The 249,371-nt window shown below is 27.3% G+C and overlaps 6 protein-coding genes and 1 long non-coding RNA gene across 36 annotated transcripts; 2 read left to right on the top strand and 5 right to left on the bottom strand.

Annotated features, from left to right (window-relative positions):
- Positions 1-9,847: 9,847 nt before the first annotated feature.
- On the bottom strand, positions 9,848-17,795 carry LOC119601265 (muscle-specific homeobox protein tinman). Its single transcript, XM_037952093.1, has 3 exons — positions 17,620-17,795; positions 10,417-11,165; positions 9,848-10,290 (listed from the first exon to the last, which is right to left on the bottom strand). The coding sequence occupies exons 1-3, from the start codon at positions 17,793-17,795 to the stop codon at positions 9,848-9,850; spliced, it is 1,368 nt and encodes a 455-aa protein (XP_037808021.1).
- Positions 17,796-27,760: 9,965 nt separating this feature from the next.
- On the top strand, positions 27,761-76,962 carry LOC119601249 (modifier of mdg4-like). Of its 28 annotated transcripts, none has more exons than XM_037952072.1 (7): positions 27,777-27,930; positions 28,171-28,515; positions 28,582-28,721; positions 30,327-31,281; positions 61,178-61,293; positions 61,443-61,589; positions 61,938-61,958. In XM_037952072.1, the coding sequence occupies exons 2-7, from the start codon at positions 28,302-28,304 to the stop codon at positions 61,941-61,943; spliced, it is 1,578 nt and encodes a 525-aa protein (XP_037808000.1). In that variant the 5' UTR covers positions 27,777-27,930; positions 28,171-28,301; the 3' UTR covers positions 61,944-61,958. The 28 variants fall into 28 exon arrangements, with proteins under 28 accessions (XP_037807977.1, XP_037808000.1, XP_037807984.1 ...); XM_037952056.1 differs by lacking the exons at positions 61,178-61,293; positions 61,443-61,589; positions 61,938-61,958 and adding exons at positions 46,313-46,567; positions 46,735-46,787; positions 47,124-47,385; XM_037952061.1 differs by lacking the exons at positions 61,178-61,293; positions 61,443-61,589; positions 61,938-61,958 and adding exons at positions 72,489-72,834; positions 73,034-73,052.
- On the bottom strand, positions 40,584-42,886 carry LOC119601254. Its single transcript, XM_037952082.1, has 3 exons — positions 42,716-42,886; positions 41,474-41,772; positions 40,584-41,216 (listed from the first exon to the last, which is right to left on the bottom strand). The coding sequence occupies exons 1-3, from the start codon at positions 42,732-42,734 to the stop codon at positions 40,782-40,784; spliced, it is 753 nt and encodes a 250-aa protein (XP_037808010.1). The 5' UTR covers positions 42,735-42,886; the 3' UTR covers positions 40,584-40,781.
- On the bottom strand, positions 50,449-50,953 carry LOC119601253. Its single transcript, XM_037952081.1, has 2 exons — positions 50,645-50,953; positions 50,449-50,587 (listed from the first exon to the last, which is right to left on the bottom strand). Exons 1-2 carry the CDS (start codon positions 50,853-50,855, stop codon positions 50,469-50,471), a joined length of 330 nt encoding a protein of 109 aa, XP_037808009.1. The 5' UTR covers positions 50,856-50,953; the 3' UTR covers positions 50,449-50,468.
- Positions 51,683-52,607, bottom strand: LOC119601252 (modifier of mdg4). Its single transcript, XM_037952080.1, has one exon. The coding sequence runs from the start codon at positions 52,316-52,318 to the stop codon at positions 51,722-51,724; it is 597 nt and encodes a 198-aa protein (XP_037808008.1). The 5' UTR covers positions 52,319-52,607; the 3' UTR covers positions 51,683-51,721.
- A 7,527-nt stretch (positions 76,963-84,489) lies between the features above and the next one.
- Positions 84,490-174,455, top strand: LOC119601262. 3 transcript variants are annotated; one of them, XM_037952089.1, is made up of 15 exons: positions 84,490-86,084; positions 112,761-114,786; positions 119,963-120,110; positions 129,775-130,034; positions 170,931-171,053; positions 171,127-171,264; positions 171,340-171,477; positions 171,546-171,649; positions 171,767-171,894; positions 171,957-172,076; positions 172,144-172,289; positions 172,349-172,523; positions 172,614-172,954; positions 173,942-174,139; positions 174,220-174,455. In XM_037952089.1, exons 1-15 carry the CDS (start codon positions 86,067-86,069, stop codon positions 174,333-174,335), a joined length of 4,179 nt encoding a protein of 1,392 aa, XP_037808017.1. In that variant the 5' UTR covers positions 84,490-86,066; the 3' UTR covers positions 174,336-174,455. The 3 variants fall into 3 exon arrangements, with proteins under 3 accessions (XP_037808017.1, XP_037808018.1, XP_037808019.1); XM_037952090.1 differs by having other exon boundaries at positions 84,491-86,084; positions 170,940-171,053; XM_037952091.1 differs by having other exon boundaries at positions 84,492-86,084; positions 129,775-129,839; positions 170,940-171,053.
- Positions 174,456-234,938: 60,483 nt separating this feature from the next.
- On the bottom strand, positions 234,939-247,063 carry LOC119601255. Its single transcript, XR_005231204.1, has 2 exons — positions 246,487-247,063; positions 234,939-244,349 (listed from the first exon to the last, which is right to left on the bottom strand). It is a non-coding gene; the product is annotated as an uncharacterized LOC119601255 (long non-coding RNA).
- Between the last annotated feature and the right edge of the window lie 2,308 nt (positions 247,064-249,371).

Raw genomic sequence — 249,371 nt, forward strand, 5'->3', positions numbered from 1 at the left:
TTTTTCATGACATGATGTCAAATATTAAAAATAAAACGCCTTTAAAGTCATATTGTCGTCATACCAGTAACTACCCACTGCGTTCACATAAGGATTTTATCCTTGAAATTATGCAGTGACTAAATAATTGTCCTTTCCCTATTTTTGTCATAAAGACTGTCTGTCGTATGTGTGTAATTATTTGGTTTTTCTAGTTCGTCTTTTAATTTTGAGGGCTGTCATGTGTGTTGTATTAAGACACATATGGAATGCGCCCACATTCTGACTGACCGCATTGTTGTTGTTAGTCTGGGCTTCGGATTACATGTCGTCAATGTGTATTGCCTAAATGGCGTCTTAGCATTCTACATCCTTTTTCTTTTCCTTTTTTTTTGGTTCTGTTGCTCTTTTGACAAAAATAATAAGGACTCACACGCTGTTTTGAAATTGGAAGAGTTTCGGTTTTTTTATATTTTCAGTTTTTTAAGACTTTTTAAGTTTTAAGTCTAGACATAGGAATTTTGAATACTTATTTGTCATTATTAAATATTGCACAATTAATTCGACCACTTATGATTGGCGACTTTGGTTTTCTAAAGGAAGACTTTTGGTGCGCCGCGATTTTTAAGGACTTTTTAAATAATGTATTAATATGTAATATAAAAGCATGTACTTACATACATATGTATATACATATTAATAAAAGAACATTTTGAAAACATTTTGTTATAATAAATGTAAAGATTGTTTTTTAGATTTATAACTTTTTAGAAAATTTCCCTTAACACGTTTGATTTCCAAAAGCTCTTATTTTGTTTTCATGCATACATATTTATTTGTTGATGGAAAACATAGAAAAAATAAAAATTTTCTCGAAAAATTTATTTTTTTGTTTTAAGTGCAATGAAGTTTATTTTGTATACGGAATACAACTCATTTTGTTGTTATCCACAAAATTGTCTTGCCGAATTTCAAAGAAATCAACTAGATTGGCATTGCTTGTTACTTTATTAGTTCAGTCTAGTTTAATTCTAGTTAAGTTCTAGATCAGATCTAGTTCGGTTTTAGTTCAATTCTAGTTCAGTTCTAGTTCAGTTCTAGTTCAGTTCTAGTTCAGTTCTAGTTCAGTTCTAGTTTAGTTCTAGTTCAGTTCTAGTTCAGTTCTAGTTCAGTTCTAGTTCAGTTCTAGTTCAGTTCTAGTTCAGTTCTAGTTCAGTTCTAGTTCAGTTCTAGTTCAGTTCTAGTTCAGTTCTAGTTCAGTTCTAGTTCAGTTCTAGTTCAGTTCTAGTTCAGTTCTAGTTCAGTTCTAGTTCAGTTTTAGGCGTTCTAGTCTAAGTTCAGTCAGTTCAGTTCTAGTTTTTCTAGTTTCAGTTCTAGTTCAGTTCTAGTTTCAGTTCTAGTTCAGTTCTTAGTTCAGTTCTAGTTCAGTTCTAGTTCAGTTCTAGTTCAGTTCTAGTTCAGTTCTAGTTCAGTTCTAGTTCAGTTCTAGTTCAGTTCTAGTTCAGTTCTAGTTCAGTTCTAGTTCAGTTCTAGTTCAGTTCTTAGTTCAGTTCTAGTTCAGTTCTAGTTCAGTTCTAGTTCAGTTCTAGTCAGTTCTAGTTCAGTTCTAGTTCAGTTCTAGTTCAGTCTAGTTCAGTTCTAGTTCAGTTCTAGTTCAGTCTAGTTCAAGTTCTAGTTCCAGTTACTAGTCAGTTCTAGTTCAGTTTAGTTCAGTTCTAGTTCAGTTCTAGTTCAGTTCTAGTTCAGTTCTAGTTCAGTTCTAGTTCAGTTCTAGTTCAGGGGTTCTAGTTCAGTTCTAGTTCAGTTCTAGTTCAGTTCTAGTTCAGTTCTAGTTCAGTTCTAGTTCAGTTCTAGTTCAGTTCTAATTCAGTTCTAGTCAGTTCTAGTTCAGTTCTAGTTCAGTTCTAGTTCAGTTCTAGTTCAGTTCTAGTTCAGTTCTAGTTCAGTTCTAGTTCAGTTCTAGTTCAGTTCTAGTTCAGTTCTAGTTCAGTTCTAGTTCAGTTCTAGTTCAGTTCTAGTTCAGTTCTAGTTCAGTTCTAGTTCAGTTCTAGTTCAGTTCTAGTTCAGTTCTAGTTCAGTTCTAGTTCAGTTCTAGTTCAGTTCTAGTTCAGTTCTAGTTCAGTTCTAGTTCAGTTCTAGTTCAGTTCTAGTTCAGTTCTAGTTCAGTTCTAGTTCAGTTCTAGTTCAGTTCTAGTTCAGTTCTAATTCAGTTCTACTTCAGATCTCGTTCATTTCTAAGGCAGTCCTAATTCTGTTCTAGTTCTATACTAATTTAAAACTAGAATAATACTAACGATTCATAATATTAGGAGTTCAGTTGTAATGAAGTTTATCTAGCAAAATGTTTAAACTGTCGGAAGAAGGTTAAGTAAGGATATTATTAAATGCTATAGTTCTTTAATTTGTTTTACTTCATGTCGCTTAGCATAGCATAGATTTTTAAAAAATGTTTTTTTATTTATTAACATTTACTTCCGATCAAATTTCAAAATATTTACAAATACTCAATAAGACCAATTACAAAATATTTATGATTGTATGTATAATTTTCTTAAGCCATTCAAAATCAACAAACAAAAATTCCAACAAAAAAATCACAAGTGTCGTAGAATTAATTTATATTTAATTGTCGCAAACATTGGTGGCCACTTGAACCAAAAACGGAAAAAAAACTAGTGAATGAATAATTTTTTTGAAATAAAACAGAAAATGTTGATATAAAAACTTCACAATTTAAGAAAAATTCCCACATCAAAATCAAATCAAAAAACAATTGATGAATAAACTACATAAAATTACTAAATGTCAGCAGGGATCAATAAAATAAAATCAAAAACGATTTGAGAAAAACACTTGACATGTCACCATTAAAATCTTTATAACGAAATCAAAAAAGGCGGGGAACTTTGAAAATAAGAAAAATAAATTATTATCCCTTGAAAAATGTTTATAATTTAGGAAAAAAAAATCACTCACTCCTAAAAGACAACAAAATATGATTTATAGCGTAAATAAATAAACAAGAAATCTTTAAACAATTTGCTTCAAATTAGTTGCTGTCTAAATTAAATAACATTTTATACTAAACATTTGAAACAGATTTAATTGAAACCCTCTTTTTTCCTTTGGCGCTTCACACCCGCCACACATTTCTCAATTAAGGAAACGTTTAATGGAGGCATTGAAAGTCAAAGGATTGACAATGTTTAAACCAGGACTAGTCAATGTAATGACAACTAATGCAACTACGGCTTCTGTTTCTTTGATCCTTTATCGCCGAAATAATTTTTACGTATGTATGTATGTATATTTGTTTGTAGCAACAATGTTTTTGTTACAAAATATTGTTCAAAAGACGGCGCTTAAAATGTACTCTTTAGATTATACAAAACCACCAAATACTATGTAACTAACTAACTAACAGTGTATTATCGAGAAATAAAGAGGAAGTTAAATTTGAGCGCCATTTGTTGTTAAGTTTGAAAAATTGAGATTTCAGTCTGTCTTCTCTTATCATTTTGGGAGCCATTTAAAAACAATTGCATGATATATGAGAGTAAAATGACAAAACCAAAATAATGTTTTAGATTTGAATATCTTTCTATATGTTGTGGTAGCAGCAGCAGATACCACTTGAAGAGGTCTTTCCCTTTACCGGCAACTTTTCCTATAGCAATTTGTTTGTATTCATTTCGAAAATGTAGAACAACAAATAAAGATAGTGAGTGATCATTTAAAATGAAATTGTTTATGAAATCAAAATTTTTTTTTAAAAACACTCACATAGTTTTATTTTATTCATTTATATATATTTTTTTATATTTTATGTAAAAATTTATTATTTTTGTAAAAATTCACTTTCTCTTTAAATTTACATACATTTACATAGTAATCTATATATTTGTGTATGTATGTGGGTTAGTTTAAAAATGAAAGTTTAGTTTGTGATACAATTTCATTCAATAAATTTTCAATACTAATAAACAATTAAATTACATTAAAGTAATTAAAAAAAAATTATAATAAAAATGTTGTAAAAACATATGATGAGCAGTAGTAAGTAGCCCAGGAAAAACTTCACTTACCCGGTAAGCAGGCAAGTAATATTGGAACAATGTGGAAGTAGTTACTTTTGGGGTGAATAACTAATTATTTTTATTCGACGAGGTTCAAAAAATAACTGGTTACAAATGAGCTTACCCGACTTTCCCGGGCTTAAACCTGGCTGTACAGTTATTTTTTGTGTTTAGTAGTCTTTCCGCTTACTCAGTGCTCCATTAACAAGTTATTTTATAGTACTTTTTGGAATAGTTTTTACATAAAAGTATATATAAATCGACGTTTTTTAAAAAAATACTGATATCAACTATGATTCGAACCACAAACTTTGGATAGATGCTTTAGATAATTGGACTGATGCTCTAGATAATTGACTACAAATTCCATTCAAAAATATTAAATAATGTTATTGATAACAACTACTCATTACCAGGTAATGTATTAAATTACTCATTACCAAAATTTTAAGATTTTTTGCTGGGAGGTTAAAAATGTGGATTATTTTTTATAATTTGTTGACGAAAAAAGTGATTTTCTGAAAGAGAAAGGACAAGGGCGTTATTTGGACCTATCTATAATTTTAATATATTTATCTTATATTTATCTTAGACCAGATACTAAATAATTACTTTATATGAGTGAAACCACGCCCACTAATCTTGTAACGCCCATTTCCAGTAAAAACATGAATATAACCATCAAAAGCATTCATACAAAGTTTAAACATTTTAGCTTATATAGTTTCCCAGATATTAAAATTTTATATGGGAGGTGGCACGCCCACTAATAATAAAACATTTTTTTGCATTTTTAACCAAGGAACATTTACAATGTTTCAAGATTCTAGCTGTAGTCTACCAGATATTTGAGTTTAATTAATAATTTACCTCATATTTGAGGTTCGCAACACCTGTCTCAGACCGCCCGTTTTTAATCAAATAAAATTTGGTCATGTAAATTTTGATTAGTCTTGCTGTGTCAGTTACATTTTCACATATTCTATATTTTTCCAATTTTGTGTTTTCGGGTTTTCCGAACAATGTATAACAATAATTTTGAAGATCCGATCTAGCCATGTCCGCCTGTCTATTGAATGCTCGATTGGACCCAAATTCACGAACCTCTAGAGAGGGAAAAAAATGTAATGTAATCTATGTATGTATATACTTGACAACGGAAATTTGGTGTCAATTTGGTACCAAGTGTGTATATTTTTTTTCCTCTGTGTACAAGTGTGCCTCCGGAATTCAGTTGAAATAGTCATAATAAATGATTATTCAGTAAAATGTTGCTAGTTTTGTGTATCTAGAACCGTAAAGTATGTTCAAAAATTAAGATTTTGATTAATCGGTTAATTGTTCGTTATGTAAAATGTTCATCAATTTTAATCATAAAAGATAAACTAATCAAACAATGGTCTATCAATTGAATATGAACCAATTCGAATACGCTACCAACTACCGATAACCCTAGCGTACCGATATTGGAGTTGGAATGTCTTCATTCATTCTCAATTTATTCAATCTCCCTTTAATTTATATAAGGAAGTTTAATTTAATGATTTTAAACTTGGCTATTGAACTTTCATAATAAATAAAATATTGTTCAATCCATTTTCCCTTTACTGCAAGAATCGAACTTCTTAGTAAATGATCGATTTCTCAAAACCTTACTACACAAATGGCGGCAAATACTAAGTTAATTTAAAGAAAAACCCCACAGACTCTCCAGAGATCAAAATCTCAAAATAGGGCTTTTTTGATATATAACATGTTTAAAAGATTTCAAAAATGTGAATATTGTCTGAAAAACCGCAGCTTTAAAAACCTTCGCTTATAGTTAGTGAGTTTTATGCATTTGAAATTTCAAAATTTTGTTCTAACCTTTTCCGACTTTTTCTTAAATTTCTGAAAAAAATTTTAGCCGTCTCTCATAAATGTTATGACTATTAGGGTTGTCATTCAAATACAAATTATTCGATTAATCGAGGAAAAAATTTTGTTTTATAATAAAAATTTGGTTTTGCAGCATTAAAAATAAAATGGTTTGTTCTAGTTTTAAAAGTGATATTCGTAAATTTTTTAAATGCATCCAATAAGTAAAACAGATAACATTAATTAATTTGGTTCTTTAAGTATCTGTCTTTTCACAAGATGGACAATAATTTATAAGTATACTGAACCCTGTTTCCTGGCCAAGAAGATACCGGTGATAGACAGAGTGTAACCCTTCATCGAAAATTAAAATGAAGACGTCACATAGAGGATATGATCAAAAAGACACATCGGTGCTGGGCGATTTGTAGGACAACTATAGGCATGAAATGGGGTCTTAGTCCTACTATGACACATTGGTTTTAAAAAAGTGTAATTAGACTAATTCTTCTTCTTTGGACAAAAAATATAATATCAAACTACAACAGGGAGTTCAGCGTACATGCTGCTTGGGTACAAGTGGTGCCATAAGCACAACGTCAAGCAAGGCTCTAGAAACGTTGTTAGATATTCCAGTCAGATAAGATGTGAGGCGGCACTTACAACCAAACGGCTCATAACTTTATATGAACTGGCCAAAAGCGGTTATAGGACACGTTATCAATGTATACTGGACACATTGCAAGGCTATCAACAATCATGAGACGTGCCTGATTGCATTCCAGACACAGCTTTGAACACTGAGACCAGATAGAATGTCTTGATCAAGCGAAACATTTCTAACGAACACTGATTGGGAAATTCTTAGGAATTACGGCCAAGAAACTGAGTTTCGGAACATTGAATAATAGTACATTCAGTGGACAACTATCTTGTTTTTTTTACCAACAAACCATTTTCCTCCATGAAAAGCATTGCATAACAGGACCGATAGTAGTAATATGTTAATTTTAATGGACTACTCGAATGAAAAAAGAAAAATATAGTATAATTTCAAACACGAATAATTGACAACCCTATTGACTATATTTTCAGATATATGTATCTCGAACATATTATTATATTGCTAGGCATAATGCATATTCTGAAAGGTCTTTCGAATATATTTATTTTGATATATACATAATAGGCTTCGTTTCAATAAATAAAATGTTTCCCGTTTTTGTGATATTACAAGTTTTTAGAAGGTTTTTGTATCAGTGATTACTATGCTGTAATAATTTTTTCAAAATTCCATATCTGAGGCGGAAACCACTGATTTTGAGCGACATTTTTTACAGAGCAGAAACTGTAGAATTTATAGGAAATCATGCTCTAATAATTGATTTTATAGGAAAAATCAATAAGAATGAGCTTAATTTCACACTTTTATAATGCTTCAAAAGTGCATTTAGTATTATCCAAAAATGCACTTTTTTCAAAAAATATTTCAAAACATTTTTTCTTTTTTGCATAATCAAAGTATGCTTTTTGCTGAGACAAATGGTGCAAAAACAAACATTTTATCATTAACCCTTTAGATGTGATGAGACTTTAAATTTTCAGATTTTAAATTTTACAACGCTATATTTCGAAAACCACGAAAGTTATAAGGCCAAAAATTTGTCATTATACAAGTTAAATATGGAACATTAATTGGATGGAGTTTTATTAAATTCGGAGATGATGATGAAAAACACCATTGTTTGATGGGAAATTATTAAACCACAAGCCAACATTATAACCATCATAACTCCTAAAGGGATTACAATAAATTAAAAATTTTAACACTATTTTTTTTAAGGGCATTGAATATTATATTTACGAATGATAAAATCAGGTTTTGATTTTTTTTTTTTAATTGCATTTTTTATTTTGCTCTTATGCATTTATAGTGCATCTAAATTCTGTCAAATCAGGTTTATATATCTTAAATTTTCCTGTAGAATAGTATACTTAAGTAAGATTTGAAATATGTATAGCAAAATCGGTATTTTGGCCGCAGATATGCAGATGAAGGAGTTGAAATGTTAACAAAATAATTACGCCAATATTAGCGTTGATCCAAAAACTTTCATAAAAGGTATGATATCACAATTTCAAAAATATTGCGTGAAGCCTAATACATATGTATATCCACATATTGCCTATGTATAACTATACATAACGAGCATAAAACATTATTAAAAATTCTGGAAAAATCATGTTTTTTAGGAATTTTGCTTATATATATCTCCTTTATTTATGATCCGGACAAATTTTGAAACAGATTTTTAACAATTCATATAGTATTTTTGTAGGATAAAATGTGAAAAATTGGAATGTATAAGTTTTTTTCTAAAATAATGGCGAAATATAGAAAAAATTCAATTTTTGTCAATTTATTATTATATTAAGATTTGGTTGAAGGTAACTCGAAGAAGAAAGAAGATATGTCAGATGTTAAGACTTTATTTTAAAGTTGACATAATGGACTTTCAGGTGGCATACAACATTTTATAACGTCTCAAATGGGCCAAAAATGGAGTGTTTTTAAACTACAGGACACGATATCTCAAATCCCAGATGTAATGGAGAAAATCGGTCTGTGTAATTGATTTAAAAAAAAAGTATTTTCTATTACTTTATGGTACAAGTTTCATGCTCCTCCAAATTTCAATAAAATCGATTCAAAGTTTTAGTTTTGATAAGTCTGAAATTCAAAAAATTCTATTTCTATACATTTGCACTCTAAACTAACGTCATTCATTGTAATAATGTATTTAAATAAGATCTTAATCATATACAAAAACAAAACAAAAGCAACCATAATTTGCATACACAAATAAATAAACGACAAAACATTTAATTAAGCAGAACGATCCATAATAGATTTCAAATAGTTTTTGCGACACTTTCACATTTTTAAGCAAATATGTATGTTTTTTGCTTTTCAAGTAGCATTTAATGAATGAAGTGCTTTGTATAAAAAAGTACACAAATATTTTACACAGATTATAGATAAGAATAACGAGAGAGCACTCGTCATTTGTAACAACACAGCAATTACAAAAAGAAATCTTTACAAACGTTATTCTAACATTGGAAATAATACTAAATTCTAAAGCAGCTGTTAGTTAAAAAACAACAATGTCGAGTAGAGCGAGCGAGGAGTAAGTTAAGGCAAGCATCCTTTTCTTTATATTTATTGTTATTTTAGTTTAGAATTCATTTATAAATTCATTCTATTTTATTAATTGTTTGCCAATAACAACAAAATTTCATATAAAACAGACAACAATATCTAATGATTGTTGTTGTTGTTTGTTTGTATCCCTAATCTCAAGTGGTTTTTTTCAAAACTGTGTAGTATTTGAAAATGGATTGAAATGAAATGAAAAAAATACGTTACATTTTATGTCGATCTGTATTTATTTATTTTTATTAAATGACTGACTATATTATAAATGATGCGTTTTATTTACAATAACAAAATTACAATTTCTTTTTTATAAATTTGCTTAAGGAATATTTAATATTTAAGTGTTTTAATACTATTTATTTAAATATTTACTATTAAGCAAATACTTGTAGTTGTTTTTTTTTTTTCTGTTTAAATAAAATTATTGTTTAGGCACATTATTTATTTAATAATAAATTTAAATATTAATTAAAACTATATAAGGTACTATAATTATTTTAAGGATTTTGGAAATTATTTATTTGCAAATTTACTTAATTACAAAAATGACTAAAAAAATACTTTAAAAATTGTACTACAAAAATTAAACAAAAAATCAAAAAAATAAAAATAATAAATATTTTAAATATAAAAAAATTAAAAGAAACAAAATGAATAAAATAAAAGAAAATTAAAAAAAAAAGTATTTTTAAATATAAACTTAATAAATTCAATTCTACAGCTGCTGCTGATGAGCCAAATGATGATGATGATGACTATGGAGCTGTGATTGCTGCTGATGTTGTTGTTGTTGTCCCGACATTAAATGTCCTTGTGCTGCTGCCGAGTGTTGTAGCGGATTACCCCACATTGCTACATTTTGAGGCATTATTTCTGATTTAATTTTCATCACTGCTGCTGGTCCTTCTCCTTCGATTTCTCCACGTTTCGATTTATAGCGTCGATTTTGAAACCAAATTTTTACTTGTGTTGGTGATAGATTTAGTTTTTGCGCTATAATTTCTCTTTCGGCTCCAGTTAGATATTTTTTCAAACGAAATCTGCATTCCAGTTCTAGAACTTGAGCTTGTGAGAAGAGTACACGGGGCTTGCGTTTGGAGCGGGGTTTACCATTTTTACGTAGTTCCGATTTGGATGATGTTACCAGGGAGATATCTTCTGTAAAGATAGAAAAAGGAATAATGGTATAATTAATAAAAAGTTTTAGAGTATTTTAAAAGAATTTAGGAAAATAGTAAGAATATGATTTGATCTGAAAGATTACAATAGTACAAAAATACTTACTCTTCTTATTGATATCCTGTTGTCTTGAGAGCAGAGATCCTTGTTCATACAACTGGGCCGTTGTCAAACCTGTAGAAATATTTCTTAAAGAATTGGAATTATTGGCAGTTTCCATTAAACTATGCATGGCGGTTTGATTACTCAACGGTGACTTCTTTTGAGCCGATGAAGGCGTATTATTGACATCCACCTCTGTTGAACTATTGAGATCCAAAGTAGGCGAGGGTGTTACATAGGGGGTGGGTACATATTCATTTTTAACACTAGATGATTGTGATAAATCCATGTGTGTAGAGGCGGTGTTAGAGGCATGTGTTAGGGAAGAAGGGCATTGTTGGGCAGCTGGATTAGGGGGATTGTAAGCATCATAACCGGCGGCATTGTAATAAAGTGACTGTGAGGAGGCAGTTTGGGCTGCTGGATAACCGGGTGGCTGATATGTGGCTGTTGAAGGCATATAATACTGATTGTAACCTTGATAGGATTGATGAGTTGGCGGAGTAGCTGCCGCCGCTGCGGCTGCTGCTGCATGATGATGAGGATGATGATGGTGATGAGGTGCTGGAGGCATGTGAGTATGCAAGGGTGCTGTATAATCCTGATAAGCGGGATAGAATTGTGCTGCCGCTGCTGCTGCATTGGGTGGTATATGATGACCATGTGTTACCATACTGCTTAAGGGGTTTTGAGCTTCATAAACACGTGCGTCATACTCAGCAGCATAAGCAGAGGACAAAGCTTGTGAGGTACTGAAAAAACAACAAGAAAAGAAAATAAAATACTTAGAAAAAAAAAACAAATACAACTCCTATTTTTGTAAAAATAGTCATATGTTTATAGGTAGGTGGCATTATTTAGAATATCCTTTACTTCCTACTGGGCGCTCATGCTACAAATTAAATCCATACACATGTGTATTTATAGGTTGCATAAGCGCCCACATATGTTGTCCATCTACTCTTAAAGAAAGTCTTTTGCAAAATTTTAAAATTTACAATTTTTTTCTGTATTTTATCTCTTACTGTGACATCATTTCATGGTTCATTAACAGTCGTTATTTAAAAATAAAATTGAAACTACGAAATACACAACAAAAACAATCTTTCAGCCATTCATTCTCTCATTCAGAGTCACACATATTGGTTTTTTAAAAAAACTGTGAAACGTAACTTTCTTATGACCGTCAAATCGTGTCGGACAGACTGATATAAACTATTTACACACATGTTAAACAGTTGAAAAACAGCAACATACGATTGAATATTTTGAGTATTTTAAATAAAAACTGGTCATCTTGTGTTTTTTTTTTTTTTTTTATTTTTGATATTTTTAATATATTTTTTTTTGGAATATTGTGTGTGTGTCTTTTTTGGAATTGAATGACTACTACCTTCGGCGCCCAATGTTATTTTAATATTATAAATACACACAGGGTCGTATGTTTAGGGGGCATGTGGTTTTTTGTTGATTTTGTTTTATTATTTTCTTTTCCTTTTAAGTTTTTCAGTTTCTAAACATATTTTTTGTTTTAACATAATGAAACTTCTTTACTTACTGCTTTTCAATAAAAAAAGCTCTTTTATAATATTAAGAAGCTTAACGAAACATATTTTTATATAACAACAATTTAAATAAAGCTTTTTAATATTCATTTAGAACAAGTTTTGTTTTCTAAACTAATAAAGTCCTTTTGATTTAGCTTTTTTTATTATGAAACTTTACCTTTTAATGATTTATAAAACTTAACGAAAATTTTGTTTTAAGATAAAAAGCTTTTAAAGGGTAGTTTTTTTTCTGTCTTATTCATCCAGCATATCAAAAACAATTTCTAAATTTTAGACAATTACTATTTAGGATAATCTACAAAACAATCTTCATATTTTTAGCCATTTTTAAAACTTAACGAAACTTTATTTTCTAAACCAAAAAGCTGTTTAAAACAAATTTCGCTATATTCGTGTAATATTATCAATCTTATTATTATGTTTGAAGTAGTTTTTCAGTTTTGCTAATTTTTAAAACTTAACGAAACTTTATTTTCTAATCCAAAAAGTTTTTTAAACAAAACTATGCTGTATTAGTTTAATATTATTAGGCTAAATACTATATTGGGTATTATTCTTAATTCCTATCAACTTTTAAAACTTAACGAAACTTTATTTTCAAAACCATACATTCTTTAGAAAAGATTTTTTAATATTCCTATAATATATGAAAACTATTATTAAAAATCCATAAAATTTTCTACTTTTTGAAGATTTATAAAACTTAACGAAACTTTATTTTCTAAACCAAAAAGCTTTTTAAACGAAACTTTGCTATATTCGTTTAATATTATCGGGTTTAATACAATATTGTATGTTATTCTACATTTCTACCGATTTTTAAAACTTAACTAAACTTTATTTTTGAAGCTATAGGTTTTATAGAAAATATTTTATTATATTCGTATAATATATGAAGACTATTATTAAATTCCATAAAATGTTCTACTTTTTGAGGATTTATAAAACTTAACGAAACTTTATTTTCTAAACCAAAGGCTTTTTATAGGAATTTTTTCTATATTCATTCAATACCCATAAAGCTGATTATTATGTTTGAAGTTATTTTTGAGATTTGTTAATTTTTAAAACTTAACGAAACTTTATTTTCTAAACCAAATGCTTTTTAAAGGTAAATTTTCCAAATTCGTTAAATATCATAATGATAGTTATTATATTTGTAGTTATTTTTGAGTTTCGCAAACTTTTAAAACTCAACGAAACTTTTTTTTTTGAAACCATAGATTTTATAGTGAAGAATTTATTATATTCTTATAATGTATGAAATATACTTTTAGAATACATAACATTTTTAACATTCTGAAGACTTTTAAAACTTAACGAAACTTGATTTGCTACAACGCAAACTTCTAATTAATGATTTTACTATATTTCTAGGTTAATTAAAAATAAAATTTAGAAAATTATGAGATTTTAACTCATTTATAAAACTTAACGAATCATTAAGCAGTTGAATGATTTTAACTAAATCCACAAAGTTTTCTTAATGTGGTGGATTTTTATTTAAACTTAACGAAACTTAACTGTAGTTTCTTTAGCAAAAGCTAGAGAATGTTGAAATTACGAAAAATAACTTTCGTTTAAGAAAATTCTAGAAAAATTTCTGGCAATTGCATAAAAAATTTGCCTTTTTGCGCTTAAACTAATGCTCACGAGTGTATTTTCTTATTTTTGGTAATGTTTATCTAATGCTTCGTGTTTTTTTTTTTTTCATCTTCTTCATTTTCATTTAAAGATCATCATGAAATTATAATTCTCTCATAATGATTTGACAAAAATTATTAAAAGTAAACATTTCAAACAAAAATAAACGTAGATCTGGTACGAATATATATATAAAAAAAAAGTAAATAAATGCTGTGTATCTCATGTATCTAATTTTTTTTCTCAACTTTTTTTTTTTTTTGACTGACTGACTGACAAACTGACATCCTTTCTCCTCAGTCATATTATAGTAAATATAACTGAGTTTGTGACGCTGTGTGTTTTTTTTTTTTTTTTTTCACAAAATGATGTGTTAGTTTGCCTGTCATCATGTTTTTATAGGATTTCATATTTTTTTGTTATTATTATTATTATTATTTTTGAATATTTTTTGAAAAAAAAGTCTTTCTTTTAAAGCAAATAATATTATTCTTTGGAATTTTGTGTGTCTCTTCTGGTTCTTCATGTTTTTTCATCTTTTTGAAAACCTGAAAATGACAGTCTGTGTCTGTCTACTTGTTGTTTTTGTTTTATGGTGTTGCATTGTCTTTTTCAGTTCAAAAATAAGTAAAAAAACGTTAGAAAAAAAGGCGTTATTATGAGTAAATAAGAAAATAACAAGATCATCTGGGTCTTAAAGAAAAATTATATAAACAATAATTTGTTTTTATGATTTGTATGCAGTCGTGTTATTATTATATATTTTATCCAGTGGTTTACCATTAAGATAAATATTAACTTTTTGAGTAGATTTATTGGGAAAGACAATAGAGTGTGTATTGTTTTCTTATTAATTGTTTTAAATGTGATACCTCCCAGTAAAGAAGTTGAAATTATTTCAACACTCATTATCTTGTATTTTATTTCCTAGAAAAATGTCACAGTTTTCATTTTGGAGGGCCTAAGATGAACCACAAACATCCAAAAATTGCAGTTCTTTAAGAGTATCTAGTAAGTATGTAATTAAATACTCATACAAGGATACTGTTTTTAAGTCTTTCATTTATCTTGGTATTCATAAACAATTAAAACAAAGTTATCAATGGATACGAATCATAACTAGATTTATACATAATTCTAAAAAGTTTTAATAAACTGAATCTGTTAGAAAACTGATGACACAATAATTATTTTTAAACAAAGATCTCTTCGCGCTGTTATAGCGTCTCAAATATAGCCAAAACAGTGGTTTTTTTATTGTATCTTTATGAAACAATATCTCGAAAACCTGAACAAAGTATATTTTGATCTTTTTAAAATTTTGTTGGCCAGTGTTATTTTTCAAACTAGACCACGCAATATCTCCCGATTTTGACCCAAATTTTCAGAACGGAGTATGCCACTAGATTCTACGACCACCCAAAATTAAGTGTCTCGGCGTTTTTCTGTGTCTTTTTGACATACTTACAGCGTAATTAATTAATATTTTTGTACTGCAAATAACAAACCAATAATGCAGAATTTATAAAAATCTTGTATTTTTCTTAAAAAAATTTTATATTAAGAAAATCTTCAAAATAATAAATTTATACAGAGGTCAAAGGTCAAATTTATTAAAAATATTTTTATTTCACACAATTTTGGAATTTTTAAAAGAGTTTACAGAAAACGAGAAATTAATAAAATCTATATAGAGGTCAAAGGTTAATCTTGTATTTTCCATAATGAAACTTTCTTTAGAAAATCATAATGAATATTTAAAAAATGATTTTACAACTAAGAAAATTAATTAATCAAATAATTTAACTGGGTTAACGTAATTAAAACAAGTAAGAATGTATAGTCGGGCATGGCCGACCATAAGATAGATACCCTACATCAGTGCGTATGTTAAAAATATGGATTATTTTTCTAATAATAAAGCATGTTTTCTTAATTCCGAAATATTTTAATAATTTGTTAGCCAAAAAAAGTGATTTTCTAAAATAGGGGTTATATGGGATCAAAGGTAAATATGGTACTATCCGTACAAATTTTGGTAGAGGCCCTATATTACTACGAAAATCGGCAGTATCATTTAAACTTATAAAAAAAACTAAGATTTGCCGATTTTTGTAGAGATTCTACAAGATTTAAAATTATTATAGCTCAAAAGCCTTATTCGGGGGGTACGGTAATATGGGGGCTAAACGAAATAATATACCAATTTCCATTATTTCGCCTAGCCATTTTCAATAGGCTTCTTCAAAAGTCAAAAGGAGAGTATGTGCCAAATTTCATCACAATATCTTGAAAATTGCAACCTGTAGCGTGCACACAAGGTTTACATGGACACACAGAACGAATGGACAGACGGACGGCTTAATCGACTCAGAAAGTGTGGTGTGCTTTAGGGTCAAATGAGGCCTTATGATTACGAAAATCAGCAGTATCATTTAAACTTATATAAAACTAAGATTTGCCGATTTTTGTAGAGATTTTACAAGATTTAATATATTATAAGCTCAAAAGACCTATACGGGGGTACGGTTGTATGGGGACTAGGCGAAATAATGGACCGATTTTAACCATTTCAATAGGATTCGTCCTTGGGTCAAAAGAAGATTTTGTGCCAAATTTCATTAAAATATCTTGAAAATTGCGACCTGTAGCGTGCGCACAAGGTTTACATGGACACACAGAAGGACAGATGGATGGACAAACGGACGGACATAGCTTAATCCACTCAGAAAGTGATTCTAAACAGATTGGTGTAGTACCAATATTTTTAGATGTTACTATAGTGATGTAGGGTATAAATATTATTGATAAAAGAAATACAATTTGCTGGAGTAATTCCATCATCATGAACATAACTTTATTAACAATATTTATACTGAGGTTAAAGGTCCAATTTGTTAAAATTTAGTAAATATTTGTAAAGTTTTAAATTTTTATTAATTAGAATCCTAAAAGTGGAATTTTTTGGTAAAATTACTTATCAACTTGGACTTTAATAAAAGTTTATAACAGAACAACAAGAATTTCGTTAAATGTTTAAGGCCGTTTTTACACAGTCCCCTCCCCTAAGGGTAGAAATTATACTTAAGCTTTGAAAATTATATGAAATTTTTGGGTAAACTGTAAAAGCGGACCTATTTACATTAACTTTTCATAAAATAAAATTAAAGATGAAGCAGCCTATTTTGTAAAACTTCCGGGTCAAAGGTCCAAAATTTTTGGGAAAAATTGTTTAAACATTATTATATATTATATTCGATAAAGACGGATCAAACATCGTATATCGATATTAATATAAAAATAATGGTGATTTTCGAAAGACAGACTTTTTATGAGGACTTGGACTCTGCGGAATTCAATAAAGTGATTAATTTCTAATGACAAATAATTTTTGCATTAATGTGATTTTAACAATAATTTTTTGTAAAAGGTGGAGTGAGGGTCTATTATGGACCGATTTTATTTAATTTTGAAGAAAGATACATATTATTTTTGTAATCTAAGCCAGTTTTATTATAAACGTTAAAGTCATTTCCTGAAGGGGACCTTATACGGGGCTATGTATGGTTACATGTGGACAGATTTTGACCGTTTTTAATATTAAGCTAACTCTATCAAGCCCTCTTTAGCTCTTCCCGTTTTAGGCCATTCGAGTTCCAACATACGAAAGACGGCATACATAGCTAGATCTCCTTAGAATCTAATAAGACGCAGATTATATGTGTATATGTATTTACTTTTGTAGATCTACTACCAAAATTATATTAAAGTACCTGAAGTTTATGTTGCAAATATTTATCTTTTTGACAATGTTTAAGAAAACATGAACTTAATTTGATCCCAAACAAATTTTAATTAAAATAACATATAGAAAAAGCATAAATAGTACAAAAAGCCGTTACAAAATTAACTAATAAAGAAAATTGTCCAAAAAGAACATCTTCTAAAATAATTTAAAAAAGAAATAAAACTAATCTCACACACACACACTTACCTTTCTAAAGATCCATATTCGTAGCCGTCGTTTTGATTAACCATATTTAAAATATCCTTAACTGAAAATGGTGTTGTGTTTAATGAATCTGTATTGGTCATACTCCCAGGACTAGGTTGATTATAATCATAATAACCTTGAGATACTTGTGATGATTGCTGTTGATGTTGTAACATGTTATTTATTTATTTATTTATTATTTTTATTATTTATTGTTTGTTTTTTATGTATAATTCAGAATTTTATTTAATATTGCTTGTTTATTTTCTTTTCTTTATACTTGTTATTAAATATCAATCAAAATTGATTAATAATTAATTAAACAAGAGACACTTAAAAAATCCACTCAACATTTGTGTAAAATAAAACAAACAAAAAAAATTATTATAAAAACCACTAAAAACTCACTTAAGAATGAGACCAACCAACAACAAACAATCACTTTCACTTGAAAATTTTTGCACTTGCGCGATTCTTTGCGATTCAATTGTTATAATTGTTTTTTTTTTATTATTATTATTCTAATTGTCAACTTAAAAAACAGCGTGTTGTTTGTTATAGAAAAGAAATACAATAAAACTCAAACTTAAAAGAAATAAAGAAAGAAACACAACGCGTGCGTGTGTACAATTTGTCAGCACATCGAAACAACTGATTGAGAAATTCCTTAGCACAAGAAAGAATGCTTGTTAATTAATTAACTGTAAAAGGCTGGACTAACAACAGAAACCGAACCGAACGAAACTCATATTCATTCAAGACAACAAAACACACACAAAATTCACATAATAAAACCCATATGTACCGGTACCCACCCTCAAATAAATTACAAAAACAAAATGAATGGAATAAACAGTTAGTTCCCATTCATAGCAACAACAACCAACCATATTGTATTTGTTTCTCGTTTGCTGTACAGCAGAGTGTGTGTGTGTTAAAACAGGAAAACAGACAAGAAAAAAATGGCTGACAAATAATGAACAACCAATTACGTTTCAAATATGTATGTTTGTATGCATGTGTGTATATTTTTTCTCTCTTAAAATAATTTAGAGGAAATTTAAAATCATCTCTTTCCTCTCTCTCTCTTGTTGTTTTATTTGTTAACCCGGAAAAGGAAACGGAGATGCGAAAAAATGTACGTCATTATTATCTGCAAATAAAAGTAATTAATTAAACAAGTAAGAGAGTGTGATATTTTCGACTATACCGAATCATATCATATATGTACCCACATCAAACTGTATGCCGTAAATAAATGCTCCCATATAAACATTAATTAGGTATATATTTGAAATTCGAATTTTAGCGCTACTCTATTCAAGCCAGTAAGTAGTGAGCGTTAAAGTCATTTTCTGAGGTGGACCTTCTTATATGGGGAGTAGGGTAAATTATGGACCGATCCTCATAAAATTCTGTATATAGATTTTGGATCATATATATGATCCAAATCATAAACTTGCATTAACATTAATTTTTTTTAATGTAGAAAAAATTGTTAATGCATTAACACATTTAATGCATTTATCCCAGGTCTGTTCAATAGTCTCTATCTAAAATAATACAAGTTTTCAGGAGAGCAAAAAAACTGTTATTTCGCTAGTTCGTGAAGATTTTTTAATTTTTTCTTTTACAATATATTTTTACGACCATATTCTAAACCATTATATAAAAAGAATTTTAATTTTTGCATTATTTACAAAATTATTCACAAATTTATATCAGATAGAGCTTATTTTTCTACGAAAATGTTCATTCAACCAACAGATAGAGAGTTTTTTTTCATGGAAACATAAAATTTTTATTTGAATTAAAATCAATAAATATTATATTTTATACAATTTAATGGAGGAAAAGAAACCAAATTGTTGAAAAAGCAACAGATTATAATGTTTTGGTCCAAAATCAATGTTAGTTATATGGTTAAAAACACGACAATAAAGTTGATTTAATTAGTATCATAATGAGCGATATCTCAAAAACTATTAGACCGATTTTAAATATTTTGACGGATTTGTGTTCAGCATGTCCAAATTATTAAGAAGACTTGTTTGTTTTGCAACAGAAAATTATCCAAAGGGATCGAGTTTGAAGCAATTTTTGGATAAGATAAGATAGAGAGTTTTGCATTCAGAATTTTTCTTTTTTTAAGATAGAGAAATTTAAAAAATGCTATAAAATTGCCAAAAAATATTTTTTTTTTCTTTGAAATTTATATCACTGATGCGCGATAGATAGTTTGCTGAATATTTTGCCATCAAAATCTCATTTTCATAAAAATGAGAGATAGCGACTATTGAATATAGTCCCTCGATATATACTTTTGTGGGTCTATCTATGATCAATATTTCGATGTGTTACAAACGGAATAATGACAAAATTAATATACCCCCATATTTTTTGATGGAGGGTATAAAAACAAGTAAGTTAAAAAAATCTGCTTGCTACATTCGGCTGTGCCGAATTTATTAGATAAGTAAAATTGTGTGTGTTGTGTTAATTAAATTCAAGATATTTTTTCACCTTCATCTTAGTGAGAAGGGTTATTTTATTACATATATAATAAATAAGTTTACCATTCCGTTTGTAATTAATTCTATAATATAATTCTATATAATCTACAATATAATTTTCTCACCCTATTATAAAGTATGAAATTTACGATATTTGGAATTTACGATATTTGGAAATTTACGATATTTGGAAATTTACGATATTTGAAAATTTACGATATTTGAAAATTTACGATATTTGAAAATTTACGATATTTGAAAATTACGATATTTGGAAAATTACGATATTTGAAAAATTTACGATATTTGAAAATTTACGATATTTGAAAATTTACGATATTTGAAATTTACGATATTTGGAAAATTACGATATTTGTAAAATTACGATATTTAGAAAATTTACGATATTTCAAAATTACGATATTTGAAAAAATTACGATATTTAAAAATTTACGATATTTGAAAATTTACGATATTTGGAAATTACGATATTTGTTGCAATTTACGATATTTGAAAATTTACGATATTTGAAAAATTACGACGATATTTGAAAATTTACGATATTTGAAACTTTACGATATTTGAAATTTACGATATTCGAAAAATTACGATATTTTTGAAAATTACGATTTTTTAAAAATTTACGATATTTGGAAGGAAATTTACGATATTTGAAAATTTACGATATTTGAAAAATTACGATATTTGAAAATTTACGATTTTTGGAAAATTACGATATTTGAAAAATTACGATATTTGTTGCAATTTACGATATTTGAAAAATTACGATATTTGAAAAAATTACGATATTTGAAAAATTACGATATTTGAAAATTTACGATATTTGAAAATTTACGATATTTGAAAATTTACGATATTTGAAAATTACGATATTTGAAAAATTTACGATATTTGAAAAATTTACGATATTTGAAAATTTACGATATTTGAAAATTACGATATTTGGAAAATATATATATATATATATTTGGAAAATATATAAATATATATATATATATATTTGGAAAATATATAAATATATATATATATATATTACGATATTTGAAAAATTTACGATATTTGAAAAATTTACGATATTTGAAAATTTACGATATTTGAAAATTACGATATTTGGAAAATATATATATATATATATTTAATATATATATTTAAAATATCTATCGTCGTCTCCCCCAAACCTCCTTTTTCCGTCCCCCATTCCTTTCCTTCTTCTCCTTCCTTCATTCAGTCGCGCATTTTTTCTCCAACAAACACGAACGAAGAAAGAAACAGAACGAACTGAATGAAATTTACCGATATTTGAAAAATTACGATGTTTGATAGAAGATAATTTACGATATTTGAAAATTTATGATATTTGAAAAATTACACGATATTTTGAAAATTTACGATATTCGAAAAATTACGATATTTTTGAAAATTACGATTTTTTAAAAATTTACGATCTTTGGAAGGAAACTTACGATATTTGAAAATTTACGATATTTGAAAAATTACGATATTTCGGATATTTACGATATTTGAAAATTTACGATATTTGAAAAATTTACGATATTTGAAAATTTACGATATTTAAAAAATTTACGATATTTGGAAATTTACGATATTTGGAAATTACGATATTTGGAAATTTACGATATTTGAAAATTTACGATATTTGAAAATTTACGATATTTGAAAATTTACGATTTTTGGAAATTACGATATTTAAAAATTTACGATATTTGAAAATTTACGATATTTGGAAATTTACGATATTTGAAAATTTACGATATTTGAAATTTACGATATTTGGAAATTTACGATATTTGAAATTTACGATATTTGAAAAATTTACGATATTTGGAAAATTTACGATATTTGAAAATTTACGATATTTGAAAAATTTACGATATTTGAAATTTACGATATTTGGAAAATTACGATATTTGAAAAATTACGATATTTGTTGCAATTTACGATATTTGAAAAATTACGATATTTGAAAAAATTACGATATTTGAAAAATTACGATATTTGAAAATTACGATATTTGAAAAATTACGATATTTGAAAATTTACGATTTTTGGAAAATTTCGATATTTTGAAAATTTACGATATTCGAAAAATTTACGATATTTGGAAATTTACGATATTTGAAAATTTACGATATTTGAAAATTACCGATATTTGGAAAATTTACGATATTTGGAAAATTTACGATATTTGGAAATTTACGATATTTGAAAATTTACGATATTTGGAAATTACGATATTTGTTGCAATTTACGATATTTGAAAATTTACGATATTTGAAAAATTACGACGATATTTGAAAATTTACGATATTTGAAAATTTACGATATTTGAAAATTTACGATATTTGAAATTTACGATATTCGAAAAATTACGATATTTTTGAAAATTACGATTTTTTAAAAATTTACGATATTTGGAAGGAAATTTACGATATTTGAAAATTTACGATATTTGAAAAATTACGATATTTGAAAATTTACGATTTTTGGAAAATTACGATATTTGAAAAATTACGATATTTGTTGCAATTTACGATATTTGAAAAATTACGATATTTGAAAAAATTACGATATTTGAAAAATTACGATATTTGAAAATTACGATATTTGAAAAATTACGATATTTGAAAATTTACGATATTTGAAAATTTACGATATTTGAAAATTACGATATTTGAAAAATTTACGATATTTGAAAAATTTACGATATTTGAAAATTTACGATATTTGAAAATTACGATATTTGGAAAATTTACGATATTTGAAAATTTACGATATTTGAAAAATTTACGATATTTGAAAAATTTACGATATTTGAAAATTTACGATATTTGAAAATTTACGATACTTGAAAATTACGATATTTGGAAAATTTACGATATTTGGAAATTTACGATATTTGAAAATTACGATATTTGGAAAATTTACGATATTTGAAAATTTACGATATTTGAAAAATTTACGATATTTGAAATTTACGATATTTGAAAAATTTACGATATTTGAAAAATTTACGATATTTGAAAATTTACGATATTTGAAAATTTACGATATTTGAAAATTACCGATATTTGGAAAATTTACGATATTTGGAAATTTACGATATTTGAAAATTTACGATATTGGAAATTACGATATTTGTTGCAATTTACGATATTTGAAAATTTACGATATTTGAAAAATTACGACGATATTTGAAAATTTACGATATTTGAAAATTTACGATATTTGAAAATTTACGATATTTGAAAATTACGATATTTGGAAAATTTACGATATTTGGAAATTTACGATATTTGAAAATTTACGATATTTGGAAATTACGATATTTGTTGCAATTTACGATATTTGAAAATTTACGATATTTGAAAAAATTACGATATTTGGAAAATACGATCGATATTTGAAAATTTACGATATTTGAAAATTTACGATATTTGAAAATTACGATATTTGGGAAATTACGACGATATTTGAAAATTTACGATATTTGAAAATTTACGATATTTGAGAAAATTTACGATATTTGGAAAATTACGATATTTTGAAAATTTACGATATTTGGAAATTTACGATATTTGAAAATTTACGATATTTGAAAAATTACGATATTTGGAAATTACGATATTTAAAAATTTACGATATTTGTTGCAATTTACGATATTTGAAAATTTACGATATTTGAAAAATTACGATATTTGAAAATTTACGATTTTTGGAAAATTACGATATTTGAAAAATTACGATATTTGTTGCAATTTACGATATTTGAAAAATTACGATATTTGAAAAAATTACGATATTTGAAAAATTACGATATTTGAAAATTACGATATTTGAAAAATTACGATATTTGAAAATTTACGATTTTTGGAAAATTACGATATTTTGAAAATTTACGATATTCGAAAAATTTACGATATTTGGAAATTTACGATATTTGAAAATTTAAGATATTTGAAAATTTACGATATTTGAAAATTTACGATATTTTGAAAATTTACGGATATTCGAAAAATTTACGATATTTGGAAATTTACGATATTTTTTTAAATTTACGACGATATTTGAAAATTACGATTTTGAAAAATTTACGATATTTGAAAAATTTACGATATTTGGAAGGAAAAATTACGATATTTTGAAAATTTACGACGATATTCGAAAAATTTACGATATTTGGAAATTTACGATATTTGGAAATTTACGATATTTGAAAATTTACGATATTTGGAAAATTTACGATATTTGGAAATTTACGATATTTGAAAAATTTACGATATTTGAAAATTTACGATATTTGAAAATTTTACGATATTTGAAAATTTACGATATTTGAAAATTTTACGATATTTGAAAATTTACGATGTTTGGAAGGAAAATTACGATATTTTGAAAATTTACGACGATATTCGAAAAATTTACGATATTTGGAAATTTACGATATTTGGAAATTTACGATATTTGAAAATTTACGATATTTGGAAAATTTACGATATTTGGAAATTTACGATATTTGAAAAATTTACGATATTTGAAAATTTACGATATTTGAAAATTTTACGATATTTGAAAATTTACGATATTTGAAAATTTTACGATATTTGAAAATTTACGATGTTTGGAAGGAAAATTACGATATTTTGAAAATTTACGACGATATTCGAAAAATTTACGATATTTGGAAATTTACGATATTTGGAAATTTACGATATTTGAAAATTTACGATATTTGGAAAATTTACGATATTTGGAAAATTTACGATATTTGAAAAATTTACGATATTTGAAAAATTTACGATATTTGAAAAATTACGATATTTGAAATTTACGATATTTGAAAATTACGATATTTGGAAAATTACGATATTTGAAAAATTACGATATTTGAAAAATTTACGATATTTGAAAAATTTACGATATTTGGAAATTTACGATATTTAAAAATTTACGATATTTGAAAAATTTACGATATTTGAAAAATTACGATATTTGGAAAATTACGATATTTGGAAAATTACGATATTTGAAATTTACGATATTTGAAAAAATTACGATATTTGAAAAATTTACGATATTTGAAAAATTTACGATATTTGAAAATTTACGATATTTGAAAAATTTACGATATTTGAAAATTTACGGATATTTGAAAAATTTACGATATTTGAAAAAAATTACGATATTTGAAAATTTACGATATTTGAAAGAAAAATTCGGTGGTATTTTCCGTTTTTACGACGGAATTCGAAAATTCGAGATTTTTTTCTCCATTTTTTTGTTGCATCAAAAAATAAAAAATGGTGGGGGGTGGTGGGGTGTGCGTCTTTTTGTTGTTGTTGTGTGTGTGTGTATTTTTTTACCAACCACAACAACCACCCACCACCCCCCACCAATCAAAAAACGCATACAAAGTCGGCCATCGCAAAAATCCACCAATCACAGCGAAGCGCATTTTTTTAAAAAGTGCTGCATACTTTTGGGGTGCGAAATTGCAATGACCTTGAATTATTTGGAATAACGGTTTTTGTGGTGAATTTCTTTTTTATTCACCTCGGTAGGGGAAATTCACCACGGTTGGAGAAACTCACCACGATTTTTATATTCACCACACCTGCAAATCAAAGGGGAAAAAAATAAAAAAAGGCGGCCAGGCGAGGCGGGCGGACCCAGCCGCTCCGCCCACTCCATAAATTTTTTTCCCTCCCCCCACAGAATCCGACGAAGTTCTTTTCTTTTCCGTCCGTCGTCCATGTCGGGTCCTGGAATCGTCGTCGTCCGTGGTGGTGGTCGTCGGTCGGCTTTTTTTGTTTTTTTTCTTTTGTATTATCGCCGTCTTTTTTTTATTTTTTTCATCTTTTTCTTTTGTTTTTTTTTCCCCCTTTTTTTTTTTCTTTTCTTTTTTTTTACACACCACACCCAGCCACGTACGTCGTCGTAGAGCCGAAGTAAAACCGTACGTACGTACACGTACGCAACACACACATTTTTTTTCTACTACAACAACTTTGGGTTCTATATATATACGAAACTTTTAAGAAAAAAGAATGTGGGAATTACAAAAACGGAATTTTTCATAAAATTATCGGCGATTTATCGGCCGTTTACCATCACTAACTCTAATTCTACTACGTTTTTTATCAACTCTGTGCCTGTGTGTAGCAGTGTTACCATTTTGGTGCTTTTTTTTCTAGCGATTTTTTAAGCAAAAAAACAGCGGAATTTTAGGGTTGCCGTTGTTTTTAAACGAAATTTTTAAATAAAAAAGAAAAAATACAAAAATAAAAGACGGACGACCCCCGGAAACCGATTTGGTATCGTATTTCATATATCGTCGTCGTTGTCTGTCCGTCTATCTATCCATCATCATCCATCATAAAAATTGAACAAAAAAATCTAATTTTTTATAAGACCTCCTAAAGAAAGAAAGGTCTGTGTGTCTCCTGTCTGTCTGTCGTCCTTTTTTACCCTACACCACTTTAGTGGAGAGGGGGTATGTATTATTTATTATTTTATTGGGTTTGTTGTGCTGATTTTGTAACGTACGTACAATAATAAATAATATTTATTGGTTGTCTTACACTTACTACCTCCTTAAAGTATACATACATACATACTACCAATCGGCTTAGAATCAAAATAATTAATTTTCTGAATCGATTTAGCTATGTCCGTCCGTCCGTCTGTCCATGTAAATTAAAACCTTTGTAATCAAAACAGGTCGCAATTTTGAAGAGATAATAAAAATTCAATGAAATTTGTTTGTTGGTACATGATTTTTTTTCTTCTTATAGTCTCAGAGACGAACGAAGGCTATTTGAAAATGGTTAATTAAGATCGGTCTATTATTTCACCTAGCCCCCATACAACTGAACCGGACGAACCGGACTTTTTTTAACATACATATAACATTAAAAAAATGCAAAATCAAGTTCTTTCTTGATGACCCTCATGAATTTTGTAATTAATTAATTATAGATTATATAGGTTCTTCTCATTTGGCCCTCCTAGCCCCTACAAAGCTTACTTCAAAATTTGACTTACAAAAATGTCCACCACAATTTTGTTCAACAATATAAAAATGGCTGCTTATAAATCAAGGCAGGACCATCATACAATTCAACTTAAATAAATGCTTTATTTATTATGAAAACTTAATCACAATTTTTTTTTACAGGTGGTAGGTAGGTAGGTATTAATTATTATATATTTATTATGTATGGTCGGCCCGACTATAAAAATTATTTTCTTTCTACTTGTTTGTTTTTTAATTTCGTTTTAAGACGGCCACCGTACACAAAAAAATCAGAATTAAAATTATAGCAACAAACCAACTATATATATATATACTATATATAATTGTTACACACATACATACTACAATTAATTAAAAAAATAAATTTTTAAAAATTATTTTTATTAAAAATTTTTAAAAGAAAAAAAATCGCCACTGCAACACTGAAAAAGGAAATTTCCACAGCATAAATACAACTCTGTAGGCGAATACAACTCTAATGGCAACAGCCAATCAGAAGCGAGCTTCTAAAATTTCTGCTTACGGATACACACATTTTCTACGAATATCGAAAATTTTAGGCATCGTCTCATTTGTGAACAGTTTACGAATTCGTCAAGTTGTGCGTCGAGCGGTTAGTGTGATATTTTGTAAGAAAATATTAGAAAAAATATAATTAAATAGTGGAAAATTGTAATTTCCATAAGAATTTGTTCGTTTTTAAACAATAAACTACAAGAAAGGTAAGTTTTTGTGGTGTTTAAAAAATTGTGCACGAAAAATGTGGATATATATTTATGATGAAAAAATTTCCCATTATTTTTTTGCGGTATTTTTTATGTTTATTTTTTGATTTTCTTATAAACAAGGGAATTTTTTCTAATTTGTAACCAAATTTTTTGTTGTTAGTTGTGTTTTTAATTAATTTTGTGTATTATTAATTAGCAACCTCATTTTTATGGTTCTTTTCTATAATTTTACAGCGCTTGCTTGTCTTGAATACAGAAATTTGTATTGATTTTTTTTCGCCAAGTGTGTGTGTATATATATTTTTACTATACATACGCCTAGGGTACGCTACTGTGAATAGTGTTGGTGGTTACCAATCATCAATATGGCGGACGACGAGCAATTCTCGTTGTGCTGGAATAATTTCAATAGTAATTTATCGGCCGGTTTCCATGAGTCGCTATGCCGTGGCGATCTGGTGGATGTGACGCTGGCGGCAGAGGGACAATTTGTTAAGGCTCATCGTCTTGTATTGTCTGTCTGTTCGCCCTATTTTCGTAAAATGTTCACTCAAATGCCAGCCAATCAACATGCCTTTGGTAAGTTTTTTTTTTTTAATTAATGTATGTTTTATAAAATATTAACTTGGTTTTTTATTTATTTAGTATTTCTCAAAGATGTTAGCCATACGGCTCTTAAAGATCTCATCCAATTTATGTATTGCGGTGAGGTTAATGTTAAACAGGAGGCCCTACCAGCGTTCATAAGTACTGCAGAGGCTTTACAAATAAAGGGTTTAACAGATGTAAGTATTTTTATTAATTATTTTATTGTAAATTAGTTAATTTTTGCGATTAGTTTGCCCGCTATTTTTGTGTTTGTTTCTCTCTTCATTCATTCATCTTGTTTGTGTAGTAGTGTGCTTGTATGTTTTAGTCCGTTATGTTTTTTGTTCGTGTTTTTTTTTAGTACAAACTGTACTACACTCTGTCAGGGGTTATTTTTTGAATTTAGTACTTAATTCATACATTATTTTTACAACCATGTTAGTGTTGTTGTTTTGCGTAAATATGGAAACGACAACAAAAAGTAAACAATGAATGGGATTTTTCATTCACCTGCATTTTTTTTTTAGAATTTACAATTTATGTCTGAAAAAGTTTAAATTTTTAATACTTTTACTAGTAGTTAGTAAATAAAAACAAAATGGATGTCATTGAATTGATAAATATGACCATATATGTGTTTTTATCTATTTCAATAATTCTTAAACTAAAAGAAGCTTTAAATCTAAAGATACGTTCGTTCACATCTATCAAATATGACGAGGCCCCTTTAAAAATCGACAGTTTGGTTTTCTGTTTAATAACTAGCACCTTCGTTATTTATTTTTGCAATTCGAAAATCATGTATGATCATAGTGGTTACGTCTTTTTTGTTTGGTATGAACCATAGAACTGTAATGGGTGATTGAAAATACATACACCCTAAAAATGATTGTATTTTTGTGTATTTTACTCAAATGTTGAAAATTGTTTCAACAAAAAACAATCAAATTTTGTTTTTAAATAAATCAAACTTGTACATTTTGTTTTATGAATAAAATCATTGCTCAATTCATCCTTATCAATTTGAGTGTTTATTCGATCGACTCAAAAATAATTTTTTTTTTATTAGAAATAAAACTCAAAAAGGCAACAATCAATGTGTATGATTTATTGCTCAAATGTTTATTAAAAACTTTGGGAGCTTTATGAAACCATAGAGGTATGATATACGTTAGACATCTTTAGTAAGTAATCCCATTCACGATAACGCCTTTTCTCTTCTGCTGCAACAATTTTAAAACATTTGGACTCTTAAATTGCAAAAATAACTATATTGCTTAAAATTGTCAATAATTTGGGTAATATTGAAGTCTATCCTTGCGCAGCGTCGATAATGTATACAAATCTTTACAAATTTTCTCTAACACTTAATATTGGTCATTTGACATTTTTTAAAAGTAGTTAGTTTTTCATGTCCATATATCTTAAATTCACATTAATCAGTTCAATCATAACTTATTCAATATTGGATTTTTTTGGATGACTAAACTGAATAAAAATCAGGAAAAAATTGATTTTTGCAGTTCTCTGGTATGAACCTTTAATGTGAACGAAATCTTGTAGTATTTGAAAAATACTTCAAAATCTACCTTTATTTTTAACACACTTGTGTTTATTGTTTTGTAACCAAGTAGAAAAAACTTTATTTTAAAGTGGGATTTGAGGATTTCAGTAACATTGATGCTACATAGGAACAGCTCCCATTAATCAAATATAAATTTTCTCTCTATGTAGGGCAAAATATATTGGAATTTTCTTTCATTATCTTACCGTTTATTAATTTAATTTGTTTTTCTTTACAGAGTGATCCACCACAATCTCAAACACCACCTGAACCCTCAACACCTACGCCACAAATACAACAGCAACAACAAATACAAACGTCGCCTCGTGTACGACAACGTACTTCAACTGCCCGCTCATATAAAATTGAAACGGTCGAAGATTCCGGTGATGATGCAAAACAAACAACACAAATAGTCATACAAACTACGGCGCCAACACACCCACCCCAAGCTACTATTACCACCCAACCTCAACACCAGCAGCAGCATCAACCGCAACAACAGCAGCAGCAACATCATCATCAGCCTCAGCAGCAACAACATATAACGCAACAAACTCTACACACTCAAACACATCAACTTACCAGCGTTAGTATGCCAGCGGCTACCACCACAACAGTGGTGACACAAAAACGACCCGCCCAACGCTCGAGTTTAGGTAGTGTGCCGAATATTAAACGCTCCAAGAGTACAATTGATCCTTTAGAGGCTTCGGATGCCAACACTGCTGCTGCCACACATCAAATAAACGTACAAACTGTTGTTGCCGAATCTAAACCTCAAGTTCAACATCATCATCAGCAGCAACAACAGCATCAAACACATCATCACCACCAACAGCAACAGGCGCAACACCAGCAGCAAACAAATGAACCTGAATACATTGACTTACCCATTGATCTGCCCACAAAATCGGAACCAGACTATGCCGAAGAGGCTGGCGAAGTTGATCAGGCCGAACAGGATGCCACCTATGTTGAAGATGAATCCTATGGTGATATGCGTTACGACGAAAGTTACTTTACCGAAAACGAAGATGCTGCTGCAGCGGGTGGTAATGCAACGGCAACCTCAACACAAAATACTAGTGCAACGACAGCTACCACTTCAAAGGCTATTGTGAAACAACAACCGCTCTCTGATTCTTCGTACATGGATACATCAGCAGATCCAGCTAATAGTGATGCACAAGGTTGGTTGACATTTTTTTATGCACACAAAATCATGCCACTTTGCAGAAAAACTCTAGGCGCTAGACGCCAGTGTTTTTTCATGTTGAGGTGTAATGTTTTGTGGTCCTTTTCACTATAAATGAAAATATTTTTTAGATTTAGAATACTGGTGGAGTTTGGTAATAAATCCAAGCGATTAAATATAAATAGCATAAAATGTATTACAAAAATACATAATGCTCTTTTAATTCTTTATTTATTTCAATTAAAATAATGTCGCTTTGGTTTATTACTACTCTTTCCTTGTTGCTTTAAAAACTTGGTTTAATAACGGTTGTCCTGTTTAATAGTGGATGTAAAATTACCTTTATTAAACTGAGGATTTTAAGCATTAAACAAAAATCTAGTTGTAATAAATTTAGTTTTAAATAAGTTTGCGTTTAAAAGAGAAAAGTATACGTGCGCGAGTTTAATACTTTTCTCATTAGGGGAGTTATTCTGTAATACAATTCGCAAGAAAAAAATTTCGAAATAGAATGTTTTTCAACATACGAATTCGAAATTTGTTTATTTTCGAATTGAGTTACCGATTAATTCCTTACAAATCTTTGCTTTAAATGATGAATTTTAATGTGGAAAAACAAAATTTTCTCGTTTTTAAAAACATTTTGAAAATTGTGTAAAGATTTTGCTATTTTTCCACATTAAAATTTCTTACAAATGCATAAAATTATAAAATTTTCCAGAAATAATTATTTATTGCAAAGATTTTTTCGGTAACCTTTTTATTTAGCAACCAATTTCTTCCAAGATCCTTGGAATTCTTCTGATTTTCTTCTTGCCACTTATTTATAAATTAAAAATATAAATTTTAAAAACAACTATTGCAAAATGGTCCTTTTTGTTAATAATTATTTTTAAAATATATTTTAAACAATTTTTCATATAAAAGAAAAACAATCATAAAAGGAAATCAAATGAACTCCAAAGGATGTATATGAAATTGTTGTTAAATTAAGGAACTTCGTATAAATAATGAAAAACAAAAAAATATTTAAAGCCACAACTGATATATTTCGTGTTAAATATCAAGTAGTGGCAAGTTTTATTTACAAGTGATATTAAAAGTGATGCAAAAATAAAAGAATAAAAAAAAATAAATAATGGTAAGTTAAATAAATAAATTTTTAGTTAAATATTTCTTAAATTAAACTACAGAAAAGCACAATTTCTTAAAAAAAAAAATTCATTTTAAATACAATCCTCATTACTTTGCATTAGATTTTGTATTAGTATAAAAAACATTGAAAAATTTAATAAAAATAATCAAAAATCAAGATTGAATATCTTGCGATTATATAAAAACATCGGCTAATTTTTTTTTTGTTAATACAACTTGCGAATGTTCGCCAGTTAAAAACGGGTGAAAATTAAAATTTATGGTTTCACGTTAAAATCTGTTAGAACGTAGGATTTTTATAAATAAGAAAAAATTTTGTAAATTAAAGTAAACAATTTTACCGTAATTCGATTCCAAAACAATGTCGGGCCTTATTACTAAAATTGTAGACAAAAATGGTTCTGTGCCGTTTAAGTCCCTATTTCTATGTATTTATATGGATGCTAGTAATAAGGATTAATGGATCGATTATTATGCATCTCGCTTGTCACTTAAGTTTTATTGACAAAATAACGTTTTTAAAACCCTAACTTGGAAACTTTGTAAACGTCGGCCAAGTGTCGAAGTCGTTACGCGTGGAATTGAATTAAAATCCATGTAAAATTCATGAATTTAAGTAGTTCTCGGCATTCATAATACAAACTTACAAAAGGTCACATTTTTTACTACGATAACAACTCGTAATAAGGCCGACTTTTATTTATTTAGTTTTTTTTTTTTTCTTTGAAAACAATGGCCCCTATTCTGAATTCGAATCGAAATTTTCTCCGTTTGGCTACTTTGGTATACTGCATTTCGATACGACTTTCCGCCACATGAACAAAAACGTAGGTACGATCGTAACACAGAATACACACATTCGTAAAGCATTGAAACGAAATGGAATTGCTTTTTCTTACGATTCAGTTTTTTTAATACCTTTTATCGATCGATACGTAACTGAAAGCGTAAACGTAATCGAAATGCAGAACAGAAAGCTTTTTTCTAATTAAAAAAATTTAATCAATTCAAGTCTAGTATATTTAGCAAAGCAAAAAATGTGTTTTCGAAATGTGTGATGTGATGTCGAAATGTGTTCACGGTAATTAACCCTCTCAATTTCGGGCATAAAGTCAAACACTTCGAATTTATTCGTCCTGATTCTAGATATCAAACCAAAATTTACCAACCTTTTCGATTCTAACAATGAAATGAACTTATTTTTCTTAAGATTCCGTTTCTTAGAATACATTTTTTCGAATGCGGAATATGGGTACTCCAATATATCGTCGCCTAAAACGCAAACGACCCCAACTAAGAAAAAAAACGAAATCTATTGATTTGGGTGACGAGTTTTGTATGAAAAAAGTATTGGTAGAAGTTGAAAGGCCTGCTTGGGATGTATGTAATGGTTTTTGCGATGATGATGGTGCATATCAGCAATTTTTAACATTGGAGAGAAAAAATACGGACTTTTCGGAAATACATCACTGCATCTAATGATTGGTTTGCGATCCTGATGCACATTTTATTCAAACTTGAAAAATGGATGAAATATGAAAGGGATTTACAAAATACCCTTTTACGGTTAAATAAAAATGGGGTTCGTGAAACACATTTGAATCTAAATATCTACTCGTTCATTGGTATCGGACATTTTCGTGATAAGAGTTTTGCGGATTTCTGTAAAACATTCCGAGATACTGCGCATTAGATGCAACGCAACGATGCATTTCCGATTAAACCCTTAAATTCTGATTAATTTGGCAGACTGATTCGCGAAACTGGCCCAAATTTGGTCTATAGAACTGTAAAAGACATCGCATAAATTTCTAAAATATGTAACGAAAATGCATTTGATTAGTTTGTGTATTAAAAGATGAAAATTATGTTCATAAAATAAACTAAAATATAATACCTACTCATCGCATGCAAAAGGTTTTTGTCGCGTGGTAATTCCGAATGTGACAGATATATCGCAGTGATGCATTTTCAAGCAGGTTGAAGCTTTTAATTAGGTTTGAAATCTGTTGAGGGATATACCTTTCTTTTTAAAATCACAATAGCATGTAATGAATGAGTTTTTATATTCATAACGAAAAAAGTTTAGTTGATGGATGTTGTTCCAATGGAACAACGGCATTAAATGCCGAGTCTAAAAGTTTTTGAAAGGACGTTCTAGAAATGCAACCAAGAGTTAATTTTCTCATGGATATTCTCCCCTATTCTGCAATTCGAATCGAAATTTTCTCCGTTTGGTATTCTGCATTTCGATTCGAAGCTCGGTCAATAAAATAACGTAGTCACGATCGTAGTGCAGAATATTGAAATAAAATGCAATTGCTTATTTTTCTTACGATTCCGTTTTTTGTTGGATACCAATTTTCGATCGTAGCGTAACTGAATGCGGGAACAATCGAAATGCAGAATAGAGGTGATTATAAAAACGTAGCTAGAATCAATATGGAATACACTAAATCATAAGGCATTGATATAGAATTGCTTTTTCTTACTATTTCTTTTTTGTTGGAATACCTTTTTTTACGATCGTTGCGAAAATTAGCATTTCTTACATACGTAATGGTAGCCCTAAAAATTTGTATGTATCGATATAATCGATTTTATGCCGTTTTATCGATATAAGTTTCTAATACATGTCTCGTCAATATCCGTATATTCAGACATAACAAATTTTAGCACATGCAACGGTAACCCTAATAATTATATACAGGCCCATGAAAACAAATTATGAATTTTAAAAATGTTAATTAATAAAGGAGATATATGAAAATGTTTTTTGTTTTTAATTTTTTGAGTTTATTCTATATTTGGGATTTATTAGAAATGTAAATTTTGAATGCAATTAAAAAAATAATGTTGGTATGTACATACATATACAGGGAAGAATTTGCATTTCGATTCTAATCTCCTTTGCTAGATGTTACAAAAACGTAGTTACCATCGTAATGCGGAATACTCAAACACTCTTAAAGCATTAAAACGAAATGCTTTTCCGATTTTTGTTGGAATACCATTTTTCGATCTGTATTTACCTACATATGTATATATTTTTTGTTTATATTCATATTTTCTCTATATTGTCTCCTCTGAAGAGTATTGCTAAATATTTTTCTGGATATCATATACCTGTCTGTTCTGTAAACCGAATCCGATTAAATTTCTCGTTTAAAAACTAGTACACAAATCTAGTCGAAAGTAAATCGATTTCAATTTTATTCAAATAAATTAAAAATTTATTTTTTGCGTTTTTTATATAATTGTAACTTAATATAAATGCTATGGCAATTTTAAACACTTTTTCATTTAAAATATGATTATTTTTCTGAATTTTAAGTTCAAATAAAAATTCGATTTGCAGAACACCAAATTCGATTTTAAAAGCTTCTCGGTAGAGAACAGATATGATAGACTTACAATTAAAAGATCTATCAAATTATTAATATACAAGGTAGTTATTTTACTAGAGATCTTTATTTTTAACTATTACTTATTTTCAATATTGATTATTGTAAAATCATGGAAATTATTATTAAACATCTTACTGTTTTTTACAACTCTGTGTATTAATAGTGTTAACCAACACTGTTTGCTGTACAACAACGAATATTCTATCAGAATAAAAGTACAGAAAATGTTGACAGCAAAAGTTAAAAAATACACAGTGTTTTGGTTTTTTTTTAAGAAAATTGAAAAAGAACATTTTAATTTATAAACTAATAATTTTAAAATAAATAAAATGCCCTATTGTAGACAAAGTGTTAATATGTTATTTAAGTGATATTTGAAGGCTTCTAGGAATTTGTTATAATTGGTGGTAAAATAAAAGAATCTGGTAAATATTAAGTTAATAAGGAATATGCTAAATTACTTATAAGATGCAATTAATTGTTTAAATTAATAATACAAAAGAATTTATTTAAAATTAATTTCCTGTCTTTTAGTTTTAGGTAAATGTGAAGTCCCAGTTTCATTGTTTTTTTTTTTTTCTAAATATATAATAAAATAAAAAAGTACAAGTTTGGCTGTTGTTTCATTTCAAAAATACTTTATAATAGTTTAAATAATACAAGTTCCATTTAGAAGATACTTAAGAAATACCAATATTTGTGTTATTTTTTTAGGACAAGTAAAATTCATACGCAGCCAAAAGAAAAATGCCCAGCTGGTGTACAATGGCTTCATTTACAATAAGAAACTAACACAAGCAAATGGTCATACGACCTGGCGTTGTATTGATGTTCTTAAGATGCGCTGCAAGGCGGTGGTTATAACAAAGAAAAATGAATTAGTGGCCGCCAGAAGAGAACACAATCATGAGGATCATTTGCAGAGAATCAACCAAAGACCTCTTTACAACGAAGAGGAGGATTTGGGCGATTATATTGAATTAAAACCCGATAGTACATCTCTCAACGATTTCATTTCGATGACAAATATTGATATTCTTACACATAAAAGTGGCAAGGAATATAAGCTGTATGTACCCACCGCCTGTGCCGGTTTGGATATGAAAACTCAATCAATATTAAAAAGGGATCCCATGTAAATCTATTCAACAAATATACACACAAAAAGAATTGAATTTTTTTAAGTATAAAAAAGCTAGTTTCAACATTAGAATTTAGTTACATATAAAATATTTACATACTTTCAATAGTTTTAATTTAGTTAAATTAACATCTTGCAAACATAAGCCAAATAAAAATACACATGAATATGGAAAAAATAATTAATTATTCAAAAGTTTATAATAATATTAATAGCTAACTAAATACTTAAGATTTTTTAAATATACATAATTATATTTTTACTAATTTTTTATATAATTTCATCTTTTCTTTCGCCTTTAGATGCTAAGCTCTTCTTTATTGAAAGTCCTTGGGCTACCTCCTGTCTTATATTAAACAATTTCATTTACAATTGCCATAGTCGCAAAAGTAATAAGGAATACTGGCGTTGTCACAACTATTCTAAAAAATTACAAGAAGAACGTTGTCGCTCTCGATGTGTGCTAGAGAATGGCAAACTTAAAGGACTTTCTGGAGGACCTCACAATCATCCGCCTCATACAGATAAGATAGCTAAAATGATTGTAAGAAATCGTATGTCGGATGATATGGTAGAACAATATTATACCGTTGCAAAAACTGAGACAAAGTAATACCAAATAAGTTGTAAGGATTACAAAGCTCAACTGATGTTTATGCAGGAATGAATGTTTTTTTGTTTAATTCCTTTTCGTTTATAGTATAGATAAGAAAGAAATAAATTTAAATTTAACTTGTATTGTTGTAAGAACTCTTTTTAACACGTTTTATGTACATTAAGCAGTTTTTGCTTAATAGTTTAAACTGAAAATAAATTGATTTTTATTTGGAATTTGTGGCAATTTTGAGAAAAAGTAAACAAACGAAATTGTTAACATTTTTGGTAATTATACTTTTTCTATTTATTTCATTTTAGCTATTTTTGTTAAGACTTTAAGTAATACTTTATTTTTCCATTTGTTTTGTAGGTGTTATCGATTTAGCTGAAATTCCAGTAACAGATCAAAATCGTGTTAAATATCGCAGCAGTTTAAAAGGTTCCTATCAATTAGTTTTAGATGGTTTTCCTTATACTAGACATCGTATTCGTGGAGGCACGATTTATTGGCGTTGTGTGCAATTTCGACCCTTAAAGTAAGTACCATTAAATTTTTTTTATACATTTGAGGGAAGTTGGTGTTGGGATTATTTTGATCAAATTTTAATACATCAAAAATATTTAAAATAATTCCTTTATTGAAATTTTATGAAATTAAACATTGTTTTTGGCGAACATTAGTTCGATTTAAAAAAAAATAAAATGTTGAAAATTGTCTACTTAAATTTATTTACTAAATACTTAATTAGCTAAAACAAAAGTGCTGTTAGTTTGATTAATTGAACTTATCTTTCTTCTTAATTTACAGTTGTAAAGCCCGCGTTAGAACAAATCCATCTGGTGATCGTGTATCAATAGTGGATGAAGATCACAATCATGGTATACTTAAAGAGAGACGTAAAAAAGGCTCACTTAAAATTGTCTATGAGCAACGTAAATTGGCCAAAGCGAGAAAAACTTAGATTTTTATAAAGAAAAATACAAAACAATAAAATATTTACAATAAAATTATAATCGACATGATGAAAATCATTTTATAGATGATTTTTTATTAATACTATTTAGTTACAAAATCTAACAATTGGTTACATTTATAACATTTTTGATTTTTTTTTACATTTCCTAGAAACTTCTTTATTTACCTACAATTATAGAGGACATTTGGTTTATCGAAACTATACCTATTATGTACATAATATAGCTACGTCAACTTGTGTGGTGCACTGGCGCTGTACCAATTATAATAAAACAAAATGTCCAGCAGTTTTAACTACCAAGGAAAAAACACTAATAACATTAAGAAATCAACATAATCACAACTCACAAAAACAAAAAACTTTTAAAGCCAAAGTTTATAAATAAAATAAATTAACATGGTTTAACACACATAATTTGTTTTTAATTTTATAAAACTTAATACTTAAATAACAATCTTCATAATTTCTATTATATTTTTACTAATTATTTAAATAAACTTTCTTTTTCAGGTTCTTCCGGCAAAACTTATTTGATTAATAAACGAGCAAATGTTTCACGCAAACCACCAGCAAATGATTTTCCTAAAATCAAATCCTCACAAATTGAATTTAAAATAATTGATAACAAACATATTGCTAGTCGCAATACCTTGCAAATCGAACCGTCTGTGTCTATTATAAGTTTAGACGAAGCCATGATACAACCTTTGGACAAGAAAGTGGTTCAGGATCAATTGACCAATCCCAAGGCGGTAATAAAAAGAGCAGCAAATGGTCACTCACTAAATATGGTCAAACGTAAGAGACTATTGGGACTATGTGTGTATTGCTTGAGAAAGCCTAAAACCGATAAAAAACGTTTGGCTAAAGTTACTTCATTTTGTCCAAAGTGTCCAGAAGGTTGTTGGATGTGTGAATCTTGTTTCGATGAAATCCATGAAGTAAATAAGTAATTTATGAGTTTTTAATAACAAATTTTAATTATTTATTATTTTTACAAAGTTTTCAAGTGAAAACTTTAGTAATTAGTTATAGATTTTATTTACATATATCACACTGTGTGGAATTTTCAATAAAGATATTAATCAAATTAAGCTTATTGACCATCAGAAAGCTTATTGATGACAAATTTTCAATCTCTTATTACAAGTAAGTAAATCTTTGTTTCAAACATCCAAATTTTATTGAAAATATTCTCGAAAATTTTCAATTTTATTTTAATTAAAAGTAAAAAGTGGTTGTCCGTGCCGCGACGTAATTTAGATTAAATATAAAAAGCTTAAGAATTTCAAAAATGTTAAAATTTTAAAAATTGCAACTTGTGTTCGAAAAATGGGTAATTTCTGTAAAATTACATATTTTTAAATTTCAAGCTTTGGAAATATATTTAATTATATTTATATTTTTACGAATTTCTAACATTTATAATTTAAGCTTCGAAATTAATTAAACAAAATCGTTTATTAAATCAATTCCTGCAGAGATTAAAAAATAAGAAAAGTATTTTTCCTCTTTTAATTTTGTAAATTTAAAAACAAATTAAAAATTTTATTCTACATCTTTTTTATTAACTATTGTACCACATAAAACATCTTCACCACCAACACTCGCGGTAGTAGTGGCCATACCTTCTAACTTAACTTTTCGCTTTTTAAAACGTTGCTTTATCAGTTCATGATTATGATCTGGTCTTAATACCTCTAATTTCGATTCTTTAGTGGTGCGTACTCGAGCACGACATTTAGTGGAAGAACGAGTTGAACAAATCCATTTGGTGCCACGAGAATTTTCCATGTATTTAACAAAATGATAACCAGCATAGACAAGTTTAGTGGATGAACGTTGGCCAGTGGTGAAGTAAAAATTATTAAAAGTAAAAGCTGAAAATAAAGGGAAAATGGGGGAAAAAGAAAAGAATAGCATGACAGCATTAGTTAGAATACAAATTAAAAACTTATAAAAAAATATATTTTTAATAAATCCAAGCTGTGTAGTAAAAAAATTAACTTTTTATTTTAATTTTTATTGTAATTTTTTTATTAATAAAATTAAAACAAAAAGTAAAATATATAAAATAAAAGTATTTTTGCATAATTAGAATGTTATGTTTGTGGTTGTTGTTGTTGTTGGTTATTATTTGATTCAAAAATCTAATTAAGTTATAAAGTTACTTGTTATTTAGTTTAAAGAAAAACAATCGATTACAACTACTATTTGTCTATTTTTTAGTTATGACAATGGGAGAAGGTTCAACTATTTCCGTTACGTCTGCCACTATTTCTTCATATTTTAAATGCATGCCCAGCGAACTGACATCAATACTACTGCCAGCTGTAGTGGAAGCTGCATTTGCGGCCCCCTCATGCTGTTCAGCTTTTACCAACATTTTATCGGCGGGAATATTTTTACGCACACGCTTCTTGCGTCGTACAATTTCCTCATGAGTATGATAACGATTTAGGGGAATAACCATATCATTAATGGTACAGACACGTGAACGACATTTCTGATTCCACCATTGATTGCAACGCCAGTATTTCTTTTCCTCATTGGTGGCTAGTTTTATTTTCTTTTCGAATATGAATGGTTGGCCACCATAGATCAATTGTATACGTCCACGAGAGGTGGCAGAATAAACAGCAGCGGTGGCTTCTTGATCTAAGGGAGGAAGAGAATGGTAGAAAAAAAGCATTAGTTAAAGCTAGTTAATTAACATTTTTTTAAAGTTTAGTTTAATTAAATAAAACAAGGCTGTAGTAGGTAACAAGGTTTCTTAGATTTTTTGTTTACATTAATTTTATTTTCTTTATTGATTTATTTAACTTCCGTTAGTTTAAGTTTATTTTTTAACAGTCTTGTGGAGGGTGGATGGCTGTGTTCGGGTTTGGTGAGAAACACATTATACAGCCCATTGGGTCTTAGAAATGTGGTAATGCGTGCATTGCAAGGTTTGCCATTTTTAACAATACGACATTTCCAATAGGTGGTATTGCCAGTGCCATTATTTTTGGAGTAAGTGTAGTTTTGATAGAACAACAAATTTCTGCCTCTTTGTCCAGGAATGAAAACCAAATCACGATTTGTATGCATGGCTGCTGCCAGAGATGGTTTCGTTTCTATTCTCACTATAGGTAAAATATCCTTATTCACTCTACGTTGCTCATTTTTTAAGTCACGTCTCACTTCTACCAGTAGCACAGGTTTTACAGCTGTAATGAATAGATAAAGAAATAAAATCAAAGAAATATTAGTAAAATTAATTTAATTTTTAATAATTTAAGGAAATGTTTCTAATTTTTAAAATTTTTAATATAATACAATCTCTTAAGTTGTTATTACAGTTTATTAATCAAAAAGTACAAACGTTTTTATTTAATAATACTGATACTTTTTAACGTTGAAATGTTTATAGTTTTTGTGTTTAATTTAAACTTATTGTAGCAAAATTTGTTTAATAAGAATAAAATATCATATTAATACATTTTAATAACTTAAAACAATGTTAGTTTACAATTTGTTACACAATATAAGTTTGCATTTAAAACTGTTTAGTTAAAATAATATCTAAATCATAAGGATTTTAAAATATAAAATTTTAGTTTTATTTGAAACCAATTTTCCAATTTTGAACTTAAAATTTTTAAAAATAATTTTAAAATTTTCAAGAATGTTCAAGTTGGAGTAGAAATTATTTTTTAAAAGTAAATTAAACTCCAAAATACTGAATATTTCAGATTCTGTAGAACTTTAGTTTAAAAGGATCCATTATTTTATCTGTAGAACTTTAAGAATTAACCGAAATTAACTTTCGAGTAGAAAAAGCACTTGGTTGATATTGAAGAGTCATCTGTAAAACGATATAAAATGTTTTTGCAGAAAGACTTTCTCAAAAGAGATCAAAATAAATATTAATATTTTGATGTAAACTTTTTACTTTAATCTTTTACTATTTCTCTAAATAGTAAATTACTCTCGACTTCTGTTGGATATAAATTACGAGCATCATTTAAATTTGCTTATTTTTATAAAGAGATCAATATTACTACTATTACTAAATAAACATTAAACAATAGATATAATAAAATTTATAACTTAATTTATAGAAAAACAATTAAATATTTCGAAAATTATTTCAAAACATTAACAACTCACGGTATACACACATACACATACTATATGAATGAAAAAGTTGACATAAAATTCTTAACAGGTTATATTACTGGAAACATTGGCTCATGGGTATGGACAGCTGAGGTTACATGTATAATATCACCATGAGAAGTTAATTTTGTTACCAATCTAGCTTTGCATTTGGCCTTATGATACATCGAACATTTCCAATCACGGCTACGAGATTCAGGTTTAAGTTTAGAGTTGGGTGTATAAGTATTGTATTTATAAAATACCAATTGAGTACCACGTCGCGAAATGATGTAACGAGCAGAAACAGGATTTACCACAGCTAGAAATAGTATTAGAAATTTTGTTAAAATTATTAAATATGAGGAGATATTTTAATAAAATTACTTTTTTTTTTAACTTGAGCTTAAAATATTTGTTAAAGATTTTTAATACATATTAAAACAATGTTTATTTTATTTGTGATTTAAAAAAAATTTAAAAGAAAACTAAAGCTTAAATAAAGTGTCATTGACAACTAACATTTCTATTACTTATTAGACAAATATTTGTAGATTTTATGTTCATATTGTCATTTTTCAGTTTTAAAGTTGACGCGACGTTGTTGTTGCTGCTGTTGTTGGACAGTATCATTTTCTTGTTTTATTAGTATAGTTTTAGCGGGTAAATGTTTGGGATGATTATGATTACCATCTCTTATTTGCATTTTCATAGAATCCTTACGTATTATAGCACGGGCACGACATGATTTACGAAAATTGGCACATTTCAAATAATAAGTATTTGCTGATTGAGAACTTATAACAAAACGATAATTGTTTATCACAGTATAATTTTTGGGACGTCTACATTTAGCAGCTGTAATAAAATTGTTGAAAAGAATTACATATTATTAAAAATAACTTAACTTTGTTTGCGAATTCATAATTAATGCCCCTTAAATATTTTCTATTAAAAACAATCAAGATTTTTGTTTAAAATGTTTATATAAAAGAGATCATTATTTAATTTATATTAACTTATTTATAAGAATTAAAATTATTTACATGTTTGTTTAAATCATTTGTCTTTATTAGCACAAACTGCTGCATGATTGTGTTTTTTATGTCCAAACTTAATGGCATTTTCTCCAGCTGTAACACATCTGGCTGGACATCTTAAAGAAGTATTGCTATTTTTATTGCAAATCCAATTAATGGTGGCATTATATTTACGTTCAGCAGTATAAAGAAAACCTTTATAAATTAAATTCATACCACCTCGTCTATTTCTAACAAAGGTATATTTCTCATTTAGCCATACTCCAGTAAGAGGCTTGAAATCTTTACATATTTCTAAAAAAAAGTTTAAATCAAAGTCAGTAAATAACTAACAAAACTTAAATTTAATTTTACATTAACATTAAACAAATAACATTCATATGTGTCCTTAGTTAAATTAAACATAATTATACTTTATTGCATTTTAGCTTAAAAAAAACTACTTATTTTTATTTTAAACTTAATTATGATTATGTTGCCCTCTTAAGGAGGCTATACGATTATATTTTGTTATAACTCTGGCGGAACATTTTGTATATTTGCAACGTACTTTTACACATTCCCAATAGCAGGCATCTTTAATGCGTCGATTAAGGGTATAGTTTTTACCATTTATTGTTAGTAAATTATTACCACGAACGCTGCGAGTAAAACTTACATTTAGGTTATCATAATTTGTTTTTTTCTGTTCCAATTTCATGGGTTGTAATAATGAATATGAAGCTATAATATAAAATAGAAGAAAAAATGGATAGAAGTGAGCTAAACTTAAGATATTATTAATTTGTGGTTTAAATTTTAATCTCTGGATTTGGTTTCTTGGATGATTAAAGAAAATTTGCACAAAACATAGGTACAATTTTTGTGAAAAGTTAGCAGAACTAGTTTAAAAAGGAACAAGGTATAACAAACGTAAAATCTTAATTAATTTGGCTGTAGGTTGTAGATCTTCAGAAACATAAAGATCTTATCATTTCAAATCAAAGGAAAAATGGGGATAATAATAAATTCAGTGTATCATAAGACATTTTGGACATTTTTTTCTATATTAATTGAGGAAATTATAATAATTGCACAGGGGCTGTATACCTTGGCGGAGCAACTCCCACAAAGTCATATTTCTAGAACTTAGGAAACCTAAAAGTGACTTCTATGATTAATATGTTTTGGATCTTAAGGCTAATTAATAGTATTTAATCATAAATCTGGCAAACAAAATTCATAATTATTATATGTATTTATATGGATAAACGTATTTATTTATGCAATTTTCTTTTAAACTTCCATAGAAACCAAATAAAGTTTTGTTCAATCATATTAATTTTGTTAAAATATTAATACATATGTAGGTATCAAACTATTTTAAGTAAAACTCATACTAAATGTTTTTTTGAATAATTTATTTTGTTAATAAGTTACAAATTGTGTGCTGTACAGGTACATCATATTCCTTAATTATTAAAATACTTTAAAACTTTTAAGTTTAATCAGCTATAACTATTTACTTATTATTTTCCCTAAACCATACAAAAACTTAAAAACTAGCTTACTCGTTTGCTCATGACTGCTTTTATACATTTTTTAAACATTTCCTGCTTTTTTCAACTCTTGGAGTTTGGAAATCATAATTAGGCTTTTCCCACAACACAAACACTATGGGGGTTTCGTTAGCACTTTCTTTTTATTTATGAAAACAAGATTCTTTTCATAAAAAACTGCGTTAACACTTTTATTATACAAATAAAACATAATTTTTGTAATTTATCTTTAAATTAAACTTTAAAATTTATTTCAATTTAGCAAATAACACAAAACCTCTATAAAATTTCACAAAATTTATCAGTAGCAGCAAAAAACACAAACCACAAGAAGAAAAATAAATTGACAGCCAACAACAAGGCGTCGAAATGTTAAGAACAGTGTTGTTAAGTGGAAAAATATTTACATATTATTAACAAATTAAAGCATACATTAGAAAAAAATAAAAATATCTAATAACATTATTAATTGTTAAATTATTTCCTATTGAATTATTATTATTTTATATAAAAAGTTAATAAATTAAACTTTTGTTACACATAAATGCAACACTAGCTAAATTTGTTTGTATTTGCAACTGTCAGTGATAATGTCAAATTATCTGCTGCGTCTGATTGCATGTTGTGACAATTGGAAGGAAGAAATAAGAAGAAGAAAACACTGATAGTGATTTTTGGGCAAATGTTTCAATAGTTTTGTGTAAAAATATTCAAGTTTTATAAAATTTTAAACTATACTCATAATATTAAAATAGTTTTGTGCTATAAACGTTTCAAATTACATTTAAAGCGTTTTCTAAACAATTTATAATTAAAAACTAGTTAATTATTGAAAGTTTTATTGGTGGTAGACTGTCAAGTCCCTGATATAAACAAATGAGAAAAAGCATTTTTTTTAATAAAATAAATTATCTTTAAACCTAAGAACAAATTGATAATTTAATGTGTTTTATTTAATCTAAGTTATTATAAATTGGGCCTTGTGTTTATTGTTTATTTATTTTTCCAATCTTTTATTGTTTCTTTTACAGCTGCTCCTTTAGTCAAAAAACCACCAGCACCTGCTCCTGCTAAAGTACCGTCTGGAAAAATTCCCTTGTGTGCTGGCAGTAGAGTTTATGTGGCTAAAAATGATTTAATGAAAATATTTATACCAAATGCATGCATTTATACTTCGCGTTTAAGTGATTTGGTATTTGGTTTGGAAAATTTGGAAAAGGTGGCCAAGTCCGGTTCAAAGGATTATTTAAAACTATTAAATGAAGATATATTGAAATCCATGATAAGTAAGTATGATTTTAACGGTATTTGAAAAAATACTTTTAAAAAGATTAATCACGTTTTGTTATGTTTACTTTAAAATATTATTAAAGATTGCACTTGCACAAACTTGTATACTTGTTAATTATATATTTTTGTCTTATTTAGTCCATTTTTTCTTCTTTCTTTTCAGCTCATGTTGTCCAAGTTTTCACTTTGCGTGGCGAAACTATTGATAGCAATGTGGTAAAACGTTTCATTGAACAAAAAATTGTCAATATATCTAAATCCACAACATCTGCATAGCTGAGGTTGAAAAACATAAATCAGCTTTTAAAATAATTAATTTATGTTTTTTAATTTGTTAAATTTGTTTCTAATAATTAAATCGCTATAAGTTTTATAAAGTTTGTAAAAAACATTTAATGTCCGACATCATGTTCATAAATATAAAAAGCGCCAAAAACACTAATTGAAATTGAACAAAATCTTATTTGTGTTATAATATTAATACGATTTTATTTATGTACAGCTGTTTACTTAGATAGTTTTACTAATTAAAATAATTATTTTTACTTACAGATATCAAATACATATTTGAGGATAAAAATGCCACCACTTATATACAATATTCCACCACACAAAGGGGACGTGTTATGTTAATATATAACGGTTATCGTTATGTGGAAAATCGTCAGAGTCATAAGAATATATTTTGGCGTTGTTCACGTTATGTTAAGTATGGTTGTCGTGCCACTGTGGTTACTTCTAAAGTCAATGATGATGTTTCAATACGGGTAGCTGGTTCACCGCATACTCACGATCCCGAAATGAAAACCGATAATTTAATAGAAATGACACCAGATTTTAGCATAGAAGATAGTAAAATTAGTCTAATGCGTAGTATGGTGGGGCTATTGAGCGATTAGTGTTTGGTTTGAAAAGGGGTTTTAATTGTAGTATTAATTTATTTAACATTATGTACAAAAAAAGAAATAAATTTAGTTTCTATTTAAATAAAAAATACACAACGAAATTACATAAATTTACTTACTAATAGTAAAGAATTTAAAAAAATAATAAAAAAAAAAATACTTGTTTGTTTTCTATTTTTCTCTATTTGAATTTTATATTTGAATTAATTTTTAAATTTTTACTAACACTGTTTTTCTTGTATTATATTTGCAGCTTTAAAGATAAAATCGTTTACTGGCTCTGGGGCACTTGATGAATTCCGTAAACCATTAAATCTACCCAAAATATTGGATGGTAAATTTTACAGTGACATACGACCGCATCCTAAAACACCAGGAGGTATACAAGCCACCTGTACCACTTGTTATGGCACTATTTCTGGTACAACCAAATCAACTGGAAACTTCTTAAGTCATATAAAACGACGTCACAAAGAACTTTTGCCTTCGTGCCAATTGTACTGTTCTGCCAAAAATTTAAGTTGTTTTAATCAGTCGGATTTAAAATTTCCAGCTAATTTTCCCATGTCTTTAACTAGTTCGCCAGTTCCCCTAATGCTGGCTTATACATCTGGTGGTGGTGGTGGCAAGGAGCAATCCGCGCCCTGTGTGACCACGGCTACCGCCATTATGGCGGGTACAACGACTACAACAAATTCAAATGCAATGCCCGCCATACCAGCATTTTTACGTAGTGATTCTTCTTCCTCGAGTACTGCAAATAATATGGGAATCAATCCAGCTAATGGGGTTTTCAAACAGTCTCCTCCTCATTAAAAGGATAGAGAATATTAAGTGAATGACAATTTAAAAATTATTTTTAAGACGTTTTTTTTTTTACTTTGCTAAATTGGTGGACATTTGCCTATTAGTCTAAATTGATAATTAGGTTAAATTATTCTTCAAGCTTTTAATGTTCACCACGTATTATCAGGAATTTTTTTTTGTTTTTCAAAAAATTTATTTTAATGAAAGTTTGTCACTTATTTGTTTTATACCCGGCCTTAAGATAATTGGTCTTAAATATTCGATAATTTAAGTATATTTTGTATATGGTGTCTCATATATGTATTTTTCTGTTTGTTTCTTTCATTTCTGTATTAAAATGGTCAGTTTTATTTTTATTTTAAAAATTGTGAAGTACAAAAAGTTTTATTATCCTTTTCATTTTGGCCATTAAGCGGTATGTAATAAGTTTTAAGTAGCAATCAAAATAGTTTTTAATAAATATCAACAAATATATACTTAAGCTATATATCATCAATATATGGGCAGTTTCCCCTTTTTAAAAACTTTTATTTTGTATCCATTTCTAACAAACTATTTTTTTGTAACCCGTAAAATGTTTAGTATTTTTTTTTTATTTTCTTGTATGTATATAAAAAATTTAATAAAATATCATGTTTTGTATTGCAACATACAGATTTTTATGTAAAGTAAATTCTTTATAAATAATTATAACTAAAACAACAATTTCAGATTAACGTCATATATTACTTTATCTCATTCTTTGTATTAAATTTTTATTTGTAGGTAAATTGGAACACAAAACCTTCAACTGCCATTCACCAGATACTTTATCGGAGAATTTTCAATTGTGTGCTAATTTTGGTTTATCAAAAAAATCTCGTCCGATATTATTAATTGAAAATTATTCGTTTGTTTGTGATACAAAACCTAAAAACAAATCCGCTTATGTATCCAGTTGGCGTTGCTCCATGTATGTTAAGTATTTGTGTAAGGCTCGGGCCTGTACGAAACAGATTGGTGGTGATATTCGTTATAGAATAACACATCCTTTTCACACACATTAAATATGTTCATATGTGGTTAAGTAAGTATTAAACGAAAAGCAGCTGTCATAGTTAAACTCATTTTAAGTTGTATTATTATTATTCTATTAATTATATATACAAAATCACTTCAGATTCTTCTCAAATGTAAACAATTTAGAGAGATATGTAAGTCTATTAGGAAAAATCAAACATCGATCTTTTGCTATTCCCTTTTATTTAGCTTTGTAGTTAAATAAAACTGAAATTTCTGAGCAACCAAACTTCAGTTGCCAAAATCTTAAAGTATTTTGTGTTTCTTAAAAAATGGATTTAAAATAACTAACTTTTAATTTTAAAATTTACATTTTATTTGTGTTAATGTTTCATGTACGAAAAAATTTTTTTGTTAAATCAAACTTTTATGTTAGTGAATTAATAATTTAATAAAATTTGTTTTTAATAAAAAATTGAGTTATAGTAAAATTAGTTTTATAATAAAGATTTTGCAAAAATCCCAGAAAAGCAACTTTTTCAAAAAAAAGGACAAATTTATGCAAAAACAATCTGATGACAAGGATTTATTTTGTAAAAGTAAAATTTTTTTGAATTTTAAGTTTTAAAACGTCCAAATTTTAATTGCGATTTGAAAATATCTCATCTTCATACGAAATTTGTTCTAGAAACCTTTAATAAATGTTTATGAATAAGACCAGAAGGGTTATTCATTATGAATAATTATTCATCATTTATCAAAGGTTTATATATTATTTTTTAATTATTATAACGAGTCAAAAAGAAGTTGGAATCAGATCTGAATTAAAGGGATTTTATAAAAAATCAATAAAAAAAAATTACAACCAACCCATAAATATTGGAAAGATTTTTACTTCAAATCGAAATACGTAATATTCCCCTGGATATAGTTTATATTTTATAAAAAAAAAACATTTCATAATAATACAATAACATTTTTAATTCCTATTAAATAATTTATTTCATATAAATAGCAATTAAACAGTTAATTTAATACGTCAAAAAATAAAATCAATGCATTTTATATATTAACTATAAAATCATAAACAAATTCAAATAAATATAAAAACTTTTCGTAAATTGTAAGACTATTTACATGTACATTGTACAATAATAATAATAATAATGTAAATAAGAAATAATACTCATTGAAAAGGTGGTTTATTTGGTATTAAACCAATTGCACTAAACTTTTTATAGATCAACATACCCGATCTTCTGGCCAACTCAATACGTTGGCCATCACCGGAATGATTGTGTATATCTAGAAAAGTTAAAAAAGTTAAAAACTAAAAAAAAAACATACAATTTAAACACCTACCATTGGTCACATACAAATCATCGCCAATAGTTTTCAAACGACTGCGACATTTTTTCGAACGATTATGAATACATTCCCAGTAAACTTTATCACCCATGGGACCAAATCTTTTCAAATTGGATCTATAAATAAAATCATTAATGGCCAGTAATGTGCCCCCCTTGCGGCTGATGATAAACAATTGGGGACCACAATTACGGACGTGTTGCATAACTGCAAAAGAGAATAGAAAGTTAAAGAAAAAGTGAGAGAAAAAATATGTTTAAACACGTAACATTTAGGTTTAGTTTTGTTGTATTATTAAAATAAATAGAAGACTATTTTTGTCATAGTGTTTGGAGGAGTAAATATATTTTTTATTTATTGTCATATATTAGAATATTTAAAGGGAATATGAAAAGAATTTACTTAACTATAAGTTTAAAATAATTTTAAATTATACCCAGTTCCTCAAAGTCTTGGTAAGAGTTTTAGTAATAAAAATATTTTAATATTATGTTATAAACATTAACTATGCTTTAAGAAAATGGGACTTAAAATTACAAAATTAAAGATATATTAATTTTTTGTAAGGCACCAGAGTTTGTAGATTATATAATTAAACAAATAAGTTTTTTTTTAACAGAGTTTTTATACTAAATTTGTGAATATTGTGTAGTTTCTTCCCACGAGTTAAAAAAAGTTATTCTTTTTATTAAGATTTAATGTATTTTTTTTATAAAAATAAGATATAAAGGAAGATTTTCCAAATTTTGCCGAAAACGAAACATTTTGTGAAATTCACTATAAAAATCTGTTAGTTTTTTTATTTTAAATAAGTCAATAAATAATCAGGTTCGGCCTTAAAAGTGTGTTAATTAAAAACATTTTTGACCATTACAAAATATTGAAATAATTATACAATTTCAACGCACCAAAGTAAGAACTTCAGGTATAAAATTGTTCAAAGAATCAGAAATTCCCATGTAAGATCAAATAATGTTTATCAAATAAAAAAATATAATAGGATTTGATTCACTTTCAAATTATTGGTTTTAACCGATTTTACATTTCCCCAGGTGCCCCACACAACTTTTTTTATTTCTTTTTGCCTAACAAGGCCTTTTGTAAACGTTTTTTAATCTTCTCACGAAACTCATTGGGATCTTCGGCCGGAGTTACTTCCTTTGACTTGGTAACCTCCGGTGACTTTTCACTACTTAATTCTGAGCTAAATTCCAATGTTTCTTGTGATGGTGCATTCTCCAACTTAACATTAGACTGTATGGGTTGTGGTATTAAATCTCCAATATTTAAAGTAACATGTTCTTGTTCAGACTGAACTGGTGCTTCAATATGCTGAACATCTGTTATAGTCACAAATTCCGGCTCTGGTTCCTCGCCGGGCGTAAATTTTACAGAAGTCACACTTTTATCAGTGGCCTGTACGAAATGTATATGCTCGCCATCCAAGGGATACACCAGTTTTTGATCGGTAACCACACGCACTAAACATTCCTCTTTGTTTTCTTTGTAGCAACACTGGAATATAGTATATTTACCCTTACGGAATGAATAGCGGAAATGATGACCATCTACCACTAATTTCATGGTACCTTTAGTGGTGGAAGCATACAAAATAGGTTGTCCTTGGTGATTATTAATGGCTTCAGTAATTTTACCTACTATTTTCATCGACGTTCTTGGAGCAGTCCTTGGGTCTTTACGAGGTCTGCCTCTTTTGGCAGGTCCACGGCTAGTCGATGACTCCCGCAATAAATCAAGCGAATTTGAAGCATCATCATCCAAATCTAAACAATATTAAAAGAAATATTTAGCCAATTAAATTAAAATTGCGATAATTTATTAATTAAAATTATGAAATAAAATAAAACAAGTAGTTGGTAAAGGTTTAAATAAATTCTTTATTAAAATAAAATGGGTAAATAATAAAAAAAAGAAAATTAGCAAGTAAATCACACGCGTCACTACTTTAATTTTTGTATTAACTATTAGTAAGCACAGTTGGAAAAATAGTACTGACGTGATAAAAATACAACCAAGGTGAATGTATACAAGATGAAGTTAAATGCAAATTCATTAGTTTTTATTCATGAAGTTTTTGACAGTTTTGATATTGGGATAATTTTTAATATACATAAATATGAAGAATTTGATAGCTGTGTTGTACATTTTCATGTAGAATAAATATTAGAATCACTTAGTGGGGAGGTTATATGTCTATGTATACCTATCCTAAAGTATACTAATTGGTTAAGGTTAACTTTCTGAGTCGATTAAGTCATGACCACCCGTCTGTTCATTACATATCGTGATGATATATATCATATATATAAGTTTTATATAAACTTAATACCTACAAATTTTATGAGCATCGGACTATATTAGTTTGGTCCATGATTGACATCATAACATTACTTATTTATTTGTTAGGGGGCCTACAGGACAGACTATCGGGATGTAATGCTGGTTATTAAATTTGGACGTTACATTATAGGTACTGTTTATTTAATAGTCATTATCGGTAAAACATTCTATTTTCAAAAAAGTACCTATCACCTGTCATAATAAATTATTCTGGACAAGTTATTTCCTCAAATTACAAATCCACTACTTTTGAAGTTTTCTTAATCTTGCGAATTAAACGCCGTTGTAAACGTTCTTTAATTTTTTCACGAAACGCATTTGGATCATCTAGAATAGATGTATTTGCAGGAACTTCAGCCGTAAATTCCAAAGATTCATCATTTTCTTCCTTGATCTTCATTTGTAAATAATCTGGAATGGATTTCTCATCTACTACGTTAGATGTTGTGTCTTTTGCTTCTATAAGGTCTTTTGGACTTTTATCGTCTAGAGGTTGTTGGTGAGAAGTTACATATTTGCCTGGTTTAGCCGGTTGTTGTTTTTGCAGCAGATTGACCGATAGTTCTTTTTTGGGTGCAACAGCTGTCGCCGATTTCACCATCTTTGGTGGTTTATGCATCGGGACGTTCCTAGTCGAAGATATAATAGTTGATGGAACTCGCTTAGTTGGTATTTTATGAGAGTGTTTGTCATTCAAGTGATAAGCTAGATTTTTATACATAACAACTCTAGCCAAACATTCCTTTTTCTTTAATTGATTGCTACAGCGATATATACTGAATTTACCTTTTCTGGAAACATACCGATAAATTTGTCCTTCTAAACTTAATTCCATAGTACCTTTGCTGGATTCATATTTTGGAGTTAGACCTCGCTGTGCGCTAATAGCCTCAATAATTTTATCCATTGAGGGAAATTCATTTTGTGGCGATGCCTTCACATACTTACGAATTATGCGATTTCCAGCAGATTCCTCCAGTAATTGTTGAAGCTTTTCTTCAGCTACAAATAAATGTAAAAATACCGTTAAATAAATATTAAAAAAGTTTTAAAGCGAAAATCAGAAATAAAACAACTTAAAATAGTGTTAGAAATTATAATTTTTATTGAAATACTAATATCTAATAAAGTTTATAAAATTTAATAAAGCATTAATTTTTGTTATATGCGAATTGCCAACTATATTAAATTTATTAAAGTTGGCAATTACTAGTTTTTTAACATTCCTGTATTTCAATAACTTACGCCATTTTATCTAATCTATTACAATTTTATAATAGTTAATAAATTTCGCTGTGTTGTGCTGTGCTGTGTATGCCGTAAAAAAAGAAGAAATTATTAAAAAAAATTTATTTAAAATAAATGAAAAATAATTAAAACCTTAGAAATCTATAAATTGAGTGTTGTTATAAGTTATTGAATAAAATTTGCGCGGGAATTACATGTTTAATAATTATAAAATTGCTTTTAAATGCTGGACCTCAAAAAAATAAAACGCAGGCCTCATTGGCCACCCGCAAAAAAAAAAATACAATAAGTAAATTGTTTGGAAAATGTGTGTTTAATCAAGATGTATTAATCAATATTCCTTGTATTTAATAAAATAATAATCTTAAATTTAATATGAAAACATTAGAAAATTGGAAATATATTAGCAATAAATATTTTTGGTGATTAAAAAGCAAGCCATATTAAGTGTTGTTTTTGTGAGACAAGTTTGTTCTTTTTGTGTTCTTTTATAAAAAAATAGAATGCATATTCGCCTTGAGTTAATGATTTGTATGCCACGGCGAATTTATTAAGTTGTTTTGTTTTGCTTTTGTAGTACAGATTCATTAAGAAAAAAATCATAACAAACAAAAATCATTAAAAAAAGAGAAAAAAGTGCAAAAACGTGTTATATATATTTTTATTGTTTATTTGTTTGTAAAGAGGTTATTCTCCTTTTAAAGAATTTGAATAATTTGTAAAAAAATTAAAATATTTTTTTATAAATATTAAAAGTTTTGCGCCAAAGGAAAAGGGTAAGTTGTTTCCTTATTATAAAAATAATTGCGAATAATTTTCATAAAACTTTATAAACGATATTAATAAAATTAAACTAATTCCAATTGACAATAGTGTTAACAGTTAATTGATACCATATTGTTAAATTTCAAAGTTTTTCATAGTGCAATTTAACTCGGAATACGAACCTCTGCAGAGAAATAAAGAATCTAACAACCATGTCAACATTTCCGAGAAGTTATCGGAGAATTTGATCTAACTACAACATCATACCAATGTATTGATCTTAATCTTAAAAAGTTATTAATGGTTTATTTTTGTATTGGAAATGTGCTTAATAAACTAAAAATATACATATAATCTGTATGAATACATAGAGAAATATATGTATAATTTAAATTTCAGCCAAGATATGTTAGGACAGACATTCATGATGATATATAAGAAAATAGTTGCGGTTCGTCCCAGTGCCGTAAACATTTGGTATTATTGTAAATTGAAATTTTCAGGATAATTGGAGGAAATGTGGATAGTACGCTTTATTGTTGAGTATGGTACTTCACATAGGTCGGCCACGTCCGACTATACTTTCTTGTTTGTCTTATTTTCTAGAACTCCAAAAGACGCACAGCTTTATAGATGTATGGCCTTGTTTTGTAAAATGCTTCATACCTTTTTTCTTACAAATCAAAAGATTTATACGTATGTTTTCATAGTTTATAAAATTTTTTGTGTTATTTAGCAGGCAACTATATGTTTAAGCTATAAAAGAGCCTTAATTAAAAGATCTCAAAAGGACGTGAAATATTAAATATTACATATAATTTATATTATAAAAAATTAAATAAACTTAAGTAATCATTAAAGAAAAAATGACTATTTTTTTAGTTTTTTTCACAGATTATTAACTAACGGCCTTATTCATAAAAAAACGAGCTGCTAACTGAAAAGAGCAGTTGTTAGTTAGCAACACATTTTAATTATGGATACGGGCCTAAGAGTTTGTTAAAACTGTTCCACTAGCCTGTAGTTCTTATAATTACCTTATACAAATGATTATTTTCTTAATTACAGTTAATATTTTGGAATATATTTACACGCCACGCGGTACTCCCTTAGTAATTTTAGACAACTATCTATATCGCAATAATCGTGAAAAATATTGGCGTTGTTTTCGTTTCCTGAAATTTAGTTGTAAAGCTCGGCTGATTATAGATGCTTTTGGTTTAATAAAAACTGCTGGCATACATACTCATGAAAGGGAATATGACAAAATTAATTGTGGCAGAAAATTACTCAAATCTTGGAGTAATAGTGCTGAAAAACGGTATAAATTACCAAATATACCAACGAAAGCTTGTAAGCAAGATGTAAAACGTAAAAAAGTTAAGAAATTGCAGCAGCATGAGCAACAACAACAGCAGCAGCAAGTATATGCTCAACAAGAAGAACTGCAAATCAAAAAAGAAGAACCTGACGATGAGTGTATAGCTATGAATGTAACTAAATAAACTAGTAGTTTATAGCGAAAATTGCGTGCGACTGCGTTTTAAATCTGATAAATGTGGAACAAAATAATTTTTTTAGGAAATTATTACAATTTTTCACAAATATTAGCAATTTTTTATGGCCTTAAACGATTGTTAATGTTAGTGAATAGAAATTGTAGTAAAATTATCAGGAATTTAAAATATCTTTAGTATTTTCTAAGATAGGTTTGATTGAATTTTAAGATTTAAAAATTTTAGAACATAAGATGGCATTTTTGAAAATGAGTTGGAATTCCCAAGATCTAGAGTTTATTTTAAAAACTTTAAACTTTTTTTTAACATAACTTTAAACTTCCTAACATATTCTGTATTGTATTGCAGTCAGTTAATAGAAGTCAGTTATAAAAAAGAAATAAAAGCCCAGCTTAAAATAGTTACAATTAACAATAAAATAAATGTTTAAAACTGAATTTATTAAAGTGTTTTCTTTCTAAAACTAATAACAATTAAAACATCTCCCATCAATACAATTCAACTAATTCTTCAACTAAAATACTTACAGCTACTTCTACAGATAAAACTATACTTTCGTCAAAAGCCAATTATTTCATGTTACCTTTGCCCATTGGTGTGTGGTTGGAAAACGAAACCTATCATTATATGCGCAATCAAAAACAGGGCCTAAATCTTATATTCCGTGGTTATATGTACAAAAAAGAAGCCAGTTTTCGTTCCACTATCAATTGGATCTGTTCCAGCGGTAATGGTAAACGTGTATCAGAAAATAAATGTACTGCTAGATGTATAACAAAACTGGAAGGTGGCTTGAAATTGGGAAAGAATCCGCACAACCATCCACCAAAATTTACCGAGGATGCACTGCCCGCTAACTTAATAAAGATAGATGGTCTTTTGCCACAACGTTTAAAATTGTTTTAGAAAACAAAACATTGCCACTAAAATTCGCAGATAATTTATATTAAATTAATGTATATAATATTAACTATTAATAAAAATAATAAGTTTTAAATAAATGACTAGACCCGTTAAATAAAGTAGCATTTAATTTACTTAGTTGTTTACTTAAATCTTAAAATTGTGCATTATTATTATTTTTAGTTTAAGCTTTAGTTAATACCTTACTTTTCTATATCTTTTTATACACCTTTTTAGAAATACAAATAATTAAATGTGGTAATGTGGAATATATTGATTATAATGGCAAAAGATATCAAAAAACACGTTCGACCGCCTACCGCAGTTATTGGAATTGTTTAACCCTTAATTGTCCAGCCTATTTGGTGTTGAGTGATCTCAAGGGTGGCCAGCTAATCAAATGTAAAATCCATCTTAATGAATGTTTAATAAATGATGAATATTTTTAATAAATAAACAACAAATATAAAACAAAACTTTTATATCTATAATAAATACTGTGTTTCATTGTTAATAAAGCTTTATTTATAAAAAACATAATATTTTATTAATTTATTTACTTTTTCTCTTCTCTTTTCATTTGCCAAACATAACTTTTAGAAAATGCTTTCTATGACCAGGTAGTTATACAGGCTCAAGTTCAAGTACTAGATGGTTTGGTAGCAGAAGAAGCGGAAACATCAGCTACTTCATGTGTCCAACGTCTCTCATCAGCCAGTTTACGGAATAGCAACAATGGTCCAGTATTTGTGGTCAGTAAATATGGCACTAAACAATTGCTACTAAAGCAGCACACCTTTAATCGTCATGTCACCCGGGAGGATGTTACTTATTGGCGCTGCAGTCAATTTGCCGTGTTACGTTGTCGAGCCCGCATAAAAACCAAAGGCAACATTTTGACAGTATTAAATAGCGAACATAATCATGAGGTTATAACACAGGCTAGAAAATATGGTTCTCTGAAGACTCTAAAAGCCGAACAGAATGCAAAAAAAGATCCCAAAGAAAAGTTGGATATTAAAGAGGAAATAAAACAATCAGATCAATTACCGGTTTAATTAAATGTAAAACATAATTTACGTAAATAAATATAATTTTAACTTTAACTTTAATATAATTTAAAAAAACTGTAAAAGTATGTCAGAACGATTTTTTATTAATAATAATTTTAATTTAAAAATAATAAATAAATTAATTAATGGTTTAACAGTTTTTACTGGAAATTTTTTGTAATTTTTTTTTTTCAAAACTAAAATAAGATCTAAAAAATTATCCAGATTTATAACAATAAAAATTTGTTTTTAAAGATGAATAAAACAAGAAAAGTAAGAATGAGTAAGTTTTCGATTTCTCGTTCCACTTATTCTTTTTATATTTAACTATTTTATTTAAATTTTTATACCCTAAAACTTTTATTAATCATTTATTTATTTTCTTGTTTAATTTCTCCTTTAGTTGGCAACTTTTTCATCACTTATATAACCGGATTTCGTGGCAGTCGTAAACTTAAGGTTGGTGACTATACATTTACGCGCAATAAAGCTTCGGGTAATAAAACCTATTGGTCTTGTGCCCGTGCAGGTATTCATAAATGCAAGGCTCGTGCTGTTACTATCGATGAAGATTTTCGTCATGATGTGGTGCTTAAATGTGGCAAACACAATCATCCACCGTTTTAACGAGGCTTATCCACATCCTTCTGCAGACAATATTTCAACGTTCGTTCTTTATTATCTAGCCAATACATATAAAAATGTAGTCGCCAAACATTATGTATGTTTAACATCATCATCATCATCATCATAATTTTCTTTTAATTTTTCAGTTTAAACAAATTGTTAGAAAATGATTAGTGTTTAAAGTTTAAAATTTGTTTTTTCTCTCTGTCTTTTCATGGCAAAATTTTGATAATAAACTTTAAAATGTTATTAACTTATTTTTAAATTACAAAAAAAAAAGAAAACAATTCTTAATTAATTTTAATTGGGTTGGTTTGGGAATTTCTTTAAAGCTTTTCCTTTATTAGATTTTTATTAATATTTTTCTTTTTCTATGTTACAGGTGGTATTATTAAGGTGGAACATGGTGATTTTTCATTTATAAATGGCCAACGAGGCTGCACTCTTTTGGCATATAAGGGCTATAATTTTGTTAAAAATCGCAAAAGTGGTGTGAAAACATACTGGATATGTGCCAAAAAGGTAAGTAAAATATTTAGAACTTAAAAGAAATATTGAAAATTTGTTGGAACTTTTTTTTTCCTTTAGAAAAAAAGGTTTTTTAGGATTAAGTTCTTTTTATAGAAGATATATTTTTAATAAGATGTTATCATAAAAAAGTGCTCTTTTTTGTGTAAAAGTTCTTTTTCTTTAAAAAATCTGCATTTCTTTGGAAAAAAGCTCTATCTATAAAGTAATTTTTCATAGAAAATGTATTTATTTGAATAAAAAAAAAGATTTTTCATAAAAACAATTTTTTATAGAAAAATGTTATTTGTTATAGATAAAATGCAATTTTGTTAACAAAGAGCTTTTTCATACAAATAAAGCTTTATCATTGGATAAAAGTTTTTTCATAGAAAAAGTTCTTTTTTTTTAATCGAAAAGCAGCTCTTTTTATATGAAAATTGACTTTTCTATAAAAAAGCTCTATTTTTATAAAAATGTTACATGTTTATAAAAATGCAATTTTTTTTGAAAAAGCTCTTTCAATTAAAAAATAACTTTCATAAGAAAGTGAATTTTCATAGATTAAGTGCTTTTTTGAAGACAAAGAATTTTCATACAAATAAAGCTTTATCATTGGAAAATAGTTTTTTGATAAAAAAAGGACTTTTCTAATGGAAACAGAGCTTTATTTTTATGAAAAATCTCTTCTTTTATGAAAAGTCACTTTTTCTAAAATGTCTTTTTGTTAAATGCACTTTTTCTATGAAAATGTGAACAAATTTGTTAAAAAAAGAGCTTTTTTTGGTAAAAGAAAACTTTGTATGCAAATTATTTTTGGCGAAAATATTTATTTTGAAATAATTTATGCAAAGATTTAAACAAAACGTTGGCATTATTATAACAATATATGTATGTGCATAAAATTGTCAATGAATTTATAAACATAAAGTATTAAAATATCCAGCATGCATGTAAAATATGTATTTACAACATTTGTTCTTTCCTTTTCTATTTCAAATTACAATTTTATCTCTTTTGTTTTTGTTCGTTTTTTTTTTACTTTCTAGGGTAGTTTAAAATGTAATGCCCGCGTTGTGACTGATGTTGTGAATGGTATTACACAGATTGTTTTGGAATCATGCCATCATAATCATTCACAGTTGGTGACACGCAAAAAACGTAAATCTACAGCAATTGCTTTAGCCGAGGCACTTTTAAATGAGAACACAAAACTAGTACAGGAAATAAGTAAAAAGATTAAACAGTCACCTTGATTTCGAAAGCAACAACAAATCAAATTATTATTAGAGGCTGCTGGGGATGATGGTTAAGAAGGAAGACAAGAAATATAAAAAATAGAAAATAATACAAAACATGTATGGATCGTTTGAAATATAATTTTCAAAAATATATCATTTAGCTAAACTAATAGTTTAACAATAAATTAAGAAATTTAAAAATTTAAAATAATGTTTATTTTTTTATTTTTTATTGTAAGCATTTATTTTAGTAAGCTTAATCCAGTCTTTAACAGTTTTTATTTATAATTTTAAAATTATTTTTAGAATTTCCCAAATTTATTACCGGCCAAGGAGGTTGCCAGATTTTGATGTATAAAAATGAAAAATTTGTTAAGAATCGTAAAACAGATACTCGTACCTATTGGATTTGTTCAAAAAAAGTGAGTTTAAAACGATTAACTTAAAATTTCAACTTGTTTTTCAAATTACTATTAACAAACGTATATTTTTCAATACAACATTATAATACATAATTTGATATTTAAATTTCAAATCTATTCTATTAAAATAATTTTCTTTTTAATTTTAGAATGCTACAATTTGTCGTGCTCGCCTTGTTACTGGTCGCGATGTATTTGGTTTGGAGCGTATATTCCAATACAACTGCAAACATAATCATACCCCCAAAAATCCTTTTACTAAACTTCAAGCTGCCAGAAAGGATAGAAAGAATTTTGTAATATCAAGTGTTGCATCTTTAAATAGTGTTAATAAAAAGAAAATTCCAAAGAAAATTCTAAAAAATTAGAATTTTGTAAAAATTAAAAAAACAATAAAATATTACAATCAAAATCTATTTCAACAAATCTTTGTAAATATGTGTTAAAAAATAGTTAAATATTTTTTTTGTAATTTGTCTATAAATGGTGTGGCGTAAAATTATAATAAATTTAAAACACAAGTATTAAAATTTTATATAGTTTTTAAATCAATTTGTACCTTTTTAAAATGTAACGTTTAATGTTTAACTTATTTAAAAGAAAAGTTTTAATAGTTTTATTAATATATATATTAATCTTTACAGAACTAGCAGTTTTAGCTATCGGCCAAAGAGGCTGTACGGTGTTATTTTATGGAAATGAAAAGTTTGTGAAAAATCGCAAATCAAGTACGCGAACTTATTGGATTTGTTCGAAAAAGGTGAGTCTACAAATACATATGAAAGTTATATTTTTATTTTGTAACTGCGAGCCAAACGAAAGAGACTATAGACTAGACTATAGACTGGACTATAGACTAGACTATAGACTAGACTATAGACTAGACTATAGACTAGACTATAGACTAGACTATAGACTAGACTATAGACTAGACTATAGACTAGACTATAGACTAGACTATAGACTAGACTATAGACTATACTATAGACTATACTATAGACTAGACTATAGACTAGACTATAGACTAGACTATAGACTAGACTATAGACTAGACTATAGACTAGACTATAGACTAGACTATAGACTAGACTATAGACTAGACTATAGACTAGACTATAGACTAGACTATAGACTAGACTATAGACTAGACTATAGACTAGACTATAGACTAGACTATAGACTAGACTATAGACTAGACTATAGACTAGACTATAGACTAGACTATAGACTAGACTATAGACTAGACTATAGACTAGACTATAGACTAGACTATAGACTAGACTATAGACTAGGCTATAGACTAGACTATAGACTAGACTATAGACTAGACTATAGACTAGACTATAGACTAGACTATAGACTAGACTAGACTATAGACTAGACTAGACTATAGACTAGACTATAGACTAGACTATAGACTAGACTATAGACTAGACTATAGACTAGACTATAGACTAGACTATAGACTAGACTATAGACTAGACTATAGACTAGACTATAGACTAGACTATAGACTAGACTATAGACTAGACTATAGACTAGACTATAGACTAGACTATAGACTAGACTATAGACTAGACTATAGACTAGACTATAGACTAGACTAGACTATAGACTAGACTATAGACTAGACTAGACTATAGACTAGACTATAGACTAGACTATAGACTAGACTATAGACTAGACTATAGACTAGACTATAGACTAGACTATAGACTAGACTATAGACTAGACTATAGACTGGACTATAGACTAGACTATAGACTAGACTATAGACTAGACTATAGACTAGACTATAGACTAGACTAGACTATAGACTAGACTATAGACTAGACTATAGACTAGACTATAGACTAGACTATAGACTAGACTATAGACTAGACTATAGACTAGACTATAGACTAGACTATAGACTAGACTATAGACTGGACTAGACTATAGACTAGACTATAGACTAGACTATAGACTAGACTATAGACTAGACTATAGACTAGACTATAGACTAGACTATAGACTAGACTATAGACTAGACTATAGACTAGACTATAGACTAGACTATAGACTAGACTATAGACTAGACTATAGACTAGACTAGACTAGACTATAGACTAGACTATAGACTAGACTATAGACTAGACTATAGACTAGACTATAGACTAGACTATAGACTAGACTATAGACTAGACTATAGACTAGACTATAGACTAGACTATAGACTAGACTATAGACTAGACTATAGACTAGACTATAGACTAGACTATAGACTAGACTATAGACTAGACTATAGACTAGACTATAGACTAGACTATAGACTAGACTATAGACTAGACTATAGACTAGACTATAGACTAGACTATAGACTAGACTATAGACTAGACTATAGACTAGACTATAGACTAGACTATAGACTAGACTATAGACTAGACTATAGACTAGACTATAGACTAGACTATAGACTAGACTATAGACTAGACTATAGACTAGACTATAGACTAGACTATAGACTAGACTATAGACTAGACTATAGACTAGACTATAGACTAGACTATAGACTAGACTATAGACTAGACTATAGACTAGACTATAGACTAGACTATAGACTAGACTATAGACAGACTAGACTAGACTAGACTAGACTATAGACTAGACTATAGACTAGACTATAGACTAGACTATAGACTAGACTATAGACTAGACTATAGACTAGACTATAGACTAGACTATAGACTAGACTATAGACTAGACTATAGACTAGACTATAGACTAGACTATAGACTAGACTATAGACTAGACTATAGACTAGACTATAGACTAGACTATAGACTAGACTATAGACTAGACTATAGACTAGACTATAGACTAGACTATAGATTAGACTATAGACTAGACTATAGACTAGACTATAATACAAATAATTACAAATCATCAGTATTTAAATTTCAAAATTTTAGCTTTTTCAAAACAGTTTCGTTTAGAAACTTCAAGATATAATTTTTGCCTCAAAATGTCCATTGTATTTGTTGAAAAATATAAAAATTTTGGCTTGATAAACGGTCTTTTTCTAAATAATATAAACATGACTTATAAATAAATCTATAATTTTTATAATTTGATCTTAAATTTAACTCATTTAGATGTATTCTTATGTAGTTTTCTTATTGTTTCTCATTTCAGGATATAACTTTATGTCGAGCCCGTATCGTTACTGGTCGTGATGGCCAGGGCTTAGAACGTATAATTCAACGTACCTTTGAACACAATCATACACGAAAATATCCTGATCGTAAAGCATATAAGGATAAAAATTTACTTATGTCAAAAGTTTTAACACTAAAAAGAAATAATGAAAATAATTTGTAAATAACTTAATAATCCTAAATAGTTCTAAGTAATTTATATTTATTTTTTTAAAAATAAACTAAGTAATAACAATAATAATAAAAAATCGTATAGAAACGTTTAATCTAAAACTCTAAATGTTCATAAATATTAAGTAATTTATTAATTAAATTAAAAGCATATTTTTTATATAAAAAACTTTTCTATGTTTATTTTTGTTTACAGACACCATACGCACCTTTCAGTACAGTGTGGCCAATATCAAGTTGGAAGTTACGGAGGAAAATGAAACGTTTTTACACAATTCCTATTTAAAGTGCAATAACGTGGCACTCAAAAGAGGCAGTGGTGGTGGTGCAAGTCTGATTAAGACTGGTTTATCTAAACGCAAGCCAACATTTTTAAATTCTCGTACCTTAGATGATTGGGGCAATATTAAATATACTGATACTGCTAGAGGCAATAAATTATTATATTTCGAGGGTCATCGTTTTATTAAGAACAATATTTATGGTTCAAATATCTATTGGAAATGTTCGAAATGGCATAGTAATTGTAAAGCTCGGGCCATAACCTCCTTGGAAGTACCCTCCAAATGTATTATAAAAGGCTGTCATAATCATCCTTTAACAAATGAAGACTAAATTAAGAAAAGGTCTAAAACAACAAAATAACCAAACACTTTAACAATTACACACAAAGAATATACAATTTAATTTTAAATAAATAGCAATATTAAAATGAAAACTAAATGAAAAACCATAAAACAAATGTTTAACTAATTTCTTTTCTTTTTTGTATGTTGTAAATTTTATATAAATTTTAAGTTTATGAAAACATTTTTTTAATATTTCTTTCTTTTTTTGGTTTTATCTTTCTAGCTTTTCGCATAGATTTTATAGATTCCAAGAAAAATGGTGGCAAATTATTGGTTATCAATGGCTTTCGTTTCTTTCGCAATAAAAAACATGGCTCACGACAATACTGGAAATGTAGTAATTATTATAAGGAAAAATGTCCCGCCATTGCCATATACGATGAGAATACTTTAAATTTAAGATTGTGTCATCAGCATCGCCATGTATCCAGCAATGATATTGAAATTAAACCTTTTCTAGCCAAAGAACATAATATGATGGGTGAAGCTGCTTTGGCTGCTTTTAAAAATTGATAAGAGTTTATGTAAAAGTTAAGAAGTTAATATAAACTAAAGGTTTGTTTGTAGCCTGCCAATATACACTGAAAAAAACCTAGACAAAGTAAGAACAGTTTTTTTTTTACAAGTATATTTTAAACTAAATGAAGACATACTTTGACAAATCTCTTTTTTATAAATATTTGTAATTTATGTACATTTATTATTGTTATTTAAATTTTTAGGCTAAAGAAATGTTTTCTTATGAAAAAGGAAACAGAATTAAAGTTTTGTATATTTAAATGCAAAATACATATTTAAGGAAATATGTATTTTAGTTATAACCTTTTTAAACAATTTTAAACTAAATATTTTTTAATAACGGATTCAGTAACATAGGGTATTTAATTTTGATTGATTTGTTACATTTTCGAGTTTAATATTTTCAAAATTAACTCAACATTTGTATACAATGTTATTAAATGTTTAATTTTCTTAAAAATTTGTTACTGAATACGTTTTATAAAGATTTCAGAAGTTAAAATCTTTATAATAAAATTTCTATATTTTCTTAGTTTTTATAAATACGAGTTAATAATGTAAATTATCTTTGTAAATAAATGCCAAATATTGTTTTTAAATAACATTTTTCATAAAATTATGTTCAAAATAAAAAGAAAAAAACAAACAAATTCCATTAAAACAAAAAAACACTAATATAAACAAATAATAATTTAATTATAAAACAACTTTATGGAAAAAACAAAGAAAAATCTCTTTGGAATTACAAAATTAACAAAAAACAATTTATATTGAAATTTTTATTTTTTACTAACAAATACAATTTTTCTTTTCCATTCTCTTAGAATCTTCACAACATGGTCAATATAAGGGCAAACATCCTAAAATACAATTTTCCGTATCAAAACGTGGTGGCCAATTGCTGTGGTTAGATGGTTTGAAATATTTTCGCAATAATGAAAATAGAACCAACTTATTCTGGCGCTGTCATTGGTATTATAGACGTATACGTTGTCCCGTCTTAATATGTATGAATAAATTTGATATAAATGATTTTCGTCAAATACACAAACATTGTCATATAAAATCTGCCAATAAACAGACAAATAAATTAAATGCTGCTTCAAGGACAGTACAAACAAATCAAACAGATAATGCCGCTACTAATGAAACAACAAATAATGAGGAAGTTGTTATTGTAAATGTAACCCATATGGAACTGGTAGAAGCCACAGAAAGTTCTCAGCAAAAGTGATAATTTTGTAAAAATTATGTATACTATAGTTTATAATAAACTTTAATTTAAAACCTTACTTAATTTTAATAAAATATAAAAAAAGAATTCCAAAAAGTTTGAAACTTTAAAGCTCTTTATTATTTGTTTAATAATACTTTTTTAAGTTTTAACTCTTAAAAACAAATTAATTAAAACATTTTACTAATTATTTGTTTTTGTTCTGCTTTTGAATTTTTCTTTTAGTGGTTTTGGCTAATGATGTGGTGCCCAATCCTGAAGATGTTTTAATATTTTTCACTCAATCCCTAAGAGGACGACCCGCCATTATGGCCAATGGTGTACGTTTTTTGATTATGAGTGAAAATAAAAAGAAAATCTTATGGCGTTGTTCATCAATGGCTACCAAGAAAATCAAATGTCCAGCTCGCATAACCATGTTAAAGGAAACACCTCCGAAATTTATCATCAATAAAGCAGAACATATACACGCTGAATTGAAACGCAACAAATATGGTGCCACTAAAAATCAAGTTTATAATTTAGCAAAAATTAAAGCTGAAACTGTGGAGTATGATAATACTATCGGTTATCAGGTGGTAAATGCAGCAGCGGAAAATAATTAAAGAAGAGGCGAACAACTTGCAGTAAGATAAATTCACGATTTCAAAAAATATCAAGTGTAACGTACATTTTTTTCCCCTTTTTTTGTAATAATTTGAATAATTTTATTTGAAATGATTTAATTTAGTTTTATATAATATTTATGATTTAATTTGTGAATACAATTGTGTGAATTCAAAAGCATTAGCTGGACCACTAAGCAATTCCCTATGGAAGTGTTTATTTTGTTTTCCTCCCAAAAAAATTTGAATAGAAAAATGGAATTTTTTTTTACTGGGACAAAATTTTAATAAATATTTAATTGCTTTTTATTATTTGTATGTATATTAAACATTAGATTTTCAATAAAAAAATTAGTTACAGGAATTTTATTAAATATTTAAACATTAGAATTTATATGAAAAACAAAAGGAATTTTCAAATACAGTGGACGTCCACTAGTACGAATTATATAGTGTCAGTCCCTTTCGTAATACCGAAAAATTCGTATTATTGAACAACACATTTTGTATGTTTAAATTCAAATAATACACATAAAATATTGGATTTTATTTATTTTTGTTTTATTTTTCATGAAAAATTACATAACGGAACAAAATATAATAAATGTGTATTATTTTAAATAAATTTCTTGTACGTAAACGGGCATAAAAGGGACATATTTACGTATATGAATTGTTAATTTTGAAAGTATCGTGAGTCCAATGGTTGAAATGAGATATATGTAGAAGGTTTTAAATTTTAATGTTTTTAAAAAGATGTGTGCCAAAGACAATTTGCAATTTACATATGTGTTCTAAAATGTATTAAAATGTTCAGATTACATAAAACTTTTATTAGAAACTTGAATGGAATATACCACAATTCTCTAATTTATAATTTTCTCTTAAAAATTAGAATAGTTATCCTTAAACCCATTGTTTGGAATGTGGAGTCACACTACTTTCAAAATTAACATACATACATATGTATATAAATATCATTTTACTTATTAAAAAATCCATCATTTAACATCGATGTTTATTACATTGTAAAATGATTCTTACGGCTTTTTCAATAACAGCGCTTTTGAAGCTTCAATATTGTTCTCAGCAGAGTTATTGTCGGGAACTAATAAAATACTTTCCTCATTGGCGTTATCATCCAATTTAATTTCTTCTCTTGGGTCATCAAAATTCCAATAAAATAAATTAATAACACTAAATAATTGTTGATTTGTACATGCAGTAAATTGTGTGTATAGGATTTTTAAAAATACAAAACACTTGTAATAAATACAAAAAAACTTCAAAATTACTGAGCTTAAGATGAATGATACCGAAATAATAAAATAAAAACATAATAAAAACTTCATTCATACGTAAATAAAACCAAAATTCCCATAAAAAATGCGTTATTCGTACTATCGAACAGAAAAATTGTGACTTTATTCGTACTATAGAGTAGACAATGCAACAATTTTGACATTCGTATTATTGGATATTCGTAATAAAGAGTATACGTACTATTGGACGTCCACTGTAATATAAAAATATAAATCAAAGTAAATAATGAATAAATATTAATCTACGGATTATTTTGAACCGATTTAATTTTTTTCGAACATAACTTAAAATTTTCTATAAATAATTTAAATTTAGATGCTATTTAAAAGCATTAAAAATTTGTGGAACGTAGTTTAGAATTTAAATTTTCGAAAATTTTTTAAGAATTTTTATGATTTAGAAATTATTTTGAGCAGCTTAAATAATTTTTCGAATATAAATTGAAATTATCGAAATTGATTTCGAATTCTTTTAATTTTTAGAAATTCTTTAATAACCTTGTAATTTAAAGATTATTTTGAACAGCTTTAAACATTTTCCGAACATAACTTCGATTTTTCGAAATTAATATTTTTTAAGAATTTTTCGAACATAATTTCGAAAATTATTTAAGAAAATTTATGAAATCATAAATTAATTTCGTATTTTAATTATTTAAAAATCGGGGCCTGTTGGACGTATCCTTACCCAGTGTCTCTTGTGGGAAATCGAATCAAGAACAAGAAGGTTCTGATAGAATCGAACGGTACATAACATACTTTAAAAATTTAGAACAAATTGGAATCATCAAGGCTACGGGAATTAGTAGTTCTAGTTCAGTTCTAGTTCAGTTTCTAGTTCAGTCTAGTTCAGTTTAGTTTCATTTCTGTTCACTTCTAGTTCAGTTTAGTTCAGTCTAGTTCAGTTCTAGTTCAGTTCTAGCTCAGTTCTAGTTCAGTTCTAGTTCATTTCTAGTCAGTCTAGTTCAGTTCTAGTTCAGTTCTAGTTCTAGTTCAGTTCTAGTTCAGTTCTAGTTCAGTTCTAGTTCAGTTCTAGTTCAGTTCTAGTTCAGTAGTCTAGTTCAGTTCTAGTTCAGTTCTAGTTCTAGTTCAGTTCTTAGTTCAGTTCTAGTTCTAGTCTAGTTCTAGTTCAGTTCTAGTTCAGTTTATAGTTCAGTTCTAGTTCAGTTCTAGTTCAGTTCTAGTTCAGTTCTAGTTCAGTTCTAGTTCAGTTCTAGTTCAGTTCTAGTTCAGTTCTAGTTCAGTTCTAGTTCAGTTCTAGTTCGTTCTAGTTCTAGTTCTAGTTCTAGTTCAGTTCTAGTTCAGTTCTAGTTCTAGTTCAGTTCTAGTTCAGTTCTAGTTCAGTTCTAGTTCAGTTCTAGTTCAGTTCTAGTTCAGTTCTAGTTCAGTTCTAGTTCAGTTCTAGTTCCGTTCTAGTTCAGTTCTAGTCAGTTCTAGTTCAGTTCTAGTTCAGTTCTAGTTCAGTTCTAGTTCAGTTCTAGTTCAGTTCTAGTCAGTTCTAGTTCAGTTCTAGTTCAGTTAGTTCAGTTCTAGTTCAGTTCTAGTTCAGTTCTAGTTCAGTTCTAGTTCTAGTTCAGTTCTAGTTCAGTTCTAGTTCAGTTCTAGTTCAGTTCTAGTTCAGTTCTAGTTCAGTTCTAGTTCTAGTTCAGTTCTAGTTCAGTTCTAGTTCAGTTCTAGTTCAGTTCTAGTTCAGTTCTAGTTCAGTTCTAGTTCAGTTCTAGTTCAGTTCTAGTTCAGTTCTAGTTCAGTTCTAGTTCTAGTTCAGTTCTAGTTCAGTTCTAGTTCAGTTCTAGTTCATAGTTCTAGTTCAGTTCTAGTTCAGTTCTAGTTCAGTTCTAGTTCAGTTCTAGTTCAGTTCTAGTTCAGTTCTAGTTCAGTTCTAGTTCAGTTCTAGTTCAGTTCTAGTTCAGTTCTAGTTCAGTTCTAGTTCAGTTCTAGTTCAGTTCTAGTTCAGTTCTAGTTCAGTTCTAGTTCAGTTCTAGTTCAGTTCTAGTTCAGTTCTAGTTCAGTCTAGTTCAGTTCTAGTTCAGTTCTAGTTCAGTTCTAGTTCAGTTCTAGTTCAGTTCTAGTTCAGTTCTAGTTCAGTTCTAGTTCAGTTCTAGTTCAGTTCTAGTTCAGTTCTAGTTCAGTTCTAGTTCAGTTCTAGTTCAGTTCTAGTTCAGTTCTAGTTCAGTTCTAGTTCAGTTCTAGTTCAGTTCTAGTTCAGTTCTAGTTCAGTTCTAGTTCAGTTCTAGTTCAGTTCTAGTTCAGTTCTAGTTCAGTTCTAGTTCAGTTCTAGTTCAGTTCTAGTTCAGTTCTAGTTCAGTTCTAGTTCAGTTCTAGTTCAGTTCTAGTTCAGTTCTAGTTCAGTTCTAGTTCAGTTCTAGTTCAGTTCTAGTTCAGTTCTAGTTCAGTTTAGTTCAGTTCTAGTTCAGTTCTAGTTCAGTTCTAGTTCAGTTCTAGTTCAGTTCTAGTTCAGTTCTAGTTCAGTTCGTTCAGTTCTAGTTCAGTTCTAGTTCAGTTCTAGTTCAGTTCTAGTTCAGTTCTAGTTCAGTTCTAGTTCAGTTCTAGTTCAGTTCTAGTTCAGTTCTAGTTCAGTTCTAGTTCAGTTCTAGTTCAGTTCTAGTTCAGTTCTAGTTCTAGTTCAGTTCTAGTTCAGTTCTAGTTCAGTTCTAGTTCAGTTCTAGTTCAGTTCTAGTTCAGTTCTAGTTCAGTTCTAGTTCAGTTCTAGTTCAGTTCTAGTTCAGTTCTAGTTCAGTTCTAGTTCAGTTCTAGTTCAGTTCTAGTTCAGTTCTAGTTCAGTTCTAGTTCAGTTCTAGTTCAGTTCTACTTCAGTTCTAGTTCAGTTCTAGTTCAGTTCTAGTTCAGTTCTAGTTCAGTTTTAGCTCAGTTCTAGTTCTAGGGCTACGGGAATTCTCGCTTTCTAAAAAACTAATATGACAAATTAGACATTAAAAAAATTAAACCAACTTTACCTTTTTATAAAACACTTTCAAAGTACTGCTGAAGCGTACTTTTCTTCTTTTTCTTAATATTTAAAAAATAAAAAATTTAAGTTTAATTAAAATATTAAGAATTCTCAATTAAATAAAATGACTAATGTAAATTTATTAAAAATAAAAATTTAAGAAGGCTTTTTAAGAAAGGAATTCAAATAGTGTTAAATATGGAAACAGGTTGGTATAAAGTAAAGTAAATAAAAATGTTAATTATCAAATTTCTTTAGTTGTATTAGATTTAAAACTAACAAACTATTTAATAACGTTATTATAATTTTAAATATATTTTTTATAATAATTGTGTTAATAAAAAGAAATGATTAAATAAATGTTAAGAATACAAAAGGGTTTTTGTAAATAACCATAAATATAAATAAAAAAGACAATATGTATTTAAATTACAAACAAAAAAATAAAAATAAAAAAAAATTTCACTGATATACAACTATGTATGATTCATTACTATATATTTTAAAAAGAATGTTAAGATTTTTATTTGGTTTCGTTTACAAATATTAATTCTTTATCACTTTATTTTAGGTTTTAATATCACCACAACTCTAAACACCCTCGATGATATTCATTATGTTACCTCACAAAAAGGACGTACACAATTAGTGCACAAAGGTTACTATTATGTGCGTGAAAAGAAAGTACGCAACAAGGTGTATTGGCGTTGCACCCAATACACCACATGGTTTCATTGTCACGGACGCTTACACACCGACGAGGGACGCATAGTGCACAGTAGTTCACATAATCATGGGCGTATGGAAATGGGCGAAAAACCAAATATGAGAAAATTGAAAAAAATTAAAGTTTTTAATCAACCACAGTCCGTAGTTACTGCAACAATATTGCCACCCTTAACTCTAACAGTGGAACAGTAAACTATCAATTATACTATACAAAAGATTTAACAAATTTTTAATTTTTATTTAATAGAAAATATTAGCAAATAAAATATTTTTGTTGTAAATCTTTAATATGATATAAAATAGATTTTTAGTTTTTATTTTTCATTACAATGACATTAACTTTTTCTAATATTTTCTAATTTGCTGTTTTTTATTTCTTTCTAACAGATAAAAAATCAAACATTGCCGTTTTCAGCAATACCAAAAAGAAAAATCGTAAATTAATAATACGCGGCTTTGAGTTTGTGGTGGATCGTCAATTGAAACAAAGCACTAATTGGCGTTGCTCGCGTTATAAAAGCGCCCATTGTAAGGCACGTGCCACGACCCGCATTAATACCCACGGTATAGAGCATTTCATTTTACGTAATCCCCTGCATACGCACGATGTTGGCGAAATAAAAAAGGAGCAAGGCGATGTAAAAAATGAACAATCATTTTTATAAATTGTGTTAAGTAGAGACGCTTAATATTAATTCTTCCTTTTTTTCTAATTTCTTTATAAGATTTCTTTGTTTGTGTTATTGTATTAGAATTAGAATTTAAAATATCAAGTGATAAGAAGAAAAGGGGTTGTTCCTCTTTATTGTTTAGTTTCTATTATATTTTTAGAAATTTTTATGGTAGTTTTAAACACTTTTTTTAAAATAGCAATAATATGCTTATGGAATTAAATAAATTCAGTTTTTACAGTTTTATGGTATTTTTTTTTAATTTTTGTTAATTAAATTCAATTTCCAGATTAATTCTGTAATATTACGAGTTGGTTACAATTTTTGCCATATTTCAGTTTTACTTCAGTTCTACTTCAGTTTTAGTTCAGTTCTAGTTCAGTTGTAGTTCTAGTTTAGTTCTAGTTCAGTTCTATTTCAGTTCTAGTTCAGTTCTAGTTCAGTTCTAGTTCAGTTCTAGTTCAGTTCTAGTCAGTTCTAGTTCAGTTCTAGTTCAGTTCTAGTTCAGTTCTAGTTCAGTTCTAGTTCAGTTCTAGTTCAGTTCTAGTTCAGTTCTAGTTCAGTTCTAGTTCAGTTCTAGTTCAGTTCTAGTTCAGTTCTAGTTCAGTTCTAGTTCAGTTCTAGTTCAGTTCTAGTTCAGTTCTAGTTCAGTTCTAGTTCAGTTCTAGTTCAGTTCTAGTTCAGTTCTAGTTCAGTTCTAGTTCAGTTCTAGTTCAGTTCTAGTTCAGTTCTAGTTCAGTTCTAGTTCAGTTCTAGTTCAGTTCTAGTTCAGTTCTAGTTCAGTTCTAGTTCAGTTCTAGTTCAGTTTAGTTCAGTTCTAGTTCTGTTCTAGTTCAGTTCTAGTTCAGTTCTAGTTCAGTTCTAGTTCGTTCTAGTTCAGTTCTAGTTCAGTTCTAGTTCAGTTCTAGTTCAGTTCTAGTTCAGTTCTAGTTCAGTTCTAGTTCAGTTCTAGTTCAGTTCTAGTTCAGTTCTAGTTCAGTTCTAGTTCAGTTCTAGTTCAGTTCTAGTTCAGTTCTAGTTCAGTTCTAGTTCAGTTCTAGTTCAGTTCTAGTTCAGTTCTAGTTCAGTTCTAGTTCAGTTCTAGTTCAGTTCTAGTTCAGTTCTAGTTCAGTTCTAGTTCAGTTCTAGTTCAGTTCTAGTTCAGTTCTAGTTCAGTTCTAGTTCAGTTCTAGTTCAGTTCTAGTTCAGTTCTAGTTCAGTTCTAGTTCAGTCTAGTTCAGTTCTAGTTCAGTTCTAGTTCAGTTCTAGTTCAGTTCTAGTTCTTTCTAGTTCAGTTCTAGTTCCTTAGTTCAGTTCTAGTTCATTTATACTTAAGTTCTAATTCAGTTCTAGTTCAGCTCTAGGTATTTCGAAACACATACACATTTCAATTACTGTTCAATAGTGCTTGAACTTTATAATTTTAATTTATCTAAAAATGCAGACTAAATTTTAATAATAAAATAATTTATAAATTTAAAACAATTTTTAAAAGGCTGATATATATAATAAAATGTTTATAAATCTTAATTGAAATAGCTTTTTTAAATAAATTTGTAAAAATAAAACTCCAACTAACTAATAAAATGTTACATATGAATTAATAGGCTAGAGGGTTTATTTGTAATAAATTTTAAAATCTATCGAATATTTATAGAAGAATATTCGTACAAAATTAATTTTATATATCTTAGATAAATTAATTTTTTTTTATGAAAATTGCATAAAAATCTAAATGTAACTTTAATTTTCGCTTAGAATTTATAATAAGTTTTCGCAACTAAAATTATAATAAATTTTTTAAAAATATTTTTTAATAAAAACATATAAATATTATAAAAAAATACGCATATATGAGATATTTTATTACGCTTTCTCAAAAATCAAAATATTTTCAAAATGTTTGTAGAATTTTTATTAATATTTATTCTTCTCCAATTTACAGATTCCATTTATTTTGTTATGGGTCAACGTGGTAAACCCAAATTGGTGGTTAAAGGTTATGCTTTCATTAGAAATAAAACAACAGCTGAACGTTTATATTGGAATTGTGCTCACACTAAATCGAATAAATGTCGGGCTCGTATTGTAACGCCTAGAGATGAAAATGTACAAAAGTTAAAATTAAAACATATTGTTCATAATCATAAACCGGATATTTATTAGTAAAATCTAAAACTAATAACTCTTTGAGAAGACTTGATTATTTCTTTCCTTTTAATAAATTACTAAAAACAAATAAAACTGATAAAATGCAATTGTTCAATAAGAATTTGTCTAAAATATTTTTACAAAATTTATATAATTTATGTTTATACTTTAGTAAAACAATATTGGTTAAATACTTAACATAAAATTATTATTTTAAATATTTTACTAATATTTCCCAATTTTCTCATTATTTTCTAGATTTAGAACAATTGGCTCGTAAATCTGGCATTACAATTACCAGAGGAAGCAAGGGTAAACCAAAATTAGTGCTGGCTGGCTATGCCTATTTTCGTAATAATGTCAAGGGTTCAAAGACCTATTGGCTGTGTGCCAAAAATCGCTGTAATCGTTGTAAAGCTAGAATAATCACTTGTTCATTAAGCGGTGAACTGGTGATTAAAAATCAAGAACACAATCATATGCCAAGTTTGAAACAAGAATTGGAATATGAAATAGATTAAGAATAATAGAAAAAAGTGCATCAGTATATTATATTTTTAAAAACAAATGTGTTTGTCTTTAGTTATTTATTTAAAAATGTTTAGTTTAGTAATTATGTATAGTTAATGTAGATAATTAATTAATGTTATTTGTTTATTTGTAAGTAATATTATATTGTTAGTTTTAGTGGACTATTATTTGAATATTAATGAAAACAGAAAATTTTGGAAAATTTAGTTTCTTTTAAAAAAGACAAATTGTCTAAAATTTTGAATCTCTAATTAAATACTCTTATAGGAACATAATAACAAATTTTTAAATAATAACAAAAAACTTAATTTTTTTCTAGTTCAGTTCTAGTTCCGTTCAGTTCTAATTTTTTAGAGCATTTAAAGTAATATTTTAACAAACTATCGTTTATTTAAATAATATAAAAAAATACATATTTTTAATATAATTTATAAAATAACAAAGATCAAAATTTTAAACTACAGCCGGAAAAAAGATAAATTATTTATAAATATTATCATAAATTATGTACTTAATTTGAATAGATTATCAGCTGAAGTAATCTATGTATTATACAATTTTAAATAAATAAATAATAACTATTTTAATATTTGGAATTTTGATATTATTCTAAAAATATAAAAAACTTATACATATTTTATCCATAAATTTTTTAATAATATATTTTCCTTTAAACTCTTTGCAGATTTTTTTGTACTTAATTATCCTTTGGAGCAAAATATTATCAATTCTATACAATATGTCAAGGGTCAACGTGGATCTCGTAAAATGGTTTGTGGTGGTTATTCCTATATTTGTGCTAAAATCAAAAAGGGCCGCAAGTATTGGGTGTGTGCCAAACAGCGTAGTCGTAATTGTAAGGCCCGTCTTATAACCGATTTAGAGGAAGTAGAATTTTATACACGCAACATTACACACAATCATGTGACGGATGTCAATCGTCTTACATTGCTTAAAGATTTACAATAATAAAATTGTCGAGTGTTAAAAATAAGTATTGAAATAATTTAGGAAAAGTAAAGCTGTTTTAAAACTAAAGGTAACTAATAAAATAACTATGAGTTAATAAATTATTAAATAGTTTCTAAATGCTTAAATTAAATAAATTAATTACACGAAAATTAATAGATACAATTGGGTTTGAATAAATGAAAATTCCACATAGAATATTTTAGAGTTTTCCTATATATACAATGTTCCGTTTTAGTTCTAGTTAAGTTCTAGTTCAGTTCTAGTTCAGTTCTAGTTCTGTTCTAGTTCAGTTCTAGTTCTAGTTCAGTTCTAGTTCAGTTCTAGTTCAGTTCTAGTTCAGTTCTAGTTCAGTTCTAGTTCAGTTCTAGTTCAGTTCTAGTTCAGTTTTAGTTCAGTTCTAGTTCAGTTCTAGTTCAGTTCTAGTTCAGTTCTAGTTCAGTTCTAGTTCAGTTCTAGTTCAGTTCTAGTTCAGTTCTAGTTCAGTTCTAGTTCAGTTCTAGTTCAGTTCTAGTTCAGTTCTAGTTCAGTTCTAGTTCAGTTCTAGTTCAGTTCAAGTTCAGTTCTAGTTCAGTTCTAGTTCAGTTCTAGTTCAGTTCTAGTTCAGTTCTAGTTCAGTTCTAGTTCAGTTCAGTTCTAGTTCTAGTTCAGTTCTAGATCAGTTCTAGTTCAGTTCTAGTTCAGTTCTAGTTCAGTTCTAGTTCAGTTTAGTTCAGTTCTAGTTCAGTTCTAGTTCAGTTCTAGTTCAGTTCTAGTTCAGTTCTAGTTCAGTTCTAGTTCAGTTCTAGTTCAGTTCTAGTTCAGTTCTAGTTCAGTTCTAGTTCAGTTCTAGTTCAGTTCTAGTTCAGTTCTAGTTCAGTTCTAGTTCAGTTCTAGTTCAGTTCTAGTTCAGTTCTAGTTCAGTTCTAGTTCAGTTCTAGTTCAGTTCTAGTTCAGTTCTAGTTCAGTTCTAGTTCAGTTCTAGTTCAGTTCTAGTTCAGTTCTAGTTCAGTTCTAGTTCAGTTCTAGTTCAGTTCTAGTTCAGTTCTAGTTTCTAGTTCAGTTCTAGTTCAGTTCTAGTTCAGTTCTAGTTCAGTTCTAGTTCAGTTCTAGTTCAGTTCTAGTTCAGTTCTAGTTCAGTTCTAGTTCAGTTTCAGTTCTAGTTCAGTTCTAGTTCAGTTCTAGTTCAGTTCTAGTTCAGTTCTAGTTCAGTTCTAGTTCAGTTCTAGTTCAGTTCTAGTTCAGTTCTAGTTCAGTTCTAGTTCAGTTCTAGTTCAGTTCTAGTTCAGTTCTAGTTCAGTTCTAGTTCAGTTCTAGTTCAGTTCTAGTTCAGTTCTAGTTCAGTTCTAGTTAGTTCTAGTTCAGTTCTAGTTCAGTTCTAGTTCAGTTCTAGTTCAGTTCTAGTTCAGTTCTAGTTCAGTTCTAGTTCAGTTCTAGTTCAGTTCTAGTTCAGTTCTAGTTCAGTTCTAGTTCAGTTTCTAGTTCAGTTCTAGTTCAGTTCTAGTTCAGTTCTAGTTCAGTTCTAATTCAGTTCTAGTTCAGTTCTAGTTCAGTTCTAGTTCAGTTCTAGTTCAGTTCTAGTTCAGTTCTAGTTCAGTTCTAGTTCAGTTCTAGTTCAGTTCTAGTTCAGTTCTTTTTCAGTTCTAGTGCTTTTCTATATCTAATTCTGTTCTTGTTCTATTCTAGTTCTTTTCAAGTTCTGGTTCAATTTAATCAAACTTTACACATGCTGATGTCAGTTTTGACATGTTTACAAATTAGTTAACTGATTTTTGTTTATATTCTTTGAATGGCTGAGAAAATAATACTTTTTTCAAATTACATGATACGTGACTATTGTATACTTTCAATCTTATCCAGCTGTATAGTTTAACTTATTATTCTTGATAATTAAAAGTGTTTTTTCGTAAATAAGTTTCCGTTTTCAAAATGCAATAGCTCATTTTACAAATGGTGATGTTTAAATTTGAAATCTCTTAAGAGGCTAACATTTTAAAATCTTGTAGTTTAGTTGAAATTTAAGTACTTAAAACTTAAATTAAGTTGATTTTCTGTTTAACAAAATATGTTTTAATTTTAAAATTGACTTGTAGTTAGTTACTTGTTTACGATTCTTAAAGGTCATAGAACTAAAACAAAAACTTGTAAATTTTGTTCTCAATTCGTCTTTATTGTTATTACTTTTCTTGTTATTGTTGTATGCACATTGTTTATTGCATTACAGTTTTCCCATTACAGTAAATATTAAACAAAATAAAGTGCAAATATTACTAAATAACCCCAATACGTTAATGATGGTTCCCACCCATGATTACTCAAAAAAAGTAAAATACAATGCATACTTGTATTTTTCACAAAGTAACCAATGCCAATTCTTTGAACTTTAAGTTACTAATAGACGGGCAGACAGAACTGACTGACTGCCATACTAACTGCCTAAGAAGTCGACTCACAGTTATGGAACCCAAAATTAAACCGAAACAGTTACATCAAAGATTAGTTTCACTAAATAAACAGTAATAAAAATCCAATGTTCATGAATGATGATGATAGCGAAGGTGGTTGGACGGACGGACGGATCTTGTGAGAATGGAATGAATACATGCAGTGTGTGAGAGAGCAAGGGAGTCGGTTAATGTTAATTTTGCTCAAAAACGATGACATATTTTGTACGAAAAAGCAAATAAACAAAAACCTGAGTCAGTGTAGAATAAATACAAATAAATAATAAAACAGTATGAATAAATATGTACATTCAGGCAGTCATTATATCTTATGGATTTTAAGAAATTAGCCAACAACTTATGTACAAAAACAATGCAAAAGAAAAAAAATCATGAGTAAGCATTGATAAAACAAACTATAACTGCGACAGTGACATTCATATGTGAACTCACAATGACAGTGTATCAAAGTATAATAGCACAACTGCAACATTTTCTGAAGTGTTTCATTTTAGACGAGTTCTTGTTATACCCTATACCAATATAGTGGGAAGGGTATTATACGTTTGTGCTGATGTTTGTAACGCACAAAAATATTGGTCCTACACCCACCTTAAAATATACCGATTGACTCAGAATCACTTTCTGAGTCAGTTAAGATATGTCCGTACGTCTGTCCGGCTGTCTGGCTGTTCATGTAAATCTTGTGCGCAAGCTACAGAATTTTCATGATTGATAAAATTTGGACCATACGTGATTTCCGGCACAAGGACTATTGAAAATGGTTGAAATCGGTCCATTATTTTACTTAGCCTCCATACAACCTGATTTTCCGATATGGATGTTTTAACATAACTACGTCTTTATATACTACTATCTCTCCAAAAATTAATAGAACTAAGTTTTATATAGGAATAAATGGCCATGCCGATTATTATAATGATCGGCCGTTGTTTGACCCTAGCCCCCAAACAAACCCCCCTCTAAAAAATAACTTGAATGTCCAAAAATTGACTTATAACCATTAGTATAGCGATAAAATTCAGCATAACTAACTTTTATATAAAAATACATTCCTCCTCCTAATTTGTTGGCGATCGGCCCATATTTGACCCTAACTCCCATATAAAGCCTCTTTTAGAAATATTGTTTTTATCAATAAATTGCTTAAATACATCGGAATTAAGGTAAAATTCAACATAAAAGTTTCTTTTTGAAAAATAAATAATTTTTAAAATATACTCATGCTGTAGGTATCATATCTAGTTCTAGTTTTAATTCAGTTCTAGACCAGTTTTAATTCAGTTACGAGATAGTTATTTCAAAATCTCGATAACTTTCAAATTAATTCCTATTGGCAGAAATATTTGTGCTAGTTTTCTGTACTCAACTATCGTATAAATGCGTTTCAACAATTGCCAAAATCCGAATGCAAACATTTGTTTCATTACTTTTGCTGTAGTTGTTGTTACTATTGTCATACTTGTCTTGCATGTAGTATGTAGTTGTTTTCATTTTTGTTCTCGCTACTTTTTTTTCGAATGATGTCAACTAAACAACAAATCAATAAACAATAAATGCTGTTGTTGCAGCCTAGAATGAGAGATGCTGGTTCTGGATTATTGTTGTCATCGTATTCTTCAAAAGAAGAGTATAAATGTTGTATAGTATTCAGTGTGTGTTGGTTGAGATGCTTTGTCTGATGTGAACAGGGGAGATAGATATTTTGACTTTAAGACCTGTTAAAGCAACATTAAACAAAAAATTAAATAAACAGCAAAAAAACTGGAATTGACAAAAATAAAGTAAAGAAAAAATAATAAAATCAAAAGAAACGAAATAAAAATGTAAGAAATTAAAAGTTAATAAGGGGCAGCCAAATGCCACAGCCTAAGTATTTATTTATGTTGTTTGTTTGTATGTTACTGTTGGTTGGTTGTTCGGTCGGTAGGTTTCTGGTCTTTTATTTTTGTTGTTGTTTGAATGGTATGTGTCTGTAAACATTTACTTTTTTGTACTACTACTTGATGCTACTAGTGATTACGAGGTTGGGAGGTAAAGTTATTTTTTGAAAAAATTCCTATAAAATTATAAAATTTCTCAGCATTTTCGACACTTCTTCGTTGTAGCCACAGTTATGTTCTAGTTCAGTTCTGTTCAATTCTTAAATATTTTATTGGACAAAAGGAACTGCTGTGAAGAATTAAGATACATTTTCCGTAATTTCGCAATGATTGCTTCTTAGTGTGGTGTAAATAACAACAACTTTAGAGCACATTTTTATTTCTGAAATTCGATCGAATATTTAATTTCGCATTAGAAGATAGAAGATGATGAGGACGAAATTTTAAAGATAAACTCATTGAAAGGACTTTTGACAATTGCCATCGCAATGGTTTTTTTGCTCCATTCGTACATAGTATGTGTTTAAATGATGCACACAGTGTAAATTTAAGGCCTTGTGTCAAATTGTCTGAATTGAAATGAATAAAATATTTAACAGAACAACAACAACAACAACAAAAGAGATCAACATAAACAAAAAAACGAATTACAAAATGAACAAAAAAGGCAACCAGAAGTCAGACAAAAGGGCGTAAAGCTTTGTGGTTTTTGTTTTTGCATGGTGTATGATGTTAAATAAACACAAACATACATACATTTGACAAACACACAGAGATACACACTCACACGTACATACATTCAAATAAACGACATGCGACATGATTGTTTATGAGAAGGATGATGGGATGGATGTCGTTGTTTGCAACATCGACTTCGTCCTCGTTGTCAACGTTGTTGTTGTATGTACAAGTTCTCTTAGTCGTCAACGTTCATTATTCAGTTCACTTCAATTCCTTGTAATAGAGTAAGAAAGAATTTCTTGTTATTTTTTTTGCTGCAGTTTTTTTTTCTGCTGTGGCAATAGTTGTAGTCTTCTGAGAAATCAAAACAACAGCAACATTATTAACACAAAAACAACAAAAGCAACAATTTAAACAACCATGAGGAAATTGTGTGAATTAAAACGAATAAAAAACAACATTTCTTTAAAATTGTTTTTATTTTTATTTCTTTAGTTTATTTTTTAATGATTCTGATGAATGTTGATCATCAGAATTTTTTTCTCTTGTTGCTGCTACCGCCACTGCTAATGTTGTTATTGTAGTTGCTGTTGTTTGTGAGATTCACTGACCACCACTTTTCGAACAAAATAGTTTTCTTGTTTTCTGTACTAAATATGTATTTTATTAAACACATTAAAAACACACTTCAGTTTAGATATTACAGTTTTTATTTACTAGTTTCTAGAAATTAAAACAAAAAATCAGATTCTTCTACAATTTCCACTAAACAGTTGGGCGTTTGTTGGGTCGTTTGGTCGGTGTTTTAATCATAAATGCGTTTTTATTTCTTTGATTGTTTATTTGTTTGTTGATACGTCCGTCCATCCAACCATCTATTCATCCGTCTGTCCATTCATTTAATTTAATACTCGTCTTGTGTACGTTTGCTTTCGTTTTGTCGTTTCTTTGCCGCTTCTTTGTGTATTTTTAAGACGACCATCAACTTGCCTAAAGGCCGACTGTGTTGGGTCGTTTTTTGTGTTGTTGTAGAGTTTTTAGTCTCTTCCCCCCTATCCTCTTGGTTTGGAGTATCAGTGTAAAATCTTTGTGTTTTTAAGTTGACCAAAAAAACTGAAATCAAATCCAAGACTTACACTGTTGGTCAAAATTATTGTAGATGTTCTCGAAAACGTAATCGATTTTGACAGAATTTAGAATTGATAATTTAAAATAAACCAATGTGAGGGCAGACCTAGTTCAATTCTACTTCAGTTCTAGTTCAGTTCTAGTTCAGTTCTAGTTCAGTTCTAGTTCAGTTCTAGTTCAGTTCTAGTTCAGTTCTAGTTCTAGTTCAGTTCTAGTTCAGTTCTAGTTCTAGTTCAGTTCTAGTTCAGTCTAGTTCAGTTCTAGTTCAGTTCTAGTTCTAGTTCAGTTCTAGTTCTAGTTCAGTTCTAGTTCAGTTCTAGTTCAGTTCTAGTTCAGTTCTAGTTCAGTTCTAGTTCAGTTCTAGTTCAGTTCTAGTTCAGTTCTAGTTCAGTTCTAGTTCAGTTCTAGTTCAGTTCTAGTTCAGTTCTTAGTTCAGTTCTAGTTCAGTTCTAGTTCTAGTTCGTTCTAGTTCCGTTCTAGTTCAGTTATAGTTCAGTTCTAGTTCAGTTCTAGTTCAAGTTCTAGTTCAGTTCTAGTTTCAGTTCTAGTTCAGTTCTAGTTCAGTTCTAGTTCAGTTCTAGTTCAGTTCTAGTTCAGTTTAGTTCAGTTCTAGTTCAGTTCTAGTTCAGTTTTCTAGTCTTCAGTTCTAGTTCAGTTCAGTTCAGTTCTAGTTCAGTTCTAGTTCAGTTCTAGTTCAGTCTAGTTCAGTTTAGTTCAGTTCAGTTCAGTTCTAGTTTCAGTTCTAGTTTCAGTTCTAGTTCAGTTCTAGTTCAGTTCTAGTTCAGTTCTAGTTCAGTTTATAGTTCAGTTCTAGTTCAGTTCTAGTTCAGTTCTAGTTCAGTTCTAGTTCAGTTTTAGTTCAGTTCTAGTTCAGTTCTAGTTCAGTTCTAGTTCAGTTCTAGTTCAGTTCTAGTTCAGTTCTAGTTCAGTTCTAGTTCAGTTCTAGCTTAGTTCAGTTCTAGTTTAGTTCAAGTCTTGTAAGCTTAATACAAACGACACAAAATTCCCTTAGGGGATTTATTTTATTTCTACTGCTATAATTTTGATCTCCACCGTAGCACTGTTGTTGGGAAAAATCAATATTGGAATTGACAAAGTTCATAAGACAACAACAACAGCGATGATAAAAACAAGAGCATAGAAACCAAAGAGTCTATTGTTAACTCTCTGCCATAAATGGGAGCCGTTCTCAAAGAGAACCAAAATACGGGAAGTAAAACAATCCATTAGATACAGTTGTCTCTATCACCCTCAAATACGAATCTATAAGATACAAAAACAAACGTGGTTGATTGGAAAAGATTGCAATACAATAAAAATGTACTCAGAGAGAAAGGGAGAGCGAAAGAGCGGGAGAAAAAAATCTGACAGACTGGATGTTTCGATGAATAGACGGCTCTGGCTGGCTGTCGAGCATGTAAGTAAATTGTAATTTCTTGCAGTCGTCAGATAGGTAGTAGACATTGAACTTAGGCAGCCGTAACAACACATCACTGAAAATTATTTTTATTAATAATAAATACTCTACTAAACCAAGAACCTGAAACACTACATATTTTAAAATAAAAAAAAAAAAACAAGAAGGAAAAAAGAAAGAAACTAAAATCTTATATGTAAAAGAAAATCTTCAACATACTCTAATTTTCTTTTATAATAAAGTGCAAGAAAATTGTTAATAATTAAAAGAATTATTAAATAAAAGTGTTTTAAACAAACTTGGCTGAACCTGAGAGATAACAATTAAATAAATTAAAATTTCAAAAGAAAAATAAATTAACAAATCTACAGTGTTTATAACAAAGTTGTGAAAATATTAACAGAAAATCGAAAATTATTTAAAAATGTAAAAATTCTATTTGTCTTTGGTCAAAAATTTAAAATTACAAAATTTTCCTTTTTCGTGAGAAGTGAATGAAAAAAAAACACACAAATGCAAAATTTTGTGTACCCTTAAAAAACACCTGGTGCGCGCTGCCCTCCCTATACTCTAAATTTATACAACAACAGCATATACAATATAACAAAAAAAAAGAAAAGTTGTATTTATACTATAATACGGTTATTTTTTTGAAAAACAAAATCTAAATTAAAAATTTATTTGAGTGTTTGTTAAGAATAATTATATTTTACAAATAAGCAAAAAAAGCTAAAGTAAATTTTATGAAAGAAAGTAAAATATAAAAAAAAAACAAAAAGTGTAGCAAAAAAAAAAAAAAAAAAAGAAAATGTTTCGATATCTTTGAATTGTATCTAAACCCATTTTACTACTCATACAAATGAAACAATTCTCATGTCACGGTTTAATTGGATTCAAGTTGAATTGAGAGCAGCAACACAACAAACGCGCGGCGTTTCAAGTATTCCTGTGGTTTTCATACCCACAACAACAGCAGCAACAACAACTACTCACACAAATCAAACAAATTCAGATATTGTCGAAACTCTCCTTTTCGGAAAAAGAGAGCACAACAACTTTCCCATAGTGCTCTAAAAAGGAGAGCATATAAAAAGCATATAAGAGCATATTTTCAAATAACTAGTGGAAATTGTGAACGAAAACAAAAACAACAACAAGTTCAGAAAAGAGTCGCGTGCGTATTTTCATCAACAACATCATCGTTAAACATTTCGAATAGAAAACCAAAAAAAAAAGTAGCAAAAGTAGCAGCAGCAGCTTTATAACTACACCGCGTTAAGGAAACACCTTGCTTTTTTGGAAACCAATACTAAAACCTACACTTGCTACAAACACATACAAAACAAGAAATCCAAAAAATAAAAAATAAAAAAAAACGAACCGAAATTGAAAAAGTTTACTTTTTTCAGACACTCCGACTTGTAACTTGTAAAATTTTGGATATATTTTGTTTTAAACGGAATAACAGCTTCTTTCCATGTTTAAAATTTTGGCAACTAAAGTTAGCAACATTCATTTTTGTGTTTTCAAAATATAACGTCTTCTTTTAACAACAACTATACAAAAATGGAGCAGCCTTTAAAGGTAAGTTGGTTTAATATTTTAAAAACATATTTCTTAAAAAAAACAAGAAAAATATATCTAAAAAGCTTATCGATTAACCTGCCTGCTGCTCTAGAAGAGCATAAAATAAAATTCCAATTGTTTCTTTTTTTTTTTACAAATTTACTGTTGCCGAAAATTTGTTGGTTGCAAAGTATGTTTTTTGCTGCTTAAAACACAGCCAACCAACCAGCCACCTTCGTCTTTTTCCAATTTCAACTTACACTGGAAAGTTAAAAATTGAGGAAAAATATTTGTTATTTTTTTCAATCTACTTTTTGGCAGACAATAAATAAGCTGCCAATATAATACAAGTTTTTAAATTATCTTTAAAATATCTATAAAGTCCTTGTAAAATTCTCAATTAGAAATAAAATTTTAAAAATTTTCTATTTCCTCCTAAACTGACCTCGACCTTACTGAATTTGAGAAAAATACTTATCAAACTCTACAACAATTTTAAATAAAAGTCCTTGTAAAGACAAGAGCAGTTTTTTTGATATTTTTTCTTGTTTAGATTTTTAGACAATCATTTTAAATAAAGGTCCTTGAGGTTTTTGTTAAAAGATTGCAAATATTTTATTTTTAAAACTTAACTTTTATTCAAATCCTTTTTTGCAAAAATTTGTAGAAGAATATTTAATTTAAAAAACTTGTTGAAATATGTGCAACCACTTATGTATCAGATCCGGGAAATTTTAATTTCTTCAAGTTCAAACTTCAATTGTTAGAAAATCGGTAAATGATTTTAAAACAAAATACATTATTTTTAATAATGAAGTGTAAATCAAATTCTTGCAAACTTAATATTTCATTAAGTGGCCAAAAGTATTGGACCATATACAAAATGGATCTAAAAATTAAACATATTTCTGATTTCTTATAAGATCTTGGGGTTTAAAATCGACGAAGAAAAAAACAGGAATATAGAAGATAAAATATATTTGAATTTTTTTCGATATTTAACGCCATCATCTCAAAAAGATAATAATGATCAATCTTACTCGATCACTTAAAAATATTCGTGAAGTCGGATAGTCAAGCGGCCCTTGAAATCAGGTCGGTTGTCGTACTTGACTGTCTAATGTCTCTAAATGAACTGGGTAGACATACCAAACTTGGGTATCCGGCCATGAAGGTCACTTTGGCAGATTGTCTGACAAATATTGGCGCTCGGCTCCCATTTTGCTTTCCCCAAAGGATACATTAGGGAAAATGTGGATAGGGAAAAAAGGATAAATAGGCAAAAAGCTTCATAACGCTAAACAAAGGTAAATCCCAAAAGTTATTGTCGCTTAACAAGAGTGACCTAAGATTACTAATGGGACTTTATAATGGACACTGTGGACTAAGATACCACCAGAACATTCTTGGCAACAATGTGAGGAGGTTATGCAGATTCTGTGAACTACAGGATGAAACCTCCGAACATGTACTTTGTTACTGTCAGCCACTATGGCCTCTCAGAGCGAGTACTCTAGAAGGCGCATTTGTATCGCCTAATGAAATATTCAATCTCCAACCGTCTAAAACTTTAAGATTCATACGTAAACTTAATCTCCAATGGTAAAGCAAAGGGCTGCACAAAAGATCTTTTCTCAGGTCGTTGTGCTTTGTGCCCCCACTACCAATCAAATAATACTCGATCACAAATGCGGTAATTTGGTCTCATATTATTTTTAGCTAAACCTCTAATTATGCTCAAAAGTCTTTACTTTTTCACATTTATTTTCCGATCTGCTTAAATCGACACTTGGAAGGTGCCAAATGTTATCACATTTTTAATTTGTATCGCACATGACTCAGCAACAATAATAATAATCATTTTGTTTTGCATGAGAATGAAATTTCGACCTTTTTAAATTGTGCATGACTTGCACTTCTTACTTCCTTAACTACCTGCTCCCATGACTGGTAAAAAATAGGATGTATATCACTTCAATGATCAGTGTTAAATGTGTTAAAATTTTACTAATCTGTTAAACTAATGCGACTCAAAAATTATCATTAAAATTCGATCTAAAACGGAATTAGTATCCTCAAAATATGTTCGCATATGTACATATATATAAAATATTTAACGAAAAAACGTAAACTCTATTTTAAGAAAAATGTTTTTTCTATCACGTAATTGTAGATCATATAATATGATCTCTTCTATTGAAAGTTAATCATATCAAATTTTGAAAGATTGAATGTGAACTTATCTTTAGACTAGTTTATGTGCTGAGCAATATTGCTTGCTCTCGAAGGCCTTCCGAATAAGAGTAGTTATTCGATGTACCTGTTCGATAGTGCTGTGCTTTCTTCTGAAACCAAACCGATGATCAGGAATAATGCAATTATCGTTAAGGTGTACTATAAGGCTTTCAAGCAATAACTTTTCAAAAAGTTTTGAGAATATAGACAACAGGCTAATGGGACGGTATGATGTCACTTGAATGACATCTTTCCCCGGTTTTGGTATCATAACAATTTCGGATATTTTCCATGAGGTTCCAGTGGTGAATTGGGCAGGTTATTTATCATCGTGGTAGTAATTTTATCTATACCATGTAATTTTCCTGCCTTTAGTTGTCTTCTTCACGGTAGAGAACCGGAATTTTATTGGGCGTGGAACCATATTATTTATAATGTTAGCACTAATAGAAGAATCTGTATCATTTTCAGTAAACACATTCTTCAAGTGATTGGTGAATGCTTCGATTTTTACTGACGTATTTCTGGCCCATTGACCATTCTGGAGGCGTATGGGTGACTCATATGCAATAAGGCATTGTATATTGCATAACAGCTTTCCAGAGACTATATTCTGTTTTGTTAGTAGGGTCTAAGTTTTTGAGATAATTTCTCAGATTATATTCCTTATTATTATTCAAGGCGATAACAAATATCTAAAATTTTTAAAAGTATATATTTTTATTAAAAAGAATCGTTATCAAATATTTTAAATAAATATTTTCTGCAACAAAGTCTACAATTTTAGCCTATTGTCTGAAACACGTTCTGGTCTGAGGTTGAGATGAAAGATTTTTGTTCGAAATTGCTAACTTATGACTAGTTCTATTTACAGAACCCTTCGTTTTACAGAATCGTTCTAGAAATAGTTACTTGATTCTCGTTCTAATTTGTTAGCTTTGAAAAGGCTTCTACAAAACATTGCATTTTTGATAGTCGATTCACAGAAGGGTCATTAAGCTTATTTTAGACTAAAGATTTTTGGAACTTTTATCTTGGCTGTTAGTTCTAGGGAAACAAATGCAAAATCTTAGGTAAAGTTTTATACTACTTAGTTCAATATTTCACATTGTGAAAATATCAACCAGTTTAATCTTGTTCAAATCTTTACCGACATTTCAGAATGCATTTATATTCATCATTTGTCATCTTTTTTTCAAAAAGTTGTTTCAGAACTGTTAACTATTTCTTCGAAACTTTTAGAAGTAATTTAGTTACGAGTTCCTGAATTAATACTGATATCACTAGTTCCACTATTGATATTCAAGGATCGGAAGTGATTTGGCATATATTCTACATTATAACAGTTATTTTAGAACATATTCTGAAACCTTTTTCCAGGGGTTTTGAGATTTCTATATTAGCAATATGCATGTTTATATTAAGTTCATTTTTTATTGGAAGTTTTCCTTTAAAATGTATAATTTGTTAAAATTAGGAATGGAAAATTTTACTTTACAATAACAACATACAAATAGCTTTTATAACCTCTAAAATATTTATAATACAATCGTTTTCTCTGGGGAATTTTCAACTCACCCTTTTTCCTAAAACCTAGAATGTTTTAAGTGAGCAGGTGTTTGAACATGAAATAACCGACATTTTTTAAAACCTTTCACTTAAACTAGTGAAATTTCTTTCTAATTAATAGTTTTATTTTAACGACTCCATCAATTATGAGAAAAAATCCTTGTATAATGGAAACGGAAAATTGCGATAAAAAAATGTTTAATATTAATAATTTAATTGATTTCCCTAAATGTCATAGGAATAAAAGAAAAATCATTGAAAACTTTTTTAACTGTTTTTCTCTATAATTGTTACAAATACCCACTCATTGGTAATGCTTTTGTTTAAACAATATTTTAGCTGTCACACATTTTATATAGAAAAACAAAAAAAAAAAAACAAAGTTTTTTCCCCATTTGATCAGATAAATATGAATATTGTTTCCATATTTCTACCCTTCGTTTTCCAATACTTAGTAGTGGGCACACACACACACACATAGAGACACAATTTACACTCAAAATGTACTTTTATTTCTGTAATGCTCCTCCTAGTCAGTGGTGTCAGGGTAACATTTGGTGTTGTTGCTGTTATTTTGTTCCTTTCGTTCAATATCATTTAATTGAAATCTTTTATTAATGAATAAAAAGGGTTGTTGTGTAAAACGACAACTACGACAACGACGAGTATGATGATGATGATGACGACTACATCGAAATATATGTACAATGAATAATTTGAATAATTATGACATATAATTTGTGTAAAAACTATTGTAATTGATGATTTTATTGCGTTTTTTTTTACTAAGTTTGTTTATTTTGTTGTAATTTTATTGATAATGTAATGATTTATTTGTTTGCTACGTGTTGTTTTGTTTTTGTTCTTGAAGTTATTTTTATTAAATTTATTTTTTTGTTTATACTTAAATGTAGTCACCCGTATAGGTTTCGTTATGGGGGAAAAGATAGTATAATTATTTATAAAAATGTTAAAATCTAATTAAAGTATTTTTACTGTTATATTCTTTGTATAAAAGAGAAATAATACTTTTAATAATAAATATTAATATTTAATATTAAGTATTAAAACCATTATTTTATATTGAAGGCTAAGATGGGGAGTGTATGTTATTTCTGAATAAAAAGTTTTCAAATCAAGTTATGAAAAGAAAATTTTATGATATTTATAATATTTTTAATAAATTTAAAGATTTTTAACTTTTTTTAATAAGATCTATTGAATTGTTTGGCTCAGAAGTGCGGCGATTTTTACATGGAAGACAATGATTTGTGTTTTTGTAAAGCGTAAAGTTTTTTGATGAACTTTTTAACTGAATTAAGAAATCAAGTACGAATCCAGCTCAAATAAAGTACATTTGGGATTATTGCAATCTTTTACATACTTAAATCACTCTTATTTTTTTTTTTTAAATCAAGTATGCATTTAATCAAACTGAAAGCTCTCTAAGTAAGCACATTATGAGAACACATTGCACCTAAAAAGGTTCGAAAACGGATCCGTACTTGATTCACAGTTTTTGTATTTGATTTTGATAAACCAGTACTATTGTCATCGCTCTGGATTAATTCAAGTACAGACCATCAGCATATGTGGCTGGACATGACAGCGTTATCATAAAAAAGATTGATTTTAGTAAAACCATACTTACTGTACTATTGTCACCGCTCCGGATTGATTCAAGTACGAACCATCCGCTTATGTGACTAGACGTGTAAGCGTTATATTCTAACATGAAAACGATCGGCTACACGTAAAAAACCATTTAGTAAGAAGTGGTTGAAAAGTTTTGCCTTACACGTCCTTTAGTTCAGACCGTGCCCCGTCGAACTACTCAAATTTCATATCTCAAATCAAGTATGCATTCGAGCTTAAATCAAACTGAAAATTCTGTAAGTAAGATCATTGTAAGATCTCTTTGAACCTAAAAAGGTTTGAATCTGAACATTCGTACTTAACGGATCCGTACTTAAATCATGTATTTTATACGTGGTTTTAGTAAACCCATAGCTTCTTTACTATTTACACTGATCCGAATGGATTCAAGTACGGACCACCAAAGAATGAGGCTAGATATGATGCGTTATATAACTGTGAAAACCCATTTAGACAGAAGTTATTAAGAAGTTTTGCCGTATCTGTCTATTAGTTCAGAATGTATCCAATTCCCACCTGATGCACCAGTACTGATAGAGGTCTAGATGTATTTCTTCACATTTGATGTAACATACATCCTTCTTTCAAATTAACTAGTATTTATGTAACAAAATCGTTTAAATGGTAAAATTTGTAAAACAAACTCCTCCATTTTCTCTATTTTCCATTACGAATTATTCCTAGAAATACAGACAATTCTCGGTTAAGTATACTAAAGTAAACACATCATCATATGTTTTTGCATAATACAAAAGATTTTTCAAATTCTACGAAAAAGATTATTTTTTCAATTTAATTTGATTGAAAGACAATTCAATGCAAATAAAAATACCAGCTTATTATGTCAACATATCATCTCTATTTGTTAATAAACTTTTTAATAAAGTATAATTTTCATAAGGGGCTTTTTTTTTTGTTGCTGAATTTGTTAAACTTAAAAATTAATCCCACAATAAAGTATATAACCTGAGGCAAAACTAACTAATTTTATGTACATGTACAAGATTACAAGAGGATTTAACAATATTATGCAAATGTCCTTTTTCAGAGAAACACAAAAAATAAAATCAACCCCCTTGAAAAATTGAAAAAAAAAGAGAAAACATCTGCTAAATACTCGAAATGACAATGAAAAAGACTTAATAGGAATTCAGGTTTAAAATTGTACATGGCAAGGAGTATAATGTGTGCGTGTGTGTTTTTTAATTTGTTCAACATAATGTCACGGTTATACAGTTTTCAAAACTGCAATTCATTAAGGCTTTAATTTAATAAAACTTTTCAAACTGCATTTAAATAAATAAGAAAATCTAATTTACAAAAGAAAATATATTTGAAATTCGTTTAGTTTAAACTATGTTTAAAAATTTAAACCATAATTAACAGCTGTTGAAAAAACAGCTGTGGGTTATGGAGCATTAAAAACGTTTAAAAAGATTTTGTGTTATTAAAATTGTTATTACCAAATTTGTTTATGTTTTCCTGTTAGATTTTTTATGAGCTAACACCAATAACAATATTCTTTTGCTTTTTTATATTATTTACAAAAATTCTTATAGAAAATTAAAATTCAAACACTTATTTTTCCTGTGACTTTAAAAAATCCGCACTTGTCTTTTTCCACTGACATTTGAAAACACTCAAGAGTCAATTGCGGCTTCTTTACAAACTAACTGACTGTCATTTCACTATAAAAACAACAACAATCACATAAAAATGTTATAAAATCAATATTACGCATACTATTATTGTTAAATACTTTTTTTTTTCAATATAATTAAAAGTGCATAATCGCCAGTTATGGGCATACACTGTTTAACGGACGTAAAACAATTTAAGTACTTTATTAAAGGTTTCATATAATTTATTGAAATGTTTTTCCATTAACTTAAATTCATTGTTGTTGTTGTTTTTGTTATTGCATTGATGATATTTTTATTTTCTTTTTTAAAAGGTGCGAATTTCATTTAATAAAAATATAAAAAACTTTTTATATACATACAAGTCCATTATAATTTTCTTTTCTTGTCATGAATGCAAATTATAGTTGTTAAAAATTACAAAAAAAAAAATGGAAAAAAATAATAACAAATATTAAAAGGTATGCATTAGAAAGGGTGTTGCAAAAGGAGAGTATTTTAAAAAGAAGGTTTTGGATAACTTTTTGAAATTCCTCCGGTGGGTTTGTGGTTAGTGTTCTAATCTGTTAGAACGGCGATCGAGGGTTTAATTTCCACCAGAAGCACTGTTAAAGTGGCGCACAATAGTACCGATGGAGGTCAGGTGTAACATACATGTCCTTTTCAAACTTTTTAACTAACTAGGACAACTTTTTCAGCATAATTGCAAATTTCTACTGTATAGTTTAATACCTTTAAATAGTTTGCAGTTCCGTTTTGTTTGGCGGTGCGTAGGACCATTTTTTAACAAAAATAATCTATTTTCTTTGTTTCTATTCCATTGAAATTCTACTGCAATCGAATTTTTTTTTAATTCTCAGAATTAGAAATTAGTAGTTTGCCTCGTTGGTGTTATCTCCAGTTATAATCACTTCTTTCCCTAACGAATATATCGGGGATTTCTCAGATTCCTCTATAACTATCCGAGATTGTCTTTATCAAAATAGGAGGTTTATATTTGCGTCTAAACTCGTAACTGTTGTCTATATCACAGTCACAGTTGCGTTGAAATGTTAGTGAGTTGTGTTCGATGTCAGGTCGTCGATAAGCAACAAAATTTCACTATCAACCTTTTCATGAGACTTGCGCTCGTTTGATGTTGGACAAAAGGTCTATTCCTGCTACATTGCTACCGATTCTATCATCATGAACCAGTGTCTAGTTATATCTATAGTTGGGAAAACTGCAATTAAAACCCTTATCAACGTTGTTAAAGGTCAACAGATCCGGTGAGCAAACTTTACTAAGCCTTTTCCACTATATCAGCCGTTCTAGGTCCTACTACACAGAGGGGAAAAAAATATACACGTCTGGTAGCAAATTGACACCAAAGATTTTATAATGTTTCAATAACATCCGTTGTCAAAGTATATACATATGTACGGCAACGCAATGTTGTGAACATTACATAGTGTTGTCGTACGTATGTATGTACATATATACTTTGACAACGGATGTGATTCAAAAATTAAAAACAGTTTGGTGTCAATTTGGTATCAGGCGTGTATATTTCATTTTCCCTCTGAGTAGATATTTGAAAATCCGTGTTAGTTTTTCATTTAATACTCAAACTTAGAAAGCTTTCAAACTATATATCTAAGTATTTTTCCCCACAACGCATGCTATTAGTCCGACACTTGCTAGGTATATCAGAAACTGTGTTAACCTTTTCACGACACGCATCATCATAGAGTAGTAGAAGTTGCTAAAGAGAAAATTTTCATCTGAGAATACAATATGAGTTTGAGAACAATACATGTATATGTATAAGTTATTTCATTCTCTAACATTTTCTGCCCTGGTTCGGAACACTTTTTAGTAAAAGTTTTTTTTTTTTTTAATTTTTATTTCTTTATTTACAATCTATTTTGCAATATTAAGTAAATTTTATAACAAAACATATTGAAATTAAAACTTAACCTATGTCATTAGACTTCAGTAAGCCTAATAACCTATAATTGTATATATTTACATTTTTCACAGTTTCATTTTCTATAAGGTAAATCTAATACATGAAACCTCTTGAGTCTTTTAGCCTCATCAGTTTCATCTAATAATGCAATGGCTAGAGAATTTGTGTGATTACTGAGTCTATTAAGATAAACAGAACTTAACCTGTTTATTTCATCTTTGATAGTTGGTATTTGTAGATCTTCGTGAATTCTATTATTGGTTACATACCAAGGGGCATTAATAATGAGCCTTAATGTCTTAGACTGGTATCGTTGTAATATCTCTATGTTTGAAGTGCTTGCTGTACCCCATAGCTGAATGCCGTATGTCCAGATGGGCTTTAATATAGCCTTATATATTTTGATTTTATTTTCAATACTCAATCCCGACTTTGATCCTAATAGCCAATACATTTTTTTGGTTTTTGTGTTTAAACATTCACATTTTGATTTAATATGATTTTTCCATGTGAGTTTTTTATCAAGATGCATTCCTAAATATTTTACACTGTCGGATTTTGGTATTTGAGATCCATTTATATATACCGGAGGACAATCACTTTTATTTAGAGTGAACGAAACATGCACAGATTTATCAGTATTTATAGAAATTTTCCACTTTTTTAGCCAGTTTTCTAGTAAATCCAATTCACTTTGTATTGTTGCTGATGCCAGTACAGGAGATATGTTTGATGATATTAAAGCAGTGTCATCAGCATAAGTTGCTATTGTCACATCATCCATTACTGGTAAGTCTGAGGTATACACTGTATATAATATCGGACCAAGGACACTACCTTGGGGGACTCCAGAATATATATTACAAATCTCAGAATGTTCATCACTTATCTTTACGTAAAAGCTTCTTCTGCTTAGATAAGATTTTAGTAATAAGTACATTGGTGTTGGTAGAATTTTTTTAAGCTTGAATAGTAGTCCTTGATGCCAAACCCTATCAAAGGCTTCTTTGATATCTAAAAAGACTGCAGAGCTGTATAATTTTCTTTCAAATGTGTCAGTAATAACATTAACAATCCTATGACATTGCTCTGGAGCACTGTGTTTATGCCGAAATCCGAATTGATGATCCGGAATAATATTTACTTTTTCTAAAATAGGAAGTAAACGATATAAAAATAGTCTTTCGAATACTTTGGAAAAGGTTGGCAGTAGACTAATTGGTCTGTATGAAGAAATTTCATGTTCTGGTTTATTTGGTTTCGCTACCATTATGATTTCAGCACATTTCCATTGTATAGGAAAATAAGATAACCTTAACATGGCGTTAAAAATTAGCGTTAGAAATAAAATAGATTTTTGTGATAAATTTTTGGCCACAATGGAGTCAATTCTGTCATAACCAGGTGACTTGTTGTTATTTAGCTTCATTATTTCATTTGTAACTTCTGATGAGGAAAAGGCTTTTAATGGAAAATCCATTTGGCAAGGAGAATTTAAGAATTCTAGTATAGAGTTTTCATCAACAGAATTTGAGAGTGGAATGGTTTGAAATTTTGTTTTTAAATGCTTAGAAAACACATCAGCTTTCATTTTATTTGTTTTGCACCATTGTCCAAGTTCATCCTTCACTGGAATATTTCTTTTAGTGGGTCTTTTTAAATATTTAGTAGCCTTCCACAATTCGTGTTCACTATTATTGGAATTGGAATTTAAGTTTCTTAAAAATATTGAAATTTCTCTGTTTTTAGTTTCCATTATAACTTTCTTGAGATTATTTGCAGCTCGATTATAATTCGTTTTATCCAATGGATTTCTACTTGTTTGCCAAATTCTTCTTAGCCGTCTTTTGTTCCTGATAAGTTCTCTGATTTCTGCCGAAACAAATACTTGATTATCATTTGTTTGTTTTATATCAGGAGTTGAAAGAAATGAAGCTTCATGTATAAGATTTGTAAAATTCTCAACAACAATATCAATTTCATCACATGTTTTAATAGAAGTTTTAAGATTAAGATTTTTATCCATCCAGTATTGAAATGATTTTTTGTCTGTTCTATTTGATATTAAGTTTAGCTGTTTACTCGCATATTGTAGAGAAGTATTATAATATAGAATTATAGGTGTATGATCCGAGTTTAAATCATAACTATCTTTTATGTGCAGTAAATGAGATGATATTCCGGAACTAACGAAAAAATCTAGTAGATCTGGTATTTTTTTAGGATCACTTGGCCAGTAAGTAGGACTGCCTGTGGATATAGTATTAAATTTGTTACTAGTAATACACTTATATAACTCACGACCTTTTGGATTTATAAGCCTAGAGCCCCACCAAGGATGCTTTGCATTAAAATCGCCACCAACAATAAAACGTCGTCCTAATGTATTGAAAAAGCTCTGGTAATCTTGTTGTGTTAGTTTATGTTTCGGTGGAAAATACACAGAGTAAATTGCAACATCAATATTATTACACTTAACTTGAATTCCACTTGCTTGGATTGCTGGTTTTTTAACTGGATCTAAGATTGTATATTTTATACAAGATTTTATTAAAACAGCTGCTCCGGCGTGTGCTTTTCCATCTGGATGATTTGTTTCAATAAGATCGTAGTTTTTAATATTAAAATATGTTTTTGTTGTAAAATGTGTTTCTGATATCAAGAGTATATCAATAAAGTTCAAATTTAGAAATATTTCAATTTCCTTTGCATGACGGGAAGCACCATTAGCGTTCCATGTAGCAATTCTTAAATTTATTTGCATAATTTAGTTATAAGTACTGTCATTAAACCCATTAGTTTATCGAGCATAGCTTCTAACCTTAACATAATGTTATTTGTATTATTGTCGTTACCTGCAACAACTTGTGAGTATGACATATTTCCAAACTTATTGTCAACATTACTGCCATTTGTGGAGTTATTTGGTGGAAATTCATGAAAGCCGTTGTAGTGTTGATTTTGGTTATTGGATTGTTTGCGAAATCTTAAATTAACATTATTTTTCTTATGGACCAGTTCCTGATATATTTTGCATCCTCTGTAGCTTGCTGTGTGATTTTGTTCACAATGGACACATTTAGGCGGCATATTAATGTCCTTGGTACATTCCGCGGTTGGATGATCACCAGCACATTTTACACATTTAAAAGGCTTCTTACAATAGGCCTTGGTATGACCAAAATCTTGGCAACGATAGCACTGAACTAAATCATCCGTTTTTTTAGGCGGTTCAATAGATACAATTGCATTATTTAAGTGTCGTATTTTATAGATGTCTTTATTACTTGATTTGGGATCGAGATCCACAAAAAACATAGAAAGTGGTTGTTTTGAAACATGACTTTTAATATTAAAAACATTTCTCACTTGATGACCTAATAATGACAATTCTGCTTTAATATCATCAACTGGTGTTGTATGGTGTAGACCCTTTATTACAACCCTATAAGCACGCTCCTGTTTTAATTGGTAAGTATAGTAACTTATATTTTTTGACTCAAAATATTTCACTACTTTTCTATAAGATTCGACATTTTTGATCATTAGTCTTATTTGGCTATCTCTCATAGCCTTATAATTAAAATCATCAGAAGATATAACTTTAGATATACATTTAATCATAGAATTAATATTATCCACAGATGGTATATATATTGGAGGTGGTTTGGGTGTTATATTCTCAGCTTTTTCTTCTTTATTTTCCTGACTTGGATTTTTATCTTCATCCATGCTAAGTAATGAGAACTGATTTACCCTTGATGTATTGGCTTCATTTGATATGATTATTTTCTTATGTATATGCATATTGGGTGATTTTGGCAACTTTCGCTTGTTTGTTGTATTTGAAGTTATCTTCTGCCAGATATTATCACCTTCTTCGCTATCATCATCACTCAAAATAGGCATATTGTTGTATGTGTTTTTTGCAGGTACCGGCTGCTCATTATTATCACTTTCTTCACTATCATCTTCACTCAAAGAAGGCATGTTGTTGCTATTTTGCAACTTTTTATTTTTGTTTATTCAACAAAAGATTTACAAGAATTTTGATTTTTTTCTTTTGGATTATGTTGGAATTTTAATCCTAATGTTTATTATTGTCGTAATTTTTATTTAAAATATGAATGTAAAATATGGTTAATAATGCACAATATATATCAATTCACAACCGATGTCAAATAGTGACTAGTACAAGTTTTTGAACTTAAATTAAGAAAACTTTGTTTAATAGTTGTTTTTGAAGAGTATTGTTTGAATAGTATTATATATAAAAAAAAAAAAATATTATATATTTGATAATGCTTCTTAAATTTCCCATTTGTTTTATATTTTTTAATTACTTAGTGTTATTTGTTGTTGTTGTTTTTTTTTCTTGATAATATTTTTTTCTATTATATTTCAAAGTTTTTTAAAAAAAAAAAAATCGTGTTATCAGTTCTTTTGAAATTTGAAAAGGAAATTGGAAAAGGAATTCCTCCCAGCTATTTTTGCAATAGCCGTTAGCAAACATTTTAAGATTTGCAAATGTGTCATCAGTGTTGGCAAATGGAATTTCCAAATTGTACAAATCAACATTAAATATTGTACTTTTTTGATTACGATTGTATTTTTTTTTTTAATTTTATATCAATATGAATCACATAAAAATGAACAGTTCATTTGTATTAGCCCATGACCTACTTATGGACTGGAAAATAGACTAGTCTATAGATTAGTCATGAGAGTAGTATACTGACTAGCCTATGGAAAAGGATGTACATATATTAGCCCAAAGACAAATTCCTAGAGTAGATAGTAGAATAGTCTATAGGCTACAGATCATTCTAAAGACTAAATAATAGACAAGTCTATAGGATAGTCCGTAAGTAATCGAAATACTATTTCATATACTTATCCCCTAGACTAATTTATAGACTAGACCATAGAAAAGTCATAAGACTAGATCAAAGTCTGCTAAAAAGTACTATAAACGTCTATTATTTAAATTTTTAGCGGTCGGTTAAAAAAGTAATCCTAAAAACTAAGCACCACTCTCTTTGTTGTTGTTGTTGTAACAGTTCGACTGTAACCGATAGTTCTTTCCTGGAGAAAAAACTTTCGGTTGTTACAGCTGTCGCTGGGTTGACAATCTTTGGCCGAGTATGACTCGGGTCGTTCGGGAGCGAAGATGCAATGCGTGAATGAGAACTCTCTTTGTTAAAAGTTTTACTTCTTGTCTGGATGTAATCTCTTCCAGAATTCTTAACAATATGTGGAATTCTGAACTTTAGTAAAAATTTTACCAAAGTTAATAGTCCTTTGAATTTTGTGTCAGAAGTACAATTTTAGATTATGTTTTACAAAAGGAAATAAATTTAAAATTGTACCAAATGGGTCATTGGTGTACCATTATACTTTTGAGAACTGAATTGTACCAATTTTCAATCTATAGTTATAGATATTATAATTGTAAAGTTTTCGATTGTTTCTAAAATCGATATCTTTTACCTGGCAATTTCAGCTTACAGGACTTGCAAATTTATCAAATTTTTATTTAATTTATTTCAATAATTTAGAAACCATTTTCAATTTCAATATATTAACCATTAAACGCAAAAAGTTCAGGCTGGTGTTTATCAATTGATGTTTTGACATTTGCCCATATCAATTTTGCAACACCCTTTTGCATGCCTTTTGAGACTTGAACGAATGTGTACAATTTAATTTTAGTATTGTGATTATTATTATTTATATATACATGTATGTATATATGAATAAATATTTTTGTTGTTGTTCTTTGGTTTTGTTGTATGGCCAAAGTACTTAATGTTGTAAAATATTAATTGAATGCACTCGCTCGATGGTTTGTTCGACGGTTCGTTTACCTTTATTTTTGTTGTTTTCTTTTACAACATTGGTAATAGTACTTTTTTTATATTAATATTGTTTTTATTGTTGTTGTTGTTGTAGACATATTTTTCAGCTGGTGGGGTGGGTATAATATGACAATGTTCATAACCAACATTGCAACTAACCAAACAGCCAACAAAAACTGACAATAAACGGGTGGAAATGACATAAAAATGAATTATGACAACGATCATGATGAAATGAATATTTAATGCATTTTATACAAACACTTTAATATATAAAAATATATTAACAAATGTACAATCAAACATTCTTTACACACATTCTACATACATACATATCTACCTTGTGTGTAAATTGACAATAAAGTTGGAAAAAAAACTCCAACATTATTATGTATATTGTTGTTTAATGAGTTCCAGTTTTTGGTCAACACAGCACAGCACAGTGGCCAAAAGTAGAGTTAACCTCTCTTCTATATATATAAAAGAGTAGCGTTACTGACTGACTGATTCATAATCGCACAGCCCAAACGGCTGAACCTAGAATCATGAAATTTTGGAAAAGGGAAAAAACGGGTAAAACAGGTTTTCTTAATTATCTTATCTAATATTAGTGATACAAGAAAATTTTTAAATGCACCTGTATCTACTCTTAAAATAAGCAGATGAGTGTGTCTGGTACTCTGGTACCAAAAAAGGGAAAAACTGGAAAATTAATTTTATTCAAACTTATTGAGCCAATTTTTATAAAATTTGAAAAAGTAGTTTATTTACTCACACAAAATAAGCTATTAGTATATTAGTTTGGAATTCGAGAACTAAGGCCTATATAGGACCAAATTCGAGTAAATTGTTTGGTACTTTTTGAAAGCACACTTTTTCTGAAACAAATGAATGCAGATTTGAATCGTTTGAGTTTTATCTGTGATATATAGATTTAAATACGGAACATTTCGTAAACTTAATTCTCTAAAAAGTATATTTCTAAGCGAAAATGGGAAAAATTGTACTATTTTTATTAGTACTTTCCACTAAGGTAGAATTTATTCCACTTTTGGTACTTCTTCTTTCTTCAAATGATACTCTTTGTATGTTTTATAATATGAATTCAAAACACATAATTATTAAACATACACTGCCCTTTTTATCTCACAAATGGTACTTTTTGAATTGTCTAAAATATTCAACCTAGGAACATAAATTTTAACATACATGGTCTTGACTGAATAATATTCTGTAAGTGGGAACTCTTTGGTACTTTTCCATTCTTCAAATAGTACCTTTTGGATTCTCTATATTGGTTAACCGGAACACAAGATTATATGAGAATTTATTGAGAGAGATTTTTTACTTTTTCGCTTTTCCGATGATACTTTTTGATATTTTTACGATATTGAACATAGAAATATAAAATTTAAAATTTAGGGACCTTAGTGAATGAGAATCTACTGAAAGGGACTTTTAGTACTTTTTCATTCATCAAATTATATTTTTGAATTGTATATAATATTGAACACAGAAACATAAAATTTTGATTAAATGAGAATCTATAAGAGGTATTTTATAGTACTTTTTTTCAAATAGTACTTTCCAAAATTTCTGTAATGGAAGCTAAACGAATGAAACTAAAAATACAAGCTTCTTCCTGAATGTGAATTTATTCACGTGATATTGAACGTAAAAAACTGAAACATTAAAAAAAAATGTTAAATCAATTTTAATTTTCTATAAAAGTAAACAAAATTTTGTATGTATTTAATTTTGGTTAGGGTAGCGAAGCACCCAGGGTATGCTAGTTGTATATAAGGCAAGAATAAAACTATTCTTTTGAATTTCTGGATTTAAGAAAAAGTGGGATTTAGTTTAGGACTTTGTTAAACTGAAATTTAACCCCAAGTTAATAATCAATTAAATTTAATGAAATTTTTGTTGTAAAAAGTAGTCTTAAAATTAAGAAAATTGTATTAACATTTTCACTTAAACAAACCCACTGTGCTGCATACAACATATTCATTCTTGGTTGTTTATTTATTTGTTGCTTTTACCGGTCGTATACGTTAAATTAATGCAATATAAAAAAAATAATATGAATTAAAAGGTGATTAATAAATAAAAAAAAAAATATTAAAATAATATTAAAAACAGCAACAACAACAATATTATAATTTTTATTAATTGTTGTTACATGCAAGTGTTGAAATAAGCATGAAATTTTCATTAATACTTCCATTTTTATAGCAATTCATAAATATGAATGGAAAATTGGACAACAGCAACAACAACAACAACCAACTCTGTCTCAGACTCTCAGGTGTCAATATTATTTATAATCAACTATAAAAACAAAAACAACAATGTAAATAAACAAATACAATTATAAATAATTTTATACTCGGCCAGATAAACAAACATTCATACATACATATATACATGCCTGAACACTTGATATCTGTCTGATAAATGAGAAATGTAACGTTTAATTTTGAATTTAAATACAAAATTATATGTATGTTCTTTTAAGATGAGACTTTTGTTTAAACTTAAAATCATATTAAACAAATATTCGAAGAAATTAACATTTATTTATATTTAAAAATTTTTAATGGATTTTGTTTAAGACCTTTGTGAGAAAAAATAATTTAAAATGATTCCTGATCACTTCTAAACTTAATTTAAATTGAAATTCTTAATATAATTGTTCACGTTTTTTTCATTAAATATTTCTTTAATGTGACCTTATCTTATGGTAGACCCTAAGTTAGTATAATCTTTAGTTGTTGCTATAATTTTGTTTTAATTGAGGTTTACTGAACAATTGCATTCTTTGTATTTTATTTATAGACTTAACACTAACAAGGTCATTTAATATTTTGTGATAATAAAGTCTTCCTTATCTCTTTAAAAAAACAAAATTGTTATTAAGAAATTAATTAAAATAATTTTCACAAATAAAATAGTCTTTAGAACAGTCTACCGTATTGACTGTAAAACAAGCTATATCTAGATCAGTCTACAGTATTGTTTATAGAACAGTTTATTATCTTGATCTATATAGAACAGTCTTTAATAAAAAAAGGACCAGTCAATAGTCTTGACTATAGATGTGTGTAATTTGGTCTATAAAATTGACTACAGATCACAGTCTTGGCTGTAAATTAGTGTGAATCCTTTACTATAGATATATTTATATTCTTTACTATAGATCAGTCTATAGTCATGACTACTGAATAGACTATAGTCGTAACTTTGGAACAGGATATATTATTATCTATAGATCGGTATTGATTCGTAATTTTAGATCTGTCTACAGTCTTGACTTTAGATTAGTCTATAGTCTTCACTGTAAATCTGTTTACAGTCTTAAGTACAGATCAGTGTCTTCGCTATAGATTAGTCTGTAGTCTTTTCTATAGATCTGTTCTTGAGTATAGATCAGTCTATAGTCATGACCACAAATTAGTTTATTTATAAATCAGTGTATTGACTAAAGATTATATATAGATCAGTCCATTGTCCTAACTATAGATCAGTCCATAGTCTTGAATGTCTTGGCTATATAAAAGTCTATATTAGTGATTATAGATAAGTTTGGAGTAGAGATCATTTTCGTGTCTTTCAGATTAGACTATAACCTTTACTATATAACCTTTAATATATAACCTATAGTCTTGACTATAGATAAGTGTCTTTGCTATAGATCAGTCTATAGTCTTTACTATTGATTATTCTCTGGACTTTACTATAAATCAGCCTTTGGTCTTAACAATAGCTCAGTTCATACTTATGAATATAGATAAGTGCCTTGATTTAAAACAGACTTAAATGGAGATCATTGTATAGTCTTGATTGCAGATCTGCTTACAGTCTTAACAAAAGTTTTGTCTAAAGTATTCTGGACTATAAATCAGTATGATATAGTTTGACCAATAAAACAGTCTTGACTATGACCAGTCCACAGCATCGACTATAGACTGTAATTTTTTAAACACCAATTTTCAACTTAATTTACAGTAAAACTCTTGAACTTATTGCAAACATGGCTGGCAAAAAGCGCTTTACCTACTCGCCAAAGTCTCAAAAATTAAAGTTTACAGAAAAAACAAACATTTAGCTTTATCTTCATTGTTTCATAATTATTAATGGCACAAAATTTCTGACAAAGAAACTGAAATACAAACAAAAATATTCATATATGTACATATTTAGTATGTATAAGTATAAGTAAAGTACTTATGACTACAATTAGTAACTCTCGTTAAACTTAAGAAATATGGCAAAATACATCAAATATAAGCAAAAATTTTTAAACGAATAAAGAATGAGGAAAAAAAAAACATTAATTAGCATAACAAACCGAATTACATTTAGCAATTACCCTTGTAAAACAAAAAGTTTATGTTCGTTGTACATTTTTATGTTTTTGTTGTTGGGCTAGTAATTGCTGCTAAATAAATTATTAAAAGCTCTAGAAAAATTAGTAATAATAAAAAAAAATAGGAAAAACTGTTGTGTATGTATTTTAAATGTTAAATGTACATATATATGTATGTACACATATATATGCGAAAATGTGTTTGTGTATGAGCAGCTGTATGTATTTTATAGGATGGGTGTATGTATGACAATGTACTTAGAGTGTTAGCGTGATCTAATTCATATTGTTCCACATCATTCAATAGCAACATAAAAAATTAATCTAACATCTTTGTTTTTTTTCTTCTTCTTGGCTCTTCTCTCCTTTGCGGTGGCTTCCTCTTCCTCTGTTTAGTTTTTCCATTTTGTTACAGTTTAGTTTTTTGGTGGGTTTTTCCTTGTTGTTTTTTTTATAGTTTTTGTATTTTTGCTTTCAATTTTTGTTGAATAGACCCTTAGGATGTTTAGTAACCATTAATCTTAAATATCTTAAAAGACGTTGTAGTATTTTATAGCCGCAACTAAAACTAATACAAAAAACTATAACTATGATTACGATTAGAGAATTACAAAATACAAAAATAAAAAAAAAAAAAACATTACAACACACATATTTTAGCATACTTAAATATGTATTAAAAGGAACAGTGGGCAAGTTGAAAGAAAAAGTTGATAAGAAGTTTTTAACTACAAAATTGTGGATATAACAACAATTCAATATAGGCTGGTATATAGTCCAGTTTATTGGTCTGTAGTCTAGCTAATAGACTCGTCTATAGTTCAGATTATAGACATGCCAATATTCCAGACTATAGACTTCTATGCGTATAGTCTATACTATATTCCAGACCATAGACTTGTATATAATCCAGGCTATAGACTTGTCTATAGTCCTGACTATAGACTTGTCTAAAATCCAAATTATAGACTTGTCTATTGTCCGAATTAAGACTTGTTTACTGTCCGAACTAAAGACTTGTTTATAGTCCAAACTATAGACTTGTCTATAGTCCAAACTATAGACTGTCTATAGTCCAAACTATAGACTGTCTATAGTCCATACTATAGACTTGTCTATAGTCTAAACTATAGACTTGTCTATAATCCAAAATATAGACTTGTTTATAATCCAGACTATAGTCTTGTATATAGCACAGACTGTAGACTTGTCTATTGTACAGGATGTATACTATAGTCCAGACTATAGTTTGGACTATAGACTTGTCTATAGTCCAGACTATGGAATTGTCCATAGTCCAAACTATAGACTTACATATTGTCTACAGTCCCGACTATAGACTTGTCTACGGTCCAGACTATAGACTTGTCTACAGTCCAGAATATAGACTTGTCTATAGTCCAGAATATAGACTTGTCTATAGTCCAGACTATAGAATTGTCTGTAGTCTAGACAATGGACTTTTTTATAGTCCAGAGTATAGAATTGTCTGTAGTCTAGACTATGGACTTGTTTATAGTCTAGGCTATAGACTGGTCTATACTCTATAGTCCAGGTCTATAGTCCAAGCTTTAAACTGGTCACCTCGCCACTGTAACTTGGTCAGTTGCGGCATAAAATAAAAACTTTACAATATGGGAGAAGATGGTGATGATGATCATAGTTTGAGTATAATTGCAAATAAACAACAAAAACAACTACAACAACACAAAAAGTACAAAGTAATAACAATAAAATATGTCAGTGTTTGTTATTGTTGTATGTAAAATAAGTACAACAAAAACATAAAGTAAAAACTAAAAGAAAAAAGGACTCTCTTGTTTCATTATAATAAAATGTTTAACCAAAATTCACACAAACAAATAAATATATATTTCAAATAAAGTTTGTATGTGTGTGTGTGCGAGTGAGAGACACGGAGCCTTTGTGAAAAACTGCCATAAACAATGTGAAAAAAGTGTGGAAAATGTAAGAAAAAATACTTATTTTCCTATTAACAATTTTTACATGTGTTTATTGTTGCCTGTGTTGTTGTTGTTTTTTTCTCGCTTTGTGGTCTTCATGTTTATTTTCGGTTAAATATCCTTTTTATGGTATATGGCTAAATATTTACTGCTAGCATGAATATACATATGCGTAGGTTGTTTTGGAAGTGTCAGACCAAGGATTATTAACTAAGCTGTCATTCTTTGTGCAAAGAAGTCTTTTCTAACTTCATGAGTATTTTTGTTATTCTGTAATAGAGAGTAATTTTGGAATTTTGTTGTAATTGAGATAAAATCAGCTGCAAACGTAATCATTAATATTAAGTATAATTGCTATTATTAAACACATTTAAGTTTCTCTATAATCTACCTTTAATTCTCATTCCTACCTCGTAATATTTTCCACATTAATACAACCAATATATTCACATGTGTACATGTATTATTAATATAAAGTGTTTTGGTGTTGCATGTATTTTATGTCTATTGACTCCTTTTTATCACATGTGTATGTATGTATGTATGTTTGTATAAGCGTAGCAAAGTTAAAAACCAACAGTTTTTGCATAAGTGTGTTTGTGTGTGCTGCCATGTATCTTTAATATAAAGTGTAACGGAAAAGGAAAACACTCACTTATCCACACACACACTCTCACTCTAGGACACACAGAAGCCATTCATTCAACACAGGGCACACTTTTCGTCCGTAACAACACCAAACACATCATCATCATCATCGTTGTACGAAATAAATTGTAGATAAACATGCAAACATAAATTTTCAAACTGTCAGGTGGTCGTTCGGTCGGTTTGTTGGTCGTTTATGGACTACATACATAGTATATAGTATATATTTTTCTATTTTTACCGCTTGGTCGTTTTAAATGTTTGTTAATTTTTGTTTTATTTTTATATATTTTGGTGTTCCAAAAAAAGGAGTAGCTTTTCTCTAACTATGAAAATTTTTGTGCCCATTTCATAACGATGACTAAAACTATTTTAGCAAACACGTTTTTTTTTTTCTTCCAGCTGGTTTGTGTAGTCGTAAAATATTTAAGCATCATCTAAAGTTAATAATAATTATTCATACCGACACACACATGTCTGTTCATTTTACCTGAGTATGTGTTCTATTTATTTGTATTTTCTTGTTTATTTATTTCCTTCTTTTTATTAAAACATAAAATACAAAAAAAGAAATTAGTTCCGGGAAAAAGTAATTTCATGTTAAGTTTTCTTTTTACCTTTTTTTTTGGCAGGAAACTTATATTGAAGTTAATATTAAAAGGAAAATTTATTGCGAAATTATGGGAATTTTTTGGGGAAAAATGTTATAAATAAATCATTAAATGTTACCAGCGTAATTGTTATCGCAAAAAAATTGTTGTTAAAAGGAAAATGTAATGATTTTTTATTATTAACTGTTAAATGTTAAAAATAATTAGAGTTAATAAGGGATTTTTGAAATGTATTTTTTATTATAATATTTGGCAATATTCTGGGAAGTTTAAATAATAATTGTTATCAGAACACGTATTCTAAAAATATAAGGAAAAAAGATCTAAATAGAGCTGTAGTCGTAAGACGACAACTCTAATTTTTTAAAATTTTTCGTAAGAATTAAGCAAATCTTCTACAAAAGTTGTAATTATTAAATATTTTATACAGTTTTGAAAATAAGGCATAATTTCCTATACAACGATATATAATATGTCTATTTGATCTCCCTAATAAAACAAACTATTGGATTCCAAAATAATAATAATCATAATTGGGACAACTTTTTGCTTTCTTTCTGTAAAAGTCTTTAGCAAACTTTTTACATAATGAAAAACTATATATTTTAAAAGAAGCCACAATTTCCTATTCATTGGTATACAACATGGTTATTCGATCTTTTATACTAAGAAATGTTTGAAACATTTCCAATACTCTGAATCTTAATATCGATATATTAATGTCTTTTTTTAAACAAAAGTTTTTTGTATAATTTTAAACAATTAAAACTTTATTTAGAGCTTTAAAAAGAACTCACGATTTCCTATCCATTGATATATAATTTGGTTATTTTATCTTTTACACATGAGAAATTGATGGATTCAAACAGATTCTTAACAATAAAACCTTTTGAACAAAAATCTTCAGTGAAACTTTAACTAATAAAACAAGTTCTATATATTTGCATAGAACATACATATTCCTATCCATTGATATATAATTTGTCTAATTAGGCCTTTACACGAGAGAAATTTAAGGATTCAAACTGAAAAACATACCTGAAACATAATTTCGAAAACTTTTTATTGTCTTAAACGAAAATTCTTAACTAAAGTTTGAATATATTTTTGCATAAAAGTCCAAATTTTCTATAGATTGATATATAATTTGTCTATTTGGATCAATTGTAAAAGTAATTTCAAGAATATTACCTTTACTGACCCGATTAAAACCTTTCAGTATTTTACCAAAAGGTCTGTACTTTGTCCCCCAATTAGGTATTGCCCAAGTGATGTTGGACTCGAAGTTCAGCATCAGTCCATGGATTTAATGATGGGCCAGGGTCCCTGATCCATTTAGCCGAGACCGCAGTTGAATATCAACCAGGCTGGCTTAAACAGCCTGCAAATTGGAGCTTAAGCCCCACAATTTTGTCGAGAACTGCTGTTTGGAAGAGAAGCTGAAGTTGAACCCCAGCTTCTCTTCCAACCATATTTCCGAGGAGAATTTTGGTGATAGGACTTCATGTTTAAAGATTTTCGCAACGCTTTTATAGGATTACAACCGGACTGTTAAAGATACTTGGATTCTAACGAGAATCTTAAACTCTACACTTGTTTTGTCTACTTTTTAGAAATAAAAGAGAGGATATAATATCCTAAATATTAATGAATAATATGCCTCCTTTTCCACATGAGAAATTAAAGGATTCAAAATTAACCTTTGAGAAAACAATACAGAAGTATTTTTAAATTTTTATAGATTTTCAACCTAATGTTTGCTAAAAAAGAAGAAATTAGGTCACATGGATGGTTTAAAGCTGATTTAATGAGTACTATTCTTCCTGTTATAGTTTTAACGGACCTTTAACATGTTTTTTTTGTAATAGTTGAAAATTCTAGTGGAAATACTAAAAAAATTTAATAGTTTTACTTTGAAATCGTTTCAAATAACAAAAATTTGACAATAAATATACTTGACAGCTGCCAAAAAAAAAAATTTGCCCAGCAAAATAACACAACATTACAAATGAACGCCCGTTGCCCCAATTGTGTTCAGTATGGCTTAAATAATGACATCTCATGAAAAAGGTGACATCTACACTGTAAAGTAGGACTGACCATTAATCAAATACGGCACACAAACGGAATTTACAAGTTTTTTTTTTTCATTCACAGATAAATAATCACTTTTACAAAATTGCGTTACAACACAATCATCACTACAAAAAAAAAATCATTTAAACAATCAAGTAGTATTCCATAGGCTCCTCTAGAGTTAAAATAAAATCGTTTATAAAACTATTGACACATGGTCTGTAAACTCGGACTGTCCCCCTCCCAAAAACAAAAAAATCCAAAAAGAAATAAAAAATTATGAAGTGTGGAAATGGTTGTGTGTATAAAGTAATAAATTGTAAAATAAAAAAATTAAATTCCAATTAATTTAGTTTTGGGAAAAATGCAGCTTTGGCCATACTGAACTTTTTTCGGGAGTATTTTCTTTCAACAATTTAATTTTTATAAAATTTTTTCCAAAAGAGGGGAAACAATTTCTTTTTTTTTTTCTTTTGCCTGGTTTGTTAATAAATTTTGTTTTAATTTTTTTATTTTCTTTCGCTATTAATGGCGTTGAAGTTTTACGTTATAATTTTTTTTTTTTTATTTTTTGATTTATGCTTGTCTTAAATGTTTAAAAGAAGAATATTTTACTGCATTTTAATGCGTTAAAATTTATTTACATGTCTTTATAATATTTCGCTTTTTCCGATTATAATATATATTTTTGGAAAAGGGAATTGTTGTTGTTAGTTTTATATGAAAATTTTTCAAAAATTTAAAGGCGTAAAATTGTCACAGATCATCAGTTGGTTGTTTGCATTTAGAGTGTTTAGGGAGTGTGTTTTTTCTATGGCTTGTTTTTAAATATTCTTTTGACAATTTATTTTTACGTGTTTAATGTTGAGAATTTGTTGTAGGAGTTTAAATTGTAGTGAAATTGGATATTTTTTTCTGAAGTGTTTTTTTTTTTTTTTTTTAAGAAAAGTAATAAAATTTATAGACTAGACTATAGACTAGACTAGACTAGACTATAGACTAGACTAGACTATAGACTAGACTATAGACTAGACTATAGACTAGACTATAGACTACACTATAGACTAGACTATAGACTATAGAATAGACTAGACTATAGACTAAACAATAGACTAGACTATAGACTAGACTAGAGTGCTAATGCCTGAGTCAATGTATATGTTCATTCGTGACGAATGTACTTTTTGCAATGCAAAGAATAAATAATTAATCGCCACTTAAGTGTCTCCAAGTAATCCGAAAGGTAGAAACTTGAAACTTGTTAATTAATTTTGCTTTTAATTAAACAATTTCTTTCGGAACACCACAGCTCTATTCAAGGAAGAACCTAATATAGATTCGGGTAACGAATATCAGTACTTGTGAGAACTACCGATGTCCTCACACGTTCTGCACGAAATTCAAAAAGTCAGCAACAACATTTTGTGTGCTGAAAACTTGCAGCAATATAAGTTAATAGCATTCTCTTTTTGGTACCACTGTCTTTTAGTCCCCAAAATGTTTGCAATTTCTGAAATTTAAAGCTAATTTTGCTATAAAATGTTTTATAGAAGATTTTATTTTTTCAGCAAAACTTTTTTCTTATGAAAACTTCCTTAAAAGTCTATAAATTTTGTCCAGGCCCATATTGTTGCTTCAATTTCCTTAATGTATTAAATTTATAATTTTCAGTTTAATTTTTGATATGACTTGAATTTATATAAGAGGAGAGGGGGAAATAAGAGATGGGGTATAGAATCAATTCTATAATGTTTAAGGTTATAGCTTATTAAGGCGCAAAATTCCTTACTTTAACAGAAAGAAATACAACCCCTGTTTTAAAACAAATTTTCTTGCACAGCTGTAGCAAAAAAATAAAAAAAGAAAAAAAAAAAAAGATTAAGAAATAATAATGACAGGGGGAACAACAATCAAATATTTTTACACGTTTCTGGGAACTGGAATGAAAAACGTTGCAAGTACATATATTTTTCATTTAAGTTTAAAATAAAGAGGAGTAGAGTATTTTTTTCCTCTTACAACATTTTTTAAGTTATTTATATTTAATGTCTTGGTGTGTCTTTTTGCAGTATTTTTTTAACACTCCGATTGTTTTTTATTTTCTTCTTTTATTTTAGAATTCAAAACACGCCACAACATCTTTGGAAGGAACGACAGCAACAACAACGATGACGGCAACACAAATGAGGGCGACATTAATATATTTAGCGCCTTTTTTGCAACCGTGTAAGAATGTTGTTACAAACACAACAGCAACAACAACGACACGAGCCCAGTCAAAAACATCTCAAAGTAAGGGTAATGAACAAGATATAGCAGCAACAACAACGACATCATCAACAACAACGGCAGCAGCGGCAATAGTATTACAGCAACAGACACATGTGGCCCGTAATCGTCTGAATAGCAGTCGTAATAATCATAATAATGCTATAAATTCGAATAGCACTAACATTAACAACAACAAAAACAACAACAGCAGTAGTAGTGGTAGTAGTAGCAGACCTTGTTGCAGTAATACTCCCAAACTGACTACACCAGCCAAGAGTTGTAGCCAACAGGAGGAGTGTGTTTGTAAAATGACTGGCATGAGTAGCAGTTGTAATAGTACTACTACTACAAGTAGTAGCAGCTGTTGTCATAATACTATGCAACAACAGCAACATGAACAAGAATTACAAGTTAGATCTGAATACCAGGAAGAAAAGCAGGTTAAGGAGCAAAATTTACAACAAAAGGATAAATATTATAAAAATTATGAAATGCCTGCCTTAGAGACCACAACAACGATAAAACCAACAACAACCACAACACTGCAATACGCCTCTAATAATAAAACAAGACAACAGCTACAACAACAGCAGCAGCAGAAAGAACACCTTAAAGAAGTTAGAGCCTCGTCATCAGCAACAACTTCTTCAACATCATTATCATCATCCTCTCTATCAACCTCATTTGTAAACTATGCGAACAATCGTAGTACAAAATATTTACGAGAACGTGGTCGTAGAAATCTACTACAATTACAACAACAGGAGCAGTCTCTGAAACAAAAAACACATGGTTCCATATTAAAACAACAACAACTACAACAACAACCACCACTTATGCAACAAACTGTGAGGCATGAAGTACTACAACTACAGCTAACAGAACAAGTAGATACAGAAAATCAACTACAACAACGAAACTTAACGTGTGGTCGTGGTCCTTACATTGCGAAGGACCATCACGGCACCAACCACATTAAAACTAACAACACGTCAGTGTTGTCAAGATGTCATTGTTTAAATTATAATCAACATAATAAAAATAATAATAACAGCAGCAAAATTATGCTCAGCAATGTCCAAGACTTGGCGGAGCAACAAACATATAAAAACCACATGAAAACTTTCATGTCCTCGAAAAACTGTGATGACCAGCTAGACAATGAACCAGACTATAATAATGTGAATGGAAACGAGGAGGCGGTGTATGATAATCACTTAGAAGCTGGAAATATTAAGGAAAATATTCTTTTAAGATTAAGCAAAACTCATCAGGACACGCAAACAGCTGAAGTAGAAGAAGAGGAAAAAGAAAATGAAGAAAATCTAGACAAGATAACACTTAAGAATTCCTATATTAATTATAAAGAATTATTATTTTATACAAATTCAAAAATCATTAAAACTAAAACACACTCTCCCTCACCAACAACCACAACTACAGAAACAGACACACAATCATGTTCTCCAACATCACAATCTTCATCATTATCATCATCTTCAATATTAACAAATCCTTCGTATACAACGATATTAAATAAGGAATGTAGGTGCTTTAAACAATATAAACGTGATACTATTGGCAGCGAATGTAATTTAGAACAAAAGAATTTGGATATAATTGGTGTGGGAGCAGCAACAACGTCATCGTCATCGTCATCTTTAACACTTAGTGATATTGTTGATTGTAAGATCATTACTGATGATGGCATTACCTTAGGTTCATCTTCATTATTTGGCAATTTGTGTCAATTGCTGTACGGCTGTTCCAATAACTTGAATAAAACTGTTGCGGTTTCAAAGTGGTTGTTTATGTGGCTGTTATTTATAATGCTGTCAACATCAGCTCATTGTTGGGCGGGACGTAATGATGGTAAGTTTTTTTCGATATAATTAACAAAACTGAAACTAAATAAGAACCGAAGTAAACCACTAGAACTGAACTAGAACTGAACTAGAACTAGAACTGAACTAGAACTGAACTAGAACTGAACTAGAACTGAACTAGAACTGAACTAGAACTGAACTAGAACTGAACTAGAACTGAACTAGAACTGAACTAGAACTGAACTAGAACTGAACTAGAACTGAACTAGAACTAGAACTGAACTAGAACTGAACTAGAACTGAAGAGAACTGAACTGGAACTGAACTAGAACTGAACTAGAACTGAACTAGAACTGAACTAGAACTGAACTAGAACTGAACTAGAACTGAACTAGAACTGAACTAGAACTGAACTAGAACTAGAACTGAACTAGAACTGAACTAGAACTGAACTAGAACTGAACTAGAACTGAACTAGAACTGAACTAGAACTGAACTAGAACTGAACTAGAACTGAACTAGAACTGAACTAGAACTGAACTAGAACTGAACTAGAACTGAACTAGAACTGAACTAGAACTGAACTAGAACTGAACTAGAACTGAACTAGAACTGAACTAGAACTGAACTAGAACTGAACTAGAACTGAACTAGAACTGAACTAGAACTGAACTAGAACTGAACTAGAACTGAACTAGAACTGAACTAGAACTGAACTAGAATGAACTAGAACTGAACTAGAACTGAACTAGAACTGAACTAGAATGAACTAGAACTGAACTAGAACTGAACTAGAACTGAACTAGAAACTGAACTAGAACTGAACTAGAACTGAACTAGAACTGAACTAGAACTGAACTAGAACTGACTGAACTGAACTAGAACTGAACTAGAACTGAACTAGAACTGAACTAGAACTGAACTAGAACTGAACTAGAACTGAACTAGAACTGAACTAGAACTGAACTAGAACTGAACTAGAACTGAACTAGAACTGAACTAGAACTGAACTAGAACTGAACTAGAACTGAACTAGAACGAACTAGAACTGAACTAGAACTGAACTAGAACTGAACTAGAACTGAACTAGAACTGAACTAGAACTGAACTAGAACTGAACTAGAACTGAACTAGAACTGAACTAGAACTGAACTAGAACTGAACTAGAACTGAACTAGAACTGAACTAGAACTGAACTAGAACTGAACTAGAACTGAACTAGAACTGAACTAGAACTGAACTAGAACTGACTAGAACTGAACTAGAACTGAACTAGAACTGAACTAGAACTGAACTAGAACTGAACTAGAACTGAACTAGAACTGAACTAGAACTGAACTAGAACTGAACTAGAACTGAACTAGAACTGAACTAGAACTGAACTAGAACTGAACTAGAACTGAACTAGAACTGAACTAGAACTGAACTAGAACTGAACTAGAACTGAACTAGAACTGAACTAGAACTGAACTAGAACTGAACTAGAACTGAACTAGAACTGAACTAGAACTGAACTAGAACTGAACTAGAACTGAACTAGAACTGAACTAGAACTGAACTAGAACTGAACTAGAACTGAACTAGAACTGAACTAGAACTGAACTAGAACTGAACTAGAACTGAACTAGAACTGAACTAGAACTGAACTAGAACTGAACTAGAACTGAACTAGAACTGAACTAGAATTGAACTAGAATTGAACTAGAACTGAACTAGAACTGAACTAGAACTGAACTAGAACTGAACTAAAACTGAACTAGAACTGAACTAGAACTTAACTAGAACTTAACTAGAACTGAACTAGAACTGAACTAGAACTTAACTAGAACTGAACTTGAACTGAACTAGATCTGAACTTTCTTGGAAATTAAAATTTTTTTTTGGCTGGACTTAGAATTAAGTTGTTAATTTTTTGCCTGCACTAGAACTGAACTAGAACTGAACTAAAACTGAACTAGAACTGAACTAGAACTGAACTAGAACTGAACTAGAACTTAACTAGAACTGAACTAGAACTGAACTAGAACTTAACTAGAACTGAACTAGAACTGAACTAGATCTGAACTTTCTTGGAAATTAAATTTTTTTTTTGGCTGGACTTAGAATTAAGTTGTTAATTTTTTGGCGTATTTTCCTAAACAAAAATACGAAATTTTTTAGTTTTAATTATCTAAACATTCTCAATATCTATTTCAGTTTCTTTAAGGATTTAAATTCCTTAAAATCCCTTTAATTTTAAATTGAATATCACAAAGTTCTAAGGCTTCTTGCCTTTATCGTCCGCTTTTAATGTTAAATTTAATGTATGTCATCAAAATGTCCCATTATAGTAATTGAAATTTCCCTTAATAGTCATGGAAATTTCCAACTATTGCTCATTTGCTTTTTAATACTGTACAGCGCGGTAGGGGGTTGGGTTTATATACATTCACATGTGTATAAAGGAATAATTAAGTCATTGACATAAGGATTTCAAAAGGAAAGGCGAAATTAAGAAAAACTAATTAGTAAAATAAAACTTAAAGATTTTATTACATAAAAAGGAATAACTAAAATTTTAGTTAGGTATTAAACTTTCGGTAAAAATTCTATTTAAATTTGAATGTAGATTTATTATAAAATATTAATGACAATTCTGTAATTCATACAATTGTAGGTTATAGAAGATTTGTAATTATGAATCCACTAGAAATATTTTATTTTTTAAATACTTTTTACTATACATAATTTCATTTTTATAAAAATGTACCAAAAATTTAGTTTTTCATTAGCAATCGTTTATAGAAAAACAAATCAAAATTTTTTAAAATTTTGCTATTGTTTACTTGTTAAAATCAAATCGTTAAATCGTAACATAATAACATTATGTTTGTGACATAAATAAATTTCCACAAAACACATACAAACACTACTCCCTCATTTAATTTTAATTAAAATTGAAAAGAGTGAATAAAAAATGTCAACCCTCCTCTAATGACAATGTGTTTGGTCAGCTGAATAAAAAAACACAGCAACAATAAAAATCTAATAAAAATAAATTTAAATAATGACGTCACATTAAATTGTTAAATTTATGACCAAAAATAACAAATAAATAAACAGAATTTACAAATGCATACAAAAATTCCCATTAATGAACCAATAATAATGACAACAACAACAACAATAGAAAAAAATACTTATTAAATGTTATTATTTTCTCATACACTTCAACACTTCTAAGAGACAACAACAACAACAGCAATTAGAAAATAAAAAATATGTATTGTAAGTACATAATAATTAAAGAAGAGGAGTGACAATCCTCTCAGCCCTCTTAATGTACATATAAAAAATAGAAAAAACAGTAGTCAATAGTACTAAACAATTGTTTCTCAAATAAAACTAATGTAAAGCCAAAAAGAACCAAAACAAACCACCTTGTCAGCACCCATTCTTAAACATATGTACACAAACACATTAACATACATACTCTATATGTGTGTGTGACTTCCTTTTTATGAATGTGAACTTATAATTTTTTTTAGAAAAAATGTCAGTACAAAAGAATGGTGTGAACATAATGAATATAATGGCTGTTGGTGGTGGTCACCCTCCTTCTCTCTTAGTTGTTCTTGGTCTCTCAATTAATATGTAAGAAATTAATGTTGGTTTCTTTGGTTTGTTTTCTTTTTAGTATTAAAAATTTAAACATTCCTTTAATATTGTAAAGTAAAAAAGTTGTACAAATGTGTTAAAAAAGAACTGATATTTAAATTTTTATTGCTTTTTTCCCTTCCGGTCGTTTTCGTTTTTTTCTTTTGAGGGAGAATATGTGTGTGTCTCTTGCTTTTCACAAAAATACTTTTTTTGTAAATTTTTTAATACGTTCTTTTTAGCAGGAGTTTTTGTGGGTCTTTATTAAGAGGTCAGAGTTTTGAAAGAACTTGTTTTAATGTTCTAGTTCAGTTCTAGTTGAGTTCTAGTTCGGTTCTAGTTCAGTTCTAGTTCAGTTCTAGTTCAGTTCTAGTTCAGTTCTAGTTCAGTTCTAGTTCAGTTCTAGTTCAGTTCTAGTTCAGTTCTAGTTCAGTTCTAGTCCAGTTCTAGTTCAGTAGTTCTAGTTCAGTTCTAGTTCAGTTCTAGTTCAGTTCTAGTTCAGTTCTAGTTCAGTTCTAGTTCAGTTCTAGGTCAGTTCTAGTCAGTTCTCGTTCAGTTCTAGTCAGTTCTAGTTCAGTTCTAGTTCAGTTCTAGTTCAGTTCTAGTTCAGTTCTAGTTCAGTTCAGTTCTAGTTCAGTTCTAGTTCAGTTCTAGTTCAGTTCTAGTTCAGTTCTAGTTCAGTTCTAGTTCAGTTCTAGTTCAGTTCTAGTTCAGTTCTAGTTCAGTTCTAGTTCAGTTCTAGTTCAGTTCTAGTTCAGTTCTAGTTCAGTTCTAGTTCAGTTCTAGTTCAGTTCTAGTTCAGTTCTAGTTCAGTTCTAGTTCAGTTCTAGTTCAGTTCTAGTTCAGTTCTAGTTCAGTTCTAGTTCAGTTCTAGTTCAGTTCTAGTTCAGTTCTAGTTCAGTTCTAGTTCAGTTCTAGTTCAGTTCTAGTTCAGTTCTAGTTCAGTTCTAGTTCAGTTCTAGTTCTAGTTCAGTTCTAGTTCAGTTCTAGTTCAGTTCTAGTTCAGTTCTAGTTCAGTTCTAGTTCAGTTCTAGTTCAGTTCTAGTTCAGTTCTAGTTCAGTTCTAGTTCAGTTCTAGTTCAGTTCTAGTTCAGTTCTAGTTCAGTTCTAGTTCAGTTCTAGTTCAGTTCAGTTCAGTTCTAGTTCAGTTCTAGTTCAGTTCTAGTTCAGTTCTAGTTCAGTTCTAGTTCAGTTCCAGTTCAGTTCTTATTCATTTTAAATGACTTAAGTTAAAAAAGAATTCTGCCTTTCAAAACTCTGCACTCACATATGAAAATTTTAGAAGCACAAACAAAAAACCAAATAAAACACTTGAAGGTCATTTCGTTGAAATCTACATATCTTTTTTCATACAATAATAAAAAGTGTGTTGTTGTGTTAAGATTAAAGTTGAGGACATTAAAATTGTTGGTGGAGAAGAAAGAGGGCGGGAAGAAAATAATATTAAATTAAAATGCCACAAATCTTAATGTTTACAACAATGTTCCTCTGTGTTATTTTATTTAAATTTCGTATTAAAATTCATTGTATTCAAATAATAAAAAAATCTCATGTGTTTAATTTTCTTTTATTTACATATTTTTTAGTGCCCACCAATTGTACATTTCCTGCCCGCTGGGAGGGCTCTTGGTTCCTATCGGGCTATCAACAATCTATACACATTAAAGGTTCCCAATTTAGTTATAGGGGAAGATGTGCTGCTTCGGATGGTAACAAATATTTAATTGTGGACGAGTAAGTTTTCCATTTTCTTTTACATTATTTTAATACATATTTATTACCCTCACTTGGTGTATATGAAAGAAAATATACACAAAACATACATATTTTATTACATTTACTTAGTTAATTTAATTAACTAAATCACTAACTATAATACTAACTAACTAACTTATTTAACATATATTTGGTGATTTTAAGAAATATTTATTTATTTATTACCCGCCCCTTAAATTTTAAATTGAAGGAAAGAAAGTCTTTAAGTATTTGAAATTAATACGTGGGTTTATTTTGGGGTGCTAAAGATTTATGTATGTATGTGTTTATTTGAAGAAAATGTAAAAGTGTTTTAATTAAATTATTTCAATTTGTTTTGAGAATTTAAATTTATTTGGAAAATTTGTTTGAAACATATTTCTGGATGAGTTTGAGAGAAACAAAACTTTCAATCGAGTTTCAAAACCTCTTACTAAAACGATTTCACGGGAGCAGATTCCCAGTGCAAGCGAAAGTACATTTTGATTTTAATCGGGTGGAATACCATTATTTTATTTTTAATCCGTAAATACTGTCCGTAGTCCACATGACTTTACCGATAGATGAAGAGAAACTTTCCTTTAAAAAATATCACCACAACTTTTGAAGTTGTTTTTATATTCTATTTGGAATGTGTTGATCAATCTGTAAATTCGAAATTTTACTAGAAATTTTAAATTTTTCTAGAAATTTCAATAAAAATACAAAATTTTACTTCAAATTAAAATTTCACTGGAAATTCAAAATTTTCTACAAATTCAAAATTTCACCAGAAATTTTGAAATATTCTATTAACTTTAAATTTCACTAGACAGTCGACATTTCATTAGAAATACGAAATTTCACTAGAAATTCTAAATTTCACTAAAAATTCGAAATCACTAGAATTCGAAAAGTGAAAAGAAATTTCACTAACAATTTAAAAATTTCATAAAATTTCACTAGACATTCGACATTTCACAAAAATACAAAATTTCACTAAAACTTCGAAATTTCTTGAACAATTCGTAAAATTCGAAAAATCAAAAAATTCGAAATTTTTATAAAAATTTTAAAATTCACTACGAACTCGAAATTTTACTAACAATCCTAAAAGTCACTGGAAATTTAAAATTTCACTAAACAACCCGAAATTTTATTAGAAATACGAAATTTTAATAAAATTTCAGAATTTTACTAGAAATACAAAATATCAGACGAAACTCAAAATTTCAGTAGAAATTAGACATTTCACTAAAAAATCCAAAATTTCACGAAAATTCGAAAAATTACCAAAAATTAGAAATTTCTCTAGATATTCGAAATTGTACTAGAAATACGAAATTTTAATAAAAATTCCAAGTTTTATTAGAAATTCTTCTTAAAATTTTTATAAAAATTCGAAATTTTACTAAAAATTCGAAAAATCACTAGAAATTCAAAATTTCATAAGAAATTTGAAATATAACTAGGAATTCAAAATTTCAATAGGAATTCAAAATTTCTCTAGAAATTTGAAATTTGACTAATATTTCTCTAAAAATACGAATTTGTAGTGAAAAATCACGAAATTTTAAATGAAATTAAAAATTTTACTAGAAATTGAATTGGAAAAATACGAAACTAACGAATTACCTTTTTAAAAATCCCTATTTTAAAACTACTTTTTAAGTTTGAAATACATTTTGTTGAAAACGCAATTACATTTTCCTCTTAAACTCGTAAACTTTTCACCCTCAACCTCAACCTCAACCTACGTAATATGGTAATTAATTTATAATTTTCATTTTTCTGCCATAAGTCTCATTTATATTTATTAAGTTCTACTTTTTTTTGGTCCAAACTAGTCATTTATTTATTACGTTTTTTTTTTAAACTCATTTAAAAATCATTGAAAATACCTTTTAAATAAATTGCTAGTGAATAATTAATTAAAATATCTGTAAGCAAACAAACAAACTAGACTCGTAATAAACTAAATAAACAAACAAATAAATATATTTAAACAGGAAAAAAATTAGGTACTTCATTTGCATATAGAAAACATGTATCAATATCCTTATTACCCAATACTTTACATTTACAGACAGAAAGACAAACAAAAAAACATTCATGAATTTTCAAATTAAAATAAAAAAAAAATGCTAACAGAAGCAAGCTTCTTACAAAAAACAAGAACACACAAAATATCATTTATTTATAAAAAAATAAAATATAAACGAACTAAACTAAATTTTAAGAAAAAAAACTCAACTACTTTTTACAAAAAAATGAGGTAAGCTGTAAAAAAAGAAAAACTACACAAAACAAATATTTAGCAAAAAAGTGTAATGAATTGAAATGGACACAACAAAAATTCTCTAGAGTTCTACTCCAAATTTTACAGGATATGTTGTTATATTTATACATACAAACATACACTTGTACTACAATATGCTTATACAAATTTAAACTTTTGTTTAACTAAAGTTTAACTTTAAACATACACAAAATATACATACATCTAACAACTATCTCTAACACATACACATTTTTTTTCTCCAAAACTTGCAAAATACTTAAATTAAACTAGAAAAAAAAAGAAAATAAACAAAAAAATAAAAATATATTTACGAGTAAGAAGAAGAAAAAAAAACTTCTAAAATCATCATACATATCTGTTGAAATAAAGAAGGAAGTTTTCTAAAAAAAAATACAAAAAGAAAAAATCTCTAAAATCTGCTACCACTATTTGTATGTAGTTTGTTTAGAGGTTTTAACATCCCAGCCATGCATACTATACTCCATTAAAATACAACCATGATTGGTTGCAGTCGCAGTACAACCAATAATGTTTGTTGTCGTGGTGTATCTGAGATGGTCTTCATTTTTTATGATTTTTTTTCGTTAATTTTTTTATTTTTCTTCCTTTTTTACATTTTTTTTTTATTTTAGAAGGATTAAATCAGGGTTCGGATTTGTGGGATTTGTTTAGAGTAAGGAACAGGATGCAAAAGTTTTTTTCAATTATACAATTTTAAAGTTACGTCCATTCTGTTAACTCTAACACCCAGATTTAATGTCTTCCAATGGGTTGTAATAACATAAAGGCCCGTTATTCATTAGGAAGTCTATATGATGTCCTAATCTGCGCTATAAAGTCTAAACTGTTATTTTTTGTATAAGATCGGATAGTGAGTTTCCTCTATAACTAGCACTTGACATAAAATTATTTCACAAGTAAAACCTTAGTTGCCACTCTAAGGCCCATTATCATAATCTCTGGTTAACGTCTAAACCCTAGATATTCAGCCGATTTTTACTTTTTCGAATTTTCATCGGCTGTTCTTTCCAATTTGCCATAGATTTGGGAAGTTACATTTGTCTTGATTCTATTTCTAAGAGTATATCATAATTTTATTGGATTTTCTATATTCGACATCTAATGACAAATGTACATCGAGATGCAAATGTTGTCCCATTGTGACTGATTCTGAAATATTTGGAAACATAAAGCTTCACTGCTCTCCGATACAGAGTTCAGTAGCAAATTTCATGAGTGCTCCGATTTATATGTACGTCTAACCTGAACACATTTTCGTTTTCAAAAGCCAGGAAATATCCTGATTTTAAGACAATAGTTCTTGATTCTATTTTTATTTATCTGGAATCCGTTTCTGTTTAAATATTAAGTCTCTATTCTTGAAATATATTCTGCTTTAAGGAAATAAGTTGTTGATTCCAATTCGAGCAGTAATATAGCTTTAGAAGTTCGATTTCAAGAAACTTTTAACGATTTATTTGTACAATAAACATCAATTCTCCAGTTAATGCAGAAACAAAGTTTCCAATGATATAATTCCCCGATTTAAGAGGAGCCAAAAAGCTCTCTGTTTAATAGCCTTATCCTCAAAGTGAAAAGTGTACAAATATTCGGGTTTTCATTATAGTAAATGCAACAGAAACAAAGTTTACAATGATATAACACCCCGATTTAAGAGGAGCCAAAAAGTTCTCTGTTTAGTATCCTTATTCTCAGAGTGAAAAGTGTACAAATATTCGGGTTTTCATATTAGTAAACGCAATTATAAAAGTTGCAAAAACAAAGTGTCTTGGATCCAAAAAGGAACCAGAAAGGTCTCCGCTATATAGTTTACGAATGATCTGATATACTTGTATAAGCTTCAATGAAGGAATTTTCCATTATCCTTGTCATCGAGTTTAGCAGTTCATGGATTTAATAGATACATTGGATTATAATTTATCACATTGATCCCTCTGAAATCCACAATATATCCGTCAAAGTTCCGCATAATCGATCTATACCATAAGAAAATAAAGTGACAGCGAAGCTCTTTTAGCTGATTACTATTGAACTTGATCATCTTTAAACCTAATAGGATCCATTTGATATTCACAATAAATGCACCAAATCGGGCAAAAATATACAACAAATAAATATCGATTTGACCGCTTTAAAGTACCGCAGCAGATCTTATGAGATCTTGTTGAAGTTATGACTTTAGTGGATTATTTAATCAGTTCTTGCAAATATGAAATTTTTAACTATGAGATTTTACTGTCATCCAGAATGGTTGTGACCTAAGGCCAAATAATCGAATGACTCGTCTAGATAGCGCCTATATCTCTGAGAATGGTTTCTTAAATGGCAAGTTGTTTGTAATTAAGATCTAAAAAATATCGCAGATAAAGTTGTATAAAATATTGTGCGTTGACCGAAATTCAAAAATCTGCCTGCGTTATGTTAATTATGATAAATGTCAGAACTGTTGCAAGGTACAGTGTCACCAAGTATCTTTAAGTTAAGTTAAGAGCGACTTTCGGTGGATCCTTTGATCCTATATTAGTAAAATATTTATTGTATAAAGTGGATCACTGTATAATTATGAGGCCTGACAGCCTGTTATCTTAGATCACTTATCATGTATGGCGACCACATTTGGATATCTTTCGTCATCTCCTTGAAAGTTAAACCACATTCGTGTAAAAACGAAAACTGGTTTAATTGATTATTCAACAATTGACCATCTCTTAACCGCAACTAGTTTCCAAAATTACTAAGATTATAAACAATAAAACGATAACGATATTCAAAAACTTTTCAACACGAAATTCCACTTAGAAGTATTATAGTAAAAGAAAATTACTCAAAAATATAGTTTAACATTGTATTTGTTATTATCCTTTAAGGATATATGAACGCCTCTCTCTCTCGCTTATTCACTGTGTGGTTGCTTGTTTAATCGAGTGTTCTCATAAACTTTGATTACAATTAAACGGAAACTCTTAACCCACAAATCATTGAGCGTTTAACTTTGATCCGTACCCTGATTTTAATTCATTTCCTTTAAGTTTTTCGTTGTTGTTGTTGCTGTTGCTTTCATTATAGTTTTTCCTTTTTATATAAAAATTTTAGTTTTTTTTTAATGATGATGACTCTTTACCTCCACTAACAACAACAACTACAATATGTATTTAATGATGGTTTAATATACATATTTATATATATTTTAGTTTTTTTCTTCTTCTTCTTCTACTACTTGATTTTCATTTCTCAGTTTAATTTCTTATTTTTTTATGTGTATAGAGACGTATGTTGTATTTTTTTATAAATAAATATACTACTACATACATACATATAATAATACATATAAAAGGAAGAAAAATTAAAATTCCTAGTAAAAATCTTAAAAGTTTGCGTGTTTTTCTGTGCTTACCATTTAAATAAAAAAACTACAAAAAACTATAAAAAAATGAAATTTAATTTTTCAGTTTTACTTAAATTTTTTTATGAATATTTTTCCTGCAATTTCACTCATTTCATTTCGTTAATACTTCAACGATTTTTGTAGGTTTTTTTTTTTAATGAAATGTTGAAAAAAAAGAAATAAAACTTTTTTTTTTAGTTTTGAGTTTTTTTTTAAGTATTTTGTTTATTCGTGTTTTATTTTTCAAAACTCATTTAGTTTCTTTTTCTTTAATTTAAGATTTAATGAATTATCGTTTTTACCTAAACTACTTTTATTCTGACTTATAAAACATAAATTTATATGAAAACTCAAAATTTATGTGAAACAAAAAATGCCCTTTAAATAAATAGTATTTAATAAAAAAATATTTTTTTTATTTATAATTTGTTTAATGAATGTTTTATATAAAATACAAGTTTTTGTTATTAAACTCTCAGCTTTTTTATTAAGTAAACAAATTAAATTTATTATTTTAAAAATCATTAAAAAAAGAAAATCTTTTAACATTTTAAGTTGTAGCTGAAATGTGTTTTTTTTTTGGTTTTTATATTTATAACTATAAAACTAAATAATATTTTTTTTCTATGTATTTGTTGTAAATCATTTATAATTATAAAAAAAGTTTTTCTTTAAAATTACTGGAAATAAAGTTTATTTCCCATATAAAAAAATGACTGGTTCCTTTATATTTAGCTGTCGTTTATTTTTGGAGTTTAGTTTTTTCCATTTGTCAGAAATATTTTTTTTTATTATTTTTAACTGTTTTATTGGTTTAATTTTAATTGTATTTTTATAAGGGTTATAAATATTTTGTTTAAAAATCATACTTCAACAAAATAATTATTTATATTAAATCATTTTCATTATATAATTAGGAAAACTATGAAGGAAATCTTAAGATTTTTGCAAAATATTTTGGTTAAGAAGTTGTACCTAACAGTTCCTAACTAAGAATTCTTAAGATTTATTCGATACTCAATATATCTTAGACAGTTGAGATATCATCCTTTCAGTAAGTTATTAAAAAAAGGTTCTCAATACTAGACCTTTGACATAATTAAACTAAATTTTAATCGTTTAATCTTGAAAATTTTCCCACTTCTTCCATTTAAAATTATCTACTTAAGATCTCATGACATCAATAAAGATTTTCGTATGGATCCCCCATTAGTGGTGATGTGATTATTTCAATTTCGATCTTGGTCATATTTTTAAAAAATTTAAAGAAGTTTCAAGTTTTTGAACCCTCAGAAGTCAATTCTTGACTTTACAGGGCATTCTTTGTTCTGAACTTCATTACAGAGCTAATGATCTAATTCACATGATTACGATTTGTAATCTCAGACTTCTGAAATGTCGGGCGATTCTAAGATATTTTCTTAATAAGATAGCATTAACTCAAACGGAAAACATTTCGGAAAGTCTCGGCATGTTTTTGTTTTGGACATATACGATATATCGAAAGCAAAACCTTTCATAATCGAATTATCCCACATCGTGGCTATATGTTCTTATAAAGGCTCAGTTAGTTTCTACGTTCCGTTCCATGATACGTCAGCTGATTTGTTTTTGACTTACGGAAACCTGTGTAAGTCGTTAGATTGACCGTGAGGTTACCGTTGTGATTTTGTATGAAAAACTCGAATCAGCTGATCTGTCACGGAGCGAAACGTAGAAACTAACTGAGCCTTAAGTTCGAACAGAGACGTCTGACTTCTTCATATCTCATTTTTACTGCTACCAAGTATCTTGCAGTTAAATATGTGTCTTCATTGGGGTAAAGGTCAATAATATTTTTGCTGTATTATCAGTTTTAAACAAATCGGCTAATTGGTTGATCCCAGTGTCTTATCGATAACTTTTAAGCTGTTCTTTAAACAGTCCAAAATGTCTCGGTATCTTATTAGGAGTTACTTCAGTTCTTTATAGTTTTTAATAACTACCTCGTTACCTAAACATCTACAACAGTTCGGGCTGTTGTCATATCAAGTCGAACCAAGTCTATCCTATTGAAAGGGTTCAAAATATTCAACATAATCGACATGCTAGTTACCCCAACGGATATTTATTAATCGTATTCGGTATCTAGGACCCCGTCCCGAGGATGTTTTTGTCATCTAAGACCTGACATCATTAAATAAATACTTCTCGAAAAACGTAGCGGATATTGGTCGACATTATTAGAAAACATTTCGATATCTTATTGGGAGTTACTCCCAGTTCTTTTTAATTTTTTATATCTACCTCATTACCCAAACATCTACTGCAGTTCAGGCTGTTGTCATATCAAGTCGAACCAAACCCAAGGACCAATTAAAAGGATCCAAAATATTCATGTTGGTTACCCCAACGGATATTTAGTAATCGTATTCGGTATCGTTAATAAAGGTTTATAAATTGGACTAGGATGACCCCACCCCGATAATGTTTTTATCATTTGAGATGTGTATTTCATTAAATACTCGGAAAACGCAGCGGATATTGATCGACATTATTAGAAAACATTTCAATATCTTATGAAGAGTTACTCCGTGTCTTTATCGTTTTTTATATTTACCTCGTTACCCAAACATCTACTACACTCCAGGCTGTTGTCATATCAAGTCGAACCAAGCCCAACGAATATTTATTAATCGTTATTCGGTAAATAAAAGTTGATAAATTCGACTTTGACGGCCGCGTTCCGAGGATATTTTTGTCATCTGAGATCTAAGTTGAGCATTTGACATCAATAAATACTTCTCGAAAAACGTGGCGGATATTGGTCACCATTATTAGAAAACATTTCCTAAATAGTTCCTTAACGGAACCAGTTTCAATCATGAAACTTTTTCAGTGTCCATCGATATTGTACAATTCTTAACAATAGAGTTTGTCAAGCTTTCCTCTCTGGTTGATATAACTATCCGATATCTGGCCTCAAATTGTTACAATTATGATCTATCGGATAGCGCCTGATATTTTGAATCAAATTTGTAATCGTATGATTACACAGCAATGCAATTTAGTGGATCTGTTCGAAAGAGTTGTTAACCGATCTCAGATTATCGCAGAAGAGATCTATAACCCCATATAAGACCCCAAGAACAAAACACACTATGGAATTTCTGAGTATTTTTTAAAACTTTTTAATTTTTTGATTTATTATTAATTCTGGGATCTCAAGTATTCATTTCGTGGCTCATTTTGAAGATAGATCAATAAGTTACCGAAACAAATCCACTTAGTATCTTTTCGTCTTTAACTTTCTGAGGGAAAGCTAACATCTTAGGTGTAATGTAAAAAAGAAAATTCGATCTGGAAGTTTAGAAAAATTTTGGCTCGAAACCTTAATTTGTCTAATGATGCCTGGTTGGAATAAAAAGCTGAAGGTCAAAGGTCAAAATCATTAATATTAAAAACATTTTAGCTATTTAAATCAGCACAACACTGATATATATTTCAACATTTTGAAACAACTTTTTCATTAACCAAAATATTTTGCAAAAAATCAAGTTATTTTTTAACAAAAAATTCATCAAAAATAACAATTAAATCATATTATATACTAAAACAAAAACAAATCAAATCTTAATACTTTAATGACCCCCACAAACTAACAAAAAATAAAATTAATAATTTAATTAACCCCCCTAAAAACGTGTAGAAAACACGTTTATATAATATATAAATATATTTTCTGTTTCAACTTTTTCATTATTTTGTTTTCAACAAATTTTGTTAATTAAACAATTTTACTTATATTTTTTTCCTCTCTTAAAATAATAAAAAAACAATTTATCAAAAAATCCATTAAACAAAAACTAAACACCATTTAAAAAATATTTAAAACGAAAAACGCAAATTAAAAAAAAAACAATTTAACGAATGATTCAAAAACAAACCAAAAAAAATATGTTATAAAAAAATTTTAGGAAAGGATGTCATCGGTGCCTGGTCATTTATGAGAAACACAACAATGTGTTGCAGTATAAAGAAAGTGAGTGCGAAGGTGATAGTATGTATATGCATCAAACAAATCCATCTGCAATGGCGATGCGTAGCGTTTTAAATCAAAAAACCAACAATAATGGTGGTGATCATAGGGGGGGAGCTCATCCCAATTTGAACGGGCATTCAAGACTATCCTCATCGGATCAATATATAATGAGATCCAATGACGATATGAATGATTGTAAGCATTTTTTTTCAAATTCTACAAATTCTTAAACAATTTCAATTATTTTTTTAAAATTTATTTATTTATTAATTTAGTTTTTATTAGTTATTTTTAAAACAAAACTACAAGAAAAGAAAGTAATTAATATTTTTTTTTATTAATTTCTGTTTTATAATTTTCTGTAATTTTGTTTTTTTGTAAGACTTTACTTTTATTTCCTTTTATTGAAATTGAGGTTTTATTTTCTTAAATAAAATTTTAATTCATTTATAATTATTAAAAAAAAAAAAAACATAAAAACACGTTCATTAGGTTTAAAATTTTATTAACATGATTTTTTAAAAATTATTAAAAATCGTACAAAATTACACTTTTTTAAAAGAATTTTTTAGTTTATTTGGATTTTTTTTTCTTACTACAATTTTAGTTTTTTTAAATTTTTTGTAAAAAAGAAATCCACAATCTTTGTAAATAGCTTAATCTCTTTAAAAAAAAAAATCAACGAAAAGCGTTTTAAAAAAATATTTTTTCAAGATTTCCTTTTTATCTAGGGAAATTTTTATAAAAATAAAGGGTCCTCTCTCCTTTAACTCAAACAAAAGCTTTTTTAAAACTTTTTTCAAAAATGTAAATTTTTGAATAAAAAAACTTTTCGTTAAAAAACTTTTGATGAAAAAATAAAAAAAACTAAAGCGTATTAGCGGAATAGCAGATTAACCCGTCCCAACTTTTGTCTTACATTTTTTGAAATATAAAAAAAATACAAACAAAATAAAATAATTCCCTTTAAAAAATGAAAACAAAATATTTAACAAAAAAAGTTCATTAATTTCCATTTAAATATAAAAAAAACAAACAACAACAATTTTAAGTTTTCACTAAACATTTAACTTATAATTTGAAACAACTACTTTTTAATTTCCTTTAAAAAATTTTTCTGTTACCAAAGAATTTTGTTTTTTTAGTTAATTTAACTGTAAATAATTAAAAAAAAAAGATTTTTGTAAATATTTATTATAAAACCAAAAACAACTAAAATTTGTTTGTTTATATATTTATGATTATTATTATAAATATTTGTTTGTATATTCTTTAATTTTTTTCCTTTTTGACATTTGCCTTTATACTAAATTTAATATTTATAATATTGAAACTGTTAACTATTAAAAAACTTTAAAGTTTGAAAGCTCATTTATTAAGAAAGTTTGAAAAATATGATGGCTAAAAGATTTAAAAGTTTTAAAATGAAATGTGGCAGTTATAAAAGCTTATAAAACGTTTAACAAAAGTTTAAATTAAAAAAGCTTTTAAAAGTTTTACTAAAAACTACTAATTTGAACTAAATTTAAAAAGCTTATTTTAAAAGAAGATTTGTACAAAAAGTAATGATCTTCAAAAGCTTTAATTGCGGCATTGCATATATACATGCTTTATTTTAAATATAAAAGCTTAAATTGATAAATTTTTTGAAAATCTACTAAATTCTAAAAGCTTTTTTAGTAAAAGTGTAAAAGCTAAAATTGATAAATTACTAATAAATCGATAAAGTATCAAAAGCTGTTAATTAAAAAAATTATTATAAATTTCCACAAATTTAAACTTAATTTTGTTTAAAAGCTTTTCTTAAATAAGCATAAGCGCTTCTTCAGAGCTTTTTAAGTGCATTAAAGTTAAGTAAAAAAAAAATATTTTAAAGCTTTTTTAAACAAAGCTTTATGATTTGAAAACTTTTTACGTAGTAACAGTAGTCTTAAGGTAAAAGCATTTAAAAATTAGCTTAAAAGCTTAACAAAGTTGCAAAAAAATAAAGCTTTAGAATAAAGCTTTATCACATTTAAGATTTTGAATAGCTTTAAGACAAAAAGCTGCTATAATTTTGCTAAAAGTTTAGCAATAACTTAAAATAATCTAAGTTTTCAAATAAATCTATAACATTTTAATATTTTAAAACTATATGGTTAAATAACTCAAAAGCTTTCAATTAAAAATTGTAGCTTTAATCCAAAACTTAAATTTTCTAAAAGCTTTTATCATACTATATGAATAAATTAGGTTTTAATATTAAGAAAAAGCTTTTTAAACCAATTGTATACATTTAAAGCTTTCAGGCTTTCAGAAAATAAAAAAAACTTAATATAAAAGAAAACTATCAAGACGTGCCATAACAATATATTCCCTCTAAAAGCTCTAAGGTTTTACTTACAGCCATAATTTGAAAAGCTTTTCAGCTTAATTCATAAATTAAAAAAGCTTTTATCTGGTAGAGCTTTTAAAGAAATCAAATCATTTACTCAAATTCTATTAGATTTTAAAAAGCTATTAAGCTTAATTTATACTTTTAAAAAACCTTTTATAACATGTTGATAAATAACATTGTTTAAATAAAGCTTAAAGTGCAAAGTAAACGCAAGTTAAGCTTTTGTGTAAAGCTTTAAAATTTTTTAAAAGCTTTCAATTCTATTACACAGGTTTTAAAAGTTTTTTATCCAAATATAAGTTAAAATACTTTTAAAGCTTTTAATCTTTAACTTTCAAACAAACTATCACCATTTTTAAGCTTTCTTTCTAAAAAAAGCTTATAAATTTCTAGGCAAAACAATCTTATAAATATTTAATTTATTTTCTTTAGGTGTTTTTGTTGTTAATGAAAGATTTTTCAAATATTTTTATGCTTTTCATTATAAATAATTTCCACCACAAATTACTAGGTTTTTTATTAAAAAAATTAAAAAAAAAAACATTTCTACTCATCTGTAAATAGCCATTTTATATATATAAATATATTTAATTTTTTTTATATAAAAAAAAAAAAACAAAAACCACCTTAATTCCCTTTTAAACAAAAACTAAGAGTACTGCAGAAAATTAGTTTTTTTAACAAAAGATTAAAACGGAAAATGATGAAAAAAAGAAAGAAGAGAAACCAACCAACCATTAAACTGAGTTAATTTCTTTTTAAAACATATTTAAATTTATAAAAATTAATATTCATTATACAAATGTTATAATTAATAATTAATTATTGTAAATTATAAATTCTGTTAACAAAAGTTGTTGTTTTTTTCCCCGTTACGTTTTTAATCTTTATACTTGAAATTGTTATTTTCTGCAAAGATGAAAAAAAAAATCGTTTAAAATAAAAACAAAAATAAATCTACATTTAATTTCGTTGATTTAAAAACTGTAAAAAAAAGAAACAACTAAACATTATAATTTTTATTTAATTTATTTGCACGCCTAAAGCCAACTTGTTTTTAATTAAAAATTGAAAGTTGTGTTTTATTCAGAAATAATTTAATTTTTTAAAATTTTAATAATGATTTCATAAATATTTTTGTTTGTTTTTTTAAATCCTGTTTTTTTAAATGATTTCATTTTTCCTGATTTATTGTACATGTCCAGTTTTGTGTTTTTTATTATTACTCTCTTAATTATAATTTAATATTATGATTTTATCATTATATTATTATTAAAAAAAAAAAGAAATAATATGATTTTTTTCTGTGCAAAATAAAAAAAAAGAATCGACATTAAATTCAATGTGTGTGTCCTTGTGTGTGCTGTTTAACCCAGTCTCTAAATCCCAATTACCCTCGTTTTTCTCGTTTCAGTTATTTTCAGTTTTTTTCCTTTCTTTCCGTTCCGTTGTTGAGTTCGATTTTTATTTTTTTCTGGTTTAAGTTGTATTTTAATTATTATTAAAATGAAAATTTATGTTTTAAATATTAAAATAATAAGTTAATTGCAAAAAAAAAGAAAATTGCAAATAAAAAAACCAGTGTAGAAAAAAAACTTTATGAATATATTCCACAAACATAAATTAATTTGTATTTAAAAAACATTTTTTTTAATTAAATACAGAGTTTATGTAATTAATTCAATTTTTAAATTAAATTAATGTACTCGTATCGATTACATTGTTTTAGTATTGTGTTTTTTGTTGTTGTATATACAGTGAACAGGGAAATTGTGAAAATTACTGTTATCTAGAAAATGGTCCTTCGAACCGTTAGATTTTAAAACATTAGTTAATATGGGGGTTTAAAAAGAGGGAAATTAATCCTTAACGGTTTTTTTTCGATTCTACATGCCCACAGGGAAAATGTTAAGTTTATGTTTAAAATTTGCATTTTATAATAAAATTGGGTCCTTCGAACCCATGGGAATTTGAAAAGATTCATACTTTTTTAGTTAGGAAGGGTTTGAGTAAAATACACCAATTTTTGATAAGTCATATATTTAATGCTTAATATTTTATAGTTTTCACAAAGATTTTACGTTGTTTCAATAAAAACAAGTAAGAGTTTTATATTCGACTATGACGAATCTTATATACCTACCATCAATACGTATGTCGTAAATGGAATGCTCCCCTATTTGGTTGGCTGATATTTGGATTATAGGACTTGAGTCAATTATGTACAAATCCCTTTCGCATTAACAAAATATTAATATTTAAAAATAAACTAGTTTTGTCCAACTTTTAAACCATGAACATACATATATGGGTGTTCCATGGGGTTCAATTATAAAATTCGGTAGAGAGATTTGTGTTCATAAGGAACTAACTTATGCGTCGAATTTTAGCGCTATACTCGTATTTTCAAGCCAGAAGTGAGCGTTAAAGTCATTTTTTGAGAAGGACCATATATGGGGAGTAGAGTCAATTGTGGACCGATCCTCATAAAATTCGGTAGATAGGTTTTTGCTCGTTAGAAACTTACTTATATCGAATTTCAACGTTAGACTCGTATTTTTAAGCCCGTAATGTAATTTTTTGGAGGAGACCATATATGAGGGATAGGATCAATTATGGACCGATCCTCATAAAAATTGGTTCATATGAAACTTATGTCGAATTTCATGGCTATACTCGCATTTTTAAAACAGTTATATTTCAATATTTCAATGTGTTACAAATGGAATAACAAAATCAATATACCCCCATCTTTTTTCGTGGTGGGTACAAAAAAAGGTATTGGTTCTACGAACCAGTAAATCTAGAGATTGATTCTCACTCAACAGAAAAAAACAATAAGGTTAGGATGAAAGGAAGAAAGACACTGTTGGTAGCAAACCTAATATAGTGCATCTATGAAAGGAATTATCGTTTGATGTTTAGAAACTCTGTTTCATGGAGTCAGTTAGTTCTTTAGAATTTTCCCATCTGTGTTCTTGATGAAATGTTTAGAATAACATAGCTCTCATGAAACTTGGATCTTATATCGACAAAAGCCTGGCAATTATAAGAAAGTATTTCAGAGTTCCATTGTCTTCTCTCGTTCATCCGATTTCGTATAGTTGTGCCTATTACGTATTACAATAATTACACCGAACTTAATCATTCTGAGGGGGTTTCAAACTTAATATAGTATATCTATGAAAGGAATTATCGTTCGATGTTTAGAACGATAATTCTTTAGAATTTTCCAATCTGTGTTCTTGATGTAATGTTTATAATAACATAGATCTCCTGATACTTGGATCTAATATCGACAAAAGCCTGACAATGATAAGAAAGTATTTCAGAATTTCATTGTCTCCTCTCATGCTTAAATTTGTCTGAATTTGTTCATCCGATTTCGTATAGTTGTGCCTATTAAGTATTACAATAATTACCCCGAACTTGATCATTCTGAGGGGGTTTACTCCTTTGATTAAGATCTTTGTGGTTCTAGCTATAGTTTCTTTATGTCCAGTAAGCGTATGGAATTCTCTACCGCAAAATGCGGGAGCTATTCGCTTTTAATCCTATCAGAAAACGTCTAGAAATAACAAAAAAGTTAGCTTTAACTTTACAGAGTTAATTCTTTCAAAAACAAGCACTGTTTATCTTTAGCTGGGTTTGTTTTTGCCCTCTTACATTTAGTTTATAATTCTGGTTCAAAATGATCCTTCGAACCGTTTTGAAATGGAAAACTTTAACAGTAATTCTTAAGCAATAATGAAATGTTTTAATTTTTATTATCTATAAATGAAAAACTATTGCTTGATATTAAAAAAGAATAAAGTAGTAGTGTATAAACATAAATAGAAAATAATGGTCCTACGAGCTCAATTTTTGTTATACGGAATTTCAGTTTTTTAAGTAAAAAGTAATATAAATAAGTAATATAATATTTAGAGAAATGTTTGTGGAATAATTATACTATTTAAGGCAAGTCTTTAAATTTTTTATATAAAAATATTTTGAATATTTCTTTTAAAATGAAGCAATTTTAAACTTAATTTTATAATTTCCAAACATATAAAAACACAAAATTTCTTCAAAATTAAGAAAAAATCTTAACAGCAAGTTTTGTTTATTTAATAAATATACTCAGCAACAAAAACGTTGTATAAATAATATATTTTCTTTTAATTTAAAATGCTAAATAATATTACAAAAAAAAAAAAAAAAACAAGAAAAACCCTTTTATAAAAGAAAACGAGAGAGCGGCCTCTATATGAAAATGATTTGCTGTTTATTTCTTATATCTAAGTCTATTTAATGCAAAGAATCAAATTTAGGGCAGAGGCACCCCATCAACATCATCATTCACTTTACTCACTCATTCTATTTAATATTGAAAATAAAGTAATCACAGTGTTTGAAAAAAAAAAAAACAAAAATATTTGTTGGCAGCAGTTAGATACCGAGCAACAACAAAAAAAAAATAGAAATACAAACTAAACCTCAACATTATTTAGATTTAAAAAATTTCAATTTGTTGTTGTTTTTTATATATGTATATATATATATTTAATTTTCATTTTAATTTTTCCAACTTGGAGTCCTACTAGACATATGAAGCTCCAGAGTGCATTTAAAATCCAATCAAGAGTTAAACTAAAAAACCAACAAACGAGAGCAAAAATAAAGAAAATAATAATAATAAAAACCAAATGATAATTGGATGACATGTGAAGTTAATTCTTCTTATTTTCATTTTTCAGTTTATTTAGTTTTATTTATATGTTGTTGATTTTTTTTTTTCATTTTATGTTTTAATTTTATTCCTCTACAGTCTCATTTTGAACAATTACACTGTGTGTGTTTTTTAATTTTTTTTTTTTTCAATTAATGTTAAATCAACTTTGACTTGGTTGACATTTAGTGCAGTTTTATGAAAAGAATAATTAACCCAGCAAAATGTTACTTCGATTAGTTCCCAATAAGCAAAAACCTTTGAAATGATGTAAATGTGTATTTGAAAACCTATTCAAATTTCATACATAGCCTTTGAGAACAAATTTGAAAATTTTTGTTTTCAAATGGAAAATTATGGCCTTCTCAAACAAAAAGGCAGTTAGAAATCAAACGTATTTTTCAAATGTATTTCGAATTTAAAAAAATGCTACAGGTAAGCTTGAAATTAAAAAAATTTTCAAACGTATTTCAAGTATTCTTTATTATTATTTTCATACATATTTCAAACCCTAATTATAATGCTAACTATTGCAAAATTCATATATTTTTTTACATCACTTGAAAATAAAACATTCATATACATATTTATTTTAGCATATTTATATCTCCGATTATTTCTCCTATATTTAACGTTTTTTCGCTCCCTTGCTGTAGAAAAAATGTTCTGTTTTTATTTTTCTAAAATAATTTATTTTTTGAAAGAAACTTTTCTAAGTTCAATTAAATCAAAACTTTGAAATTTTTATAAATATCACACATTATATTTTTTTAAACGTTTTTTGAAATTATCATGTTTATTTCAAAGGCTAAACTTTAAAATTTGAAAACAATTTGGAAAATACATTATTTAGTTAAGAAAATTTTCAAAAATATTCACAGGTTTGAATCGATGTTTATTGGGTTTAAATGTGTTATGCTCTGAGAGCTTTTGTAGTGTGAGAGAGAGAACCAAACCGAAGGACCATTTTTCTATATTTTAAAAATTTTACACTCTGAGATCAGTGTAAGTGAGCATTAAATCGAAGGACTAAGAGTGCGTATGTACGGAGAGCTTTTATAATGAGAGAGACAAACCGAAAAACAAATTATCTAAAATTTATATAACTCTTCTGTTTGTTATAGTGCTGGGTTGTTATTTTGCTGGGTTAACATTTTCTGTAACCATGCACCCCTTTTTTTTTCGTTCTTAAATTTCATTATAAGAAAATTGACTGGTACTAAAATTAATTTATAATTGCCCTTAAAACGTTGCTTTTATTTAGTTTAAAGACCACAAGGTTACTACATCTAGTGGACAAACTATTCAAGCATTTAAGTAGTCGTCGAACCGGCAGTTGCGGGAAGTTTAAGTCGTTCATTCACTTGCGTTTAATAAAGTTTAAATTAAGTTTATTAAAATATTTTATAGTTATTTACTTAGTTTGTGTCTATTAAAGTCCAGAGGAGACACTTTATTAGTTTTTTATGTTTCCATGTACACACCCTGTTCTCCTGACTGGCAATGCTTAATAAGGCAGCTATTTTGTTTAAGATCAAAGAGCATTGTAATTATTAAGTAGAGATTTTAAGTTGCAGTTAATTATTTAATTAAAATAGATTATTTAATGACACTATTTAACAGTGAACTGAGGGTTGTGAGAGAGAGAACATTTTCCAAAACAAAATGCAATTTTTCTTTATCATCATTATTATTATTGTATTTCAAAAGCTTTCTTATCAAATTAGAGATCAGATCTCGAAACGAAGCCCTTTTAACTCTACTTGAGTTATCACGCTAAATAAGAGATCTGATCACTAATGTAATTCAATGTCTTTCAATTTAGGATCATAGTTTCGAAACAATCCGAGTCATACTCGCTTAATTAATGTCAAACCAGCGACAGATGTATCAACCGAAAGTTTTTCTCCAGTAAAACACTATAAAACATTCCCATGACAATTCGCTCTTAGTTCCGAAACAATACGAGTCAAACTCAGAAGAGATCTCGAAACGAAGTCTTTTTAACTCTACTTGAGCTATCACGCTAAATAAGTGATTTGATCACTAATGTAATTCAAATGCCTTTTGATTTCGTGAAACTGAATTGTCAAAACAAAAACTTAAACATTCCCATGACAATAGGATCTTAGTTTCGAAACAATCCGAGTCAAACTCGGCCATAGATTGTTAACCCAGTGACAGATGTATCAACCGAAAGTTTTTCCCCATTAAAAAACTGTAAAACATTCCCATGACAATTCGCTCTTCGTTTCGAAACAATCCGAGTCAAACTCGGCCAAAGATTGTCAATCCAACGACACTCGTATCAACCGAAACAATAAAAAACTATAAAACATTCCCATGAGAATGCGATCTTAGTCTCGAAAGAATCCGATTTATACTCGACTAAAGATTGTCAACCCAGCGACAGTTGTATAAACCGAAAGTTTTTCCTCAGTAAAGAACTATCGGCCAGAGTCGAACTGTTACAACAACAAAAACTAATTTCGATGTCAAAATTGTTACAGAATGTACTAGATTTTTAGAAAATTTACAATCAATTTTAGACGATAATTTGACCTACGATCTGATCAATAGGATTTCATTGAGGAATGAGTACATTCAGTTTATATATTGCTGTCAAGAACCTATGTTAATGTTAGGTTAGGTTGGAAGAAGAAAGTAAAAAAACTGTATATAACGATCTATAAAAGGAATTAAGAAACTCAGTCTCCTGAACTTAGTTTCTCAGAATTTTGCCTTAAATATTCCTTTCGAATAACAGTTTCCCCACGTAATTTGAACTACATTCTTTTGAATCGCCCAACTGTGTATAGTTGTGTTAGCAAACTTGTATGTTCGGACTTACTCATCTTGAGGAGGCTTTTTATCCTGCTCTCGTTGGGATCTCTTCATAGGATTTTAGTGGTCCTACGCAACGTTTCATTATTCCTAGTTTCCGTAAGATTTATTCTTGCGCCCATGTTTTTAATTCAATCCTCGCTGAGAGGGAGAACCGAATCTGAATGTTTAACCGTTGAAGCTTTCATAAGAAAGTGCTTAAAAGTACTTTGAAGCTTTCTTGGAAGAACTTTTGTGCTTTATTCAAAGAACTTTCATATTTTCTTCAAAGAATTTGTAAAAGAGCTTACTTCATCTTTACTAACGCTCTAAATCAGTATCTAAGAAGAAAATGTAATTAGAGAATTTTGTATTTTTCTAAACACTTCGTTTAACTTATTGAAAAGTTCTATTTGAAGCTTTTTTTAGCAAAAGCTTTTTTCAAATTTCATCTCTAAGTTGTTGTCACTTAGGTTGTTATTAAATTTAATCAAGTAAATATTTTCTTAACATTTACTTAAATAAATCTTCTTTCTTTTTAATACCATAAATCCTTTCAAGTCTTCTTTTCATAATCTCACTAGATCCTTAACATTTACTCTTAGCAAACAATTTAACAAATTACACCTTCTTGTTGTTTTCATTAACATCTGATTCCAACTGCTGATAACTAATGTGAGCAGGTTAAAATCAATTTCGAAAACAAAAACAAAATAAAAAAAAACTTTGTAACTCATATAATAATGACCATTTAGATAAAAATCGCTTGTAATCCTTACGAATAAAACAGAATACAGGAGGCTGCTAACAGCCTCCTTTATACTGTTACTCTCTCTCTAACATTCTACGTAAACATTAAAGACAAAATCCCTTTAACTGGCTAGAATTAATTTCTTACACTTCCTATTTTTCTTACAATTTTGTTGAGACTTTATCTGCAGCTGCTGCTGCTGTTGTTGTTAATTAATAAATTAATACACATACAACATATTAAAAACAATTTGATATGAAGGAGAATGAATGAATGTTTACAAAAGCCAACAACAAAAGATTGTAACATATTTTTTGATAAGCCTTAACAAAATGAATGATTTTCTTTACTCACCCTCCACCTCTAGTAACTTTAATAAAACGAACTGACTTTTAAAGGAGACAAACAGAAACACATGGCAAAAACAACAAAACCAACACGTAGGAAGAAGCCACTTTTTGCAGAAACAAAACAACCGTTTTATTACAAAAACAATAAAACAAACATCTACTGCCAACCACCCACCATATTTGTAACCCTTTTTTCACAAAGGTAAACAAACAAACAAACACCAAGAAAAATAAAAACAAATTAAAAATGGATGACTACTAGGTGGGGGGGTGGTTGGACAGAGTGGAGAGCGTAAAATGAGACAAGAATCTTGATTTTTATTACATATTTCTTTTACTCGGTTTAATAAACGTATAAATGGCTTCAGTGAGCAAATGAGTGAGTGAGTGAATGTTGTTGTTAGTCAACAAGAAGAAGGACAATAATAAGTCGTTTTTTTGTTTGTTTATTTATTTGTTGTTGTTGTAATAATGTTATTTTGTTGTTTTGGTGTGCTACTTAGTCCAGGTCATAGAGGTTTTATCAAGATTTCATTTCTTTGTGTCACGGATTCTTTTTCTTGTTGTTGTTGTTGTGTTACAGTATTTCATGTTAAAAAACGAAATATTTCTATTGAAAACAATATTAAACTTTGGGTTTTTTTTTATAGAAAAAAGAAATCAGAAAAGAAATAAAAACCCAAATAATTTTAAACAAGTCAATTACCCCTAATTTCTTTTGAACATGTCAACATTTTTCAAGTGACAGGATAACCCCTTTTTATACATCGTTTTTTGTGCTATACTCTGCTATTATTCTACTTTTTTTTTTTGTTGCTGCTGTTGTTTTATATTATTTTTATATGAAAGGACTAAATAGAAAGAAGCTTTTATTACAACAACAACAACAATGTTAAGAAAAAGGTATAAAAATTATACAACAACTACACAAAGTAGAAGACGTCGCCAGAAGTAGAGAAGAAAAAAACAGTACGTTTTTATACAACAGAAGCAACAGAATGTAATGAAGAAGCTTAACGTCTAATGCACAGTGGTTTGTAGGGGCTAAAAAAATACCTTTTAAATGTTATGGAAAAGGGGAATTTTATTTCTATTATTGACAGCTTTAATTTAGATTGATTTTTATGGATTTAGTCAATGTTTTAATATGTAATACTTTTTAAGAGTGATAGTTTGACATGTTCTAAAATTATTTACAATTCAAGGTTTTTTCTTTATTTTAAAATCATTTTTAGATTTTCTACATGAATTGTTATTTTCCTTAAAAGAGTACAATGTTTAATTAAATATTACTCATACTACAAGTCGTATGAGTAATATTTAATCTTGAATTTTTCAAGATTTTGGAATTTGTGTAATTTTAGGGAAAAAAATCTTTTGACTTGAAAGTAATTATTAATTTGTACTTTTAATAAAGCACTTTAGTACTTTCTCAAAAGTACTTTGGCACCTTTTTGAAACTATTGTAAGAAGTTCTTTGGTATTAAATATTACTCATACCACTTGTAGTCCTGCATTTTCCATAATTTTGCAATTTGTGTTATTTTAGGGAAAAAAATCCTTTGACTTGAAAGAAATTATTACTTTGATACATTCGTACTTTATTAAAAGTACTTTAGTGATATCTCAAAAGTACTTTTGCACTTTCTTGAAAGTACTGTAAGAAGTTCTTTGGTATTAAATATCACTCATACCACTTGTAGTCCTGAATTTTCCATAATTTAGGAATTTGTATAATTTTAGGTGAAAAATCCTTTGACTTGAAAGAAATTATTACTTTAATTCATTCGTACTGTAGTATTTTCTCAAAAGTACTTTGGCACCTTCTTGGAAGTACTATAAAAAGTTCTCTGGTACTTTCTTAAAAGTACTTTTTTAAAAGGCCTTTGGTTCTTTCTTAAATGTTTCTATTTTGGTATTCCCTCTTAAACTACATTCATACTTTAAGAAAGTTTTCTAGTACTATCTTAAAGTACTTTAGCACTTTCATAAAAGTACCTTAAATGTTTTTTTAAAGTACTTTTTCATTAATACTTTGATATGTTTTAAAAAATGTATTTTGGGACTCTATTAAAAGCATTTTGGTACTTTCTTAAATGCACTTTGGTACTTTCTTAAAAGTATTTCGGCTTTCGTATTTTGGTACTTTATTAAAAGTATTTTGGTACAATACCTGGTTATTTAACAAAAGCACATTGATACTTTTTTGTGCTAAGAACATATTTAAAAGTACTTTAGCGTACTTTGGTACTTTGTCCAAAGTACTTTAGAACTTTCTTAAATGTACTTGGGGACATTCTTAAAAGTACTTTGGTTCTTTCTTAAAAATACTTGGATACTTTCTTAAAAGTATTTCGGCTTTCGTACTCTGGTACTTTCTTAAAAATTATTTTGATACAATACCTAGTTATTTAACAAAACTACTTGATACTTTTTTATGCATAAGAACATATTTAAAAGTACCTTAACGTACTTTGGTACTTTTTCTAAAGTACTTTAGAAATTTCTTAAAAGTACTTTGTTAATTTCTTAAAAGTATTTTGCTACTTTCTTAAAAATATTTCGACTCTATTAAAAGTCCTTTTTTTCTTTAAAGTATTTTGGTACATTCCGAAAGTTCTTTTTAAAAGAACAATACCTGGTTCTTTAATAAAAGTACTTTGATACATTCTTATACATACGTACATACTTAAAAGTACCTTAAGGTATTTTATTAAATTTTTAAAAGTACTTCGATACTTTCTTTAGCATTTTCATTCTTTACAGTTTATTCTCAATTTCTTAAAAGTACTTTGGTACTTTCTTAAAATACTTTAAAACATTCCTAAAAGTACTTTAAAACATTCCTAAAAGTTACTTTGTTACTTTAATAAAAGTACTTTTGTACTTTCTGTTTTTGAACAAAAAATAACTAAGTTCTGTCAAAATATTTTAAATATTTTATCCACTTGCCACTGTTTGCCAACTTTCTATATTTTCTTTAAATCCTTTAAACGTATAATGAATAGCAACGACTTTTCTTCTTCTATATTTTCAAATTCTGTTTTCTATATAATTTTTCTACATTTTATTTTTTGTATTAAAATGAAAAGCATCATATGCTACTTAAGACTTTAGATATTTTTTTATAAACAAAAAAAAAAAAGAAATATTTTATTATGAGGCTGCCAGAGCAAGAGAGATTTTTCCATTCAATTCTTTTTTATACATATTTTTCTATATTTTATATTACAATATTTTTTTTTCTATTGCGTTCAGAGTAAAGAAAGTAAAACAATGTAATAATTAATTAAAGAATGACGTTGAAGAAGCAGGGGAACACAAAACATTCACGCTAATGAATGAACAATGTGTTTTTTCTGACTCTCTCTCTCTTAAACAAAACAAAAGGATTTTAGTATCCCTTTCTACCCACTTTAGCTGTGGTAGAGTTTTTTTTTTGTATTTAGGACAAATGATACTCGTTATTATTATTAAAAATATATAAGTATGTAATAATTTTAATATTTTTTCTTTATTTCCTGTTTAAAACTTTAAAATGGTTTTTGAAAAGGAAAAAGTTATTTATTGTTTTCTACATTATGGATTTTTTGTTTTCAAATTTGATGACTCAATCTAGATTGTAACTTTGTGGTCTTTATTTTAGTACTTTTTACCACAAAAGAAAGTTAACAGGTAAAAATTTATAAGGCTGTTTATTTAAATGTTGGTTTTATTGAAGTTTTATTGCAAATATTAGGAAATAATAGGAGCTTTTATTAGGAATGACTTTTATTTCAAATTGGGAAGAAAAACGTACTTTTGTGGTACCTTTTTTTAGAATTTTTCTCTAAAAATACTAATTTCTTGAAAATGTAATAATTTTTAAATTTATTGTCAAGAGAGTATTAAAGTTCTTTAAGAAAAGTACTAATCTACTTTAAGAAAAGTAATAAAGTACTTTAAGAAAAGTAATAAAGTACTTTAAGAAAAGTACTAAACAACTTTAAGAAAAGTAATAAAGTACTTTAAGAAAATTATCAAAGTACTTTAAGGAAAGTTGTAAAGTAGTTTAAAGAAAGTGGTTACCAATACATAAATGAGTTTTGCCCAGTTTTTGGTACCATGTATTTTCAAAAGTACGTTTTTAAATAGGTACTATTATAAAATCTAATTAGAATGTTTAAAAATTCTATATTTTTTAAATTTTGAATTGAAAAATTTTAATACTTTTAAAAACAAACATATTGTTACGTTTTTAAATTTAGTACCTTTTTCAAAGTAATGTATTAATAAAGTACTTTTTTATTAAAATTAGTTAAAAATGCTTAATTTTCTCATATTGAGCTTTAACAACATTTTATTTCTCAAAAATTGAATTTTTTACTAAAAATTTAAAAAAGTACTTTTTCAAAAAGTTTACTACATTTTATGAAAGTATTTTTTTATTTTAGCTCCTTTTTCCCAAAAAGTTTAAGATTGCTATAAATAAACTAATTTTTTAAAGCTTAAGTTTCAGAAGGAAAGTAAAATGTTTTTACTTTTAAGTACCAAACAGTGAAAAAAATAGTTATTTTAATTTGGTACTTTTCTTATAGATTTCTTAAATTTACTAACTTCTATATAATTTTTTAATGTTAAGTAAAATTTTAGCACTTGTTGGTGTTAAACAGTGAAAAAAGTACTTTTTTTAATTTGGTACTTTTGTATAGATTTCCTAAAATTACTATTTTTTCCCCCAAAAAAGTCCTAGATTGCTATAAATGAAGTTATTAAAAAAAAATATTAGCGTAAAATGAAATTTACTGCATTTGGTACTAAACTAAAAAAAAGTACTTTTTTAAAATTTGGTACTTTACTTATATTTAGCCTAGATTTCCTAAAATTACTAACTGTTATGCAATTTTTTATAAAAATTTTTAAATTTTATAAAATTTAGTACTTTTTAAAATTTAGTACCTTTTTCCCAAAAAGTCTTATTTGCTTAAACTTAAGATTATTAAAGCATATTAGAGTAAAATTTCATTTATTGACTTTTTAAAACCAATCTATAACTAATTACTCAAATTAATAATTTAAAATTTAGTGCTATTGAAAAATGTAGTACTTTTTTCTATAACTTTAAAAAAATTTAACATCCTTTTCTGAAACAAATATTACAAAAATTACTTGTAAATAAAAGTACTTTTTTATATAAAAGTTTAAAACAGTGATTTTAGTAAAAATTTAATTCATTTAAAATTGTAAATTTCATCAACAGTTTAAGTAACTTTTAATAGGTTCTTGGATTCCTCAAACAAATTCAAAATTTCTGCTGCTATGATTTTTATAATGTTTTAAGTTTAATTTCGAAAATATTTTATGAAAATGTTAAGTATTTTTATAATTACAAAACAATTTCTATTTCAAAGGAATTTGAATGAACAATTTAATTTCCTTTTAATTAAATTATTTTTATATACTAGGTTTTATTTAATTACTTACAGTAATTAGTTTTTTTTATGATATTTTAATAAATTTTTTCAATATAATTTCATTATTAAATAATTTTCATATTTTATTTTATTTATTTTTTTTTATTAAAATCTAATAACAAATTGAGACGGGTTAAATTTGCTTCCCTCCTTTTTACTCCTTCTACAAAAACAATTTTTTTAATATAACTCAAATATATATATGAAAATAATTTTTTAATATAAAAATGAAAAAAAAAAACAAACATCCTTTTAACACACACATAACACAAAACCCTTACACTCCACACACACATACACCTAGAAATATACATACATACTTACACCCTATTTTAAGTTAAACATTAATTTCCATACGAAATATTAAACAAATTTTGTGCCGAAAATATTGTATGTATTCTTAAATAAATAATTAGGCAAAAAGTCAGCTAAAACAGGTAAAAATGTAAAAATTTATAAAAAATGAACTCAAGCTTAAAGTTTTTGTGGAATTTACATCCAACCACTACACACTCCCTATTAAAAACATTAAAGAATTTTCCGAAAAAAAGCAAAACAAAAAATTCAAATTAATAGTTTAATATTATTTGCCATTAACGGGTTTTTTTGGTATGTGTATTTTAGAAAATCTGTTTAAAAAAACCTTTACTTAAACAAGCAGAATGCGCGCGCAATTTCACTAAAACTCATACACATACATAAAAACAAAAAAACATTAACACATACACTTACTCACTAGGTTTTATAAAAATTTATATACTTTTTGTGTAAAATAAAAACCAGGAGTTCACTTCATAACACATCATCTATTGAAATCAGGAAAAGTACCAAAAACCAACAAAAAAACTCTCATACTCTGGCAAACATATACTCACACACACACACTAACACATTCTCACAGTCAGTGGTTTTGAAACGGAAAAGGATGTAAAAAATAAAATTTCTATGCAAAAAAGTATAAAAAACTGAATAATATAAAACAACGACAACAACAACATTAAAAGCTAAAAATTCATGTTGATGACGACAATACAACAAGAGTTTTTTTTTGAACAACAATATTCTTCTAAACTTCCAAGCAGTTATGGTAAAGAATGTATTCTTTATTTTAAACTTTTCTAAAATAAGAAAAAAGGAAAACTAAAAAAGGAAATTTAAGTAAAATTTGATGGGACTATGGTGGGCATAAAAATTATGTACTTTGGACAAAAGTACTTCTTCCTAGAAGTGCATTATAACGTACCTTTTTTGTCAAATTATTTTTCCATAAAATTTCGTCGACGAGAAAATAGACTATAGACAACTAGACTAGACTATAGACTAGACTATAGACTAGACTATAGACTAGACTATAGACTAGACTATAGACTAGACTATAGACTAGACTATAGACTAGACTATAGACTAGACTATAGACTAGACTATAGACTAGACTATAGACTAGACTATAAGACCTAGGACTATAGACCAGACTATAGACTAGACTATAGACTAGACTATAGACTAGACTATAGACCCGACTATAGACAGACTATAGACTAGACTATAGACTAGACTATGACTAGACTAGACTAGATATAGACTAGACTAAGATAGACTATAGACTAGACTATAGACTAGACTATAGACACTATAGACTAGACTATAGACTAGACTATAGACTAGACTATAGACTAGACTATAGACTAGACTATAGACTAGACTATAGACTAGACTATAGACTAGACTATAGACTAGACTATAGACTAGACTATAGACTAGACTATAGACTAGACTATAGACTAGACTATAGACTAGACTATAGACTAGACTATAGACTAGACTATAGACTAGACTATAGACTAGACTATAGACTAGACTATAGACTAGACTATAGACTAGACTATAGACTAGACTATAGACTAGACTATAGACTAGACTATAGACTAGACTATAGACTAGACTATAGACTAGACTATAGACTAGACTATAGACTAGACTATAGACTAGACTATAGACTAGACTATAGACTAGACTATAGACTAGACTATAGACTAGACTATAGACTAGACTATAGACTAGACTATAGACTAGACTATAGACTAGACTATAGACTAGACTATAGACTAGACTATAGACTAGACTATAGACTAGACTATAGACTAGACTATAGACTAGACTATAGACTAGACTATAGACTAGACTAGACTAGACTATAGACTAGACTATAGACTAGACTATAGACTAGACTATAGACTAGACTATAGACTAGACTATAGACTAGACTATAGACTAGACTATAGACTAGACTATAGACTAGACTATAGACTAGACTATAGACTAGACTATAGACTAGACTATAGACTAGACTATAGACTAGACTATAGACTAGACTATAGACTAGACTATAGACTAGACTATAGAATAGACTATAGACTAGACTATAGACTAGAATATAGACTAGACTATAGACTATAGAATAGACTATAGACTAGACTATAGACTAGACTATAGACTAGACTATAGACTAGACTATAGACTAGACTAGACTAGACTATAGACTAGACTATAGACTGGACTATGAAAATGGAAATCATTGTTATCAATCCATTAAATTTAAAGTGTAAGAATTTAATACCTTAAAAGCTCTGTACTTTAGCTCTCTATATATACAAAAAGCAACCAACCAACTTTATTATATTCACTACGACTCCCTGCAAATTCACATTCACAATTTATTTATACAATTTAAACAACTAAACAAAACTTTACACTACAATACAATAAAAAGCAATAAAAATATAAAAATGAACTTTATACAATTCAAATATAGTTTTATAATAATATTTTTTGTTGCTGTTGTTTTTTTGTTGAGAGGAGTAGAAGAGTGTTATATATAAATTGCATATATTATAAATAATTTATATATAAATGTTTTGTATATAATAAAACAAAACAACATTTAAACATTTTTAAATTGAATTGAAGGATTTTAAAGAGTTCTGACTGCTGTTATTGTTTTAAAGAAGTACTCATACCACAATTAAATTAAGTTTCAAATAGCCCAGCAGCTTAAAAAGGCGTCAGTGCATCCTTGATAAGCAATATATTTTCAAATTTATAACTATTAAACTTTGTACTTTTGCTACTTACTCTTTCTTATGCAGAGAGTAGGTCCAAGTCCTTAAATAATGCAGAGAGGGCCAGTTGCCCAGAACTGCAGGATTAAATTCCGTTTTTTTAAATGTTGTATATGATATAAACTTATTGATTTGAAAACATACATATAAACATACATATGTATGTATGTATTCATATGTTTATATAATAAAATTATTTTATATACAAAATAGTGTCATACATTCTGTAAAATAAAATAAAAATTAAGGTTAATTCATTGTTTATATGTATGTGTTTTGCTGTAAGTGCGTTTGGGTTATTATGAAAACAATTAAATTGTATGTTTATTTTTTCTGTTTTTGTGTTAATTTCGTCCTTAGAGTGTTTCCAAACCACAAGTGTTGGACAAAACCAAAAATATGAATCACTTTATGTAAAATTTACATACAATTTTTTGTTTTTTAAATAGCGTGTTGTAAAAACAATAGTGTCTGGAATTTGACAGCTGTTAAATTAAAAAAAAATAATAATTATGAAAATTTGGTACTAAAAAAATTTTGCTACTACATTTATTCAGGACAAACATTATTAGATTTAGATCTTTGTTCAGAATCAATAACTGAAAACAATATTTAGAATTTTGCATAAAATATATTAAAAAAATCTAAACTATAAACTAGACTATAAACTATACTATAGACTAGGCTGCAGACTAGACCATTGACAAGACTATAGACTAGACTACAGACTAGACTATAGACTAGACTATAGACTAGACTATAGACTACACTATAGACTAGACTATAGACTAGACTATAGCCTAGACTATAGACTAGACTATAGACTAGACTATAGACTAGACTATATACCAGACTATAGACTAGGCTATAGACTAGACTATAGACTAGACTATAGACTAGACTATAGACTAGACTATAGACTAGACTATAGACTAGACTATAGACTAGACTATAGACTAGACTATAGACTAGACTATAGACTAGACTATAGACTAGACTATAGACTAGACTATAGACTAGACTATAGACTAGACTATAGACTATAGACTAGACTATAGACTAGACTATAGACTAGACTATAGACTAGACTATAAACTAGACTATAGACTAGACTATAGAATAGACTATAGACTATAGTCTAGTCTATAGTCTAGTCTATAGTCTAGTCTATAGACTAAACTATAGACTAGACTATAGACTAGACTATAGACTAGACTAGACTATAGACTAGACTATAGACTAGACTATAGACTAGACTATAGACTAGACTATAGACTAGACTATAGACTAGACTATAGACTAGACTATAGACTAGACTATGGACTAGACTATAGTCTAGACTATAGACTAAACTAAAGTCTAGACTATAGACTAAACTATAGACTAGACTACAGACTAGATTATGAGCTATACTATAGACTAGACTTTAGACTATACTATACTATAGACTAGAACAAAGAGTAGACTTTAGACTAGAACAAAGACTAGTCTATAGGCTATAATTTAGATAAGACTATAAACTAGACTATAGACTAGACTATATACTAGACTATGGACTAGATTTCAGACTAGACTTTTAGACTAGACTGTAGACTAAACTGTACACTAGACTAGAATATAGACTAGAGACTAAACTTTAAACTAGGCTAGAGACTAGACTATACTATAGGCTATACATTATGTTCGACTATAGACTAGACTATATACTACACTTTACACAAGACTATAGACTATAGACAAAACTATAGATTAGACTATATACTAGACTATTGGCTCGAATATAGACTAGACTATAGACTAGACTACAGACTAGACTGTACACTAGACTGTAGACTAGACTATACTATACTATAAACTAGACTATAGGCTATAATTTAGGCTATAAACTAGACTATAGACTACTCTTTACATTAGACTATAGACTAGACTATATATTTGACTATACACTAGATTTTAAACTAGACTATATACTACACTATAGATTAGACTATACACTAGACTGTAGACTAAACTCTAGACTAGTCCATTGACTTTGCTGTAGAATAAACTATTGACAATATTATAGACAGACTATGGACAAGACTAGAGACTCTCCTATAGGCTCTACGCGAGTCTCTGATCTAGTGTAAAGTTTAATCTGGGAACTAGGCTATTGACAAGACTAGAGACTAAACTTCACACTAGACTATGGACTTCACTCGACTTTAGACTATACCATAAACTAGACTATGTATTAGACTAAAGACAAGCCTATAGACTAGACTATAGAATAAACTTACTTTAGGAAAAGATTGAAAGTTATTTAAATCTTCAATATTATTAAAACGAGCAAAATTTTGTTTTTTTAGTACTAAATGATTTATGTACTAAATTCTATTAAAAAATCTGAGTAATTTACTATACATGTTAAAGGCGGAAACGCTATATTAAACATTTAAATTTCTGTCCTAAGCATATCAAATGTCAGAGATTAAATTATTAAGTTAAAACTCTAACAAATTAGAAACTGTTTATTAATAAACATTTTGTTTTAGTTTTCAACTACTTAAAAGAAATTTAAAAACTTTTAAACCTAAAACCTTAACAGTAACCTGTGCATACAACCCCCATTTTTCGACAATCATAACATCAAGTCTATTTTATTTGAGTTTAATCAAAAGTTATGACAACCTTAATCATCATTAAATCTGCTTAAAAATAAAAGAAAGAAATTCCTAGGCAACTAATGTTTGTGATTTTTTAAAAGTGAGAATTTCAAAAACTCAACTTAAAACCTACACTTTTATGCAGAAGGACATTTTTGTTAAAAAATAACTTTTTTTCAAAAACTTGCACAACACAATGGAAAAATCCTTGTAGTAGACCCTTTTTTGGGCAAACTCAAAAGCTAAAGTCTATAACAAATTACCCCACATAATCTAAAGTGCTGCTTAAAATGATTATTATTGCTTCTAATAATTGAAAGTTCAGAAACTAAAAGCAAAAGTGTTGGTTGGTTTGTTCGGTTAGTAGTTTTATGCGTCGTGGTGTGAGTAGAGTGTGTTTAAGTGTTTGTGTTTTATTTCTATTTTTATTTTTTCAAACTGATAAGAGTCTTAATCTTTACAAGGACTTGTAAACAATAAACCAAAATAGTTAAAATACCACCCCCTAATAAAAAAAACCAAACCAACACAACATACAACCCATTCTCACCCACACATTCACACAGTGGCTTTATCCTTGTAGGGTTAAATTTAGGAAAAATACTATGAACTTTTATATACATACATATGTATGAATGTGAATGAGTGTTTTGTTAAAGTAAATGTGGGTGTGTTTCCATATGAGTGTGGTAGTGTATGTGTGGTTTTTTTGGGAACATGTCATAACTATTTATTATTGTTATTAAACTTGTTTATCAAGTGAGAGCAAACTTTTTATATTTATTTATTGTACGTTATTTCTTTAAATGCACAAACACACACACACACATACATAACATATTCATACATATTCCTATTTACATTATTTAGCCAACATTAATATAAATATATATTTACATTTTTAGTAGTTCTACTCATATACACTTTCATAGACATAAATACAAATAACTATTTTAGTGAAAATAACAATCATTATTACGACAGCCAGTCGAAATAAACAAACAAATAGACAAACAGCCAAAACCAGAAAAAAAATAAATTCATAATTTAGGTTTCATATTTTGTGTTTTTTTTGGTAAACAAAATAAACTTTTGTATTCTTGTCAATAAAATATAGATCTTTAACAAAATGGTGGAGATAGTGAAATAACAAACAAATACTATGAGGACGTGTATAAATAATAATAAAGCTAAAGTGAGTTTTTTTTTTGGGGATATTTCTGTTGGTTTTATAATATTTTCATATAAATATGGGAGTATTAAGTATAAATAAATTTATACATTTTAACAAAATGGAGAGCTAAACAGAGCTTTAAGGATATTAAATCATTCTTTTGCATAAACTTTAGACAACAGCTATAGATTAAACTATTATCACGACTTTAGTCCAGATTATAGTCTAGACTCTAGATTATATAGACTAGATTACCGTTAAACTTCTAAACAAGAAGTCAAGTCGACAGTCTATGACTTGACTACAGCCAAAACTAAAGTCTATAGTCAAAACTATAACCAAGACTTATAGTTAAGACAAAAACCAGATTAATGGCTATAGCCTTGATTATAGATTGGACTATAGCCTATACTATGAACTAGTCTATAATTATGACAGTAGAATATACTACAACTAAGTCTAAGACTTTATCAAAACTATAGACCAAGCTATAGTCAAACTTATAAACTAGACTTCAGTCAATATAAACTAAACTATAGTCAAGACTCTAGATAATAAACTACAATGTTATACTAGAATTTAGTAAGGACTACAGTCTATAGCAAAAACTATAGACTAGACTTTAGTCAAGATTCAGAATTAAAGACAACTTAATGAACTAGACATCGGACAGACTATAACAAATTATAGTCAAGATTATAACCATGAATATAGACTGGATTATAGCCAAGACTATAAACTTGACTAGGCTACAGTAATACTATGGACTCGACTGTAGAATAGACTTTAAACTAGACTATAGTCAAGCCTGTAGACTAGACTTTAAACTAAGCTATAGTCAAGACTATAGACTAGAATTCAGTCAAGTCTAAACTTAAGTTAAAGCTATAGGCTAGACTATAGTTTAGACTAAACACAATATTATAGTCAAAACTACAGAGACTACAAAGTATAGTCAAGACAATAGACCGTAATCAAGATTTGGCATTTGTCTTAACTATGGACTAGAGTGCAGTCAAGACTGTTTACTAGACTCTAGTCAATAATATGTACTGGAAAATACTGGAGACTATAGAATATGGCCAAGATTATTGTCTTATGTATAATGGATACTAATCATATTAGACTATAGATAATGGTCCAGACTATATGCTAAGCTATAGTCAAGACTACGGAATAAACTATAGTCAAGACTATAGACTAGACTTCAGTCAACACTAAACTTTAGTAAAGGCTATAGGCTAGACTATAGTTTAGACTTAAGATAACATTATAGTCAAAACTACAGATAATATAATGCACAAGACTAACAACTAAACTGCAGTCATGACATTAGACTGTAATCAAGACTTGATAGTTGTCTTGACTATGGACTAGATTGTAGTCAAGACTATGTACTATAAATTAGACAACAGTCAAGACTATAGAATATGTTAAAGGTTATAGACTATAGCCAAGACTACTGACTAAAGTATATTAAATACTATGACTAGACGTTAGTCAATACTTTGGACTATAGTCAAAACTATAGATAAAATAATGGTCTAGACTCTCGACTATAACACAATCAAAACTGTAGGTTATAGCCAAGTCTACATACTACTTATAACCAAGACTATTATCGGAATGTAAACTGTGCTATAGCCAAGACTACTGGCTAAAGTATAGTGAATACCATGACTAGACGTTAGTCAATACTTTAGACTTTAGTCAAAATTATAGTTAAAATAATAATCTAGACTCTCGACTAGAACACAGAGAAAACTGTAGATTATAGCCAAGACTACATACTATAACCAGGACTATAAACGGAATATAGTCAAGGCTACAGCTAAACTATAGTATAATCTATAGACTATAGAAGACCTGATGAAGGCCTGGCAGTATTTCTTTGGATTTGATGTTACATACATCCTCCTTTCAAACTAAATAGTAAAACTTAGCAAAATACTTTATACAATGAAAACATTATTTCAAAATCCTTTTAACTAACAACTAGTCCCTTAAGACACTAAGCAAAAAATCGATAAATATAAATGAAAAAAAAACCAAAAAGAGAATAAAAAAAACAACACTAGATAATAAAATAAAGTTTTTACATATTTATAGTATTAAATTCTAAAGAAATACAAATAGTACAATAACCAAAAAAAAACTACAATTTTGCAAAAAACGAAAAAATGTAAAAGTATAATAAAAATCATAAAAATAATATTCATACAACTTCCTGCAACAATCATCCCCCAACCCCTGGCGACATCACACTTGACTCAGACCACTCATATTTATTTGCTTTAGCTGACAGTTCAATACAGAGTCAGGGGGTGGTTTAAGAACATTATGGCCGGGTGGGTACAAACAAGAAGTATGTGTGTGAATTTTTATGATGATAAGAAGGCGAAGCGTTACTTTTCCCTATAATATTTGATATAGAGGAGAGTCAAGGCGATTCATTGCGTTAATATTTACAAGTGTTTGTTTGAATTTGAATCTACATATTTATGTATTTATGGGAAAAATTAAGCATAAATATGATGAAAAATCACACATTCTATTAAATAAATACAAAATGTATTTTTTTTTTTTTTTTGACATAATCAAAAGGTGGTTGTTAGACAATTTATATATATCTGTGGGGAAATTTGGGAATAGTTTTTGAAATCAATCAGCTTGTTAAACGTTGTATTGTCATCATCAGAAATAGAAAAATGTTAAACTTAATATGTAACAGTTTAATACTTTTCATCACTTTTTTGTGGAAATATTCATACAATGTGTCATTTTGTTAGTAAATTAATATCTGTTTCAAAACCAACAAAAAACACTCACTCATCCACACTTTGATCAAAACAAAAAACCAAAAAAAAAATTGAGAACATAACATATTTAAATTCTTAATTTTTTTCAACTTTTTGAGTTAATAAATAAATCATTTATGGCAAAAATACAATATTTATAACGAATTTCATTAAAAAACAAAATGTAAATAAACAAAAAATACCAAAAAAAAATTATTTAATTTATTAAAAACTTTTTTTCATAAATATTTATTTGTTTATTTATTCAACAATTTCATTCACTTTGTAAATAATTGTAGTTTTTCATATTGTTTTTGGTTTTTTATTATAACCTACAGTCTTTTTTTTTATTAATTAATTATTTATTGTTTATATATATTTTTTCTTTTGCAAAATATATAATAAAAAAATGTACAGTGTTTTTTAATAAAATTAAAAAAAAAAAGTGAAAACAAATATACATTGTAAATACAACACACAGGTTTATGGAAAATTTATCAGTTGTATTAAATTCTTTTTTCTTTCAGTGTATATATTGAAACAAATATTGTTTTTATGAAATTATTTTACTTTCGATTTCATTTCATTACTTTTGAGGAAAAAAATCTCTGTTAATACAATTTAATTATTTTAATCTCTTTTGGTTACTTTTTGTTGTTTTCTTCTCATTTTGTCATCTATTCATTTTAATCTATATTATCTTTGTTATTGTATAATTATGTAATTATTATTACATTATTATGTTGTTTATTTTGTTTATTATAATTATGTTGATTTGTGTTAGAGTGATGATGACTGGTGGTAATTTCTTTGAGATCTTTTGATTTCTTTTGTTTTTAGGGTTTTTGATTTTTGAAATTATTATAATATAAATAAAAATACACACATTTTCTTTCAGTTTTTCATTTTTGTTTAATGATGAGAGAATATTTAAATGAGTGAAAAATTTGTATAATTTTCGTAATTTTACTTTTTCTTAATTTTATATTTTATGGGAAATATAAAAACATTTAAAAAAAATGTAAAAGACTAATTATCAGATTAGTCAACTCTGCAGATTGCTATAATCTAGACTACCGAGTGGTCAAAACTGGACTACTCTGCACTATTGTCAGAACTATTAACTGGACAATAGTCAAGACTACAGATTAGACTATAAGAAAGACATAGACTAGACTATAGATTAGACTACAGAATAGACTAGACTATATACTATACATAGTCTATTTTATAAACTAGGATTATAGACTGGACTATAGATTTGATTAAAGGCTTGACTGTAGACTGGACTATTAAGTAGTCTATAGTTAGCCTTAAAGACTAGACTATGGACTAGAATATGATGTAGACTATATATACTAGAGACTGGACTATAGACTAGGCTATATACTATAAACTAGACTATAGGCTAGACTATAGACTAGACTATAGACTAGACTATAGACTAGACTAGACTATAGACTAGACTATAGACTAGACTATAGACTAGACTACAGACTAGACTATAGACTAGACTATAGACTAGACTATAGACTAGACTATAGACTAGACTATAGACTAGACTATAGACTAGACTATAGACTAGACTATAGACTAGACTATAGACTAGACTATAGACTAGACTATAGACTAGACTATAGACTAGACTATAGACTAGACTATAGACTAGACTATAGACTAGACTATAGACTAGACTATAGACTAGACTATAGACTAGACTATAGACTAGACTATAGACTAGACTATAGACTAGACTATAGACTAGACTATAGACTAGACTATAGACTAGACTATAGACTAGACTATAGACTAGACTATAGACTAGACTATAGACTAGACTATAGACTAGACTATAGACTAGACTATAGACTAGACTATAGACTAGACTATAGACTAGACTATAGACTAGACTATAGACTAGACTATAGACTAGACTATAGACTAGACTATAGACTAGACTATAGACTAGACTATAGACTAGACTATAGACTAGACTATAGACTAGACTATAGACTAGACTATAGACTAGACTATAGACTAGACTATAGACTAGACTATAGACTAGACTATAGACTAGACTATAGACTAGACTATAGACTAGACTATAGACTAGACTATAGACTAGACTATAGACTAGACTATAGACTAGACTATAGACTAGACTATAGACTAGACTATAGACTAGACTATAGACTAGACTATAGACTAGACTATAGACTAGACTATAGACTAGACTATAGACTAGACTATAGACTAGACTATAGACTAGACTATAGACTAGACTATAGACTAGACTATAGACTAGACTATAGACTAGACTATAGACTAGACTATAGACTAGACTATAGACTAGACTATAGACTAGACTATAGACTAGACTATAGACTAGACTATAGACTAGACTATAGACTAGACTATAGACTAGACTATAGACTAGACTATAGACTAGACTATAGACTAGACTATAGACTAGACTATAGACTAGACTATAGACTAGACTATAGACTAGACTATAGACTAGACTATAGACTAGACTATAGACTAGACTATAGACTAGACTATAGACTAGACTATAGACTAGACTATAGACTAGACTATAGACTAGACTATAGACTAGACTATAGACTGGACTATAGACTAGACTATAGACTAGACTATAGACTAGACTATAGACTAGACTATAGACTAGACTATAGACTAGACTATAGACTAGACTATAGACTAGACTATAGACTAGACTATAGACTAGACTATAGACTAGACTATAGACTAGACTATAGACTAGACTATAGACTAGACTATAGACTAGACTATAGACTAGACTATAGACTAGACTATAGACTAGACTATAGACTAGACTATAGACTAGACTATAGACTAGACTATAGACTAGACTATAGACTAGACTATAGACTAGACTATAGACTAGACTATAGACTAGACTATAGACTAGACTATAGACTAGACTATAGACTAGACTATAGACTAGACTATAGACTAGACTATAGACTAGACTATAGACTAGACTATAGACTAGACTATAGACTAGACTATAGACTAGACTATAGACTAGACTATAGACTAGACTATAGACTAGACTATAGACTAGACTATAGACTAGACTATAGACTAGACTATAGACTAGACGACTAGACTATAGACTACTATAGACTTGACTATAGACTAGACTATAGACTAGACTATAGACTAGACTATAGACTAGACTATAGACTTGACTATAGACTAGACTATAGACTAGACTATAGACTAGACTATAGACTAGACTAGACTATATACTAGACTATAGACTAGACTATAGACTAGACTATAGACTAGACTATACACTAGACTATACACTAGACTATACACTAGACTATAGACTAGACTATAGACTAGACTATACACTAGACTATAGACTAGACTATAGACTAGACTATAGACTAGACTATAGACTAGACTATAGACTAAACTATAGACTAAACTATAGACTAGACTATAGACTAGACTATAGACTAGACTATAGACTAGACTATAGACTAGACTATAGACTAGAATATAGACTAGACTATAGACTAGACTATAGACTAGACTATAGACTATAGACTAGACTATAGACTAGACTATAGACAGACTATACTATACTACTACTAGACTAGACTAGACTATAGACTAGACTATAGACTAGACTATAGACTAGACTATAGACTAGACTATAGACTAGACTATAGACTAGACTATAGACTAGGCTATAGACTAGACTATAGAATAGACTATAGACTAGACTATAGACTACAATAGACTAGATTAGGCTATATTTAAGCCTATAGTAGATTATAAACTAAACTATATGCAGGACTATAGATTTGATAATAGACTAGACTGTAGACTGGACTATAAAATAGACTAGCCTATAGACTAGACTAAAGACTAGTATAGTCTTTAGTCCTTTTAATAATGTAGTATAAAGACTAGACTATAGACTATACTACACTCTACACTGTGACTAGACCAGACTAACTTTTTGGAAATTTCTATTAGTAGAGACGAAGAGAAACTGACTCAAAACTGATTCCGTGGTTGGTTTGTGTTTTTGTATACTAAAGGTATATTATTTCCTTTTGATTAGGACTTGCTCAATTTATGATAACGGATTAAACAATTGTGAATTTTTTGTAAAATAGTTGGATTATAAAAATATGAACTAAGTTTGCACTTGCAAAACGAATATTTGAAATTTAATTGATTATTTAAACCATTTGGTTGGCTGCTATAAAACTATCTCTAAACATCCTTTAAAACTTTAGCTCTTAAGAAATGTTGGTGGAGAAGTAGTTAAAATAAAAAAAATCACACCTTTAGATTTCATTATTAAAGCACTATGTAACTGTAAATGTCCTTTTTTAAAAAACTCATTATATTATTATGTAAAAAAACAAACTGTCCTATAACTTTAAAGGTAATCTATGAAAAAATTGCATTTATTATTTGGTATTTTTTTTGTTAAATATTTTTGTTGTTGTTTTCATTATTAATTGTTGAATTCTTAAAGTAGTTTTTTAAATAAAACAAAAATAATTCCCTGTTAGAGTATCTAGGAAGGAAATTTTGTTATAGAAATTTCAATCCTGGATATAGAAGCAGGGGGTTATTAAATATTTTACTCATTTAATTATGCTCTTGTAAAAAATAAACAAAAAAACTCTCTCACTCACTTGTAATATAAACAAAGTATTTGTACAAAGAAATTATTTGGTTTAAAAAAATTGTTGATTTTTCCATTTTATTTTAATTTTTGTAAATATTTTTAATATTTCTCTTTGTTTGAAAATACACTGCAAATTATTATTGATATTTATGATAAATAAAATAAAACTGCTTTTCTTTTTTTTTAATTATTTATTGTATATATTTATATTGAAAAATAAACTTTTGAGTTATAATTTTCTAATAATTGTTTATTTTTTTTATTAAATTTAAATATATAAATATTATTTAAAACTTAAAACTAAAACCTTAAACTTTTTATAAAAAATATAGACGTTTTTTTAAGTAAAAAAACTAAACCCAAAAATGCAGAAAAAAACGTTTTAAACCTAAAAAAGGCGTTTTCTAGCAAAAGAAAAACCCGAAAAATCCAGTAACAATTCAAGTTTTAATAAAATCTATAAAAAAAAGAACACGAAATGTTGGGATGGGCTGCCCGGTGACCGCTAGTATTGTATAAAATATTAAAAAAAAAACAAAAAAATTATTAATTATTAATATTTGTCTCATTTTTGTAACCATTTTTAAATGTATTAACAAAATTTATGTTTTTTTATTTTTTAACTTATTGTGTTGTCTAAATATTTTTTTTTTGTTTTATTTTTTAGTTAATTAATTATTTTGTTTATTAATTACTATTATTATTGATGTGTGAAACAACAATTTCTGTAATTTATTTAAATTTTTTTTTTGTAATTTATTCCAATTGTTTACTTTAACTCTCTTTATCTTTCTCTCTTTGATTCTTTAACTTGTAATTGTAAATGTGGTAGTTATTGTTTAATTAAAGTGTGTCTTTATGTGTGTGCGTTAAAATTAAAAACAAAACACAAATTTAAATTACATATTTATTTTTTTTATAAAAAAAATCTTTTGTTTCAGTTTTTTTATTTTATTTTTACTCTTCTAATTCAAATGCGTTGTGGTTTGATCTAAAATGTTTTACATTAAATGTTGTTGTTTTGCTCCTAATATTTTTGTTGTATTTTTTTTTTATCCTGTAAAAGCTTTGTCATTGTAGTAGTTTGCTGTGTGTGTGTATTAGTGTATTAGTAGTGTTTTATACTTGAGAAAACTTTCATTTACCAACCATACGATATTTCTTTTTTTTTATATATTTTATTTTCATTTCAATTGTATTTTTATTTCTATATATTTTATTTCAATGTTGTTGCTATTGTTGCTGCTGCTGCTGTTGTTCATTCAAATAAAAACAACATCCAGTAAATATATGTATTTTGTATATATTTATATTATTTCTACTGATTGAAATGTAGTTTTTTCTCATTTCGTTTTTTTTTTTCATTCTCAATTTGAAATAGAAAACCAGCAAAAAATCCTTTTACAACAACAACAGCCACAATAGTCTTCTAACAAAACCTAAACAACATTCAAGCCCTGCCAACAACCAGACAGCTCAACCATCCACCCAACCAAACCCCATTTAAAGCTCAACTTTACTTTAAAAAACACAAACACACACATATACTTAGAACCCTCACCCTTACACACATACACACTATTACACTTATATAAACATATAGAAAACATCACTATAACTGCTCTTCATCTCCATCAACATCATCATCATCAACATCACCGTCGTCATCATCATCTTCATCATGAGTAGTAACATTAAGCACTTTAATAAGAGCATTTCCCTTCTCATGTTTTACTCTCCCTTGTCACTTATTATATTCCCTTTACTTAATGTTTTTTTATTTTATTTTATTTTTTTAATTTTTTTCTCATAATAATATTTTTCACTATTATTTTAAGAATTTATTTTATATTTAAAATACTTTCTTCCTTTTTTTGTCAAGAAAGCACTATTATACTCTTCCCTGTTTGGGTTCTTGTTTTTTCACCCATTTCCATTAATTTTATTTAATTTATAGAGAGAGCAAAAAACTAAACACTTTTTTTGCGTATTACAGCTCCTGGGAGAATACATTTTAAGTTTTGGGAAACAGTTTTTTTCCCGGAACAAAATTATAGATTTTTTAAGTAAAATCAAAGATTTGTGTATTTGTAACAGAAGTTGAAAAGAGCGGGATCATTTGATACACTTACAATTTAATTTAAAAGTGTCATAGTTGTCAAATGAAAACAAATCTTTTACACTAGTCAAGAGAATAGTTGAAGACTAGTCCCTAAACTAGTCCACAGATTAATTCATAAACTAGTCAATAGACTTTTACTCTGACTGGTCAATAGCCTAGCCTATTCACTTGAAAATATAATAGTCCTTAGTTAATGGACTAGTTGATAGAATTATCATTAGGCTAATCAATAGACTAGTTCATAGTATAGTCCATAAACTGATCCTTCAACTAATCCATAGACTTGTTTCTAAACTAGTCAATAGAATAGACTAGTCCAAAGATTAGAAAATATACTAGTCCTTAGTCAATGGACTAGTTGATAGAATGGTCATTAGGCTAATCAATAGACTAGTACATAGTATAGTCCATAAACTGATCCTTCAACTAATCCATAGATTGGTACCTAAACAGGTCAATAGAACAGACTAGTCCAAAGATTAGGTCATAGACTGGACCTTAGATTAATTAATAGACTAGTCCATATACTAGTCGATAGAGTATTCACTAATATATAGAATAGTCCATAGACTTTTTATAAACTACTCCATAGATTAGTTTGTACAATCAAAATTTGTTTAAATGGCTCAATCTGTTGTAGCTTCTTCTGAAATTTTCAGAGTAATAAAATGCCTATAAGATAACTCGTTAAAATATTTTATTCACGAATTAAAGGGTTCTTTGAAAACTCAAAAATTCGTTCTTCTTTCTTGGAAGCTCTTAGTTTTTTACTTAAAATCGAAGTTTTTTAGTGAAAACTCGAAATATGAAAGCAAAATCTGCTTTAGAGTAAACAGTTTGAAGAATCCTGAAAAACTATGTTCTTTACCGTATATAGGTTAAAGACGTTGAAGAAGGACTATATTTGAATCCTTCTTTCGCAAATTTCTGGGAGAAAACTGAGAAAAAGTTATTGGTGTTAAATAAAATTATAAAAATCCTTTAACTTAACACCTCAATTTTCATAAGAACTCGAATAATCCATTCTTTGAGGCTACGCTTTCCACTAGGGATCGTTAATAACATCACAACTACGGCATTGGTAGAAGTAATTAAAATCCAAAGGTTTGACTTTCTAAATAATCCAGTTTGTTAAAGTGACTCAACTTTAAAGTTTAAGAAAAAAGATTCGGGGGATATTTGATGTGGAATAACAAAATTACCCGAAAACTTTGGGTCTCACAGCATAAATTATTGCTACTACAATAACGACAAGGCCAGATAACTTGTTCGTATTATTAAAGTCATGAAATGCGAGGGGAACGTAAGTTCTTTGAGTTATCATTAACTAGGGCCAGAGAAAGAACGCTTTAAAATTAGCATAATTAGTCTCATATACCAATAGAAGTCAAAAGAAGTTTGGGGTTGTCCACGAAATTAAATAACTCTGTAGTACATGATCCATTTAGGTAAATCCAAAAGTACACCCCTGAAAACATTATCAGAGTACATGATCCGTTTAGTAGTTCTCTCTAATGAAAGCATGGAACATGTCCATTGTTTTTATTTACAACATGATCTATAGCTTGCATTACATAGGACCATGTTGTGGATCATATACTGCCGTAATTTTGGCAAAGGAGTAGTTTTGGGATTAGTCTGATGTAGTGAATGTGTGGATAACATGATATTTACCTATGACATCGCGACGTTAAATGAAACATGTTTTTTCATATATTTGGACTAGTTTTGGACCAATCTCTTTGCACGCATGTGGTTAATCCTCACAGTACTACCCTGTAAATATTATTGGAGTACATGATCTGTTTAGTAATGCAGGCGTTCTCCCATAATTTTATCAAGGGAGTAGTTTTGGGATATCTTTGATAAAATGCATAGATGGATTACGTGGTCCTCACATAGGACATCACAATGTTAAATTTTTCTATATATTAGGATTAGTATTGAACCAGTCCAAACTTGAAAGAATTCCAAGTGAATCAGTGAAATTCAAAATGTAAATTAAAGAGTTAACAGATTGATTTGTATAATTGATTTGTATAATAATAACAGATCTTAAGATTAAAAATGTGGAGAAATTAATAAAATATTGCATTCAATTCCTAGATGAACATTTATAACCTGCAAAATCAAGTCCTTAATTACAACTTAATAAACTATAAATCGTTTAAAATGTGTAAATCAGTCGTCAAATTATCACACTCGTTATTGATCGGAGATAATTTCAATGTTAAAGAGATTTCGATCGATATTAAAAGCTGCAATTTTAAAAAATTAAAAGTTTTAGCTTGATTTTATAAAACGTTCTGTTCTTTTGAAAAACTGGCGAATATCAGAAGATTTCTGTTAAAAAACCTTGCAGCAGCATTAACGATAACATTCTTTTAAAAATTCTCCTTTTTTTAATGTTAATGTCTTTTTTGTGCTAGTGCTGATGTTGTTGTTATTATTGTTATTGCTTTTAACCTTTTGACGAGTTGCCTTTTTTTGTTGTGTTGTTCCTGTTCCTGTCGCTGTTGCTGCTGCTGCTGTTGTTGGCATAGTGTTGCTTTAATAGCAACAACAAAAAAAACATTTTCATTGTAATCATTTTTTATTTTATATATTATTTCTATTTCTCTGTGTTGTAATTCATTTTTGTGCCATTCTTTTTACTAAATTATTGTTCGTCTTCAGTTCAGGCTGTTTGTGTTGTGCTTTTTTTGTTTGTTGTTGTTGTAAGTATACAACAACAGAATCCTTCATCATTTTTCATTTAGTTTGTTAAATTATTTTCTTTTTCTTGCTTTTTCATTTTTTGTTCGACTCAGCACTATTTTTTACTTGAGACTTTTATTTGCTTTTTATGTGTTTCCTATAAGGATAAAAACCGGGTGGTTGGTGGGGGTTGGGGAAACAAGGAAGAATGTGAATATTTATGCTCACACACGTAGTCCTTTACAGTTATACATATACATCCATACATATATTAATACTGTTATATTTTTTCATCTTGTTTTTTTGTTGGTATATTTGTTGTTGGTATTGTAAATTCATTGCTTAATTTAGTAGTTACTTTTTTATATTTGTTTTCCTACTCCTTTTTTTCTATTTCTATCTCTTTCTATCCTCCATTAGCTCTAACTTACTCCTTCTGAGTGCCTAAGTGTTTATGTTTGTGTGTGTGTGAAAGAGTAAATATTCCTTTCATTTTCGCCGTAAATAAAAGAAAATTTTTCAATTTACAAATGAGCTTGAGCATACCTTGAAGTTTCCGTTTTTCTTTTCTACTTCCCTTTTTTACATTTGTGTCTCTGTCTCTGTGTGTGTGTGTGTTTTATTTAGTGTTTATATGTTTTCTTGTAAATTTATATTAAAAAAGCCTTTTTTTGGGAAAAAACATATTGTATTTTATTATTTGAAATACAAAAAATCTTATCATTTAATGTTGTAATTTTTATTTTCGTTTTTTTTTTTCTCTCTCTCTCTAAGAATGCTTGCAGTGTTGTGTAATTAAATTCAATGTGTTTTTCTTTTCTCTAACTTTATTAAATGAAAATGTAATAAATTTTTATCATTAAATATATTTAAGAATTATATTTTCTAATGAAAAAAAAAAAAAATACAAAATTTATTTCTTCAAAAAAAAGGAGAGGACCCTTTTTGTCATAAAAATGTTTTAATTTCCACGTTGTTATTGTCATTTCTTTTCTGTAACAAATAATGCAATTTTATAATTTCTATTTTATTGTCAAAAGAGGAAAACGTAAAAATGTTTGTAGTTAATTAAAATTTTTATATTACATTTAATTCATTTACCAAGATTTGATGACATTTTTAGAGCTGTAACAAGTCAAAGACAAAATAAATACTAAAAGCTTGCAATATATAAAAAGATTTAACTTTTAATATAAGAAAGTTTTCCATATTTAATGTATAAATTCTTTAAAAAGTCTATTGTTTTCAAAATAAAAGTTTAACAAAGCTTTTATTCTGAAGAATACTTCGCTATCCTTATTAAAAGCTTTAATTTTGGCTTTTTGGATTAACTTGCTAATTAAGTTAAAGAAATAATCAATATTTTAAGCATCCTATAATAAAAGCTTTCAGTATAAAATCAATTTTAATGAAAAACGTTTCTAACGCTTTTCACAAACCATTAGCAAGAAAGGCTTTATTTAAAATATTTGCCTAAAGAAAGCTTATAAAAACTTAAAAAAGCTTTTTTAAAATATACCTTTTAATTTCAAATTTGCATATTATAAAGTTTTCTTAATGTATTTTTAAGCTTACAAAATCAATTTCAACTAAATAAATAACCAACTTTTTTAAGCTTTTTCTATAAAAAGCTTTCAATGAAAAGTTTTAACATCGAATTTGAATTGAAATTAATTTCAATAAGCCTGCAAAACTACTTCAACTAAATAAAATAACACTTAACTTTTAAGCATTAACTTAAAAGCTTTAGATAGAAAACTTTTTTAAAAGACTTATTTATAGTGTAAAAGAAAGAACTATTTATAGTGTAAAGTGTAAAAAGCTTCTAATAAAAAGGATTTTAAATTAAAAATGCAACAGTAAACATTCTAAAAGCTTTAATAAAGTTTTTTTTTTTCTAGTTTAAAGCTTTTTATAACACGTTTCTTTTAAGAAAAATTACTAAAATTCCATTAATGTTGATTATAGAACAATGATTTTTTAAATTTTTGTAACAATTTATAAATAAATAATTTTCTAAATTATTTGTTAAAATATCCTACAAACATTTTTACCTTCTAAGCTTTATATAATTTTCAATTTTATTAATTTTTCATTTTAAGTGCATTTTTTAGCTTTAGAATTTCTATAATTTATACAAATTTTGCATTAAAATAACAATTAATTATTTTGATTCTTTTGTTGTTGTTTAAATATTTAACACAAAAACAAATACTTATCAAAAAAAAAAAAAAAACAATAAATTTTGTTTAGAAAATGAACGTGTTTTTTAAGTTTTTTTTTTCATTTTATTTTAAAATTAATTAAAAATTTATATTGAACCTAAAAAAAAAACAAAAACATAAATAAATCTGTAGAATTTCATGACAAAAATTTCTACAAATTAATTAAATAAAACAATAAACGAATGAAATATGAACCAAAGCCAAATGAAAACAATAATAAAACAAACAAAAATTAGCCACAACCATAAAAAAATTTAACAAATAAATTGTTTATAACACTTCAACGCAAACAATATCTTTCAGCTTTAAACAAATTATTTAAATGTTTTACATTTTTATGGCGTAAGTTTTTGGTACTTGTCGTTGTAAAATAGTATAAAATAAAAAAAAATATATAATTAAAAGTATAGAGAAAACAAATCTAAATCTAAATCAATAGTGTAAATAAAATGCCAATGACATTTGGCGTCATGAGTTGAGTACCCAGCGCTCAACACAGTGATAAATATCGATAAATTTGATACGATTATTGGATTTTATGTTCAATAATGATTTTATACGCTCGTTTTACAAAATGCGTGGTCGGACGGTTTAGTCGGTCGTTTGGTTTTGTTGGTTGTTGGTGTATTTATTTTAAAAATTCGTGTTTATTCATGTTGAAAGTTATTTTACATTGGAGGAAGTATCCCCTTAGGAGATTGTATAGTTTGCATGAAAGCACTGAGAAGTCTTAATATTTATATAAAAGCTTTAATTTTAAACGCATACTTAAGCTTTTTATTAGTTTTCTTTCAAAGCTTTAGTCATATATTCAAGTTTTATTCTGATACTAAAGTTTTATTCTTATGCATAAGCTGGATATACATAAGCTGGATAAAGCTTTAGTAGTCTTAATCCACAACTTAAACTTTATAAAAAAGTTTTTCTAGTTCAGTTCTAGTTTAGTTCTAGTTCAGTTCCAGTTCTAGTTCAGTTCTAGTTCAGTTCTAGTTCAGTTCTAGTTCAGTTCTAGTTCAGTTCTAGTTCAGTTCTAGTTCTAGTTCAGTTCTAGTTCAGTTCTAGTTCAGTTCTAGTTCAGTTCTAGTTCAGTTCTAGTTCAGTTCTAGTTCAGTTCTAGTTCAGTTCTAGTTCAGTTCTAGTTCAGTTCTAGTTCAGTTCTAGTTCAGTTCTAGTTCAGTTCTAGTTCAGTTCTAGTTCAGTTCTAGTTCAGTTCTAGTTCAGTTCTAGTTCAGTTCTAGTTCAGTTCTAGTTCAGTTCTAGTTCAGTTCTAGTTCAGTTCTAGTTCAGTTCTAGTTCAGTTCTAGTTCAGTTCTAGTTCAGTTCAGTTCTAGTTCAGTTCTAGTTCAGTTCTAGTTCAGTTCTAGTTCAGTTCTAGTTCAGTTCTAGTTCAGTTCTAGTTCAGTTCTAGTTCAGTTCTAGTTCAGTTCTAGTTCAGTTCTAGTTCAGTTCTAGTTCAGTTCTAGTTCAGTTCTAGTTTTCTAGTTCAGTTCTAGTTCAGTTCTAGTTCAGTTCTAGTTCAGTTCTAGTTCAGTTCTAGTTCAGTTCTAGTTCAGTTCTAGTTCTAGTTCAGTTCTAGTTCTAGTTCAGTTCTAGTTCAGTTCTAGTTCAGTTCTAGTTCAGTTCTAGTTCAGTTCTAGTTCAGTTCTAGTTCAGTTCTAGTTCAGTTCTAGTTCAGTTCTAGTTCAGTTCTAGTTCAGTTCTAGTTCAGTTCTAGTTCAGTTCTAGTTCAGTTCTAGTTCAGTTCTAGTTCAGTTCTAGTTCAGTTCTAGTTCAGTTCTAGTTCAGTTCTAGTTCAGTTCTAGTTCAGTTCTAGTTCAGTTCTAGTTCAGTTCTAGTTCAGTTCTAGTTCAGTTCTAGTTCAGTTCTAGTTCAGTTCTAGTTCAGTTCTAGTTCAGTTCTAGTTCAGTTCTAGTTCAGTTCTAGTTCAGTTCTAGTTCAGTTCTAGTTCAGTTCTAGTTCAGTTCTAGTTCAGTTCTAGTTCAGTTCTAGTTCAGTTTCTAGTTCAGTTCTAGTTCAGTTCTAGTTCAGTTCTAGTTCAGTTCTAGTTCAGTTCTAGTTCAGTTCTAGTTCAGTTCTAGTTCAGTTCTAGTTCAGTTCTAGTTCAGTTCTAGTTCAGTTCTAGTTCAGTTCTAGTTCAGTTCTAGTTCAGTTCTAGTTCAGTTCTAGTTCAGTTCCAGTTCAGTTCTATTTCAGTTCTAGTTAAGTACTAGTTCTGTTATAGTTCGATTCTAGTTTAGTTTACTGCCCCATTCTCCTCGTTAAAATCAAAATATCTATATGCTCTCCTTGGGCAGCCTTCCCTTATTAAAAACTCAATGTAACCCCTCTCACTCCATCACTCAAACAAAACAAAATCGTGTTTGGCTTCAGTTCAATCCAGTTCATTCATTTATTGTTTATTTAAATTATATTTTGATTAAACAAAATATGTAAAAGTAAAATAAAAAAACAAAATTGTTATATTTATTTTTGTTGTAACTTATGTATTTATTTTAATTTTTTTTTTTTTTTTTTTTTTTTTGTTCAATACTCGTTATGCGAGAACACAAAAGTATAAATTTCAAAAATATACATAATTTCATTTTTACTACAATAAACTTTTTACAGAAAAATAAATAATAAACAGAAATTGTTGTTTGATTTATTTATTAGTTTCTATTTTTAATAATATTTTTTATTATTGTATTTCTGTTTATTTGTTTTAGTTATTAGTTCTTTATTACTTTTATGTTTTTTTCCAACTATTTTTCATTTATATAAATATTTATCTGGTATTTATGATTCAAAGTAGAAGTAAAAGAGTTTCTAGTTTCCTTATCTTAATTAAACAAGAAGAAAAATGAAGTTTGTTGCCCTTTTTAATAAAAGTTGGTAGAAAATCTATTTAGTTTTAACCATCAATCAACGAAAAGAAATAGGGGAAGTGTGTTTTTTTCTTTCAATATTAAATTTCAATGAACTCTTTAATAACTAGAAAGGAAGTGAATCATAAAATAATTATATAAAAATAAATGAAAAATAGTTACTTTTTTATTTGTTATTTATTACTTAATTTTAATTAATTCAAATGAAATCTTTCTTTGAAAAATGTGCATTAATCTATTTTCATTTATTTCTTCGTGTTTGCTTAAAAATCTTTATGTCCCCCAGACTTTTGCAAGGGTCGTGAAACGTTACAGAATCTATGTGATCAAATACCGGGAGATGCTTTGCTTTATTCTTTATTTAGAGAGAGCGCCGAACCAGTTAAATGTCCTCTAAAAGGTAAACATTAATCCCTCCAGTCTTTCGCTTTAAAATAAAACTTTCAACTTATCTTCTCACGTACAATTTCTAGGTCCCTTTATCTTCACTTATAATCGAGGCAATGGCGAATGTAAAAGTCCTGTTTCCAATATTGAAAGCTGCACCGAAGACAGTCGTTTGTTATTAAGTTTTCAGGCCTGTCCAGATGTAGTGGGGACAGAAAGTACTGGTAGGTTAAGAACCTTAGTTAATACTTTATAAATCCAAACATGAATTTGTTATTAATTTTATGATATTTTTCTAGTGGAGGAACTAACTTGTCTGGCTACTTGGAAAGATGGTAATTCACGTTATCTGGTGGGTTTAGTATCACATCATCACGCCATATCAAATGAGGAGCGTTATCGTTGCTTTGTCTATGAGAAAATATCTTCCTTAATGGGTTAGTTTTTTTCGAAATTTGTATACCCAAGGGTCCAGTTTTCTAATGCGGCTTCCTTTCTTTTACAGATCTTGGTCACTATGCTGGACCCAGTGTGTCGACGTCAAAAGATGCCGAATACAAATTGGCACAATCGGGAGATGCTACATGTAATGGACTGGATAGTGCAGAGGTGAGTTAAAATCAAGTTTTACCGGATCTATATAATAACAATATGTTGGAACTTGTTCCAAAATATTGATTGTGTCCATGATTGTGCAAATGTTTTACTAATTTCTTTACATTTTAGGTGGGTTCACGTATAATGTCTTTGCGTAAACCGCCCATCACGGAAAGATGTGATTTTCCGGTCTGGTTTAAAGGTCCCCGACATTGGCATGTATTAATGGGAAATGCAGTCTACAATTATCATACAAAGTAAGATTTTGAAAAATATATCTTGATTCACTTATTGACTTCTTAAATATCCCAATAAATAGTGATGGTTCCATTCACATAATCAAACCCAATGGCTATATGGAAACTCGAGCCTTGTGTGAACAAATCAATAAACAAACCTCAACGGAAATGATGTCGGTAGTACATTATACCACAGGCTGGTGAGTTATTATTTATTCGCAAAAATAATTTCAAAATGAAATATTAATGTTCTTAAAATATTTCCAGTCAATCGGGTTTTATGTGCATGATGTTCTATAGACGTGATACTCATGTCATTGAAATACAAACGGGTAAACCTGCCTCTAGGCTAGAGGATGCTTGTGCTCCAGATCATTTTGATATCAATAAAACTCCCTATATAACTTTACTGGGTAAGTTTTCTTAAGTTTGTAATCATTTGCATTTGAAATTTATGGTTTTCTCTTAACAGCCTCCAATCCTGATCCTCAAATTTGTCCCATGGAGGGCTTATATACTTTAAGAGGTGCCATAGGCCCCCCTTACTTAGCCACCAGACACAAACGTAATCACAACAAGGTGCATGGTCTACACAATCATCATCACCAGTATGAAGGCAATAACGGCAGGGAATATTTACATAAAAGGTAAGATTTTTTTATAATTAATTATTCTTTTTGTTATGTTAATAACATATTTTTTTATTTTTATTTCATTTTACCAACCCGCCCCTACAGACACAGCTCCCTTAGTTTCCGCAATTCACAGCATGATGAAAAGAATGCCTGGCATTCAAATACTCGTGGTCTTCCTGTACGTTCTCGCCGTGATGCTTCTAGCACAGTTACCCCTTTGGCCACCTTAAATTCGAATCAAACTACACAAGAGATTTTGGTGGTGGGCAATAATACAAATGTTGGTTTCGTTCAGAATCCCGTTAGTGATACTCGCCTTAGGAGTAGACGTAATGTTCCTGAATGTGTTACAAACTACAAGGCCCAACGACAATTGTGGGTGGGCTGTACGGAGGCGAATGTTATTGATGTGCGACCAATGTGTAATGAAGAGGGTGATGAAGGTATGTAGGGGATTCAAACGTAGTCATATGACTTCTTCAGGTTGTGAGAAGTTATTTTATAGACTTGGAATTAAACTTAGCGCTGCATTTAATAAATTTCATCGATCTTTTTTAAATTTAATCATTCTGAATAGTCCTTCGCTTTTCAATGCATTCACTTCTTTGTCACTATCCACACCAGGCATGGAAAATTGTAATTTTAAAATAGTACTACTACTATTACAAAAAGAGTACTTTTTAGACTTTATAGACACAGATAATGCTTTAAACTAGAAAAGAGTCTAGATTATAGACTGGACTAAAGACTAGACAATAGAATAGACTTTTGACTAAATTATAGACTAGACTATAGACTAGACTATAGACTAGAGTATAGACTAGACTATAGACTAGACTATAGACTATACTATAGACTAGACTATAGACTAGACTATAGACTAGACTATAGACTAGACTATAGACTAGACTATAGACTAGACTATAGACTAGACTATAGACTAGACTATAGACTAGACTATAGACTAGACTATAGACTAGACTATAGACTAGACTATAGACTAGACTATAGACTAGACTATAGACTTGTCTACTTATAAAAAGTTCAGAAAAAATGACATTTGATGAGTTCTTGTTCTTTCATTTGTCTATCTTAAAAATTATGGTCCTTCGAACCTTTCAAAATTATTGTTTGATAGTTTAATTGCTCTTCAAATCAGTTTTCTATGCTTTCTGGACATTATTTTAAACTTTTAATCCGTAAACAATATTACAAAGATTTTCAGTTTGATTCTATAAAGATCTGGTCTCGCAATATAAAGATTTTAGGATCCTCTTAATAGTGATTATTTAATAACATTTAATTATAAAATAACTTCTATGTATAACAATTTACATTCTGAGAAATTGTCCTTCGAAATGGTCCTTCGAATAGTCGAAAATTCTACTTAATCGTTACCTAATAATTATATTTCTTATTTATCTAAATAGAATATTCCTGTCATGGTTCTTGGTCCGAGAATGGTACTGTCTATATTATTGCCAGACATAAAGGTACTAAACATGGTGTTTGCATCAGCTACCGGCCGACAGAGGGCACGTCCGCGAAACTAGTGGTAGGAGATGCCTGCTATCGAAGAACACAAAAACCACCGGAACATCATTTAGTGGCCAATTTATCAATATTTGGTAAGTAGTGCTAATAACACTTCACTTTTAAAAATTGACATTTCATAGAGTAATTGATTCTAATATTTTTAATTTTCTAGGTAAATGTGGTGAAACCGGTTCCAACTCTCCCACCATGCCCATTATCAGTTGGTTTAATTTACTACTGGCCACCATATTAATAACATTATTCAGTCAATTGCCCATACAAAGATGATTTCGTAACTAAGAAACTCTAAGCTTCAACAAAATCTAGAACTAAGCATTTAACGAATTAAGCTGATAAATAGAGAAGAAAAAAGTTTTCATTCTTTATAAATTAAAAAATAAATTAAAACAGAAAAATTATGTAATTGCAAAAAACTCACATGTTAAAAACACAACAAACCAGAAAAAAAACAATTTTCTTTTAATTTAAGAAAATGCACCTCCAAAATGTTTTTTAATAAAAAAAAGAAAATTTAAAGAAACTAAAATTTAAAAAATTGAAAATTTTAAAATGAGACTAAATAATTAAAAAAATATATTAATAATATTAAACAAGATAAATAAATGTAAATAACTAAAGAAAAAAATTTTGCATTAAAATTTAAAAAAAAAATAAAACAACAAAAAATTGTGTTATTAATTAAAAAAAATAAATATTAAGTTAAAAAAAGCTCTGATTTATGATTTCTTTTTTATAAATAATAAATGTCAATAATTATTAAAATTAATTATAAATTTAAAAACCAAACTAAATGTTGTATACTCCTTTGCCCTAAAACCAAGTGATTGTAAATAATAAATAATTAATTAAAAAAAGAAATTAATAAAAAAAAAAAATAACAATTTCTGCTATTTTGTAAATAAATTGTGTGTTTTCGTTAAATAAACTTAAATAAGAGAAGAAAAAAATAAAACTAAAAGGTTTTGCACAAAACATTAAAATAAATTTAATGAAAAATTATAATTAATAAATTAAAATAAAACTTTGCTGTGTGTGTATTACCATTATCATTTCAATTTTAAGTTTTCTTTTTTTTTATATATATAAAAAAATATTTATAAGATTTGAATTATAAATTTTTGTTTAATTTTTTTATAAAAGAAGAATTATGTAACTAACATTTTTTTATATATATTTATAAGCTTTATATATTCAAAACAGAAAATTATTAAATTATAACACAAAATGTATGCTAAACTTATTTAATTTCTTTTTTTATTATAATTATTAACGTAACAAATTATTATTATTACTATTACATTATTATTTCAATGGAAACATAAAAAAACAAATATTTAATTAAAAAAATAAATAAAACAACAAAAAAAAACACAAACTACATTGCATTGTTATACGATTTGTAAGAAGCTTTAAGCTTATTAATGTCTATTTAAATTTTTTTTAAAAAAGAAGGAAATGAAAAGTATTGAAATTGAATTTAATAGGTTTTGGTAAATTGCTTGTTTTTATTAATTATTTGGCTAACAGTTTTCATATTTCACTTTGGTTCGAAGAACCATTTGGACCATAATATTTATGAAGTTTCTTTTTGAATTTTCCTTAAGTTTCATAGGACCTTCTTTAAAAATGGTCCCTGTTGGAGTTATTTTTCCTTTTGATATAATTTTAAACAGATACATCCTGCTTCTACAATATCTAGCATGAGAGAAATAATATTCGGCATTCGAATACTCAAGTCATATTCTTAAACTCCAATCATTCGAGTGTGACTCAGACCATACCTTAGAGTTCGATCTTTGGAATAATACATAAGTATAATTCATATGGAATCTCTGTATTTGTTGAACTCGAGATTTTCTAAATAATGTAGAAATAAAATTTTCAAAATATGGTCCTTCGAACTTTTTAAGCTTTTAATCGGTATGTATTTTAATGGTTCAATTCAAATTGTAATTGTGTAGTTATTCCTTGTACCAAATCAGTGGACTGATTCAAGAAAATTCTTTCTGCAGTTCTAGTTTAATTCAAAGTTAAGAGGATTTAAGTTGCACATTATATCAAATATTTGCTTGAGTATTTTAGGACCTTAATTCTACTTTTTTGTCTATTGGTTTTGATCAATATTTCTCAGAAAACATTCTAGAGTCTGTCTAAGTTTTATATTAGTCTCTATAGATTCTTGATGTCAATATATTCTTGGGTTTTTCTTAAAACTTTGTGGTCCTATGATGATCTATTGCTTAAATTTTGTGATAGATCTTGCTTGAGCATGAATCGCTTTATAACATCAGCTGCAATAACAAACCTTTAGCTGAATTGTATTTCTTTACTGTATATATTGTGCAGAAAGTCCCTCTATCTTTTAAATTCATGATATTACACCTTCGGCTGGATCAACAATATAGAGATTTCTGGAGTATGTATTTAGAATTCAAATAAGATACTGATATACTTTTGAGAAGCGTTTCCAGATTTAAAAATAGGATATTGTGTTAATCTCACATCAGATATCCCAGGAATCCAAGAAATTATTATTCTGATCATATCATTCAGTTATTTAATATTAATGACTTTTTGACTCAAATTTACTTACTTCTTGATAATCTAATACTAATATATACTTTGTAAAACATAGAAAAAAGTTATCAGGATACTTTTCACATTCCAGGCAATCTATGGTAATATAAATTACCACTAAAGTGCTCCTATGTAATCTACAGTGTAATCAGTTTAGGTGTTTTTATATTTCACACTAAACAACAGTTATTTTGGAAGTGAGAAATCAATTCTTACAAGAATTGTTGTTGTAATACTTCGACTGTTGCCTATAGTTCCTGGAGGAAATACTTTCGAATGATATAGCTGCGCTGTGTCCCTCAGGTGGGTTCGTTGTTAGTGTTCTAGTCTGGTACAACGGAGATCATGGATTCGATTGCCAACAGAGCGCACAACAGACCCAGTGGAAGCCTATTTTTATTTTTTACACTAAACAGCAATTATTGTGATTCGACAGGGTGAGAGTGGAAGTGCGAAATCAATTATATCTCTTTTAAAACTCACAGGAATTGTTATTTTAATACTTCGACTGTTGCCGATAGTTTGCGGAGGAAACACTTTCGAATGTTATAGCTGTCGCTGTGTGCCCTTAGTGGGTTAGTGTTCTAATGGTTAGTGTTCTAGATTGGAGATCGTGGATTCGATTACTATCAGAGCGCACAACAGGCTTGGTGATATAACATGTATCCTCCTTTCAGCTGTCGCTGGATTGACAACCTTTAGCCGAATAAGACTTGGCTAGTTATGAACCTTTGATCAAATTGTGGAAAGAACTCATAGAAATCAAAATAGTTAGTTAAATTGCTAATTATGTAACCAGTTGGGGAGCTTGTGAGCTTTGGACTAGTTACCAAACTACTTTTATTAACTTAAACTCTTTATTTATTTAGCAACCAGTTGCGAACCTGAATATAGATCAAAACGAACATAAGACATGAAATCGTGAGGTCTATTATTTAAACCGGGTACACAGAGGGAAAAAACCGGTCGAAAAGTACCGAAATTGATACTATCAGTTGTCAAAAGTGAGCTTATCACGTTTATTAGAATAAAGACAACGAATGTGTATAAAATTTAAATAACACTCAGTTATCATTTTGACAACCACAGTTATAATTTTGACAACGCATCGTTGTCATTTCCATTACGCTTTGTGTCATTTCGGCTATGCATCTTTGTGATTTTATATTTTTGTTGTTGGTTTGAAAACCATCGGATGACAACGGATGTTATTGAAAGATTATAAACACTTTGGTGTCAATTTGGTACCAGTCGTGTATAATTTTAAAACGTCTTTTTTCTCCTCTGTGCTTTGGCAAATAATGAGAAATAGGTTATCTAACTGTTAATAACTTAACTTACATAAAGCAAAAGAGCGTGTGGGCTTAAGAGAGGGCTCTTTGCCTATAACGGATTTAAACTTTTTATATAATAGGAGACTACTTTCCTTTGAAGTGAAGTTTGAATTTATAAATCGATTTATTAACAATTTTAAAAATTTCTTTCAAAATATAAAGTATTGAAAATTAAGTTATAATTATTTCAATTAATTTCCAATTCAATTTCAAAATGTTTGGCATTTTACAAAATTTAAATGCAAAGACAATACTAAACAAATAAAGAAAAAAAAAATAATTAAAAATAGAAATATGTAAAATGAAAAGTTACTTTACAATTACAATTGAGTTTCTAACAAATACTAAACACACGATATTAGTATAAATGCATTTAGTTTTTATAATTAAGAATATAAAATAAATATTTTTTTACAAATATATTTATGGTTTTTTCTCCCTAATTTATAAATTACAAAAAAACAAACAGCACTTTAATTGAATTGCAACAAAAATATATAATAAAAATGGCACTAAACAAAAAATTATGTAATTATTTTGAAAATGTTTATAATATAAGTTTAACCATATAAAAAAAAATTAATAAAAAAAATCATTGAAAACACTTTTTTATAATTAAATGTACAAAAAACAAGACAACAAATAAGTTTAAATATAAACAAAATTAAACATAAAATAACAAATAAATAATATTTTGCATAGAAAAATTGCATTCATTGGTTTCATATAACAAAAAAAAAACAACAACAACATTAAAAAACACAACAAATTAAAACAAAAAAATATTAAGTATAAATTAAAACACAAAAACAAAAAATGAACTAGTAATTTAATTAAATAAAAAATTAACTTGAAAAGTAAATAAGAAAAAAAAAGACAAACAGAAAATGAAAGAAAAAAACTTAATGTAGTTATAATTAATCTAATTAATTATAAATTAAATGTATTTATAAACATAAAATAAACTAATAAACAAATCTATATATAATAATTATAATAAATAATAATAAATATAAAAACCCTAATTAAGTAGCACTTAAATAAAAAAACATTAATAAATAATAAAAAATTAATAAAAGAGAAAAAAAAAACAACAAAAAGGTATCATTATAAACAATTTTTTTAATTAATATAAATATAAATAAAAGCAAGAAAAAAACAAAACCAACAACAACTCATTGACATTTTTTTCAATTAACAAAAATAGAAATTGAACTAAAAATTAAACAAAAAACATAAAAACCCCATAGACAAACAGACAACATTAAAAAACACAAGTTGTTTAAACAAAATTAAAAAGAAATAGTTTAAACAAACAAAATTAAGAAAAATGCTAAAGAAGCTAAACAAAAACAACATGATTTAAATGTTTTTTTAGAATGTTTAAGGCAATTAAGAGGTGATATAGATCTAGAAACTTGTTTAAAATTATAAATCACAACTTAATCGTACACAAACCTACAGATAAAACATTTATACATACATTTATACATACATACACCCACTCCTTATCATACATTCCCCTACCCTGCTCCTTAATCCTTTAAAATAAAAACTATAGAAAATCCTCATCAAATTTCATACCACATTAAACGCTTATGAATGCATTAATTATTGAAATTATTTAATGATATTTATAAAGATGATGATGAAAAAAATACATACTTAAAAATATAATGAAAAATAATAAAACAGAGAAGAAAACAAAATAAAAAAAGAAAACTCTTGAGAATGAACTCTTTGAAAAGAAAAACCAACAACTCCCTTCATTTTGGCATCACCTCATAGTCACAAAAACGCATTTGTGTTGAAGATTTTTCTTTTATATTGCTTATATATACTTTCGAGAAAACGTTCCACAAAAAAAATTAAGGTCAAGTAGTGCAGTTTTTGCATTCAGCTTTCGAATAGCATATAATGAAGTACAGTAGAGAGCAATTAAATAAGGACAACAAGGTTTTTCATTTCTCTGACCCGGCAATGTACAGAGAAATGAAATGAACTTGCAAGACAAGGCTTGCCCCTTGACCTAAATAGAAGGGATATTAATTTGAAACTGACCAGTTTTCACTATTATAGGAAGATATCAGATAGATTCCGGGACATTTTGCCAAAGCAACCGATATACTTATTTGAGTGTATAGATACAGTTTAAGAACTCTGACAGGAGTGTAATTAGGGCCTTTATAGTAAATAGGACAATACCATACCGGAAAATATCTGACAGATTCCGAGACATTATGCAAAATTAACCGAGATACTTATTGGACTGTATATATACAGTTTAAGGACTTTGACAGGTGTGTTAAAGGGGCATTGTTCAATTAGGGTCTTTATAGTAAAAATAGGACAATACCATACCGGGAGATATCTGACAGATTCCGATACATTATGCAAAAATAACCGAGATACTTATTGGACTGTATAGATACAGTTTAAGGACTCTGACAGGCATGTTATCAGGACATTGTTCAATTATAGCTTTTATAGGGAAGATATCTAACAGATTCGGGCATTGCACTGTGTAGATACAGTTTAAGGACTCTGACAGGCATATTAACAGAACATTGTTCAATTAGAGCTTTTATAGTAAATAGGACAATACCATACTGGAAGATATCTAACAGATTCCGAGACATTGCGCAAAAGCAACCAAGATACTTATTGGTCTGTATAGATACAGTTTAAGGACTTTGACAGGCCTATTAACGAGGTATTGTTTAATTAGAGCTTTTATAGTAAATGGGGAAGATATTTGACAGATTCGGAGACATTGTACTGTATAACGGGTAACGGGACATTGCTCAATTAGAGCTTTTATAGTAAATAGGACAATACCATACCGGAAGATATCTTAGGGATTCCGATACATTATGTAGAAGTAATCCAGATACTTGTTGGACTGTATAGATATAGTTTAAAGACCCTGTGTAAATAGGACAATACGACACCGGAAAATATCTAACAGATTCTGGGACATTATGCAAAAGTAACCGAGATACTTATTGGACTGTGTAGATACAGTTTAAGGACTCTGACAGGCGTGGCAACGGGGCATTGTTCAATTAGGGAATATATATTGAATTGGACAATACCATACCGGAAAATATCTGACTGATTCCGAGACATTATGCAAAACAACCGAGATACTTATTGTACTACATAGATATACATAGTTTAAGAACTCTGACAGGAGTGTTAAGGGGAAATTGTTCTATTAGAAATTACACTTTATTGAACAAGCAAATGATATTTTAAACCTTGGCCTATTAGAAAATATGAGTGAACCTGGTCCATGTTACCGGCCCTTACGGTGTACTATATTTTGATTCATATAAAGATCTATGTAAGTCACTCAAAAATTTTAAAGCTTTCAATTAACTGAAAATTGAAACTCCGACGTCATATAGCGGATAAATTTTATATTTCACTAGAAAGCTTCTCATGATACCTGGAACATATATTTGAAATTTTTGTCATATTAGGTACAGTATTTTCTGAGTTTATCGATTACGAATGGATCTACAGACGATTTTATGTTCTTCACATAAAAATGGAAAATTTAAGTTTTCACACAGATTTTAATTATTTTCCTAAATTATGGATCTACAATAGATTTTTGATGGCAAATTTAAGTAATCGCAAATTTTTTGATTTTATTAACTGAGGTTTATTCATGTTTTTTCGCTATTTAAAGATCTCATGCCTATTTTCGGCTTTTGATGTCGAAATAGAATTTTGATGGAAATTATAAGTGATCACAGATTATTACTGTTTTATTTATTTTTGATGGAAAATTAAAGTGATCGTAGCTTTTGGTTAATTTTTTTTTAATTGGAGCGTTTAAGGATCAACAACAAAGTTGATATAGAAATCGATAATTGATGGAAATTATAAGTGGTCATTTAAAAGTGATCGCAGTTAATAATTGTTTTATTAATTGGGGCGTTTTACAGAATCTATACAGAGGAAAAATTATACACGCCTGGTACCAAATTGGCACCAAATTTTTCAATAACATCCGTTGTCAAGTATATACATACATACAACAACAATATGTAATGTAGACCACGCAACTTTGTCAACATTGCAGCAATTCGTTTGTCACAATCTAAACTTTATGCACATCCGTTGTCTAAATGTTACATGTTGTTGTATGTATGTATATACTAGACAACGGATGTTATTGAAAAATTTGTTGCCAATTTGGTACCAGGCGTGTATATTTTTTTCCTGTGTGTACATGCTTTTTTAGGTCAAATAATAAAGGAATTTTCTCCCTCTGGAATACTTACTAGATAGGAAACTAGTTTATAGACCAGATCATAGACTATAGATAGACTTGTTTATTAACAAGAACATAGACTTGACAAGTACACAGGCTAGACCAGATCAGAAGATAGTCTATAAATTAGACCAAAATCTTCATACTATTTATTGTATATCATAGTATGGACCACAAACTAGATCATAGACCATAATAGGGGCAATATCATAGACTATTCTAGAGACTAGATTATTCTAGATTATTACTGACTATTTGTGGACTAGATCGTAGATTATTCTCTCTATATAATACTAGTCTATAGTAAACAATGGGCTAGCAGGTACTTATATAGACCAGATAATATGAGTGATCACATTCATATTATAGGAATTTTCTCCATTGGAGCGTTATTTAATGATCTACAGACAGATTTTAGGTTGAATATAAAAGTGATCTCGGATTTTCGTTAATTTCTCGTGTTTTCGATTTCCATTTTTGGCTCTCCCTATTTAATTAATCTCTACTGTCTTTACTTATGCCATTAACATTATTATCACCATCATTCATTCATTCACATATTTATGCATAATTTCCATGAATATCACTAAAGTTTTCATTAAAAATTCGGTCTTTTATAAGAAAATATTATGAGAAACACAATTAGTTTCTTATTTGAATCCTGTGTAAATAGTATGAATAATAAAAATAAAATTGCAAAATTGTGTAATGTAAAATACGACTTTTTAATTTCTTTCTTAATCAAAGTGGAGAACTAATAGGAGAAGTAAACATATTCATTGCGTTCCTGGTTTTGGCATTAAATGTGAATTCTAGGCAAAATATTTGAATTTTTGGGGAATATGTTTTATAATTCTCCATTAGATTTTTGCTGCCGATTGACAACTTAAGTTGAATGAGAATCTTTTGATTTAGTAACGATCATTGCTAATGATTCATAGTTGAAGCAGAAAGCCTAAACAACTATGAGACCTCTCAATTCCAATTCTACCAACTATTCTCTATGGTAAGTTAAAGGCAATTGTGGTTTATTCCAATAAATGCAACAAATTGTAAAATTATTATTAAATTAAAAATCTACCAACGAAACATTTCTAAAGCTTTACAAAAAATCCATTAAATTCTAAATAAATGAAACAAGTTTTTTTCGTATATAATTTTATTAATTTTAGTTTGTATATAAACTAATGTAATAAACTGCTTTTAAATATTTAGACATAAATTTAATAAAAAGCAACATTTAAATTGAATAAAAACGGATTTATTTTTAGTGTCTGTTTTTATTTTATTTATAAAATAACAAGTAATTTAATTAATAACAACTAAATGAAATGAGTGGCATAATTTATTCATTCATAATTATAATTACGATTCATTAATTAATGTATACAATATTTAAAACAAATTATTTATGTACTAAAACCAAAACTTATAAACAAATGAATGTATTTTTTAATTAAATTATTTTTTATGTTAAACTCATTATCATCTCATCTTATTGCTTTAATTGTTTATTTAAAATGTATTTTTTTGATAATAATATTGCAAATGTAATAAAATCATGAAAAAATTTAAATATAAAATTATTTTTGTGTTAGTTTGAAAATTATTTGTAAAAATTGGGTTTCATTTTGTTTTACATTAGGGTATTGTAGTGCAATTTTAACTCAATACATTTTATTGGTGAAATTTTATTTAAAAATTATCCTTCTTGAATACTTACTAGATAATAAACTAGTTTATATACTAGATCATAGTCTTTTCTATTGACAAGAACTTAGACGAGATCAGAGTATATATAGTATATTATACTCTAGACAAGTACATAGCCTAGACCAGATCGGAGCCTAGTCTATAAACTAGATCATAATCTACAGTCTGTAGTTTATAACATAGTATGGACTATAAACTAAATTACATACTAGATAATACATTGTTCTATTCTAGGGAGTAGATCACAGATTATTCTGCCACTAGATTGATTACATAATACTAGTATATATGCTAGACAATATACTGAAAATACACTAGTCTATAAATAAAACAATATGCTAATTATTGGAGTAGACAATAGACATGATCACAGATTTGTCTATTGACAAGAACATAGACTAAATTAGATGTTATATAGTATATCATAGACTTGAGAAGTACATAGCCTAGACCAGAACAGAAGATAGTATTTAAACCAGATCATAATCTTTATATTGTAGCCTATATCATAGAATGGACTAAGTACAAACTAGACTACAGACTAGATCATAAACGATTCTATAGATTAGATCATAGACTATTCTATTGACTATTTTGTGGACTAGATTATAGACTTTTCTATAGACTAGACAAAAGACACTCTATATAATACTAGTCTATAAACAAAACAATAGGCTAGTTATTGGAGTAGACAATAGACTAGTCCGTAAACCAGAAATAGGGCTAGTACTTATATAGCCTAGATAATTAACCAGTTTATTGACTATATCTTAGACTAGTCAATAGAATTGATCATAGACTATAAACAAAACAATAGACTAGTTATTGGGGTAGACAATAGACTAGTCTATAGCCCATTGTCTGGGCTAGTACTTATATAGACTAGATAATTAACCAGTTTATATACTATATCAGAGACTATATAGATTTAATATTAGAACTGTCTATTGACAAGAACACAGACTAGATTAGAGGCTATAGAGTAAATCATTGACTTGACAAGTATACGGTCTAGACCAGATCAGAAGATATTCTATAAACTAAATAATAATATTCAAAGTCTGTAGATTATATCATAGTATGGACTATAAACTAGACTACAGACTAGGTCAAAGATCATACTGTGGAATAGGTCATAGACTATTCTATGGACTAGATCATAGATTGTCCTGGGGATTATATTGTTGCCTATTTTGTGGACTATTCTGTCGACTATACAATAGACAGGCTATATAATACTGGACTAGCCTATAGTCTAGTCTATAAACAAGACAACAGGCTAGTCGTTGGAGTAGACAATAGACTAGTTTATACACCAGACAATGGGCTAATTAACCAATTTATGACTATATCATAGACTAGTTTAAAGTCTTCATCATAGATATCGACAAGCCTAGATAATAATCATAGACTAGATATTAACTAGACAAGTCTATAGACTTGATCACAGACCTGTCTATCGACAAGGACATAGACTAGATCAGAAGAAATAATCACAGTCCATAGCCTAGACCTGATCAGAGGCTAATCTTTAAACTAGATTATGATCTAGGATGTAGTTTATGTCATAGTATTTCATACTACAGTCAAGTTTATAGACTATTCTATGAACTACATATATCATAGACTGTTCTATAGACAAGATCATAGACTATTCTACAGACTATATCAAAAACTACTCCATATATTAGATCTTTTCTACAGACTTCATCAAAAATTATTTATAGACTTGTCTAGATCTGATCTACATACTAGATCGAATGTGAGATAATAGTTATTCTAAATTAAAGAATAATCTGTTGACTAGACTATAGGTTTTTCGTTGAAAATAAAAGGTTCTGGTAAAATTTGCTAATATATTAAAGTACATACTACATACTTACGTTTCAATAATAGTTTTTAAACATCCACGATTTTTAATTTCGTTTAGTATTTATAATTTATATTATTTTATTAATTTTTAAATAATTTAATTGCATTTTTTAATATATTTTGTATAACATTTTTTTAATTTTTTCTTGCTTTTTTGCTTATACATATTTATTTTCTTTTTCTTACAATTACTTCTTTTTTTCTTAGCTTAAGCATAAAACAACATTTAACGAACGACTCCAACAAAAGCCAAAATAGCCAATAGAACAAATTTTTCTTTATTCCCACAAAACTTTTTTAATATCATTTTAAAATAAAATGTAGAAAACACTTTATTTATATTATTATGCAAAAATATTTTAAATTACTATCGAATTTCTTTATTAAATTATATTAACGAACGGCCCCAACAAAAGAATATCGCCGGCCGGCTTTACTTTACTTAAATTTTTTTCAACTTTAACACACTTTTTTCTTTATTTCCACTAAACTTTTGGATATAATTTTTTAAATAAAACATTAAACAACACTTCATTTATATTATTATGCAAAAATATTTTTAATTACTTTTGAATTACTTTATTAAATTTATAAATTTCTTTAGAACTAATCAAGCATCAAGTTAAACGTTGTAAAAATTTGCGTAAACTGAGGCAAATACAAGAAATGTAAACAAAACAACAGTTCATGAATGAAGTTGTTGTTATTGTTTTGCTTTATTAAATTAGTGTTGCCAGAATTATTTTTATTGTTCTTATGGGAGTTCTTAAAACAAATCTACTTAATCTAATTAATATAACTAAAATGGCAACACTTATTAGGAGAATTGCAATAACAACTAACAGGCACTCTTGCAAATTTCTATTGCTTAATAAGAGTTAAAACAAAAACAAACTTGCATTTTTTATTTTAGCTCTTCTTTTTAAATTTCGTGTTAGTTCTTGCGGAAATTTTGCTCGGTTTGTTTGTTTTTTTGCAAAGCGTTGGTATAAATTAAATATTTTGAAGAAATAATGCAATATATTAAAATATTTTGTTATAAAACATTAAATTAAATATTATTAAAGTTATTTCTGTGAAAATTTCCTTAAAAAGTAATAAATAAATAAGAAAATATTGCATTTAAAGTTAAATTTCGTGGCCGTTCGTAAATTTTCTTTTGTTCAAGGCATTCGTTATGTATTCCACAAAATTATAAAGAGTGTGTGTGTGTTGTTGTTTGTTTGATTTGATTTATGAAAGTTTAGTAGGGGAAGAAAGAAAGTTCATTGAAGAAAATTGAAATAAAGTGTTATAATTTACTTAAAGATGAAGCTATTTGTAGTAAAGTGAGTAAATAATGAAGGAAGTAATCGGGAAGTGTTATAAATTAACATGGCTTTATATGAATGTCAATCATAGTGAAAATTTAGAAAAATTAAAAAGAAATAAAAAAGCAATAATATTGGTCAAAATAGAAAAAAAAATATTTAAACAATTCGAAAATAATTTTAAATTAAAAACAACAGCGGCAGATGAAAATGTAAGTAAAATTAATTTTAAGTATTTAGATCCTGAAAAACTATTCAATTTCATTTCCAATAATTGATAATACAAATAATTAATTAACTAAGATTTCTATATACACAGTTATTTTTGTCTGTGATTCATATATTTTGTGTATAATTACGATTCAATTTCTATAGTTTTTCATCGAACCAAAGGAAATGTTATAAACAGCCTTTCAAAACAATCGATTTTAAATCGTTAGGATAACTTAATCGAAAATGTCACCTTCTGATTTCGAAGCGTTGTGAAATACAGTTATTCAATTAATGATTTTAGTTCTGGATCTAGTTCTTTTGAAGCGTTTATTATTCGTAATTGTTAATATTGGGACCAATATTGAGAAACGGCTGAATAACACAGGCCAACAAAATTGGAAAAATAACAACAAATCTTATAAATAAAGATGTCATCGCTCTGCTATAGTGTCTCAAAAACGGGGAGTTTTCAAACGTTATTGCATATTTAGTAGTTTTTAATACTCCCGTTGTTCAACTCTTTAGAGATCTTTGGTGAAAGTAGTTTCGTAACTAGTATGCTTTCCATTTGAGTTTAGTACCAAGTGTCTAACTAGAAATTGGTTTCATAAAAACTCCTTTGAAGTACTTTATATCCATAATAATGGCGACGAGGCTATTCAAGAATCTGAAAGGATTCACATCCGTTTAAATCTAGTTAAAATAGAAAAATATGATTATTTTTGTTGTTTGATTGATTTGCATTTCAATAAAATCAATTATATTACCTTCCATACTACAAATTGGTTCCGCTCAGGAGTTATTCACGTGTTCGTCGACGATTAGTTTCATATTATTCTTCTAAACCATGTGAACAAGTAGTTTATCCATTTCTTTGTCCTTTCTACATCATCTGAAGCTAAATGTAGCTGCATTTATCCACTGAAGTTCGCCAATTCATTATAGCAAAAGTTTGAAGTTTACTAGTCTAGATTTTATAATTCCTTCAGATCTCAGTTTTATTTTTAGTTTGAAACAAATGTACTGATCTCCCCTTAAAATCAGCTTTGAAACCAGTAGTATATCCCAGTGATAAGATTTTCAAACCAAAATTTGCCGATCTTTCCATTAATTTCTAGTAATTCCCGAGCTGCTGCTAATCAGAATCTCTCTCAAAGATTTTGATTTTATATTTTCTTTTTAGTTTGAAACAATTATTCGATCTCTTTTTAAAAATATTTGGCGGGTGAGGTTCTTGAAAAAGTCAATCCTCACCCTTAAAGCTGACTGCAAAATAAAAAACAATTATTTCTCATTAATCTTGATATTTTCAATGTCGAAAAGAGTGATCAGACTTAATCCACCATTTTCTTTCTCGACTTTGAGACTTTTTGTTGGAAACAAATTTATCGATCTCTGTTTTAAAACATTTGGCGGGTGAGGTTTGTATAAATACTAAACATTTTTTTTTGACAATTTTTATTTTGAAATCCTATAGAAAGTCAAAACCTCACCCTTGAAGATTACTGTAAAATAAAGCAATTAAATTTATTCATACCTATTACCAATAGAAGTCCAGTTCACTTCGAATGCCACAGTGAATCCAAGATCCAATTGTTGGTGATAAGTTTATCGGATTTTCCATATAATTCCAGTAACTCTCAAGCTGCTTCCTTGAACTTGCTGTTGCTAATCAAAATCTCTTTTAAAGAGATTTTCCCTCCAATTCCAGTAACTCCCAAGCTGCTTTCTTGGATTTGCTGCTGCTAATCAAAACCTCTTTTAAAGATTTTGATTTTATTTTCTCTTTTTTTTAGTTTGAAACAATTATTCGATCTCTTTTTTAAAATATTTGGCGGGTGAGGTTTTTTATTTGTGGTACTTTTTACAAAGACCAAGCTTTTTTTAAATCTTTTTATTTTATTTTTTAAAAGCCTACATAAAAGGCAAACCTCACCCTTGAAAACTAAAAGTTTAATGCATTAAACATAAATATTTAGTTGTGGAAAAAAGGGGCTGAAAAATAGAGGCATTTATATGGTATAGTTATGGTCAATAAAGAAACACAGTTATAACAAAATAAACATTTCTGAAACCAAATGGGCGGTGAGGGCGTGTTGGTGTTTAACAATTTAACGCAACGCTTACACTAAAATGAGTTTTAAATACAAAATAATACAATAAAACAGATTTTAAAAGCAACAAATGTTTTAAAAGTGGAAAAAAAATAGGTCTAGAAAAGAATGAAAGTGTTCGGTGTTATTAAAATTTTTAAGATTTTTTTATATAGATATTTGTTTAGTTTAACGTCAAAGTACAGCAATTATAAATTAATAATAATGAAACAGCAGATAGAGAAATAATGACTTTTTAGCTAAACACAGGGACCTTTATTTAAACATGTTGATGATGATGTACGAAAAAAGCCGTTTAAGGGTTAAATTTTAGCTAAAACACATACTTGTACAAGTTGTTTATTTGACTCCTTTAGTTTATAATAAATAATTGTTATTAGTTTTTTTTTGTGGAATACTAAAACACGCCTTTAACATTTAATAATATTACTTTATATAAGAAACAAAAAAAATTGTTATTAAGAAAAAATTATAATAATAAAATATTGGTTCATAAGAATTGTTAAATAAAATATGGTTTTTGTTTATTTTTAAGGTTGTTTTTTATCATTACGTGCTCTTTTTATAGAACTTGTTCACATGCTACATACAAACATTTTTTGTAATGTTTTTGTTTTTGATTTATGGTTATTTTTAAAAATTATTTTTTTTTTTTATAATTTACTCAGCTGCTTAGGCGCCATTTTTATATTTTAAATTGTTTACTTTAAACAAACAAAATAAATACCCAACACCAAAATCAAAAAATTTATAAAAATATAAATAAAATTATTTAACAGAAAAAAAGTAAGAAATGCAGTTTTAGCATACAAGTACAAAAAAATTATGAAATCATTCTACATTTAAGAAAAAATATATATTTATTACTTGCTTTATTTTCAAATATTATTATTACTCAAGTCCTAAAAAAAGAAAGTTTAGAAAAAAATTATTTGGAAAAAATAATTCAAGCATTTTGGCTGTTAAGCTTTTTGTAAAGCTTTTCTAAGTTGTGAAATTATATATACACTCTGACTTTTTTGTTATTTATATTTTTAGTAATAATACTCCTGAAGACTTTTTTTGTCTTTATAATTCGAATTTGTAACTCTGAATTTGTTAATTTTAAAAATATTCTTTAAAATTTTTATTTTCTTAATTAAAACCTTTGACGCTTTTAATATTTTAGTTTGTTTTTTATTCATTATGTATTTATTACAAATATAAATCGTAGACCAGTGTTTGTCCTTATCGAAGGACCATTTCTTAAAATCAGAAATATTTTCACTTTAACGCATTTTTACTCTCTCTAAGTTTATCGAAACGCTTTTAAACTTCTATATTAAAAAATATTTAAAGTATTTCTTTCTTCCATAACACTTTCAACCATCTTTGTTCTAAAACGTCTCTTATCGAAGGACCATTTCTTACTTTAGCGCAGATTGTTTACTTAAACGCAGTTTATTCTCTACGTAACACTTTTAAACATCTGTTTTAATTTTACTCTTTCTAAGTTTGTCGACTTTCTTCCTTTCATAACATTTTCAACCATCTTTGTTCTAAAACGTCTCTTATCGTAGGACCATTTCTTACTTTAGCGCAGATTCTTTACTTAAACGCAGTTTAATCTCTACGTAACACTTTTAAACATCTGTTTTAATTTTATTTTAAACGTTTTAACGCAATTTCGTAAATTTATATTAAAAAAAAAAACCTCCATTATAATCTTGTTTAATTTTTGACTTTAGATACAATTTTAACGCATTTTTTTGTCTCTCTGGACGTTTTAAAATCACTGCATTGTTCTGAATTCGCTATAATTTATACGAATTTTAACTCTATTTGATTTCTCAGGTTTATATTTTAAAATAATTTTATATATTAACGCTTATTTCGTATTTTTGAAACGCTTTAACGCCTTTCTATTCTTAAATTTTATTAAATATTAAAAAAAAATCATTCTCAAGTTCTTTTTCGAAGGACTAACTCATAAAATGTTGTTTCAATTTTATACTTTAACGCATTTAGACCTTTTTTTCGGCCACTTTTAAAAGCTGTACTATTTCTAAAGATTTGTAGTGCTTGCTAGTTCTATCAGTCTGGGGGTTGTGGGTTCGTTTCCCCTTCTAAAACTCTGTTCTGTCAGCCTATACGATAAATTAAGCTTAAATTGGATGTAATTGTATTGTCATTCATTATTCAGAAGTTAGTTTTATACGCCAAAATCTTCTTTATATTAAAAATGTATTAAATTTTTTTTATACTTTTCGTTCTAATATTTTTCTTGTTTGGAAAATTTCAATTTTTCGCAATTTCGCTTTCATATTGTTAGACAACCTTTCCTAGGCTAATGATATAGTAATTTTTCTGTATTTTGTATATAATTTTAATTTTATATTGTTACTTTTTATAGATTTTTTTCATTAAATTAGTTTAATATTATCTCTTTTTATAATTTTTTATTTGTATTTTGTATATAATTATTATATGTGATTTATAGATTTTAATTTATTTCTTATTTAAGGTTTATTTGGTTCGATTCCTGCCTAAGATTTTTCATATATTTTCCTATTTTATTCTAAACGTTAAAATCGGTTGGTATATAGTTTTATTTAGCTCTAGTCTACTACAAGGAACTTAGAACCGTAAATATTAGTTTAGCTAAAATATTTAATTATTATTTATTTTGGTTTAAATTAATTTTATAGAAATTTATAAAATGTTCAATATTTTGATATAATTTATCAATCAATAGCTTTAATTGCTAGTAAGTTATATATATATGATTATTTCGTAAAATCAATAAAATATTTCAGATAACTTTTTTGGAAATTTCTGTAATTTTAATATATTGTTTTATAATTGAGACTATTTTATAATTATTGATCCTAGTTACCCAAAAATTTTAAGTTCATTTTAAATTATTAAGTTTCAGTTTTATTTGAAATTGTTGATGCTGGATCTTCAAATCAAGTGGTTATATATATTTTTAGACTAGAAATGCCCAATATTTATATTGATTTATTTTAAGATTTTTGGGAAAATTATTAAATTTAATCTTTTTTTTATATATATTTTGTGGAAAATTATTTATTGGTTTTATAGTTTTATTTAAGTAATATTTGTAAAATAGTTTAGTTAATTAAATTTTTAGGAATTTGTCAGTAAATTTTTACTTTAAATTTTTATAGTTATTTAAATTTTATTGAAATTTATTTGTAAAGTAAAGAATTTTGTTAAATATTTAAATATTTGTCATATTTAAGTTTCAAAATTATAGACGTTTGTTTTATTCAAAATTTTATTGGTTTAAGATTAGTTTTTCAATATTAATAATTGTTTAAAAGTATACGCTTTTTATTTTGGTTTTAATTTTGAAATTATAAGCCAATTAATTTATTTAGTTGTTTTTTAAAAGATTGTTTGTATTAATTAAATAATTAATTAAATATGTTGTGTTATGGTAGTGTTATATAGTCTAACAGTATTTTCGGTTTAATTTCAGATGTACAGGGGGTCTCTGTAAATTAAGTTATGATTTATAATTGTATTACTAGATGTTTAATTTTTAATTTAAATTAAAAAAAATGTTTTAATGTTTTTTTTTAAGGAATTGTAAAATTTTTTGTTAAAAAATTTATTCAAATTTTTTACAAGGCTTTTGATTTAAACGGTGCTTTATTGAGAATAAGTAGGGCTTTTTAATTTATATATTGAGAATTAGTATTAAGAAAAGATTTTTTTTTTCAAAATTTTATGGATAATGTGATTTTGTTTAAAAAATTATTTAGTTAAATTTACTTTTACTATTTACTTTATATAGATTTTATAGAACATAAGATGTCTGGAAATATTTGAAAATTCTGTGATAATTTGAAGTTCTTACGATAATACGTTTCGAAGTTTTTGTTGGATTCTAATCTTTTACATTATTTAATGAGGTTTATACTCCGTGTTGAATATTTTTAAATATTTTGTAGAGATTTTCTAGGAAATTTTGGTTGCATTTGAGAGAAGTTTTATAGAATTTTTGTATTAGATGTGATTGGTGTTAGTAAAGATATTTTCCTTTAAGAATATTTTATATATATATTTATTAGTTGTAATATATTTAATTTCTTTATGATTTAAATCAACATTAGCTGATTAATATTTTCATTGAATTAATCATTCCTTAATATTTTGATTAAAGTAGTAATAATTTTAATTAACATTTCAATTATGTTTTGTCGTTATCCTTTTTTATATTTCTAGAGGCCTGGTTTTGCCTATAATATTATTAAATTTTGTATTTATTGTAATTTTTTTATAATATAGTCATTATTGGCTAGCCTCGCTTATACTGTTGGTAGTGTGCTAGTTCTATTAGTCTGAGGGTCGTAGGTTCGAGATCCCCTATAAAGACTCTAGTCTAGTCTCTAGTTTCACTACAACGGGCTGCTCAGTAAATTATGTTGTATGATATATTAATGTAATATTTTGTTTAATTTGATGTATGTAAGTAATTTTGTATAACTCATACATATATTCATTAATAACTTGATTAAAGTAGTAGTAGTTTTAATTAACATTTTAATTATGTTTTGTCATTATACTTTTTTATATTTCTAAAGGCCTGGTTTTGCCTATAATATTATTCAATATATTATTTATTGTAATTTTTTATAACATATTCATTATAGGTTTGCCTCGTTAATCCTGTTGGTAGTGTGCCAGTTATATTAGTCTGAGGGTCGTAGTTTCGATTCCCTATATAGACTCTAGTCTGTTTCACTACAACGAGCATATAGTCGTAGTTGCTCAGTAAATTATGTTGGACAATTTTTTCATAATTTATTGTACTTATTTATTAAAGTAATTGCTATATTAATGTAATATTTTGTTTAATTTGATGTATGAAATTATTCATAACTCATATATTAATTATTTGGTTGCCTCGCTTGTTTGTACCTTGTTGGTAGTGTGCTAGTTTTATCAGTCTAAGGGTCGTGAGTTCGATTCCTTACAATGACTCTAGTCTGTTACACTACAACGGGCATATAGTCATAATTGCTCAGTAAATTATGTTGGACTATTTTTAATGGTATTGTTATGCAATAGTTTATTACAGTATTTGTTATATTGATGTAATATTTTGTTTAATTTGATGTATGTATGAAATTTTTTACAATTCACATATTCATTAATGGTTTGCCTCGCTTGTTTGTACCTTGCTAGTAGTGTGCGCTAGTTGTATTAGTCTGAGGGTCGTGGATTCGATTCCCTACAAATACTCTAGTTTGTTACACTACAAAGGGCATATATCATTTATTATAGTAATTTGTTATATTGATGTAATATTTTGTTCAATTTGATGTATTTGTAAGACGGTACCTTTTCCGATTTGGCTTGTTACAATTGTAAACATCTTTCGAAATATTAACAACAGAGATTTGTTATAGCAATTCAATGTATTGCACAGTAGGCTTTTTGCAAGTAAATGTAAATTTTATTTGAATAATTTTAAATTATTATTTTCTTAAAATTATTATTTCTATATCATACATTTTACAATTTATTGTAAATATTTTTTAAAAAAATATTCATAATTAAAGTGCCCTGTTAGGCTAGTTTGTAGTGTTCTACTTCTATCTTGGTTCGTTTCCCAATAAAGACTCTAGTCTGTTTCACTACAACGGGTATTTAGTCATCGTCACCCTGCTCAATTATTTATGTTACATAATTTGTAATTGTATTGTAATATACTTTATTTACTATAGTATTTGCTATATTGATGTAACATATTGTTTAATTTGACGTATGTATTTGTAACATGCAATCGTGCGATATTGTATTAGCAGAAGTTCAGTAAGAAGCTAGTGTGTGTAAATATTATCTGAATGTTTAAAATTGAATTAACATTTTCATAATATTTAATTACACTTGTAGTTTTTATATTTTGGGTAACCCTTTAGTTGTTGTTGGTAGTGTGCTAGTTCTATAAATCGGGGGTCATGAGTTTGATTCCTTAGGACTCTAGTCTGTTTCACTACAACGGGTCAATCGTTACCCTGCTAAGTAAATTATGTTAGATAATTTCAAATTGTATTATTATAGACTTCATTCATTATAGTATTTGCTATATTGATGTAATATTTTGTTGAATTTGATGCATAATTTAATCATTTAAAATCGTAAGCATATTTCGAAGTTTAATGAGCATTAGAGTGGAATTGGATACTTTTTATTATATTAGAATAATTATAATTTGTATTGTAATTTGTAAATGAATTTCTGTAGATCGTTTTCGGTTAAAGTTGAAATTTGTAGAAGTTGGAGTATTTTGTCGTTATAAAGTTGTAGTTTAGAATTTGTAATTTGTAAATTTGTTCATATTAAAATTATATGTTTCGTTAAATGTTGTGTTATTTCGTTTAAGTCGGTAAATTGACTTGGTTTATATATAAATTTGTAATTGTATTGTAATATTTAGAAATATATTATAAAATTAAAGCAAACGCATTTAAATTTCTTCAAAATTTTAGATAAATTTATTATAAATCATAATATAGTTACAACTATTACTGGATTCAGTATCTTACAAATATTTGTTAAGTTTTTGGATTTTGTAGTACGTTATCCTACATCGCAATTGATTTCAGTTTAGAGAATTTTTTTTAATTTTGGTTCATTATCAGATGATGAGACTTGAAACGATATTTTGTTTAAATTTTAGAACTCAAAATGGAGATTTAAGATTTATAAAATTTAAATCTTGTAATAATCGTAAAATTGTAGTTGTATATGTCTCGGTAGACTAGTTGGTAGTGTGTTAACTATCAGTTTGGTGATTATAGGTTAAGATTAAGCTGTGTTGGGTAAATTCTGTTATATTAGAAGTTGTAGTTGTATTTTCTCTATAACGGGCTTGAAGTGTTGGCAGCTCTGCTCGGTAAAATAGGCTAAAATATAATTTGTAAATGTAAACTAAAATTTTGTGTTGAGACTTATGCCCGAATTCTTTCTGAATACGGGTCTTATACAATATTGTAGACATAAAATATTTTGATCTTTTTAAAACTTAATGTTAAGATTTATAAAATTTAAATCATTAAGTCGTATTTGTATAACTTAGACTTGTTGGTAGTGTGTTAGCTATCAGTCTGGTTGTTTGGTGTTTAGATTATCGGTTGAGATTTGAATAATGGGTTTGATTGATGACTTGGTAGCTCTGCTTGATAAATTAAGATAAATTGTAGTTTTTAAAGGCTTTGCAACCTAATATACATAAATACATATTCATATTTTATTTGCTTGTTTTGTTAGTTATATAAGTCTGGGGGTCGTGAGTTCGATTCACTATAACGAACGTATGGTCATCGTTGCCCTGTTTGGGAAATTTAGTTGAAATATAGAGAATAACATACAAGGTTGTTGAACTCATGGACTTTTGTTGAAACTTTTAAATATTTGTTGTAATTATAATCTGATCATAGATCCTAGGTTGTTGATGTTGCTGTATTTGTTAAAAATTGAGAATGTTGAAATAAAATCGAAAAATAAGTTGATAATGTTGTATGATGTTTAAAGCAGCGGGGAAAAATACAATTTTATAGGTGAAAGGAACAACTTACAAAAATGTTAATATCGTAATTGAGGATCTATGAAAGCTGCTTGAAGTAGTGTTATGTGGATGATAACTTGGATAACTTAAACGAATGTTGAAGGAGAAAAGAAAAATATTCGATTTTGTATGTTCAATACATTGTAGTTGATAGAATTCAGTCTAGATATTGTAGATTCGATTCGAGTTCTGTCCGAGACTCTGTACAATGACTAGAAATATCATTAGATCTTCCTTGAAGTGTAAAAATAATAGAAATCAAAATTGTAATATTATGTAAACCTTGGATTCGAATTGAAAAAATAATTTGAATCGGCGTTTTGTTCTAAACATGGAATGCCTAAATAAGTCCAACTACAAGTATCTTAGTATCTTGACTTCGGCTTTTTCCCCCACTTAAACTCTTGACTGATAAGCCTGTATCATAAATCCTTGGGGATTATTGCAAACTGGTGTATGCAGGCAGCATTGATCCATGTAAGGCTTTATTGAAAACTAGTAAGAGAATGCTGAGAACATCACTCAGAATCACCGTCTATAACGATTTTAACATCACTGAGAGTGTGAGCTTGAATCGAAGAACCTTGAGACTCCAATATGTTAGAGTTAGAGATTATTTTTGAAAATTATAATCTTTATAAACTCGTGTACACTGGAAACTTTGGACAAACTAGGACTTTATCGAATACTTTGGAGTATGCTGTGGACGAGAATATCTTGAAACGCCATTTTCGTCAATGTTAAGTGCTTCAGAATTTAAAACTTTCTGCGCTTAATGGCTCCAATTTCATAATATCAACTCAGGCGATTTTTATATCCACTCTATCAAATGATCACCATGATTTCTTTTGCTTACTCATTTAAATCATCCGCCATCATTTGCAATGTTTATGTACCACACCTCACGGCTGTAATATGACTCCATTAAAGTTTTTCTATGGGCAATTTCAAAGAACTTGATATAATTCAGAGACGTTTAAGAGCCTTGAGTAAAATATTGTCTAAACCATTAGTTAACAGAAGCCTGGAGCTGGTATCATTGATACCTTCTTTCTAATATCGTCTTAGTTTTATGCTGCGTTTTAACTTAAAGCATTTCCTCTGAGGCTTACATTGAATAGCACCAATACGATCTAGACTCTCGAATACAATATCATTCGATTCATTAGCGAGAGTCAAAAACTTCATAAAGCATAATTGTCTCTGTGAAGACAGCGATAGAAGCCTCATGAGTGGGAATCTTTTTGTAAAAAGATACTTGTATTTGGACTTATTTAGGTTCCTAAATAATGCAGAAGTTTGAAAATTTCCAAGTTTTCTCATACTCTTTGGGTACTTATTATAAAAAGAGAGTTATATGATGATTCTGGAAAGTAAAGTTATTTAATTACACGTGGATCCTTGTGATAAAATTTGATTGATTTTGGAATAATAACATTTTTGAAATGTCTTTATAAAGTTCAGGATTTGTTGTTTGTAATTAGAGGTGTTTGATAACTTTAATTAAGTTTTACACTTGATGAATGTTTTTCTATTTGTATGATCGATAGTTGTAAGTTTCTGTGATCTGATTAGATTAAAATGTTCTTGATGTTGATTGTAGTTTCAGTTGAAATATATTCTTGGAATGTTGAGATGTTGTTGAATTTTTATTGAGGTTGCACTTTAAACGTTGGTGAATCTTAGCAATATTTGTTGAACCTATTCTGAGATTATTGGTGACTTGGGTGTTGTTTTCATTGTAGAGTGTGTGTGTGTGTGTTGAGAATTTTAAGATGGAATATTTGTGATTTTAATTTATAGATTTCCTTATATAATTCATTAAAAAATTGCTTTAACACTTTCATAAAAATTGGCTTAAGAACACTTCTACATAACTTTACACTTGGATTGGCTTAAAGTGGGAAATTTCTTATTATATTGGAGATATTTTTCGAGACACTTTTTCATTTTATGTGATTGAGAACTCTTGCTCTTGGTTTCATATAGAATATTAAAGACTTTTTGATAACACTTTTGAATTTTCTTTCATTATAGATTAATTATTGTGGATTCTGGAGACATTTTTCAACAATTTGTATTCAATATTTTGAAGGAATGAATAGATTTTTAAGACACTTTGAGTGGTACTACACTTTGAAAATTGATTTATCTCTTTTTATTATATGAGATTCTATGATTTTGAGACTTTTTCAAGACACTTTAAGGATTATTTTAATTATTATCAGAAAACGCTTTTTACACTCTCAAAATTTCAGACTTTTTCCTTAACAGGACCTTTGCAAAATAATTTTCATTTATTATGTATATTTATATATTTTATTAAGGGCACTTCTCTCATTTTTTTTTAAATGGCTGTATAACTTCTATTCAAAATTATAATTTTGTTAAAAGAAATTTTTCGAAATTATAATTTATATTGAATATTTTGATTCTTTTCATAAATTTTTTCAGAATTTAACACTTTGCTTGGATATTTCATTAACATTGGAATCAGAAACATTTCATTATATTTTTAAGATTTTTCTCTTAAATTTTTAAGAATACACTCAATTTTGTGATATAGAATAGATTTATTCTTCTTTCATTATTTGAAGCAAAATTTGCTTTCTGAACTTTTATTTCATAACTTTTTAATGATTTTTTTCATTGCATAACATTTTGATTGGAATTTTTTATTCACATTGAAATTATAGACATTTTATTATATTTTCTAGATTTTTCTCTAAGACATTCATGAATAATACACTCATTTTTGAGAATTATAATGGATTTACTTTTCATTCATGATTTTAAATCATAATTAGCTTTCTGAACTTTGATTTTAGGGCACTTTTCAAGTGGCTTTTTTAAATTTAATATTTTTACTGATTTTTTCTATTCAATGGACTTGGTTTTATTTATGGCACGTATAGCAGAACTTTTTCTAGATTTAACACATTGATTGGACTTGGTTTTATTTATGGCATGTATAACAGAACTTTTTCTAGATTTAACGCATGGATTTATTGAAATCATATTTGAATTTAATTGATAAAACTTTTTAAAACTCACTTTGCTTTTTATTCAAACACTTGTCTTGGAATTATGGACATCTTGAAAAGATTTCTATTAGAAATAAACTTTTTAAGAGACTCACTATGCTTTTAATTTTATCACTTGTCTAGGAATTGTAGACACCTTGAAGTTTTCTATCAGAAATAATTTCGTACTTTCTTGGAACTTTGTGTAATTTAGGGTTCAGTTTGAACATTTTCCATAGGTTTTCATTTAACTTTTTCAATATTTTGCTTAATTAGATCTTTTAATAACATGCGATTCAGATCACCATTTGGGATTATATTTCAGAACTTTTCTTTTATGAACTTTCAAAATTTTATTCTCGATTTTTAAAAAACTTTAACATTTTGCAGATAATTTTATTTCTTTTATGGAAATTTGATAGAGTCTGAGGGTTGTGGGTTTGATTCAGAGACTGTTCAGAGAGTTTATTGCCGTCTTCGTCTCTCTACTCGGGTAAACAATATTCGTTTTACTTTGTGATGAACACACATAACCATTACGATTTTATGAATACTTTTTGAGAATATTATGAGTGCAATTTATGATTCATAATCGGATTCATAATGGAAATCGATTTTGTAGCTTTTTGCCTTGTATATAAGGGGGTGTTTATGTCAGGATTTCATTTGTATTCGGAGACAATACAAAGTTGAGCAGCTAATCTGGTCGTTATTTATTCTTGTTGATATTTAACGATTGTATTGTCAGATTTATAGAATCCTTATATATATATCTGAATCATTACCTTACTTAGCTTTGCAGACATTTTGTTTTATAGTTGTATCATAATTTATTCATAACCTTAGGATGAAAAATTTACGATTCTTATAGATGGGAATCGATTTAAAGACCTTTTTATATATGATTTGTAAGATTCTCTCGTATACTTAAGGTTTTACTTTAAATTTTTACATGTATTTGGAGACAATACATTTGGACCGATTGTCAGGGATGTAAATCGGGAAGAAATCAGTAGTTCTACGCCTTATAAACGTAACGTTATACTTTTTGAGTAGTTTAAAGTAATTTATCAATTGGAAACATTTTAAAATTGTCATGCTGCCCATGATTAAGTGATTTTGGATCTAAACTTAAATACCAGCTATAAGAGTAGTAGTAGTTGTTAGAGTAAGAGTTACGGGGTGGGGTTCGATTCCTGCCAAAGTTTTGTTATTAAGAACATTTAATATTGTTTGTAATTGAAAATATTTCGGATTTTGAATTTTGTTGAAAATCGCTTAAGAAATTAATTAGATATTATCATGATTCCGTAATTTTAGGCGAGATGGTCCGACATATTTCGATGTCTTCAAATATGGGAAATTTGAAAGAACTTTTTACATATTTGTTCAATTGTTGCTTCTGAATGTTGGGGCGGGGTTTTAGTGAGAAGTATTGAGTTATGATGTAGAACTTTTAAATGTCAACTTGATGTTTGAAGAGGCCTCATTTTGGGGAGGTGCTGTGCAAGTTTTGTTGCAGATGTAGAGACTTAGAGTTGGAGTTTGAATTGGGAAAGTGTGGAGACTTTTTAGTTTTGAGAATTCTGGTATATATTTGGACAAACTTTGCATTATTTTAAGAGATGTAGACAATTGAAGTTTGAGATACAATTTAAAAAGTTATATGCTATAACAAGATATAGTTTATTTTGGAGAGTTTTGCAGTATTGCTTAAGTTGGACTTGAGTTCAAATAAGGTGATATTGAGAAAGTTGTATGATGTTATTTTTGTTGATTTTGAAGTCGCAAGTTGTGATGTAGAGTTTATGTTAGTGTGAAGAGTTTAAGTAGAGATCGGGAGGGGTCCAAGTTGTTGAATAAAGATGTTTTTTGTTTAAATTATAATAAAATTATAAAAAGATAATTCAGTTGTAAACGTAACATAAATAACTAGTTGATCAAGTGATGAGGATTTCGGGAAATTTTGTTGACATATACGTAAATGGTGCAGTTGTAAGTATTTGTTGATTAGAATTAGGTAGTTGATGGAGTATGGAGAGAGCTCTTGAGTACTTTCTTATTATTAGTTTAGTTTTGTAAGATGTGGAGGTATTTTGTTGAATTATATTCAAGAATTTAGATGTTTAAATCCGTAGCAATCTATATAATTTTATAAGAATTAAATATCTGTTGATTTTGTTGTCGTTGAGTTTTGTTGTTAAATTGTTTGTTGGTGGTAGTTATGATCATAGCAGGATCTTTATATTGTAGACTTTTCGAAAATGTTGCTTGACATGGAGATTTCATAATAAAATAATAGTAAATGTTAAGTTACGCTGAGTATGAATAGTTCTAGATGTGAGTTAAATAAATGTTGATTTTGATGTTGTAGTCTTGTGGTGTAGAGTTTAGATTAGTAGAGATATATAGCAGGGATATATATGTTGTTTTATTTTGCAGTTGATGTTAAGGCTGTTCGAAAAGGGACGTTTTATGTTTAAACAAAATTAAAAATTAAATTAAATTATAATCAATAATTAATGTTTGAAAGTCGTGTTGTAATAATAACAAAGTAATACGTTGTGAAGTGAAGTTTAAAAGGATTATTGGTGTAATAGTAGTTTTAATTAAGTAGACTTTTTAGTAGAAATATATAGATAGATGATGCCTTTGATGTTGAATGTAGATTTTTTTGAGAATTTGTGCTGAAATAAAGCGAGTTTCGGGGGGGGATTTTGGAAGAGAACAGTTGCTGCATGGTATGTGCTGTGGGTGTTGTATATTTCTTGGTTTGGAAGGTAGATGGTTGGTTTCAGAGTTGTGAAGTTAAAGCTAGGAATTTCGTGACGTTTTCTTATAAATTTATATAAGTGATAAGTTGCAAAGATGTGTAATAGTTTTCCCAAGTTGAAATGCAGAAGATTTTATTGCTATGCTGATGTTAAATGCTGTGTTGTTAATCGCTAGAGTTTTGGAATTTTATGGAAACATAATCAAAAGTATTGAAATAATTATAGATTTTCAAATTATATTAGAAAATAAATAAGTAAAAAAAAAACATTCGCAGAAATATTGAGTGCCCCAATAACCTATTAGTAGAGTTAATTTATCAATACGGTACGATTCGTGCTACACTGTGTTTAGTTTAACAAAAAACGGGGTTTTAGAGTCGTCTTTAATTTGCTCGGAAAATTGTGTCAAAATATAATATTTAAGATATTCGATATTTTTGTTTTGTGCACTCAAAACTATAACCTCATAAAGGGAATATGGTGCTTGAGAAGTAAATATTTGGGTTTTATTATATTGCAAGGGGTCAAGGATTTGATTCCTATCAGATATTTTTTTCTGTTTCATTACATCGAGCGTAGTGTTTTAATATAAATAAAATAAATATTTCAATTGTTTATATTATATTTTCGATTAGATTTCAAATTAAATTTTGAAATATTTTGAAGGATTTAAAAAAATTTGTTCAGTAAATTACATATAAACTTTATAAAATTTTAGTTTGAGATATTTTAAACACAGTTTCACAATACATTTTAAAATTTAAATCGTAGATCATTATCTAGCAATGTATAATTTCTTATATCGTAATAACTCGGTTCAATATTTTAGTACAAAGACTTGAGCTAAGTTTAATGATGCAAGTGAGAATTTTACGACCATTTTTAATTTAAATTGCATTTTTATATAAACATTTCACTACTCATTCGATTACATTAAACGACTTGTAAATATTAAATTCTTAAGATTTTATATTTTAGTATAAAAACTTGATATAGTCTTAAGATTTAATGTTTTAGTACAATGACTTAGATTTAGATTTTGTCTTAAATATTTGTTTATTTTTAGAGACAACGACTTGAGCCATTAGATTAAGGTTTCATCTTAAATTTTTCGATTTATAAACAGTAAATCGAGTATGAAGTATTTTTAGTATATTTAGTATATTTTTTTTTAGTACATTCGAAATTTGTAGTTACTTTTGCAGATATTACATTCAGACATAAATATTTTGAGATTTCAATACTTTAGTAAAAAGATTTGATCATAATTTATAGATTTTCAAAAGTATAATATTTAGGAATGTTCTTATAAAAAAAAAAATACTAAAACGATGAAATGCTAATTTTTAAAGTTGATTTGTTGATTGAGAAGATTTGCGGAATTTTGCTGAACCTAAGAGTTGAAACAGAATTGAAGAAATTCTCTGTAATTTTGTGGAGTTATAAAGAAAGTTTTTGTATTTAATATATTTGATTTATTTAAACTGAAAGTTTTATATTTAAGGGAAATATGTAAAAATTTCTAGTCGAACAATTTTCGTAGAAAGATATCAAACATAAATATGTTTCAGTTTCGATTTATAATTGTTTTGTAATATAAAGATTAATATTTAATTAAATTTTATTTTAGTTGGGTTTTAATTTTTCATAAATTTTTTAAATAATAAACGATTTTTTGTATTTTCTTAGAACATTTCAAATTTTTTAATATTTTTATTCATTTCTTAATATTTTAGAGAATTTTGTAATAATATTTAACGATTTGCCTTAATAGGCAATTTAGTTTTATAGTAGAAATTATTTATATTATTGTAGCCTATTTTTATAATTATTTTATAATTTATTATTTAAACATTTTAATAAATTCGATGTGTTATATCGTAGAGACTTGGTTTTAAAATTCCAGACATACAATCTTAGTTCGATGTAAATAGTGTGATTTTTTATGCTTTTAATTTCAGTTTAACTTTATATATATTTATTATAATTTTCTTAGATCTTTTAATAGACTTAGTTAGTTAAACGCATTCGTTTCTTAGAAACTCAGTTAAATATTTTAACTTTTTTTGATTTAAATTTTTCATAGTAAATTTTCATCTTTAAAATGACGCAGTTTAATAGTTTCAATTAAACGCAGATCTTAGTTAGGAACTTAATTCAATATTTTAACCTTTTTGAGGAAATTTTGTTTGTTTAAACTTATATATTTCGAGATCTTTAGACGTTCATAAATCATATAACGCAAATTTTTTAAGTTGACCCTTTTTCAAAATCAAGTTATGTTACCATTAATTACAACGTTTTTTCTGATCTTATTTAACCATAATTTTAACGCTCTCGTTGTTAATATTAAAAATAAATTTAACGGTTTTTATTCGCTTAATAAACGATTATCAATATTTCTACTTTTTAGAATATTTATATATTTTTTAATAAAATTTCTTAAAACGCTTTAAAACTCTTTATTTTCCCTTTTAAATCTATATTTAAAAATGAGGTATTTGTGATCGTTTAAGTATCGATTAGGGCTATTTTGTTAGTAGGTTTTTAAATCTTTCGAGTTAATCATAATTTAACATAATTTAACTTTTTAATATAATTTTTGTGAAATTTCTTTAAAACGCTTTTATATTCATTATTCGTTTTAACCCTTCATATAAACGTTTTATTAAATTTATAGATATTGTTTTTATGATAGTTTTAATATCGTTTAATGCTTTTGTTAGTTAATATTTTTATAATAATAACTCGAACTTAATCGTGGTTTAAACATATGCATTTAAACTTAATTTGAAAACGTACTCTTTACGCAAATTTTATATAAATATCTATACGCTTTTCTGAAATCGCTAAATATGAAATAGTGGTATTTTTTTATAAACTTTCGAGTTAATCGTAGCTTAACTTTCGCATTTAAACTTATGTTTGAAAAAAAATATATTAATTTGAACGATTTTTTTAATCGCTATTTTAAATTTTAATCTGAGATCAAGATGGATTTGATATTGTTTAGAGATCGAAGGATTTAGCTATATTAGAGACATTTGGTACTTTCCTCGTTATATTGAGTTATGATAATCATTTTTTGTGTTCATTTGAATAGTGTTAAAAGTTTTTATAGATTTTAAAACAATTTCAACGCATGGCCATTATATCAGTTATATTTCTAAGAATCTGATATAGAAACCTCATTTTTTTTAGGAATTTTAAAACAATATATAGAGTATTTTTGTGGAATGAAAATATTTTATATTTGTTTGAATTTAAAAAAAAAAAAAACAGGAATAAGAAGGTGTGGTGTTTAAAAAATAATAAATTTATTAAGTTATGATTTTAAAAAAGATTTTAAAAGTTTTAAAATATAATTGTAAAGAAGTATTTTTATAAAATATTTCAGTGAACTTATAGAAAAAATACAAATTAGTACCTAATCTAAAGGGGTTTAAAAAATATTTATAAATAATTTTTATCTGATTAATAAATTTCATACTAAATAATTGTAAGTAAATAATATCGATGAAAAATTATTTTTTTAAATAAATATACAAATTTTTAATTTAGTAAAAAGTATTATTGATTTGGAACAAATATTCATTATACATTCGTAGTCATAGTATTTTTATATATTTGTAGAAATGTTCAATGGTTGTATGTATTTATAAATATTTAATAGAATATCTTGTGTAAAAAAAGATTTGTATTAATATACTATATAGATGGTTTCTAAAAAATATAATTTTTTTGGTTATAACATAGAACTACTAAAAATTTAACATCAATTCCTGTTGTGTTTTTCAAATTATAGTGATTTTTTTTACACAAATTTTCACAGTTTAAAATTGTTTAGTACATTTTGGAAGCAGGTTTGAAAATTATTTTTACAAAAATTTCTATATTTCAGAGTATTTCTTTTACAAATTTATTTTATAAAGATCTTTATTTAGATCTAGATTATTATTCACATGAATGGGTTTAAAAAGTTGTAATACATTTTTAGATGATTGCTAAAAGATATATAATTTGTTATTACGTAATGGAATGGTGTTTTAGAATTTATGTATAAAGACTTGAGGAGCTCAAATGAATGAACCTAAGTGAGACTTTTACATGTTTATTCTTAATATTTTATGTTTTAGTACAAAGACTTGATCCATAAGCTAAGCTCTTAGCTAGAGACTTAAAGTTTATTACAATAAATGTTTCCAATTTAAACTGCATTATCTAAAGATTTTATTACATTCATAGAATGAAATTTTTTCATTAGAAAACTATACAGCATTATTGATGAGATATCAGAACAAGTTATACAATTGTTATTATTAAGATTTTATTTTAATATTTTAAAACAAATTCGTAAAAATAGAAGATTACATATTTTTGACATTACGTAAAAATATACATTATATAGAACGGGGTATGATATACCTATTAAATTTAGGACATTATAAATATGAATGTTTAGGTAGAACGGGTGATGAAATTTTTATATATTTATTCATATTTAGTTCCAAATCTTAACAAGTTTACACTTTAGAATAGGATTTCAATATTTCACATAAAGATTAATAGATTTTATTACATTCATAGAATGAAATTTTTTCATTAGAAACTATACAGCATTATTAATGATATATCAGATTAAGATATACAGATTTTGATATTAGGTTTTCAATTTAATATTTTTAAAAAAAGATCTTACACTTTGGAAAAGTGGTAAAAAATAGAGGATTATACATTTTTGACGTTACATAAAGATATACATTATATAGAACGGGGTACGAAATATTAAATTTAGTACATTATTATAAATATAAATGTTTTGGTAAAACGGGATAATGAAGTTTTAATATATTTATTCAGATAAATTCAGATTCAGTTCCAAATCTTAACAAGTTTACATTGTAGAACATGATTTCAGCATTTAGTAGGTACGGTACATAAAGATCAACAGATTTTATTACATTCATAGAATGAAGTTTTTTCGATTAGAAACTATACAACATTTTTAATGAAATATCAGGTCAAGATATACAAATTTTGATATTATTAAGTTTTCAGTTTAATATTGTAAGACAAAAACTAGATCTTACACTTCGAAAAGTCTATATTTTAGATCATTATACATATTGATAGGGTACAAAATTTTTATATATTTTAGTATAAATTGAACGATTTCATTATATTTATTCAGTTATCAATTACTGATATAAAAATTTTTATATTGTTAGGTCATGATTTTAGTATATTTCAGTAAATAGTCATAAAGATTTCAAATACTTAGATGTTAATTTTTTTTAAACTATAGCTAAATTTTCTTTAAATAGAAAGATATCGGGCATTTAGATCTAACTTTGTACTAATACTACAGTTCGTATATCTAAAAAATCATAATTATATTGGTTTTAGAAGGGTTTACTTTTTAGAAATTATACAATTATAACAAATGTTGCCCTTTAAATTTTAGTATAAAATACAGTTTTTACAAGATTTTATCAATTTTGCAATCTAATCCTAAAAAATATAGCTCTAGCAGCATTTTATAAGTATATCCAGTCGGCTAAAATACTATATAATAATTGTGGTTAGGTACGTTTATGATAAATATTGTGAAAATCTGTAGTGTAAAGAAGTGCTGCTTAAGCATTACTTTCGGTTTTCAAAAAAATGTTGATGTAATTGGTATCAGCTTTAATTTATGATCTCTGCAAAAAGTTGTAATGGTTCGGGATATAGAGAAGATTAAGAAGTTTTTGTTTATTTGGACATTTAAATCGGATGTGATCCTTTGAACAATTGGGTTTAAATTCCAAATTTTTGCCTTAATAAAGAGTTAGAATATCAATTATATAATTAATATTTTACTGTCTATTAATAAAATGGTAATTATTTGTTATTAGGACAGAAATCTCTTTTTGTAGTATATTTACAAGGCTTGTAAATATTTAGTTAAATAAAACATTTCTCTTTCTTAGTTATAAAGGCTTTAAAAATCAAGAATTTTAATAATATTTAACGATTTTTCAAGTATTGTTTCCTTAATTTTTAGCATATGAAATTTTACATATTGTATATTTACCAGGCTGGTGTACAATTAACTTATAGTGTTGCATAATTACTAGTATTGTTTTCAAATTTTGGTTGATCTTGTAAATTAAATAACATTGTGGTTATGAGTCGTTGTAGTTTAGTTTTCTACTTGTATATGTTTATAGTCTTGTAAAATTTAGTTTAATTTCTACATTTACTAACTTTACAATGTTTGCCACGAAGTGCAAATTCCATTATTATTATAATTATTTAGAAAATAGATGCTTTATATAATTTATTATTTAAAAAGGATGCTTTACACAATCAGAAAAGATTTTTATGAAATAATCATTAAAGTCATGGCAAACTTACTAAGCTAAGCTTATGATGAACTTACAATATGTATGAAAAGTAAGCAGTATGTTTGAAACTGTAGTTACAATCTCGAAATCATTTTTTATATAGATTTTATACAAATTTCAAGTATTTACAATATTCCAAAGTAAATAATTAAACTATTTATTTGGCACAAGATTTGTTAAATATTTAGTGATCTAGACGAACTTTAGAATTTGATGTAAATTGTTAAATGATTTAAAAATATATTTCTCTAATACATGTGTTAATAAAATTTTATAAAAATTAACGATATATGAAAATGGATTTGTGGTACATAAATGTTTTTTTAACGTTTGAGTAAATTACGTTTAGAATCGTATAATTTAAATAATATTATAGCTTTCGCTATTAAAAATTATCTTTCGAGGAGTGAGAAGAAATATGGTTAAAAAATATTACGTGTCCATTTATTTTTATACATATATAATTTGGCTATACATTACTGCTAGAATTGTAAAATACGGTTAAACTTTTAAGAATTATATTTCATTAGTAGAACAAAGCTATATTTCTAACGATATATAAAATGACCATAAGTATGTTGTATATTATTTTTGAAATTAGGTTAGATTAATAAAATTTTATACTTTTAAATAAATTTTTAAAGAATGGTTTTTAAACAAAATATTTATACTTAAAAAGGAAATAATATTGAGATTATTATAAAATTATATAAAATGTTTATTAATTGGCTAAATTAAGGAGTAACAAGTAGTGTATCAAAAATTATAACAAATAAACTTTTCAGATGTTTAACGACAATTTAAATAGTTTTTATAAAAAAGTTTCGGATAAATTATAATGAAAAATTCTGTACACAATGGTGAGTTTCAAATTAATTAAGATCGGTTTAAATTATTTAACAATTACTGCTTACAGTGTTTAACATTTGCACAAAGAAGTGTTATACAAAAAACAACGCTGGAGGGGTGTTAAAAGTTTAGTACAAATTTAGTACATAAATTAAGGGGAGACTTTTTAAAGCAATTTTTTTAAAGACCATTTTAAAGTCTTAATTTTTATTGCAAAACAAACTACAAAAAGTTTTTTTTATATAAAGGACACAAAACACATAAAACACATTTTCAATTAAACTAAATACCCTTCCTATATATATATAGCAGGGAACTTCAATTTAAATTTTCCATACAGATTTGTATTTTGAATAGTTTATACAATTATAAGTTTTAAAAATTGTTGTATTCAATGAGTGCGTTTTAGAGCTAAGAAGAAAAGTGTTATATATCAAAAATAACTGTTATATTATACAATTGTTTGGCATTTTTTTTCTAAATAGTAATTGCAATATGTAATTTGAAAATATTTGATTATTTATGTATTATAAAATTATAATTTGGTATTGAATTGTAGTATAATTGAGTATACATGCAACAAATTGTAGTACAATATGTAGTAGAAGAGAATTTTTTTTTATAAATTTTATGAGAACAATAAAGTTTTTTAAATTTTAAACAAACAAAATAAAATTTTTATAAATTAAAAAAAAATCATTAATAAATTATTATAATAAAAAAACAGTTTTTACAAAATTAAAAAAAAAAAAAAACATTTGAACCAAAATTCTTACTTAAAATTATAGCAAAATCCTTTAGGAAAAATTAAAATAAAAAACCATACAAAAACACTCCATAAATATTTAGTTACAAACATTTAACTATTGGGAAAAAAAATATGTAATATATTTAAATAATAGTTTTTATTATAATTTTTTTAAATAATATTTATGTAAGTGGCTATTTTAATTATTAATATTTTGTTTTAAATATGTAAATAAAATAAATTTGTAATAAATAAATATTGAATTTGTATAAAACATTTTGTTAATTTAGTTTTCAAAATACAACAATTACACATCATTCTCTTCTAAAAGGCAGTTGGTATAAATATTTAAGCTTTTTTTTTCGTTTTAGTTTTAAATAGTACAGGTTTTTCTATTATAAATATATATAATAAACGCATACAAAAAAGCTTTAAAAAGTTTTTGAAAATTAATATAAAAATACTCATTCAATATTTTAGTCAGCAAATACAGTTTTCTTATTAAACGTAGTGGGTTTAAAGAAAGATTTCAAGACAAAGGGCTTTTTTCAACTCTAATAAATAGTTTAAAACATTATAAAGCTTTTTATTGTTATATAAAACTGTAGGCTGTAAAAAGCTTTTTAAGATAAAAACATGATATTTAATACAAAAGTATAATTGCTACTATTTAAGTAAGCTTTTAAAGCTTTTCTTGTTCTAATATAGCTTTTAATTGTTCTAATACTTGATAGATTTTTAAAGCTTTTTAGTGTAAAGTAGTGTTTTTTCAAATTTCAATTTCCTTTGTAACCATTACAAGCCTTTTATCGTTTTATTAATAATTAAAAGCTTTTTTGTATTCTTTAATAGTTAATGTTAAACTTTTAAAGTTTTAAAACTATTTTTTGTGTATACAGCTTTATTGTGTTGGTATTAAAATTCAGCTTTATTCTTGTAAAACATCAATGATTTACTAAAGCTTTTAAATTGGGGTTTTAATAATATCGCTTTAAAGTCCTTTCAATCTTTAATCATTTATAACCATTATAAACAAAATCATTAAAGTTTTTCAATTTAAAAACTTTTAGAAGTTTTCGTTAGTGTTATTTGGTTTACATTTTCTATATGTTCAACTATAACTTAAAGCTTTTTTAGCTTAGTTTATGTGAAACGATAGCTTTTAAATTTTGTTATATCCACAACCCGCAAAAATTTATGTTTTTGGGACATCAAAGCTTTTTAAATCATTAATTTCTTAAGCTTTAAACACTAAGCTTTTAGATATTTTTAACCAAGTCATTCAATTTCAAGCTTTAAGCTTTTATGTGAAACGATAGCTTTTAAATTTGTTTATTTTCTCAATTCGCAAATTTCTTAAAAACGCTAAGCTTTTAGATATTTTTAACCAACAATCTTGATTTCAAACTTAAAGCTTTTATGTGAAACGATAGCTTTTAAATTTGTTAATTTTCTCAATTCTCAAAAAGTTATTTGGGACATCATAAACGTTAAAATTATCGATTTCTTAAAAACGCTATGCTTTTAGATATTTTTAACCAACACACTCGATTCCAAGCTTTAAGCTTATTATATGGAACCATAGCTTTTAAATTTGTTTATTTTAACAACTCGCAAAGTTATACGGGCACTCTCGATTTCAAGCTTTTTATGTAAAACCATAGCTTCTTAATTTGTTTGTATTAAAAAATCGCAAAAACTTATTTGAAACATCAAAGCTTTTTAAATCATTGATTTATTAAAAACGTAAGCTTTCAGATATTTTTAACCATTGTGATTTTCCATGATTTCTTAAAAATGTAAGCTTTTAGATATTTTTAACCAAGTCATTCGATTTCAATTACTAAGCTTTTTATGTGGAACCATAGCTTTTACATCTTTTTATATAAACAACTTTTAAAAAGCTTTTATATCAGTGGTATCATAAAAACGTTAAGCTTTCAAATATTTTTAACCAACACTCTCGATTTCAAGCTTTATATGTGGAACCATAGTTTTTCAATTTGTTTATATTAAAAACTCGCAAGAACTTATTTGGAACATCAAAACTTTGTAAATCATTGATTTATTAAAAACCTTAAGCTTTCAGATATTTTTAACCAACACTCTCGATTGATTTAAAGCTTTTTATGTTGAGTCATAGCTTTTAAAATTGTTTTTATTGACAATTCTCAAAAAGTTATTTAGGACATCAAAGCCTTTAAAATATCATTGGTTTCTTAAAAACGTTAAGCTTTTTGATATTTTTAAAAATTCTTTCGGGATTTGTAAGTTTGTATTTAAATATAAAACTTAAATATTTTGTAAAAGATTTCATAAATCCATGATTTTAATTTCGTTTAAAATGATCGCAAAAAGTAATTTTGAGAAATCCAAGCTTTCGTTATTCTCTTTAATGAAAATTTTAACTTCTTGTTATAAAGATTTTGTAAACCAACGCCTTTGAAGCTTTTAAGAATTTGGAAAACTTTTATTCACATAATTTTTTAAAAAAATAGCCATGTTCGACTTAAAAAAAATATCTTTTAAATTCACTTTTTTAACGAACGCTTTCAAAGTGCTAAAAGCTTTATTCTTTTAGGAATTTTGTAAGTTATTTTAAATATTATTTTGCTGAAATTAAAACACTTAACGTATTTTGAATAATATAAAATATATCGTTATTTATAGTAATAATAATACGCAAAAAAAAATAACTTGGGACATCAAAGCTTTAATTCTTTAAAAATGTTAAAGTTTGAAAAAACGCTTTCGATATCTTTTGGAAAATTTTATTTCTGATATTTTTATCATAGATTTTGTTATTTAGTTTCTATAAAAACACATACTAAAATTACTCTTTCAAACACCACACTCATTTTCTATAAGATATTTTAAGCTTTTTTAAAGCTTTTAGGAATTTCGAAAATTTTCATTCGAATCTTTAAAATTTGTATTTATAGCATTTCTTTTTCTTTAAAAGGTAGAAGTTTTTAATAAACTATGTTGCAGTGGATATTTATTTAATTTATAGCTTTTTTGCAAAGCTTTTTTAACGTTTCCCTTAGTTTTAAAAACATAAATTTTAAAGAAATTTAAAAAAGTGTGAAAGTGAAATTTATATTTGTATCGTGTTAGAGTTTTAAAACATATTTTGTTTAATAAATTGTATAATTTTATAAAATCGTAATTGAAAAATAATTTGTTAAGTTAGTAATTAATTCATATGGATAAAAATATAATTTTAATTTAACAAGATATTTTATGTTTGAAATGATTAGAAAATAAAATAGTAGAAACCATCAAAATAAAGTATAGGCCATTTGTATTTAAATATGTTATATATAAGTCAATTTTCAAAATACTCTATATTTTCATTGCTAACGTTTTAGAATTTTAATGCAGTTTAAATGCAATTAGTTTTTTTTTACTTTTCAATATTTTTTAAAATATAATAATTTATTAACAATCAACTAGTTTAATGTATGTTACAAATATATCTATTTTACGATTTCTCGCAATATCAAACAATCATATGACATTTCATTCAACATTCGATTCTCTCATTTCCATACTAAATTATCAAATATTCATACTCTCTCTCGTAGGATTATTTCGCATTTAAAACACATTTTTCTTAAATTAATTTCAATCAAATGATTTTTTTAGTTTAAAAACTTTATTACGCATTTTATAACATTTTTAACAATCGTCTCTATAACTATAATTATACCCTCAATTTATCATGTCAATATTTCGTTATCGCTATTTTTAATTCAACTTTTTCACACAACAACTCTCTTCAAAAAACAATCTTCATTCAATTCATAAATAAAATTCATTTTCTTAACAATCATTCGTAACTCATTTCGCATATTTTTTATCGCTACACTCTCAAACATACCCTAATTCTTGAATTCTCTCCCAACTGATCGTACTTCTTTGATTATATTTAAATCAAATTCATGATCTCTACAATAATTTCGTAACTCATTTCGCATTTATTTATCGCAACTCAATCATACTCTTTCATTCTTAATGTTTAACAGTTTCCGTATATTATCGCATAACTTTTCATTTTCTTAACTCATTATTTCGTAACTCATTTCGCACTTGTATTTTGTCTTAATTTTTGATAAACTATAACGCTTTAAAAAACTAGCATTTTAGAATTTCGCATTTAATCGCATTATAAAGTTCTAACAGATTTTTGCATCTAATTCATTGTTATTAAGGGAGACTCATTAAAGGTTTTGGATTTTAGATTTTCGCATTTTATCGCATATATCTCTTTCACATTTGTTTTTCGCTACATTTCCAATTTCTTGATTTCTGTCGCAATTTTTTAAAAACCCTAAATGTTATGAAACATTCGTTCAATCTTAACGTTATTCGCATTTTAACGCACAACTTTACTGATTCTTAAATCAAACTCATACTCTTCGTGACTCATTTCGCATTTGTCTTTTGTCGCAATTTTTTATAAACTATAACGCTATAAAAACACATAATCTTAACGATTTTCGTACTTCGCATAACTATACTTATTAGTTTTCAAAATAATTTCGGATTGTTTTCTATCGTGCTATTTAAAAAAAAACTGTCTTGCTTTATAAAGCTCTAATAGTTTCTCGCATAACTTTTCGTATTCTTAAAACAAAACTCATACAATTTTAACGACTAATAATTTCAATAATTATTTTCTAACTCATTTCGCTCTTGTATTCTGTCGCAATTTTTGAAAACTAGAACGGTATAAAAAACTCATAAAATCTTAAAAGATTTTTGCACTTTATCGCATAATTTTACTTAGTTGCTTTCAATTTAATTTCACATGTTCTATATCGCTTAGTTATTTTGGAATTTCGCATTTAATCGCATTATAAAGCTCTAATAGTTTTTCGCGCCTATTTTATCAATATTAAAGGAGATTCATTAAATGTTTTGGATTTTTAAACTCTCTCATTTTATCGCATAACTTTACTTATTAATAAAACAAATTTATACTCTCTCGTAACTCATTTCGCAGTTGTATTCTTTCGCAATTTTTGATAAACTACAACGCTATAAAAAACTCATACATATAGGATTTTAGATCTTTCGCATTTTATCGCATATTTTTCTTTCACATTTCTTTATCGCTACATTCTCAATCATACTCTCATTTCCCACTTTTTAATTCTGCCACAATTTTTGATAAGCCCTTAACGCTATAAAACATTTGTTCAATTTAAACGTTATTCGTATTTTACCGCATAACTTTTCTTATTCTTAAAACAAAACTCATACAATCTTAAAGATTTTCGTACGCATAACTTCAATTATTCTTAAATCAAACTCATACTCTCAATAATTATTTTCTAACTCATTTAGTATTGTATTCTGTCGCAATTTTTGAAAAACTATAACGCTATAAAAAACTCATACAATCTTAACGATTTTCGTACTTTATCGCATAACTTTACTTATTTGCTCTCAAAATAATTTCGCATTGTTTTCTATCATACTATTTGAATAACTTGTACTATATCGCTTAGTTATTTCGGAATTTCGCATTCAATCGAATTATAAAACTCTGATAGTTTTTCGCACCTATTTCATCAATATTTAAGGAGATTCATTAAATGTTTAGTATTTTAAAACTCCCGCATTTTATCGCATAACTTTACTTATTCATAAAACAAATTTATACTCTCGATAATTATATCGTAACTCATTTCGCTTTTGTTTCCTGTCGCAATTATTGATAAACTATAAAGCTATAAAAAAAACTCATACAAATCTGAAGGATTTTCGTACTTTATCGCATAACTTTACTTATTCGCTTTTAAAATTATTTCGCATTGTTTTCTATTCTGCTGTTAAAAAAAACTTTCTTGTACTATTTCGCTTAACACTATTTTCGAATTTCGCATTTAATCGCATTATAAAGCTCTAATAACTTTTCGCACCTAATTAATCAATATTAAAGAAGACTCATAAATGTTTTGGATTTTAGATTTTTCGCATTTTATCGCATATTTTTCTTTCACATTTCTTTATCGCTACATTTTCAGTAATTTTTCTCATTTTTGAATTCTGTCGCATTTTTTGATAAGCCCTTAACGCTATGTAACATTTGTTCAATCTTAACGTTATTCGTATTTTATGGCATAACTTTTCTTATTCTTAAAACAAACTCATACTCTCAATAATTATAATTAACTCATTTCGCTGTTGTATTCTGTAGCAAATTTTATAAACGTTCCGTTTTTTATCGCATAAATTTTAAAATAATTTCACATTGTTTTCCATCGTGCTATTAAAAAAAAAATTTTCTTGTACTTTTTCGCTTTCGCATTTAATCGCATTATAAAGCTCTAATAGCTTTTTGATCGCATAACTTTACTTATTTGCTTTTAAATTAATTTCGCATTGTTTTCTGTCGTGTTATTAAAAAACTTTCGGTTTTTATAGCATTTTAAAGCTCTAATAGTTTTGAGCACCTAATTAATTAATTTCGTACCTAATAAGACTCATAAATGTTTTGGATTTTAGATTTTACGCATTTTATCGCATATATTTACTTATTTGTTTTCAAAATCTCTCTCTTTTTCTTTATATACATTTTTCAAAGCTTTCTTGGCCATTATTGCAATGATTTATAATTAATTACTTTTAAACAAATTTTTTGTTACCTTGTTTCATAAATTTTTTTCGCAAATATTTATATTAAAAAAATCTCATACGCTATTTTATTTAAATTTTACGTAATTGTAAGTTATAACTTCAAAAAATTTAAAATATTTTTAATAATCCCACCTCCCTCCACACTTTAAAAACTTTTTAAAATTTGCATTCTTGTATATTTTTAATACAGTATTGTTTTAATTCGCAAACTCGTATACTCATTCATTTATTTATTAATATATAATTAAATTCTTTATACAATTTTTCAAACATGTTTCAACCAAATTTTTATAGAATTCGTCTACATAAACGCAATCGCAATTTTTCTTTGATATTTTCGTAGTCGCTACTCTTTAACCTCTCTTAAGGCATTTTTTAAATTTCGCATATAGCTTACGCTTTTTATTATTATTTTCGCTTTCAATTGTTATTTGCAGTTTAAATTTCTCGATATATCGTTATTTCGCAACGCATTAATTTTAATTTTTATTTATTAATCGTTATCTCGTTTATACCCATTTTATTTCTATTAAAATTTTATTGTAATTTATTGTTTTAACTTTTCTCGCATTTAACCCTTATCGTTGCAACAATTCGCTAAACGCAAATTTAGGCTAATTTTACTTGTTATGTTCTTTTGCAGTTTTATAATTTTAAATTTAATCGCAATGTAAAGACCCTTAAACCAATTTTTATAGTCATTCATCTTTCGCTCTTTTGAATTCATAATTTCATACATTTATATATTTGTGCTCACATTAATTTAGTTTGGATCATTGTTCTAATCAATTATAAGACTCAATTCCCACATTTATAAACATATCGCTATAATCATTTCAGAAACTCACAATACAACTTCTTCACAATTCATCCTATTTTCAATAAAATTCAGATTTGTTATATTCTTCGGAAAAAATTCAAGCAAAACCATTTAAAACTCTGTATCATTTAATGACATACATTTATCTAATTTTTCACACTCCATATTTATCTTAACTCTCATACTACATTTTCATTTCAAAAGTGTTCTGCTCTCTCATGCATATTGACAATTCTACATTCTTCTATACACTACATTTCCATCTCAATACTCATGTTATTACTCTCTCTCATACATAATTTCAAAAATATTTCATACTTTTCTTTTCTCTTTCATTCTTATTTAAAAAATATAATTGTATTCATACTCTCTCATTACAAGTAATTCTCTCAATAGCTTTTTCATCTTTCTCTCACACTTCATCGTCGGTTCAATTTTACACTCCAACAAGAATCTCACATTCTCTTTCGCTCTTATTTAAATTGGTGTTTTAATTTATGAAAAGTGAATGTTTTTATGAAAAATGTAGTTAGTGTTGGCAAAGATATTGCAATACAACATTCGCACAACATTTTCTCATATTTCTCTTATACATAAACTTATATAAATATTTCACACCAAATGGAATTTCTCTATCATTCGCAAAAACCGCTTTACACTCTCAAAAATATGTTTATTTATCTCTCATACAAAAATGTCGCATAAGCCCTTCGCACTAACATTATCATTTCTGTCTCTCTCCCTCTACACACACACATCAATTTTAAGTAAAATTAATCGTACAAATTCGTAGAACTCTCTCGCAATAATGTTCAACAGCAACACTGCACGCTTAATAACTCTCTCAGAAATAAATTCTCTCACATAATTTTCATAAACTAATTCACTCTCTTATTTTAAATTATCTCTATTACACTCTTGCATACGTAAGTTTAGGGAAAATGAATTCTAAAAATGTTAAAAATGTGTAGATGTTTTAATGAAAACTAAACTTATTTCAATTCTCGCTCTTTCTCTTACACTCGCTCATAAATATTTATATTTTGCCTCTCATACAACATAATACTCGCATAAAGCTTTCAATTTTAATGCAACTCCACAACTTATTGCAATTTTCGCTCCTTCTCTTACACTCGCTCAAAAATACTCGCATAAAGCTCTCACACTCACTAGCGGTTCATTTCAATGCAACTCTGCATACTTTTACACTCTCTTATTACAATTAACACTCTCACAGCAACATTTTCTGTCTCTCGCATAAGCTTACACTCTCGCTTTTAATGCAAAATACAATTTCATTCTTACATACTTAGTGCTTAGTGAAATAGAATTTTATAAATGAAAAATGTTTCAAAGTGTTAATTTGGAATTAAAGATGCAGGTGTTTTGGGAATTTTTTGCACTTTAAGTGAAGAGATGAGTAGTGAAGTGTTAAAGTTTGGAAGGTGATCACAGATCAAATTCATACATAATCTCTCTCACACTACACACTAAAACTCATTGTTTAATTTGGTATTTTTAGCATACTGGACACGCTTTGGAATGACACTCAAGATAATCATTGTAAACAAGCGTTTTCAACACACTTTTCGCACAAATTTCATTTCACACAGAAACATTCAAATTGCATACAATGTTTGTAAAACTCATAACCTCATTTATAAAAGTTGCTACCGTTAAGGTAATTTTTATTAAAAATTCATTAATGCACACATTCAAGATTTCAAATCTCATTCAAATATCTCTTCAGACAGATTTCTTTAAAATCATCACACTGGAATGTCATAAAATGAAGGCTCTTTTTTATAAGAAGTGTCATTTCGCAAAACATAAACCAATTCATCACACTGAGCGCTCATGAAAGTAATATCTTATATACATAAGACTTCTATAAGCAAACTCGTATAACTATGAATTTATTTCGGTCGTAATTTCTCAATACATTTGTAAACTCTTATACTCAATCTTTACATTGCTTTTCATTTCCATACGACTTTTTCATCTCAAAAATCATGCTCTACTCTCTCTCATACATACATTTTTCTTCTCTTTTATTCTTATTTATTTTATTGGTACTCGCTCAAGTTAATCTCTAAATAGCATTTTCAACTTTATCTCATACAACACCCGCACATTTTCTAATTTTTTTGGAATTTCGCTATCGTTTACAAACATTACTTCTTATTACCATTAACACTCTCAAAAATATGTTAATTTTTCTCCCAAAATCGTACTTAATACTTTAATATTTTAAACTCATGTTAAACCTTTTAACTCTTAATACATTTTTAAATCGTACTTAATACTTCTTTAATATTTTTAACCCATGTTAGACCTTATAACTCTTAATACATTTTTCAATTATTCGTTTAATAGAAGCTATAATACTCATCTCTTTCACGCAAAAATCATGTTCTACTCTCTCATACATAAATTTTTTCATACTCGCTCATTTCAAATCAATTTCTCAATATCATTTTCATCTTTATCTCATGCTTTATAATCGCATTATCTGCTCTCGCTCAACTTTTTCTAATGTTTCTTTTGTACATAAATCTCAACATTTCGCTACATTTACACTCTCAAAAATCGTAGGTAATACTTCATCAATATTTTAAACCCATGTTAAACAATATAGCTCTTAATCGCTTTAATACATTTGACCATAATTCGTTAAACAGAAACTGTTTCAATACTCTTATACGCTCTCTCTCTCTCATACATAAAAAATCTTTCTTTTCTCTTTCATTCGTATATAAAAAATTATTTCATACTCGCTCATTACAAGTTCATTTCCCAATATCATGTTTATCTCATACTTTATTATTGCATATTCTGTACTTGAATTTTTTTCTAAACTCTCTTATACATAAAACTCTTACACATTTTGCATCATTTACACTCTCATAAACATGTTCATCTTTCTCTCATACATAAACGTCGCATAAACATTTCATAACATTAAAAATCGTTCCAGATATTTTTAAACCATGTTTAACCATACATTTTTCAATCTCATTTGTAAATTAAACTCTGAAACATTATCGAATACTCAATATATCACACGCATATGGGAAAACATCTATTGCCATTTAAAAAAAACTTTCATTTGGTTGAAACTCGTTTTTTTAAATTCATCACTCTAAACTCTTATAAAATTGGATTCGCTCTCATACATTTAGAGCATATATATTAACTTATAACATTAAAATCGTTTATAACATTAAAATCTAATCTCAAACAATTTACTTTCTTATTCTCTCTTCACGCCCTTATATAAAAATCATTCATAGATTTGAAACTCATACAAGAGACTCCTGCAATATTTTAACCCATATTAAACATTTCAAATTTCAATCGCTCTCAAACATTTCTCAACTTTTTGTTTAACGGAGAATTTCGCAAAACTTCTACTACCATTTAAATAATCATTCGTAAAATTAATTAAATTAAATAAACCCAATTTCTTCTATATTATTATTCGATGTTATACCCATTTGAACTCTCAAGCTCTCTTTAAACATTTGTTAATTATTAGATTAACAGAAACCATAATAAAAACTCTTATACTCAATATATCATACATTTCGCAAAAACTCTATTACCATTCATAACATTAAAACTCGTACGCGATATTTCTTTCAACTTTTATAATATTTTTAAACCATATTAAATCATAAAACTTAATCATTCCTAACACTATAACATTCTCTTATACTCAATTTTGCAAAAAAATCATTCATAGAATTGAAACTTACAGTATTCTTTCTATATTTCGTATATTATTTGATTTCATACCCATTTTAAACACAACTCTCCAACTCTCTCTTATACATTTGTTAATTATTCGCTTAAGAACATTCTTGCACAATTCGTATACTCAATTTTTTACACACACATTTAACATATTCTTTCAACATTTTGTAACCATTTAAATCTTTATTTCTTCAAATAAATCATTCATTGATTATAAATTTCAAACCCTCTATATTTTTCTATATCATTCATATGATTTTTGTTTTTTATTGGCCCACCTCCCGCCACTCTTTTTCATCATTCAAATTCTTTCAACTTTATTTTATTTTCTTTCTCTTTCTCTCATACAGAATTCATATATTTTAATTTTTAAATTTTGTTTTCTACTCTCTTTCTCATACATAAAAACTTCATACAATTATAAAAACTTTTCTTTTCTCACATACTTCATATTCGCTCATTACAAGTTAATCATCTCTCAATAGAATTTTCATCTTTCTCTCATACTTAATTGTCGCATTAAACTTTCGCTCAATCATTTTCAATTCCAATAAAAATTTTCTAAAATTATAAATGTCATAAAATAGTTTAAAAAAACATTTTGAAATTATAAAACTGTCATAAAATATTCCACTTTAACCTTAAACGCCAAATAACTTTCGTAGAAACTTTCATATTTATAACGCAAATTCGTATATTTCTCGCAATTTCGTTCTAATTCTTTTAAATAATACTGTTTTAACGCAATTGTTTACAGACCATTTTAGTATGTATCGCTTTCTCCTTTTTAAATTCACAAAAGCCCACATCATTAATATTATGTATAAATTTTAACCCATTTTGTATAATATCGCATATCATTATAGGCTTTCTATTATATTCTCGCATTCAACTCTTATACGCAGTTTTTAATTGTAAATTGTACTTTTCGCAACTTTAAATGTTATTTTGTTTCGCTTTTTATATATATATTTTCCCTATTTACACTCTTTAAAAATTTTATAATTTTCGTAGCTTTTTTCATCTTACGCAAAAACGTTTTTCGTATTTTTAACGCAATTTCGCTATAATTCGCAATTTTGCTATAATTTAATTTTAATAATTTTAAATAATTTTTAAATATTTTATAATTTTTATAATTTTTTTCTATTTCGCAAACTCTTATACCCAATTATTTAATCCATTCATTCTTAAAAAATTCGTATAACATTTCTAACGTTTTCTATTTCACTCATTAAATCTTTATTACGCAGTTTATATTTGTAAATTATCGCAACTTTTAAACATTAATTCGCATTAAGACATAAAACGTCTTTATAGTTTTTGGTAATTTCATATCTTTAACTCAAAATCTTTTTTCCTATTTCAAACGCATCATTCACCCAATTTTGTATACTTTTCGTTAGAATTGATTTCTCTTTTATAAAATCGCTTAAATTCGCAAACTTATAACCAATTGTTTATATAAATGGCAATCTATTTTCATCACACAATCTATTATTCAACAAAATTTCCTATGGCCTTTATAACGCTTTCAATTCGCACTAAACTCTTATATATAGTTTATAATATTTCAAAATTTTCACAATATTTATGTATTAAGTCGCAAAACCATATTTATATTTACTTAAAATTTTCATAGCATATTTTATATTTTAAACGCAACAAAGTTTTTCTCATTTCTAATTCATTTTCGTCCTAATTCCCAAACTCTTATACACATTTATATAATATTTAAGTTAATAATTTATAGTTTTTACGCAATTGATCATATATCATTTTACTTTCGCATATCTTATACGCAATATTATATATTTTTCGCTTAAATCTTTTTTGTAAAATCGCTTAATATTATAGTTCTTACGCAATTGATCATAAATATTTTTTGTTTTATATATCATTCACCTAATACTTTTCGTTAGAATCGTTTTCTCTTTTATAAAATCACTTAAATTCGCAAACTCTTATAACCAATTATTTATATAAATGGTACTCTATTTTCATCATTCATTCAATCTATTATTTCTCAAAATTTCCATTATCCCTAATATCGCTTTCTATTCGCATTAAAATCTTATTATATTATATATTTTTCGCTTGAATCTCTTTTATAAAATCGCTTAAATTCGCAAACTCGCAATAATACTTTAAAATTTTCTAAAGACGTTAATTCTCTTTATTTCGCTCAACCCTATTATATTTTCTTTTATTCTCTATAAACGCTCTTTAAAAACTTTATAAATTTCGTAGTCATTCTTAAAATTTTCATATAACGTATTGTATTCGCATGAAACTCTTATACGCAGTTTATATTTCTTAATTTTCTCAATTTTTAAACATTAATTCTCATTAAGACGCATTAGCATATTTATATTTTCTTCTTCATAGTAATTTTCAAATTTTTCTCATTTCTAACTCTAGTTTGTCCTAATACGCAAACTCTTATACACGTTTATATTATATTTAAATGAAATAATTTTGTAGTCTTTACACAATTGATCACAGATTATAAAATTTTATACTTAATATTCAAAATTTTTGGTTTGAATTTCTTTTGTAAAATCGCTTAAATTCGCAAACTCGTAAAACCAATAATTATTTATAGGATATTTTAACGCAATAACTCCTCATAATGTTAATTCGTTTTATGACGCCAAAGCCTATATATTTCGTAGACACTTTCACATTTTTAACTCAATATCTATTATCGCAACGCAATTTCGTTCAAATTCGAAACCTCTTATACCCAATTATTTAGTTTATATTTCAAACCAATTACTCTTCAAAGTTTCATGTAACATTTTCTATTCGCGTTAAATAAACTCTTATACACAGATTATATTTGTAACATTTTCGCCACTTTAAAACATTAATTCGCATTGAGACCATATTTATACATATTTTCTGTAAATTTTCATATCTTCTACTCCTAATTTCATTCTAAATCTTCATTTCAAAGGATCTATTTTATAAGTTTATGCTCAATATATTATAGTTTTTACGCAATTGATCACAGATCATTTTAGTTTAAATTATATAATACTTTTCATTTGAAACAACGTTTAAATTCCCAAACTCTTATACTCGAATAATTAATATTAATGTATACTTTTCTTCGAAATTACCTATAACGTTATCTATGTCTATAAGCTCTTTCATAATTTTAACGCAAATTTGGTTTTCGTATTTAAACGCAATTTAGTTCATATTCGCAAACGCATAGATCATTTTAGTTAAATATTTTTACTTTTCGTTTTCGCTCACAATTTCGCAGTTTCGCTTAAAATTCGCATATTCTTATTACTCAAATCTTTAATATGTTATTAACCCTAGAAAAACTTTAAAATATCACTCATTGTTTATAACGCCTTTTATTTTTTTATCGCATCAAACTCTTTTTTATTTATATGTTTGCAATTTTTCGCAACTTTTCGCAATGCTACAACCTTAATTCGCATTTAAAACGCAGTCTTATTGTCTCATTAAATAAAATTTCTTTCAATTCCTTTTTTGTATTATTAAAATCATAAACTCTTCAAAGGCCGCTTTAATGTAAAACATTTTACATGTTTTTTTATTTCTCGTAGAATTACGTTTTAGAATTTCTCGCTTTATATTTATATCGCATTTAACTCTTTGGCTCAGTCGTTTTGTAAAAGTAAACTTTTATGCAGATTATGTTTATTCTAGTTTTCGCTATTGTTTTAGAATTTTTCGCTTTAAAATTATAACGCAAGATTTCATTACCTACTTGAAGATAGTTTTTAAAATTTCTAGCAATCGCTTGAAACTCTTATACGCAAAACCTTTATTAATATTTTGGATTTAGTTAGTATCTCATAATCGCAAAATTATGTTTTTTTATTTTGACGTTAGATAAAGATCTAATCAATCAATAACGTAGTTCTTCACTTCGTAGTAACATACTCTAATATTAACCCCTGGAAATTTTGTTGTAATTTTTTTATAATAAATTAATTTTATTTTAATAATAAACGCATTTATGTAATTTAACGCAATAACGCAATTTTTGTATACCTACTTCGTATTTGAATGGTATTTTCATTCGCATTTTTATAATGTTAATGTAGTATTATTAACCCTATAACGTAGTTAATGTTCCATTTATAATAGTTTCGTTACTAAAAAATTTATTATATAATACGACGTATTTTTATTAATTTAACGCAGTAATCAACATTTTCATTATCGCAAAATTATTATTTCGTATTTTAAAATGTTTTCTTATTTAATTTATAAAGATTTAACTCAATTTTCGTATATATTTTTTGTAAAATAAACGCATTTTGTTATTTAACACAATAACGTAGTTCAAGTATTTATATTCGCATTGTAATAGTTTCGTTACTAAAAAATGTATCATAAAATAAACGAATTTTCATTAATTTAACGCAATAACGCAGTAATCAATATTTTCGTAATCGCAAATTTATTATTTCGCATTTTGAAATATTTTCTCATTCAATTTTCATATATAATTTTATAAAATAAACGCATTTTGTTATTTAACGCAATAACGTAGTTTTAATTTTCGTAATAGAATTTAACGTAATAACGTAGTATTCATTATTTTCGTGGACGCAAAATCATTATTTCGTATTTAAAAAAATTTACTTAATGAACGCATTTTTGTAATCTGCTTTGAGTCACTGAATAGTCTTTATTGCTCTTGCTCGTTAAATTAAGTTAAATTATAGATTTTGAAATTTTAATAAAAACGTATAAACGAAGTTTCCAATTAAAATGTTGAAAAAAATTAAGATAAAATTTGAATAAAAAGATAATTTTAATAAAATCATAGTTTCGGTGAAGTCGAAGTTTTAATTCAGTAATAAATGCATATTTCATGTAAAAACGTAGTTTATATAGAAAACGTAGTTAGTTAGTATATAAAAATTTGAATAAAAATTTAATTTTAATAAAATCTTATATTCGATGAGGAAATAGTTTTAATAAAAAAGTAATTTTAAATAAAATTTAATTTGTGTGAAAACGTAGCTTGTATGGAAAACGCAGTTTTATTTTAGATAAAAATTAGTTTTAATAAAAAACGTTATTTAAATGTTATAAATTATAATGGAAAATTAGAAGTGTAAAAAATAATTCGTACAAAAACATGGCTTTTATAAAAAAATTATGTCGTAAACAGAATGCTTTTATATTTCATAAAATCAATAGTTTTATTTTTACTCAATTTTTAAATCATATTTTTATTTTCTAACGCCCCTTTTTTTATAGTTCAATAACGTAGTTTCTTTTGGAAATGACCGCTAATAACTTTTATGTAAATCTAACTTGTTTTTTTCTTTACGATATAGAGGCCGATTTTGTATTAACGCAATAATACAGCTTTTGGTAGCTAAAACTTCTAAAATTTTTTAAACGTAACGTAATTGTAATACACTAAACACTGACTTCTGATTTCTCTTTCAGCCTTTGCGCAACTTTTTAATCATATTTATTTGTAAATTAAGAAATTTATATTAAATTTTGTGATTTCGTTGGTAATAGGCTTACGTCAATAAATTCAACGTAGTTTCTTCATAATTAGTATGCTTATTTCATTTAACTTTACGTAGTCAATTACGTAGTCTACTTTAAATTCATGCATTTATGTTTTTGTTTATTAAACCAAGCTTTTTAAATGCTTTCGCCTATTTTATATTAGTTTATCAAATATTTAATAAGATAATTTTAAGAAATGTGTAATTTATAAATATAAAAATATATTTTTCTTAAAAGCTTTGATAAATTTAGTTTTACATTACGTATTACTTTTAAATTATTTGGAGAAAAAAAAAACATGCGTAGTTATTTTCATAAAACTTTTTTTATATATATAAACAATTTTATCTTTACTATTTAATAACAAAAACCTATTATGTATTAATATTTATGGGAAAAGCTTTTAGATTCAGTCTAAGTTATTATGACGTAACGTAGCACGTTTCTAATAAAGAAAAATTTTTTTAAAATAAATAAAATACATAAAAGCACTTGAGAAAAGTGCTAAAATTAGTAATAAAGAATACTACAGAAAATTTTGTTTTTAGAAGCAGTAGTGTGTAGTTATGAAATGTAGAAGTTTTAAAACAATTAGTAATTTTTAAAAAACAAAATATAGGAAAAAAAAACGTAATGGGACAAAAATTTCTACTTGTGAAAAGCAAATAAATTTAATGTATTAAGGTTTTAAATACTTTTTAAACATTTTTTAACGCATTCTTTTAAGTTTCAATTTAACAGGCGTTTTGCTAATTTAAGCGCAATAACGTAACGCTGTTTCATAATGACATCTTTTCAGATATTCTTCAAATCTTCATTCTAGTGTTTTCGTTTTTTTATAAAAGAATTTTAGTTTTGCTTTACGACATTTCTGTCATTTAGCGGACAGTGTTTATTTCAAGTTTTAAATCGTACTCATTACTAAAACGTAGTTTGCTATTTACGTAGTCAGTTATATTTTAATGTTTTTCTCATTTAGCGGACATAGTTTTACATATTTCAAATCGTTTTGTTTTAATTATAATTAGAAATATTAAAAAAGTTATAAAAATTAAAGGAAAAACGCATTCTTTTAGGATTCAATTTAATAACGTTACGTAATGATATCTACGTAAACTTTTTAAACGCATTCATATTCTTATACTCGTGTGTGTTGTTATAGTAAAATTTTATTTTTGCATTTCGATTTTCTTTCTCATTTATCGGACAGAGTTGTATCTCAAATCGTACTCATTACTATAACGTAGTTTTTTCCATACGTAGTCAGTTAAAGTTTCGCATATTGATATTTTTCTTATTTATCGGACATAGTCTTTAAAATCGTATTGTTTTTTAGTTTTAGAGCAATTTTGATAAATATAAATTAGAAATATTAAAAAATTTATAAAAATTGAAGTTAAAAATAATACGTAATGAAAAATATTTCAACATAACGTTACGTAGTGGATTTTCGAAACCTATCATAATCTTAAGTCAACTTTTTAAACGCCTTCATGTATTTTTAACATTACAATTACATAGTTTTCTATTTCCTTAGTCAATTTCTGTCTCGCATATTGAGATATATTTTTCTTATTTATCAGACCTCAACCTTAAGTTTTGAATTTTGATAATAAACTAATTCGTAGTTTCAAATTTTATAACAGTTTCAACGTAACCGCTAATTCCTCTCTTAACCTTAACTCGATCATTAATAATTTCATTCTGTTTCGCATTTCAATATATTTTTCTTATTTAGCGGACTGATTCGTACAACTCGCTTTCTTGCTTTAATTTTTATGGCAATACGCTGTAACGTAGTTCTCTATTTTCATACTCAATTTTAGTTTCGCATATACATTTTTTTTCATACATCGGACAAAGTTTAACCTTCACATCTATATCGTATTCTTTTATCCTTTTTACATTTCTATAATAAAAATTTTGATTCGCATTTTGATATTAATTTTCACTTTCTAACACAATTTTATACAGTTTTCTATTTCCGTAGTCGATTACAGTTTTAACATTTCGTTATGTTTTTCTCATTCATCGGACAGAGTTTATCTTAAATGGAGTTTTAATTTTGATAGTCGCATAATGATACATTTACAGTTTCGTAACTCAAGCCCCTGCAGTTAAGTTTCATAATTGTTAAAATGTCAATCTAGAGCGTCTGTGTTTTTAATAAAATTTTGTTTCTAGTCGCCGCAATTTTTCTAATTAAATATTCAAATCGCATTGTTTTTCAATGAAAAGGATTTTATTTCTATAGCGCAGTTTCTCTTTTCGTAGTCACATTTTCATAATATTGCAATTTAAGCTCTTGAAATTTTGTAGGAATAAGTGTTTTTCTGTGTAATTCTGTTTCAATAATTTCGATTGTTTGAGTTTTATTCATTTATTGTAATGACGTAGTAGGTAAATGTACGTAGTTTTAATAATATTATGGTTTAATTAAAAATATAATATAAATAGCAGAAATTTAAATAAACATGAAACGTAGCTTAATTAAAAACTTTGTAAGACAAAGTGTCGTTTAAATAAAAACGTAGTTAATTCATATGGTGAGTTAGTATTTACTAAAAACGTAGCTTGTCTAAGAATACGAAGTAATATCAATGAAATATTTGTTTAATAAAAACAGTTTGCAAATTAATCATAACTAATGAAAACGTATAGCTAAAATAATAATAAAGTTTGATGGAAAACGAAGATTACGTGGTTTAATAAAATCGTGAGAATTCATAACAAAACGTATAAAAAAAAGTCGAAGTGAAAAATGTAATAGTAAAAGTTAACGAAATTTAAATAAAAACGTTGTTTAGTAAAAACGTAATTTTGTTACAATTCAGTTTGAGTTCAAACATAGTATAAGTATAAACGTTGTTTAAGTACAAACGTAGTTTAAGTACAAACGTTGTTTAAGTGCAAACGTAGTTTAAGTACAAGCGTAGTTTAAGAACTAACATAGTTTAAGTTCAAACGCGTTTAAGTACAAACTTAGTATAAGTACAAACTTAGTTTAAGTACAAACTTAGTTTAAGTTCAAACGTGATTTAAGTTCAAACGTAGTTTAAGTACAAATGTAGTTTCAGTATAAACGTAGTTTAAGTACAAAAGTAATTTAATTACAAACGTAGTTTAAGTATAAACGTAGTTTAATTACAAACGTAGTTTAAGTATAAACGTAGTTTAATTACAAACGTAGTTTCAGTACAAGCGTAGTTTAAGAACCAACATAGTTTAAGTTCAAACGTACTTTAAGTACAAACGTAGTTTAAATTCAAACGTAGTTTAAGTTCAAATGTAGTTTAAGTACAAACGTATTTTTAGTACAAACATGGGTTTGTTTTCAAATGTAGTTTTAGTTTGTTTTAGTACAAAAGTAGTTTCAATTAAAACGTAGATAAATTTTAATGAAAATATAATTTTAATAAAATCAGAATTTTAATAAAGACGTAATTTCCTATGTGAAACGTAGTTGAAATAAAAAATAGTGATTTTGAAATAAAGACGTTTTTCTGTAATGTGTTTTATAGGGTTGTTTGCCCTCGATTTGTAAATTTAGTTAAATTAAAGTTTACGTCATTTAAATAAAAACGTCGACAAAATAATTTTAATAAAAATGTAGTATCAATAAAATCAATAAAGACGTAGTTTTAATAAAAATGTAATTTAATAAAATTAATAATTCAGATAAAAACGTAGTTTATGTAGCAAACGTAGTTTATATTTAGTTTATGTAAAAAAAAATTATTTGTGTCGTTTATGATAAATTAAAGTTTTTTAAGGTTTGGAACTCGTAGTTAAAATAGTAAAAATGTAATGAAAATAATTTTTATAAAAACGTAATTGATAAGAAAATTATATAGAATACTGTTAAATCGCAAATTAAAAAAAAATGCATTATTTTCTAAAAACTAATTATTTTACTTTCTAGAATTTCATTAATGTATTCATGACCATTTATAGTAAATTTTAAACCCATTTTTAAAATGACGTAGCTTTTTATAATTAACGTAATGTAACATTGTAATTTCTTTAATCTATTTTTTTAAATTTAATAATGCCATTCAAATAATTGTAACGCAATAATAAGTATTGATTGCTTTCTAATAATTTTAACGCAAAAAAATTTAGTATAATTTGGAATGCTGTAGTCTTAAAGTTATAATTTCATATGTTAATATTTTATAAAAATCGTATTTCTTTCTAAACTTTTAATGTCATATATTTTTAACGCAATTTTTAAATCTTTGTATTTTGTTTTTCAAATTTTTTGACGCATGTTTTTAACTAAAAAGCTATAACGTAGTATTTTTTAATTTCATAGTCGCAGAACTAAAGTAAATTTTTATTGACGAAATTGTATAATTCATTATCTATTAATCTGACTACTGGTTATTGTTTTTTTTTTATCGCAAAAAAATCTATTCGCACTCGCAATGTAATAGTTTCGTAATTCAAAATATCGTTTTTCAATTTATCGCATATTTAATTTATAAGGTATAACATAGCATTTCTTAATTTCGCAGTCGCAAAATAATAGTAAATTTTTATTGACGCAGTTTTTTAAATTATTAACCTGACTTTTGCTTATTTTTTATCGCAAATATAACATTTGTTTTTGTATTTTTTTAACTCAAAATAGACGCATAACTTTAATCGTATTCAAAATATAGTTTGTTTTTGTATTTTTATTTCAAAAAATGCATTTATTTATTCGCACTCGCAAAATTATAGTTTTGTGATTTCGTATTTCTAAAATCGTAATCTTTTTCAATCTTTAATTTATTTCGCTTATTTTCTTAAAGTTCGCAATTTTTAAATTTCAGAATGTTTGTAACATCTATATTTTTCAAAAAGTTTTATTTCAAACCCTGATTTTTCATTCCGCCTTAATTTTTCATATTTTTCATATTTTTAATGAAATGAACGCATTTGTTAAATTTTAACGCAATAACGAGGTATTTTTGTTTGCATAGTTTCGATTTCAATATTTTGTTATTTTTATTTTAACGCAATAACGTAGTTTTCAATAAAAAACAAACGTAGTTTCTTTTCAAATTTTTACTTTGTTCGCACAGTGTTTTTTCGATATATTATTTATCGATCTGAGATTAATCATACATTTATTATAAATCGCATTCTTGGGTTTTTTTTAACGGAAGCATTTATTTTAACTTTAACGCAATAACGTAGTTTTTAATTTATTACTATTTACTCAAATTTCTGAATTTATTGAAGTATTTTTCAAATTCTGATTTATTATATTTATTTCAATGGACTGAGATAATTCATAAACAGACGAATTTACGTCGTATTCTATTCCGTTATTGCCTAGTTTGATAATTTAAAAGTCTGAATGTCATTAAAAAAGTATTACGTAATGGGTATTTTGTCAATTACGTTACGTTTATGTGACATAAGTATTAACGCTTATATGAAAACATTTCTTTATATTGAATAGTTCTCGTCTTAAGCCGTTTAGTGCTTAGATAGTTTTATAATTAGAAATGTCAAACGTTATGTTTACGTGACGCATGTATTAATGCTTAAACGTAAGCGGTTTGAGATTTTTTAAGACATGTCAATTTGACGAAATTTGTCTACTTATTTTAAAAAGTGACAGTTTTATTGGTCGTTTTATAATTGTGGCGTTTGTTTCCCAAGTTTGAGAGTTATGGGTCTGGGTCTTAGGTTTTAAAATTTTAACGATTTATAAAATAAATCAAATTTAAAAAATTATTAAAACATAAAATTGGGATGATTTATGGTTATATTGGTTTAAATATTGTTTAAATATCGTTACGTTGTGAACATTACAGTACGTGACGTGCGTATTAGCGCTTAAGTTTGAGACTTTTATTAGTCTAACTCTGTTTAAATTTCCGTTACGTTGTGAACATTGCAATTGCGTTATGTTTACATTATGCAAATATTAACGTTTAAATGTAAACAGTTTGAGACTTTTTAAAAACATGTGTTTTTCAATGGTCGTTTTTTAATTGATTAATTATTAAGGTAATTTATAAGTTTTTTGGTCGATGATCTGGTCTTGGGTTTTAAAATTTTAACGATTTATGAATTAAATCAAATTTAAAAAATGTTTAAAACATAAATTAGAACCTTTTATAGTTTCGTTGGACATTACAGTTACCTTATGTCTACGTGACGTACGTATTAGCGCTTAAAATGTTAATTTGACAGTATTTGTACATTTATTTTATGGGTTTTTATGGGTCGTTTTATAATTGTGTAATTTTTTAGATGTTTCAGGTTTATGGTCTGATCTTAGGTTTTAAAATTTTAACGATTTATACGTGTAAATCAAATTTAAAAAATTATTAAAACATAAATTGTAATCGTTTATGGTTTTGCTGTTCTAATTCCGTTTAAATTTTCGTTACGTTGTGGACATTACAATTACGTTATATATACGTGACGCAAGTATTAGATATTCTAGTCTTTTTGACTTTTAACGGTCTTCGTCTCTTTGCAGGGTAAATAAAATTATAATATAATTTGTTAATCGAATTTTTAAAAACGAAAAAATTTTGAATGAAAATTTTTTGTATTTAAGACTCAATTTATACAATTTAAATCTTGAACTTTATCCGGGAAAAAAATATCAGGATCTTGATTAATTTGATAATTACAAATTGTCATTGAGATTTTTATAAACAAAAGCTTTAAATAGTCGAGTTTTTATAGAAGTCGTTTTCAGTTGCTTTACTTTAAAACATGACGTCATTACGTCGAATTCATTCATTCAGACAACTTTAAATTCGTAACGCTTTTAGTAAGTTAATCTCAAAAATGTGTTTTGGGTCTCGCTAGACTAGTCCGTTGGTCTATGACGAATAAGTCTGGAGATCGTGGATCGTCGATTCTTGCCAGAGACTGTAGTCTGTATCGTGACGCATGTTTCGTTTACAGTATTCGTTACTCTGTTTTGTAATATAAATAATAAACTTTTGTTTAAACAATAATATTTTTTTTCAATAGTAACGCAAGTGCAATTTTAATTATAACGTAACGTTATGAAAAAGTTTTCTTTGTGGCAAAATTTTAAGCAGTTTTGTGGTAATTTTTATATTTAGTCTTAAATTATGAAAATTAGTGAAATCATTTATAACAAGGACGCTTTTTAAATATATTATGTACGATTATGCTTTACGTGACGTAATAAATAATCATATTAACTCATAATGTAATGCAACTCAATACTTTTTGATATTTTTTTTCATAATTTTCAACTTAAATCATGTTTTACGTAACGCAAGGTTACAATTTAAAATTTATTTTTTTTCGTTCAGGTTTTTAATGCATTATTAAAAAATGTACATACGTAACGCAAGAGTCTACCATAAAGTATTAAACATTTTTAATGTAACGTGACGTATTCAGCAGTTTGTAACGTGTCTACACAGTAAAATTTCTTTTTAAATTTACTTTTTGTTGCGTTTTTATTATAGTTTTGTCTTTTGTTTTAATATTTTAGCGATTTATTTAAAATCAAATTTAAAAAATTTTAAAACATTTTAACGTCTTTTTGTTTTTTTCTTTTCAGGTGGTGAAAAGTATGGGTCGATATCAGGTGTGTTAATTTTATTAATTGTTTAAGTAGAGATCAGTATGAAGATAATTTTTATAGCTTTACGTTACGTAACGTAAGTTATATATCTTTGAGGTTTCGATTACGTCTGTTTTACTAAAAATCTTTAGTGTCGTTTAACGTAATTTGAAAAATGTGTTTATATGTAAAAGTCTGGTGGTAACGTATTCAGATTCCTTTCACATACTCTTCGTCTTTTAGACTTAACGGTATTATGGTTTTCGCCTAATTACTCGGATTAATTAAGTTAAAATAGGTATTTTTTAACGGCTTTATTGTTTGAGTTTTAAGAACTTAAGTAAAAGAAGTTGTCTTAAGTCTTGAGTTTAGTAATTGTTTTAAAATTGTAGCGATTTTGTTGTATAAAATCAAAATTAAACATTTTTAAAACATGGTTTTGGAAATGAAAAATTTAAAAATAATTAGAAAAAGAAATTCAAAAATTAATTTTGTTGTTGAGGTACCTAATCCTTCAAATCTTTAGACTTGTTGATAGTCTATTAGTATTCGAGTTACGGGTACGATTCTAGCTTAACTTTCAAGTCTATTTGCTGAGTAATATAAATTAGAATATAAATAGTATTGTAAAGTATTAATATTTCAGCTTTACGTAACGTAAGTTTCAATTTTGTTGTTAAAGCGTGAGTTATTCAGTAATTGTTTTAAAACTGTAGTGATTTGTTGAAACAAAAATCAAATTTAAACCTTTTTAAAACATATATTATTTTGGTGAAAAAATTTCAGATATTTTGGTATGAAAGTTTAGATTGTGGAGTTTCTAGTCTGTTTTACCAAAAGTTAATAGTTTTTTTTTTAACTTCTTTTTAGGTACACTAAATAGTGGTTACGTTTACGCTTGCGAGTTTCGAGTTCTAGAGTCTTCGCCGCTCTCTACTCAGTAATTAGGTTATAATTTGTAATTGTATTGTAATATAAATAGTAAATACGTTTCTATTAGCTTTACGTAACGCAAGTTTTTTCTCGTAAAGTCTGGTTTGTATTATTTAGTAATTGTTTTAAAATTGTAGCGATTTTTTGGGGTAAAAATCAAATTTAAACCTTTTTAAAACGTTTTTTGGGTGAATTTTAGTTCAAGTTCCCTTAGTGTGGAAAATATACGCAAAATTGTGAATATGATTTTGTTGTTTTTTGTACTTATCAAGAAGTATCAAATTTATTTTATCTTAAATAGTTTTGTTAAAATTTTGTTAGTGTTTGAGTGGGTGTTGTCTGCGTTTGTGTAATAACGCCCTTTTTAACGTACAAGTAATGTCAATTCAACAATATTTTAGTGATTTTGGGGATTTGTTTTTAAAAACTATTTTTTTGCTTGTTTTAGGGTATTTAAAAGAAATTTGTCAAAGGACTTTCTGCAATAAATTTTAAGAATTTTGAATTGTCGCAAAATTCATTTTATTCATTATTTTTATTAATTTCTCTTAAGATTTGTTTCTAAATCTGTTAATCGTGTTATTTTTTTAACGAATTTTTTATTTTTAAGACCTTTTAACTCGATTTGCTTTATTTTGACGCTATTGTTTTTAATAGTATTCGAAATTGAAACCCTTTACGCTTTTTAAACTCATTTTCGGGTTTTTGAGTTTTTAACTTTAAAATTTTGTACCCTTTTTTCATTATAACGCAGTTTGATTCTAATTTAATAATAATATTTAAAACGACTTATTTAAATTTTCATTTACGCTTTCAAAACTCTTCATTTCGATTAATTTTGTTAATTATAAAGCATTTTCAATATTGACTCATTTTTATTTAAAATTGACGCAAATTTGTTATCAAATATTTGGCTATTGAGGTTATATTTATAGTTGAACGCATTTTTAATTTAAAATTTTAGTGACGCATTTTATCTCTTGCAGTTTAAATATGACGCGCATTTATAAATTACTTCGTTTGTAATTGATACGTACAGTCGTAATACGACGCTAATCTGTTTTATAATTTTAGATTAAAACTTATTTCAGATTTAAAATACATAACACTAAACCTAACTAAAATTAATGTTATATTAAAAATTTAATCTGGTTTAAGTAGAAAATACTTAAAAAGATATTAATTGAAGTAAAATGCTTGAAATAGAAACTGCTTATAAACTTCGAAAATAAGACGCTATTACGTGACTTTAATATAATTTCATAAGAAATTAACTTTTAAATGCTAGGAGAATAACGTCTTTTAGTGAAAATACTTAAGAAATCTTATTTGTAATTGTCTGGTCTACTTATTATTGTGATTTTTTTAATATAAATAATTACGTAACGCAACATAAAATAATTGTTAAAATGTATCTGCATAATTTACCTAATTGCCTTTTTGGACTAGTGGTAGTAAGAAACTGATTGAATTAAACTTTTAATATGCGCGGTTTCAATACCCGCCATAGACTGTACAATGTTTTACGAAAATAGTCTTATTTATAGTCTTAGAGCAGCAACTCTGCTTATAATGGATATTTATTAATAAAACTTTTGGATTTTCTAAATATAAACTTTTTTATTAAATTTAAACAAGCTTATTTACAGACGTGTAAGCTACTACTAACGTAATTATATACGTTTTTCACTAAAGAAATTGAAAGAAACTCTTCATCATGCGTTTTATAAATAAACGTAAGCATCTATCTACCAACTGAAATTATAAAGAACTACGTAATTATTTAATTAGCAGACGTAAGCTTGGTAACAAGACATAACGTAAACCTAGCGAACATAACGTAAGGTAAATTTAACTTATTTTTGTAGTATATTACATAATCGCTTTTTAATCATCTTCTTTAAGGCATAATTTTCGTTTTAAACGCAATTAATATTTTTCATTGACGTTTTCTCTTCATTTAATTTGACGCATTTATGACAAAAGTTTGATCCTGTTTTTGTATTAAATTTTAATGCATTTTACCGCTTAATTTGACGCAAGTTCTATTTAAACTATTTTTTAAATTTTCAATCATTTAAACACTTTTTTAATGACCGCAGAATGAACGTATTTGTTTTTTAACTATGGACCCATTTCATATTCAATTTGACGCATTTCTTGTAAAAAATTATAATTTATTTAAAATTTTTGAAAAATTTCTGTTTTTAATTTTTGCATAATTTTAACGCATTTTTTCCCAATTTAAAATATTATTTCTATTTCGTAGTTTTTCCAATTTCTTTCTTCTCTTTATGTTTTAACGCATTTCTAAATTTAAAATTTGTTTGTAATTAAGACGCAGCTTTTTTCAATTACTAAAATTTCTAAATTTGGTGAAATCTTTAAATTCTAGAAGCATTTTTAAAAAAGTTTTAAAATTCTCAAAACGTATTCTTTCCTTTTTTCTTAATTTGAAGCTTCTACGGCTTTTGAAATACTTTAAAATTAAGTCCCTAAAATATCTTTAACTATTTCTTATATTTTTAATGTGATTTTTTTCTATTCTAAACTTTATTTTAAAATTCTTATATTTTTTTAAATTTTCAACGCATTTTCTATTATTTTTTGTTTATTTGTTTTTATATATTTTTTTATATTTCTGTTTTATGTATTTTTCTCTTTTTTTTTGCATTTTCAATATTTTTTTTTTTTTTTAAATTTTTATATTTTTTTCATTTCTTTTTTTTTGTATTTAAATGCTTTTTTATTTTTTTTTTTTTTAATTTCAAAAATATTTTAGATTTCTTTTTTATTTGTTTTCCTATTTTCTATTATTTATTATTATTTTTTTTATTTCTTACTATGATCTATTATATTGTTGAGGCTTTAATTATTTCTACTTTCAAATATTTTCCTATTTTTTTAATTCTATTCTATTTTTGAAATATTTAATTTTCAGAATTTAATACAATTTTTTAAATTTGTTTATGTCACGCATTTTAAACGATCTGATAGCTTTCGCCAAAAAGTTTCAATACTCGCCGTGTAAGGACGCCTAATTTAAATCATTCAAAATTCTACGTTTTTTATTTTGGACCTTTATCAAGCCGTGAAAACTGTTGTCGTGTAAGAACGACTAATTTATAGTCGGGTAAGAGAAAATATCGTAGATATTTGAATCCTGATAAAAAATGAACCTCATTTTAAAGGCATTTCATGTAAATTGTTCTATTTTTAATTTAATAAAATAATTTTAAAAACTATATTTTGTAACAATTTTCGAGCCGCATTTTCTACCTAGTAAACAAATCCTTACTCTTTTCCTTCATTTTATTTTAATATATTGCTTAGTTTTGGAGGTTAAGTTTCTCTATCTTTGGGCAATATTCGACGCATTTTAATAAATTTCTTCTGTACTATTATCAAAAATTTACTTAAAGTTTATAAACTGCCTTTTCTACCGTTTAAAAAAAAAAACTTCTCAAATCTTTTTATCGCTTTTTAAATAATCTCGTCGTTTTCTCTAATATTTCTTTTGAATACTTTATTTAGTTTTCTCAATTTTTAAACGCATTTTAAAAAATGTTTCTATTTTTTATAATTTTCTAATTTAAAACCTATTTTCCTAATTTTTAAATTTATATGTAATTGATTAACTGGCCCCATATTTATAAATTGTTATGATGCAATTGTATTTCGACTCGTTTTTTATATTTTTTAAAAAATAAAAAGTTTTTTTTAGGTTACGCATTTTTTTATAATTTTTAGAACTTTTTATCGCTAAATGTTACGCTATTAAAATTTAATATTTTCGACGAATTTTTAATTAATTTTGTTTTCATTTTCAATTTTTATATTTAAATTTTACGAATTTAACGCAATTACTCTTATAGCCTGACGCTGCATTTTCTTTTAACTATAAAAACTGCTTCCTATTTTCTCCTTCAAAAAGTTTTGCTCAGGTATTTTATTTATTTTTTTCAAATATTTTTAACGCATTTCATTATTTTGTCTTATTTTAATAATTATCATTATGTACTTGTTTTTTTAATAATTATGATTATTATGTATTTAACGCATTTTCTTTATATTTAAATGTCTCTACCTAATTTCAAAAAATGTGTACCTAAAATTCCTTAAATTAAATCTCCTTTTCAATATTAATCTAGTTTTTCAAAAGATTTTCATGTCATTTTTGTATTATTTTCCAGAATTTACGCATTTATTATTTCCTGATGACGCATTGTTTTTCTAATTTTAAATTTTATTTCCCTAAATTTAATGCTTTTTAGATTCAGTTTAATTACTAACTAACCCTATACTTATCTATATTTTAATATTTTTTATAGCAATATTTCGATGCATTTCAAGTAATTCTTTTTTACTAAAAGTTACGCATTTTGTTTTAAAATTTCAAATCTTATTTAGCCAAATTTTACGCTTTTCAAATTCAATTTAACATTTTCGACGCATTTAAAGTATTTTTTTATAATTTTGTTTTATTTAACGCATTTTTAATTAAGTTCCAGGATTAATAATTATTTATGTTTCAAATCTCAATGCAATTAAGCTATTTAACGCATTTCTGCTTCAAATAAGTTTAAAAATTTGTTTATCCTGACTCTGCAGTTTATTTTACCTATTAAAAATCGGTCCCTATATCTGCTTTTAAAAAGTTTTGTTCAGTTTTTTTTCTTACGCATTTCAAATATATTTTGAATTACTTTTATTATAAAAATTTTGATTATTTTTCATAATTTAAGATACATAATTTCTTTTTAATTAAAAAGCCGCATTTTTCTGCCTATTGTTACCCTAACATTCCCTAGTTTCTTTTTAATATTCGTCTAGTTTTTCAAATATTTTTTTACGCATTTTAACGCATTTCATTAATCTAGTCTTGCATGTATTTTTACGCATTTCAATTTTTTTGCAGTTTACGCATTTTTCCTTTTCTTCTAATTTCAAAAATTATTTTCTTAATTAAACCGCTTTTCATTTTCTTCATTCCATTTAACATCTGATTAACATAACCCCATAATCTTTATAAAGCAATATATTTCGACGACGTATTAGTCAAATAATTTTTGTATTATTTACCAAAATTTTACGCATTTTCGTATAATCTTTCAAAATTTTACGCTTTTCAAATTTAATTAAATATTTTCGAGGCATTTGAAGTGATTTTTTTTATCATTTTCAAAAAATGTTCCCTTTTTTAATAACTTTTTACGCTTAGATTTTGTTTTTCTTTTGAACTGTTACCTAACCTTCCCTAAAGTTTATTTTCAATATTTATGCATTTCTTCTTTTCTTCTAGTTTTAAAACTTATTTTCCTAATTAAACTGATTTTAATTTTCTCATTCCATTTAACATAACCCCATAATCTTTATAACGCAATATATTTCGACGACTTTCAAGTAATTTTCTTTTTTTTTTTTTAATTTACGCATTTTTGTATAATCCTCAATATTTTTCAATATTTTCGACGCATTTGAAGTGATTTTTTTTATCATTTTCAAAAAATGTACCTTTTTAATAAATTTTTAAGCTTAGATTTTGTTTTTCAATTATATTTTACGCATTTCAAGTAATTTTGATTCTTTTGAACTGTTAAATAACCTTCCCTAAAATTTATTTTCAATATTTACGCATTTCTCCTTTTCTTCTAATTTTAAAAGTTATTTTCCTGATTAAACTGATTTTAATTTTCTCATTCCATTTAACATAACCCCATAACTTTATAACGCAATATATTTCGACGACTTTCAAGTAATTTTTTTTCAAAATTTACGCATTTTTGTATAATCCTCAATATTTTTCAATATTTTCGACGCATTTGAAGTGATTTTTTTCATTGACAATAATTTACCCATTTTTTATAAAATTTTTACTCTGCATTTCAGTTTTCAAATATTTTTTACGCATTTCAAGTAATTTTGATTATTTTTAATCGTTACCTAATATTCCCTAAAGTTTATTTTCAATATTTATTAATATTTACGCATTTTTCCTTTTCTTCTAGTTTTAAAACTTATTTTTCTATCTAAACTGATTTTCATTTTTTCATTCCATTTACCATCTGATAATCTTTATAACGCAATATATTTCGACACATTTCAAGTAATTTACACATTTTTTTTAAATATTTTCGACGCATTTAAAGTGATTTTTTTTATTGACAATAATTTATCCATTTTTTATAAAATTTTACGCGTTGCATTTTGTTTGTCAAATATTTTCTACGCATTTCAAGTAATTTTGATTCCTTTTAACTGTTGCCTATCAATCCCTAAAAGTTTATTTTCAATATTCATTTAGTTTTTCAAATATTTTTGACGCATTTCAATTTCCTTTTAACTGTTGCCTATCAATCCCTAAAAGCTTATTTTCAATATTCATTTAGTTTTTCAAATATTTTTGACGCATTTCAAGTATTTTTTGTAATTTACGTATTTCTCTTTTTTTCTAGTTTTAAAACTTATTTTTCTAATTAAATCGCTTTTAATTTTCTTCATTTCACTTAACATCTGCTTAGCATTTTTAAAAATTGAAGCATTTTTTTAATTTTTTCAAAATTTTACGCTTCGACGCATTTGAAATAAACCCATAACCAATATAACGCAATATTTTGACGCATTTAATTTTCCAAAATTTATGCATTTTTAAAAACTATCTTCGACGCATTTCAAGTATGTAATTTGTTTTCTAAAATTTAACGCATTTTAACCAAGTTTAACCTTTAACCCATTTTTTTAATAAATTTATAATGTTCTGTATTGATTTTTTCAAACTTAAATCTTTTTACTTTAAATTTCTATTAATATTATTTAAACGTTTTAGTTTGTCTCAATATTCTTATATTTTATTATTTTTTTCTTTTAAATTTAATAATTTGTTATTTTTTCTTTAAATTAATCCCCTATTTGTTTAAAATAAATATTTTCTATATTATATAAAATATGTTAAAAAAATCTACTCACTTTGTTAAAATTTTGTTTTGATTTTGTTCAAAAAGAAATCGCTGTAAGGGAAATAATTTTTTTAAATAAAACTGCCACTTGTTATGATTTAAAAACCCACAAGAAGTTTAAGGCAGTTTATTTTATTTTGTTTTAAATTTTTTTTTATAAGAAAAAACGTTTTCAAGGTGGTATAGAAAAAATTATTTAAATTTTTATTAAAAAATCTTGTTGTTATTTTTTTGTTTCATTTTTTTTTTTTAAGATAAATTTTTTTTTTCAACAATTTTGTATGGAACAACAAAAAATTAGAGAATTTTGTTTGTTTTATGTAGTAGTAAGTAGTAAAAAACAGGAAATGAAAAAACAACAAATTAATGCTTATAAATTAAGAAAACAATTGTTTTTTTTTTAATAAAAACTACAAAAATGCTTAGTATAAATGATTTTTGTGGTTAAATCTTAGAATGATTTAAAAAAAACCTTACAACTTAAAGTGGTGGTTGATGTTATAAATTTAAGCTTTTTTTTTAAAGTTCTTTTTTTTAAATAAAGGGGTTTTAAAAGACCCTTTTTTATATATTTTAACGCTATTGTTGTTGTTGTTTTCTAGTTATATAAACAGTTTTTAATTCAACAAAAATAAACAAAATGTAAATTGTAATTTAATAATGATGTTGTTTGTTTAAATGTGAGTGATTTGTTAAAAAAATCATGTTTTTTTCATTGGGCGTTTAAAACATACATTTAGTTTTAATTTTTGGCCGTTGTTTTTTGAATATTTGGTCTAGCAAGTAGTAGTAGTCTTCTCTTTGTTTCGTTAACATCATCGTATGATTTGTCTGACTTACGAACGAACGAACGAACTCTTTTACATACTGCCTGCCTGCCTGATTTTTCTCTTAGAAACATTTATTTATTTATGCCGACCTGCCTGCCTGTCTTCTGTCTTCTCGTTCCGTTTTTTTATATTTTCTTAGTTTTTTCTCTAATTTATCATAAGATATTTTCGCTTTGTTTTTGTAACGCTTAGCAAAAGGGATTTTCAATACAGATTGTGTGTGTTAAACGCTTTTTAACGCTTTAATACCGCTTAACGTAGCTTTTTCTTAAACCTTTTTTTCTATTTTTTTGTTTTTTATTGGTTTGTATAGTTGTTGTTAGGGTTTTACTGTTGTTATTTTTGTTCTTTTATTTTATTTTTTTTTTTTGTAATTTGTAACGAGATACGAGAGAGACGACGACGAGACTGACTTAGCAAAATCATTTAATGTTTTACGAGAAAAGGCCGCCCAAACGGACATAAAATTTGCTAAATGGTTTAAAAAAAAGAAAGTATTTTGTAAGTTTTTTATAAAGATAAATAATTATGTTGTTTTTTTGCAATAAATTAAAGCTTAAAATTAATGTTCATTAAAATATTTTATAATTAAAAAGAAATTATAGTTGTAATAAATATTAAAGCCTATCTCCTAAAAAGGGGAACATTTTAAACTGTGCTCAAGGTAAGACAGTTAAAAAATGGGGAAAATAGGGGAATTTTAGTTAAGTCTGCAGGCAAACAGTGTGTTTTGGCTGAGCTTTGTTTACAATAAAAGAAGAGGGGAATTATTTTAACTCTATACGTAACAGGGCTGTAGTTGTTAAGCTTTGTTTTTATTGTGAAATGAAAACAAACACAGAGAAACAAACACTGTTGTGGGAATAGTAGAGGGGAAATTTATTTACTCTGCACGTATACACAGCTGTTTGTTTTGATTATAAAATGTAAACAAATATGAGGGCAGAAATTTTAATCACAAAGGAGAGGAGAAACCCTGTATGTATACAGTATTTGTTGTTGTTATTTAACTTTTTGTTTACATTTGCCATTTGAATACGAAAACAAATACTGAAATTGCACAACAGCTGTGGTTGTAGAACACATTTGATATGAAGGGGAAGTATTTGTTTGTTTTGTTATAACAATTTAACATTACAGGTAAATTTTATATTATATAGAAGTTTTCTGCAGTGTTTGATAACAGAATAAGCTGCTTTTACAGTAGAAAAAACGATGTTGAAGAAAATGAACTAGAAAACAACAGAAAGGAGAAGTTGTTTTTACATTTTGATGTTAAAAATTTAACATTAATTATTAATTCTACATTAGGTACAAGTTTCCTGCAGTATTTATAACAGAAATTGCCAATATAACAGTTAAAAGAAATTTTAACAAATTATACAAAAAAAAAAAAAAAAGAAAACAAGGGGACGATAGAAGAGACGTTTCTTGAATAATTTTAATGGAATATTTGCAAAATATTTGAAATTTTGTTAACAATTTTTAAAAGATTTTTGTTTACATTTCATATGACAACATTGTTTTAGCAGGAAATATATAATTTAGCACAAAAATTTCTATAAAAATAACTATGAGGGGAAGCAGAAAATTCCCCTAAAAGAGGAAATGTTCAATTTAAATCAACATCATTGTAAAAACAACGGCGTGGGGGGGGTGTTTAGAATATTTCCCCATAACAAATGAACAGTGACTTGGAAACAAAATGTGGGGGAAATTTTAAATGCGCAGTTACAATTTTTTCCCCAAGGCAAAGCACTAAGGAAGGGGAGAGGAATGAAGAATACATGTAATTTTCAAGAAAATTCTAGATTTTCGTAAGGAAAATATAAACTGCGCAGTTACCTAAACTAAATATTTGTATAAAGGGCAGGGTTTTTAGAAATTTTAAGAATGGAAAATTTTAGTTTCTGAAAAAAAAAATCGAAAAATTAACAAAAACTAACAACTGGAAAATTTTCAAATTTTCTTTTAAAATAAAACTTGGACAATAAAATTCCAGTTGTTTTAACAAAAATTATATTGGAAAAGGCAAGATTTTCTGGAAGTTTCATACAAAATCAGTTTTTACTTAAAAAATTGGGAAATTTTCTTAATATTTTAAATGCCCTACTTATGAAATTAATAAAAGTTTTGAAGAATTTTTCAAAAACTTATGAAATTACAGAAAAAAACTTTGTCATCGAAGATGAACTCATTAAAAAAAATTGGCTTTAAACCAAAATAAATTTCACAATATTAGAAAATTAATACAAAACATATGTTTAGCGAAATTTATAGAGGAAATTTTCCACAGATATAAATTTAAAGTAAACGTTTGCAAGAAAAATTATTTTAATTCAATGTTAAAACCAGTAGTTTTTTTCGCATATTAAAATAAGTGCAAAAGAGACAACTATACACAAATAAAATATGTATAACAGTGAAAAAATATTCAAGTGTACAGAAAAAATATGAATCATTTTTTGTAAAAAAAAATTATAGGTACTTTGTCATGTAAAAATTGTAAATTGCGCAGTTATATATTATTAATAAAATACCTTAAAATATACATAAAACTAACTTATCAACTATAGAAAAAATGCTTACGATTTTCGAGAAAATTTACCTAGTCAGTGGGGAAAGAACCATTTTTTCCGTGGCACAACTCTATAACCTGCTCTAGTACTATATGTACACACTTTTTAAAAGATCTCTCTACTGGCCCATGTAGCTCTAAAACCTTCCTCAAAACGCTGGGTCCTTTACAACCTTTTTTTCATTCGTTTAGTTAGAAACCTCATTTTTCTTTTACTTCACGTCCGCTCTAGGATAATAAAACCTCTTCAGCAAATTCCGCAAGATTTTCTATAAAATTCAAGCCTCATCCTGTTGGTGCCAGCTCATTAATTTCTTTTTATCATCTTTCAATTTCATAAAATGCTCTACTGCATTTTCTTGTGGCGTCTAATATCATTTCAGCCTACTATTTGTGGAGCAAAAATGCTCATTTCGCAATAATTTGCAACGCAAAGCCATTTTTCTGCTATTCAATGGCAACACACACTTTTACACCAGCAATACACTTTAATTAAAATAAATTTTCTTCACTTTAATCAATTACACTCTTAACTTTTTACACTTTTATTTCTTTGTAGACACACACTAGTTGACTTTTTCTTTACGAATGAATTTGCTGGTCGCTAGGCAGTCGTATTTATACCCATGGCGTACGTGTTCACTACCACATGCAGAGAATGTTCAGGAAATTTCCACCACCCCGTTCTAGCATTATCGATTTTCCATTGTGGCTGATTTTTTTGGATTTTTTTTATTATATTGTTGTCTCTGTTCTGAGTCAGTTGGAAACTGTTATACGTGTTTGTTTTGTTTTATTTTAAAAAGGGGATGCCAGATCATTTTTTGTATATACTAAATGTTTAAGTAGACTTTCAAGTTTTTGGAATTTTCTATTTGTTTCTCCATTTCCCATCTTTTCACATTTAGATGTGAAAACGATTTTAATAATAACCAAGAAGGTATAGTTGGGCGTGACCGACCATATGATACCCTACATTAGTTATATATATTAAATGTGATTTATTTTTCATTATTCACGAAAAAAAAATTATTTTATAAACAGTTTATAAATTAGATTTTGTATGGAAATTTTGTTTTATAAACCTTTTATAAAATAACAAGTAAGAGTGCTATATTCGGCTGTGCCGAATCTTATATACCCTTCACCATAGTGTATTTAAAAAATATAAATTTTATAAAATTTTAATTTATGTACCTATTTAATTTTCCCGATTATATCATTATTATAGCAGTAGCAAAACAAAATGAACAATAACAACGCTAAACGAAATAAACACTCAAAAAACAAAATACACAAGGCAGTAAAAACCAACAAACGAAACTGTACACCAACAAACAAAAACAATATACACAAGGCAATGAAACACACAGCCATCCAAACATACAAAACTGAATACACCAAGAAACAAAAACAATATACACATGCCAATGAAACACACAGCCATCCAAACATGTGAAACGAAATACTCAATGAATATGCAGTGTTGTTGTTGTTGCTTATTAATCAAAGCATGAAAAAATTGTCTTTTTTAATGAAATTTTCAGAGGTTGTCTCGGATTTTTGCTTATATCTCCGTCATTTATGGACCGATTTTGCTGATTTTAAATAGCGATCTCCTCGAAAGCATGTCTAACAGAATTATTGAAGATTCGGATCTCGCCGATATCTGGGGTCCTCTAAAAACTGATTTCAACAGACAGACGGACAGACAGACGGACATGGCTTAATCGACTCCGCTATCTATAAGGATCCAGAATATATATACTTTATAGGGTCGGAAAATTATATTATAGAAATTACAAACGGAATGACAAACTTATATATACCCTTCTCACGAAGGTGAAGGGTATAAAAATGTTGTTTGTGAATAAGGCGGTCAGTATTTATTTTCAATATAACATTGTTTCCTATACATTTAAGAAATTTATGGACGAAAAACTAGTTTTCTATGCTAGGGGCAAATATGGACCGATCCCCATAAAATTGTTTGATTAGATTTATTTTTTATATAGTATTTATTTGTGCTGAAATTCATCGCGACATTAATGTTTATATGTGAAGTTTGAACATTCAAGTCATTTTCTGAAGGGGACTTTGTATGAAAGCTAGGGTCAAAAATTTTTTTTTAGTTTCACCACTTTTTTTAAATTTGTCTCTGGAAGATAATTAAAAAAGTAAACATAAATAAATTTTTGTCAAAAAATTATTTTTGGAAATTTTATATATATTTTATATATTTTTATGGAAAATCAATAATTTTCTTTTCGCAAATTTTATTAGTCTGGTATCTCTTAACTATTTTTAGGTGTTTCTATATAACAGTTTATAGTTTTTGTTGTTGCCATATGAACTTGTTTTAACAGATGTTTTTTTTATTTTAATTTTGGGGGTTGAATTCTTAAAAAAAAAACATTTACAATAGAAGAAATATAGTGGAAGGGAGGAAACTCATTGTTTTTGTAGAATTTCCGGAATTTTCCTTTTTCTATATTAGATAACTGCAGTTTAGAAATGTTTCAAAATATAATTTAAAAAACTTATAGAATAATTTTATTGAGTTTTGAGCTTCAAATTACTAGTGCATGTAATGTACATACATACATATGTATGCATATGATCTACTAATTAGTGGTAGGTAGTTCTTTCTGCATACATACATATATTTTTTCTCTCTAGCAAGTTTTTCACTATGATCTTGATTGAGATGTATGTACGTAAATAATTTTAGAAAATAGTATTATTTATTCTATCGTTTTGTAAATAAACATTATTGTTATTGAAGAATAGAATAGAAGATTCAATAAAATCTTTTTATACCTACGTACATACATATGTATGTATGTACATTAGGGACATAACTATTGACATTCTTTACGAATATGCAAGTTGGCATATCATAGTCGAATAGAGTA

Source organism: Lucilia sericata, unplaced genomic scaffold (genome assembly GCF_015586225.1).
Source record: "Lucilia sericata isolate MDLA Ls3-8-SP2 unplaced genomic scaffold, ASM1558622v1 Contig000153F_arrow, whole genome shotgun sequence".
NCBI classification, from domain to species: domain Eukaryota; kingdom Metazoa; phylum Arthropoda; class Insecta; order Diptera; family Calliphoridae; genus Lucilia; species Lucilia sericata.

Bases quoted from the DNA above. Each gene is read 5' to 3' on its own strand.
- LOC119601249 (XM_037952049.1), top strand. From the start codon at position 28,302: ATGGCGGACGACGAGCAATTCTCGTTGTGCTGGAATAATTTCAATAGT. The intron at 28,516-28,581 runs GTAAGTTTTTTT...TTATTTATTTAG, and splicing joins AGCCAATCAACATGCCTTTG to TATTTCTCAAAGATGTTAGC. The intron at 28,722-30,326 runs GTAAGTATTTTT...TTTTCTTTACAG, and splicing joins AAATAAAGGGTTTAACAGAT to AGTGATCCACCACAATCTCA.
- LOC119601254 (XM_037952082.1), bottom strand. The intron at 41,217-41,473 runs GGGCTGTATAAT...CCCTTAGATCAA, and splicing joins CCACATTTCTAAGACCCAAT to GAAGCCACCGCTGCTGTTTA.
- LOC119601262 (XM_037952089.1), top strand. The intron at 114,787-119,962 runs GTAAGTTTTTTT...CATATTTTTTAG, and splicing joins TTGGGCGGGACGTAATGATG to TGCCCACCAATTGTACATTT. The intron at 171,054-171,126 runs GTAAACATTAAT...TACAATTTCTAG, and splicing joins AGTTAAATGTCCTCTAAAAG to GTCCCTTTATCTTCACTTAT.
- LOC119601252 (XM_037952080.1), bottom strand. From the start codon at position 52,318: ATGAAAATAGTAGGTAAAATTACTGAAGCCATTAATAATCACCAAGGA.
- LOC119601265 (XM_037952093.1), bottom strand. From the start codon at position 17,795: ATGTTACAACATCAACAGCAATCATCACAAGTATCTCAAGGTTATTAT. The intron at 11,166-17,619 runs GTAAGTGTGTGT...TTGTTTTTTCAG, and splicing joins GAATATGGATCTTTAGAAAG to TACCTCACAAGCTTTGTCCT. The intron at 10,291-10,416 runs GTAAGTATTTTT...CTATCTTTACAG, and splicing joins ACAGGATATCAATAAGAAGA to AAGATATCTCCCTGGTAACA.
- LOC119601253 (XM_037952081.1), bottom strand. From the start codon at position 50,855: ATGCAACACGTCCGTAATTGTGGTCCCCAATTGTTTATCATCAGCCGC. The intron at 50,588-50,644 runs GTAGGTGTTTAA...TAACTTTTCTAG, and splicing joins TGATTTGTATGTGACCAATG to ATATACACAATCATTCCGGT.